The sequence below is a fragment of the Haliotis rubra genome, unplaced genomic scaffold (genome assembly GCF_003918875.1).
Source record: "Haliotis rubra isolate DU_JTF1 unplaced genomic scaffold, ASM391887v1 Scf981, whole genome shotgun sequence".
Classification (NCBI taxonomy): Eukaryota; Metazoa; Mollusca; class Gastropoda; order Lepetellida; family Haliotidae; genus Haliotis; species Haliotis rubra.
The window spans coordinates 2,502-268,611 of NW_025767725.1; the positions used below are offsets into that span (position 1 = coordinate 2,502).

General features: G+C 40.9%; 10 protein-coding genes and 2 long non-coding RNA genes across 16 annotated transcripts; 1 reads left to right on the forward strand and 11 right to left on the reverse strand.

Moving 5' to 3' along the window:
• Positions 1–7,220: 7,220 nt before the first annotated feature.
• Positions 7,221–104,235, reverse strand: LOC124265522. Of its 2 annotated transcripts, none has more exons than XM_046700305.1 (4): positions 104,155–104,235; positions 26,472–26,571; positions 23,718–23,872; positions 7,221–7,439 (listed from the first exon to the last, which is right to left on the reverse strand). In XM_046700305.1, exons 1-4 carry the CDS (start codon positions 104,204–104,206, stop codon positions 7,324–7,326), a joined length of 423 nt encoding a protein of 140 aa, XP_046556261.1. In that variant the 5' UTR covers positions 104,207–104,235; the 3' UTR covers positions 7,221–7,323. The 2 variants fall into 2 exon arrangements, with proteins under 2 accessions (XP_046556261.1, XP_046556260.1); XM_046700304.1 differs by lacking the exon at positions 7,221–7,439 and adding an exon at positions 21,155–21,991 and having other exon boundaries at positions 104,155–104,225.
• LOC124265523 lies at positions 37,979–119,742 on the reverse strand. Of its 2 annotated transcripts, XM_046700309.1 has the most exons (5): positions 119,648–119,742; positions 119,155–119,254; positions 116,662–116,816; positions 114,672–114,790; positions 37,979–38,080 (listed from the first exon to the last, which is right to left on the reverse strand). In XM_046700309.1, exons 1-4 carry the CDS (start codon positions 119,697–119,699, stop codon positions 114,675–114,677), a joined length of 423 nt encoding a protein of 140 aa, XP_046556265.1. In that variant the 5' UTR covers positions 119,700–119,742; the 3' UTR covers positions 37,979–38,080; positions 114,672–114,674. The 2 variants fall into 2 exon arrangements, with proteins under 2 accessions (XP_046556265.1, XP_046556262.1); XM_046700306.1 differs by lacking the exon at positions 37,979–38,080 and having other exon boundaries at positions 114,182–114,790.
• Positions 38,043–43,620, reverse strand: LOC124265520. Its single transcript, XM_046700303.1, has 4 exons — positions 43,471–43,620; positions 42,421–42,520; positions 39,671–39,825; positions 38,043–38,188 (listed from the first exon to the last, which is right to left on the reverse strand). The coding sequence occupies exons 1-4, from the start codon at positions 43,520–43,522 to the stop codon at positions 38,043–38,045; spliced, it is 453 nt and encodes a 150-aa protein (XP_046556259.1). The 5' UTR covers positions 43,523–43,620.
• Positions 119,743–129,179: 9,437 nt separating the features above from the next.
• On the reverse strand, positions 129,180–130,229 carry LOC124265525. Its single transcript, XM_046700311.1, has 2 exons — positions 130,060–130,229; positions 129,180–129,591 (listed from the first exon to the last, which is right to left on the reverse strand). Exons 1-2 carry the CDS (start codon positions 130,193–130,195, stop codon positions 129,386–129,388), a joined length of 342 nt encoding a protein of 113 aa, XP_046556267.1. The 5' UTR covers positions 130,196–130,229; the 3' UTR covers positions 129,180–129,385.
• Positions 130,230–138,053: 7,824 nt separating this feature from the next.
• LOC124265524 lies at positions 138,054–144,885 on the reverse strand. Its single transcript, XM_046700310.1, has 4 exons — positions 144,820–144,885; positions 142,690–142,789; positions 140,013–140,167; positions 138,054–138,599 (listed from the first exon to the last, which is right to left on the reverse strand). The coding sequence occupies exons 1-4, from the start codon at positions 144,869–144,871 to the stop codon at positions 138,484–138,486; spliced, it is 423 nt and encodes a 140-aa protein (XP_046556266.1). The 5' UTR covers positions 144,872–144,885; the 3' UTR covers positions 138,054–138,483.
• An 8,860-nt stretch (positions 144,886–153,745) lies between these two features.
• On the reverse strand, positions 153,746–160,233 carry LOC124265514. 2 transcript variants are annotated; one of them, XM_046700298.1, is made up of 4 exons: positions 160,099–160,233; positions 158,008–158,122; positions 154,889–155,046; positions 153,746–154,406 (listed from the first exon to the last, which is right to left on the reverse strand). In XM_046700298.1, the coding sequence occupies exons 1-4, from the start codon at positions 160,160–160,162 to the stop codon at positions 154,303–154,305; spliced, it is 441 nt and encodes a 146-aa protein (XP_046556254.1). In that variant the 5' UTR covers positions 160,163–160,233; the 3' UTR covers positions 153,746–154,302. The 2 variants fall into 2 exon arrangements, with proteins under 2 accessions (XP_046556254.1, XP_046556253.1); XM_046700297.1 differs by having other exon boundaries at positions 153,746–154,409; positions 160,099–160,231.
• A 191-nt stretch (positions 160,234–160,424) lies between these two features.
• LOC124265517 lies at positions 160,425–176,074 on the reverse strand. Its single transcript, XR_006895472.1, has 3 exons — positions 175,989–176,074; positions 161,933–161,935; positions 160,425–160,436 (listed from the first exon to the last, which is right to left on the reverse strand). It is a non-coding gene; the product is annotated as an uncharacterized LOC124265517 (long non-coding RNA).
• Positions 164,404–172,479, reverse strand: LOC124265516 (protein shisa-5-like). Its single transcript, XM_046700300.1, has 4 exons — positions 172,421–172,479; positions 169,613–169,727; positions 165,564–165,751; positions 164,404–164,929 (listed from the first exon to the last, which is right to left on the reverse strand). Exons 1-4 carry the CDS (start codon positions 172,461–172,463, stop codon positions 164,601–164,603), a joined length of 675 nt encoding a protein of 224 aa, XP_046556256.1. The 5' UTR covers positions 172,464–172,479; the 3' UTR covers positions 164,404–164,600.
• A 6,236-nt stretch (positions 176,075–182,310) lies between the features above and the next one.
• On the reverse strand, positions 182,311–182,934 carry LOC124265518 (vegetative cell wall protein gp1-like). Its single transcript, XM_046700301.1, has one exon. The coding sequence runs from the start codon at positions 182,932–182,934 to the stop codon at positions 182,311–182,313; it is 624 nt and encodes a 207-aa protein (XP_046556257.1).
• Positions 182,935–191,753: 8,819 nt separating this feature from the next.
• On the reverse strand, positions 191,754–198,267 carry LOC124265515 (nematocyst expressed protein 4-like). Its single transcript, XM_046700299.1, has 4 exons — positions 198,065–198,267; positions 196,755–196,860; positions 193,363–193,514; positions 191,754–192,158 (listed from the first exon to the last, which is right to left on the reverse strand). The coding sequence occupies exons 1-4, from the start codon at positions 198,111–198,113 to the stop codon at positions 191,809–191,811; spliced, it is 657 nt and encodes a 218-aa protein (XP_046556255.1). The 5' UTR covers positions 198,114–198,267; the 3' UTR covers positions 191,754–191,808.
• Positions 198,268–206,251: 7,984 nt separating this feature from the next.
• Positions 206,252–209,758, reverse strand: LOC124265519 (cysteine and tyrosine-rich protein 1-like). The gene is made up of 3 exons (XM_046700302.1): positions 209,474–209,758; positions 208,555–208,642; positions 206,252–206,414 (listed from the first exon to the last, which is right to left on the reverse strand). Exons 1-3 carry the CDS (start codon positions 209,520–209,522, stop codon positions 206,252–206,254), a joined length of 300 nt encoding a protein of 99 aa, XP_046556258.1. The 5' UTR covers positions 209,523–209,758.
• Positions 209,759–214,466: 4,708 nt separating this feature from the next.
• LOC124265528 lies at positions 214,467–218,435 on the forward strand. 2 transcript variants are annotated; one of them, XR_006895473.1, is made up of 3 exons: positions 214,478–214,601; positions 217,752–217,983; positions 218,280–218,435. It is a non-coding gene; the product is annotated as an uncharacterized LOC124265528 (long non-coding RNA). The 2 variants fall into 2 exon arrangements; XR_006895474.1 differs by having other exon boundaries at positions 214,467–214,601; positions 217,752–218,435.
• Positions 218,436–266,110: the final 47,675 nt, after the last annotated feature.

Below are 266,110 nucleotides of genomic sequence, written 5' to 3' on the forward strand. Positions count from 1 at the left end.
ATTAAAATTCCATTTGTAGCTTCAATATTACATTAAACACTTACCATAATGGGGTATACTTCTCCCAAAAGTGCACATAACAGCGGTTCTTGTTCTGCTGGTTGTAAAAAGCCTTAACTATTTTCGGTTCAGCTTTCTTGTGTTTTAGAACTCCCGAGTTCGCCTTTGATACATCCTCACGGTACAGCATGTACTTGCGTCCGGTGCAGTCATCCGTGAATGGCCCGGTAATTTGGGGCTTGTTGTACAGACGTAGGTTTCTGTGTTCTTGTCCGCCTCTGAGCGCAAACTGTAGGCCATTCAAATATAGCATAGTGTGAAGTAACTGCTCTGGGTTTGAGTCGCCAAGAATACCTTTTTCCCATAGCGTTTCTTCCTCGTCGATGGTGATGGGCTGTCCCGGTCCATACCCTGTAGAAGCAAGTTCCTTCATAGCGGCATCAAGCGCCCCAACAGTCCCTTTAAAGGCCTCGTCCTCAAATAGATTGATTGATTTGCCCATTCGCCTCAAATACCCCTGTATTCCACAGACCAAACCATAGACAGATTGCGATTTGTACTTAGTGTCATCTTCCTTTCTAGCTTCAAATACAAAGCACTGCAGAGCTTCGTTTAACGTATCGAAATCCATGTTCAAAATTGGTGTTGTTAAGCACTCCTTCGACAGAACAAGGTTATCAGTGATAGAAAGAAGTAGTTTATTATTTTGCCATTTTCGAAAGCTCGATACTGCCTACTCGTTTGTATATTTAGTGTTTGTTGGAACTGCATTTTTTACTTTTTCTGGAATTGTTTCTATGTCAAATGTTTCTGGTAAATATTTTCGAGCTTTATCCACACTTACATCAAGTTCTTCCTGAGAAAATCGACTCTGTGTCAAAAACACATCCTCGTCGCTGTCCATCATGTTCGCTAGTCAGTACACGTGTGAGCGGCGCGCTAGTGCAATACGCGCTTTATAGGCTGTTGGAGCACGTGACAACGGATCAGTCAACTATCTACGGGGTATGCTAGGTGTTTAAAACAATTCATATATTTCGAACGGGTAGCATGTTTAATATTATTTTGGTGTTAATATTCGTTTTATAAGACAGTTAAGGTACTCAGATTCGTTCTTTATGGCTGTAGAAAGAACGAGGGGTGTGCAGGGTTGAGTTGGTACTCACGAACTGCTAAAAATCGTGATAATATAATCATACATTTGAACAATTATGCCTCAATTTAGTGAGTGAGTGAGTTGAAATTACGCCGCACTCAGCAGTATTCCAGCAATATGGGGGTGGTTTGTAAATAATCGAGTCTGGACCAGATAATCCAGTTATTAACAACATGAGCATCGATCTGCGCAATTGGGAACCGATGACATGTGTCAACCAAGTCAGCAAGCCTGACCACCCGATCCCGTTAGTCGCCTCTTAGGACAAGCATGGCATGGGTTACTGAAGGCCAGTATTCTAACCCGGACCTACACGGGTTCATCAATTTGGTAAGATTTATTGTCATATCAATCAATATTTCTGGATATGAATTCAAACTTGGCATATTCATTCTTCTAAAATGCAATTGTAAATACACCTATCATCTTTGATTGGACAGTTTGGATTGACTTTTTCGTAAGTCACTTATGTATACGTGTTTTGTTGTCTTTTTGAGAACTGCATCATTCCTCATAGAATGTAAACTAAACAATATTTTAGTCATATATATTACATACATTCCAGAAAAAGCTGATATATTCTAGTTCTAAATACTGTTTCTTTCTTGATTCACTATTAACGCAAAGCCAAGAATGATCAAACACGCGGTTTATCTGTTGATTAGAAATATTCTCTGGTCATCAACAAGAAAAATGTTATTTGTAGGCGTGGTATATTTTTAATAATTGCGTGGTAACATCTAAGACAAGACCTACCAGCAGGAAGTTTTACTGCCGGACCAGTGGGCCAAGGTTCAGCACGGCTCCGGAGTTTTTCAGGTAGTACACATTTAATATACACGCTTATACAATGCCCCCAATGATGGCAGTCCCGACGAGACAACCGATCATCACCGCAACAGCATTAGCCTGTCTGTGGAAAGCGTGTGAGTGAGTAAGTTTAGTTTTACGCCGCACTCAGCAATATTCCAGCTATATGGCGGCGGTCTGTATATAAACGAGTCTGGACCAGACAATCCAGTGACCAACAGCATGAGCATCGACTGCGCCAGAGATCGAGAGGTCAGAGAGCCTGAGGTAAGTCGCCTCTTACGACGAGCATGGGTTACTGAAGATCAATATTCTAACCCCGATCTTCATGGGTATCTGTGGAAGGTAACACGCATTCATGAATTTGATCTGTTTTATCAAGGTTACAACATACGAACATGTTTTGATTGTATTGATTTTGATTGGCATATGAATTTTTATATTTGCAGAAAGAATTTAAGAGATATTAAACTGAGAAATATTCTCAAGCACGACGTTAAACCCAATTTCACCTCACCTCACCTGGTATCATTACTATTTTATAGAGATCCATAAGCACATGCTCTGTCATCGTATCGAATGGTGACAATCAGTAGATTGTCTGGTTCAGACTCGATTTGTTTACAAACAACATGGAACAGCTGTAATATTTCTGAAGCAGCAAATATATGCTCATCATATGGTCACAATTGTACAATTTTGTTTTGTTGCTTCTATTACCGTATGAAAACAAATGTACGTTTGACTGGTTCATGTGCGATTCCTTAAAGTGAATCTATTGTGGATTTTCAGTGAACGACATACTGACTGCTATTCAGTCATTTACGACCAAAGGAATCGATTTTGGCGGAAACTGAGGCTGGGGTTGATGTGTTATACTTATTGACAGTACTCCTGGCTCTTGACCAAACAGTCAAATCCGCATAAACAGGAATGTATTTTCGCGTTGGGAATGGGATTTTATGGTTAAAAATCACTTTATTGTCTGGATTCTTTGCAGGCCGGCACCCGTGCAGAGCCACCTCCTTGTGGTGGGTGCTGGGTAACGCTGAGAGTTCTTCATCCCCCGTGTGGACCCAGGGGCATATTGATCCACAGCACCCCATTGCTGGTCGTAAGACCGAATTGGGCAACCTGTTGGCCGTGGGTTGCGCCCCTGTGTCGGTGGATTCTGGAGGTTGAGGGGACTGAGAGCCTGCAACCGTGTTCCTTTTGCCCATCACACAAATTTGGACTCTGACTTCAGCTAGACGGGTGGTAGAATTGGTCCGATTCTATCAATCGGCTGGTCACGCCAAGCCCTGTCCATGGTGAATATTTTTGCACATTCAAATTATAATTGGGTCTTGGTTATTTTGATCTAATGTGTATAAATTATTGATTACTTTAAACTGCCTAGAGTCATATGCCAGAAGGTGGTGGCTCATGGGCCAATCTGGCAATGTTGACCTCCAAACTCAGTGTCCAATTACTTGTCATGTGCAAGATGATTCTCAGTCAAAATCCGAGTCATCTTCAGATAATAAGTTGTCTTCATCCATATGTGTAGTTGCGTTTGGCCGATTCTGACATTCGTTGATATTACAGTGACAAGCACCGGTGCATCTTAGTTAATTGACCCTGCATGTGCAACGGATACTGGCGCAATTCTGGCATTTGCAGCTAACACATTCAAACACAACGTTTGGAGCTGCTGGGGTGTCCATCCAGTGCACTATAATGTCTCCATCAATCCTCCAGCCATTCCCATGTGGAGAAACCACGTCTGGTTTTGCTTCTAAACAATGCCGCCAAATAGCTGCCTGGTAGTTGACACGTTTAATGTGTTTCTCACATGCATCACTGCATAGTGGCAAATTGGCTGGATCTGTTGTGCGTGACCCAAACAACGCAAGAAGTAGTTTGTTGACGCCAATTTCGGGTTTGCCTCCATATAGGACACAAACAGCCGATTCACCTTCTCTCAATAGAGTTTCATCGGTTACAAATGATTTACCCAATTGTGCCATGCTGTGTCTGAAGCCTTGGTGAGCCTTTACCCATTTTACACCCTTCGGCTTGCCACACCCAACAAAAGCACTTGTTGAATCACACCCACTCAATGCATGATAGCCTATCAAAGTTTCACACACATCTCGCCCAAGAGCAGACCCAATAGAGGTGAGATTGATGTACCGTATTCTTTGTTTTGTTCCCGTTTTGAATATCATCTGTACAGGTATGAAAGGGCTTACGCCTATGGCAACTACGGCAACATCTGTGTCTGGCGACTTAAGTGCTACTGCCGAGCTAGAACATGGTTGGCTACATGCGCTGCATGTAGAAGTAAGCGACTATCAGCTTCCTCGTGGTTGCAATACAGCTCATGTATGCATTCCGATGTTATCGGGTTTCTCTCATCATTGACTCTGAGTCGGTGACACGCTTCGCCATTAGTTACAAACATTGTCCGTTTGTTTAGTTCATGTGCATACGTAGGGTTTTGCCATTCTGTAACCAAAAACTGTGTCAGTTCACGCTTGAATTGTGCACTTGAAGCGATTGTCCACAGCGATCCTTGTGCAGATGCAGTTCTATGTTCACTCTCTACGTTCTTGTTGAAATAGCTGGGTATGTGTCCACAACCCAGTCAATTCTTGAAGAGACTCCAAAACCTCTCAGAATATAGCTCAAGACTAGCGGTGACAACTCCTTGTAGGTCATAGTTGTATCTAGCTTAAGTGCCTGTAGGACGTCCATTGCATGTATAATCCGTGTACAATCACAAGGTACTACTTTTACATATTCAGAATCTTTCCCAAGTTCTCTCAGGAGAGAGGATTTGGCTGTTTTCACCAAACTACACTCTGGTGTTGCAATAGAAAGAGGAAGTGGTCCCAAGGAGTACTTGAAGAGCTCGGCTAGAGGTATGCTTCGGCTCTGACCAATCATCACCAAGCGTCCAATGAGTTCACGTGTTGATTTCAAGACTGCCAGCTTTCCACTTGGTTTTCTTGTTTTCATGTCCAAAGAGGCAAAAGATTTTAAGTTTAGCCTTGGCAGAGGTGCACAGAAGTCTTTGTTTCCACTTACATCTAATCGTTCTTTAACAAATGTCTTGCTAATTGAACTTCCTTTCGCATGTGCATTCAACAAATCATGTTATTTCGTGTGTAGTATTTCGCCCAGATTTCGTGTCAATGATGTTATTGTCACACCAGGCAACAAAAACGTGAGCTACACTTTGATGTTTCACTTTGTTTCTGTGTCTGCTGTTGTTTTTGTCAGAGAGTTCAATACTCTTGCCTAAAGTGAATGGAGCATAACAGTCACAGCCTTGGGTAACTCAATTTCACCATCAATATACTCCTTCAACTTGCTGTAAACAGAGTCTTTTCGACGTTTTGCAGCACTACAGAATGTGTTCCACGATGTTGGTGTAAATTTGTCCAATTTTCCCGGATGTTGTGAGTAACCATGGCATAAACATTCACTCAATTTACCAGTACTAGCTGTACGAGGTCGCTTTATCTTAGGCTCCATCATGTAGATCTTTAAAATCACAACCCAACAGTAATCAAGATTCCATCCTATTTAGTTATCTAGCAGACTTGCAGTAAATGCATTGCATAATGTCTAAATATAGCATAAGTTGCGTTTGCTCACAGATTCCATAACTCAATGTTCTTGGGCTCACCGTTCGCTCACATTTGCTGTTGTTAGGGGTAGGGATATTGAAATATTAATTAGTTTTTTTTCAGGCATATGGGATATAGTTTAAATACACCAACATAAGAATATGCATGCATCATAGTATAAAAGCAAAAGTTGTCATAATATAAAAACAATGTCACTGTGTGAGTTAAAATGAGATATAAAAAATGAACGATTTGGGACAAAAATGTGCTAATTTATCATATGTGCACTTACAAACATTATGCATAATTGTTATTCTTAGTTATATCCGGTATAAACATAATGATATTTAGGAAACATTTGTCATAAATTCATCATGGCATATTGCATGTTTTGTTGATATTTGGTAATTGTACGACAACCATCAACATTAAACACACATTTTTTAAATGAACGGACAGATTTATTTTTGGTTAATGTTTTGAATTGATAAATTTATTTTTCAAACTAGAGAAAACACCAAGAAAACAATGTTGGAGTAGGGGTGCAGCCAACTCTAGATTTAAGGCCCTAGGACTAGTTGTTTAACGCCGCACTCAGCTACATGATGGTGATCTGTATATAATCGAGTCTGGACCAGACAATCCAGTGATCAGCAGCATCATTCTACGCCATTTGGATACGATGACATGTGTCAACCAAGTCAGCGAGCCTGACCACCCGACCCCGTTAGTCACTTCTTTCGACGAACATGGGTTACTAAAGAACAATTCTTATAAGAAGTATGAATTTAGGAAACAGACACATGGGTTACTGAAGAACAATTCTAACCGGTCAAGGACCTATTCTATCCCTGCATCCTTATAAAGAGTAAGAATTTAGGGAACTGACATATGGGTGACTGAAGACCAATTCTAACCGGTCAAGAACCTTTTCTATCCCTGCATCCTTATAAGGAGTATGAATTTAGGAAACAGACACAGTTACGGCTCTGACAAAGCAAGGACTGTAATCAGAGAGAAACAGAAACTTGAACCTAGATCCGCCACTAACACGACCCTACTCAGCAATGACTGTTTGACCAACCATTTCTCTAAATGAAACAAAAACAGAACAAGATACTAATAAAAATACATTTTATAGTGAAAGGTTCTCCACTAATACAACCAAACCCTGTGTTAGATATTGTTAGATCCTACGAAGTAACGTTATCATAATTAAATGATTACAGTGTGCACTTACACGATGATTGATTGCTGTATGATAATACAGAATGAATCCATCAATTCTTTCAACAAAATATTTAATATCTGTTGCGTATTACATTTTATGTGTTATATACTTGTCAATCAGATAGATCTCAGATCCATAAAATAACATACATGCTGTATGATGAATATGACACCGTCCATTCGTTCAACAAAATATTTAATATCCGTTGCACCATTACATTTTATGTTATGTACTTGTCAGACAGATAGATCTGAGATCCATAAATGTATAAATAAGCTGTATTCTTACAAGATAAATACGTATGTGAAATAATACATTCTGGGCATATTGTTCCTGTCAATCAAATAATTCTGAGATCCCCCCACCCCCTCCCCCTCCAAATTAAAAATAAAAAAATTAGCAAAAATTTAAAAGACACGCTATGTGATGATTATATCCAATGACCTTGTGCTTCACGTCCGGCTTCCTTCAGCCAAGGGGATTCCCCACTTCCACTCCTCCGCGATGTGTCAGTACTTTGATGAATAGGCTGCAGGGGCAACCGGGTAGGGTGGGGCTGTTGGGGGTCCCGGGTAGGCGGGGGAAGGGTATTGTGACATCTGTTGGTTACCGTAGGCGCCCTGATCTGCAAATAGTCAAATTTATACAGGTTTCAGATCAGACTGTTCTATAAATATATTAATGTCATTGCTTCGTTTATCTTGTAAAAGATCAAAGAGGGGATATAACCTTCAAAGTATTTCTGAAACATGTTAATCAAGCTTAATTTGGATTTCTTTATGTGACAGATACAAGTTTGAATTTCCATATTCATTATACTTTAATGTTGGTATTATGCGGGAGCATTGGATGCCCAGTCGTCTAAGGCGACACAATTCACTGTGTTGGACACGCCAGAAATCTATGAATATCGAATCGAGTGTCGAATCCCATTTCGCCTTGTTAAGGTTTCCATGTTCCAACACCATACATTGCTCGTACGTTGGTCTCACCGAAGTGGTAAAACTTCTAAGATGCGTATCACTTCGTGCTTTTCTCACCCACTCACTCAATCACTCACTCACCCAAAACCCACCCACCCACCCACTCACTCAATCACTCACTCACCCAAACCACCCACCCACCCACCCACTCACTCACTCAATCACTCATTCACTCACTCACTCACTCACTTTGAACAATATTTCAGCTATATCAGTGCGTGACAACTACATGGAGGAGCAAAATGATGCAAAGGTTGGCGACGTTGCACGACGTACACGTAGATGACCCAATGGGTATGCGTATGGTGCTAATAAACCAACAAACATTAGCATAGCAAATCTGGGATTCGAACCAATGGTTTTTTGTCGCCAATCTCTACACAACAAATTCCAAGAATCCATGGAAATTTTAACCACAGGCAAACTGTAGCGCAAATAGGGTTGCACAACAGATAGAAAATGACCACACCACCCAATTGTGAAGCGACGTACTTCCCTCGCTTCGGTTCGAAAAATATTTTTAATATCAAAATAACATATCGCCACTGTCAAAGGTAGACACCAACTTCCTCACATGGTTGTGTTCTCAGATTTCCAACCTCATATTGATGATTAAAATATAGTTAATTCAACATTTTAAGCGCCACTCATAAATCTCAATATACGTGTTGAGTCATATGTCCGTCATGTGTAATGCATACGGAGATACCTTCCTTCGTTTGCTTTGCTCGCTTCTCTCGCATATAGAAAGACTGCTCTGATAAGTTTTATGAACCGGAAGCTGGCTTTGTTGCGCAGCCTATTTTTGCGCTTCAGTTTGCCTTTGGTGTAACAAAGGTACATAGATTCGTGGAAAGTATCCATACTTGCGGTGTATGTAACCACTGCAACGGAAGCGGCATGAGTGTTATGCATCACAGCAGCCTGTCTCTGGATATTTCTTCTGTGAAGATGTCGACAGCATGCTCCTATGCAACTCAGGACAACTGTCAGACATGCACAGATGATACCAATGCCGGTTCTGAAATGATAATAATAATGATTAAAAGTGAGTGAGTGAATATGTTTTTAGCAATATTCCAGCAATTTCACGGCAGGGGACACCAGAAATGGGCTCCACTCATTGTACTCATGTGAGGAATCGAACCCGGGTCTTCGGCGTGACGAGCGAACGCTTTTACTACTTTACCACCGCCCAGGAATTTTTGGAAATACGTAGGATGTGACAGCATTGCATGCATAATCAACACTGTAAACATGAAGTGAATCAAAGCTGATTTGTTTAGATATAAACTGACACATATCCTGTTTCACCAGAAACAGTGTAACAGTGAGGCACGTGTTTCTGTTTTATCGTAGTGACCATGCCGGTCAAGCTTGTGTACACGAGTTACTAATAGTGTTGAGGCCGCTCAACAATATCGAGGTAGGGCACATCATGCAGTTGTTGAAGTTTCTCGTCAAGGAAGTACTATAATACATTTTGTCCCTCAAACACACGTTTTTGACGATTCGATCCCTGTTCATGACATACTTGAAGTTTAAAGATCATACTGACAACGTTCCGTTACAAGGGGATAAATATCTGGGCTGGCTGATAATTTGTAAACTGTGTCAGGGGTTATACAAGTTAAACTTGCAGCATTGAATCTCCAGCATTGTATTCCAAGCATTGCATCCTCAGCATTGTATCCCAAGCATTGTATCCCCAGCATAGAATCCTAAGCATTGTATCCCCAGCATTGAATCCTAAGCATTGAATCCCGATCTGTCATATTGTACATTGTACTTTCAAATTGCTTTTTATGCACTTTAAAATATAATTTTGATTTTAGCAGACCTCTACCTAACTGAAACACACAAAATGTTTCTCCACATTTTGTTTCCTGAATTTTGTGATGCATTAATCGCAGATTTTGCGTTTGGGGGGATACCAAGATAAAAGGTCAAACCAATCGTGAGACTGAAACATAGCAAAACCAATTTCATTGAGTTGACAGATAAAATGTAGAAAAATAAAACATAAAAACAGCTGAATTTGTATCGGTTTTTAGGTGAGGCGGACTACTTTTTGACCGACCCTCATACTTCCTGTGAACAGAGCTTCAGTAATGGAACGACCCGTCAGCTTCACGTATGAAGACAGCTACAGTAGTTGGCCATAAGTAAGTCATCATTAGTGAAATTCCCATAGACTTACATGTTAATTAACTGCTGCAAGAATAATTTTCATGAATCTAGTTTCAGTCGAATTGCTTTCAAATACTTTTCTACTATGTGGGAAATCATCTCAGCTACATACACATAAATCCCATTCAATTTTCCGATGATTATTAAGAAAACTGCAACTAGTTAAACAACATATATTGGACGTACCAATCAGGTTTAGCATGACTGTCTATAGGATAGAGAAAAAGTTGAACTTATACATGGTGCTTAATCAGGTGTCATTCGATAACTAATCAACGGAAAGATGAAAGAAAATTTTGTACGCGTAGCTGAAGATGATTTTCAAGATGTTTGCCAAATATCAAAATAAAATTACTTCTACTCAGTTTATTAAAATTATTCTTTCAACAGTTAATTAACATGTAAGTGTATGGAAATTTCACTAATGATGACTCATCTATGGCCAACTACTGCAGAAGTGATATAGCCGTCAAACATTGACCACTTTGACTAAACCCACGAGAACAGGTTTCAACTGATTATTTTATTGGCATTCTAGAAGTTGGGAATCAATAATGCAGCATACGACTTTATAGATAAAAACTGTTCCTTGGAAAGAAAAGTCGAAACTCATTTTCTAAGTTCCCTAAAACCAGTCAAGGATCAGTTTAATTAGTCACGACCTATCTAACATTTCCCGAACTGCCTTTTCATTTACCTTGACCTGTTTTGAAGAAAAAAACATCTATTTCCATTATAATATCATCAGTTAAGTTAACAGTAATAGGGATTCTGTGGGAACTCATCGTTTTATATTTGGAGTGAAGATAGTGTTACAGTATGATATTCAGCCCGGCCAACCAATAGCCGGGTTGGCACTGGGACTGAGTTGATGCGTCGCATCCATTTGGATGTCAACACCAAAAGATGCTCACGGTTACCATAATAACGCTTGACGTCTAAAATACCGTTGACAAACAACTGAAGTACCCTTTCAAAAGGTCGTTAAACGATAGCGCACAGGCACACAGGCACACGCGCACACATAATGTTGATCATTACTTACCCGTTACTCAAACAACAGTAAACATAAAATTCGTCCCCACAACATCCGAAAATACAGGTGATTGACTCGTCCGCCCCGTAGCAAGTTTCAGCTAGTGCACCTGAAGAACACAAAGAAAAATGACGCCCTTATGTCTTGTAATCACCATCGTTAGAATGCCATGTTGGATCTCTCACTGAATCAAATTGTACTTTATTACAGGTAAAATAAAAAAAATGACGTTCGTATGTCTTCTAATCTTACTCGTTAGCATGTCATGCTGGATCTCTCACTGAATCAATGTGTACTTTAGTACAGGTAAAATCAGAATAAAGGCGTCCTTGTGTCCTGCAATCTCCCTCGTTAGAATGTTATGCTCGATCTCTCACTGAATCAAAGTGTATCTTACTGCAGGTAAAATCATCAAAGTTGCAATTAAACCAGACGATGTAATGATACTTTGATATAACGGAACATTGTAAATGAGAGCATTCTTGTATCAACAAATACCCGAAATGTTATAGTCTAGATTAGGTCATCAGTTGAAGGAAAACCAAGTTCTATGGATCAGACATGAGTTCAATTACTTTGAAATATAATTAATTAAATTACAATTACTTTGATTTTCTTCAATTCCAATTACAATTACAACTTAAATTAAAATGTAATTAATTAAATTACAATTACATTACCAATGTAATTAATCACATTTCAAATTACTTTGACAATAATTGTCTCAAATTTGCAATTTATAGTATGCCGTTTTGTCATTGAATAACGAAGAAAAACATCTCTTGTGAATGAAAACCATAACTGAACTTAAACCATAAAGACAATCCCAAAACTTCCTTTATGTTTTTTACCCAATACACCGGTTCTCAGAAAAAATACATATCATCTGAAAAGCGTATTATGGTATGTCGTTATACCGATAGCGCACAGTCCTAATACACCATCTCAGTAAGGAACAAAGTTTCATTCTTTTTGTGGGGTTGAGTCCCTTTTGGGAGTAAAGCACCTAATCGCCAATCACAAGTCAGCGATGTTAGCTGTTTTGTTTGCTTCTGTTTGTTTGGGTGTTTTTTTCTTTGATTGTTTAATTTTGCACTCAGCGATGTTCGCGCTATGTAGATAATTGAGCCTGGACCAAACAATCCAATGACAGACATCATGAGCATCCATCTACGAAACTGGGATACGATGGCATGCATTGTAATGTATATGCATGTAAATAATAATTGCATCTTACAGTCAAAAATAGTTTCTATAAAGTGTCACGTGGTAGGGTAGCCTAGTGGTTAAAGCGTTCGCACGTCAAGCTCAAGATCCGGGTTCGCTTCACCGCTCCATTGGTATATGGTGTGAAGCCCATTTCTGTTGCCCCCCGCCATGATAGTGCTGGAATATTGCTAAACGAGGCGTAAAACAATACTACCTCAGACCGACTCTGAACTGTTAATCTTGAAAAATATACATACACAATCTTCCTGATATCATGTGTCATGGTACTTTGAATATTCTGACAGCCTCCGTGGTGTAGTGGTTAGAGCGTCAACCCGGAGAGTGAAAGGTCGCGGGTTCCATCCTCAGCAGCGTGATACCAAAAGACGTTAAAATATGGTACTTATTGGTGCCTGCTCGGCGCTCGGCATTAATAATAATAGCAATAGTCCGCTTATATGGCGCTCATATCCAGACACATTGCCTGCTCACGGCGCTACGTACATTACATTAATGGGTACAACAAGGACTGGTCGGCTTAGAGTCAGTATAATGTGTCTAAATGGGGTATTCATGCTTCAATGCAGTATTGTATCTCAGTGAGCTAGCACTATAAAACCGGCTTAAGTCTGGGCGAGTACAAGAAGCCACACATACACAAGCATGCATGTGAGCGAAATATTAATCCCCATTTCACCCCACCTTAAATAATATTTTCAAAACAATATTAAAATTGTAATATTTAATGTAAAATGGTCATAAATCTAACATTAATATTTCACAAGCACAGCACATCGGTAGATGATTCCACGCCACGACCCATGCAGCGTCAAGCGCTGTTGAAATGAAGGCGTATCTCTAGCCAACCTTAAGCTACTGTTATGTCTTGCTTACTGCCTCGAGGAACTCTTGGTGGCCCTCTTTTCAGTGTACAACAGATTTACTGATAGAATTACGTCACACTATCATGCAAACCTTTAAGCTTGAAAAACTTCCTGTTGGCACACACATCTTGGTGTCAGGTTCTGAGGATAAGAGACCCGATCCCTTCAATGGTGTTTGACCGTAGTCCCCATGCTGAAAGTATGTTGCAAAATCATGGTTTGCTCATGCGACTGTAAGATTCCAACGTCCACACTCATGCATAAACAATTTATCGCTCTTATCCTCAGAGTGTGTGAGTTTAGTTTTACGCCGTACTCAGCAATATTCCAGCTATATGGCGGCGGTCTGTAAATAATCGAGTCTGGACCAGACAATCCAGTGATCAACACCATGAGCATCGATCTGTGCAATTGGGAACCGATGATATGTGTCAACCAAGTCAGCGAGCCTTACCAGCCAATCCCGTTAGTCGCCTCTTAGGACAAGCATGGGTTGCTGAAGATCAATATTCTAACCCGGACCTTCACGGGTCTTTTTGACAATAACGAGCATTGCTTCTGAAGATGGCTAACCCACATAGTTCCAGATCAAGAAGTAAATTGTTGAAAATTTTGTTTTCGAAAAGCATTTGAAATTAAATCGGTAATGGCATTATTGTCAACAAATACTTCCTCAAGGAAACTTTAAGCACTTTAGCAGGATCTAATGCCAAGACTTCAATCCTCTGTGGGTTTCATAATTCAGTGTAAACAGATTCTATTGAACACAAACAAAGGAAGGGTGACAGCATATGACCTCTCAAAGAAGTTATTTCAAACAAAGGCTGAATGTTAGCGAGGCAAATGAGGAAAGTTTTGACCAACAGAAACAACACCTGCAGGTGTAATCACCACTGAAATATCACAAAAAATGTTAGATCCTTTTAACGCCCTTTTTAACATTCTCAATTGAAATATGAACCTCTAAAGAGTTGCCACGGAAACACACACAAGGAAAATGTTTCATAAATGGCTTTTGAACAGTCGTTGTAAGGATAACATGCTTTTCACCTCCTTGATGACGAGTGGTATATCTAGCGCATATTCTTCTCACAAGTTAATGTTTTACAAGAATTGCGAAGGCACAGCAGTGGTTCTGCTAAACGTGAACTGTATGCGTTACATTTGATGCATGAGATTACATTTCATGTATGTGTTACACTTCATCTATGTGCTACATTTCATGTATGAGATTACATTTTATGCATGAGATTACATTTCATGTATGAGATTACATTATATGTATGAGTTACATTTCATGTATGAGATTACATTTCATGTATGAGATTACATTTCATGTATGAGATTACATTTATGATGAGATTACATTTCATGTCTGTGTGACATTTCATGTATGAGATTACATTTCATGTCTGTGTTACATTTCATGTATGAGATTACATTTTATTGACGTATTACATTTCATGTATGAGATTACATTATATGTATGAGATTACATTTCATGTATGAGATTACATTTCATCTGTGTGCTACATTTCATGTATGAGATTACATTTGATGCATGAGATTACGTTATATGTATGAGATTACATTTATCTATGTGCTACATTTCATGTATGAGATTATATTTCATGTATGAGATTACATTTCATGTATGAGATTACATTTCATGGATGTATTACATTTCATGTATGTGTTACATTCATATATGAGATCAAATTTCCTGTATGAGATTACATTTCCTATATGAGATAACATTTCATGTATGTGTGACATTTCATGTATGAGATTACATTTCATGTCCGTATTACATTTCATGTATGAGAATGCATTTCATGTATGAGATTACATTTCATGTATGAGATTACATTTCATGTATGAGATTACATTTCATGGATGTATTACATTTCATGTATGTGTTACATTCATATATGAGATCAAATTTCCTGTATGAGATTACATTTCCTATATGAGATAACATTTCATGTATGTGTGACATTTCATGTATGAGATTACATTTCATTGACGTATTACATTTCATGTATGAGAATGCATTTCATGTATGAGATTACATTTCATGTATGAGATTACATTTCATGTATGAGATTACATTTCATGGATGTATTACATTTCATGTATGTGTTACATTCATATATGAGATCAAATTTCCTGTATGAGATTACATTTCCTATATGAGATAACATTTCATGTATGTGTGACATTTCATGTATGAGATTACATTTCATGTCCGTGTTACATTTCATGTATGAGAATGCATTTCATGTATGAGATTACATTTCATGTATGAGATTACATTTCATGTATGAGATTACATTTCATGGATGTATTACATTTCATGTATGTGTTACATTCATATATGAGATCAAATTTCCTGTATGAGATTACATTTCCTACATGAGATTACATTTCATGTATGTGTGACATTTCATGTATGAGATTACATTTCATTGACGTATTACATTTCATGTATGAGATGACATTATATGTATGAGATTACATTTCATGTATGAGATTACATTTCATCTGTGTGCTACATTTCATGTATGAGATTACATTTCATGTCTGTGTTACATTTCATGTATGAGAATGCATTTCATGTATGAGAATGCATTTCATGTATGAGATTACATTTCATTGACGTATTACATTTCATGTATGAGATTACATTCCATGAAAGTGTTACATTTCATGTATGAGATTACATTTCATGTATGAGATTACATTTCATGCATGAGATTACATTTCATGTATGAGATTACATGTTTATGCAAATATATGTCTTTAAGCCGCAAATTGAAGTGCATACCTAACTCGTCTATCCATTCAATTTATTCAACTAAGATGTCGAATCAAGCATTTCGAAATACCTTGACTACTGTACCGCCCTTATCTGGACGATGATTTTCCCTCAGAAAATTAAGGGTGGAGAATGTACTCACGTCGTTTCTGGATCTAATGAGCGAATGGGCGTTGTTTTATGCCGCTTTCAGCAATATTCCAGCAATGTGACGGTGGGCGTCACACATTGTATCCATGTGGGAATCGGAGAGCATGATATCAACATATTCCGATTTATTCAAAACCAACTTCCTCGAACTATCGAGGTTAGTGAGGGCGAACATTAGAAGTAAGGATATTACTGATAGAATTAATCTGCCGATGTGAAGTATCTGCTACCTGTGGCGATATCAGTCAAGTGAGTGAGTGAGTGAGTTTAGTTTTATGCCGCACTCAGCAATATTCCAGCTATATGGCGGCGGTCTGTAAATAATCGAGTCTGGACAAGACAATCCAGTGATCAACAGCATGAGCATCGACCTGCGCAATTAGGAACCGATGACATGTGTCAACCAAGTCAGCGAGCCCTGTTAGTCGCCTCTTCCGACAAGCATGGGTTGCTGAAGAGCAATATTCTAACCCGGACCTCTGTTCTCTTTATAATGTTCCTGACATTTGGTTTTTCTCCGATCATGCACTTTATCTGCGATTTCTGATTTTGGGATTGGGGTGGATAGTGCTTGCATCATGGAAACAGCTCATTGCTTTCCATATCTTCATCTGACCCATATGAGTTGCATTTAGGAGTTAGTGTAATGAACAAAGTCAAATTCCTGTGGATAATCAACTTTTTAATATAATGTTTTTGTATAATAATGAGTCTGATACCTTTATTAAGCAAATCACCAAGCATACCGGTTATGTTTGCAGTCGAATAATGCATCACCAAGACCATCATGATATAAATAAACCAACCTCAGAATACAATACAATTCTTATAGTTGCCTGGAGTTTTAACAACACGTCTAGATGACGCAACACAACACGTTTCAGATAAATATATTTGTATTTTTGTAATTAGAATTAGGCCAGAATTGCACTTGTAATGCTTTAGTTGGTGCTCGTCATCCTTTATAGAAATGACTGTATTTTATATAACACTGACTGATTGTGTTAACACATACAAAATGGTTTCTTTCTAATCTGTTCATGATAAGGTTTCGTATGGAATGTTGATAAAGTCGTGTTCTTTTGACACTTATCCTCTAGCGAATTCCTTTTGATGAGAGTCACGTGTTATCTGTGTTATCAATTTATAGCTTAATCTTTTTATGTTGTTGATTTTTTCAAAAGCAGAGAATGGTAATTTGTTTGACAAAGCCATCTATTCATGTTTATACAATTTACGACAATATACTTTTGTGTTACTGTAAATAATGAACAAGTCCATAACACGCAAGTAATGAACCAGAGCACTCTTTGGTACGTGGTTTAGGACCTGATTCGTGTACAGAGTTGTCTCCCTTAGTCAATGGCTTTCTTTGCGCTGTGGAAGACGGAATCCAAATACTCATGATCTGTATATGCTTTGTGGTGTTTAAAAGGAAACCCGTTGACTAGTGCAAGTACAAAAACCCTTCATTTAAACTTCCTTCAACTCATTGTCATGAAAATATGGAGAACACTATTGAAGTTTTTTAAATGCATTTAGTTGGACGAACGTGAACGTTTAGCTCTGTAGCATATATAGAATATAAAGAAGTTGTTGTCCATAAAAATGTGTCATGTATTCGATAAACACAATTATCCGAAACTTTTCAAAATGGACAGGTTCAGTATATACTCGATATATATGGAAGGATTTGTAATTAAATAATACACAATTTGTTAGATCTGTTTAGGGTACAAGCAGGAACCCACACTATCGGTCTACGAGGAGTAAATCAATAGGTAGACTCTGTCAATTATTATATTCTACATGCAACCAATCAGTTTGTGTATAATGTAGAAGTTAATCCCGTATACTGGATTGATGGCTGGTTCTATTTGTTGTCCATATTCTCCACCTGGATTAATCTAATTATCTTAGATCTACATGTTATCAATCATTTGAGGTTGTTTGTTATCTGCTGTTTATCACCATGGCCAGCATTTTTTTTGTGTGTTTCTCATCGCCCTACCGACCCTTCTAATTTTATTGCCGACACCCCCCAAAACTGGATTTTCTCGTTCCAACACCGCCGACTCGAACCTAAAACGTACCGCCTCGTCATATTAAATGTTTATCTTTTAATCAGACGCTGCCACAAGTCCAAAGAACGCGAGAAATTGTAATAAGAATTACAATAAATGAGAACGGTGTAAGAATCTACATCGAAACGTCGCTCTGTGCATGAAGGAAGTTGTTATCCATAAAGTCGTATGCTAAGTTAATGTCTCGCGGACATCTGGAATGACGACCACGAGGTTACATGGTTTATAAAACCATCAACTATATATAAGATTTTTAAAAACTACATAAGGCCAAAGTAGCAAAAAGGACGAAGCTTTGCAATGAAGATCTACGAGATTTAATAATTGAACAAACCCCAGCGAATCAAGACACCATTAATGTTATAAAAACTCTGATAATAAATGCCTTGTTTTACGTTTCTACATTTGCATACTGTTTACTTAATACCACACTACACGCAGAAAAATAACGCGTTTTTCTATTTCTTTAACATGAACATGTCTATGAACATGAAAAAATCTTTGTACCAAGTGGAATGTCTTTTGAAGGCCATGCCGCGTGTTCAGTAGTACCTCGAACCGAAACATGAGTCTCATTAACCAATTCAGACAATGACCTTCTTTTCAGCCGATCCGAATTTTCTCGTGGGAAAGTGAAAAGAGACATTACAAACAACTATGGTTACACTCAATTCGAATTTCCTACTTCATAGGAAAATGGTATGTACAAATTAATCTTAGTTTTAAGGTTTAATAAAATCGTATTTCAATATTTTATGTCGCGGTTTAGGCAGCATGTCGTTAACAAAGACGTCACAGACTGATTCACAATTCATCTATCTCACTGGTTACACCTGTTATGTGTCTTTTGTGACTATGTTATGTCTTTTTGTAACGTACAATGTGATTGATATAATATCAAGTCCGTACCGGATCGCCAAACTTTTCTAGCGGCCGAGCCTCGTTTTGGGATTTCTACGATTTCCAGATTTCCGTTTCTCAGAGCACGTTGTACGACAAAGCACGCTGCACGACGTGTTTGCAAGGATTAGAAGGAGCGTACTGATGCAATATACAAGTGATTAGATGTATCAAATAATCCTGATTAATATCTATATACCCAGTTGACTGAGGTGGTCTCAAAATTCTGGACTGGTTATTCTACTAAGTTGCGCAATAGGACGGAACCCAGTCAGCAGGAATCGAGACTGTTCTGTAGTCAATGATTTGACTTGGCCACCTCGTCTGCAATTCCCCGTGTTTCTCCTGTAGTGTTCAACACTCTATATCCTTTGAATCATCAATTTCTGGGGGCGGTGGGGTAACCAAGTGGTTCGCACGTCATGCCGAAGATCCGGTTTCGACTCCCCACATGGGTACATTGTGCGAAGCCCATTTCTGGTGTCACCCGCCGTGATATAGCTGGAATATTGCTAAATGCGGCGTAAAACCAACTCACTCACTCACTCACTTATCAGTTTCTGAGAATCAATGTTGATTTCTTGGCTTAAGGGATAAGGGTGAGTCATGTTTCATGTTTCTTAATATGGAGGTCGTTCTATGAACTAACCTCTGATACACGCGACGTTTAAGATATGACGTCATGAAATTCGTACAGACCAACCAACTGACTTGTAAGGAGGTGTCAAGCACACATCGACTGACCAATCAGAAACTGCGACGCACAATGATTGGAGTGACGTTGCGGGGATTTTCAGCCGTGAAAAAAGTCATAACCCGAAGTAAGGGGTGGTCGTCGTTATTCTCAGAACACATGGTGTGTACATCAGCAATTCGAGATATCGCCTTATCTGACATACATTTATGACCCGGACATAAACCCTAACGGAATATCTAGCAGGTATTGTAGGTGATCACGCTCGTTATCAGAAGACGGGTACGGCCGTCACCCCAGTTACATCCCACGAATAATGACATTATTTAATGCAAACAAAAGCCCCATGATGCCACTTTTGCACCGTCTATATGTGCAGTGGGTAAATATTTACCTTTAGTATTAATGCCTTTATCAGCCAGACACTTGAGGTGAATCAGTGCACTAACAATACCCAGGGGTGGGGGCGACTAACAGGATCGAGTTGGTGTCTTACATTCGAGAAACACATACACGTTATCTCACCCCAGATAGTTCGTGTTGAGCCCAAGTATTTCGAGAGAGTATAAAGCGTCTCCGCTAGAAATTCTTAAAGTTCAAAGTCAATACATTATCCCTGACCTCAAACTTCATTCGTTTCTTTAACTAGACAGACCCTCCAACAGTTCATATTTCGATCGGCACGACGATACGCTTGGGGACCTATTCTGTTTAGTTTGTTTTTGTTTGTTGTTTAACGCCGCGCCCGCAATATTCCAACTACATGGTGGTGGTCTGTAAATAATCAAGTCTGGATCAGACAATCCTGTGATCAACATCATGAGCATCGATCTGCGCTACTGGAATACAACAGCATGCGTCAACCAAGCTAGCGAGCCTGGGCACCCGATCCCGTTAGTCGCCTCTTACGACGAGCATGGGTTACTGAAGAACAATTCTAACCAAGGTCTTCACTGGTCAAATGAGTGAGTGAGTGAGTGAGTTAAAATTTATAGTCACATCGGCAATATTTCAGCCATAAATTAACAATAAACGCAATTACATTATTAAACACCTGTCAACGAAGGACAGTAAAACAACTAGATTATCACAGGAATAAATTTAAGACTAGTAATTAAATCTAAAATATTTTACTTTTAAATGACAATACAATATAAAAACCGGCTATAGATTGCCAACAATTGAAGGTAGATCACCAAGGACTTATTCTATCCTGAATGCTTACGAGGAATACTATTTTAGGAACCAAACAGACACATCTACGGCTCCGACAAGCCAAGGACTGTGATCAGAGATAAACAGAAACTTGAACCTTGATCCGTAACTAACACGACCCACTCAGCAATGACTGTTCGGCCAACCATGTCTCGAAATAAAAACAGAACAAGATACTAATAAAAATGCATTTTATTGTGAAAAGTTCTCCATTAAAACAACAAAAGCCTGTGTTTAGACATTATTAGATCCTACGAAGCAACGTGTATCATAAATTCATAATTAAAAGATTACACGTATGGAAAGCATTATAGTGTGCAGTTACACGATGATTACGACTCCATCAATTCTTTCAACAAAATATTTAATATCTGTTGCGTATCACACTGGATGTGCTATATACTTGTCAGTCAGATAGCTCTCAGAGCCATAAACTTACAAACATGCTGTATGAAGAATACAATATGAATCCGTCCATTCGTTCAACAAAATATTTAATATCCGTTGCGCATTACATTTTATGTTATGTACTTATCAAACAGATAGATCTGAGATCCACAAATATATAAACAAGCTGCATGATGAATATAAATCCGTCCATTCTTACGAAACATTTAATACGTATGTCGAATAATACATTCTGTGCATATTGTACCTGTCAATCAAATAATTCTGAGACACCCCCCAAAAAAATATATATATATATATATCAATCCGACCATTTTTCAAAACATATAATGCGTATGTGCATATTGTACCTGTCAATCAAATATATCTGAGAACCGCATCCCCAACCCACCCCCAACCCACCCCCAAATTAAACAGACACGCTATGTGATGACAATATCCAGCGTCTTTCAGCGAAAGGGGATTCCCACTTCCACTCCTCCGCGATGTGTCAGTACTTTGGGGGATAGGCTGCAGGGGCAACCGGGTAGGGTGGGGTTGTTTGGGGTTCCGGGTAGGCGGGGGGAGGGTATTGTGACATCTGTTGGTTACCGTAGGCGCCCTGATCTGCAAATAGTCAAATTTATGCAGGTTTCAGATCAGACTGTTTCATAAATTATAGTTATGTTATTGCTTCATTTATCTTGCAAAAGATCAATCAGGGATATAACCCTCGGAGTATTTCTGAAACATGAAGCTTAATTTGGATTTCTTTATGTGACAGATACAAGTTTGAATTTCCATATTCATTATACTTTAATGTTGATATTATGCGGTAGCATTGGATGCCCAGTCGTCTAAGGCGACGCAATTCACTGTGTTGGACACGCCAGAAATCTATGAATGTCGAATCGGGTGTCGAATCCCATTTTGCCTTGTTAAGGTTTCCATGTTCCAACACCATACATTGCTCGTTGGTCTCACCGAAGTGGTAAAACTTCTGAGATGCGTATCATTTCGTGCTTTTCTCACCCACTCATTCAATCACTCTCACCCACCCACCCACTCACTCAATCACTCACTCACCCAAACCACACCCACCCACTCACTAACTCACTCACTTACTCACTCACCCACACACCAACTCACTCACTCACTCACTTATTCACTCACTCACTTACTCACTCACTTTGAACAATATTTCAGCTATATCAGTGCGTGACAACTACATGGAGGAGCAAAATGATGCAAAGGTTGGCGATGTTACACGACGTACACGTAAATGACCCAATGCGTATGGTGCCAATAAACCAACAAACATTAGCATAGCAAATCTGGGATTCGAACCCATGGTTTTCTGTCGCCAATCTCTACACAACAAATTCCAAGCCTCCATGGAAATTTTAACCACAGGCAAACTGTAGCGCAAATAGGGTTGCGCAACAGAGAAAAAATGACCAGACCACCCAATTGCGAAGCGAACAAAGGTTGGCAACGTACTTCCCTCGCTTCGATTCGAAAAATATTTTTAATATCAAAATAAAATATCGCCACCAACAAAGGTGGACACCCATTTCCTCACAGGGTTGTGCTCTCATGATTTCCAACCTCACATTGATGATTAAAATATAGTTAATTCAACATTTTAAGCGCCATTCATGGCATATCAAATCGTTCTTCGCTTCCATTACCTCTGCCGGCGCAACGAAGTGAAGGAACAGGGGAGTTAAATCTAAATATACTTGTTGACTCATATGTCCGTCATATGTAATACTTACGGAGTTACCTTCCTTGCTTCATCACCCAGTACAACAACAGTGTGTTGTTTTTTTCTTCTTCTTTTTCCAGTAGAATAAATGTTACGAAAATTCTAACAATAATGACGGCAGATAAGAAAAACAATCTTCAACAGTTTAACGGTAAAATTAGGTAATATGATCTTTCTTTTCAATTTCTGCTTATTCTTGTTCCTTCACTCCGTTGAACCGGAAGCTGGCAGGGGTAATGGAGGCGAGGAACGATTTGACATGCCACGAGTGACGCTGTTAAAATGTTGAATTTAATATATTCTAGGTGAGTAATTATTAAATATGAGGTAAGAAATATGAGAACACAACCCTGTGAGGAAATGGGTGTCTACCTTTGATGGTGGCGATATGTTATTTTCATATTAGAAATATTTTTCGAACCGAAGCGAGGGAAGTACGTTGCCAAGACTGGTCATCCAAGCTTTGCTCGCTTCTCTCGCATATAGTAAGACTGGTCAGTTTAGTCTTTGTTGCGCAGCCCTATTTGCGCTTCAGTTTGCCTTTGGTGTAACAAAGGTACATAGATTCGTGGAAAGTATCCATACTTGCGGTGTTTGTAACCACTGCAACGGAAGCGGCCTGAGTGTTATGTTTCACAGTAGCCTGGTTCAGGTTATTTCTTCTTCGAGCATGTCGACAGCATGCTCCTATGCAACTCAGGACAACTACCAGACACCCGCAGATGATACCAATGCCGGCTCTGAAATGATAATAATAATGATTAAAAGTGAGTGAGTGAATATGTTTTTACGCCGCTTTTAGCACTATTCCTAGCAATTTCACGGCAGGGGACACCAGAAATGGGCTCCATTCATTGTACTCATATCAGGAATCGAACCCGGGTCTTCGGCGTGACGAGCGAACGCTTTAACCACTAGGCTATCCCACCGCCCCGGAATTTGGGAAATACGTAGGGTGTGACATCATTGCATGCATAATCTACACTGTAAACATGAGGTGAATCAAAGCTGATATGTTTAGATATAAACTGACACATATTCTGTTTCACCAGAAACAGTGTAACACTGAAGCATGTGTTTCTGTTTTATCGTGGTGACCTTTCCGGTCAAGTTTGTGTACAAGAGTTATTGATAGTGTTGAGGCCGCTCAACAATATGGAGGTAAGGCACATTATGCACTTGTTGAAGTTTCGACTTGACATTTGTTTCTCGTCAAGGAAGTACTATAATACATTTTGTCCCTCAAACACACGTTCTTGACGATTCGATCCCTGTTCCTGACATACTTGAAGTTTAAAGATCATACTGACAACGTTCCGTTACAATCGACACCAAGAGGATAAAAATCTGGACTGACTGATAAGCTGTAAACTGTGTCAGGGATTATCCAAGTTAACTTGCAGTAGTGTATCCCCAGCATTGTATCCCCAACATTGTATCCTCAGCATTGTATCCCCAGCATTGAATCCTAAGCATTGACTCCCAAGCATTATATCCCAGCATTGTATCCTCAGCATTGTATCCCCAGCATTGAATCCTAAGCATTGACTCCCAAGCATTATATCCCAGCATTGTATCCCAAGCATTGTATTCCCAAGCATTGCATCCCCAGCATTGAATCCTAAGCATTGACTCCCAAGCATTATATCCCAGCATTGTATCCCAAGCATTGTATTCTCAAGCATTGTATCCCCAGCATTGTATCCTCAGCATTGTATCCCCAGCATTGAATCCCAAGCATTGTATCCCCAGCATTGAATTCCCAAGCATTGTATCCTAAGCATTGTATCCCAGCATTTTATCCCCAGCAATGTGGGTAATGCGGTTAACGAGGTATTAGTCATCACAATATATTGGGGTAAAATATTTCAACAAAAATTGCCGAAAATGAGAAACGATCTGTCATATTGTACATTGTACTTTCAAATTGCTTCTTATGCACTTTAAAATCTAAGTTTGATTCTAGCAGACCTCTACCTAACTGAAACACACAAACTGTTTCTCCACATTTTGTTTCCTGAATTTTGTGATTAATCGCAGATTTTGCGGTTTGGGGGATACCAAGATAAAAGGTCAAACTAATCGTGAGGCTGAAACATAGCAAAACCAATTTCATTGAGTTGACAGATAAAATGTAGAAAAATAAAACATAAAAACAGCTGAATTTGTATCAGTTTTTAGGTGAGGCGGACTACTTTTTGACCGACCCTCATACTTCCTGTGAGCTTCAGTAATTGAACGACCCGTCAGCTTCACGTAGTTGGCCATAAGTAAGTCATCATTAGTGAAATTCCCATAGACTTACATGTTAATTAACTGCTGCAAGAATAATTTTCATAAATCTAGTTTCGGTGGAATTGCTTTCAGTACTTTTCTACTATGTGGGAAATCATCTCAGCTACATATACATAAATCCCATTCAATTTTCCGATGATTATTAAGAAAACTGCAACTATTTAAACAACATATATTGGACGTACCAATCAGGTTTAACATGGCTGTCTATAGGATAGAGTAAAAGTTGAACTTATACATGGTGCTTAATCAGGTGTCATTCGATAACTAATCAACGGAAATATGAAAGAACATTTTGTACGTGTAGCTGAAGATGTTTGCCAAATATCAAAATAGAATTACTTCTACTCAGTTTATTAAAACTATTCTTTCAACAGTTAATTAACATGTAAGTGTATGGAAATTTCACTAATGATGACTCATCCATGGCCAACTACTGCAGAAGTGATACAGCCATCAAACATTGACCACTTTGACTAAACCCACGAGAACAGGTTTCAACTGATTATTTTTTTGGCATTCTAGAAGTTGGGCATCAATAATGAAGCATACGACTTTATGGATAAAAGCCTGTTCCTTGGAAAGGAAAGTCGAAACTCAGTTTCTAAATTCCCTGAAAACAGTCAAGGATCAGTTTAATTAGTCACGACCTATCTAACATTTCCCGAACTGCCTTTTCATTTACCTTGACCTGTTTTGAAGAAAAAAAACATCGATTTCCTTTATAATATCATCAGTTAAGTTAACAGTAATAGGGATTCTGTGGGAACTCATCGTTTTATATTTGGAGTGAAGATAGTGTTACAATATGATATTCAGCCCGGCCAACCAATAGCCGGGTTGGCACTGGGACTGAGTTGCTGCGTCGCTTCCATTTGGATGTCAACAACAAAAAGATGCTCACGGTTACCATAATAATGCTTGACGTCTAAAATACCGTTGACAAACAACTGAAATACCCTTTCAAAAGGTCGTATAAACGATGGCGCACAGGCACACAGGCACACAGGCACACGCGCACACATAATGTTGATCATTACTTACCCGTTACTCAAACAACAGTAAACATATAATTCGTCCTCACAACATCCGAAAATACAGGTGATTGACTCGTCCGCCCCGTAGCAAGTTTCAGCTAGTGCACCTGAAGAACACAAAGAAAAATGACGCCCTTATGTCTTGTAATCACCATCGTTAGAATGCCATGTTGGATCTTTCACTGAATCAAATTGTACATTTTTACAGGTAAAATCAGAATAATGATGTCCGTATGTCTTCTAATCTTACTCGTTAGCATGTCATGCTGGATCTCTCACTGAATCAATGTGTACTTTAGTACAGCTAAAATCAGAATAAAGGCGTCCTTGTGTCCTGCAATCTCCCTCGTTAGAATGTTATGCTGGATCTCTCACTGAATCAAAGTGTATCTTACTGCAGGTAAAATCAGACATCTATTCATCAAATCATCAAAGTTGCAATTAAACCAGACGATGTAATGATACCAAGTTTTGATATAACGGAAAATTGTAAATGAGAGCATGTCAATAAATACCCGAAATGTCATAGTCTGGATTAGGTCATCAAAGTTGAAGGAAAACCAAGTTCTATGGAATTCCTTTATGTTTTTATACCCAATACACCGCTTCTCAGAAAAAATACATATCATCTGAAAAGCGTATTGTGGTATGCCGTTATACCGGCAATAGCGTGCAGCCCATATATTTGGGATTACACCATGTCGGTAAGGAACAAAGTTTCGTTCTTTTTGTGGGGTTAAGTCCCTTTTGGGAGTAAAGCACCTAATCGCCAATCACAAGTCAGCGATGTTAGCTGTTTTGTTTGCTTCTGTTTGTTTGGGGGTTTTTTTCTTTGGTTGTTTAATTCTGCACTCAGCGATGTTTGCGCTATGTGGATAATTGAGCCTGGACCAAACAATCCAATGACAGACATCATGAGCATCGATCTACGGCACTGGGATACGATGACATGCATTGTAATGTATATGCATGTAAATAATAATTGCATCTTACAGTCAAAAATAGTTTCTATAAAGTGTCACGTGGTAGGGTAGCCTAGTGGTTAAAGCGTTCGCACGTCAAGCTCAAGGCCCGGGTTCGCTTCACCGCTCCATGGGTATATGGTGGGAAGCCCATTTCTGTTGCCCCCCGCCATGATAGTGCTGGAATATTGCTAAACGAGGCGTAAAACAATACTACCTCAGACCGACTCTGAACTGTTAATCTTGAAAAATATACATACACAATGTTACTGATATCATGTATCATGGTACATGTACTTTAAATAATCTGACCGCCTCCGTGGTGTAGTGGTTAGAGCACCCACCCGGAGAGCGGAAGATCGCGGGTTTCATCCCCGGCAGCGTCATACCGAAAGACGCTAAAATATGGTACTTGTTGGTCCCTGCCTGGCGCTCGGCATCAATGGGTACAACGAGGACTGGTCGGCTCGGAGTCAGTATAATGTGTCTGAGTGTGATAATCATGCTTAACTGCGGCGGCATCTCAGTGAGCTAGCACTATCAAACCAGCTTAAGTCTGGGCAAGTACAAGCAGCCACACATACACAAGAATGCACGTCATGTGAGCGAAATATTCTTAAGTACGAAGTTAAACCCCATTTCACCTCACCTTAAATAATATTTTCAAAACAATAATAAAATCGTAATATTTAATGTAAAATGGTCATAAATCTAATATTGATATTTCTACATATACGTACCATGAATACAGCACAAGCAGATCCACACCATCGGTAGATGATTCCACGCCATGACCCATGCAGCGACGTCAGGCGGTGTTTCAATGAAGCAGAGACACCTATCTCCTTGCGCACCTTGAAGTACCGTTAGGTCTTGCGTACTGCCGAAAGTAACTCTTGGTTGCCCTATTTTCAGCTTACAATAGACTTCCTAATTCGATTATGTTACAATGCCATGCAAACTTGCAACGCTTGAACAACTTCCTGTTGGCTCACGCAATTATCCTGACACGATTGTATTTGCCTTTCAAGGAAATTCTTCAGACTGGTTATCCGTTATGTGTTGTCATACACTATTTCAAACACATCTTGGTGTCAGTTCTGAGGATAAGAGACCCGTAAAGGTCCGGTCTGTAAATAATCGAGTCTGGACCAGACAATCCAGTGATCAACAGCATGTGCATCGATCTGCGCAATTGGGAACCGATGACATGTGTCAACCAAGTCAGCGAGCCTGACCACCCGATCCCGTTAGTCGCCTCTTACGACAAGCATGGGTTACTGAAGATCAATATTCTAACCCGGACCTTCACGGGTCTTTTTGACAATAACCAGCATTGCTTCTGAAGATGGCCGACCCACATAGTTCCAGATCAGGAATTAAATTGTTGAAATATATTTTTACGAAAAGCATTTGAAATTGAATCAGTAATGGCATTAACAAAATACTTCCAACAAATACTTCCTCAAGGAAACTTTAAGCACTTTAGCAGGATCTAATGCCAAGACTTCAATCCACCATGGGCTTCATAATTCAGTGTAAACAGATTCTATTGAACACAAACAAAGGAAGGGTGACAGCATATGGCCTCTCAAAGAAGTTATCTCAAACAAAGACTGAATGTCATCGAGGCAAATGAGGAAAGTTTTGACCAACAGAAACAACACCTGCAGGTGTAATCACTACTGAAATATCACAAAAATGTTAGATCCTTTTTAACGCCCTTTTTAACATTCTCAATTGAAATATGAGCCTCTAAAGAGTTGCCACGGAAACACACACAAGGAAAATGTTTCATAAATGGCTTTTGAACAGTCATTGTAAGGATAACATGCTTTTCACCTCCTTGATGACGAGTGGTATATCTAGCGCATATTCTTCTCACAAGTTAATGTTTTACAAGAATTGAGAAGGCGTAGGAGTGGTTCTGCTAAACGTGAAATGTATGCGTTACATTTGATGCATGAGATTACATTTCATGTATGTGTTACACTTCATCTATGTGCTACATTTCATGTATGAGATTACATTTCATGTATGAGATTACATTATATGTATGAGATTACATTTCATGTATGAGATGACATTATATGTATGAGATTACATTTCATCTATGTGCTATACTTCATGTATGAGATTACATTTGATGCATGAGATTACATTATATGTATGAGATTACATTTGATGCATGAGATTACATTATATGTATGAGATTACATTTCATCTATGTGCTACATTTCATGTATGAGATTACATTTCATGTATGAGATTACATTATATGTATGAGATTACATTTCATCTATGTGCTACATTTCATGTATGAGATTACATTATATGTATGAGAGTACATTTCATGTATGTGTTACACTTCATCTATGTGTTACATTTCATGTATGAGATTACATTTCATGTATGAGATTACATTATATGTATGAGATTACATTTCATGTAAGTTAGATTACCCTATATGTATGAGATTACATTTCATGTATGAGATTACATTATATGTATGAGATTACATTTCATCTAGATTACTACATTATCATGTATGAGATTACATTTCACATGAGATTACAGGTATATATATGGATGAGATTACATGTATCTATGTGATTACATTTCATGTATGAGATTACATTTCATGCATGAGATTACATTATATGTATGAGATTACATTTCATCTATGTGCTACATTTCATGTATGAGATTACATTTCATGTATGTGTTACAATTCATCTATGTGCTACATTTCATGTATGAGATTACATTTCATGTATGAGATTACAGTATATGTATGAGATTACATTTCATGTATGAGATTACATTATGTGTATGAGATTACATTTCATGTATGAGATTACATTATATGTATGAGATTATATTTCATCTATGTGCTACATTTCCTATATGAGATTACATTTCATCTGTGTGCTACATTTCATGTATGAGATTACATTTGATGCATGAGATTTCATTATATGTATGAGATTACATTTCATCTATGTGCTACATTTCATGTATGAGATTACATTTCATGTATGAGATTACATTATATGTATGAGATTACATTTCATCAATCAGATTACATTCTATTGTATGAGATTACATTTCATCTATGTGCTACATTTCATGTATGAGATTACATTTCATGTATGTGTTACACTTCATCTATGTGCTACATTTCATGTATGAGATTACATTTCGTGTATGAGATTACATTATATGTATGAGAGTACATTTCATGTATGTGTTACACTTCATCTATGTGCTACATTTCATGTATGAGATTACATTTCATGTATGAGATTACATTATATGTATGAGATTACATTTCATGTATGAGATTACGCTATATGTATGAGATTACATTTCACGTATGAGATTACATTATATGTATGAGATTACATTTCATCTATGTGCTACATTTCATGTATGAGATTACATTTCATCTACGTGCTACATTTCATGTATGAGATTACATTTCATGTATGAGATTACATTATATGTATGAGATTACATTTCATGTATGTGCTACATTTCATGTATGGGATTACATTTCATGCATGAGATTACATTTCATGTATGAGATTACATTATATGTATGAGATTACATTTCATGCATGAGATTACATTATATGTATGAGATTACATTTCATCTATGTGCTACATTTCATGTATGAGATTACATTTCATGTATGTGTTACACTTCATCTATGTGCTACATTTCATGTATGAGATTACATTTCATGTATGGGATTACATTATATGTATGAGATTACATTTCATGTATGAGATTACATTAGATGTATGAGATTACATTTCACGTATGAGATTACATTATATGTATCAGATTACATTTCATATATGTGCTACATTTAATGTATGAGATTACATTATATGTATGAGATTACATTTCATGTATGAGATTACATTATATGTATGAGATTACATTTCATCTATGTGCTACATTTCATGTATGAGATTACATTTCATCTATGTGCTACATTTCATGTATGAGATTACATTTCATGTATGTGTTACACTTCATCTATGTGCTGCATTTCATGTATTAGATAACATTTCATGTATGAGATTACATTTCATGTATGAGATTACATTTCATGTATGTGTTACACTTCATCTATGTGCTACATTTCATGTATGAGATTACATAATATGTATGGTTACATTTCATGTATGAGATTACATTATATGTATGAGATTACATTTCATGCATGAGTTACATTATATGTATGAGATTACATTTCATGTATGAGATTACATTATATGTATGAGATTACATTTCATGTATGTGCTACATTTCATGTATGGGATTACATTTCATGTATGAGATTACATTTCATGTATGAGATTACATTATATTTATGAGATTACATTTCATGCATGAGATTACATTATATGTATGAGATTACATTTCATCTATGTGCTACATTTCATGTATGAGATTACATTTCATGTATGTGTTACACTTCATCTATGTGCTACATTTCATGTATGAGATTACATTTCATGTATGAGATTACATTATATGTATGAGATTACATTTCATCGTGTGAGATTACATTATATGTATGAGATTACATTTCACGTATGAGATTACATTATATGTATCAGATTACATTTCATATATGTGCTACATTTCATGTATGAGATTACATTATATGTAGGAGATTACATTTCATGTATGAGATTACATTATATGTATGAGATTACATTTCATATATGTGCTACATTTCATGTATGAGATTACATTTCATCTATGTGCTACATTTCATGTATGAGATTACATTTCATGTATGTGTTACACTTCATCTATGTGCTACATTTCATGTATTAGATAACATTTCATGTATGAGATTACATTTCATGTATGAGATTACATTTCATGTATGTGTTACACTTCATCTATGTGCTACATTTCATGTATGAGATTACATTATATGTATGGTTACATTTCATGTATGAGATTACATTATATGTATGAGATTACATTTCATGTATGAGTTACATTATATGTATGAGATTACATTTCATGTATGAGATTACATTATATGTATGACATTATATTTCATCTATATGCTACATTTCATGTATGAGATTACATTTCATCTGTGTGCTACATTTCATGTATGAGATTACATTTGATGCATGAGATTACATTATATGTATGAGATTGCATTTCATCTATGTGCTACATTTCATGTATGAGATTACATTTCATGTATGAGATTACATTTCATGTATGAGAATACATTTCATGCATGAGAATACATTTCCTGTATGAGATTACATTTCATGGACGTATTACATTTCAAGTATGTGTTACATTCATATATTAGATGAAATTTCCTGTATGAGATTACATTTCCTATATGAGATTACATTCCATGAAAGTGTGACATTCCATGTATGAGATTACATTTCATGTATGGGATTACATTTCATGCATGAGAGATTACATTCCATGTATGAGATTACATGTTTATGCAAATATATGTCTTTGAGCCGCAAATTGAAGTGCATACCTAACTCGTCTATCCATTCATTTTATTCAACTAAGATGTCGAATCAAGCATTTCGAAATACCTAAACTACTGTACCGCCCTTATCTGGACGATGATTTTCTTTCAGAAAATTAAGGGTGGAGAATGTACTCACGTCGTTTCTGGATCTAATGAGCGAATGGGCGTTGTTTTATGCCGCTTTCAGCAATATTCCAGCAATGTGACGGTGGGAGTCACACATTGTATCCATGTGGGAATCGGAGAGCATGGTATCAAAATATTCCGATTTATTCAAAACCAACTTCCTCGAACAATCGAGGTTAGTGAGGGCGAACATTAGAAGTAAGGATATTACTGATAGAATTAATCTGCCGATGTGAAGTATCTGCTACCTGTGGCGATATCAGTCAAGTGAGTGAGTGAGTGAGTTTAGTTTTACGCCGCACTCAGCAATATTCCAGCTATATGGCGGCGGTCTGTAAATAATCGAGTCTGGACCAGACGATCCAGTGATCCACAGCATTAGCATCGACCTGCGCAATTGGGAACCGATGACATGTGTCAACCAAGTCAGCGAGCCCCGTTAGTCGCCTCTTCCGACAAGCATGGGTTGCTGAAGATCAATATTCTAACCCGGACCTCTGTTCTCTTTATAATGTTCCTGACATTTGGTTTTTCTTTGATCATGCACTTTATCTGCAATTTCTGAGTTTGGGATTGGGGTGGATAGTGCTTGCATCATGGAAACAGCTCATTGCTTTCCATATCTTCATCTGACCCATATGAGTTGCATTTAGGAGTTAGTGTAATGAACAAGGTCAAATTCCTGTGGATAATCAACTTTTTAATATAATGTTTTTTATAATAATGCGTCTGATACCTTTATTAAGCAAATCACCAAGCATACCGCATATGTTTGTAGTCGAATAATGCATAACCAAGACCATCATGATATAAATAAACCAACCTCAGAATACAATACAATTCTTTTAGTGGCCTGGAGTTTTAACAACACGTCTAGATGACGCAGCACAACACGTTTCAGATAAATATATTTGTATTTTTGTAATTAGAATTAGGCCAGAATGGCACTTGTAATGCTTTAGTTGGTGCTCGTCATCCTTTATAGAAATGACTGTATTTTATATAAAGCTGACTGATTGTGTTAACACATACAAAATGGTTTCTTTCTAATCTGTTCATGATAAGGTTTCGTATGGAATGTTGATAAAGTCGTGTTCTTTTGACACTTATCCTCTAGCGAATTCCTTTTGATGAGAGTCACGTGTTATCTGTGTTATCAATTTATAGCTTAATGTTTTTATGTTGTTGATTTTTTCAAAAGCAAAGAATGGTAATTTGTTTGACATATCCATCTATTCATGTTTATACAATTTACGACGATATACTTTTGTGTTACTGTAAATAATGAACAAGTCCATAACACGCAAGTATTGAACCAGAGCACTCTTTGGTACGTGGTTTAGGACCTGATTTGTGTACAGAGTTGTCTCCCTTAGTCAATGGCCTTCTTTGCGCTGTGGAAGACGGAATCCAAATACTCATGATCTGTATATGCTTTGTGGTGTTTAAAAGGAAACCCGTTGACTTGTGCAAGTACAAAAACCCTTCATTTAAACTTCCTTCAACTCATTGTCATGAAAATATGGAGAACACTATTGAAGTTTTTGAAATGCATTTAGTTTGACGAACGTGAACGTTTAGCTCTGTAGCATATATAGAATATAAAGAAGTTGTTGTCCATAAAATTGTGTCATGTATTCGATAAACACAATTATCCGAAAATTTTCAAAATGGACAGGTTCAGTATATACTCGATATATATGGAAGGATTTGTAATTAAATAATACACAATTTGTTAGATCTGTTTAGGGTACAAGCAGGAACCCACACTATCGGTCTACGAGGAGTAAATCAAAAGGTAGACTCTGTCAATTATTATATTCTACATGCAACCAATCAGTTTGTGTATAATGTAGAAGTTAATCCCGTATACTGGATTGATGGCTGGTTCTATTTGTTGTCCATATTCTCCACCTGGATTAATCTAATTATCTTAGAACTACATGTTATCAATCATTTGAGGTTGTTTGTTATCTGCTGTTTATCACCATGGCCAGCAATTTTATTTTTTGTGTTTCTCATCGCCCTACCGACCCTTCTAATTTTATTGCCGACATCCCCCCAAAACTGGATTTTTTCGTTCCAACACCGCCGACTCGAACCTAAAACGTACCGCCTCGTCATATATGATTATCTTTTAATCAGACGCTGCCACAAGTCCAAAGAACGCGAGAAATTGTAATAAGAATTACAATAAATGAGAATCAAGAACATTATTCAGATAATTTTGTCTTTATTAAGTGTTTTGGGTTTTTGGGGGGTTCTTTCCCCGACCGACCAACCCATGTTCAGAATTTGAAGGCTACGTGAAACATGAAAAATTGATTCCCTATATAATACGTCTGATCACCTGCTTGTAATCACTGTTAACTTGAAAACGGTGTAAGAATCTACATCGAAGCGTCGCTCTGTTCATGAAGGAAGTTGTTATCCATAAAGTCGTATGCTAAGTTAATGTCTCGCGGACATCTGGAATGACGACCACGAGGTTAACATGGTTATAAAACCATCAACTATATATAAGATTTTTAAAAACTACATAAGGCCAAAGTAGTAAAAAGGACGAAGCTTTGCAATAAAGATCTACGAGATTTAATAATTGAACAAACCCCAGCGAATCAAGACACCATTAATGTTATAAAAACTCTGATAATAAATGCCTTGTTTTACGTTTCTACATTTGCATACTGTTTACTTAATACAACACTACACGCAGAAAAATAACGTGTTTTTCTATTTCTTTAACATGAACATATCTATGAACATGAAAAAATCTTTGTACCAAGTGGAATGTCTTGAAGGCCATGCCGCGTGTTCAGTAGTACCTCGAACCGAAACATGAGCCTCATTAACCAATTCAGACAATGACCTACTTTTCAGTCGATCCGAATTTTCTCGTGGGAAAGTGAAAAGAGACATTACAAACAACTATGGTTACACTCAATTCGAATTTCCTGCTTCATAGGAAAATGGTATGTACAAATTAATCTTAGTTTTAAGGTTTAATAAAATCGTATTTCAATATTTAATGTCGCGGTTTAGGCAGCATGTCGTTAACAAAGACGTCACAGACTGATTCACAATTCATCTAGCTCACTGGTTACACCTGTTATGTGTCTTTTGTGATTATGTTATGTCTTTTTGTAACGTACAATGTGATTGATATAATATCAAGTCCGTACCGGATCGCCAAACTTTTCTAGCGGCCGAGCCTCGTTTTGGGATTTCTACGATTTCCAGAAGGAGCGTACTGATGCAATATACAAGTGATTAGATGTATCAAATAATCCTGATTAATATCTATATACCCAGTTGACTGAGGTCGTCTCAAAATTCTGGACTGGTTATTCTACTAAGTTGCGCAATAGGACGGAACCCAGTCAGCAGGAAACGAGACTGTTGTGTAGTCAATGATTTGACTTGGCCACCTCGTCTGCAATTCCCCGTGTTTCTCCTGTAGTGTTCAACACTCTATGTCCTTTGAATCATCAATTTCTGGGGGCGGTGGGGGTAGCCATCTGGTTCGCACGTCATGCCGAAGATCCGGTTTCGACTCCCCACATGGGTACATTGTGCGAAGCCCATTTCTGGTGTCACCCGCCGTGATATAGCTGGAATATTGCTAAATGCGGCGTAAAACCCAACTCACTCACTCACTCACTCACTCACTCACTTATCAGTTTCTGAGAATCAATGTTGATTTCTTGGCTTAAGGGATGGGGGTGAGTCATGTTTCATGTTTCTTAATATGGAACCCGTTCTGTGAACTAACCTCTGAGACACGCGACGTTTAAGATATGACGTCATGAAATTCGTACAGACCAACCAACTGACTTGTAAGGAGGTGTCAAGCACACATCGACTGGCAATATTTCAGCCATATTGTGACTTAAAAAGTTATAAATTAACAATAAACACAATTACATTATAAAACACCTGTCAACGAAGGACAGTAAAACAACTAGATTATCACAGGAATAAATTTAAGACTAGTAATTAAATCTAAAATATTTTACTTTTAAATGACAATACAATATAAAAACCGGCTATAGATTGCGAACAATGGAAGGTAGATCAACAAGGACCTATTCTATCCTGAATGCTTACGAGGAATACTATTTTAGGAACCAAACAGACACATCTACGGCTCCGACAAGCCAAGGACTGTGATCAGAGATAAACAGAAACTTGAACCTAGATCCGTAACTAACACGACCCACTCAGCAATGACTGTTTGGCCAACCATGTCTCGAAATAAAAACAGAACAAGATACTTATAAAAATGCATTTTATTGTGAAAAGTTCTCCATTAAAACAACAAAAGCCTGTGTTTAGACATTGTTAGATCCTACGAAGCAACGTGTATCATAAATTCATAATTAAAAGATTACACGTATGGAAAGCATTATAGTGTGCAGTTACACGATGATTACGACTCCATCAATTCTTTCAACAAAATATTTAATATCTGTTGCGTATCACACTGGATGTGCTATATACTTGTCAGTCAGATAGCTCTCAGAGCCATAAACTTACAAACATGCTGTATGAAGAATACAATATGAATCCGTCCATTCGTTCAACAAAATATTTAATATCCGTTGCGCATTACATTTTATGTTATGTACTTATCAAACAGATAGATCTGAGATCCACAAATATATAAACAAGCTGCATGATGAATATAAATCCGTCCATTCTTTCGAAATATTTAATACGTATGTCGAATAATACATTCTGTGCATATTGTACCTGTCAATCAAATAATTCTGAGACCCCCCCCAAAAATATATATATATCAATCCGACCATTTTTCAAAACATAAAATGCGTATGTGCATATTGTACCTGTCAATCAAATATATCTGAGATCCGCATCCCCACCCCACCCCAACCCACCCCCCCAAATTAAACAGACACGCTATGTGATGATAATATCCAGCGTCCTTCAGCGAAGGGGATTCCCCACTTCCACTCCTCCGCGATGTGTCAGTACTTTGGGGGGATAGGCTGCAGGGGCAGGGGTTGTTGGGGGTACCGGGTAGGCGGGGGAAGGGTATTGTGACATCTGTTGGTTACCGTAGGCGCCCTGATCTGCAAATAGTCAAATTTATACAGGTTTCAGATCAGACTGTTTCATAAATTATATTATTGTCATTGCTTCGTTTCGTCTTGTAAAAAGATCAACCCTCGAAGTATTTATGAAACATGTAAATCAAGCTTAATTTGGATTTCTTTATGTGACAGATACAAGATTGAATTTCCATATTCATTATACTTTTATGTTGGTATTATACGGGAGCATTGGATGCCCAGTCGTTTAAGGCGACGCAATCCACTGTGTTGGACACGCCAGAAATCTATGAATGTCGAATCGGGTGTTGAATCCCATTTCGCCTTGTTGAGGTTTCCATGTTCCAACACCATACATTGCTCGTTTCTTTTGGTCTGACCGAAGTGGTAAAACTTCTGAGATGCGTATTATTTCAGCTATATCAGTGCATGGCAACTACATGGAGGAGCAAAATGATGCAAAGGATGGCGACGTTACACGACGTACACGTAGATGACCCGATGAGTATGCGTATGGTGCCAATAAACCAACAAACATTAGCATAGCAAATCTGGGATTCGAACCCATGGTTTTCTGACGCCAATCTCTACACAACAAATTCCAAGCCTCCAAGGTTATTGTAACCACAGGCAAACTGTAGTACAAATAGGGTTGCGCAACAGAGAAAAAATGACCAGACCACCCAATTGCGAAGCGAACAAAGGTTGGCAACGTACTTTCCTCGCTTCGGTTCGAAAAATATATTTAATATCAAAATGAAATATCGCCACCAACAAAGGTGAAAACCCATTTCCTCACAGGGTTGTGCTCTCAGGTTTTCCAACCTCATATTGATGATTAAAATATAATTAATTAAACATTTTAACATCGCCACTCATGGCATATCAAATCGTTCTTCGCTTCCATTACCTCTGCCGGCGCAACGAAGTGAAGGAACAGGGGAGTTAAGTCTAAATATACTTGCTGAGTCATATGTCCGTCATATGTAATACTTACGGAGTTACCTTCCTTGCTTCATCACCCAGTACAACAAAAGTGTGTTGTTTTTTCTTCTTCTTTTTCTAGTAGAATAAATGTTACGAAAATTCTAACAATAACGACTGCAGATAAGAAAAACAATCTCCAACAGTTTGACGGTAAAATTAGGTAATATGATGTTTCTTTTCAATTTCCGCTTATTCTTGTTCCTTCACGAGTGACGCTGTTAAAATGTTGAATTAAATATATTCTAGGTGAGTAATTATTAAATATGAGGTAAGAAATATGAGAACACAACCCTGTGAGGAAATGGGTGTCTACCTCTGATGGTGGCGATATGTTATTTTAATATTAGAAATATTTTTCGAACCGAAGCGATCGAGGGAAGTACGTTGCCAAGCTTTGCTCGCTTCTCTCGCATATAGTAAGACTGGTCAGTTTAGTCTTTGTTGCGCAGCCCTATTTGCGCTTCAGTTTGCCTTTGGTGTAACAAAGGTACATAGATTCGTGGAAAGTATCCATACTTGCGGTGTTTGTAACCACTGCAACGGAAGCGGCCTGAGTGTTATGTAGCACAGTAGCCTGGTTCAGGTTATTTCTTCTGTGAGCTTGTCGACAGCATGCTCCTATGCAACTCAGGACAATTGCCAGACACCCGCAGATGATACCAATGCCGGCTCTGAAATGATAATAATAATGATTAAAAGTGAGTGAATGAATATGTTTTTACGCCGCTTTTAGCAATATTCCAGCAATTTCACAGCAGGGACACCAGAAATGGGCTCTACTCATTGTACTCATGTGAGGAATCGAACCCGGGTCTTCGGCGTGACGAGCGAACGCTTTACCCACTAGGCTACCCCACCGCCCCGGAAGTTTGGAAATACGTAGGGTGTGACAGCATTGCATGCATAATCTACACTGTAAACATGAGGTGAATCAAAGCTGATATGTTTAGATATAAACTGACACATATCCTGTTTCACCAGAAACAGTGTAACACTGAAGCATGTGTTTCTTTTTTATCCTGGTGACCTGTCCTGTCAAGCTTGTGTACACGAGTTATTGATAGTGTTGAGGCCGCTCAACAATATCGAGGTAGGGTACATTATGCACTTGTTGAAGTTTCGACTTGACATTGGTTTTCGTCCAGGAAGTACTATAATACATTTTGTCCCTCAAACACACGTTCTTGACGATTCGATCCCTGTTCATGACATACTTGAAGTTTAAAGATTATACTGACAACGCTCCGTTACAATCGACACCAAGAGGATACAAATCTGGACTGACTGATAATTTGTAAACTGTGTCAGGGATTATCCAAGTTAACTTGCAGCATTGTATCCCCAGTATTGTATCCCCAACATTGTATCCTCAGCATTGTATCCCCAGCTTTGAATCCTAAGCATTGACTCCCAAGCATTATATCCAGCATTGTATCCTCAGCAATGTATCCCCAGCATTGAATCCTAAGCATTGCATCCCCAGCATTGAATCCTAAGCATTGACTCCCAAGCATTATATTCCAGCATTGTATACCCAGCATTGTATTCCCAGCATTGTATCCCCAGCATTGTATCCCCAGCATTGTATCCTCAGCATTGTATCCCCAGCATTGAATCCTAAGCATTGTATCCCCAGCATTTAATCCTAAGCATTTGAATTCCCAAGCATTGTATCCCCAGCATTGTATCCCAGCATTTTATCCCCAGCAATGTGGGTAATGCGGTTAACGAGGTATTAGTCATCACAATACATTGGGGTAAAATATTTCAACAAAAATTGCCGAAAATGAGAAACGATCTGTCATATTGTACATTGTACTTTCAAATTGCTTTTTATGCACTTTAAAATCTAAGTTTGATTCTAGCAGACCTCTACCTAACTGAAACACACAAACTGTTTCTCCACATTTTGTTTCCTGAATTTTGTGATTAATCGCAGATTTTGCGGTTTGGGGGATACCAAGATAAAAGGTCAAACCAATCGTGATGCTGAAACAGAGCAAAACCAATTTCATTGAGTTGACAGATAAAATGTAGAAAAATAAAACATAAAAACAGCTGAATTTGTATCAGTTTTTAGGTGAGGCGGACTACTTTGTGACCGACCCTCATACTTCCTGTGAACAGAGCTTCAGTAATTGAACGACCCGTCAGCTTCAGGTATGAGGACAGCTACAGTAGTTGGCCATAAGTAAGTCATCATTAGTGATATTCCCATAGACTTACATGTTAATTAACTGCTGCAAGAATAATTTTCATAAATCTAGTTTCGGTGGAATTGCTTTCAGTACTTTTCTACTATGTGGGAAATCATCTCAGCTACATATACATAAATCCCATTCAATTTTCCGATGATTATTAAGAAAACTGCAACTATTTAAACAACATATATAAGACGTACAGATCAGGTTTAACATGGCTTTCTAGGGAATAGACTAAAATTAAGTTGTACTGATGATGCTTAATCAGGTGTCATTCGATAACTAATCAACGGAATTATGAAAGAACATTTTGTACGTGTAGCTGAAGATGTTTGCCAAATATCAAAATAGAATTACTTCTACTCAGTTTATTAAAACTATTCTTTCAACAGTTAATTAACATGTAAGTCTATGGAAATTTCACTAATGATGACTCATCTATGGCCAACTACTGCAGAAGTGATATAGCCATCAAACATTGACCAATTTGACTCAACCCACGAGAACAGGTTTCAACTGATTATTTTATTGGCATTCTAGAAGTTGGGAATCAATAATGAAGCATACGACTTTATGGATAAAGGCCTGTTCCTTGGAAAGGAAAGTCGAAACTCAGTTTCTAAATTCCCTGAAAACAGTCAAAGATCCGTTTAATTAGTCACAACCTATCTAACATTTCCCGAAATGCCTTTCCATTTACCTTGACCTGTTTTGAAGAAAAAAACATCGATTTCCATTATAATATCATCAGTTAAGTTAACAGTAATAGGGATTCTATGGGAACTCATCGTTTTATATTTGGAGTGAAGATAGTGTTACAATATGATATTCAGCCCGGCCAAACAATAGCCGGGTTGGCACTGGGACTGAGTTGCTGCGTCGCTTCCATTTGGATGTCAACAACAAAAAGATGCTCACGGTTACCATAATAATGCTTGATAAATAAAATACCGTTGACAAACAACTGAAGTACCCTTTCAAAAGGCCGTTAAACGATGGCACACAGGCACACAGGCACACAGGCACACAGGCACACGCGCACACATAATGTTGATCATTACTTACCCGTTACTCAAACAACAGTAAACATATAATGTGTCCTCACAACATCCAAAAATACAGGTGATTGACTCGTACGCCCCGTTGCAAGTTTCAGCTAGTGCACCTGAAGAACACAAAGAAAAATGACGCCCTTATGTCTTGTAATCACCATCGTTAGAATGCCATTTTGGATCTTTCACTGAATCAAATTGTACATTTTTACAGGTAAAATCAGAATAATGATGTCCGTATGTCTTCTAATCTTACTCGTTAGCATGTCATGCTGGATCTCTCACTGAATCAATGTGTACTTTAGTACAGCTAAAATCAGAATAAAGGCGTCCTTGTGTCCTGCAATCTCCCTCGTTAGAATGTTATGCTGGATCTCTCACTGAATCAAAGTGTATCTTACTGCAGGTAGAATCAGACATCTTTTCATCAAATCATCAAAGTTGCAATTAAACCAGACGATGTAATGATACTTTGATATAACGGTAAATTGTAAATGAGAGCATGTCAATTAATACCCGAAATGTCATAGTCTGGATTAAGTCATCAGTTGAAGGAAAACCAAGTTCTATGGATAGTCAACTTCTTTATTGCTATGAGTGCTGCACTGTTGACTGTCAATAGACCTTGGTTTTCCTTCATCTATACAACTTCTAAAATGCCTCTCAAGGCAGTAGGACATTAGTTGTCAAACATGTCCATGGCGAATCACACGCAAACCCAGTAAGACACATTCATCAAAGTATTCAATTCTGCATCAATCAAAGTTTATCTTATTACAGGTAAAATCAGACATATTTTCATCAAATCATCAAAGTTGCAATTAAACCAGACGATGTAATGATACTTTGATATAACGGTAAATTGTAAATGAGAGCTTTCTTGTGTCAGTAAATACCCAAAATGTCATAGTCTGGATTAAGTCTTGTTGTCAAACATGTACATGGCAAATTACACGCAAACCCAGTAATACACCTACATGAAAGTATACAATTATGAAGTTGTCAAACATTTCAAATACCGTTTGTACCGTGAAATGAGCAGATAAAAAGTGTTCTGACATACCTATTACACAGCTAAGTAATATCCATGAGGGAACCAGAATATTCGCGGCCATTGTGAACACTGACGGCAGACCAAGTGAGTCAGTTTGCTAATTACACGGCTCTTATATGTTCTGATTGTCGGATGTACTTGTTTTTCCATGGACGGAAAGATAACACAAGGAAAGGCGGGACTGTATATTCCGAATTCGGGACACATTGTGCAATGTTGACGTTTCAAGCATTCTATTTTAGTTGTTCGGTTCATAGCTGTGTTTTGTGCAAACAATTTTTTGCAAGATTATTTGACAAAACGTGGATAGAGCAATACGTATATGTATAGCAGTAAAGTTATTGGGGACAGTTTGTTTTTCGGAAAGCTATATTGCGTAACACAGGCTGAACTACGCAGTTTACTGTCATGGGGAAATGTAAGCCTACGTGCCATTAATTTTTATCGATAAGATAAAGCGCACCCAAAACCAAACACCCACCTACCATACCATGCAAAACATTTATATCCGACATTATTCAATAACGATTTCAAATGAACGAAAAGTTACATTCACGTTCTTCTATCCTAATAATACATTAAACTTGTAACTGTTCCAGCAAGGAACATTGTTCAAGGACGATAGGGGCAGTTGGGTAGCCTAGTGGTTAAAGCGTTCGTTCGTCACGCCGAAGACCTGGGTTCGATTTCCATCTGCTGTCCCCTGCCGTGATACTGCTGGAATATTGCTAAAAGCGGCGTAAAATCACACTCACACTCACACACTCACTCAAGGATGATAAATTTATTTATATTTGTTTGTTTGCTTGTTTGTTTGAAGTTTGTTTAACTTGGTGCTCCTTAATTTTCCTGGTATATGACGGGGACCAAACAAGTCAGTGATAGAGTGAGTGAGGATGGTTTTATGCCACTTTTTACAATATTATGATTATTAACTAATATCTAATAGTAATGATACCAGGTGGTCGCTTTCTCCGCTTACAAGATTCAAGTTCATAAATAAGATCTACAATGTCCATGAAAATGTGTAAACTGTGCAGTACTGGTTGGACCTAATTCGTCCAGTCAATCAGTGTTTATGATTTCCTGCGTTACTTATCGCCGTGGCGCGTCAGCTCGTCACGCTGAAATCCCGGGATCGATTCCCCATATGGGTACAATGTGTGAAGCCGATTCTTGGTGTCCCATGTCGTGATATTGCTGGCATATTGCTAAAAGCGGCGTAAAACAACATTCACTCACTATCACTGTGGCGATGGCTAAGCTTTATGAAATCCACTTCAGTTAAATGAGGGAAGATGTCTCCAAGATCATCAGTGTTATCCTTTTTCAGCGTGAACGATATATTTCCGTTTTGCTTGTGAATATTTGACTTGACTTTGCATGTGTTTGCTTTGCAAAGGGCAGTTGAGTAGGATTTGCTTACCTTTTCGCATATGTTGACTGTTTGGGACTTTGCTGAGATGTCCTAGGGTATGCAGTAAGTAAAGTGACGTGGGTATAAGGTCGATACATGATTTGATATTTTCTGTGTGAAATGTTGACAGTTACTGATAAGTGTATGGACACAGTTATTGTGTCTTCTAAGCAATGTCGGGTAACAAATATACAAAAGAGACCGGATATCTAAATTAGCGATCACCACATAATCCGACATGAGGGGCGCGCGTCAGTCTCCAGCTAAACATGACAGCTTTTGTGGAGTTGGAAGCTAGACTGTGACTGAAATATTTCGTTTGATTTTTTTTTGATTTTATTACTTTGTATTATAAATGTATTCTGTTGTATACATATACACGCATATGGTTGTCATTTGCAGGTTTTGATAAGATTGGATAAGTAAAATACCTGATAAGCAAACAATTTTGGCGAGTCCCTAGAAATTTTACTTATCAGGTTTCCATTGTATAGTATGACCAGAAATTATTGAGAATTTTAGGAATATGTTTAATTAGATTTCTAGTATAAACAACCTTGACCAGCTATCAGGTGCTTGGTTTCATTCAAGAGAGACAACTCCGTTAATCCTTTTTCATTTGTTTGTGAAGAGTTGTCCCCCTTTGATTACTTGCTAGCAGACGACATATTCAGTGATCCTCAGTATGGATGATTTAGAGAAGAGGAAGTTTAGAGTTTTATAACAAGGACATCAGATCAGCTAAAGTGATTTCAAGTAGAACAGGCATCCCTTTGTCCACTGTTTATCGTGTTTTGAAAAATATTGCAAATGGATATGGCATTGAGCACCAGGGAGGCGCAGGTAGGCCCAGAAAATTGACTGTCGGTGACAGGAGGCGGCTTGGTATTCTTGTTTCTTAAAAACAAACGAAGGAGTGTAGAAAACATAAGGCTGGATATGATTGATAGAGGAACTGTGGCTGTCTGTAAGGAGACAATTAGAAGTGAGCTGCATGCAATGAGTTGGCAGAAAAGTCTAGGAATTCCATCACTGATCATGAAACCTGAACAAAAGGAGCGAAGGTTGAACTGGTGCTTACAGCATAGAAATTTTAACTGGGACAATGTGATTTTCTCAGATGAAAGTTCTGTGTGGCTGTTTCCTAATACACTGAAATTCTGGACCAAACAAACTGAAAAACCTTTGTATCAGCGCCCAAAGTACAGTCCGAAATTTAACGTGGGTTTTGCATATCTGTGTTAGGGGCAACGCCTCTCTGTGTATTTGAAGGGAATATGAACAGTGAGCGGTACACAGATATTAGTAGTATGCCCCGCCGCATTGATGCCTGCATTGCTGCCCATGGTGACTTGACAAAATACTAACTGTTCACCTGTCTTTGAATCTGGAGTTATGTTCTGCTAATATTCACATTTTATACGCGAGTAATGAGTGAAATGTTAAAAAAAATTACAATCTTAAATTCTCAATAATTTCTGGTTGTACGGTATGTGCGTTTATAGTAATGCAGTGGCAAGGGGTGAAAATAGATACTTGGCGGACTAAAGCATGAAACATTGCAAAGTGCTGGGGAATATCAACGAATACATACATAAAGTAGGGGAACTTCGTTTTTAAATTACGATTGAAAAGGTTGGCAGATATATTGCAGTCAATCAATGTTGATATGATAATAATGAGTGTTTTGAGAGTACATCACCACTTGCACTTCCTTATGACCATAGTTGTTTGTACAGTAATCGCTCTTGAAAGATGATTGGTGTATGACGTTAAATTTGCTTGTGTACGATTTTCAATTTCAAAGAAACAGACACTAACAACTGTGTTGCAAGATGATTGTCAAAATTAATGGTTTACAGAGATTTATCGACCTTCTTCAAAATCAAGAATGACCCCCATGCTTGGGGCTACTGCGTTGTGCACGTGCATCCAATGCGTTGTGTTTAGGGGTGGTGATAAAGAGAAATGGTGGTGCGCTCATAAGATGTCTGTCTTTGAAACGTTTGTTAACGCTTATGCTTCCTATCCAAATTGAAAGTTCAGGTTCCCTTCCTTTCTTAAAGAGTATATATGTACGTTTTTGGAGGAGGGCTAAGCCTATGATGGCCATGGCTAAAGTTTCTCATTTCTTAATGTAAATTTGACTGTCAATTTCTTCGCTGCACTGAGGCCTGTACGTCCTTACTATCCCAAGCTAAACTCTACTTGTTCAGTTACAACCATGCCTGACACTTAGATACACTTATTTGTTCAGTCACTACTATCTGTGTTTATTTTCCAGGATAAAGGGTTCACGTGTGTACATACAATGACAGTAAGTACACGTGATTGCCGGTAGCCTAGTGGTTAAAGCCTTCGCTCGTCGGCCCAGGTTCGATTCCCTACATGGGTAGAATATGTGAGGCCCATTGACAGAGTCCCCCGTTGTGATATTGCTGGAGTATTGCAAAACGCGGCGTAAAACTAAACTCACTAACCCACTCATTGATTCCGTTTAGCATTGGGAAGCAAGGAGAACAATCAGTTCGTTGGGGTGTTTGTTAACGTAGTAGCGGCACTATCACAGATATGTCATGAAGACCTGGAATAAGTGAGTGAGTGAGTTTAGTTTTATACCGCTTTTAGCAATATTCCAGCAATATCATGGCTGGGGGACACAAGAAATGGGCTTCACACATTGTACCCATGTGGGGAATCGAACCCGGGTCTTCGGCGTGACGAGCGAACTCTTTAACCACTAGGCTACCCCACCGCCCCTGTAATAAGTACTTTACCGATCACCCCAGTGGAATCATACGACCTACGCTATCGCAGTATAACGGCGCTAAGTGTGCCAAAAATGTTTGTGTTTGGTCGGCAGTCCTCAAATGTCCTAATTCTTCCAAACACACGGGGGCGGTGGATTGTCTGGACTCGATTATTTACAGACCGCCGCCATATAGCTGGAATATTGTTGAGTGCGGCGTAAAACTAACCTTACTCACTCACTCTTTCTTTCTTTAACTAGACCCACCCTCCAGCAATCCATATTTCGATCGTAGGGGTGCGACGAAACGCTTGAGGAACATTGTTATAGAAAATACAGTCAGTTCTCTTAAGTTTGGTTTGTTTGTTGTTTAACGCCGCACTTAGCAATACTCCAGCTATATGGCGGCAACCTGTAAATAGCTGAAAGAATTTTTACAAGTTTGATTTGGACATTATGATTAACCCGTGCTAGAACAACATATGATTGTTTTAACATCCCGTGAGGCATGTTTCATTTGACACATTTTGTCGAATGACATTTTACACAGACCTCACATTGTCTGCAGGCTGTCATTCGTCTGGGGCGCACATAAAATGTTTCAAGTTGAAAATGCTTTCGACGAAGCGTGCAACAACAGCACCAATAAACACACTGAAAATTAATACTTTTTAAAAAATGTAAAATTATGTTTGAACGTTTACCATTATTTGTTTTCAGAAAATATTTTAAAAATAAATATTTGGGGGTTATCCTGAACTCAAGATGAACCCCACACAAAGTTAACCATTCCAGTCAAAGGTCAGATTTGTGTGATGCTTGAAGTGCATTGTTAGATTCAGCTGTTCTCCCATATTGATCATTTGTGACTGCTGTGAAATTGTAATTCTCAAATTGTCTGTACATAGGCGTATCAGTTGTCTGAAACGCATGTAAAATATATACTGAAAGGAAAAAGAAACGTCGTAATATTGGAAATGACATTTAAGTATCAATGGAATATTTGAACCTATTTATTCTTTAAATATGCACCGGAAGTCAAGTTTGAGGAAAACATGAATCGTGGTCGGATAGCCTGTTTTGCCCAATAAAGTATTTTTTCGGACTGAGGTTAGAAATGTTTTGACTGTGGAAAGGGAAGAGTTCGCACAAACACAACATTGAAATCGAGATGCACGTGCATCATGCATGCATTCAGGCATAGATTGCCGGCTTGAATGGCAATCGTTCACTTGTTTTCTGAACACAGCAGCTGTAGAATATGAGACTTTCTTCATTTTCAGACACATAGCTTTTGCGTCACTCAAAGGCGTGACGTTTTCCCTTTTTACCAGATAAGAGATGCGTTATTCTAGACTTGCAAGGGCTTTCTTGGATATATTTGCTTCAGGGTCTGTATGAGAGAGTAAGGAAATGTTACATTTTAGTACACTCACTTTCATACCTTTGATAATTAAATCAATAACATGATATACATATTAAAATGGGTGTATCTTTAAATATTTGAGCCTTAGTTTTAATAATTTGAGTGCTTTCATTGTAGTATTTTTTATACTTTTGTGTCACAAAGGCCATCATATCCGAACAGTGTATCTCTAATGAAGTATAAATAGTTTAGTTTAGGTTTACTATCAGAACACACTAGTAAACCAATTTGTCGCCTCTTTCTTCTCTGGATGATACTAAACAATATTCCAGTCCGCCCATTCCAGCATCCCATTAATTGTCACCAGCAGACTCAGTATGCTAAGAGCCAGAATACAGTTCCACTACAAGGTTTTCAATCACATATTAAAGATGCAAAATTGAATAATTGCAAAAGAGCTTATAATTATAATAGATCTGAAGTGGCAAATGTGCCAATGCAGATTGATGCTCGTGTCGAATTAAAGAAATTGAGAGATAGTTTGTACTAATTCATCATCGTGCAGGTTCAGGAAGATGGAAGACTAATATACGAGTTCTACCAACATAGAAAACACCCCTGAATAATATGTATAATATATGACGTGAGATGCAGCCGTTACACGTTGTGCCAGTTGATCATTATGATTACTTAATCCGTGCATTATTGAACTTGCTTTTGTCCTTTATTCTGCTGGAAGCCAATAAACAACCGTTAGATCTCTGTTTCAGCGGAAATTTAACAATGTCATGACATTGTGGCTTGTTGGCTTCCAATGGCTGAGTGGGTTAGATCGCTGACGTCGCTTGTTAGCGACTAGGTCCCTCATTCTGACAGTGAAAACTGAAAGTTCGAATCCCTGATTAGACTCAACCCCAAAGAGTACTGGAATTTGTAATTTACTGAGAAAATGTAGTCCCAGATATGAATAATGTTACATTTACCACTCCCTAAAAGACATTCATGCTAGTTGGAAATACATGTACATTGTTGATTTGTGGAAGAATAGCTGAAGCCGTCAAAATGCTTCACGCCTTTCAACCCTTGATTGGATTGATTGATTGATTGGACTTCCCTATGGAGATGCAATACGAAGGTACCGGACTGGACATTCATTGTACTCATTCTGGCATATAGATGGAGGATGATCCCCTCAAGTATACATTGTCCTGCTGCATCTTGATTGAGAGTATGGAAGCTTCACATTTTTGTAATGTTTCTACAGACATAATTTAGCATTTCTGAAGGGAAATAAGTAAACATGTATAGTAAAATGTAGATTTCACTTTTTATGGCCAACTTTCCAATCATAATGAGTTTTAGGGATCTTTACTAGTATTACTTATGCTTTTATATACGACTGCAATCTTTTATAGCCACCAATCCTACGGAGTCATCGAGCAATCTATTCTGATCGTATGTGATGTGATGTATTGAAACATGATGTGCTAAGGTATTAGCTCACCATCTCCCCCCGAAACAAAACAGTTCGTCCATTGTATCTATCGAAATATGATGGTTATATAATCCAGTGTAAAGCAAAGCGGTATGGAAGCCGAGTGGTTAAGGTGTTCGCTCGTCACGCCGAAGACCCGGGTTCGATTCCCCACATGGGCAAATAGTAGGGCTGCGCAATAAAACCGGTTTACCGGTATTTACCGGTTCAGACATGAAAACGATACGTATTGCGATACGCTGATCGAAAACCGGTATTTTGACATGCATTCGGAAAACTTCGTAACATTCGGAAATCTTCGGATATTTCCGTTTTTTAATTGTTCTTTTCCCTGTTTCATTAGTGCCAAATGTAACTTACATTTTTATTTTGTCATGATTAAAAGTTTTTATTAAAGGTTAATCAATCATAGTGATTTTGTTGTGTTTTTGCTTTATAATCAAGCATTAACTCGATTATAAATAGTTTTTGTTAAAAAAATAATTCTTGCAATATATTGGAATACATATCGCAATATATGCTTCCGCATCGCAATATATCGCAATATGAAAATTCTCTGCAATACCCACCACTAGCAAATAGTGTGAAGCCCATTTCTGGTGTCCCCGACGTGATATTGCTGAAATATTGCTAAAAGCGGCGTAAAACTAAACTCAGTCACTCACCCCAGTGTAAATCTACTTTCCCCGAGACAGATTTTTGTCTGTTGGTGCGATGAAACGGGGATTAATGTCTCTTTTAAGATATTTCACATATATACACCATTTAATATACATAAACTCAAACACACACATGCGCACGGACACACACACACACACACATTTGTAGCTTCTTCTGAGGAATGCCATCGATTGGTGAGAATGTTATTGGAACAGAATTATTTCAATTAGCCCACTGAAAGATGGATCTAGATCAGGAACCAGCATTTGTAAAATGTAAAGCCAGAATTCGTAGCTAAGTTCACATAATAATATTATTGTTATGTGCCTTGATCAATGCTAGTCAATTCAAACAACGAGAGAAAGTATACAGCTATTGTTTATGATGGCTACCACTGAGACAAGAAATGGTTATTCGATGTCGATATGTTTGACACGGGTGCTATAGTTCAGCGTCTTTATATTCAACTTGCTGTGTTGTGGTGACGTATTTCATTGTAAAAACGTTTTCTTGATCCCTTTCAGTTTTCAAGTGTATATTTTCCAGCAGTTCAGTAAACTGGAGACGAGCATTCACTCAGAAATAGATCTTCCGCAAGACATGTATTAATAATGTGGTGTAATGATGTATACTTCTTGAATAAAGTATGAATAGGATAAAGTTCTTTGTATATTTATTGGTACCAAGCTTATAAAACTCATGTGACGTCACTCCATTGTTTTGCACTATACCAAAACAAGCAAGTAAGAACTGGGCGAGGCCATTATACTCCATTGCCTAGTGTAAAGTGATATTTCTATTTATGGCGAGTGCTTTCTACCGCAGATAGAACGCGACTCAGTGCTTTCTACCGCAGATAGAACGGGCAGAAAGAACAGTTGTTTTAATGTCTTTCAGTGGCATTTAGAAGTTGTACATTGATGTCCAATATTATTCACATTTTTATTTTATCATGATTAAAGTTGTCCAAGATATTTTTATGGATTAAACTTCTTTTTAATTTCTCTCACGACGTTTCGAGACCATTCCAGGTCCCTTCATCAGGTGAACTGGCAGTTAGGACTATGACGTCGTCGCTATGACGTCATAACTGAGTTGTGACGTCACAATGCAAGTGACATCACAGTACACTAGGGAGAGTACTGTATAAGTGAGTTTGAAGAGTTTGAAGAGTTAATTACATAATGATGAAAATTCATGCTAAATAATAGAGTTGAAAGTTGAATTGTCAATACACAACAACTGCTAATTACACAAAGGTTACTTGATAGCAGGCTTTCCAAAAAGAATAGTAGACTCGTTTTTTCTTTTATCTAAAGTTCATTAAAAGTTAATCAAGAGGTCCCACGCTCTTGGCAGGTATACACCTTGATCACGATTCATTGCTGGTTTATGTCTCCTTATCTCCACAGCCTCCTGTAGTTTTCTCCGACGCCAGTCGTTGTTATTTCTCGAAATCACCCTGATATCATTCCACATGAATACATGACTTGGGTTATTTGCCTTGTGCTCCGATATAGCTGACTTATCATTTTGTTTGCATACTGACGACTTGTGTTCAATTAGTTGTTTTAATGTTACCAAATACATCTACGGCAGATAGACCTTAAAACAGAATTATCACTTTACATCAAGACATCTAATGATAGTTATCAAAATTGTATTGACTGAAAATAAAACTTAACTCAAGTGGGGTCTTTTTATTTCTCCAATCGCCTTCCTTCCTGCCGTCGCCACCGTTGTCACCATCTTTCCTGCCGTCGCCACCGTTGTCGCCATCTTTCCTGGCGTCGCCACCGTTGTCGCCATCTTTTCTGGCGTCGCAACCACCATCCTTTCTGCCGTCGCCATTTCTCCCATCGCAGCCTTTGGACGTTTTACCATAGAGAACATCAGATATGCTTGCTTGCATTTCTGTACTTGTTCTTTTGTAAGATCTTACAGCCGAACTTCGATGACCCGTTAAAAGAGATAAGTTTACATTATGATTTGTATGTTTTGAAAGAAAACACACATAACTTTCACAGGGAAGATACTCTTGCATAGATTGTGCTAACAGGTGCATCGCACAGCCATTTTAAGTGAAGAGCTAGTAAAATACTCAACAAAAAGCAAACTCCTGACAGTTTTATAAAATACCTGTACTCTGCAAAGAATGCCTATATAGGAAGTGAAAATACATTTAATTATATCTTTTGAAAATAGACTAGAACTAGTCCTAACTTTCCTAGCACCGGCAAAATGTAACACTGCGACAGCATATTGTCTGTCGGCCATGCAAAAAAGCGCATTCTCATGTAATGAACTAGTGAAAGTAACATTGTGCGCAGCGCAAACTGGGTCCTGAATAGTAATAGCAAAAACTTGCATGTTATTTCCAATACGTTACCTATCAGGTAAAGCGTAAATTAATTATGCTATTCTGTTAAATAGTATTACCTGTCTGTTCGCATATGAGCTGTTCGTCAACTTTTGCTTCAAACAGTCTCGTCGCAGCCGATACCCTCAAAGAATGGTTGGGTTTTTACCCTGCTATTCCCGCTTTCTCGCACATCCTTTTAACCGCGGTTTTGAGAGTGTTGATACCAACTGGAGACCAATATTGATATTTAATGTATTATATCTCTTTTGAGCCCACAAGCTGTTATGTACACATATTCTTCTGTATGCCTGTATTCAACTTACTAGGAACAATTAAAAAAAGGTTGCAACAATCAAGGCCTCGGTAAAACTTTCAACATGTTTTATGGTAGGCATGAGGAGTGCATTTCGAAATTTGCTGCATCTGTGACAAAAAACTGCAACATCCAATGCAATTCCCTATTTTGAATTGTACCATACGTTCCCGAATTGTTTCAGGTGAACAATTGACTAGACTTTGCACATGTCTATGAGGGGTGCCACCCGGCGGGGCAGGATATGCTCACCTTTGCGCGAACACCTGGTTGGACCGCATCCGTGGTGTAGTGGTTAGAGCGTCCGCCCGGAGAGCAGAAGGTCGCGGGTTCAACTAGGGACCATGGGGACTTACAGTGCCTTTGCTACCTGCATGGACCCTAGCTGGATTTACACCATCCCTTCAGCCATTGGCGTTTATGCTGGGATTTAGCCATACATTAAAATGACAAAAATACTACGGTTAAAAAACTGGTATACTTAAACTTACTTCAAATGTTTTGGGACTTACGTACCCTCTCAGGAGGACATTAATTTTACGCTACGTCAACCCCCCTTCGAAGGTGATATACACTATCAGCTCTTGAAGCATTTGCCTGAATCAATGTTTAGAAATCCTCCTAGGAATTTGTGATCAAATATGGAGTTCAGGGAATTTCCCACCTTCGTGGCGAAATGCCATTGTTGTCCCTATTCCAAAGCCTGGCCGGGATCATACTGATCCATCTAATTACAGACCAATCTCTTTAACGAGTTGTGTCTGTAAAACCATGGAACGAATGGTAAACAATAGATTAACTTGGTATCTTAAAAACAATAACCTTATAACAAATATTCAATGTGGTTTCAATCGTAGTACCATTGATCATTTTATACGCTTAGAATATCCTTTGTTAAAATTGCTATAGTTAATAAACAACATGCTGTATCGATATTCTTTGATTTCGAGAAAGCATACGATACCACCTGGAAGCATGGCATTTTAAAGGATTTACATGACTTTGGTTTGAGGGGTCGTTTACCTCTTTGTATCTCACAGATTTTAACAGACAGGCAATTTCAAGACCGAGTGGGTTCTACCCTGTCTGACCATTATAATCAGGATCAGGGTGTCCCACAAGGAAGTATTTTGTCTGTCACATTGTTTTGTATTTAGATCAACAGTTTATCCAAGGTTTTTAATGATTCAATCGATTTTAATATTTCTTGTCGAGGTACAAATATGCATACTATGAACGACAACTGCAGTTGTGTTTAAATAAAATTAATAAATGGTGTCTTGAAAACGGCTCTAAGTGTTCTAAGTCAAAAACTAATTGCATACACTCCTGTAGAAAATAGAAGCCTCATAAGGACCCAGAACTATTTTTAAATGGCACTCACATCAAAGTTGTAAAGGAGGCCAAGTTCTTGGGCCTAATTTTCGACTCCCATTTAACTTTTCTTCCGCATATCAAATATCTCAAAAATACATGCTTGAAGGCGCTTGACTTGTTGAAAGTAGTTTCCAATTCTAAGTGGGGAGGGGATCATGCTACCCTCCTACACCTATATCGATCACTGGTCCGTTTGAAACTTGATTACGGCTCCATCTTATATTTTGGAGCCGGCTAAAGCAACCTTAAAATTCTTCATTCTGTCCACCACCAAGGTCTAAGACTGTGTCTTGGATCTTTTAGAACTTCTCCTGTTGACAGTCTCTACGTCGAGGCCCATCTCTTACACAACGCCGTATAAAATTATCTTTACAATACATTAAAAAACTATACTCTAACGAATCTAACCCTGCATATAACTGTGTCTTCAATCTCCTCTATGAGGATTTGTACAACAAGAAACTTTATCGTGTTCCGCCTCTAGGAATAAGAATTAAACTATTCATTTTTGCTGCCGGCATTGAGCTGGAAAATATAGTTCCTATAGTCTTCTTTCTTTTCCTGCTTGGCAATTGGTTAGGCCACACGTTGACTTAACGTTTACCACATTTAATAAATCAGAAACTAATGAATTACAGCATAAACAAGAATTTAGTCAATTAGGAAATAAATATAACACATGTAAATCCTTATTTACAGATGGGTCCAAGGATGGTGGCGCAGTAGCTTGTGCCGCTGTCATTGGATAAAGAACCATATCTTCTCGATTGACTGATAACAGCTCTATTTTCACAGCAGAAGCTAACGCCATATTAACAGACTTAAAATGTATTAATAAACACCCAAAATATAAACAATATATCATCTTTTCACACTCTTTTGTGCCTTCTTGCAAACATCCACTTTTAATTGAAATTATTGAATTATATAATGATCTTGCTACTGGCCAACATCGTCCTCTGTAGGTTACCCAGCCACGTTGGCATTTCTGGTAACACAATGGCCGATATTGCTGCCAAGGCAGCACTCAACAAATCTGTGACACCACTTCTTATTCCATACTCTGATTCTAAAGCTACCATTAGATGTTATATCCGTGATCTGATGCAGAAGAAGTGGGACACCCAAGTAGGTATAAATAAATTACATGCAATAAAACCTTATATTGGTTATACCTACTTGGGTTGTCAGTCCAGATTTGAAGAGGTCTTCATGCGACGATGTCGTATATGCCACACAAGATATACTCATGATATACTCATGAATATACTCATGAATACCTATTGAATACCTATGTCTTGCTTGACTGTGTTGAATATTCCATCACAGGGGCTAACTATTTCAAATCACGAACTATGAAGGATCTTTTTAATATCAGTTTTCATTTAGTTCTAGCATTTTATAAAGAAACAGATTTGTTGAATGATTTGTAAATAGATAAACATTTTATGATTGGAAGTTTAAATTAGTAACTCAGATTGTTAGTGGCTGTATCCTCAAAGGGGGTTTAAGTTCTGTAAAATTATTGTCCTCCTGAGAGGGTACGTAAGTCCCAAAACATTCAAGGTAATTTAAAACTCTCCACTTTTTTAATCGTAGAATATGTGTGACTATAATATATGGCTAGATTTGTCTCAATTGCTAACGGCTGAAGGGATTTTGTAAATCCAGCAAGGGCCCATGCAGGAAGCAAATGTACTGTAAGTCCCCATGGTCCCTAGTATGGTGATCTACCTTTAGTTGTTGGCAATCTATACACTGTTTTTATTTTGTACTGTCATCTATAGTTTAACTGTTTCAGATTTTGCAGAAACCTGCAAAATTACCCTGGTAACATAATGATAGCATTTACAGAGATGTTTAAAGTTAAATATCTGCAAAATAACTTTGTTCTTCACAAATTTCGTGTGTTCTTTACTGCAATTTGCTCATGATAAGTATTTTTGTTTTATCTGATCAAATATGTGTGATTGCAAGTTATGTCATACGCATATCAACATTTTCGTATGTTCAAGAGCTATTATGTTATATAAGAATATGGAGTCTGCAGCTGATTTCTATTTGTGCAACACTGTTAATGGTTAGTTTGTTGCCTTTTGACAGCGAAAGTTGTGTGCATAACAGTTTAGTGCAAGATGATTCTCAGTCAAAATCCGAGTCATCTTCAGATAATAAGTTGTCTTCATCCATATGTGTAGTTGCGTTTGGCCAATTCTGACATTCGTTGATATTACAGTGACAAGCACCGGTGCATCTTAGTTGATTGACCCTGCATGTGCAACGAATACTGGCGCAATTCTGACATTTGCAGCTAACACATTCAAGCACAACGTTTGGAGCTGCTGGGGTGTCCATCCAGTGCACTATAATATCTCCATCAATCCTCCAGCCATTCCCATGTGGAGAAACCACGTCTGGTTTTACTTCTAAACAATGCCGCCAAATAGCTGCCTGGTAGTTGACACGTTTAATGTGTTTCTCACGTGCATCACTGCATGGTGGCAAATTGGCTGGATCTGTTGTGCGTGACCCAAACAACGCAAGAAGTAGTTTGTTGACGCCAAGTTCGGGTTTGCCTCCATATAGGACACAAACAGCCGATTCACCTTCTCTCAACAGAGTTTCATCGGTTACAAATGATTTACCCAATTGTGCCATGCTGTGTCTGAAGCCTTGGTGAGGCTTTACCCATTTTACACCCTTCGGCTTGCCACACCCAACAAAAGCACTTGTTGAATCACATCCACTGAATGCATGATAGCCTATCACAGTTTAACACACATCTCGCCCAAGAGCAGACCCAATAGATGTGAGATTGATGTACCGTGTTCTTTGTTTTGTTCCCGTTTTGAATATCATCTGTAAAGGTATGAAAGGGCTCACGCCTATGGCAATTACGGCAACATCTGTGTCTGGCGACTTAAGTACTACTGCCGAGCTAGAACATGGTTGGTTGCATGCGATGCATGTAGAAGTAAGCGACTATCAGCTTCCTCGTGGTTGCAATACAGCTCATGTATGCATTCCGATGTTATCTGGTTTCTCTCATCATTGACTCTGAGTCGGTGACACGCTTCGCCATTAGTTACAAACAGTGTCCGTTTGTTTAGTTCATGTGCATACGTGGGGTTTTGCCATTCTGTAACCAAAAACTGTGTCAGTTCACGCTTGAATTGTGCACTTGTAGCGATTTTTTTAACTGATGATCGATTTTCTGATTCCTTGAATGAATGGTTGTCCCCAGCGATCCTTGTGCAGATGCAGTTCTATGTTCTCTCTCTACGTTCTTGATTGAAATAGCTGGGTATGTGTCCACAACCCAGTCAATTCTTGAAGAGACTCCAACACCTCTCAGAATATAGCTCAAGACTAGTTGTGACAACTCCTTGTAGGTCATAGTTATATCTAGCTTAAGTGCCTGTAGGACGGCCATTGCATGTATAATCCATGTACAATCACAAGGTACTACATTTACAGGTTCAGAATCTTTCTCAAGCTCTCTCAGGAGAGAGGATTTGACTGTTTTCACCAAACTACACTCTGGTGTTGCAATAGAAAGAGGAAGTGGTCCCAAGGAGTACTTGAAGAGCTCGGCTAGAGGTATGCTTCGGCTCTGACCAATCATCACCAAGCGTCCAAAGAGTTCACGTGTTGATTTTAAGACTGCCAGCTTTCCACTTGGTTTTCTTGTTTTCTTGTCCAAAGAGGCAAAAGATTTTAAGTTTAGCCTTGGCAGAGGTGCATAGAAGTCTTTGTTTCCACTTGCATCTAATCGTTCTTTAACAAAAATGTCTTGCTAATTGAACTTCCTTTTGCATGTGCATTCAACAAATCATGTTATTTCGTGTGTAGTGTTTCGCCCAGATTTCGTGTCAATGGTGTTATTGTCACATCAGGCAACAAAAACTTGAGCTACACTTTGATGTTTCACTTTGTTTCTGTGTCTGCTGTTGTTTTTGTTCAGAGAGTTCAATACTCTTGCCTAAGGTGCATGGAGCATAACAGTCACAGCCTTGGGTAACTCTTTTTACCATCAATATACTCCTTCACCTTGCTGTAAACAGAGTCTTTTCGACGTTTTGCAGCACTACAGAATGTGTTCCACGATGTTGGTGTAAATTTGTCCAATTTTCCCGGATTTTGTGAGTAACCATGGCATAAACATTCACTCAATTTACCAGTACTAGCTGTACGAGGTCGTTTTATCTTAGGCTCCATCATTTAGATCTTTAAATCACAACCCAACAGTAATCAAGATTACATCCTATTTAGTTGTGCAATGTTATCTAGCAGACTTGCAGTAAATGCATTGCATAATGTCTAAATATAGCATAAGTTGCGTTTGCTCACAGATTCCACAACTCAATGTTCTTGGGCTCACCATTCGCTCACATTTGCTGTTGTTAGGGGTAGGGATATTGAAATATCAATTAGTTTCTTCAGGCATATGGGATAGAGTTTAAATATACCAACATAAGAATATGCATGCATCATAGTATAAAAGCAAAAGTTGTTATAATATAACAAACAATGTCACTGTGAGAGTTAAAATGAGATATAAAAAATGAACGATTTGGGACAAAAATGTGCTAATTTATCACATGTGCACTTACAAACATTATGGTAAGTGCATAATTGTTGTTAGTTATATCCGGTATAAACATAATGATATTAAGGAAACATTTGTCATAAATTAATCATTTTTTGGCATATTGCATGTTTTGTTGATATTTGGTAATTTTACGACAACCATCAACAGTAATCACACATTTTTTAACAGAACGGACAGATTTATTTTTGGTTAATGTTTTGAATTGATAAATTTATTGTTCAAACTAAAGAAAACACCAAGAAACCTATGTTGGAGTAGGGGTGCAGCCAACTCTAGATTTAAGGACTATATGGGAAACAGCCCAGGACTAGTTATTTAACGCTGCACTCAGCTACATGATGGTGGTCTGTGTATAATCGAGTCTTGAACAGACAATCCAGTGATCAATAGCATGAGCATCATTCTACGCCATTGGGATACGATGACATGTGTCAACCAAGTCAGCGAGCCTGACCACCCGACCCCGTTAGTCGCCTCTTACGACGAACATGGGTTCGCCTCTTACGACGAACATGGGTTACTAAAGAACAATTCTTATAAGAAGTATGAATTTAGGAAACAGACACATGGGTTACTGAAGAACAATTCTAACCGGTCAAGGACCTATTCTATCCCTGCATCCTTATAAGGAGTAAGAATTTAGGAAACAGACACATGGGTGACTGAAGAACAATTCTAACCGGTCAAGGACCTATTCTATCCCTGCATCCTTATAAGGAGTAAGAATTTAGGAATGAGACAAATGGCTGACTGAAGACCAATTCTAACCGGTCAAGAACCTATTCTATCCCTGCATCCTAATAAGGAGTATGAATTTAGGAAACAGACACACTTACGGCTCTGACAAAGCAAGGACTGTAATCAGAGAGAAACAGAAACTTGAACCTAGATCCGCCACTAACACGACCCACTCAGCAATGACTGTTTGACCAACCATTTCTCTAAATGAAAGAAAAACAGAACAAGATACTAATAAAAATACATTTTATAGTGAAAGGTTCTCCACTAATACAAGCAAACCCTGTGTTTAGATATTGTTAGATCCTACGAAATAACGTTTATCTTAATTAAATGATTACAGTGTGCAATTACACGATGATTACGACTCCATCAATTCTTTCAACAAAATATTTAATATCTTTTGCGTATTACATTTTATGTGTAATATACTTGTCAGTCAGGGCCCGGTTGTTCAAAACTCGGTTATCTTTTAACCAGCCGTTAAGTACACTTAACCGACCGTTTACTAATAACAGAGGGTTATCTTGTTGTTCAAAACTTTGTTAACTTTAAACAGGTTGTTAACGGGACGTTAAGTTAACACACCTAAGGACCGCCGCTAACTTTTTAACAGTGTGGTTAACTCGCAAATGGCGTTCATGGCTAACACTGCTTTCACGAGGCCAGTTCAGCAAAGAAAGGATAGGGTGTATCGTGGACTGGACTTCGATACTGGAAATTATTCTGACGAAGTGTTACTTACGAAACTGTAACTATGCACTTCATAGGAACTAAAATACATGTTGTACAAGAACATGATGCCTACGTTTCATCTTTTAACACTTGTGTAAAGGTTTATATATGTTTTACTACACTAAATGTGTGAATTTCTTCTGTAAATATTATTCAAACAAACACTTTCAAAGAATCAAACACGTACACCCTATACCCACGTATGACATGATATTGAACAAGACTAAATGTAGATAATTAAATTAGTTTCATGAAAAACTATCCGAATGATTACATTATGATACTAAAAGTGTAATCGGCGGGATATGGTGATTGTGTATACTCTTATTCTACCGACCTTCACCTCAGAGAAATTGCCAAATATGTACAACAATGTTGACGTATGACATCACTACCGTTGAGATTTCTTAAAAAATGGCGGCTGACATGGGTTTTGCGAGGACCCTTCCCTTGATTCAGGCATCGTTTGTGCATAAATATGAGATGTAAGTAATCAGAATGATTCTGACTATCTGTGTATTGTTACATGTTTTTATCGTTTTCATTTTAAGAAAGAGAAGAAGCGGCCAGAAATGCCGATTATTACCGTTGTCGTTCTGCGTGATTTTGCGTCAGTCATGACGTCATGCTGCACAGAAACTTAATTGACAGTTTCGTATAAACATATCACATTCCTGTATTGTATCTATTTCTAATTTCCTATTTCTTGCTACTATGCTCTTTCCATGCAAATGGGTGTCTGAAAATTTGAGAAAATGCTACACAGTATAAAGTCTGAAATTTTCTTTGTTTACATTTCAAACAGGTGTTGTCTTTCGAGCACAGCATTTGTTTCCACCCCCAATATCTTTCGTTTCAGTTTATCTAGACACTTGGTATTGGTGAAAGACCAGTTGTAATTAGATTCTAAAATGTATGAGGAATTCAGTAGGTCTGGGACGAGTAGGAAAAAATGGAATCGAGTACCCGCATGTACTTTCCCGAATCGGAATCGAGTACCCGGAAATGTAAGAAATACATTCGGGTCAACCTCTGAATATTCAATCACGATTTGACAGAGACTATTATAGAAAACTTGAAAAAGTGGTAATAAGACATTAAAACTGACCTCAAGCTATTGAATTAACGTCTGTTTAACCAATATAGAGAGTAACGTCCTGCTGCTACTGTAACTTAACTACTCACTGCACATGCACAGATAAATTACAGTCATTAAAACTATGCTCCATTAATCGGACAATACCAATGATGTAAAAACCCGTGATTTTCCGGGTTAGAATATTGATCTTCAGTAACCCATGCTTGTCGTAAGAGGCGACTAACGGGATCGGGTGGTCAGACTCGCTGACTTGGTTGACACATGTCATCGTATCCCAATAGCACACATCGATGCTCATGTTGTTGATCACTGGATTGTCTCGTCCAGACTCGATTATTTACAGACCGCTGCCATATAGCTGGAATATTGCTGAGTGGGGCGTAAAACTAAACTCACTCACTCACTCACTCATTGATGTAAATGTGTGTTACGTAAAAAACGAAAAAGACAAGCTATTGTCTGCCCTTGTCATTACAGAGCTCTCTCCCTTTCCGGGTACCCGATTCCTAGAAATAGGACTCGATTCCAGCTGTACCCGACCCGGTTTCGAGTACCGTAGTACCCGTCCCAGCCTTAGAATTCAGTGATGCATTTGTCGGCGCTGAATATGAAATATATGTGATGTAATTAGCGTCTCAATACCGGCCTTCGCGAAACGTTGTGAGTGATATGCAGGCCTACTTCGTAGTCACTTTGATTAAATGTTATATTTGAATATCGAAACCTTTTTGTCACAGCGAACACAACACTATCTCTTGTCAATTTACACGATGATGTTTATTTTAAACTTATTTTATAACAATATCTGAATGCTAATGTTAAACACTGATGTATTTTATATAAGGAATACAATGGTACAATAGTATTTCTCTGCCGAATCGTTGCAGCGTTCTATAATACACTTATGAAATATAATACATGTTTTCCGTCCTTGAAGACATTGAAAAGAACTATCTATGCATTTTCTATAGTCACTTGTGAATTGAACTAAATGGAGGTTCATCTGATCAATGAGTATCGAGGAAATTATGTTCATCTACTACAGCGTTCTGTAATACACTTATGAAATATGATACATGTTTTCCGACCTTGAAGTCATTAAAAAAGAATTATGTATTTTCTGCAGTCACTTGTGAATTGAAATAAATGAAGGTCCATCTGATTAATGAGTATCGAGGAAATTATGTTCATCTATAAATTAGACGCAGCTTCATGTTTTTCAAGACATCTGCCCGGAATATGCGTCTGTGAAGGCGTTCAGATAATGACGATATTGCACAGTTTTATTCATGAGATTCCTGTCAACAGTACGGTTGAATAATAGATCGATTTTATTCAGCAGTGTTGGCCCTGGGGCCTATAGTACAATTACAGTTTGATTACTTTCACGTGGTGCTAGTAACATATTAAGTTTCTATTGGCATTGAATGCATATTTCAGATAAAAAGCTAATGGTATTATTGTCACAACATCTATATTGTTTGATGTTAAAAGATTTGGCAATGTGTGTTCATACATTACAATTTTTGACAGACTTGGCAAATAATTAATAAATGATATTGATAGCATCTTAATGACTTTGCCATACAGTCATGACAATTTAAGGAGTGAAAAGTGAGCGATAGGTTTTGTGGGAATTCAAAGATTCATTAAAGACTGTAGCCGTATAAGCGTAACTCCTGTGTGTAATATTTGTAAATATTCTATCCCTTGAAAACATGCTTCTACTATTAATATTACATGTATTTTCATGGATTCATCATATTTTATCTATAGCTGTGCTATAGTTTCTCATTAAAATGTCTTTTCTGTTGTCGGAATTGAAGTAAGTCCCACACAGAGCTGGGATCATATGTCTTTGAAATATATATGCAAACGTCTGGAACCTTGTGTTCCAATACAAGCGTTCGTAGCGCTACGACATTCGCATGCTTATGATAAACTATAGAGTTGGCCTCAACCATTGACTGGATTACATTCTCATCGTCAGCAGAGAAATTTCGACTTCTCTTTTTCCTTGGGTTCCAGGCGACATTTCGCGATTCTATTTTTGGTAATCCGGAAGTAAACAGAAAACGGAATTGTGGGATATATGAAAGCTAACCAGTGACGTTAACGACACTATTAAACTTTGACGGCGACGTTAGCTTACGGCATGACTAACCATGTTTTGAACAACGCATATTTAACGTTCGGTTACCGGCGGTTAAGATAACCGAGTATTGAACAACCAGGCCCAGATAGATCTCAGATCCATAAAATTACAAACATGCTGTATGATGAATATGACACCGTCCATTCGTTCAACAAAATATTTAATATCCCTTGCACCATTACATTTTATGTTATGTACTTGTCAGACAGATAGATCTGAGATCCATAAATGTATAAATAAGCTGTTTTCTTACAAAAAAATAAATACTTATGTCAAATAATACATTCTGGGTATATTGTACCTGTCAATCAAATAATTCTGAGACACACACACACACACACACACACACACACACACACACACACACACACCAATAAAAAATAAAACATTTAGCAAAAATTTAAAAGACACGCTATGTGATGATTATATCTAATGACCGTGTGCTTCATGTTCTGCTTCCTTCAGCCAAGGGGATTCCCCACTTCCACTCCTCCGCGATGTGTCAGTACTTTGGGGGATAGGCTGCAGGGGCAACCGGGTAGGGTGGGGTTGGTGGGGGTCCCGGGTAGGCGGGGAGGGTATTGTGACATTTGTTGATTACCGTAGGTGCCCTGATCTGCAAATAGTCAAATTTATATAGGTTTCAGATCAGACTGTTTTATAAATTATATTAATGTCATTGCTTCGTTTATCTTGTAAAAGATCAATCAGGGGATATAACCTTCAAAGTATTTCTGAAACATGTAAATCAAGCTTAATTTGGATTTCTTTATGTGACAGATACAAGTTTGAATTTCCATATTCATTATACTGTAATGTTGGTATTATGCGGGAGCATTGGATGCCCAGTCGTCTAAGGCGACGCAATTCACTGTGTTGGACACGCCAGAAATCTATGAATGTCGAATCGGGTGTCGAATCCCATTTCGCCTTGTTAAGGTTTCCATGTTCCAACAACATACATTGCTCGTTGGTCTCACCGAAGTGGTAAAACTTCTGAGATGCTTATCACTTCGTGCTTTTCTCACCCACTCACTCAATCACTCACTCACCCAAAACCCCACTTACCCACTCACTCACCCAAACCACACCCACCCACTCACTTACTCACTCACTCACCTACTCACTCACTTTGAACAATATTTCAGCTATATCAGTGCGTGACAACTACATGGAGGAGCAAATTGATGCAAAGGTTGGCGACGTTACACGACGTACACGTAGATGACCCAATGAGTATGCGTATGGTGCCAATAAACCTTTAGCATAGCATAGCAAATAGCAAATCTGGGATTCGAACCCATGGTTTTCTGTCGCCAATCTCTACACAACAAATTCCAAGCCTCCATGGAAATTTTAACCACAGGCAAACTGTAGCGCAAATAGGGTTGCGCCACAGACAAAAAATGACCAGACCACCCAATTGCGAAGCGAACAAAGGTTGGCAACGTACTTCCCTCGCTTCGGTTCGAAAAATATTTTTAATATCAACATAAAATATCGCCACCAACAAAGGTGGACACCCATTTCCTCACAGGGTTGTGCTCTCAGGATTTCCAACCTCATTTTGATTATTAAAATATAGTTAATTCAACATTTTAAGCGCCACTCATGGCATATCACATCGTTCCTCGCTTCCATTACCTCTGCCGGCGCAACGAAGTGAAGGAACAGGGGAGTTAAGTCTAAATATACTTGTTGAGTCATATGTCCGTCATATGTAATACTTACGGAGTTACCTTCCTTGCTTCATCACCCAGTACAACAAAAGTGTGTTGTTTTTTTCTTCTCCTTTTTCCAGTAGAATAAATGTTACGAAAATTCTAACAATAATGACGACAGATAAGAAAAACAATCTCAACAGTTTAATGGTAAAATTAGGTAATATGATATTGCTTTTCAGTTTCTGCTTATTCTTGTTCCGTTGAACCGGAAGCTGGCATGGGTAATGGAGTCGAGGAACGATTTGACATGCCACGAGTGACGCTGTTAAAATGTTAAATTAAATATATTCTAGGTGAGTAATTATTAAATATGAGGTCAGACGTATGAGAACACAACCCTGTGAGGAAATGGGTGTCTACCTTTGATAGTGGCGATATGTTATTTTGATATTAAAAATATTTTTCCAACCGAAGCGAGGGAAGTACGTCGCCAAGCCTTGCTCGCTTCTCTCGCATATAGTCATTTTAGTCTTTGTTGCGCAGCCCTATTTGCGCTTCAGTTTCCCTTTGGTGTAACAAATTTAAAGGTACATAGATGCGCGGAAAGTATCCATACTTGCGGTGTTTGTAACCACTGTAACGGAAGCGCCCTGAGTGTTATGCATCACATCATCCTGGCTCAGGTTATTTCTTCTTCGAGCTTGTCGACAGCATGCTCCTATGCAACTCAGGACAACTGCCTAGCATGCGCAGATGATACCAATGCCGGCTCTAAAATGATAATAATAATGATTAAACGTGAGTGAGTGAATATGTTTTTACGCCGCTTTTAGCAATATTCCAGCAATTTCACAGCAGGGGACACCAGAAATGGGCTCCACTCATTGTACTCATATGAGGAATCGAACCCGGGTCTTCGGCGTGACGAGGGAACGCTTTAACCACTAGGTTACCCCACCGCCCCGGAACTTTGGAAATACGTAGGGTGTGACAGCATTGCATGCATAATCTACACTGTAAACATGTAGTGAATCAAAGCTTATATGTTTAGATATAAACTGACACATATCCTGTTTCACCAGAAACAGTGTAACAGTGAGGCATGTGTTTCTGTTTTATCACGATGACCTGTCCTGTCAAGCTTGTGTACACGAGTTATTGATAGTGTTGAGGCCGCTCAACAATATCGAGGAAGGACACATTATGCACTTGTTGAAGTTTTGACTTGACATTGGCTTCTAGTCCAGGAAGTACTGTAATGCATTTTGTCCTCAAACACACGTTCTTGACGATTCGATCCCTGTTCATGACATACCTGAAGTTTAAAGATTATACTGACAACGTTATTGGAAATCAATAATGAAGCATACGACTTTATGGATAAAAACCTGTTCCTTGGAAAGGAAAGTCGAAACTCATTTTCTAATTTCCCTGAAAACAGTCAAGGATCCGTTTAATTAGTCACGACCTATCTAACATTTCCCGAAATGCCTTTTCATTTACCTTGACCTGTTTTGAAGAAAACCCCATCTATTTCCATTATAATATCATCAGTTAAGTTAACAGTAATAGGGATTCTGTGGGAACTCATCGTTTTATATTTGGAGTGAAGATAGTGTTACAGTATGATATTCAACCCGGCCAAACAATAGCCGGGTTGGCACTGGGACTGAGTTGCTGCGTCGCTTCCATTTGGATGTCAACAACAAAAAGATGCTCACGGTTACAATAATAACGCTTGACGTCTAAAATACCGTTGACAACCAACTGAAGTACCCTTTCAAAAGGTCGTTAAACGATGGCACACAGGCACACACGCAAACATAAGGTTGATCATTACTTACCCGTTACTCAAACAACAGTAAACAAATAATTCGTCCTCACAACATCTGAAAATACAGGTGATTAACTTGTACGCCCCGTAGCAAGTTTCAGCTAGTGCATCTGAAGAACACAAAGACAAATGACGCCCTTATGTCTTGTAATCACCATCGTTAGAATGCCATGTTGGATCTCTCACTGAATCAAATTGTACTTTATTACAGGTAAATCAGACAAATGACGTCCGTATGTCTTCTAACCTTACTCGTTAGCATGTCATCCTGGATCTCTCACTGAATCAATGTGTACTTTAGTACAGGTAAAATCAGAATAAAGGCGTCCTTGTGTCCTGCAATCTCCCTCTTAGAATATTATGCTGGATCTCTCACTGAATCAAAGTGTATCTTACTGCAGATACAGTTCATGCTTGGTTCAACAACCCGATGCAGTTCTGGCAGAATCAACTCAACTTCGCCGTCTGGTGTGCGACGTTCTGTGTTCACGTTCCACGTGTACTACCAGGTCAGACGTATCCTCAAAGAGATCAGCGCTCCACTCCCACAGGACAAAGCATGGGACGCAGTAAACAACCCGTACGATAGACGGGCCTACGAACGTATTTGCAACGAATTCAAGCTAGACCCGAAGACGGATTGGCGTTTGCCGGGACCGAACCATGGGTTGGGTATCCCCATCGTTCACAACATGCCCCCTCGTGGAAGCCAGCGAGAAGATGAAAGAATTGGGGTACAAGTCGTATCATCACCTCACAACAAACGAGTGGGATGACCGTTACATGGCTTTCAACAAAAGCAAGGATTACCGAGTCTGGAGGTTCGAGCAGGGGGCAGCGGATGACTGGAAAAAGTTCATGTTGGACACGTCGAGGGGGGTTCACTCGTGCCGGCATCGAACGCTTGAACGACTCGAGCGACATGCGACTGAGAATCAACCAAGTGGTGGGCTACAACAACGACATAACCATAGCCACGGCCGACCAGAAGCCGGGTATCAACCCCGATGTCAACGTCCCCACGTGCCACCCCCCACGGGTGAAACGGGTATAGTCGTACCACCCCCAGAGCCTAGGGTTCAACCCACACCCCCACAGCCCCTGCCACCACACCGGGTGGCTGAAAACAAGGACCACTTCGACCGTAAAACAGCCCTGGTGGTTGGCGGGGTAGCGGTCGGGGTGGGGCTTATTTGGTTAAAAATTTCTAGCCGCTACGTACACCAGCCCTACCACGGCGACAATGGCTGCCCACAGGTTTTGACTGAGCCACGTGACTGTTTTCGACAGCGTGCTCAGCAGCCATGAGACGATGCTACCCAGGATGCCAGGTAGGGCTTCGGCGGCCTTACCAGCCAGTTTAGCCAGGGCCTCCCCGAGGGATTTCAGGTGTTTTCTTATCCAGTCTCTGACGCCACCAGTGGGTGTACCACCACTTGGGGGTGTGGGGGTACCCCCACTCAGCGTCACCACTAGGGTTGATATGATGAAGCCCAATGCCGTCAGAATGCTGACGATGGTGATCCCTTGTTCTCGGAAGAGGATTCGGATCCTGTCAGCTAGCGTGGTGTCCTGGTAGAGGACTCGATCGATGGTTTCCCGTACATGACTGATCTGGGATCGGAGGGCTTCCCGGTTCGAGGAAGCGGATTCCAACCGAGTCCATCTCTCGTCTTCCAAGTTTTTTATCCTTTCCTCGATACGACGTTTCATATCATCGTCCTCCGTTTCGGTGAGTTTTATTTTCTCGCGAGCGATGCGCTCGTCGACTTCGTTCAGTTTCCCCATGTTGTTCACGAGTTCTCGGCGTATGCGTTTCAAGGCTTCGTCTAGGCCTCGCAGTTCTCGAACAGGGAATTCGAAACCAGGCAAGGGTTTGTCATGGTACGTGGCCAATAGTTTTTCGATGCTGTCTGATGTTTCTTTGGCATCACCTTCACCGCTGAGTTCGGCCTTGATGTTTTGTAGATCTTGGACGACCTTCGGGGGAAGCTTAGGCCGTGTGCCACCGTAATCTCGCATGTTTAATTCATCACGGATAAAGTCAGTACCATGGCGACCGGTGAGAGTAGACAAAGCGAGCGGTTTTCTCGTGCGCTTATTCACGAGATCGATCTTCGGATGAGCTTTCAATCGCAGCGTGCCCTTGACTTGACGTAATTTTTATCCTGTGTTAACCCTGTGTAATAATCGTTGATGGTTGTTTTTAAAAGTTCGTCGCTCAAGGTGCTGCCCATGAACGAGGTGTCTTCACCGGAATCCACCTCAACGGACGCGCCAGCGTCAAAATCATCCATTTCGATGTCGTCAGCCATTATTTATATTAAACTTTTATATTTTATCTATATAACAATGTATGGCAGGAAACTAGATCCTTTCCGAAGATCAAGAGAGCCTCTAGGCGTCAGGGCCGTGCGCCAGTCGGTGACCATCACCAACAATCCCAGCAAGATAGACCAGAACCAAACGCTACGTTAGATTCCCAAACCTGGGCGAGAATGACCTTATCGTACCAGGCACGGTTCGATTGACGTTCAACCTCACGTTGACCTCCGACAACGACAAACACAAGCTAGTGCGGAACGTAGGTCGAGCCATCATCAAGAAAACCACCATCAAGATCAGCGGTAACGAGGTGCTGAGCATCGACGACAGCTACGTCTTTCACTGCTACGGTGACCTCTGGAAAAGCAAGGAGAACGCGTCAATGACGTGTACCAAGGTATCAGCAAATCGACTCGGTTGCGTGTGGGGTACGGCTTCAAGGCAGACCAGGTAGACAAGATCTCGGACAGTGAAAAGCCCCTCGCCCAAGCGTACGGGAACAGGTTCTGCGTGCCGCTCGACTTCGAGTTGCTCACGGGACACGCGCCGTTTTACCAGGCCATGCTGGGCTTGAATACGAGCTCACGTTTAACGACTACAGCAAAGTCGTGCGTACGCCGAAGAGTGATGAGGCCAGTTACACCATCGACAACATCTCTCTGGAGTTCGATATGGTCACTAGCCCGGAGCTGGCCAGGCAGGTTCGAAACCAGTACTCGGGGAAGGTAGCCATCCTGTACGATAGGGTACTGAGGCATAGAGCGGTCGTGCGGGATAAGAGCGACACGCTGTGGAATATCAACCTAAACGTGCCGGCGCAATCGATGAAAGGCATCCTGATCGTCCCCGTGGAGGATTACGAGCCGTTCCAGAGGGACAGCGAGAAGTTTTTCAACCCCGAGATTGAAAAGGTGGAAGTGACCATTGAGGGCGTGCCCAACCAGCTGTTCAGCGCCGGTATGAGGGCACACCAGCAGTGGGACGAGATAATGAAACTACCGACCCAGCACCAACACGTCATCAAGGACCTGGACCCATCCGCCGTGCAGATCGGTGAATACCTGACCACCAAGTACGTGCTGTGGTTGGACATGCGATCCACGATGACGATAAATTGCACGGTAGCGGTCGCTGCATCGACAACGGCAGCGAGGGGATAACAATCCAGATTACCAAGAAGGCTCAACCCGCGGGCAAGTTGAAATTATATCTGTACGTTATTATGGACGCGCAACTTAATATAGACAATGGGAGATTCGAGCAAGCCATCTATTGATTTGCCCCGCGACCCGCACTGCACCATAGTGTGCGGGCAGACGGGCTGTGGGAAGACCGTTTTCGTGTTGGATATGTTGGAGGGGTACTACCGGGATGTGTTTGATAACATCGTTATCATGTGCCCTACTCTGCACATGAATAGAACGTACACGGAAAGACCTTGGGTGATGACGGACCCGGACGTACACAGAGTCGACCCGGGAACACGTCTGCAGGACTGGTAGAAAGCTTATCACAACAAATTCAAAGGGGAGTCGATGCTGTCCATGCTGGACGACTGCAGCGCTAATCGTGAGATAACAAAAAAGAGAGACATGCTATCGTACCTGGCCTTCTCCGGGCAGCACGCAAAGCACAGCGTCTGGGTACTAACGCAGAAGTTCAACTCGGAGCAGACGCGATGTGTGGCCTTATTCCACTGCAAGGACAGGGATTCGCTCGAGGAGTGTTTGAGAGAGAACGATGTGATGAGCAAAAAAGAAACAGCTCGCTGAAACTAAACATGCTAAGCTCGTGCTCAAGACCGACCAACCCGTGGCCTATAGGGTGTTTTAGCTTAGTAATGCTTAGCAAAGCTTAGCAAATGCTTAGCAAAGCTTAGCAAAGCTTAGCAAAGCTTAGCAAAGCTTAACAATTAATTGTTACAGTTCTATACAATGGTTGTTTTTGAAGTGCTAGTCGTGTGCAACTTAACCTTCATTTCGCTGTGTTTCACCTGCATCGGGTATTATATTATTAAAACTAAAACTTGCTTATTACATTATAAGATGGAGTGTGATGAATTGCTAGAACAACTGTTGGTGTCACAGGATCAACTGTCGCCACAGGTGAGTGACGGCAAGCGAGAGAGACTGGTGGCGCTGGCAGTCGGTGGTAAAGCCAAACATTACTTTGGGGACTACACTCCTGATAAAATTCACAAAATGTCAGCCGAAGAAATCGATAAGCTGTACGCTAGATACGAGGCTAGACTCGGGGCCGAAATGACAAAGACTATAGGATCGGCTATGACCCAGATATACACTGGTATAGTGTCGTACTTCCTTCCCATTCCCCAGGAACGTCGACTTTACCTGTGGGAGGACCTTGAGAAAGACCCGTTTATTGAACACGCCTTGAGCTCTATCAGCTGTGTGCTGTACCACAAATACGGAATGTTTTGTAGCCCCGGTGATGGCGGCGATTATCACAGCAAAGCATTGCCAATTTAAGGAGGGAAAAAAATAATAATAATAGTATACAAGATGGATGCTGCTCAAGAAATGACACAGGAGAACCCACCCCAACTGGGGGAGACCCCCCGGGAGGGTTTCCCTCCCCCGGAGAATCCTACAGTCACCAGGCAGAAGAACCCTAAGAGAGTAGCTGCCGGTAAAAAAAGGTGGTCTAACCAACATAAGAGTAACTACACTGCTCCACTCCTGTGGATTTCAGGTGCAACTGTTGCCGTGGCTCTCTCAGTATTGTTATATAATAAACAACCACCCCGGGAGCCCCGAGAGGGACCACAATTAGAGGTCAACCCACATATCATGTTATAAATATTTATTTTTATATCATATACATAATGTCTGAGGGTAAACCGTTCGTCAACGATGCATACCACGCCACTATGGTCGCCAGTCTAGCTGTAGGGTACGCTCGGTTGACCAAAATGGTGCTTAAACAACTGACTATCAAGCTAGATTTCAACCTGCAGGATATGGGTATGCTTATTATGAACCTTGGTATGGCGATGGCCACCAAGGACATCCTCGTAAAACAAGGGATCTTACCAGAAAATATTTTGAGGTAAATGTAACCATATATAGGATGGCTACGATCGCCATGATGGTCGGTGGGGCGTTAGTAAACGCCCTGGCATTTTCTGGGAGTAATTTCCTCTTCTCGAAACTACGGGAGTCGAACGCGTCCGAGATACAAGCTGAACGAAAGCGACACGACCTGGCCGTGGAGCAACTACAAGCAGCGCAAGCCGAGTACGCGAAGAAACGTGTACAGAGGATCGATTACATTAGCGAACAACTCCATCGTGAGAACCATGCCGTTAAAACATTCCATGATGTCGAAGCCGGAGCGAGAGAATTATACCTGCTTACCGGTAAACAGCTAGAACCACTCCCTCCTAAGCCCACACTCGCTCAGTACTACACACCATCCCCGGGGCAAATGGACCTGGAATTGATCTTTATCGCGCTGGGTCTAGCAGCGACTGCGTTGGTTGCAAACAATTAGACTAAGTACTCATATAAGTATATCAAAGATGAGACCTGCCCCGTACCAATGTCAGTACTAATGAGGGGGAAGACTGAGACCTGTGGTAGGAAATGTAGGATGGAGGGGTATTGCTGTTTTCATAGAAAATGTTTTGTGAACTACACGTGTTCCGTGTGCGGTATTGGAGTGAAATGTCACTACCGTTTATGTTAAGCCCACGGGGCAAACGTAGTCAGGCACCAGCTTATCTACGAGAAGAAAAAAGACTACATAAACGAATGTAGACGCCTCCTTAGCATGGAGGTGTAGTGACCCAATTAGAGACTGTGTACACATAGGTATAATGATGTTCGTTGAAGTTGAGCCTAGGGAAAGTCGTTGCCTGAGAAGCTGGCAAACGGATGTGGGGGAAAGTATAGATATTAGTGTCCTCAGACCTATTATTGTTGGTGAACTCTATAAGGCACTGGAGGAGGAGGGCTTCGCAGTTTCAATCATGGTGACAGCAGGGACTTGTAATTACTTTGATGGTGGAAAAGGAGATGTGTATCAACTCGGGGATATAAAGGTGTTTGTTGACACCTTGATGGAAATAATACAAAAAAACCTCGCATGTTCCGGGGAGGATATAATCGATGAGGTCTATCTAGATATTTACTGAAGGATTTTATGGGCACCTTATTATTTTTTGAGGGTTGGAGGAGTTACCTCCCTTGCCGGTGGCCCAATTAGAGATTGCAAACGCGTTGGTATAACAATGCCTACTACTCGGGAGCTCAAGCAGATCGCCAGGCAACGAGGTGTCATTGGTTACTCTCGAATGATCAAACCAGCGTTGTTGAAATTACTTAACATACAAACCCCTCCCACGGTAAAACAACTAAAATTCCGAGCAAAAGAGCTAGGGTTGACGGGTTATTCCCGCCTGGGGAGAGCCGGGTTAGTCGCATTATTATTACACGACCCCATAGCAAAGCCCCACACTGTGAAACAACTCAAACAGGAGGCCCGCCAGTTGGGGTTAGTAGGTTATTCCCGTATGAGGAAACCACAGCTTGTAGAACTATTACGGCAGAATAGAGCTATTGACCTAGAGTTCATGCACACTGAGTGCACTGTAGGTAACTATTTGAGAGGCTGGCGCATGCATGTTGATAGGAACATAGACATCGCCGATATCAAGCCTCTAATTGCTGATAAAGTCAATGAGGAACTAAACGATTTGGGAAGTATAAAGTTTCAAATCACAGTGAAAATGTCGCTCGATAAACAGCAGGGGGGAACACCCGATGGGGTCATTGAGTACGTTCAACCTTACTTCTGAGGTAGACAAGAAGTCGTGACTCATACCGAGACTATAAACGAGTCAATCGATATCAGTTTTCAGCAGATACGAGAATACCTAGAACGCTACACACACATGGGTTCCAGGTGGGTCGTGGATAAAATCGATAATGTCTATCTAGACATAGCTAACTACATGCCATTCAGAGGCGGGTCGTACCTGGACTTGCCCCCCTACTACAAAGCAAAACAGGCCATAGTCAACATCAAGAATAGAGGAGACGATTGCCTGAGGTTAGCTATCAGGTCAGCCTTGTTTCCAGCTGACACTAATTCGAACAGGCCTTCTAGTTATCCCCAAGACGATGGGCTCAACTGGGATGGCATAACCGAACCCACCCCCATTCTCAGATCACTAAAATAGAAAAACAGAATAATATAGCCATAAACGTCTTAGGGCACGAAGGTAACACAACAATAGTGCACAGGGTCAGTCCAATGTTGGGGGAGGGGGGGAACCCCCACCGCGTGATCAATATATTCATGATCCAGCGAGGTGATAAGTATCACTACACGTGGAAAAAACACCCCAGCAGGCTGTTGCACGACCAGTCGAAACACGTTGGGAAAAAACACTTTTGTGTACGATGCCTGCACGGTGTCAGCTGACCCGACCTGCTGGAATCACACCGGGATATTGCCAAGGTGTGGGGCAGACGACCATACGAGTAGACATGCCCAAGGAAGGCGACAATATCCTAACATTCGCCAACCACAAGAACCAGATGTCCATGCCTTATGTCATCTACGCCGACTTCGAAGCCTTGGTCAAACCCGTTGAGGTTGCCGCCGCCAGGGCCACACAAAAAACACAGGCGCACGAGGCTTGTGGGTTTGGATACGTGGTCGTCCGATTTGATGGGGAAACGAAAGCTCCCGTAGTGTACAGGGGTCCCGACGCGGCTGAAAAGTTTCTAAAGTGTTTGCAGGAGGAAGAGAGAAGTATTAGGAATGCACTATACACAGTCGCTCCCATGCGTATGACTCAAGCCAACCGGCTAGCTCACGGCTGCAGCACTCATTGCCATGTGTGTGATAGCCCACTAAATGGTGATTCGGTGAGAGATCACTGCCACGTCACCGGTAAGTATAGAGGCGCCGCTCACAGCGTGTGTAACGTCAAGCTTAGAATCACCCCCAAGACAATAAACATCCCCGTGGTCTTCCACAACTTGAGAGAGTATGACTCTCACTTGATCATGCGAAAGTCGACGGCAACATGGAGAGATACATCTCCTTCAGCTTGAATGGCCTGAGGTTCATCGACTCGGTTCAGTTCCTCCTGTCATCACTCGACAGTCTTGTCAAGGCCAACGATACCGTCCCCATCACCGAGCGATACACCGACGCCGAGACTCGACCCCTGCTGATGAGGAAGGGCGTGTACCCCTACGAGTACATGGATGGCTGGGCCAAGTTCGCCGAGACCCGACTACCCCCCATCAACCGATTTTACAGCAACCTGACCGACTCGGCAATCACCCAAGACGATTACTCGCACGCAATTAACGTGTGGAATAAACTGGGCTGTAAGAATCTGGGTGACTACCACGACCTGTACTTGAGGACAGATGTACTCCTGCTAGCCAACGTGTTTGAGACGTTTAAGAGGACGTGTCTTAAGCAGTAACAACTCGACCCCGCATGGTACTGCACCAGCCCAGGTCTGTCGTGGGATGCATTGCTGAAAAAGACCGGAGTTAAGTTGGAATTGCTCACCGATTACGACATGCACCTATTCATTGAGAAAGGCTTGCGAGGTGGGATTTCCATGGCTACCAAATGATACGCGAAAGGAAATAATCAATACGTGAAGGGCTACGACCCGATCGAGCAAGCCAACCAATCATATTCTCTACCTCGATGCCAACAACCTGTACGGCTGGGCCATGAGCCAGTATCTACCCACAGGGGGATTCGAATGGGCATCGCACGAGATCGATGTTATGAGCATCGTGCCGGATTCGAACAAAGGCTATATCCTCGAGGTGGACTTGGAATACCCCAAGGCATTACACACATCACACAACAGCTACCCCCTGGCCCCCGAACGTATGAGGGTTAACCCAGACTGGATGTCTGAGTACCAACATAACTTGTTAGGTGGGCAGGTGGCAGACGTTGAAAAACTAGTGCCCAACTTAATGAATGAGACCAAGTACATCGTTCACTATCGCAACCTACAGCTGTACCTGTCGTTGGGTATGAGGCTGACCAAAATACACAGGGTGCTCGTGTTCAACCAGAGCCCCTGGATGGAGCCATACATCAGAATGAACACAGACCTGCGAAAGCTTGCCACCAGTGACTTTGAGAAAAATCTCTACAAGCTCATGAACAACTCGGTGTTCGGTAAGACTATGGAGAACCTGAGGAAACACGTGACCGTGAAGCTGGTTTGGTCGAATGAGGAAGACAAGCTCAGGAGACTGATAGCCAGCCCGGCATTCAACCATAGCAAGATATTCACCGACCATCTGGTTGCCCTACACATGAAGAAAAGCCACATCAAATTCAACCGGCCTGTTTATGTGGGGATGAGCATCCTCGATTTATCCAAACACCTGATGTACGACTTTTACTACAACGGACTGAAGAAACAGTACGGCGACAGGTGTGAAGTGCTGTACACTGACACGGATTCCCTGCTGATGGAGATTCGAACGGAGGACGTGTACGAGGACATGAAAAAACGCCTCGATTTGTACGACACCAGCGACTACCCCAAGGGCCATGCCATACACAGCACGGTAAATAAAAAGGTCCTAGGTAAGATGAAGGACGAGTGTGCTGGCACGCCCATAGCCGAGTACATAGGCTTGAGACCCAAGATGTACTCCATCCTGAAGGCCGACAATGGTGAGATCCGAAAGGCGAAGGGTGTTAAGAAGTACGTGGTGAAACAACACATCAAACACGCCAGATTCAAGGAAGCCCTGTTCAAGACCCGTACCTTCAGGCATAAAATGAACATGCTTAGAAGTGATGGGCATAGGATATACGGACTGACAATAAACAAGACGTCCCTGTCGCCGATGGACACTAAGCGTTGGATAGCTATTGATGGGATAAACACGTACGCGTACGGGCATGAGAAAATTGAACCAAGAACATAGGTGTATATATGTCGGGATGTCACAGAACCAGAGAAAGTTTGAGGCTATTTACTACAGCCCGCGTGGGTACTGGAAAGGACCTAGCGCCGTACATAAGATGGCTAAAATGGCGCGAGTACCCCCGGAGGAGGCCAAAGCGTGGCTTGAAAAACAAGCCCTGTGGCAGATCTATTTACCGGCACCACGCTACGTGCCTAGAAGGAAGTTCGGTATTAACATACCCAATAGCGTTTACCAGGCCGACCTCCTATTCCTACCCCACGATAAGAGGTACAAGTATGCCCTAACCGTCGTGGACATGGCCAGTCACTACAAGGAAGCCAAACCCTTGACTGTGAAAGACTCGGCCCAGGTAGCCCGCGGATTCGAACGCATGTACAAACGCAGTCCACTGACGTGGCCCACAGAGCTGCAAGTCGACCCCGGGCGGGAGTTCACGGGTGCCATGTCACAACTGCTAGACAAACATGATACCAAGGTCAGGCGTGGTGCTGCCGGGGCTCATCGCAGCCAAGCCATAGTTGAGAGATTCAATCGGACTTTGGCAGAGCGCTTATTCAGGCATCAGTATGCGATCGACTGAATGGGTAGCGCAGCTACCTCAGGGTGGTGTCGGCCATCAACCATGAAACCACTCGTCTCACCGGCAAGAAACCAGCCGACGCTATCAAACTAAAATCAATAGTGGCTAAGTCGTCTGCACAATCACGTGGGAAGGAGAAACAGATACCCGATAGGGCCCCCGTGAGGTACCTCTACCAGCCGGGGGAACACGAAGGGGACACTCGGAAACGAGCCACCGATCCGATATGGTCAGTCAAAACTTATAACATAGATAAAGTGGACATCAAAGCCGACGAGCCGAACTTGTACTACTTGAGAGATGGGCCAGGGAGAGGGCTCGTTAGAGAGGAATTATTGATCATACCGTACGACACAATGTTGCCACCCAAGCAAAATATTTAACACTTACCAAGTAATCCCAATAGTATCCTGTAACCAGCTCGCATTAAACTGTTTCCTGCCAACACGACATAGAGCTATCACATGATCAGGAAAGTGCTAGTTCGCGGTCGTAACGACACTATTGTGTCACGTGGGGTCGGGAAGTTAACTGGGGGTTCAAAAGTAGTATATACAATGGTGGCGAGATCTAAGGGCCTAACAAAAGCTTTATTTGTGAAATAAAGCTTTACAGAGGCTTTTGTTGGACTTGATCTCGGACTATCATTATATCTACTACTTGGTAGGGTAGCATAGTGGTTAAAGCGTTCGCACGTCAAGCTCAAGATCCGGGTTCGCTTCACCGCTCCATGGGTATATGGTGGGAAGCCTATTTCTGTTGCCCCCGCCTTGATCGTGCTGGAATATTGCTAAACGAGGCGTAAAACAATACCACCTCAGACCGACTCTGAACTGTTAATCTTGAAAAATATACATACACAATGTCACTGATATCATGTGTCATGGTACTTTAAATATTCTGACCGCCTCCGTGGTGTAGTGGTTAGAGCGTCCACCCGGAGAGTGAAAGGTCGCGGGTTCCATCCTCAGCAGCATCATACCAAAAGACGTTAAAATATGGTACTTATTGGTGCCTGCTTGGTACTCGGCATTAATAATAATAGCAATAGTCCGCTTATATGGCACTCATATCCAGGCACATTGCCTGCTCACGGCGCTACGTACATTACATTAATGGGTACAACAAGGACTGGTCGGCTTAGAGTCAGTATAATGTGTCTAAGTGGGGTATTCATGCTTAAATGCAGTATTGTATCTCAGTGAGCTAGCACTATAAAACCAGCTTAAGTCTGGGCTAGTACAAGCAGCCACACATACACAAGCATGCATGTGAGCGAAATATTAAACCCCATTTCACCCCACCTTAAATAATATTTTCAAAACAATATTAAAATCGTAATATTTAATGTAAAATGGTCATAAATCTAATATTAATATTTCTACACATACGTACCATGAATACAGCACAAGCAGACCCATACCATCGGTAGATGATTCCACGCCATGACCCATGCAGCGACAAGCGGTGTTGAAATGAAGCCGAGACCCGTATCTCCTAACCAACCTTAACCTACTGTGATGTCTTGCTTACTGCCTCCAGCAACTCTTGGTGGCCTTCTATTCAGTGTACAACAGACTTACTGATACAATTACGTTACACTGTCATGCAAACCTGTAGGTTTGAAACACCTGTTGGCACACACATCTTGGTGTCAGGTTCTGAGGATAAGAGACCCGGTCCCTTCAATGATGTTTGACCGTAGTTCCCATGCTAAAAGTATGTTGCAAAATCATGGTTTGCTCATGCGACTGTAAGATTACAACGTCCACACACATGCATAAACAATTTATCGTTCTTATCCTCAGAGTGAGTGAGTGAGTTTAGTTTTACGCCGCACTCAGCAATATTCCAGCTATATGGGGCGGTCTGTAAATAATCGAGTCTGGACCAGACAATCCAGTGATCAACAACATGAGCATCGATCTGCGCAATTGGGAACCGATGACATGTGTCAACCAAGTCAGCGAGCCTGACCACCCGATCCCGTTAGTCGCCTCTTAGGACAAGCATGAGTTGCTGACGATCAATATCCTAACCCGGACCTTCACGAGTATCTGTGGGAAGTAATATGCATTCATGATTACTGTAGATCAATATTCTAACCCGGACCTCTGTTCTCTTTACAATGTTCCTGACATTTGGTTTTTCTCCGATCATGCACTTTATCTGCGATTTCTGATTTCCGTGATGTTGGTAGTGGGGGTTGGGGGGGGGGTCGCTGACCGACCGACCTATGTCTAGAATTTCGTGGCTACGTGAAACATAAAAAAATGATGCCCTATATATACGTCTGGGTGCCGTTGTACAAAGCGATCTTAACGCTAAGGTGACCATAACTCCCATACTTTAACACTGACTTAAGGTAGCCTTAGCGCTAAGGTTGTTTTGAACAACAGCACCCTGATCACCTGGTTGTAATCACTGTTAACTTGAAAACGGTGGAGGAATCTACATCGAAACGTCGCTCTATGCATTAAAGAAGCAGCTACTGTTATCCATAAAGTCGTATGCTTCGTTGATGACTCGCGAACTTCTGGAATGCCGTCCGCTACATAACTACATAAGGCCAAAGTAGCAGAAGGGACGTAGCTTTCCCACAAAGATCTACATGATTTAATAATTGAACAAACCCAAGCGAATAAAGACCATTTATGTTATGAAAACTCTGACAATAAATGCATTGTTTTACTTTTCTACACTTGCATACTTTTAACTTAATACAACACTACACGCAGACAAAATAACGCATTGTTCTATTTTATGAACATGAAAACAATCTTTGTACCAAGTGGTATGACCTTTAAAGGTCATGCCGCTTGTTCAGTAGTACCTGACTGCCACCTCGTCTGCAATCGCCCGTGTTTCTCTTGCAGTGTTCGGACCGCCTCCGTGGTGTAGTGGTTAGAGCGTCCGCCTGGAGAGGGGAAAGTCGCGGGTTCAATCTCCGACCGCGTCATACCAAAAGACGTTAAAATATGGTACTTGTTGGTCCCTGCCTGGCGTTCGGCATTAATGGGTACAACAAGGACTGGTCGTCTCCGAGTCAATATAATGTGTCTGAGTAGGGTATTCATGCTTCACTGCGGCATGGTATCTCAGTGGGCTAGCACTATAAAACCAGCTTCAGTCTGGGCTAGTACAAGCAGCCGCACATACACATACACACGCATGCACGTCGTCATATGAGCGAAATATTCTCAAGGACGACGTTAAACCCAATTTCACATCACCTCATCTTGTAGTGTTCAACACTCTATATCCTTTGAGTCATCAATTTCTGGGGGCGGTGGGGTAGCCAAGTGGTTCGCACGTCACGCCAAAGACCCGGTTTCGACTCCGCACATGGGTACATTGTGCGAAGCCCATTTCTGGTGTCACCCGCCGTGATATTGCTGGAATATTGCTAAAAGCGGCGTAAAACCCAACTCACTCACTCACTCACTCACTTATCAGTTTCTGAGAATCAAGGTTGATTTCTAGGACTGTACCTGACTGATCACACTCTGTATTTTTCATGCACGACCTGTCTTTATCTTTGGCCTTGGGAAAGGTGTTCCATCCCAACCTCCACCCTTTTGGATGCTTGGTTGAAGAGATGGGTGTGAGTCATGTTTCTAATATGGAGGCCGTTCTGTGAACCTTGCCTCTGATACACGCGATATTTAAGATATGACGTCATGAAATTCGTACAGACCAGTCAACTTACTTCTAAGGAGGTTTCAAGCACCCATCGACTGACCAATCAGAAACTGTGACGCACAATGATTGGAGTGACGTTGCAGGGATTTTCCAACGTGAAAAGAGTCACAACCCGAAGTTGGCGGTGGTCGTCGTTATTCTCGGAACACATGGTGTGTACATCAACAATTCGAGATATCTCCTTATCTGACAAACATTTATGACCCGAACATAAACCCTAACGGAATATCTAGCAGCTATTGTAGGTGATCAGGCTCGTTATCAAAAGACGGGTACAGCCATCACCCCAGTTGGGCTAAACAAACAACGTGAAATGTTTCTCGGGCATCGGCGCGTCACCTTTATTTGTGCGAGTAACAAGTTTTTATTGCCATTTAAAAAATATAAGTTTGACTTAGCCGCGTCCCGATCATCCATTTGTCCACCAAGCATGAGTGTCTGAAAGAACGAGTGTGCTTCCGTTTTGCAAACTCGCAGCATTGCGTACTCTTCTGTACAATGCAGTGCGCACTATGTAGCTAGCGAACATTGATGTGCGGAGTTTGTATGCAGCATGGCCGTCCTGGTATCAGTGAAAATCAATGACGAGGCTAAAGTCGTACGCCCGTGGACAATTTTGTATAGATTCACATAACACTTGGGGCGTTATATGATGCCGTGTCAAGCAAAACATTGGAAGCTGACAATGACGATTGGGTGTGTATGCCCGCTGAGTACGATGATGTTTTATTCTTTGAATCTGACATGTTGTGTAGCCAAATCGAAACTAGATTCGTTTGACGACATATTTGTAACTGCGAGGGTGACAAATGTAGTTGCTAATTTCGGAAGATTTTTCATATTCATTGGTACCTCGACCAAATTTAAATTTAGTACTTCTGCCTGTTACGTGGATTGCAGTTCTTGTACTAGCGGACTTAAACTAACAGGTCAAACTCAAAGTGTGCATTTCGTTATTTGATGGATTCCAATAAATTATCCAAAACCACCAAAATTGCAGTTTAAAGGGTAAAACATGAAGAAAACACTCCCTAATGACTTCATAACTTTTCTGCATGTTTACAATGTAGGTTGACACAAATCTGGACACTGTTGGGCTCGTTTTGTTAATGTTATGACTGATAAATTGATCCTCACAGAGTTCAGATGGATGAGAGGTCATGTTATATACCAGAAATGTTTTCACATTTCTTCAACTACAACATACCAGAAAACCACAAGCACATAGTTGAACCCATGAAAAATTACCAACTTCTCACAGATATTCAGAGACTTGATATGATTTCAGGTATGTCAAGATTGTACATTGTTTAACACCTATTAAATGATGATAAAATGATGAATATATTTGTAAATTATGAATAATGATCAATTTATTCATTGACACACTGATAAAATATCACTCATAAAAATACAAATATCCAAGCCAACACCAACCGATTTAGCTCGGCTTGATCGGTTTATTCAGCTCTTTGGCTATACATGTGGAACTGAACTCAAACACATGAAAGCTGTTGATGGTAGTACTCCTAGAATTGACAGTATTGTCAGCAAAGTGTTTGACAGGGCTAACTTGGTTTGTATGGCACCAGTTGAGGTACCGTACTTCAGTAGGCTAGCACATTTCCAGATGTGTGTTTCTTCTAGGCCAGTACTCATGTTCTGGTAGGTGAGGATGCTGCAAAAGAGAGTTACCCTATGTGTGTTCCTTGCTCCAATATCCACAAACATGGAAACAAGAGGAGACAGAGCCTTTGGGCCAAACAAAGAAGAGTTGACGATATGCTTGACTGAATCTACAACTCATTAAACACGTGCTAAACTCCCCAAGCTGTATTTCTGAGAGAACAAATAAACATGTGTTCCTCCCTCGTCACTTTCTTTTCTATCAAAAAGTAAAAAGAAAGTCCGACCGCCCTCGTCATTTTTGGAAAAAATGTGCCCGAGAAACATTTTACTCTTTTTATGCAGCCTTATATTCTACGAATAATGACATTATTTAATGCAAACAAAAGCCCCATGATGCCACTTTTGCAGCATGTATATATCTGCTCATTTGAATTTCTCGTTACTTCAAGATTCTTTAAAAAATATAATTTCGTTTTTTCGATTATTTTTCTCGCTGCTTCGATTATTTTTCTCGTCATTTCAAGTTTCCTTCTAAGAAAACTTGATGTAAATATAAAATGCTCGAAATTTCCAGAAAATATTCGAAAAGATGTGATAATAGACAAACTGATGGAAAATGTCGCTAAAATAGAAAGAATTTGTGCCATAAAAGTGACAGCATTAGGCGTCAATATAAACACATGAACAACTTGGAAGTTGAAACGCGCTCGGCAGTGTAAGATAGAAGGTAGAAACCACCGTCTATATGTGCAGTGGGTAAATATTTACCTTTAGTATTAATGCCTTTATCAGCCAGACTCTTGAGGTGAATCAGTGCACTAACAATACCGGGGTGGGGGTGGGGGCGACTAACAGGATCGAGTTGGTGTCTTACATTCGAGAAACACATACACGTTATCTCACCCCAGATATTAGTTCGTGTTGAGCCCAAGAATTTCGAGAGAGTATAAAGCGTCTCCGCTAGAAATTTTTAAAGTTCAAAGTCAATACATTATCCCTGACCTCAAACTTCATTCGTTTCTTTAACTAGACAGATCCTCCAACACTTCATATTTCGATCGACACGATGATACGCTTGGGGACCTATTCTGTTTATTTGTTTTTGTTTGTTGTTTAACGCCGCGCTCCGCAACTTTCCAGCTACATGGTGGTGGTCTGTAAATAATCAAGTCTGGACCAGACAATCCTGTGATCAACATCATGAGCATCGATCTGCGCTACTGGAATACAACAGCATGCGTCAACCAAGCTAGCGAGCCTGGGCACCTGATCCCGTTAGTCGCCTCTTACGACGAGCATGGGTTGCTGAAGAACAATTCTAACCAAGGGCTTCACTGGTCAAGTGAGTGAGTGAGTGAGTGAGTTAAAATTTATAGTCACATCGGCAATATTTCAGCCATATTGTGACTTAAAAGTTATAAATTAACAATAAACGCAATTACATTAGGTAGAAGGTAGATCACCATACCAGGGACCATGGGTCACTGGTTAAGGACCTATTCTATCCTGAATGCTTACGAGGAGTACTATTTTAGGAACCAAACAGACACATCTACGGCTCCGACAAGCCAAGGACTGTGATCAGAGAGAAACAGAAACTTGAACCTAGATCCGTAACTTACACGACCCACTCAGCAATGACTGTTTGGCCAACCATGTCTCGAAACAAAACCAGAACAAGATACTAATAAAAATGCATTTTATTGTGAAAAATTCTCCACTAAAACAACCAAACCCTCTGTTTAGACATTGTTAGATCCTACGAAACAACGTTTATCATAAATTCATAATTGAACGATTACACGTATGGAAAGCATTACAGTGCGACTCCATCAATTCTTTCAACAAAATACTTGTCAATCAGATAGCTCTCAGATCCATAAACTTACAAAAATGATGTATGATGAATACAGAATGAATCCGTCAATTCTTTCAACAAAATATTCAATATCTGTAGCATATTACATTGTATGTGCTATATACTTGTCAGTCAGATAGCTCTCAGAGCCATAAACTTACAAACGTGCTATATGATAATACAGAATGAATCCGTCAATTCTTTCAACAAAATATTCAATATCTGTAGCATATTACATTGTATGTGCTATATACTTGTCAGTCAGATAGCTCTCAGAGCCATAAACTTACAAACATGCTGTATGATGAATACAATATGAATCCGTCCATTCGTTCAACAAGATATTTAATATCCTTTGCGCATTACATTTTATGTTATGTACTTGTCAAACATAGATCTGAGATCCACAAATATATAAACAAGCTGCATGATGAATATAAATCCGTCCATTCTTACGAAACATTTAATACGTATGTCAAATAATACATTCTGTGCATATTGAACCTGTCTATCAAATAATTCTGAGATTCTGATGCGTATCACTTCGTGCTTTTCTCACCCACTCACTCAATCACTCTCACCCACCCACCCACCCACTCACTCACTCAATCACTCACTCACCCAAACCACACCCACCCACTCACTAACTCACTCACTCACTTACTCACCCACCCACCCACCCACCCACCCACTCACTCACTCACTCACTCACTTATTCACTCACTCACTTACTCACTCACTTTGATCAATATTTCAGCTATATCAGTGCGTGACAACTACATGGAGGAGCAAAATGATCAGAGGTTGGCGACGTTGTACGACGTACACGTAGATGACCCAATGAGTATGCGTATGGTGCCAATAAACCAACAAACATTAGCATAGCAAATCTGGGATTCGAACCCATGGTTTTCTGTCGCCAATCTCTACACAACAAATTCCAAGCCTCCATGGAAATTTTAACCACAGGCAAACTGTACCGCAAATAGGGTTGCGCAACAGAGAAAAAAATGACCAGACCACCCAATTGCGAAGCGAACAAAGGTTGGCAACGTACTTCCCTCGCTTCGGTTCGAAACATATTTTTAATATCAAAATAAAATATCGCCACCAACAAAGGTGGACAACCATTTCCTCACAGGGTTGTGCTCTCACGATTTCCAACCTCATATTGATGATTAAAATATAGTTAATTCAACATTTTAAGCGCCACTCATGGCCATGGCATATCAAATCCTTCTTCGCTTCCATTACCTCTGCTGGCGCAACGAAGTGAAGAAACAGGGGAGTTAAATCTAAATATACTTGTTGAGTCATATGTCCGTCATATGTAATACCTACGGAGTTACCTTCCTTGCTTCATCACCCAGTACAACAAAAGTGTGTTGTTTTTTTCTTCTCCTTTTTCCAGTAGAATAAATGTTACGAACATTCTAACAATAACGACGGCAGATAAGAAAAACAATCTCCAACAGTTTTACGGTAAAATTAGGTAATATGATATTGCTTTTCAATTTCTGCTTATTCTTGTTCCTTCACTCCGTTGAACCGGCATGGGTAATGGAGGCGAGGAACGATTTTACATGCCACGAGTGACGCTGTTAAAATGTTAAATTAAATATATTCTAAGTGAGTAATTATTAAATATGAGGTCAGACATATGAGAACACAACCCTGTGAGGAAATGGGTCTCTACTTTTGATAGTGGCGATATGTTATTTTGATATTAAAACCATTTTTCGAACCGAAGCGAGCGAAGGGAAGCTTTGCTCGTTGCCAAGACTATCAGTCATTTTAGTCTTTGTTGCGCAGCCCTATTTGCGCTTCAGTTTTCCTTTGGTGTAACAAAGGTACATAGATTCGTGGAAAGTATCCATACTTGCGGTGTTTTGTAACCACTGCAACGGAAGGGGCCTGAGTGTTAGGCATCACTGCAGCCTCAGGTTATTTCTTCTTCGAACTTGTCGACAGCATGCTCCTATGCAACTCAGGACAACTGCCACGCATGCACAGATGATACCAATGCTGGCTCTGAAATGATAATAATAATGATTAAAAGTGAGTGAGTGAATATGTTTTTACGCCGCTTTTAGCAATATTCCAGCAATTTCACGGCAGGGGACACCAGAAATGGGCTCCACTCATTGTATGCATGTGAGGAATCGAACCCGGGTCTTCGGCGTGACGAGCGAACGCTTTAACCACTAGGCTACCCCACCGCCCCGGAATTTTGGAAATACGTAGGGTGTGACAGCATTGCATGCATAATCTACACTGTAAACATGAAGTGAATCAAAGCTGATATGTTTAGATATTAACTGACACATATCCTGTTTCACCAGAAACAGTGTAACAGTGAAGCATGTGTTTCTGTTTTATCGTGGTGACCATTCCGGTCAAGCTTGTGTACAAGAGTTACTGAGAGTGTTGAGGCCGCTCAACAATATCGAGGTAGGGCACATTATGCACTTGTTGAAGTTTCGACTTGACATTGGTTTTTCGTCCAGGAAGTACTGTAATACATCATGTCCCTGAAACACACGTTCTTGACGATTCGATCCCTGTTCGTGACATACTTGATTTTTATAGATCATACTGACAACGTTCCGTTACAATCGACATCAAGGGGATAAAAATCTGGACTGACTGGTAATTTGTAAACTGTGTCAGGGATTATCCAAGTTAACTTGCAGCATTGTATCCCCAGCATTGTATCCCCAGCATTGTATCATCAGCATTGTATCCCTAGTATTGAATCCTAAGCATTGACTCCCAAGCATTATATCCCAGCATTGTATTCCAAGCATTGTATTTCCAGCATTGTATCCCCAGCATTGTATCCCCAGCACTGTATCCTCAGCATTGTAACCCAGCATTGAATCCTAAGCATTGTATCCACAGCATTGAATCCTAAGCATTGAATCCCAAGCATTGTATCCTAAGCATTGTATCCCAGCATTTTATCCCCAGCAATGTGGGTAATGCGGTTAACGAGGTATTAGTGATCACAATACATTGGGGTAAAATATTTCAAGAAAAATTGCAGAAAATGAGAAACGATCTGTCATATTGTACATTGTAGTTTCAAATTGCTTTTTATGCACTTTAAATTCTAAGTTTGATTCTAGCAGACCTCTACCTAACTGAAACACACAAAATGTTTCTCGATATTTGTTTCCTGAATTTTGTGATGCATTAATCGCAGATTTTGCGTCTTGAGGGATACCAAGATAAAAGGTCAAACCAATCGTGAGGTTGAAACATAGCAAAACCAATTTCATTGAGTTCACAGATAATATGTAGAAAAATAAAACATAAAAACAGCTGAATTTGTATCAGTTTTTTAGGTTAGGCTGACTACTTTTTGACCGACCCTCATACTTCCTGTGAACAGGGCTTAGGTAATTGAACGACCCGTCAGCTTCTCGTATGAGGACAGCTACAGTAGTTGGCCATAAGTAAGTCATCATTAGTGAAATTCCCATAGACTTACATGTTAATTAGCTGCTACAAAAATAAGTTTACATAAATTTAGTTTCGGTGGAATTGCTTTCAGTACTTTTCTACTATCTGGGAAATCATCTCAGCTAGTAGTAGAAGTAATGGGGGTATGAGATCACTTTCAAGAAAGGTCGCTGTAAAGCTTTAGTTCATTAATAAAGCTTTGATAGGCCGTTAGATCTCGCCCCCATCGTGTCTACTACTTTTGAATCCCCAGTTAACTTCCCGACCCCACGTGCTACTTCTTGATCACGTGATAGCTCTATGCCGCGTTGACAGGAGGTAACATTGTGCCATACGGTATGATCAATAATTCCTCTCTAACGAGCCCTCTCCCTGGCCCATCTCTCAAGTAGTACAAGTTCGGCTCGTCGGCTTTGATGTCCACTTTATCTGTGTTGTAAGTTTTGACTGACCATATCGGATCAGTGGCTCGCTTACGACTATCACCCTCGTGTTCCCCCGGCTGGTAGAGGTACCTCACGAGGGCCCTATCTGGTATCTGTTTCTCCTTCCCACGCAATGGTGCAGCCGACTCTGCCACTATTGATTTTAGTTTGATAGCGTCAGCTGGTTTCTTGCCAGTGGGCCGAGTGGCTTCATGGTTGATGGCCGACACCACCTGAGGTAGCCGCGCTACCCATTCAGTCGATCGTTTCCCCAGGTTGGTCATCTCTCTCGCATACTGATGTCCGAATAAGCGCTCTGCCAAAGTCCTATTGAATCTCTCAACTATGGCTTGGCTGCGATGGGCTCCAGTCGTGCCACGCCTGACCTTGGTATCGTGTTTGTCCAGCAGGTGTGACATGACACCCATGAACTCCCGCCCGGGGTCAACTTGCAGCTCTGTTGGCCACGTCAGCGAACTGCGCTTGTATATGCGTTCGAATCCGCGGGCTACCTGGGCCGAGTCTTTCGCGGTCAATGGTTCGGCTTCCTTGTAGCGACTGGCCTATCCACGACGGTTAAGGCATACTTGTACCTCTTATCGTGGGGTAGGAACAGGAGGTCGGCCTGGTGAACGCTATTGGGTATGTTAATACCGAACTTCCTTCTAGGCACGTAGCATGGTGCCGGTAAATAGATCTGCCACAGGGCTTGTTTTTCAAGCCACGCTTTGGCCTCCTCGCGGGGGTACTCGCGCCATTTTAGCCATCTCATGTACGGCGCTAGCTCCTTTCCAGTACCCACGCGGGTTGTAGTAAATAGCCTCAAACTTTCTCTGGTTCTGTGACATCGTCGTCTAGACTGGCTATCAGTCTCCTGAGCTTCTCTTCCTCATTCGACCAAACCAGCTTCACGGTCACGTGTTTCCTCAGGTTCTCCATAGTCTTACCGAACACCGAGTTGTTCATGAGCTTGTAGAGATTTTTCTCAAAGTCACTGGTGGCAAGCTTTCGCAGGTCTGTGTTCATTCTGATGTATGGCTCCATCCAGGGGCTCTGGTTGAACACGAGCACCCTGTGTATTTTGGTCAGCCTCATACCCAACCGACAGGTACAGCTGTAGGTTGCGATAGTGAACGATGTACTTGGTCTTATTCATTAAGTTGGGTACTAGTTTTTCAACGTCTGCCACCCGCCCACCTAGCAAGTTATGTTGGTACTCAGACATCCAGTCTAGGTTAACCCTCATATGTTCAGGGGCCAGGGGGTAGCTGTTGTGCGATGTGTGCAATGCCTTGGGGTATTCTAAGTCCACCTCGGGGATATAACCTTTGTTCGAATCTGGCGCGATGCTCATAACATCGACCTCGTGCGATGCCCAATCGAATCCCCCTGTGGGTAGATACTGGCTCATGGCCCAGCTGTACAGGTTGTTAGCATCGAGGTAGAGAATATGATTGGTTGGCTTGCTAGGGTCGTAGCCCTTCACGTATTGATTATTTGCTTTCGCGTATCGTATAGAGACCATGAAAATCCCACCTCGCAAGCCTTTCTCAATGAATAGGTGCATGTCGTAATCGGTGAGCAATTCCAACTTAACTCAGGTCTTTTTCAACAATGCATCCCACGTCAGACCTGGGCTGGTGTAGTACCATGCGGGGTCGAGTTGATACTGCTTAAAACACGTCCGCCTAAACGTCTCAAACACGTCGGCTAGCAGCTGTACATCTGTCCTCAAGTACAGGTCGTGATAGTCACCCAGATTCTTACAGCCCAGTATTCCATACGTTAATCGCGTGCGAGTAATCGTCTTGGGTGATTGCCGAGTCAGTCAGGTTGCTGTAAAATTCTCTGATGGGGGTAGTCGGATCTCGGCGAACTTGGCCCAACCATCCATGTACTCGTAGGGGTACACGCCTTTCCTCATAAGCAGGGGTCGAGTCTCAGCATCGGTATATCGATCAGTGATTGGGAAGGTATCCTTGGCCTTGACCAGACTGTCGAGTGATGACAGGAGGAACTGAACCGAGTCGATGAACCTCAGACCATTCAAGCTGAAGGAGATGTATCTCTCCATGTTGTTGGGGATGCATGTCAGGTTGCCGTCGACTTTCGCGATGGCCTGCATGATTAAGTGAGAGTCATACCCTCTCAAGTTGTGGAAGACCGCGGGGATGTTTATTGTCTTGGGGGTGATTCTAAGCTTGAGGTTGCACGCGTTGTGAATGACGCCTCTATACTTACCGGTGACATGACAGTGATCTCTCACCGAATCACCATTCAGTGGTGAGTCACACACGTGGCATTGGGTGCTGCAGGCGTGAGCTAGCCTGTCGGCTTGGGTCATACGCATGGGAGCGACTGTATGCAGTGCATTCCTGATAGTTTTTTCTTCCTCCTGCAAACACTTTAGAAACTTTTCAGCCGCGTCGGGACCCCTATACACTACCGGAGCTTTCGTTTTCCCATCACAATGGACGACCACGTATCCAAACCCACAGGCCTCATGCTCCTGTGTTTTTTGTGTGGCCCCACCGGCGGCAACCTCAACGGGTTTGACCAAGGCTTCGAAGTCGGCCTAGATGACATAAGGCACAGACATTTGGTTCTTGTGGTTGTCGAATTTTAGGATATTGTCACCTTCCTTAGGCATGTCAACTCGTATGGCCGTCTGCCCCACACCTTGGCAATCCCCCCGTGTAGGCACCGTTTGCAAAAGTGACTCTTTTCTCGGTGTGCCGATTGGTCGTACAACAGCCTGCTAAAGTGTTTTATCCACGCATAGTGGTACTTATCACCTCGCTGGATCATGAATATATTGATAACGCGGCAACCCATTTGGGGTTCCCCCAATGGACTGACCCTGTGCACTATTGTTGTGTTACCTTCGTGCCCAAAGACGTTTATGGCTATATTATTCTGTTTTTCTATTTTAGTGATCTGAGATATGGGGGTTGGTTCGGTTATACCATCCCAGTTGAGCCCATCGTCTTGGGGATAACTAGAAGGCCTGTTCGAATTAGTGTCAGCTGGAAACAAGGCTGACCTGATAGCTAACCTCAGGCAATCGTCTCGTCTATTCTTGACGTTGACCATGGCCTGTTTTTTCTTATAGTAGAGGGGCAAGTCTATGTACGAACCACCTCTGAATGGCACGTAGTTAGCTATGTCTAGATAAACATTATCGATTTTATCAACAACCCACCCGGACCCCATGTGTGTGCAGTGTTCTAGGTATTCTCGTATCTGCTGAAAACTGATATTGATTGACTCTTCTATAGTCTCGGTATGAGTCACGACTTCTTGTTTACCTCGGAAGTAAGGCTGAACGTACTCGGTGACCCCAGCAGTGGGGTTTCCCCCCTCGTTCTGCTGCTTATCGAGTGACATTTTCACTGTGATTTGAAACTTTATACTTCCCAAATCATTGAGTTCCTCATTGACTTTATCAGCGATTAGAGGCTTGATATCGGCGATGTCTATGTTCCTATCAACATGCATGCGCCAGCCTCTCAAATAGTTACCTACAGCGCGCTCAGTGCGCATGAACTCTAGGTCAATAGCTCTATTCTGCCGTAATAGTTCTACAAGCTGTGGCTTCCTCATACGGGAATAACCAGCTAACCCCAAATCGCGTGCCTCAACTTTTAGTTGTTTTACAGTGGGGAGCTGAACGCGAACAGGGTCGTTTAATAATGCGACTAACCCGGCTCTCCCCAGGCGGGAATAACCCGTCAACTCTAGCTCTTTTGCTCTGAGTTTTAGTTGTTTTACCGTGGGAGGGGCTTGTAGGCCTAGTAACCTCAACAACTGTGGTTTCCTCATTCTAGAATAACCAATTACACCCCGCCGCCTGGCGATCTGCTTGAGCTCGCGAGTAGTAGACACAGTTGCGTATATCGATCTCTAATTGGGCCGCTGGCAAGGGAGGTAACTCCTCCAACCTTGATACAAAAATAGAGGAGCTATTAAATCCTTAGTAAATATCTAGATAGACCTTATCGATAATACCCTCGACCCACCCGGAACATGCGCAGCATAGTAGGGTGTTTTGTATTACTTGCAACGAGTCGTCAACAAGTATATCTATCTCCCCATGCACATCTACTCGGCCACTATCAAAGTAATTCCAAGTGTGCCCAGCCCACGGCACATCAAACCCTACTTTCACCATGATTGCAAACGAGCACCCCTTATATAGTTTGCTAACAATCATGGGTTTGAGGACACTGATATCTATACTTTCCCCCACATCCATCTGCCAGCTTCTCAGGCAACGACTTTCCCTGGGCTCAATTTCCACAAACATTGTTATACCTAGGTGTGTCCGAGGTCTCTAATTGGGGCACTACACTGCTATCCTGAGGAGGCGCCTACGTTCTTTTCTGTAGTCCTTTTTCATCTCGTAGATAAGATGATGCCTGACTACGTTTGCTCCGTGAGCTTTGCATAGGCAGTAGTGCCCTTTCACCCCGATACCACACACATAACACGTGTAGTTCGGGCTTCCCATGTGAAAACAACAGTACCCCTCAGTCCTGCATCTCCTACCGCAGGCCTCTGTCTTCCCCATAAGTATATATTGGCATCGGTACAAAGCAGGTCTCATCTTTGGTATACCCATATGAGTACTTAGTATAATTGTTTCGCAACCAACGCAGTCGCTGCTAGACCCAGCACGATAAAGATCAATTCCCGGTCCATTTGCCCTGGGGATGGTGTGTAGTACTGAGCGAGTGTTGGCTTATGGAGTGGTTCTAACTGTTTACCTGTTAGTAGGTAGTATTCTCTCGCTGCGTCATCATCATCGTGGAATGTTTTAACGGCATGGTTCTCACGCCTGAGTTGTTCGTTAATGTAATCGGTCCTCTGGACATGTCTCTTCGCGTACTCAGATTGCGCTGCTTGTAATCGTTCCACAGCTATGTCGTGCCGTTTCCGTTCAGCCTGTATCTCAGCCGCATGTGACTCCTGTAGTTTCGAGAAGAGGAAATTACTCCCGGAAAATGCCAGGGCGTTTACTAACGCCCCGCCGACCATCATGGCGATCGTAGCCATCCTATATATAGTTACATTTACTTCAAAATATTTTCCGGTAGGATCCCTTGTTTTACTAGGATGTCCTTGGTGGCCATCGCCATACCCAGGTTCATTATGAGCATACCCATATCCTGCAGGTTGAAATCTAGCTTGATAGTCGGTTGTTTAAGCACCATTTTGGTCAACCTAGCGTACCCTACGGCTAGACTGGCGACCACAGTGGCGTGGTATGCGTCGTTGACAAACGTTTTCCCCTCAGACATTATGTATATTATAAAAAATATATATTTATAACATGATATGTGGGTTGACCTCTAATTGCGGGGGTTCCTGGGGAGGGTTTCCCTCCATGGGTGGTTGTTTATTATATAACCATGAGATAGCCACGACAGCAGATGCGCCTGCAATCAACAGGAGTGGAGCCCGGCTCCACGTGTTACTTTTATGTTGGTTAGACCACCTTTTTTTACCGGCAGCTACTCTCTTAGGGTTCTTCTGCCTGGTGACTGTAGGGGGTTGGGGTTCCCCCAACGTGGGGGTTTCCTCTGAAGGGGTTTGGGCTTCCCCCATTTGGGGTGGGGTTTCCTCCGGAGGTGTCACCTCCTGTGTCATTTCTTGGGCAGCATCCATCTTGTATACTATTATTATTATTTTTCCCCTCCTTAAATAGGCAATGCTTTGCTGTGATAATCGCCGCCGTCACCGGGGCTAAAAACATACCGTATTTGTGGTACAGCACACAGCTGATAGAGCTCAAGGCGTGTTCAATAAAAGGGTCTTTCTCAAGGTCCTCCCACAGGTAAAGTCGGCGTTCCTGGGGAATGGGAAGGAAGTACGAGGCAATACCAGTGTATATCTGGGTCATAGCCGATCCTATAGTCTTTGTCATCTCGGCCCCGAGTCTAGCCTCGTATCTAGCATACAGCTTATCGATTTCTTCGGTTGACATTTTGTGAATTTTATCGGGAGTGTAGTCCCCAAAGTAATGTTTGGCTTTGCCGCCAACAACCAGCGCTACCAGTCTCTCTCGCTTGTCGTCACTCACCTGTGGCGACTGTGGCACCAACAGTTGTTCTAGCAATTCATCACACTCCATCTTATAATGTAATAAGCAAGTTTTAGTTTTAATAATATAATACCCGATGCAGGTGAAACACAGCGAAATGAAGGTTAAGTTGCACACGACGGGAACTTCAAAAACAACCATCGGAAGACCCGTCTTCCTATAGAACTGTAACAATTAATTGCGCTAAGCATTGCTAAGCTTTGCTAAGCATTTGCTAAGCTTTGCTGTGCATTGCTAAGCTAAAACACCCTATAGGCCAAGGGTTGGTCGGTCTTGAGCACAAGCTTAGCATGTTTAGTTTCAGCGAGCTGTTTCTTCACACATTCCCTATCATGTTTGCTCATCACATCGTTCTCTCTCAAACACTCCTCGAACGAATGTCTGTCCTTGCAGTGAAATAAGGCCACCCATCGTGTCTGCTCCCTGAGGTCTTTCAACACCGAGTTGAACTTCTGCATTAGTACCCAGATGCTGTGCTTTGCGTGTCGGACGGAGAAGGCCAGGTACGATAGCATGTCTCTCTTTTTTGTTATCTCGCGATTAGCGCTGCAGTCGTCCAGTATGAACAGCGTCGACTTCCCTTTAAATTTGTTGTGATAAGCCTTCAACCAGTCCTGCAGACGTGTCCCCGGGTCGACTCTGTGTACGTCCGGGTCCGTCATCACCCAAGGTCTTTCCGTGTACGTTCTATTCATGTGCAGAGTAGGGCACATGATAACGATGTTATCGAACACATCCCGGTAGTACCCCTCCAACATATCCAGCACGAAAACGGTCTTCCCACAGCCGGTCTGCCCGCACACTATGGCGCAGTGTGGGTCGCAGGGCAAATCAATGCCACCAGGCAAATCAATAGATGGCTTGCACGAATCTCCCATTGTCTATATAAGGTTGCGCGTTCACAATCACGTACAGATATAATTTCAACTTGCCGCGGGTTGAGCCTTCTTGGTGATCTGGATTGTTATCCCCTCGCTGCCGTTGTCGATGCGGCGACTGCTACCGTGCAGTTTATCGTCATCCGTGGATCGCATGTCTAACCATAGAGCGTACTTGGTGGTCAGGTATTCGCCGATCTGCACGGAGGATAGGTCCAAGTCTTTGGTTATGTGGTGTTGTTTGGCCGGTAGCTTTTTTATCTCATCCCACTGCTGGTATGCCCTCATACCATGACTGAACAGCTGGTTGGGCACGCCCTCGATGGTCACTTCCACCTTTCCAATCTCGGGGTTGAAAAACTTCTCGCTGTCCCTGCGGAATGGCTCGTAATCCTCCACGGGGACGACCAGGATACCTTTCATCGATCGCGCTGGCACGTTCAGGTTGATGTTCCACACAGTGTCGCTCTTATCCCGCACGACAGATCTATGCCTCAGTATGCGGTCGTACAGGATGGCCACCTTCCCCGAGTACTGGTTTCGAACCTGCCTGGCCAGCTCCGGGCTAGTGACCATGTCGAACTCCAGAGAGATGTTGTCGATGGCGTAACTGGCCTCATCACTGTTCGGCGGTCGCACGACTCTGCTGTAGTCATTAAACGTGAGCTCCTATTCAAGCCCAGCACGGCCTGGTAAAACGGCGCGTGTCCCGTGAGCAACTCGAAGTCGAGCGGCACGAAGAACCTGTTCCTGTACGCTTGGGCGATGGCCTTTTTACCATCCGAGATCTTGTCTGGCTGGTCTTGCGTGAAGCCGTATCCCATGCGCAACCGGGTCGATTTGCTGATGCCCTCCCTCGCTTTTCCAGAGGTCCCCGTAGCAGTGAAACACGTCGCTGTCGTTGATGCTCAGCACCTCATTACCGCTGATCTTGATGGTGGTTTTCTTAATGATGGCCCGACCTACGTTCCGCACTAGCTCGCGTTTGTCGTTGTCGGAGGTCAACGTGAGGTTGAACGTCAGTCGAACCGTGCCTGGTACGATGAGGTCATTCTCACCCAGGTTTGGGAATCTAACCAGCAGCGTTTGGTTCTGGTCTATCTTGCTGGGATTGTTGGTTATGGTCACCGACTGGCGCACGGCTCTGACGCCTAGAGGCTCTCTTGATCTTCGGAAAGGATCTAGTTTCCTACCATACATTGTTATATAGATAAAATATAAAAGTTTAATATTAAATAATGGCTGAAGGCGGTCATGAGTACATCCCTATGGATGGTATGTGGGATGATAGTGTGTGGGATGACACCACATTCACGAACAACCCCTTAAGTGCTGAACTTGTACAGCCGGCCGTCGACGATTATTACGACGCAGTTGAAAAGAGAAACAACATCAAGCCGTTGGGGCGAGACTATGCCAAGTTTACCATCGATAAGAAGGGCACGCTGCGATTGAAGGCTCACCCGGGGGTCGATATCATGAAAAAAGACGGGAAAGGGCCGTATGCTCAACTGCTCCGTGATGAACTAGGCTCCATAGAGTACCGGGGCGCACGGCCTAAGCTTCACCCGAAGGTCGTCCAAGATCTGCAAGCAGCCAGGCCCGAACTCAGTAATACCGGGGACGTACTCCAACGTGCTGAAGAAACATCGGACAGTCTCGACAAAATATTGGCCACCCCTTGCCGGGCCTCGAATTTACCCTGAGGGAACTGCGAGGCCTAGACGAAGCCTTGAAACATGTACGCAGAATAAAAAACTTGGAAGAGGAGAGACGGACTGACAGATCAGTCGTGTACGGAAACCATCGATCGAGTCCTAAATGAGGACACCACGTTGGCCAACAGGATCCGAATCCTCTTCCGAGAGCAAGGGATCACCATCGCCAGTATTCTGACTGCATTGGGCTTCATCATATCAACCCTGGTGGTGTCATTGAGTGGGGGTACCCCCACACCAACACCGCCAAGTGGTCGGGGCGTCAAAGACTGGATAAAAAAACACCTGAAATCCCTCGGTGGGTGTCGATCCCCACACCAGTCTGCAGGGGGTCATCGTGGCCGTGGAAGACACGATATCACTAACCAAGATCTTCCTACCCAACAACATACACTTCATGGGGGTGAAGTGCACCCCTGAACTATTATCAGAAAAACAATTGGAAACTATCTCGTAATAGTATTATAGCAATGGCCAATCGGCATCGGCCCAATGCCACACTTAACGATCTAGGAGACACGGAAGGATTCGACCAGCCTGGCGAGGATGACACCTCGTACGTCTTACACTTAAAAGACAACGTGTATAGGCGGGCGGCAATGACCGATCATCTACCCAAAATCACACTCGGGGGTCTAGGAGACACGGAGGGGTTCGATCAGCCTGGTCGGGAAAACGTCTCGTACGTCCTACTCTTTAGAAACGGTGTGTACATACGGCAGTCCTTGGCAGGCTTAAAGAAACCCCAATGGTTGATCAACGTGACCCTCACTGCACCATATATCTCATTAGACAAAGATGGCTATGTCTCTGAAATTAGGAACAACGGTATCTTGCTCACGTCTTTCATTCCAACTCGTGAAAGGATGATAGTTTCTAAAATACCATATTACTCGGGGGGCAACATGTTAGTTTCATCCAGGTGGTCGCAGTTAACAACCAACCGCCCCGATAACCATAGCAGGGTTTAGGGCTATGACCCCAGGCTCCACACTCATCATAGAAGTCGCTTACAAGGGTAAGTTTGATGATTCGGACGACCTGATACGATCCCCAAACCTGCAACTTTTACCTGGGGTGACAATACGTTGGGATGACCCCCCTAGTAACAATCCCCCTACCTTGCCGTATCATTATACGATTTGGTGACCTCCCACTGGGATTACTCTCACATGTTGAGATAGACCAGAAGTTACCTATTGATCCTTCCCGTATCTCCACATACGAGAATCTAAGCCTTATAAGCCTCAAGTACATTGATCGGCTATTAAATAAAGCTCAATTAGAAAATATCCCATAAGATATTTTATATGCACACAGAATGGGGCTGTACCCAGTCGTAGAGGAAGTAGCGAAGACCCTGGAAACCGTAGACGGATTCCGCTTGAGACAGTTATGTGATGTAAAACGCCAACTAGAACAAGACCGTGACACACGGAAACCCCTCTATAAGAAGTACCATAGAGCTTTCAATATCGTGGACAGGACTGATACTGCCCTTATGGCAACCAGCATGGGACTAGGGGCAGCAGGTGTTGGGTTGTTAGCCACCATAGTGGCCGCACCTATAGTGCTAGGCATTGAAATAACAGCTGGGGTTATAGGGGGTGACAGGGTTGGTGTTTAATTTTGCATCCCGCAGACTGCATCGTAAGGCATTGAAACACGACGAGATCAGGGTTCTGGCTGAAGCAAAACTGAACACGGTAAGTGAGCGTATTTCCACGGCACTCACTGACAGTAAGATCTCAGAGGAGGAATTTCGTTCAATCCTCTCTGAACTCGACAAGTACCGTAAGATGAAACAAGAAATCCGGTCCAAGTCTCGTAAGTCTGCTATCAGCGAAGACGAGAAAAAAAAGTACATAGAACAGGGGGTACGAAAAGCCCAGCAAGCCTTTATTACGAACACCAAAGAGATCATAGGCGATTCACATTAAACTGTTTCATCGAGGTCAACGCGGCATAGAGCTATCACGTGATCAGGAAGTGGCACGTGGGGTCGGGAAGTTAACTGGGGATTCAAAAGTAGTAGACACGATGGGGGCGAGATCTAGGGGCATGACAAAGCTTTATTAATGAAATAAAGCTTTACAGCGACCTTTCTTGAAAGTGATCTCATACCCCCATTACTTCTACTATTCAGCTACATACACATAAATCCCATTCAATTTTCCGATGATTATTAAGAAAACTGCAACTATTTAAACAACATATATTAGACGTACCAATCAGGTTTAACATGGCTTTCTAGGGGATAGACTAAAATTAAGTTGTACTGATGATGCTTAATCAGGTGTCATTCGATAACTAATGAACGGAAATATGAAAGAACATTTTGTACGTGTAGCTGAAGATGATTTTCAAGATGTTTGCCAAATATCAAAATAGAATTACTTCTACTCAGTTTATTAAAATTATTCTTTCAACAGTTAATTAACATGTAAGTCTATGGAAATTTCACTAAGGATGACTCATCAATGGCCAACTACTGCAGAAGTGATATAGCCATCAAACATTGACCACTTTCGACTTAACCCACGAGAACAGGTTTCAACTGATTATTTTATTGGCATTCTAGAAGTTCAATCAATCAATAATGAAGCATACGACTTTATGGATAAAAACCTGTTCCTTGGAAAAGAAAGTCGAAATTCATTTTCTAAATTCCCTGAAACCAGTCAAGGATCAGTTTAATTAGTAACGACCTATCTAACATTTCCCGAACTGCCTTTCCATTTACCTTGACCTGTTTTGAAGAAAAAAAACATCGATTTCCATTATAATATCATCAGTTAAGTTAACAGTAATAGGGATTCTGTGGGAACTCATCGTTTCATATTTGGAGTGAAGATAGTGTTACAGTATGATATTCAGCCCGGCAAAACAATAGCAATAGGTTGGCACTGGGACTGAGTTGCTGCGTCGCTTCCATTTGGATGTCAACAACAAAAAGATGCTCACGGTTACCATAATAATGCTTGATAAATACCGTTGACAAACAACTGAAGTACCCTTTCAAAAGGTCGTTAAACGATGGCACACAGGCACACAGGCACACAGGCACACAGGCACACGCGCGCACATAATGTTGATCATTACTTACCCGTTACTCAAACAACAGTAAACATATAATGTGTCCTCACAACATCCAAAAATACAGTTGATTGACTCGTACGCCCCGTAGCAAGTTTCAGCTAGTGCACCTGAAGAACACAAAGAAAAATGACGCCCTTATGTCTTGTAATCACCATCGTTAGAATGCCATGTTGGATCTCTCACTGAATCAAATTGTACATTTTTACAGGTAAAATCAGAATAATGATGTCCGTATGTCTTCTAATCTTACTTCGATAGCATGTCATGCTGGATCTCTCACTGAATCAATGTGTACTTTAAAGGCGTCCTTGTGTCCTGCAATCTGCCTCGTTAGAATGAGTGCTGCACTCATTGCAACAAAGAAGTTGACTGTCAATAGAACTTGGTTTTCCTTCATCTATACAACTTCTAAAATGCCCCTCAAGGAAGTAGGACATTAGCTGTCAAACATGTCCATGGCGAATCACACGCAAACCCAGTAAGACACATTCATCAAAGTATTCAATTCTGCAGTTGTCAAACATTTCAATTACCGTATATATCGTGAAATGAGCAGATAAAAAGTGTTCTGACATACCTAATACACAGCTAAGTAATATCCATAAGGGCAACAGAATATTCGCGGCCATGACTTGTAATCTCTCTAGTTAGTAAACTCTGTCAAAAAAGAAACGCAACCCCCGTATTTTAGAGATTTTGATCTGAAGTTTTAAGACGACACAGCATTTTTATTATTTAAGACAGAAGGCATCTCCTTGGACAAGAACGGATAAGACGCCGGATTCTTTCCTGGGGAATGGCTCTCCACTCCTCCTGCAGTGCAACGCCGAGCTGTTGCAGCGTCTGTGGCGGCGGCTGACGTTGACGTACGCGTCGACCCAGAGTATCCCACAGGTGTTCAATAGGGTTGAGGTCTGGTGATTTAGAGGGCTATGGCAAGACATTGACGTTGGAATTCTGCAGAAAGCTCATTGTTGCACGTGCAGTATGAGGCCGGGCGTTGTCTGGTTGAAAAATCTGTGTCTGTTGGTCAATAATCGGGAGAAGGTGAGGCTGTAATACGTGGTTGATGTAACGTTGGGCTGTCAGGTTCCCTTCAACGATCACCAAGTCTGATTTCTGGTTGTATGAGATGGATCCCCAAACCATAACGCTTTCTCCGCCAAATCTGTCCCCTGTCGGACGCAGATGGGCGCAAAACGTTCATGACGTCTCCTATACACACGTTTTCTTCCGTCGTGATGTTGCAAAAGAAAACAGGATTCATCAGAAAACCAGATGCGCCTCCAGTTTTGTAAAGTCCATATCCTTACGTTGTTGCACCACCTGAGTCGTCGGCGGAGATGTAGGGGGCGTAGTACAGGTCCAACAACTGGTCTACAGGCACGTAAACCCGCTTCTTTCAGACGGTTCCTAATCGTTTGAGCTGACACTCTCCTCAAACCTGGTATTTGTGTGGCAGTCACGGTTGGTAGGGCATGCCGATTACGCAGGTGATGGACCCGGATGTACCGATCTTGAAGGGGTCGTGATTCTTGGCCTTCCACTTCTCGGGCGATCGTTGGTCAAATTGAAGTTGTTGTAGCGGCTCCAAAGTCGGGATATCGTTGTTTTGTGAACATTTAGGTGCCGTGCAACAGTTCCAAAACTTTCTCCGGCTTGAACACGACCAATGGCGATATTTCGGTCGGCAGCACTCAATCGTGGCATTTTTAACACAGCTTTTCGGCGACAAATGAATGAATATAATACGAAAGCACATGGGCTTTTATACACCCCTACATTAACTGCCATTTTCATGATTTGCATGTGTTTTTGTGCGAAGTCACCATGAGGGTCATTTCATGCGTTGTGACGGAATAAGCAATAAAATACACTTATGCGTACAAATGCAGTTGTTTGGATGGTAATCTTCATTAATTACGTGTATAATTTCAATACATTTATTTTATGCTGGACCTTTTACTGAATCAAAGTGTACTTTATTACAGGTAAAATCAGAATAAAGGCGTCCTTGTGTCCTGCAATCTGCCTCGTTAGAATGTTATGCTGGATCTCTCACTGAATCAAAGTGTATCTTACTGCAGGTAAAATCAGACATATTTTCATCAAATCATCAAAGTTGCAATTAAACCAGACGATGTAATGATACTTTGATATAACGGTAAATTGTAAATGAGAGCTTTCTTGTGTCAGTAAATACCCGAAATGTCATAGTCTGGATTAAGTCTTGCTTGTCAAACATGTACATGGCAAATTACACGCAAACCCAGTAATACACCTTCATGAAAGTATACAATTACAATTATGAAGTTGTCAAACATTTCAAATACCGTTTGTACCGTGAAATGAGCAGATAAAAAGTGTTCTGACATACCTATTACACAGCTAAGTAATATCCATAAGGGCAAAAGAATATTCGCGGCCATTTTGAACACTGCTGGCAGACCAAGTGAGTCAGTTTGCTAGTTACACGGCTCTTATATGTTCTGATTGTCGGATGTACTTGTGTTTCCATGGACGGAAAGAAAACACAAGGAAAGGCGGGACTGTATATTCCGAATTCGGGACACATTGTGCAATGTTGACGTTTCAAGCATTCTATTTTCGTGTTCGGTTCATAGCTGTGTTTTGTGCAAACAATTTTTTGCAAGATTATTTGACAAAACTTGGATAGAGCAATACGTATATGTATAGCAGTAAAGTTATTGGGGACAGTTTTTTTTTCGGAAAGCTATATTGCGTAAGACAGGCTCAACTACGCAGTTTACTGTCATGGGGAAATGTAAGCCTACGTGCCATTAATCTTTATCGATTAGATAAAGCGCACCCAAAACCAAACACCCACCTACCATACCATGCAAAACATTTATATCCGACATTATTCAATAACGATTTCAAATGAACGAAAAGTTACATTCACGTTCTTCTATCCTAATAATACATTGCACTTGTAACTGTTCCAGCAAAGAACATTGTTCAAGGACGATAGGGGCGTTTGGGTAGTCTAGTGGTTAAAGCGTTCGTTCGTCACGCCGAAGACCCTAGTTCGATTCTCCTCATGGTACACTGTGTGAAGCCCATTTCTTGTGTCCCCTGCCGTGATACTGCTTGAATATTGCTAAAAGCGGCGTAAAATCACATCCACACACTCAGTCACTCACTCAAGGATGATTGATTTATTTATATTTGTTTGTTTGCTTGTTTTTTTTAACTTGGTGCTCCGTAATATTCCAGGTATATGACGGGGACCAAACAAGTCAGTGATAGAGTGAGTGAGGATGGTTTATGCCGCTTTTAACAATATTATGTTTATTAACTAATATCGAATAGTGATTATACCAGGTGGTCACTTTCTCCGTTTACAAGATTCAAGTACATATATAAGATCCATCTACAATATCTATGAAACTGTGTAAACTGTGCAGTACTGGTTGGACCTAATTCATCCAGTCAATCAGTGATTATGATTTCCTGCAATACTTATCGCCGTGGCGCGTCAGCTCGTCACGCTGAAGTCCCGGGTTCGATTCCCGACATTGGTACAATGTGTGAAGCCGATTCTTGGTGTCCCATGCCGTGATATTCCTCGAATATTGCTAAAGCGGCGTAAATAAACACTCACTCACTATCACTGTGGCGATGGCTAAGCTTTATGAAATCCACTTCAGTTAAATGAAGGCAGATGTCTCGAAGATCATCAGTGTTATCATTTTTCAACGTGAACGATATATTTCCATTTTGCTTGCAAGTGAATATTTGACTTGACTTTGCATGTGTTTGCTGTGCAATGGGCAGTTGAGTAGGATTTGCTTACCTTTTCGCATATGTTGACTGTTTGGGACTTTGCTGAGATGTCATAGGGTATGCAGTAAGTAATGTGACGTCGGTATAAGGTCGATACATGATTTGATTTTGTCTGTGTGAAATGTTGACAGTTACTGATAAGTGTATGGACACAGTTATTGTGTCTTCTAAGCAATGTCGGGTAACAAATATACAAAAGAGACCGGATATCTAAATTAGCGATCACCAAATAATCCGACATGAGGGGCGCGCGTCAGTCTCCAGCTAAGCATGACATCTTTTGTGGAGTTGGAAGCTAGACTGTGACTGATATATTTCGTTTGATTTTGTTTGATTTTTATTACTCTGTATTATAAATGTATTCTGCTGTATACATATACACGCATATGGTTGTCATTTGCAGGTTTTGATAAGTTTGGATAAGTAAAATACCTGATAAGCAAACAATTATGGAGAGTCCCTTGAAATTTTACTTATCATGTTTCCATTGTATAGTATGACCAGAAATTATTGAGAATTTTAGGAATATGTTTAATTAGATTTCTAGTATAAACAACCTTGACCAGCTATCAAGTGCTTGATTTCATTCAAGAGAGACAACTCCGTTAATCCTTTTTCATTTGTTTGTGAAGAGTTATCCCCCTTTGTTTACTTGCTGGCAGACGACATATTCAGTGATCCTCTGTGTGGGTGATTTAGAAAAAAAGAAGTTGATTTTAGAGTATTATAACAAGGACATCAGATCAGCTAAAGTGATTTCAAGTAGAACAGGCATCCCTTTGTCCACTGTTTATCGTGTTTTGAAAAATATTGCAAATGGATATGGCATTGAGCACCAAGGAGGCGCAGGTAGGCCCAGAAAATTGACTGTCGGTGACAGGAGGCGGCTTGGTATTCTTGTTTCTAAAAAACCCGAAGGAGTTTAGAAAACTTAAGGCTGGATATGATTGATAGAGGAACTGTGGCTGTCTGTAAGGAGACAATTAGAACTGAGCTGCATGCAATGGGTTGACAGAACAGTCGAGAAATACCATCACCGATCATGAAACCTGAACAAAAGGAGCGAAGGTTGAACTGGTGCTTACAGCATAGAAATTTTAACTGGGACAATGTGATTTTCCCAGATGAAAGTTCTGTGTGGCTGTTTCCTAGTACACTGAAATTCTGGACCAAACAAACTGAAAACCTTTGTATCAGCGCCCAAAGTACAGTCTGAAATTTAACGTGTGGGGTGGCATATCTGTGTTAGGGGCAACGCCCCTCTGTGTATTTGAAGGGAATATGAACAGTGAGCGGTACACATATTCTCGAGGGACATTTACTTCCATCTGCTCATGTGTTCTATGGAAATGTTTTGGATTTTCCAGCAGGACAACGACCCAAAGCATCGTTCAAAGCATTCACAGGCCTGGTTTCGGACCCAAAATATCACGTTATTAGATTGACCAAGCTATAGCCCTGACCTAAATCCAATAGAAAATGTTTGGGGACTTATGAAGGAAAGTGTCAATAAGAAAAATCTGACAAATATTGCTGAAATGAAAGCAGAGGTGGTCCGATATTGGGACAGCATGGACCACGACTTTCTAACTTCTTTGATCAGTAGTATGCCCTGCCGCATTGAAGCCTGCATTGCTGCCCATGGTGACTTGACAAAATACTAACTGTTCACCTGCCTTTGAATCTGGAGTTATGTTCTGCTAATATTCACATATAATACGTGAGTAATGAGTGAAAAAAAATATGAAAATTACAATCTTTAAATTCTCAATAATTTCTGGCGTTACATTTCATCTATGTGCTACATTTCATGTATGAGATTACATTTTATGTATGAGATTACATTTTATGTATGTGTTACTTTTCATCTATGTGCTACATTTCATTATGAGATTACATTTTATGTATGAGATTACATTTTATGTATGAGATTACATTTTATGATTACATTTATGTATGAGATTACATTTCATGTATGAGATTACATTTCATGTATGAGATTACATTTCATGTATGAGATTACATTTTATGTATGAGATTACATTTTATGTATAAGATTATATTTTATGTATGAGATTACATTTCCCGTATGTATGAGATTACATTTCCTGTATGAGATTACATTTCATGTATGAGATTACATTTCATGTATGAGACTACATTTCATGGACGTATTACATTTCATGCATGTTTCACATTTCATATATACCATTACATTTCCTGTATGAGATTACATTTCCTGTATGAGATTACATTTCCTGTATGAGATTACATTTTATGTATGAGACTACATTTCATGGACGTATTACATTTCATGCATGTTTCACATTTCATATATACGATTACATTTCCTGTATGAGATTACATTTCATGTATGAGGTTACATGTTTATGCAAATATATGTCTTTGGAGCCGCACATTGAAGTGCAAATCTAACTCGTCTTTCCATTCATTATATTCAGCTTAGATGTCGAATCAAGCATTTCGAAATACCTAAACTATTGTACCGCCCTTATCTAGACCATGAGTGTTTTTCAGAAAATTAAGGGTGGAGAATGTACTCACGTCGTTTCTGGATCTAATGAGCGAATGGGTGTTGTTTTATGCTGCTTTCAGCAATATTCCAGCAATGTGACGGTGGGCGTCACACATTGTATCCCTGTGGGATGCATGATATCAAAACATTCTGATTTATTCAAAACCAACTTCCTCGAACAATCGAGGTTAGTGAGGACGAACATTAGAAGTAAGGATATTACTGATAGACTTCATCTGCCGATGTGACGTATCTGCTACCTGTGGCGATATCAGTCAAGTGAGTGAGTGAGTGAGTTTAGTTTTACGCCATCTATATGGCGGCGGTCTGTAAATAATTGAGTCTGGACCAGACAATCCAGTGATCAACAGCATGAGCATCGATCTGCGCAATTGGGAACCGATGACGTGTCATCCAAATCAGCGAGCCTGACCGCCCGATGCCGTTAGTCGCCTCTTACAACAAGCATGGGTTGCTGAAGAACAATTGTAGCCAGGGTCATCACTGGTCAAGTGAGTGAGTGAGTGAGTTAAAATTTATAGTCACATCGGCAATATTTCAGCCATATAGTGACTTAAAAAGTTATAAATTAACAATAAACACAATTACATTAGGGTAGAAGGTAGATCGATATTACTGATAGACTTCATCTGCCGATGTGACGTATCTGCTACCTGTGGCGATATCAGTCAAGTGAGTGAGTGAGTGAGTTTAGTTTTACGCCATCTATATGGCGGCGGTCTGTAAATAATTGAGTCTGGACCAGACAATCCAGTGATCAACAGCATGAGCATCGATCTGCGCAATTGGGAACCGATGACGTGTCAACCAAATCAGCGAGCCTGACCGCCCGATGCCGTTAGTCGCCTCTTACAACAAGCATGGGTTACTGAATATCAACATCCTAACCACAAAAAAATTGATGCCCTATATATGTCTGATCACCTGGTTGTAATCACTGTTAACTTGAAAACGCTGGAGGAGTCTACATCGAAACGTCGCTCTATGCATTAAAGAAGCTGTTATCCCTAAAGTCGTATGCTTCGTTGATGACTCGCGAACTTCTGGAATGCCGTCCGCTGCATAACTACATAAGGCCAAAGTAGCAGAAGGGGCGTAGCTTTACCACAAAGATCTACGTGATTTAATAATTGAACAAACCCCAGCGAATAAAGACACTATTTATGTTACGAAAGCTCTGATAATAAATGCATTGTTTTAATTTTCTACACTTGCATACTTTTCACTTCATACAACACTACACGCAGACAAAATAACGCATTTTTCTATTTTATGAACATGAAAAATTCTTTGTACCAAGTGGTATGTACTTTGAAGGTCATGCCGCTTGTTCAGTAGTACCTCACTGCCACCTCGTCTGCAATCCCCCGTGTTTCTCTTGTAGTGGTCGGACCGCCCCCGTGGTGTAGTGGTTAGAGCGTCCGCCTGGAGAGCGGAAGGTTGCGGGTTCGATCCCCGACCGCGTCATACCAAAAGACGTTAAAATATGGTACTTGTTGGTCCCTGCCTTGAATTTGACATTAATGGGTACAACAAGGACTGGTCGGCTCGGAGTCAGTATAATGTGTCTGAGTCGGGTATTCATGCTTCTCTTCGGCATGGTATCTCAGTGGGCTAGCACTATAAAACCAGCTTCAGTCTGGGCTAGTACAAGCAGCCGGACATACACATACACACGCATGCACGTCGTCATATGAGCGAAATATTCTCAAGCACGACGTTAAACCCAATTTCACATCACCTCATCTTGTAGTTTTCAACGCTCTATATCCTTTGAATCATCAATTTCTGGGGGTGGTGGGGTAGCCAAATGGTTTGCACGTCATGCCGAAGACCCGGTTTCGACTCCGCACATGGGTACATTGTGCGAAGCCCATTTCTGGTGTCACCCGCCGAGATATTGCTGGAATATTGCTAAAAGCGGCGTAAAACCCAACTCACTCACTCCCTCACTCACTTATCAGTTTCTGAGAATCAAGGTTGATATCTAGGACTGTACCTGACTGACCACACTCTTTTTTTTCATCCACGACCTGTCTTTATCTTTGGCCTGGGGAAAGGTGTGCCAGCTAAACCACACACACCACCACCACCACCACCACCACCACCACCCCACCTTTGGATGCTTCGCTGAAGGGATGGGGATGAGTCATGTTTCTAATATGGAAATATGGAGGCCGTTCTGTGAACCTTGCCTCTGATACACGCGATATTTAAGATATGACGTCATGAAATTCGTACAGACCAACCAACTTATTTCTAAGGAGGCTTCAAGCACCCATCGACTGACCAATCAGAAACTGCGACGCACAATGATTGGAGTGACGTTGCAGGGATTTTCCAACGTGAAAAGAGTCACAACCCGAAGTTGGGGGTGGTCGTCGTTATTCTCGGAACACATGGTGTGTACATCAACAATTCGAGATATCTCCTTATCTGACAAACACGTGTGACCCGGATATAAACCCTAACGGAATATCTAGCAGGTGATTATCGCTCTTTATCAGAAGACGGGTACGGCCGTCACCCCAGTTAGGCTAAAAAAAAACGTGACATGTTTCTCGGGCATCGGCGTGTCACTTTTATTTGTGCGCGTAACATTTTTTTATTGCCATTTAAAAAATATAAGTTTGACTTAGCCGCGTCCCGATCATCCATTTGTCCACCAAGCATGAGTGTCTGAAAGAACGAGTGTGCTTCCGTTTTGCAAACTCGCAGCATTGCGTACTCTTCTGTACAATGCAGTGCGCACTATGTAGCTAGCGAACATTGATGTGCGGAGTTTGTATGCAGCATGGCCCTCCTGGTATCAGTGAAAATCAACGCCGGGGCTAAAATCCTACGCCCGTGGACAATTTTGTATAGATTCAGTGACAACATAACACTAGGGGAGTTATATGATGCCGTGTCAAGCAAATAATTGGAAGCTGACAATGACGATTGGGTGTGTATGCCCACTGAGTACGATGATGTTTTATTCTTTGAATCTGACATGTTGTGTGGCCAAATCGAGACTAGATTCGTTTGACGACATATTTGTAACTGCGAGGGTGAAAGATGTAGTTGCTAATTTCGGAAGATTTTTCATATTCAATGTTACCTCGACTAAATTTAAATCTAGTACTTCTGCATGTTACGGGGATGGCAGTTCTTGTAGTAGCGGACTTAAACTAACAGGTCATACTCAAAGTGTGCATTTCGTTATTTCATGGATTCCAGTAAATTATCCACACCACCAAAATTGAAGTTTAAAGGGAAAAACATGAAGAAAACACTCCCTAATGACTTCATAACTTGCATGTTTACAATGTAGGTTGACACAAATGTGGACACTGTTGGGCTCGTTTTGTTAATGTTATGACTGATATTCTTTGGAAAATTGATCCTCACAGAGTTCAGATGGATGAGAGGTCATGTTATATACCAGAAATGTTTTCACATTTCTTCAACTACAACATACCAGAAAACCACAAGCACATAGTTGAACCCATGAAAAATTACCAACTTCTCACAGATATTCAGAGACTTGAGATGATTTCAGGTATGTCAAGATTGTACATTGGTTAACACCAATTAAATGATGATAACATGATGAATATACTGGACAAAACTAGTTAGGGATATTTTTAAATTTTGAAATTATGAATAATGATCTATTTATTCATTGACACACTGATAAAATATCACTCATAAAAATACAAATATCCAAGCCAACACAAACTCATTTAGCTTGGCTTGATAGTTTTTTTCAGCTCTTTGGCTATACATGTGGAACTGAACTCAAAGACATGAAAGCTGTTGATGGTAGTACTCCCAGAATTGACAGTATTGTCAGCAAAGTGTTTGACAGGGCTAACATGGTTTGTATGGCACCAGTTGAGGTACCGTACTTCAGTAGAGGCTAGCAGATCATTTCCAGATGTGTGTTTCCTCTGGGCCAGTACTCATGTTCTGGTAGGTGAGGATGCTGCAAAAGAGAGTTACCCTATGTGTGTTCCTTGCTCCAATGTCCACAAACATGGAAACAAGTGGAGACAGAGCCTTTGGGCCAAACAAAGAAGAGTTGACGATATGCTTGACTGAATCTACAACTCATTAAACACGTGCTAAACTCCCCAAGCTGTATTTCTGAGAGAACAAATAAACATGTGTTCCTCCCTCGTCACTTTCTTTTCTATCAAAAAGTAAAAAGAAAGTCCTATCCGCCTCGTCACTTTTAAAAAAAAATGCCCGAGGAACATTTAACTTTTTTATGCAGCCTTACATCATACGAATAATGACATTATTTAATGCAAACAAAAGCCCCATGATGCCACTTTTGCAGCATGTATTATCTGCTCATTTGTAATTTCTCGTTACTTCGATTATTTTGTCGTTAGTTTCCCGTTATTTCAATTATTGTTTCTTTCTAAAAACTTGAATTTGCGATTATTTTCTCTTTGCCTCAAAAATGTTCTCGTTATATCACTTATTTTCTCGAAATTTCGATTATTTTCTCGTTACTTCAAGATTCTTTAAATAATTATAACTTCGTTTTTTCGATTATTTTTCTCGCTGCTTCGATTGTTTTCTCGTCATTTCAGGTTTCCTTCTAAGGAAACTTGATGTAAATATAAAATGCTCGAAATTTCCAGAAAATATTCGAAAAAATGTGATAATAGACAAACTGATGGAAAATGTCGCTAAAACAGAAAGAATTTGTGCTATAAGAGTGACAGTATTAGGCGTCAATATAAACACATGAACAACTTGGAAGTTGAAACGCGTTCGGCAGTGTAAGATAGAAGGTAGAAACCACCGTCTATATGTGCAGTGGGTAAATATTTACCTTTAGTATTAATGCCTTTATCAGCCAGACACTTGAGGTGAGTCAGTGCACTTACAATACCCAGGGGTGGGGGCGACTGACAGGATCGAGTTGGTGTCTTGAGCCCAAGTGTATCGAGAGAGTAAAGCGTCTCCGCTAGAAGTGGCGTAGCAAATTTTTAAAGTTTAAAGTCAATACATTATCCCTGACCTCAAACTTCATTCGTTTCTTTAACTAGACAGACCCTCAATCACTTCATATTTCAATCGGCACGATGATACGCTTGGGGACCTACTCTGTTTATTTTGTTTGTTGTTTGTTGTTTAACGCCGCGCTCCGCAATATTCCAGCTACACGGTGGTGGTCTGTAAATAATCAAGTCTGGACCAGACAATCCTGTGATCCCTGCGCTACTGGAATACAACAGCATGCGTCAACCAAGCTAGCGAGTCTGGCCACCCGATCCCGTTAGTCGCCTCTTACGACGAGCATGGGTTACTGAAGAACAATTCTAACCAAGGTCTTCACTGGTCAAGTGAGTGAGTGAGTTAAAATTTATAGTCACATCGGCAATTTTCCAGCCATATTGTGACTTAAAAAGTTATAAATTAACAATAAACACAATTACATTATAAAACACCTGTCAACGAAGGGCAGTAAAACAACTAGATTATCATAGTAATAAATTTAAGACTAGTAATTAATTGATCAGAGAGAAACAGAAACTTGAGCCTAGATCCGTAACTAACACGACCCACTCAGCAATGACTGTTTGGCCAACTGGTCAAGTGAGTGAGTGAGTTAAAATTTATAGTCACATCGGCAATATTTCAGCCATATTGTGACTTAAAAGGTTATAAATTAACAATAAACACAATTACATTATAAAACACCTGTCAACGAAGGACAGTAAAACAACTAGATTATCACAGGAATAAATTTAAGACTAGTAATTAAATCTAAAACATTTTACTTATAAATGACAATACAATATAGAAACCGGCTATAGATTGCCAACAATTGAAGGTACATCACCAAGGACCTATTCTATCCTGAATGCTTACGAGGAGTACTATTCTAGGAACCAAACAGACACATCTACGGCTCCGACAAGCCAAGGACTGTGATCAGAGAGAAACAGAAACTTGAGCCTAGATCCGTAACTAACACGACCCACTCAGCCATGACTGTTTGGCCAACCATGTCTCGAAAGAAAAACAGAACAAGATACTTATAAAAATGCATTTTATTGTGAAAAGTCCTCCACTAAAACAACCAAACCCTGTGTTTAGACATTATTAGATCCTACCAAGCAACGTTTATCATAAATTCATAATTAAACGATTACACGTATGGAAAGCATTTCAGTGTGCAGTTACACGATGATTACGACTCCATCAATTTTTTCAACAAAATATTTAATATATTTTGCGTATCACACTGGATGTGTTATATACTTGTCAATCAGATAGCTCTCAGATCCATAAAGTTATAAACATGCTGTATGATAAATACAATATGAATCCGTCCATTCGTTCAACAAAATATTTAATATCCGTTGCGCATTACATTTTACGTTATGTACTTGTCAAACAGATAGATCTGATATCCACAAATATATAAACAAGCTGTATGATGAATATTAATCCGTCCATTCTTACGAAACATTTAATACGTATGTCAAATAATACATTCTGTGCATATTGTACCACTCCTCCGCGATGTGTCAGTACTTTGGGGGATAGGCTGCAGGGGCAACCGGGTAGGGTGGGGTTGTTGGGGGTCCCGGGTAGGCGGGGGGAGGGTATTGTGACATCTGTTGGTTACCGTAGGCGCCCTGATCTGCAAATAGTCAAATTTATACAGGTTTCAGATCAGACTGTTTCATAAATTATATTATTGTCATTGCTTCGTTTCGTCTTGTAAAAGATCATTCAGGGATATAACCCTCGAAGTATTTCTCAAACATGTAAATCAAGCTTAATTTGGATTTCTTTATGTGACAGATACAAGTTTGAATTTCCATATTCATTATACTTTAATGTTGGTATTATGCGGGAGCATTGGATGCCCAGTCGTCTAAGGCGACGCAATTCACTGTGTTGGACACGCCAGAAATCTATGAATGTCGAATCGGGTGTGCGAATCCCATTTCGCCTTGTTAAGGTTTCCATGTTCCAACACCATACATTGCTCGTTGGTCTCATCGAAGTGGTAAAACTTCTGAGATGCGTATCACTCACCCCAAAAACCACCCACCCACCGACTCATTCAACCACTCACTCACCCAAACCACACCCACCCACTCACTAACTCACTCACTCACTCACCCACCCACCCACTCATTCACTCACTCACTCACTTACTCACTCACGTTGAACAATATTTCAGCTATAACAGTGCGTGACAACTACATGGTGGAGCAAAATGATGCAAAGGTTGGCAACGTTACACGATGTACACGTAGATGACCCAATGAGTATGTGTATGGTGCCAATTAACCAACGAACATCAGCATAGCAAATCTGGGATTCGAACCCATGGTTTTCTGTCGCCAATCTCTACACAACAAATTCCAAGCCTCCATGGAAGTTTTAACCACAGGCAAACTGTAGCACAAATAGGGTTGCGCAACAGAGACAAAATGACCAGACCACCCAATTGCGAAGCGAACAAAGGTTGGCAACGTACTTCCCTCGCTTCGGTTCGAAACATATTTTTAATATCAAAATAAAATATCGCCACCAACAAAGGTGGACACCCATTTCCTCACAGGGTTGTGCTCTCACGATTTCCAACCTCATATTGATGATTAAAATATAGTTAATTCAACATTTTAAGCGCCACTCATGGCATGTCAAATCGTTCTTCGCTTCCATTACCTCTGCCAGCGCAACTAGGTGAAGGAACAGGGGAGTTAAATCTAAACATACTTGCTGAGTCATATGACCGTCATATGTAATACTTACGGAGTTACCTTCCTTGCTTCATCACCCCGTACACCAAAAGTGTGTTGTTTTTTTCTTCTCCTTTTTCCAGTAGAATAAATGTTACGAAAATTCTAACAATAACGACGGCAGATAAGAAAAACAATCTCCAACAGTTTGACGGTGAAATTAGGTAATATGATCTTTTTTTTCAAGTTCTGCTTATTCTTGTTCCTTCACTCCGTGGGGCGGTGGGTAGCCTTAGTGGTTAAAGCGTTGGCTCGTCACGCCGAAGACCCGGGTTCGAATCCCTACATGGGTACAATGTGTGAAGCCCATTTCTGGTGTCCCCCGCCGTGATGTTGCTGGAATATTGCTAAAAGCGGCGTAAAACCAAACTCAGTCAGTCAGTCCTTCACTCCGTTGAACCAGAAGCTGGCATGGGTAATGGAAGCGAGGAACGATTTGACATGCCACGAGTGACGCTGTTAAAATGTTGAATTAAATATATTCTAGATGAGTAATTATTAAACATGAGGTAAGAAATATGAGAACACAACCCTGTGAGGAAATGGGTGTCTACCTCTGATGGTGGCGATATGTTATTTTAATATTAGAAATATTTTTCGAACCGAAGCGATCGAGGGAAGTACGTTGCCAAGCTTTGCTCGCTTCTCTCGCATATAGTAAGACTGGTCAGTTTAGTCTTTGTTGCGCAACCCTATTTGCGCTGCAGTTTGCCTTTGGTGTAACAAAGGTACATAGATTCGTGGAAAGTATCCATACTTGCGGCATTTGTAACCACTGCAACGGAAGCGGCCTGAGTGTTATGTATCACAGTAGCCTGGTTCAGGTTATTTCTTCTGTGAGCTTGTCGACAGCATGCTCCTATGCAACTCAGGACAACTGCCAGACATGCACAGATGATACCAATGCCGGCTCTGAAATGATAATAATAATGATTAAAAGTGAGTGAGTGAATATGTTTTTACGCCGCTTTTAGCACTATTCCTAGCAATTTCACGGCAGGGGACACCAGAAATAGACTCCACTCATTGTACTCATATGAGGAATCGAACCCGGGTCTTCGGCGTGACGAGCGAACGCTTTAACCACTAGGCTACCCCACCGCCCCGTAATTTTGGAAATACGTAGGGTGTGACAGCATTGCATGCATAATCTACACTGTAAACATGAAGTGAATCAAAGCTGATATGTTTAGATATAAACTGACACATATCCTGTTTCACCAGAAATAGTGTAACAGTGTGGCATGTGTTTCTGTTTTATCGCGATGACCTTTCCGGTCAAGCTTGTGTGCACGAGTTATTGATAGTGTTGAGGCCGCTCAACAATATCGAGGAAGGACACATCATGCACTTGTTGAAGTTTTGACTTGACATTGGTTTCTCGTCCAGGAAGTACTATAATACATTTTGTCCCTCAAACACAGGTTCTTGACGATTCGATCCCTGTTCATGACATACTTGAAGTTTAAAGATCATACTGACAACGTTCCGTTACAATTCCGTTACAAAGGGATACATATTTCGGCTGGCTGATAATTTGTAAACTGTGTCAGGGGTTATCCACGTTAACTTGCAGTATTGTATCCCCAACACTGTATTCCCAGCATTGTATCCCCAGCATTGAATCCCAAGCATTACATCCCCAGCATTGTATCCTAAGCATTGTATTCCCAGCATTCTATCCTCAGCATTGAATTTACAGCATTGTATCCCAAGCATTGTATCCCCAGTATTGAATCCCAAGCATTGCATCCCCAGCATTGTATCCCAGCATTGAATTTCCAGCATTGTATCCCCAGCATTGTATCCTAAGCATTGTATCCCAAGCATTGTATTCTCAGCATTGTATACCAAGCATTGAATCCCCAGCATTGTATCCTAAGCATTGAATCCCCAACATTGTATACTAAGCATTGAATCCGAAACATTGTATCCCAGCATTGTGATACAATGCTGTGGATACATTGCTGGGGATGTTTCTTGCATTTTTTGTTTCCTGAAGTTTGTGATGCATTAATCGCCGATTTTGCGTTTTGGGGGACACCAAGATAAAAGGTCAAACCAGTCGTGTGGCTGCAACATAGCAAAACCAATTTCATTGAGTTCACAGATAATATGTAGAAAAATAAAACATAAAAAACAGTAATTGAACGACCCGTCAGCTTCAGGTATGAAGACAGCTACAGTAGTTGGCCATAAGTAAGTCATCATTAGTGAAATTCCCATAGACTTACATGTTAATTAACTGCTGCAAAAATAAGTTTACATAAATTTAGTTTCGGTCGAATTGCTTTCAATACTTTTCTACTATCTGGGAAATCATCTCAGCTACATACACATAAATCCCATTCAATTTTCCGATGATTATTAAGAAAACTTCAACTATTTAAACAACATATATTAGACGTACCAATCAGGTTTAACATGGCTTTCTAGTGGATAGATTAAAATTAAGTTGTACTTAATCAGGTGTCATTCGATAACTAATCAACGGAAATATGAAAGAAAAGTTTGTACGTGAAGCTGAAGATGATTTTCAAGATGTTTGCCAAATATCAAAATAAAATGACTTCTACTCAGTTTATGAAAATTATACTTTCAACAGTTAATTAACATGTAAGGCTATGGAACAATCACTGATGATGACTATGGCCAACTACTGCAGAAGTGATATAGCCATCAAACATTGACCACTTTGACTAAACCCACGAGAACAGGTTTCAACTGATTATTTTATTGGCATTCTAGAAGTTGGGAATCAATAATGAAGCATACGACTTTATGGATAAAAACCTGTTCCTTGGAAAGGAAAGTCGAAACTCATTTTCTAAATTCCCTGAAAACAGTCAAAGATCAGTTTAATTAGTCACAACCTATCTAACATTTCCCGGACTGCCTTTTCATTTACCTTGACCTGTTTTGAAGAAAAATCCCATCTATTTCCATTATAATATCATCAGTTAAGTTAACAGTAATAGGGATTCTGTGGGAACTCATCGCTTTATATTTGGAGTGAAGATAGTATTACAATATGATATTCAGCCCGGCAAAACAATAGCCGGGTTGGTACTGGGACTGAGTTGCTGCGTCGCTTCCATTTGGATGTCAACAACAAAAAGATGCTCACGGTTACCATAATAACGCTAGACGTCTAAAATACCGTTGACAAACAACTAAAGTACCCTTTCAAAAGGTCGTTAAACGATGGCACACAGGCACACGCGCGCACATAATGTTGGTCATTACTTACCCGTTACTCAAACAACAGTAAACATATAATGTGTCCTCACAACATCCGAAAATACAGGTGATTGACTCGTACGCCCCGTAGCAAGTTTCAGCTAGTGCACCTGAAGAACACAAAGAAAAATGACGCCCTTATGTCTTGTAATCACCATCGTTAGAATGTCATGCTGGATCTCTCAGTGAATCAATGTGTACTTTAGTACAGCTAAAATCACAATAAAGGCGTCCTTGTGTCCTGCAATCTCCCTCGTTAGAATGAGTCCTGCACTCATTGCAATAAAGAAGTTGACTGTCAATAGAACTTGGTTTTCCTTCATCTATACAACTTCTAAAATGCCTCTCAAGGAAGTAGGACATTAGTTGTCAAACATGTCCATGGCGAATCACACGCAAACCCAGTAAGATACATTCATCAAAGCATTCAATTCTGCAGTTGTCAAACATTTCATTTACCGTTTATACCGTGAAATGAGCAGATAAAAAGTGTTCTGACATACCTATTACACAGCTAAGTAATATCCATAAGGGCAACAGAATATTCGCGGCCATTTTGAACACTGACGGCAGACCAAGTGAGTCAGTTTGCTGATAACACGGCCCTTATGTGTTCTGATTGTCTGGCGTATCTGTGTTCCCATGGAGGGAAAAGATATCGCAAGGAAAGTAGGGACTACGCATATTTTAAATCTTAGACAAAATGCAATTCGGAATACATTGTGCAATGTTGACCCTTTAAGCTTTCTATTTTAGCTGTTCCGTTTTGTGCCAACATTGTTTTGCAATATAATTTGACAAAACTAGGACAGGAGCAACACGTATATGTATAACAGTAAAGGTATTGGGGACAGTTATGCTGAAAGCTATATTGCGAAACACAGGCTTAGTTAAATCGTCACATACGACCTAGGCAGTATACTGTCAGGGGGAAATGTAAGCCTACGTGCCGTTAATGTTTATCGATCAGATAAAGCGCACCCAAAACCAAATACCCACCTATCACACAATGAAAAACGTTTTTTCCGACATTATTCAATGACGATTTCAAATAAACGAAAACTTACATTCACGTTCTTCTATCCTAAAAATATATTGCACTTGCAAACGTTCCAGCAAAGAACATTGTTCAAGGACGACAGGGGTAGTGGGTGAGTCTAGTGGTTAAAGCGTTCGTTCGTCACGCCGAAGGCCCTAGTTCGATTCCCCACATGGGTACACTGTGTGAAGCCCATTTGTGGTGTCCACCGCTGTGATATTGCTGGAATATTGCAAAAAAGCAGCTTAAAATCACCCTCACTCACAAATTTATTGAACTTGTTTGTTTGCTTATTTGTTTGTTGTTTGTTTAACTTGGTGCTCCGTAATATTCCAGGTATATGACGGGGACCAAACATTTCAGTCATAGAATGAGTGAGGATGGTTTTATGTCGCTTTTAACAATATTATGATTATTAACTTATATCGAATAGTGATGATACCAGGTGGTTGCTTTCTCCGTTTACAAGATTCAAGTACATATATAAGATCCATCTACAATGTGTAAACTGTGCAGTACTGGTTGGACCTAATTCGTCCAGTCAATCAGTGTTTATGATTTCCTGCATTACTTATGGCCGTGGCGCGTCAGCTCGTCACGCTGAAGTCCCGGGTTCGATTCCCCACATGGGTGTATAATGTGTGAAGCCGATTCCTGGTGTCCCCTGCTGTGATATTATGATTTTTTGAAAACTTGCTCGAAAAAGTGCATCTTTATCAGAATGAAGGTGTGTTGTGTATCTGCGGAGACTTTAACGCCCGTATGGGCGATGATGCAGACTATATTGCTGGGGTAGATGATATCAATGAACGGGAAGTGATTGACTCTACAAAGAATACATATGGTGACCTACTTCTTAACTTTTTAATAAACTGTAATATGTGTGTTTTAAATGGAAGTGTAGGTCAGCAAGACTTTACATACGTGAAAAACGGGCGTTCTGTTGTTGACTTTATGCTTACACCCCATGAATATATACCCCGTTTCACTGATTTTAATGTTATCACAATGTCCTCACTCATTGATGGTTGTAATATGCCAGACGTTGTGCCTGATCATTCCGTTTTACTTTGTGATATTTTATCCCCTTAGTGATAATCATATATCAGATGCAGACTGTGATGTTGATAGTCCTATTTTGAAAAATTATAGACAAAATAATATTGACTTTAGTTTTCTATCACAAGGAGAAACACTAGTTTTGATAAATGATACATTAGCCAGGATTGAAGCACATTTAACTATATTCAACGGGATGTAAACGCTGCTTATGATGACTTCTTGTCTTGTTTGTATGTAGAGTTAGATAAAAATGTTGGCTCTTTTTCTAGTAGTAAATTTAAAAAAACAAAAGGCAAAACGTTTTATAAACCATACTGGTGCGATGAGTTACAGTGTCAGTGGGATCGTGTTTGTGAATCGGAGAAGAACTGGTTGAAATGTAAATCTTCTGTTAGGAGAAGGGACCTTAAGCATATATTTACGGTTGAAAGGAAAGCCTTCGATAAATTACACCGTAGTCACAAACGTTTGTATCAAGGTCGAGAAAAGCAGGACTTGTTAGATAAGTTCAATAATAAGATAGTCGTGATTTTTGGAAGGTTATTGGAAAGATAGGTATTTCAAATGACCGGTGTAATTCTGTCCCTTGGGAGGTAATGTATGATAGTGAAATCATTATCAATAAGCCTGAATGTTTGGAAAAACACATATAGCTCTTTATATAACACTGATCCTAGTGGTGTCTTTGATGAGTACCATTTTCAATCTGTGATGCGGGAGCTAGATAACGGTGTTAGACAACAACTATCTTATGACGTCACCACCTTGAATCAACCAATAACTCGCCAAGAGGTTCTATCTGCTATTACTCGTGCAAAACGTGGTAAAGCTACAGGTGTCGATTGCATTCCTGCGCAGGCGCTAAAAAATAGGTCATGTGTGGATATGTTGTATAGAATATGTTCGTTTAGCTTTGACAAAGGTGTTTGCCCTAATATTTGGCGTAAGAGTATAATCACACCAATTCCAAAACCAGGTGGTAATCCCAGGTATCCTTCAGATTACCGAGGCATTTCCCTAATCAGTATTCCTTGTAAAATGTATTCGGACATATTGAATGCTAGGTTTTCTGCTTGGCTTGAATGTAATGAGGTTTTGGCTGAGGAGCAAAACGGCTTTCGTAAGCACAGGAGTACAGTTGACAGTATTTATACTTTGTTTTCTGTTATAAGCAATAGGAAAATCCAGAAATGTTCAACTTTTGTTTGCTATATTGATGCTATGAAGGCCTTCGATCGCGTGAACAGACATTATCTTTGGTATAAGCTTGTTAAACTTGGTATTAGTGGCAGATTCTTTTCTGCAGTGAAATCTTTGTATGATAATACCCAATCCCTTTGTTAGTGTTAATGGATATTTGTCACAAGATTTCTCCGTAAATAGTGGCGTTAAACAGGGCTGCGTTTTGTCGCCAACATTATTCTCGGTGTTCATAAATGATTTGGTGGATGAAATCAATCAGCTGAATTGTGGTATTCAGATCAACGCCAATTTCATGATTAGTGTTCTTCTTTACGCCGATGATATTGCGCTCATTGCAGGAGACGAAGATTCTTTACAGTCTATGTTAGACTGTGTCAATCAATGGTGCAGAAGATGGCGTTTGCAGATTAATGCTTAGAAGACCAAAATAGTTCATTATAGACCTGTTTCTATGGCAAGAACCGAGTTCAGATTTTCTTGTGGCAACGACGATATCGATGTATGTAACGCCTATAAATATCTAGGACTGTGGTTACAGGAACACCTTGATCTTAATTTCACTGCAAAGGAAATCGCTAAGTCTGCTGGAAGAGCACTGGGTATCTTAATTAGTAAATTCAAAGCAGTTGATGGGATGCATTATGATGTGTTTAACAAACTTTATGATAACTTAGTTCAACCAATACTGTCGTATGGATCTGCTGTTTGGGGGTCACGTGAATTCAGTTGTATAAATGCTATCCAAAATAGGGCATGTCGTTTCTTTTTGGGTGTAGGTCGTAATACCCCGAACTTAGCCGTAAGAGGCGAGATGGGTTGGTTTTCTAACCTCACAAAACATCGTATTGAATCTGTCCGTTATTGGAAGCGCCTACAATCTTTTAAGCACAATAGTATTATAAGCAATATTCACAACTGGTCATTGTCCTTCCGTAAGTCATGGGATAACAAAGTTTTACAATTATTGATCTCTTTGGATTTATCTCTTGTTGACATGCTGCGTATTTCACCAATGGATTTCATTTTCATAAAAGAGAAGTTGTTTGATATTGATTATTCTAACTGGTATTCACAACTATGGGATGATACTGGCCGTTGTAACGGCAACAAACTACGAACGTTCCGGCTGTTTAAGACCTCTTTATCAGTATCAACATATGCCCGCACTATTTTCAATAGATCTCAACGAAGTATCCTGGCCAAACTACGATGTGGAACTTTACCTCTGGAGATTGAACTAGGTCGTTTCTCACGGCCTAAAACCCCTCTTGAACAACGACTATGTAAATATTGTAAGAATAGAGCAGTTGAAGACGAGGTCCATTTTTTATCGAAATGTAATATATATTCCGATATAAGGTCAATTTTATGGCAAAAGGCACGCTCTCTTAACCCTCTGTTTAGCTTGATGACTCCTGTCGACCAGACTATTTTTATTATGGAATGTGATAACCTAGTTTATTCCTTAGCTGCTTCAGTGTTACATATGTTTAAAAGAAGAAAATTATTATAACATATGATATTACACCATCCATCTTATCTCTAAGTTTTACTATGTGTGTATAGGGATATATTTTATCTATGCTTTGTTTTATGGATTTTATGTGTCTCGTAGGCCTGTAAAGGCCGGGCAGATGTTTCATATGACACAGAAGATTGTATATATTATGTAAACATCTGAGTGATAATAAAATAAAATAATTTCTCTCTCTCTCTCTATTACTGCTAAAAGCGGCGTAAAACAACACTCACTTACTATCACTGTTGCGATGGCTAAGCTTTATGAAACCCACTTCAGTCAAACGAGGGAAGATGTCTCGAAGATCATCAGTGTTATCCTCGAGAAGCTTCGTGATAACAGAAGCAAAAAGATGACCTATGTCCAGTTTCCTCTTTCAACGTGAACGATATATTTCCGTTTTGTTTGCAAGTGAATAATTGACTTGACTTTGCATGTGTTTGTTGTGCAAAGGGCAGTTTAGTAAGATTTGCTTACCTTTCCGCATATGTTGACTGTTTGGGACTCTGCTGAGATGTACATAGACGTCCTAGGGTATACAGTAAATAACATGACGTCGGTACAAGGTCGAGACATGATCTGATATTGTCTGTGTGAAATGTTGACAGTTACTGATAAATGTATGGATACAGTTATTATTAAAATGTCTTCTAAGCAGTGCCGGGTAACAAATGTATGTGCGTTTATAGTAGTGCAGAGGCAAGGGGTGAAAATAGATACTTGGCGAACTAAAGCAGGAAACTTGCAAAGTGCTGGGGAATATCAACGAATACATACATAAAGTAGGGGAACTTCATTTTTAAATTACGATTGAAAAGGTTGGCAGATATATTGAAGTCATTCAATGATGATATGATAATAATGAATGTTTTGAGAGTGCATCACCACTTGTACTTCCTTATGACCATAGTTGTTTGTACGGTAATAACTCGTGAAAGATGACTGGTGTATGACGTGCAATTTGCATGTGTACGATTTTCATTTTCAAAAAAAAAAAACAGCTATAAACAAACACTTACAACTGTGTGATGCAGGATGAATGTCAAACATAATGGTCTACAGTGACTTGAAATACACAATGCCAGGTTAGAAAGTGGTCAAATGTAACATATGTTATATTTGGGATTACATTTTCTTAGTAAAATACAGATTCTAGTACTTTTGTTGGGTTGAGTCCCATACGGGATTCGAACCCCCTTTGTCAGGCACATAATGAGCAACATACAAACCCAGTCGCCAAACCGGCTCAGTCACAGCATCTTCCACTTCTGGACCAGACAATCCAGTAATTAACAGCATGGGCATTGCTATCCAGAATTCGGATACGATGACATGTGTCAACCAAGTCAATGAACCTGACCACCCTATCCTGTTAGTCACGTCTTATGACAAGCATGAGTTGCTGAAAACCAATTCTAACAGGGTTATTCATGGGTGGAACTTCATGTTGTGCATGCATACTGACACATTGTAAACAAAATATGTAACAATCTATCAACAGAATTTAGTCTGTGGCTAAATACACGTGAAATATCTTAACCCAGAATAAGTATTATTCACATGAACCTAAGTTCATTTACTTTCCAAAATTCACAATTATTAACCCTCTTGGTCCCCAACCAACACCCATGAGGCATAAACAGGACTTGCTTCAGTGTTGTCTGATTGTGTCTGTCTGTACATACACAATGCCTGTCAGAAAATGGTCAAATGTAAGATGTTATTTGGGATTAGTAAACTCTGGGGTTGAGTCTCATCTGGGATTTGAACCCACCCTATCAGAGTGAGGCACCTAATAAGCAATCTAACCCACTCAGCTACCACAAAAATGGAAGTCTGACATCTGGTAGTCTGTATCACCTATTTTATGTACACCTCTGACAAGCATAAATTGGCATGGCTCCTGTGGCTGAAAGCTATGAATACAAAATGCCCTGAGGGCGCGGGTTCGAATTCCGAGTGGGACTCAATCCAAAAATTACTAGACTCTGTACTTTACTAAGAAAGTGCAATCCCAAATATAACATATCTTACTACAGTGACTTATCAAAATTCTAGAAAACCGTCAAATTTAAGAACGACCCCCATGCGTGGGGCTACTGCGTTGTGCACGTCCATCACATGCCTTGAGTTTAGGGCTGGTGATAAAGAGAAATAGTGATGCGTTCATAAGATGTCTGTCTTTGAAAAGTTTGTTAACGCTTAAGCTTCCTATCTAAATTGAAACTTCAAGTTCCCTTCCTTTCTTAAAGAGTATATATGTCAGGTGAGGTGAGGTGAAATTGGGTTTAACGTCGTGCTTGAGAATATTTCGCTCATATGACGACGTGCATGCGTGTGTATGTGTATTTGCGGCTACTTGTACTAGTCCAGACTTAAGCTGGTTTTATAGTGCTAGCTCACTGAGATACCATGCCGCAGTGAAGCATGAATACCCCACTCAGACACATTATACTGACTCCGAGCCGACCAGTCCTTGTTGTACCCATTAATGCCGAGCGCCAGGCAGGGACCAACAAGTACCATATTTTAACGTGTTCTGGTATGACTCGGCCGGGAATCGAACCCGCGACCTTCCGCTCTCCGAGCGGACGCTCTAACCACTACACCACGGAGGCGGTCTTAAAGAGTATATATGTGTACGTTTATGGAGGAGGAGCTAAGCCTATGATGGCCATGGCTAAAGTTTCTCATTTCTTAATGTAAATTTGACTGTCAATTTCCTCGGTGCATTGAGGCCTGTGCGTCTTTAGTGCTATCTGTATTTATTTTCCAGGATAAAGGGTTCACGTGTGTACATACAATAACAATAAGTACACGTGATTGCCTGTAGGAGCAGTGTCGTAGCCTAGTGGTTAAAGCCTTCGCTCGTCCGCCCGGGTTCGATTCTCTACATATGTACAATGTGTGAGGCCAACTGATGGAGTCCCCCGTCGTGATATTGCTGGAAAATTGCAAACAGCGGCGTAAAACTAAACTCACTCACTCACTGATTGCCGATAAGCGTTGGGACGCAAGGAGAAAAGTCAGTTCATTGGGGTGTTTGTTGACGTAGTAGCGACACTATCACAGGTAGGTCATAAAGACCTGGAATAAGTGAGTGAGTGAGTTTAGTTTTATGCCGCTGATAGCAATATTCCAGCAATATAACGGGTGGAGGACACCAGAAATGGGCTTCACACATTGTACCAATGTGGGGAATCGAACCCGGGTCTTCGGCGTGACGAGCGAATGCTTTAACCACTAGGCTACCCCACCGCCGCTGTAATAAGAACTTTACGGATCACCCCAGTGGAATCATACGACCTACGTTATTGCAGTATAACGGCGCTGAGTGTGCGAAAAAAAATTGTGTTAGTCGACAGTGCTCAAATGTCCTAATTCTTCCAAACACACGAATTTGCACCTCACATCAGTGACAAGGTTTTACGCCGCTTTTAGCACTTTTCCAGCAGTATCACGACGGGGACACCAAAAATGGGCTTCACACATTGTATCAATGTGAAGAATCGAACCCGGGTCTACGGTGTGACGAGCGGACGCTTTAACCATAAGGCTACCCCATCGACTCCTACCTACATCAAGGCAATCAGCTGATATCAGGTGTAATCTGCGTGATAAGTGTGTATGTAAACACACTAGAGTTATTTACTGTATTTCTTAGAAAGAAAGATGCAATTCACAAATTTAACTCACTCACTCCTCCTTGTTTCTTTCTTTCTTTCTTTACCCGTGAAGATCCGGGTTAGAATATTGATCTTCAGTAACCCATGCTTGTCGTAAGACGGGACTAACGGGTTCGGGTGGTCAGGCTCGCTGACTTGGTTCGGGAGGTCATCGGTTCCCAATTGTGCAGATTGATCCACATGCTGTTGATCACTGGATTGTCTGGTCCAGACTCGATTATTTACAGACCGACGCCATATAGCTGGAATATTGTTGAGTGAGGCGTAAAACTAACCTCACTCACTCACCCACTCTTTCTTTCTTTAACTAGACACACCCTCCAGCAATCCATATTTCGACCATTATAGTGGGACGAAAAGCATGAGGACCATTGTTATAGAAAATACAGTCAGTTCTCTAAAATTTGGTTTGTTTGTTGTTTAACGGCACACTTAGCAATATTCCAGCTATATGGCGGCAACCTGTAAATATCTCAAAGAATTTCTACAATTTTAATTTGGACATTATGATTTACGCGTGCTAGAACAACATATGATTGTTTTAACATCCCGTGAAGCATATTACTAGTAGTTCATTTGAAACATTTTGTTGAGGTCCTCACACAGACCTCACATTGTCTGCAGGCTATCATTCGTCTGAGGCGCACATAAAATGTTTCAAGTTGAAAATGCTTTCGACGAAGCACCAGTAAACACATCGAAAATGAAACTTTTTAAAAAATGTAAAATTTTGTTTGAACGTTTACTTTTATTTGTTTTCAGAAAAAAAACATGATGAGTTTTAAGGATCTTTACTAGTATTACTTATGCTTTGATATACAACAACTGCAATCTTTTATAGCCACCAATCCTACTGATGCGGAGTCATCGAGCAATCTATTCTGATCGTATGTGATGTGATCTGATGAAACACGATGTGCTAAGGTATTAGCTCATCATCTCCCCCCGAAACAAAACAGTTCGTCCATTGTATCTATCGTAATATGATGGATATGTAATCCAGTGTTAAGCAAGGTGGTATGGTAGCCGCGCGAGTGGCTAAGGCGTTCGCTCGTCACGCCGAAGACCAGGGTTCGACTCCCTACATGGGCAAATAGTGTGAAGCCCATTTCTGGTGTCCCCCGACGTGATATTGCTGAAATATTGCTAAAAGCGGCGTAAAAATAAGCTCACTCACTCACCCTAGTGTAAATCTACTTTCCCCGACACAGATATTTGTCTGTTGGTGTCTGTTGGATTGTTTCACATATATACACTATTTAATATACATAAACTCAAACACACATATATGCGCACGGACACACACTAACGCACACACACACACATTTGTGGCTTCTTCTGAGGAATGTCATCGAATGGTGAGAATGTAACTGGAACAGAATCATTTCTGAAAGATGGCTCAGGAACCAGCATTTGTAAAATATAAAGCCAGAATTCGTAGCTAAGTTCACACAATAATATCATTGTTATTGTTATGTGCCTTGATCAATGCTAGTCAATTCAAACAACGAGAGAAAGTATCCAGCTATTGTTTATGATGGCTACCACTGAGACAAGAAATGGTTATTCGATGGTGATATGTTTGACACGGGTGCTGCAGTACAGCGTCTTTAACTTCAATTTGCTGTGTTGTGGTGACGTATTTCATTGTACAAACGTTTTCTTTGTCCCTTTCAGTTTTCAAGTGTATATCTTCCAGCAGTATAGTAAGCTGGAGACGAGGAGCATTCACTCAGAAATAGATCTTCTGAAGAGAGGGGTATCTGTAAGGGATAAGGTGGTGGTGGTAAGGCCGGTGTTCCGATGACACTCGTGTTCTGGCTGGTCCACTGAGGCGGCCTTCACACCCATGAACTGAAAGGTGGAGCTCCAGTTTTGCCTGGACAGTGGGGACCGGCGGGAGGGAGGCGAGAGGGTTGAGTTGGTACTCACGAACTGCTGAAAATCGTGATAATATAATCATACATACAATTATGTCTCAAGTTAGTAAGATTTATTGTCACATCAATCAATATTTCTGGATATGAATTCAAACTTGGCATATGAATTCTTCGAAAATGCATTTGTAAATACACCTATCATCATTGATTGGAAGGTTTGGATTGAATCTTTTGTAAGTTTTGTTGTTGTCTTTTTGAGAACTGCATCATTCCTCATAGAATGTTTACGATAAAACTAAACAATATTTTATTCATATATATTACATACATTCCATAAAACGCTGATATATTCTAGTTCTAAATACTGTTTCTTTCTTGATTCACTATTAACGCAAAGCCAAGAATGATCAAACACGCGGTTTATCTGTTGATTAGAAATATTCCCTGGTCAACAACAAGAAAAATATTATTTGTAGGCTGGGTATATTTTTAATAATTGCGTGGTAACATCTATGACAAGACCTACCAGCAGGATCTTTTGCTGTCGGACCAGTGGGGCAAGGTTCAGCACTGCTCCGGAGTTTTGCAGGTAGTACAAATTTAATATACATGCCTGTACAAATGCCACCAATGATGGCAATCCCCGCGAGATAACCGATCATCACCGCAACAGCATTGACCTGTCTGTGGAAAGTGAGTGAGTTTAGTTTTACGCCGCACTCAGCAATATTCAATCTAAATGGCCACGGTCTGTAAAAAATCGAGTCTGGACCAGACAATCCAGTGATCAACATCATGAGCATCGATCTACGCCATTGGGAACCGATGACATGTGGCAATAATAATTTTAAAAGCTTCTCAACCAAATGGTTTCCTCTCATCGCGGTATTTAATCCTGAATAACTATTTAACCAAAACATATTACTGTCAATATTGATATTTAATGTATTACATCTCTACTGAGCCCACAAGCTGGTATGTACACATATTCTTCTGTATGCTTGTATTCAACTTATTGGGAACAATTAAAAAAAAGTTACAGCAATCAACCCCTAAGTAAAACTTTCAACATGTTTTATGGTAAGCATGTGGAGTACATTTCGAAACGTGAGCATCTGTGACAAAAACTGCAAAATCCGATGCAATTCCCTATTTTGAATTGTACCATACGTTCCCGAATTGTTTCAAGTGAACAATTGACTACACTTTGCACATGTCCATGAGGGGTGCCATCCGGCGGGGCAGGATATGCTCACCTTTTCGCGAACACCTGGTATCATCACTATTTCATAGTGATTCATAAGCACATGCTCTGTCATCGTATTGAATGGTGACAATCACTGAATTGTCTGGTTCAGTCTCGATTTGTTTACAAACAACATGATACAGCTGTAAAACTCCTGAAGCAAATATATGTTCATGATACAGTCACAGTTGTACAATTTCTTATGTATGTGGAAACGGTTTTGTTGTTACCGTATGAAAACAAATGTCCGTTTGACTGGTTCATGTGCGATTCCTTAAAGCGAATTTACTGTGTCTTCTCGGATTTCAGTGAACCATTCACAACAGACAGAAAGACAGTATTTATTCAGTAAAGAGGCCCTCGCCCATAATACAATCAGAATGACATTGTCTTTAGTGGGTGCGCAAAACAACTTTGCAGCTCTATGTCCTGGAGTTTATCATTTCTGTACATGGTATAAGTATATGCCAACATTGTATATAACAGCATCCTTTTTGCTTTGCAAAAGACTTACGAAAGAGTAATGAGTAAGTGGTTCGTTCGTGAACTTTGTTATATATTTCTTTCCAAGTATATCATAGGCATTACAAATAAATAGTACATGATATTCATTTTCTATATAATGCTGGCGTCTGGTTTTACAAAAAGGGCATAGTCTTTCGTTACATTCAATTCCATTATACCTGCCACATTTAACCGAAGTATTAAAATTTCTGCAACTAAATCTAAATCAACTAAATAGCAATTCTTAAGTGCATAGGGATATCACAACACAAATATCTTTCAACATTTGACACAGTTTTGAACTCCTTCTGAAAAATACATTTAGGAGATTTACTAATTGATGAGAACCAAGACTGTTTTAAGTTAACATCTAGCCTTAGCTTGAATAGATACACAAAATATTCCACATTTCCAATTTCTTGGCCCAGCCAAGAATAACCAAATCCATATTGAAACAGGATGTCCCTAACTTTTGTTACTCAGGTATTATAGCCTAAGCTATCTGGTGATCTTAACATTAAATAACATTGATGCGGGGGTCTATTTTGTGGCATATGTATAAGTCTACCCCCAGAATTTAATCCCCCTTGACATGTGCAAATGCTGTAATGGGAGTCTGCCACACTCCCCAAGAACCATACCATTTAATGTAGTTTTTTCACCCTGAAGTATTGTTTACAAAATCTAATATGCACAGCCTCTATTATTTTGGAATGACATGTTCCCCAAATTCAGAGCCATGACAAAGAATAGGCACAACCATTGAATCAAAAAGTTGATCAGTGCAAACTATGTTTCAACCCGTTTCAACAGGGGAACCATTATAGAACCATTTTTCATAATGGCGAAGAGGCCCCCCATTAAGACAATAATCTTGGTTTTGTTTAAGTTGACTTTCATCCCTGTACTATTACAAAAGCTTTCTGAAATTTCTTTTGAAGCAAATTGCGTGTGCCAAACAGTGCCGATAGGGGGGTCACCCATTTTCTTCTGGGGTGCTTGGGGGTCAGCAATTTTCTACACACGTACTAGGAGGGGTCAGCAATTTGGTACATAAAAACATGTTCTGATTTATGCTTAGAAATTATGGGAAGGGGAAGGGGGTCACTGGTTCTGTACATGACATGCAGGGGGGTCACTTATTTTGTACATACATTGTATGGGGGCATTCACATTGTACATGTTTAGACATAAAAATCATCATCACCCCCTAGTCATAAATTATGAACCGTCCCTTAGTTGTTTTGTTGTTGTTTTTTCTATGTTAGGTTAAATTATGAACTGTCCCTTAGTTGTTGTTTTTCTTTTTCTGTGTTAGGTTCATCAGGGATGTTGTGTGTATGATAGGATGTAGATACCTTGTCAGAGCTTTGTTTATGATTGTTGATGTCAAGTGAACAGTGTAGTGGAAGGTGACAGGACATGTCAAGTGTACCGACTGCAAGATGAGGCAATCATATAGTCAACAACACTGCACCCGTTATGAGTAATACATGTAAATTCACCATTTGTATCCTTAAACATCCTGCCATTAAGGATGTGAACACCATATATGTGAGACATATTTCCACTTAACACCATAATTGTTATAAACTAAATTGTGTTTGGAATTTCATGGCAAATCAAAATCATCACTAGGATAATCATCGGGTCCTGGACAAAGTCTAGGTTATCAGAAGGTATATAATCTATAAAGTCTTTGATTCTTGCATTAAGGTCACTAACATAATAAGACGTGTTTATTTGGGTGATCAGAAGTAATGACGAAGAGATAGTCCTCTAGTGATGATATGCCATCAGTGTCAGTCTGATTGTATATGGGCAAGTGATAAATGTGTAAACACAAGAACAGTGTCCTGATCCCAACCGAATACAGATGTTCTCAACAACAGGACAACACAATTTTCAAAATATGCATAGAGCTGTTTTACAATATTATCATTCACTAAGTAATGACACTCACAACATATTGACTGCTATTAAGCTATTTATGACCAAAGGAATCGATTTTGGCGGAAACTGAGGCTGGTGTTGATGTGTTATACTTATTGACAATACTCCTGGCTCTTGACCAAACAGTCAAATCCGCATAAACAGGAATGTATTTTCGCGTTGGGAATTGGATTTTCTGGTTAAAATCACTTGATTGTCTGGTTTCTTTGCAGGCCGGCACCCGTGAAGGCATATTGGTCCACAGCACTCCATTCCTGGTCTTAAGACCAGGGGCAACCTGTTGGCCGTGGGTTGCGCCCCTGTGTCGGTGGAGGACGGGATTCTGGTGGCTGAGGGCACTGGGAGCCTGGAACCGTGTTCCTTTTTGCCCAACACACCACTTTGGCCCTGACTTCACCTAGACGGGTGGTAGAATTGGCCGGATTCTATCAATCGGCTGGTCACGCCAAGCCCTGTGCATGGTGAATATTTTTGCACATTTAAATTAAAATTGGGTCCTAGATATTTTGATCTAATGTGTATAAATTATTAATTACTTTAACTGCCTATATCAGAAGGCGAGTCCTATGCCAGAAGGCGGTGGCACGGGGCCAATCTGGCAATGTTGACCTCCAAATTCAGTATGTGTCCAATTACTTGTCATGGGCAGAACCACCTTGACATTTGATTTGGTATACAAATATTGCTATTTGTGTCATACTTGCTGGAGTATAACATCCCTGTATCCCTGGTGTCGGCGGCCGGTGCTATTTGACATCGTCTTTGCTGACACTTCATGGTGGGTGGGGAGTAGGGATGCTGAATTTTCCTTTCATTATGGCATCCCCAGAAGCTGGTTCATCTCGCTATGAAAAAAGAGACGCCTGGACGAACTAGATCGTCCAACTGAAACAATTTCGTGAAACGTTGATTCCTGGCCTAAATTCTTAGTGATCGAAGCTTCTGATTTTCTACCCATTAAACTAAATCCATTTGTTATTTCCAAAGCTATCCATGGGATATGTGGAGAAGTTAAAAATGTCTCCGTAGTGGTTCACTTCTGGTGGAGTGCGCACGGAGACAGCAATCTCTTAATGTTTTGTCTATCAAAACATTTGCTAATATTGAGGTTGCTGTGTCCGTGCACAGGACTCTCAATTCCTGCCGTGGTATCATAAGAGACAGGGCTCGTTGTCTCTCTGACATGTCAGATGAGGAGCTAGCTGCAAAGCTTGAAGACCAGGCCGTTACGACGGTGAAACATTTCACTATTAAAAAAGATGGCAAAATCACAAATACAAATACCTATCTCCTGTCCTTTGCTAGATCATCCCTTCCGCAAAGCAGGTTATTTTAACATCGGGATGGTTGGATGTGTATATCCCCAGTCCACTCCAGTGTTATAAATGTCAACGTTTCGGACATGGGTATCACTCTTGTCGTAATTCCGTGGTGTGTCAGCGTTGTGGTGACCACCATGAAAATACAGATTGCGAAAATGACTATAAATGCGCTAATTGTGATGGCTCACATCAAGTCTCATCCAGGTCCTGCCCTGTGTTTCAACGGGAATAAAAAATAATGAAAATTAAATGTGAGAAAAATATTTCTTACCTTGAGGCCAAGAAACTTTTCACAAATCAGTCATCACTTCCGTCAAATATCACCTATTCCGCCGCAATCACCCGCTCTGTTGCGGTGTCCTCCACTGCATGTCAGACTGACTGGACATTGGTCAAGTCAGATAAACCTATCTCTTCAACCTCCAAACCTACTTCCCCAGTCAGTAAATCTACATCAGGGTCTCAGACTGAAATTCAGCCTAAGACATCACAAGCTTCTGCATCAAAATCAGCTATTTCCCAACCAGCTACATATCAGTCCAATATGATAAAAGGAAAAACATTGAATAGAACCCAACCTACTCTCACTTCACCTTCGGAGATTCCTCTCCAAAATTCATTTGGACCTCCAGACATGGAGGTCACTCTGTCCTCACAAGACAGGCAGGGGAGCTTATTCTCCTCACATTAACGTGAACGGTCATCAATTGAGCCACCATGACTCAATTGTCGACTTTGATGCAATGGAATTGCAGAGGATTGCAGAATAACTTCATAGTGAAACTGTTTTAGATGTAATTACTAGTTTTAAATTCATATCTGTGATAATTGACAGGTGATCTGATTGACAGGTTTTTATAAATTACCATTAATTACTATGTATAACAATTAATTGTTATCGTCACGATATGACTGAAATATTGCCAATGTGACGATAAATTGTATACGTAACTCAATCACTCTTGTTTTTCTGTTTGAAAAATGAAACTCCTACATATGCAAACAACAAGAACTATGGTCATAAGGTGGTGCAAGATGTACTCTCAAAATATTCATTATTATCATATCAACATTGATTGACTCCGATATATCTCCCAAATTTTTCAATTATAAATAAAAAGTCAAGTTTCCCTACTTTTTTAAGAGTATAATTAACACAAAAATGATCACGATATGAAATTAGTGATATCGTTTAGCGCAATGTTGCAACATAAGTAAAGACTAATGTCAATCTCATCGCCGCCAAACAGCCTTCGACGGTGTGCCATGCCTAATTTTCTTTAAGTGTATGCTTACACTAATAGCTAAAATGATTCTTTGTTAGCCTTTCAAATGCCATGGAATCAGTTGAATGATAAGAAATGGTATTGAAAAGTTTAGACATAGTTTGAACAGTATAAAATAGCTGGCGAATGAGCGAAAATCCACACATTCCACCAAAGGGTACTTGACAGTCAAAGGACTGTGACACATAATACATTGAGGGGGATCCTCTTCCAACAATGAAAATGAATGCTATAATGAGAGTGTCTAGCACGATACCTTCGGATTGCCAGTGTGACCATATCACTTACAAAATATGTGTATGTGAATATATGTGTCCCAAGATATTTAATAATACTGAGAGACTCACACTTGTGTTTACTTCCGGTGAAGCAAGTTAATTAAATCTACTTTATCCAAATTTGCCTTACACATGATCTACATACCACAGCGATACTGTGTCTTAACATGAACGCAAAAAGAACGCATTTGAGAACATAAAACGTCGGTGCAAAAGAATACACAACCTTGAATCTCTTCGCGAACCTCGCAAACAGATTTCTTTTGGTGTTCAGGGCAAAATAGATCATTAAAAATCAATAACGACACCGGGTAAGTATGTTCTAGCCTGAGGGGAGCACCCACCATTTCTCACAATTTGCAGAAAAAAGCAAGTACTCTTGTCATGCAACGTCGGCCTGCAAAGAGTGAGTGAGTGAGTTTATCGTCACATTGGCAATATTTCAGCCATATCGTGACGAGAACAATTAATTGTTATACATAGCAATTATTAAATAAAACTGCCAACGAAGGACAGCAAAATAACTAGGTTATCACAGATATGAATTTAAAACTAGTAATTAAATCTAAAACAGTTTAACTATAGATGACAATACAAAATAAAAACAGGCTATAGCTTGCCAACAACTAAAGGTAGATGACCATACTAGGGACCATGGGGACTTGTGTTATTAGCTTCTAATATGCTGTTTATTCAGAGTCAATAAATTATCATTGAGCTCAAATTCAGTTGGGAGAAATGTATTAAATATTGACTTACAGTCCGTTTGAGTCAGAAACGGACCGATGAATTGCAAATATGGCTTACAACAGGCAACTGTGGCACCACTTGTCATCCCTTTAAGTCGTGACTATGACACTACGACGGACGAGGAACCGACAGGTCTCCCTGAATAGATTTTGAGATGTCCCCGCCATGACTGGCTGTTCCGTTTCTGCGGTTTCACCCCGCCGCGACAGATAACAACTTTTGCGTTTTCAATGATGATAGTTTCTTAAACAACTTTTTGGTGGAGTCCGGAAAATTTTCAAATATAAGAAAGCTGTTGGGTATTAGTAAATGATAAACATGTGTACTATTTATATTTATGTGGCAATTTTGTACAATGATAAAATTTGCAATTCATCGGTCCGTTTCTAACTCAAACGGACTATAGTTGAACTTGAAATGGGTCAGCGAGACCTTGTCGTTGTGCGTTATGGCAGTCATTTGATAGTTTGGACAGGAATGGTTTATTTACACGCTGTAATAATGTTGTGTACGGCGTTGAAGAACAAACAGAAAGGTTTTTGATAAGTTTAAACAACCATGCTTTCAGTTTGTTTTGGGTTGGGTGGGGTAGCCTAATGGTTAAAGCGTTGGCTCGTCACGCCGAAGACCCGGGTTCGAATCCCCACATGGGCACAATGTGTGAAGCCCATTTCTGGTGTCCCCCGCCGTGATGTTGCTGGAATATTGCAAAAGCGGCGTAAAACCAAACTCAGTCAGTCAGTTTGCTTTGTTCTTGTTTGTTGTTTAACGCCGCACTCAGCAATGTTCCAGCTACATAGTGGTGGTCTGTGAATAATCGAGTCTGGACCAGACAATCCAGTGATCAACAGCATGAGCAATATTCTACGTCATTTGGATACGATGACATGTGTCAACCAAGTCATCGAGCCTGACCACCCGACCCCGTTAGTCGCCTTTTACGACGAACATGGGTTACTGAAGAACAATTCTAACCTCATCGTCACTGGTCAAGTATCTATTCTGTCCTTGCATCCTTATAAGGAGTATGAATTTAGGAAACAGACACACCTACGGCTCTGATAAACCTGGGGCTGTAATTAAAGAGAAACCAAAATTTGAACCGAGAGCGCCACTAACACGCCCCACTCAGCAATGTCTGTTTGACCAACCATGTCTCGAGACAAAAACACACCAAGATATTAATAAAAATACATTTTATTGTGAAAAGTTCTCCACTAAAACAACCAAACCCTGTGTTTAGACATTGTTAGATCCAACGAAATAACGTTAAGAATAAATTCGTAATTAGAAGATTACACGTATGGAAATCATTACAGTGTGCAGTTACACGATGATTACGACTCCATCAATTCTTTCAACAAAATATTTATCTGTAGCGTATTACATTGTATGCGTTATGTACTTGTGAATCAGATAGACCCGAAATCCATCAATTTATAAACATGTTGTGTGATGAATATAAATCCGACCTTTTTTAAAATATATAATGCGTATGTGCATATTGTACCTGTCAATCAAATATATCTGAGATCTGCAACCTCCCTCCCCAATTAAAAAGACACGCTATGTGATGATCATATCCAATGCCCGTGTGCTTCACGTCCGGTGTCAGTACTTTGGGGGATAGGCTGCAGGGGCAACCGGGTAGGGTGGGGCTGTTGGGGGTCCCGGGTAGGCGAGGGGAGGGTATTGTGGCATCTGTTGGTTACCGTAGGCGCCCTGATCTGCAAATAATCAATTTTATACAGGTTTCAGATCAGACTATTTTTAAATTATATTAATGTTATTGCTTCGTTCATCTTCATTTCAGTCAGGGGATATAACCTTAATTTCTGAAACATTTGAATCAAGCTTAATTTGGATTTCTTTATGTGACAGATACAAGTTTGAAGTTCCATGTTCATTATACTTTAATGTTGGTATTATGCGGGAGCATTGGATGCCCAGTCGTCTAAGTGAGTGAGAAAGTTAATATTTAACGTCACATCTGCAATATCTCAGCCATATCCTGACGAGAACAATTTATACAATAAAAAATGAAAACATTTTGAAGAGTAAAACCTGTCGACGATGGACAGTAAAATACTAGAGTATCCCAGATATGAATATAAAGCTAGCAAGTAAAACTAAATATTTTAATTAAAGAAACAATACCTTATAAAACACGAGCTATAGATCGCCAACAACTGAAGGCAGATCACCATACTAGGAAACATGGGGACTCACATTACTTTTGCTACCTGCATGCACCCTAGTTGGATTTACACCATCCCTTCAGCCGCTGGCAATGGTAGGAATATTAAGCCGAAATTTAAAATAACAAAAATGCTGCGATTAAAAAGAATGGTTGAGCAAAATTGAATTTGAAGGATTCTGGGACTTACGTACCCTCTCAGGAGGACAATAATTTTACGATACTTTAACCCCCTTTGAGGATACAGCCACTAACAATCGCAGGTGCTAATTTATCTTACCATTTATAAAATAGCATTTATCTATTTACAAAACATATAGTTATCCAATAGTCTTTGATCGTGGAGTCGAATCCCAGTTCGCCTTGCTATGGTTTCCATGTTCCAACACCAAACCTTGCTTGTTGGTCTCACCAAAGAGGTAAAAATTCTGAAATGGGTATCACTTCATGATTTTCTCACTCACTCACTCACTCATTCACTCACTGGCCCACCCACACACTCACCGACTCACCCACTCACTCAACCCACTCACTCACTCACTCACTCACCCCACCCACACACACACACTCACTCACTCACTCACTCGCTCACCCACACACCCACTCACCGACTCACCCACTCACTCACTCACTCACCCACCCACTCACCGACTCACTCACTCAATCAATCACTCATCCACCCACCCACTCACCGACTCACTCACTCACTTTTAGTTATATGACTGCGTGACAACTACACGGGAAAGCAAAGTGGTGTAAAGGTTGGCGACGTTACACGATGTAGATGACACAATGAGTATGGTGCCAGCAAACCAACAAACATTAGCATAGCAAATCTGGGATTCGAACCCATGGTTTTCTGACGCCAATTTCTACACAACAAATTCCCAGCCTCCATGGAATGTTTAACAAAGGAACATAGATACGTTGAAAGTATCCATACTTGCGGTGTTCGCAACCACTGCAACGTTAGGTGGTTGAGCCGTATGCATCACATCAGTCCGTCTCTGGATATTTCCTCTGTGAGCTTGTCGACAGCATGCTCCTATGCAACTCAGGACAACTGCCAGGCATGCGCAGATGATACCAATGCCGGCTCTGAAATGGCAATAATAACGAATAATAAAAAGTGAGTGAGTGAGTATGGTTTTGCGACGCTTTTAGCAATATTCCAGCAATATCACGTCGAGGGACACCAAACAATGAAAATGACCTTTACACATTGTACCCATGCAGGACATCGAACCCAGGTATTCGGTGGGAGTAGAGAACACTTTAACTACTAGGCTACTCAACCGCTGATAGTAAAAATGATGATGACGATGATGATGATGATGATGATGATGATGATGATGAGCATAAAAACACGACACGTTCAAAGGGTGTCACATTTACCCCGGGACCGATCAAAGGATGTGTAACCTATCTAAATGGAACTTTTTCTCCCCGGGAAGTATAGACAATATGCATATTTAACCCCCTGTCTAATTTAGTCGCTTGACATTAATTTCAAGTGATCTCAGTGGATGTTTGGAGTGAGTGAGTGAGTTGGGATTTACGTCGCTTTTAGCAATATTCCAGCAATATCACGGCGGGGGACACCAGAAATGGGCTTCACACATTGTACCAATGTTGGGAATCGAACCCAGATCTTCGGCGTGACGAGCGAAGGGTTTAACCACTAGGCTACCCCACCACCCCGGATGTTTGCTGTGAGGTGTGACAGCATTGCATGCATAATCTTCACTGTACACATAAAGTAAATCAAACCTGATATGTTTAGATATAAATGACATCATATATCCTGTTTCACAAGAAACAGTGTGTCACTGTCGCATGATGCGTTTCTGTTTTATTGCGATGACCTGTCCGGTCAAGCTTGTTTACACTAGCTACTGATATTGAGGTAGGGCACATTATGCACTAAGTCTTTAAAGTTAAAGCTTTGTCGCCCAGGAAGTACTTTTCATGTAAAAGAGGCATTTTGGCCACCAAATACCCGTTCTTGCCGATTCGATCCGTGATATACCAAAAGACGTTTAACGATCATACTGACTGGCTGAAAACTAGTAAACTGTGTAAGAAGTCATCCATGTTAAATTGCAGCACTGTAACCCCAGCATTGAATCCCTAGCATTGAATTCCCAGCATTGTATCCCCAGCATTGTATCCCCAGCATTGTATTCCCAGCATTGTATCCCCATTGTATTCCAGCATTGTATTCCAAGCATTGTATCCCCAGCATTGAATAGACTAGGGCCGATTGTGGATAAAAGTAATGCAAGAGGCATATTTTAGTAGGATTTGGTATCCAGGCTTTTTTATCTATTTAAAGGGTCTGATCACGAAAACATAGGATACCAAGCTGAAAAAAGTGTTTTTGACCCTCAAAATAGAAAAACAAAATGGCCGCCAAAATCGCTCAAAATAGTGGTAGGTGTGCATAGTATTTTCGCCTAAGACTGCATCTCTATTTTTTTAATTTTGGAAACTTGACCTTTTATGACATTTAAAGAATGCTGATCATGAAGAAAAAGGATTCCAAGCTGAAAGTAGTGGTAGGTGTGCACGGTATGTCATCACCTGTGACTGTACATCTATTTTTTAAATATTTTTATACTGACCTTTTTAGATATTTTAAAGGGTGCTTATCACGAAAAAATAGAATACCAACTGAAATACAAAATTCATTAATTATGAACCTCAAAATTGAAAAAAAACAATATGGCCGCAAAAATAGCTGATTTTGTGCTGATTATTTCATTGTTACCTTGACGGTATTGAGGCAGTGAGGAAACAAATAGTATTAAAAGTTATACCAATACACAACTACATATTTTTTAATCATTTCGGATGAAAACAATAATAATCAATGAAACTTTAACAAACTATTCTCAATCAACCTGAACCATACCAAAGTCATAACAATAATGTCACTCACACTTGATTCTCATATACATTAGAATTCCAATTTCCCATGTTATACACAACCATAATATTCAAAGATTCATTGAATAAGCATCTTTGTGACTTGCCGCACGTGGCAATACAAGGCAGATTTGATCTCTTGCATTTGCAGCGCATTGTCTGACATGAGCATCTAATAAGTGCAAGACAGGCTTCAGGAATCGGATCCAAAGACATCAACTGGGGTTGTTGACCTTTGTTTGCTCGTGTCCAACCCATCTCTGTGAATCTGAGAAGTGATGGAATAGCTTCCCAGGCTTTCCTCAAGATCATGATTTGGTAATGGACACGCTGGAAGTGGTGGCATAGGGCATCACTTGTTTGTGGCATCAACTCAGGGTTAATAATAATTATAATCCCCAGCACTGAATCCCCAGAATTATATCCCCAGTAATGTACCCCCAGCACTGCATCCCCATCTTTGTATCCCCAGTATAGTATCCCCAGCATCGTATCCCCGATATTGTATCCGCAGCATTGTATCCCCGGCATTGAATCCTCAGGATTCTTTACCCAATTGGCGAGTCAATACTGAAGCATACGACACTGACAGATCGTAATACAACTGAAATACCCTTTCAAAGGATTGTTAAACACACACGCACGCACATACATACTCACACGCACACACATAAATGTTGATCATTACTTACCCATTACTCAAACAACAGTAAACAAAATACGCGTCCTCACAACATCCGAAAATACAGGTGATTGACTCGTCCGCCCCGTAGCAAGTTTCAGACAGTGCACCTGAAGAACAAAGTATAATGAAGTCCATATGTCCTGAAAATCTCCCTCGTTAGTATGTCATGGTGGATCTCTCACTGAATCAAAGTGTACTTTATTACAGGTAAAATCGGAATATTGACATCCTCATGACTTGTAATCTCTTGCCTTAGTATGTCATGTTGGTTCTCATCACTGAATCAAAGTGTACTTATTACAGGTAAATTCAGAATAATGACATCATTATGTCCTGAAATCTCCCTCGTTAATCTCTCTAGTAAGTATTTTATGCTGGATCTTTCACTGAATCAAAGTGTACTTTATCACAGGTCAAATCAGAATAATGACATCCTTATGACTTGTAATCTCTCTCGTTAGTATGTCATATTGATTCTCTCACTGAATCAAAGTGTACTTATTACAGGTAAAATCAGAATATTGACATCCTCATGACTTCTAATCCCTCTAGTAAGTATGTTATGCTGGATCTTTCACTGAATCAAAGAGTACTTTATTACAGGTAAAATCAAAATAATGACATCCTCATGACTTGTAATCTCTCTAGTTACAATTCTATGCTGGATCTTTAACTGAATCAAAGTGTACTTTATTACAGATGAAATCAGAATAATGACATCCTAATGACTTGTAATCTCTCTAGATGCAATTTGAAGCTGGATCTTTTGCTGATTCAAAGTGTACTTTATTACAGGTACAATCAGAATAATGACATCCTAATGACTTGTAATCTCTCTAGTTACAATTCTATGCTGGATCTTTCACTGTTTCAAAGTGTACTTTATTACAGGTGAAATCAGAATAATGACATCCTAATGACTTCTAATCTCTCTAGTTACAATTTTAAGCTGGATCTTTCACAGAATCAAAGTGTACTTTACTACAGGTAAAATCAGAATATTGACATCCTTATGTCCTGAAATCTCTCTCGTTACTATGTTATGTTGGATCTTTCACTGAATCAGGGTATACTTTATTACAGGTAAAATCAGAATAATGACATCCTTATGACTTGTAATCTCTCTCGTTAGTATGTTATGCTGGATCTATCACAGAATCAAAGTGTACTTTATTACAGGTAAAATCAGAATAATGACATCCTTATGACTTGTAATCTCTCTCGTTACTATGTTATGCTGGACCTTTCACTGAATCAAAGTGTACTTTATTACAGGAAAATTCCAAAATAATAACATCCTCATGACTTGTAATCTCTCTAGTTACAATTCTATGCTGGATCTTTCACTGAATCAAAGTGTACTTATTACAGGTAAAAGTCAGAATATTGACATCCTTATGTCCTGAAAACTCTCTCGTTAGTATGTCATGTTGGATCTTTCACTGAATCAAAGTGTACTTTATTACAGGTGAAATCAGAATAATGACATCCTCATGACTTCTAATCTCTCTAGTTACAATTTTATGCTGGATCTTTCACTGAATCAAAGTGTACTTTAGTACAGGTAAAATCAGAATAATGACATCCTCATGACTTGTAATCTCTCTTGTTTGTATGTCATGCTTGATCTCTCACTGAATCAAAGAGTATCTTACTGCAGGTAAAAGTCAGAATATTGACATCCTTATGTTCTGCAATCTCCCTCGTTATTATGTCACGTTGGATCTTTCACTGAATCAAAGTGTTCTTCAATACAGGTAAAATCAGAATTATGTTATGTCCTGCAATCTCCCTCGTTAGTATTCCATGCTTGATCCCTCAATGAATCAAAGTTTATTTTATTACAGGTAAAATCAGACATATTTTCATCAAATCGGCAAAGTTTCAATTAAACCAGACGATGTAATGATACTTTGATATAACGGTAAATTGTAAATGAGAGCTATCTTGTGTCAGTAAATACCCGAAATGTCATAGTCTGGATTAGGTCTTGCTTGTCAAACATGTACATGGCAAATTACACGCAAACCCAGTAATACACCTTCATGAAAGTATACAATTACAATTATGAAGTTGTTAAACATTTCATTTACCGTTTATACCGTGAAATGAGCAGATAAATAGCGTTTTGACATACCTGTAACGCAGCTAAGTAAAATCCATGAGGGCAACAGAATATTCGCGGCCATTTTGAACACCGACGGTAGACCAAGTGAGTCAGTTTGCTGATAACACGGCCCTTATATGTTCTGATTGTTTGTCGTATCAGTGTTACCATGGAGGGAAAGATACCGCAAGGAAAGACGGGACTGCATATTTCGAATCTTTGACAAAATGCAATTCGGAAAATATTGCGTAATGTTGACCTTTCAAGCTTTCTATTTTAGTGTTCAGTTCATAGCTGTGTTTTGTTAAAGCAGTTTTTTACAAGATAATTTGACAAAACTAGGACAAAAGAAAAACCCATATGTATAACAGTAAATATTGCGTAACACAGGCTTAGTTAATCGTCACATACGACCTACGCAGTATACTGTCAGGGGGAAATGTAAGCCTACGTGCCGTTAATCTTTATCGATAAGATAAAGCGCACCCACAACCAATCACCCACCTACCATACAATGAAAAACGTTTATATCCGACATTATTTAGTGACGATTTCAAATAAACGACAAGTTACATTCACGTTCTTCTATCCTAATAATATATTGCACTTGTAAATTTTCAGCAAAGAGCATTGTTTTAAGGACGACAGGGGCGGTGGAGTAGTGTTATGGTTAAAGCGTTCGCTTGTCACGCTGAAGACCCTAGTTCGATTCCCCACATGGGTGCACTGTATGAAGCCCATTTCTGGTGTCCACCGCCGTGATGTTGCTAGAATATTGCTAAAACGGCGTAAAACCTCACTCACTCATTCAATCACTCACTCACTCACTCAATGATAATAGATTTATTTACATGTGTTTGTTTGTTTAACTTGGTGCTCCGTAATATTCCAGCTATATGACGGGGACCAAGCAATCCATTGATAGAGTGAGTGAGTATTGCTTTATGCCGCTTTTAACAATATTATGATTATTAACTTATATCGAATAGCGATGATACCAGCTTGTCGCCTTCTCCGTTTACACAATGATGACATAGGTAAGATCCACCTACAATATCCATGAAAGTGTGTAAACTGTGCAGCACTGGTTGGGCGACATTCAACCAGCCAGACAGGGTTCGTGTTTTCCTGCATTGCTTATCACCGTGTCTAAGCTTTTTTAAATCCACTTCAATCAAACGGGGGAAGATTGTCTCGAAGATCATAAGTGTTATCCTCGAGAAGCTTCGTGATAACCGAAGCAAAAGACGATTTATGTCCACTTACATAGACTAGGGTAAACAGTAAATAATATGACGTCGGTACAAGGCCGATACATGATCTGATATTGTCTGTATGAAATGTATGCAGTTACTGATAAATGTATGGACAGTTATTATTAAAATGTCTTCTAAGCAGTGCCGGTTAACAAATGTATGTGCGTTTATAGTAGTGCAGTGGCAAGGGGTGAAAATAGATACTTGGGGGACTAAAGCATGAAACGTTGCAAAGTGCTGGGGAATATCAACAAATATACTCTTTAAAAAAGTAGGGGAACTTCATTTTTAATTTACGATTGAAAAATTGGGAGATATATCGGAGTTATTCAATGTTGATATGATAATAATGAATGTTTTGAGAGTACATCACCACTTGCACTTCCTTATGACCATAGTTGTTTGTACAGTAATCGCTCGTGAAAGATGATTGGTGTATGACGTGAAATTTGCATGTGTACGATTTTAGAAACAAACACTTACAACTTTGTGATGCAAGATAATTTTCAAAATTAATGGTCTTCAGTGATTTATCGAAATTCTTGAAAACCGTCAAAATCAAGAATGGCCCCCATGCGTGGGTCTGCTGCGTTGTGCACGTGCATCACATCCGTTGTGTTTAAGGGTGGTGATAAAGAGAAATGGTGGTGTGTTCATAAGATGTCTGTCTTGGAAAAGTTTCTTAACGCTTATACTTCCTATCTCAATTGAAATTTTAGGTCCCCCTACTTTTTAAAGATATATGTGAAGTATATGTGTACGTTTATGGAGGAGGACTTAAGCGTATGATTACCAAGGCTAATGTTTCTCATTTCTTTATATAAATTTGACTGTCAATTTCTTCGGTGCATTGAGGCCTGTGCGTCCTTACTGTCCCAAGCTAAACTCTTCCTATTCAGTTACCACCATATCTGATACTGATGCGCTTGTTCAGTCCCTTCTATCTGTATTATTTTTCCAGGATAAAGTGTTCATGTGTGTAAAAGGTTCAAGATTATTCTATAATAAATTCTCTCTGAAAATTTTAAACCTCATACTTGCCAAAAATGGGAAACATTATTTGATTGTATAGATTTTGATTGGCATATGATGTTTGATATTTGCAGAAAGAATTTAAGAGATGCATTTCAAATAAGAACCCATTACTGAATCTCATAATCTTTATTTAACCGAAACATATTGATGTTGATCACGATATTGATATTTAATGTATTATACCTCTTTTCAGCCCACAAAGTGTACATATATTCTTCTGTATGCTTGTATTCAACGTTTTGGGAACAATAAAAAAAGCGTGCACGTGTGTGGATACAATGACAGTAGGTACACATTATTGCCGATAGGGGCGGTGTGGTAGCCAAGTGGTTATTAAAGCGTCCGCTCGTCGGCCCGGGCTCAGCCTATATGCTTATATGTGGGTACAATGTGTGAGGCCCAGTGATGGAGTCCCCTACCGTGATATTGCTGGAATTTTGCAAAAAGAGGCGTAAAACTAAAACTCACTCACTGACTGCCGATAAGCATTGGGACGCAAGGAGAACAATCAGTTCGTTGGGGTGTTTGTTAACGTAGTAGCGACATTATCACAGGTAGGTCATGAAGTCCTGGAATAAGTGAGTGAGTTTAGTTGTATGCCGCTTTTAGCACTATTCCAGCAATTTCACGGCGGAGGGACACCAGAAATGGGCTTCACACATCGTACCCATGTGAGGAATCGAACCCGGGTCTTCGGCGTGACGAGCGAACGCTTTAACCACTAGGCTACCCTACCGCCCCTGGAATAAGTACTTTACCGATCACCCCAGTGGAATCATGGACACCAGAAATGGGTTTTACACATTGTATCAATGTGAAGAATCGAACCCGGGTCTACGGTGTGACGAGCGGACGCTTTAACCATTAGGCTACCCCATCGACCCCTACCTACATCAAGCAATCAGCTGATATCACGTGTGCTCTGCGTGATGAGTGTGTATGTAACCCCTAGAGTTACGTACTGTATTTATTTGAACGAAAGATGCAATGTACAAATTTAACTCACTCACTCCTTGTATGTTTTTGTTTGTTTGTTTCTTTCTTTCTTTCTTTAACTAGACATATCCTCCAGCAATCCAGATTTCGATCGTAGGAGTGCGACGAAAAGCATGAGGAACATTGTTATAGAAAATAAAGTCAATTCTATAAAGTTTGGTTTGTTTGTTGTTTAACGCCGCACTTAGCAATATTCCATCTATATGGTGGCGGCCTGTAAAAATCTGAAAGAATATCTCCAATCTTGAGTTGGACATTATGATTAAGGCGAGGTTGAACAACATATGACTGTTTTCAAAATGTATTCGGCGAAGCCTTCCACAACAGCTCCAGTGAACACATTGAAAATATAATTAAAAATTTATAATTTAAAAAAATGTAAAATTGTGTTTGAAGTTTTACTATCGCTTGTTTTCAGAAAATATAACAAAAAACATATTTAGGGGTTATCCTGAACTCAAGATCAACCCCACACAAGGAAAACCATTCCAGGGATCAAAGGTCAGATGTGTGATGCTTGAAGTACATGGTTAGATTCAGCTGTACTACAATATTGATCATTTGGGACTGTGCTGTGAAAATGTACACGATTCTCAAATTGTCTAGGACCCGTGAAGATCCGGGTTGGAATTGGTTTTCAGTAACCCATGCTTGTCGTAAGAGGCGACTAATGGGATCGGGTAGTCAGGCTCGATGACTTGGTTGACACGTCAACAGTTCCCAATTGCTTACATCGAAGCTCACGCTGTTGAACACTGGATTGTCTGGTCGAGACACGGTTATTTACAGACCGCCGCCATATAGCTGTAAGTTTGCTGAGTGTGGCGTAAATCTAAAGTCAAATTGCCTGTACATAGGGGTATCCGACGTTAAACCCAATTTCACCTCACCTCACCTCACCTCGCCTCACATAGGGGTATCAGTTGTCTGAAACGCATGTAAAATATATTATCAGTAGCAAAAACCGGATGCAAGCCGCTTCCAGGTTTATTCAAAGAGCATCCGCCTCAATTAACACACGGAAATTGGTTAGTGAGTGAGTGAGTATGGTTTTACGACGCTTTCAGCAATGTTCCAGCAATTTCACGGTGGGGGAAATTAGAAAAATTTACATCATCGTCAGTGTGTCTACATTATATGAGCGATGTTTGTTTGGGGGTTGCGGACACTGTTTTAATTCAAACATTCATTCAATGCAAGCCTTCTCTAGTTTCATTCAAACAAGGAAAAGCAGCCTCCATACACACACATTTTCCAAAATCAAGACATGCTTTGTTCATTTTTTCTAAAAAACGCAAATAACATCAAGATTTATCAACAACATTCTGGTGTCACCCGCCTTGATAATGCTGGAATATTGACAAAAAGGCGTACAATAATAGTGACTGACACCTGTGGTGAGGAGAGCGTTGACGTTGCGCCTTCTGTCGAGTAGTTTCAGGAACATCTTGATCTAAGTTGTACAGTATGTTTAATAACTTTTTCAACCACTTTTCACTAAAATACTATCTACCCAAAATTTGAAATCGTTCATTGAATGAGTCTAGGCAACATAATGTTTAAAGAAAGCCATTAAATACTATCTACCCAAAATTTGAAATCGTTCATTGAATGATTCTAGGCAACATATTGTTTAAAGAAACCCATTAAATAATATCTACCCAAAATTTGAAATCGGTTATTGAATGATTCTAGACAACATAATGTTTAAAGAAAGCCACAAAATACTATCTACCCAAAATTTGAAATCGTTCATTGAATGAGTCTAGGCAACATAATGTTTAAAGAAAGCCATTAAATACTATCTACCCAAAATTTGAAATCGTTCATTGAATGACTCTAGGCAACATAATGTTTAAAGACAGACACTAAATACTATCTACCCAACATTTGAAATCGTTCATTGAATGAGTATATGTAATATAATGTTTAAAGAAAGACACAAAATACTATCTACCCAGAATTTGAAATCGTCCTATGAATGATTCTAGGCAACATAATGTTTAAAGAAAGAAACAAAATATACTACCCAAAATTTGAAATCCCATTGAATGATTTGAAATCGTTCATTGAATGATTCTAGGCAACATAATGTTTAAAGAAAGCCACAAAATACTATCTACCCAAAATTTGAAATCGTTCATTGAATGATTCTAGGCAACATAATGTTTAAAGAAAGCCACAAAATACTATCTACCCAAAATTTGAAATCGTCCAAAATTTGAAATCGTTCATTGAATGATTCTAGGCATGATATAGGCAACATAATGTTTAAAGAAAGCCACAAAATACTATCTACCCAAAATTTGAAATCGTTCATTGAATGATTCTAGGCATCATAATGTTTAAAGACAGACACTAAATACTATTTTGCCAATATTTGGAATATGCCATGTCCCTTTTAAAGTTGGGGAACCTCCTTTTGATCCTGTCTGTAAATTCTATTCCAATATAATACTATTCCAATATAAGAACGGAAACAAGCTGTTCAGTTTAATCCAATGTTTGTTAAAATAATTCGGGTCATCTCTTAATCACGCATACAATGTTACTGTAAGAATATTAGGTACAACGTAGGAAATGTTAGACCAAAATCTAGTCTCTGAAATGAACATTGTACAGACAAAAACTGTTCATAAAATGTAAGCATAAAATATAATGTGAAGGGACCCAGAGACTTTCTTCATTTTCAGACACAGAGCGTTTGCATCACTCAAAGCCGGGAGTTTTTCACTTTTTACCAGATGAGAGATGCGTTATTCTAGACTTTCAAGGGCTTTCTTGGATATAGTTGTTTCAGGGTCTTTATGACAGACTAAGGGAATGTTATATTTTAATACACTCACATTCATACCTTTGATACTTAAATCAATAAGATGATATAAATATTAACATGGCTGTATCTACATATTTTAACCTTTAGCTTTATTATATTGAGTGCTTTCATTGTATGATATTTTAGTGTCACATAGACCTTCATATCCGAACAGTGTATCTCTAATAAATTATAGATAGTTTAGTATAAGTTCAGTATCAGAAGACACTAGTAAAACAATGTGTCTTTCTTCTCTGGATGATACTAAACAATAATCCAGTGCACCCATTCAAGCATTCCATTAATTGTCCCCAGCAGACCTAGTATGATAAAAGAGCCAAACTGCAATTCCACTACAAGGTATTCAATAACATATTAAGATGCAAAACTACATACATAAGATAATAGAGCTTGTAAGAGATCTGAAGGGGCAAATGAGCCAATGGAGCTTGATGTTAATGTAGAATAAAGTAAAGCTTGTATTAATTCATTATCGAGTAGATTCAGCAATCGTTTCTAGATATGCAGGACTAATATACGAGTTCTACCAACATAGAAAACACCTATGAATAATATATATAATATATGACGTGAGATGCAGCCGTTACACGTTTTGCCAGTTGATCATTATGATTTACTTAAGCCGTGCATTATTGAAGGTGTTTTTGTCCTTTATTCTGCTGGAAGCCAATAAACAACCGTTAGATCTCTGTTTCAGTGGAAAATTTTAGAATGTCATGACATTGTCGTTTGTTGGCTTCCAATGGCTGAGTGGGTTAGATCGCTGACATCGTGTGTTAGCGACTAGGTCCCTCATTCTGACAGTGAAATCTGAAAGTTCGAATCCCGGATGAGACTCAACCCCAAAGACTTCTAGATTTTGTAATTTACTGAGAAAATGTAATTCCAAATGTAACAAATGTTACATTTACCACTTCTTAAAAGGCATTGCGCATTCATGTGACTTGGAAATACGTGATTTGTGGAGGAAAAACTGGACTCAAAATGCTTCATGCCTTTCAAACCCTTGATTGGATGGCATGACCTTACTGAAGATGCAATACGAATATACCGGACATTACATTTATTATACTCATTCTGTCATATATATGGAAGAGGACCACCCTCATCGCACACCTTGTTTTTGTCCTATCGCTCTCAGACGTCTTACGTCTTTTGTTTGTGTGTGTGGAATCTTCAAACACGCTCTAACATTTATGTTATGTTTCTACAGACATAGGAATGAAGCTAACATGCATCGTAAAATGTAGCTGTTACATTTTATGACCAACTTATATTCTTTCCAATCATATGAGTTCACGTTTAAATTATCTTTACTCGTATTGCTTATGCTTATATATACAACAACAGTAATCCTCCACAGCCTCTAACCTTACTGATGTGGTATCATCGATCAAACTATTCTGATCGGATGTGATGTGATGTGATGTGATGTGGAAAGATGTGCTAAGGGTTGTCACATCTCCCCCTGAAACAAAACAAAATAGGTCCATTGTATCTATCGTCATATGATGGATATATAATCCAGTATAAAGCAGGGCGGTGGGGTAGCCTAGTGGTTAAGGCGTTCGCTCGTCACGCCGAAGAACCGGGTTCGATTCCCCACATGTGCACAATCAATATGTGAAGCCCATTTCTGGTGTTCCCCGACGTGATATTGCTGAAATATTGCTAAAAGCGGCGTAAAACTAAACTCACTCACTCACTCACTCACACACACTCACCCCAGTGTAAATCTATTTTCGCCGAGTCAGATATTTGTCTGTTGGTGCGATTAATGTCTCTTTTAAGATTATTTCACATATATACACCATTTAATATACACAAACACAAGCACACATAAATGAGCACGGACACACACACACGCACGCACACACACACGTATAGCTTCTTCTGAGGAATGTCATTGAATGGTGAGAATGTTAATAGAACAAAATAGTTTTCACTAGCCCACTGAAAGATGGCTCCAGATCAGGGGCTAGCATTTGTGAAATGTAAAGCCAGATTTCGTAACTAAGTTCATATAATAATTTGGATTAATTTCATTGTTATTATTATGTGCCATGATGAATGCTAGTCAATGCAAACTGCCGACAAAAGAAAGTACATAACTACAGTCGAGCACCGTTGTGTCGAACTCTGATAACTCGATATCTCGGTTGTCTCCATATAACATTTCGGTCCCGGCAAAATCCTTCATAATGTATCATTATTCAAGCTCTTTTAACTCGATACGGATGTCTCGATATTTCGGATATCTCGATATAATTTCATGGCCCCAACAAGCAAATTTACCCTGTTAACTCGATATTTTCACAAGAAACTCGATATTCACCTACCTTTCATGGTATTTGTTATGATCGCTACCTTTGAGACAGCAAGTAGTTATTCGATTGTGATACAGTTTATACAGGTGCCACAGTTTAGCGTTTTTAACTTCAATTTTCTGCTTTTTGGTGAAGTATTTCATTGTACAAACGTTTTCTTGGTCTCATTCAGTTTTCTAGTGTATATTTTCCAGCAGTTTAGTAAGCTGCATTCAATCAGGAATACATCTTCTGCTGAATAAAGTATGAACAGGATAAAGTCCTATGTATATTTATTGGTTTCAAGCTTAAAGAAGCACCCTCAGTACAGTATTGTTGTATTTGTTATGATGAGTGAGTGAGTGAGTGAGTTTAGTTTTACGCCGCACTCAGCAATATTCCAGCTATATGGCGGCGGTCTGTAAATAATCGAGTCTGGACCAGACAATCCAGTGATCAACAGCATGAGCATCGATCTGCGCAATTGGGAACCGATGGCATGTGTCAACCACGTCAGCGAGCCCGATCCCGTTAGTCGCCTCTTACTACAAGCATGGGTTACTGAAGGTTCATTCTAACCCTGACCTTCACGGGTTTGTAATGATGAAATATAAAGTTGGGAAAACCTACGTGAGATAATAACATCACTAGTGCTCCCCCTAGGCACATTCAGGAGGGCGGTGTCCTTAAATTTTTGTGCCCTGCCCTTTGACTTGAAATACTTTTTCAAATTATAATCATAAATTAAAATGAGAGAAGAATACAAATGAACTCCAGAATTAAAATTGTAAGACTGTCTTTGACAAAATATATATTTTATCATTATTTCAATAATCCTCACCTACATGCCCTTTTAAATTATGAAGCGCCTTTTTCTACGAAGTTACCCTGCCCTTTCTGAATCCTAGGAGGAACGCTAATCACAATAAACATAACCAAGGACCTGTTTTTGAATTTCGCCATCCTCTCATTTGCTGGATGGAGAGAGGAGTCAGTAAGTGGTTAGGAGATGGTATTCAAAGGAGATGGTGGTAAGGCCGGTGGTCCAATGACACGTATACTGGCTGGTCCAATGAAGCGGCCTTTACACCCAGGAACTGAAGGTTGGAGCTCCAGTTTTGCTAGGAGTGTACGCCGGACGGGGAGCCGGCGGGGTGGAGACGAGAGGGCTGAGTTGGTGCAAACGAACTGCTGAAAATTGTGATAATGTAATCATAAATTCGAAAAATTACGTCTTAATTGAGTAAGAGTTATTGTCATACCAATCAATATTTCAGGATATGAATACAAACTTGGCATATTTATATTTCTCAAATGCTGTGTACATGCACCTGCCAACTTTGATTGGAAGGTTTAGATTGGGTTTCTCGTAAGTAACTTATGCATGAGGTTTTTTTGTTTTCTTTTCGAGAGTTGCATCATTCCTCATAGAATGTTTACGATATAACTAAACAATATTTTATTCATATTTATTACATACATTCCATAAAACGCTGATACATTTTAGTTTCAAATATTGCGTTTCTTGATTCATTATGAACGCAAAGCCAAGAACGATGAAACATATGCCTATTGCTTATTGATATTCACTTGTCATCAACAAGAAAATGTTATTTGTATGTGTGGTATATTTTTTATAATTGCGTGGTAACATCTATGACACGACCTACCAGCAGGTTGTTTTGCTGTCGAACCAGCGGGGCAAGGTTCTGCACGACGCCGGAGTTTTCCAGGCAGCACGCACTTAATATACACTGCTGTACAAACACTCCCAATGAAGGCAAGTACCATGACACAACCGATCATCACGGCAACACTATTGAACGGTCTGTGGGAAGTAAAATGAATTCATAGTTTTGATCTGGTTTATCAAGGTTACAACATTCAAGGCCTCAGTAAAGCCTTCAAAAAGGTTTAAGGTATGCATGTGGAGACCATTTCGAAATCTGGCGCATCAGTAACAAATGTGATGCCCGATTGAATTCGTTATTTGACTTGTACCATACGGTCCCGAATTATTTCAGGTGAGCAAATGAACGACTGCACATGTCTATGGCGGCACCACCGGTGAGGCAGGATACCCTCACCTTTTCGCGAACACATGGTATCATCACTATTTCATACTGATTCATAAACACATGCTCTGTCGTCGTATAGAATGGTGACGATCACTAGATTGTCTGGTTCAGACTCGATTTGTTTACAAACAACATCATACAGCTGTAATACTGCTGAAGCAAATATATACTCATGATATAGTCACAAGTGTACAAGATCGTTTTGTTGCTTCTATTACCGTATGCAAACAAATGTACGTTTGACTGGTTTATGTGCGATTCCTTAAGGCGAATCTATTGTCTCTTCTTGGATTTTCAGTGAACCATTCACAAGATATTCACTGCTATGCAGCCTTTTACGGCCAAAGGAATCAATTTTGGCGGAAAATGAGGCTGGTGTTGATACATTACACTTAATGACAATACTTCTGTCCCTTGACCAAACAATCAAATCCGCATAAACAGGAAATTTTCGCGTTTCTGAATTTGGCTTTCTGGTTAAAAATCATTTGATTGTCTCGTTTGTTTGCATGCCGACGTTGCATTACAAGAGTACTGGCTTTTCGGCAAATTGTGAGAAAGCAGAACAAGCGGTACACCTACAGAATTCCGGATACCTATCAGCCATATTGTTTAGTGTCACATCACCCTAACCCTCCTAACCCTAAACCTCAACCTAACCCTAAACCTTACCATAACCCTAACCCTAACCGTAAATCTTAACCTTACCCTAACCCTGACTAAACTCGCGTGTATAAGATGACTATATGGATGACAACTTCTTCTTTATTGTATAACACGACGTTTCATATCACCTGAAGAAGGGACAAGAAGTAGCGCAGAAACGTCGTGTTATACAATAAAGAAGAAGTTGTCGTCGTGATATGACCTGAAGAAGTGGCAAGAAGTAGCCCAGAAACGTCGTGTTATACAATAAAGAAGAAGTTGTCATCGTGATATGACCTGAAGAAGGGGCAAGAAGTAGCGCAGAAACGTCGTGTTATACAATAAAGAAGAAGTTGTCATCCATATACTCGTCTTATATATTCATCAACTTCTAAATGCCTCTCAAGAATCTCATTACACTCGCGTGCTTTCAAAGATGGCGGAAGGTGTCCGGTATTCTGTAGTCTTACCGAACATGCTTACGTTTACGCAAACACCCGATGTCATTGATTTTTAGTGATCGATTTTGCCCTTAACACCAAAAGGTGGAGAAGTGGCAAGGTTGTGTATTCTTTTGCACTGACGTTTTATGATCTAAAATGCGTTCTTTTTGCACGACATGTTAAGGCTCAGCATCGCTGTGGCATGTAGATCATGTGTAAAGTCAATTTGGACAAAGTAGATTTAATTAACTTGCTTCACCGGAAGTAAACACAAGTGAATCTCTCAGTATTATTAAATATCCTGCGACACATATATTCACATACACATACACATATTTTGTAAGTGATATGGTCACATTGGCAATCCGAAGGTATTGTGTTGGACACTCTCATTGTACGCATTCATTTTTATTGTCGGAAGAGGGTCGCCCTCAATGTATTACTTGTCACAGTCAAATGACAAGCATCTTTTGTTTGAATGTGTGGATTTTTCGTTCATTCATTTGAGATTTTGTACTGTTCAGGTTATGTCTGAACTTTTCAATACCATTTCTTATCATTCAACTGATTCCATGGCATTTGATTGGCTAACAAAGAATCCTTTTGCTATTAGTGTAACCATACACTTAAAACAAAATAGGCATGGCACACCGTCGAAGGCTGTTTGGCGGAGAGGAGATTGACATTAGTCTTTACTTATGTTTCGGTAAACGATATCACTGATTTCATATCGCGATCATTTTTGAGTTAATTATACTCTTTAAAAACAATCAGGATTGACACCCCACTACTGCCTTGTGCACGTGCATGCCATGCGTTGTGTTTAAGGGTGGTGATAAAGAGAAATGGTGGTCCGTCTTTGAAAAGTTTGTTAATGCTTACACTTCCGATTCAAATTGAACGTTCAGGTTCTCCAACTGTCTTAAGAGTATATTTTATGCGCATTTTGCTTGTTGTTATCTTATTCATAACAACTTCAATATTTTATTGACTTCAAACAGTATTGGATGTAACTTTTTAAGTCAGATTGACGGAACTGAACTGCCTGGAGGACCAACAGTTATCTCAGTTAGCAAATCTCAAAGCAAATAAGTGAGCGAGTGAGATTAGTTTTACGCCGCTTTTAGCAATATTCCAGTAATATCACGTCGAGGGACGCCAGAAATGGACTTCTCCACGTGGGGAATAGAACCCGGAGAGGAGAGATCGGTTTAACCACTAGGAACCCCACCGCCCTTCACAGCAGATGAGGTTAATCTTCAGAAAACCCATAGGAACCTGAATCGTTTTACACTTTGAAACCCCATCGGTTCCCAATTGCTCAGATCGATGCTTATGCTGTTGATCACTGGATTGTCTGGTCCAGACTCAATTATTTACAGACCGCCGCCTTATAGCTGGAATATTGCTGAGTGCAGCGTAAAACTTAACTCACTCACTCACTTTGAAACCCACAACCATGGGCATAATCCTGACTGGAATTGTTAAGTATCAGGTGTTCAAACCAGCACATCCTGGCACAAATAAGGGGAACAAACCAGCGTTAATACATTAAGGAATGGATAGGAGTCCGTTGCTTAGAAACAGATAACAAGCCAACCTTGTAAGAGTACACGTTTCTACCTTTGCTTTATGTCGCTGCAACATATTCTATTCCTGCCGTAGCGGCAACAGTCGTCGCAAACGCGGGAGATGTAGTTCCCGTCAGCGTACACCACACACTCTTTCGCCAGGCTGCCTACAACAATCACGACCCAGAAATATTAACCAGAACATACGTTGAATGCAACAAGGGCGCCATTACCCAGTCTGGTCCACGGGGTCTGCTGCGCTAACGCTTTGACACTCGAAGCGTTTGCGCAGCAGACCCCGGGAACTAGGCTGGCCGTGAGCTAGCGCGTACCCATCTGAAATAGAATACACTAAACTACTGTAATGATGAATGAGTCAGTGAGTTTGGTTTACGCCGCTTTTAGCAATGTCCTAGCAATATCATTGCGGGGGGCACCAGAAATGAGCTTCACACATCGTATCCATGTCGGGAATCGCGTGATCGAACCTGGGCCTTCGGCGTCGCAAGCAAGCGCATAAACCACTAGGCTACCCCGCAGCCCCGGTTATATATAAATCAAAGGGAACACAAAGTTCGGTTCGTTATAAACGTAGTTCGGTATGTGCATTTCGAGCAACGAATGCAGCATGTTGTCGGCACAATGTGTCTCTATGAATATGTGTGTGTATCTCAGAGTGTGTGTGTCAGTGTGTGTATGTATGTCAGAGTGTGTTTCAGTGTGTCTCTGTGAATATTTGTGTATCTCAGATTTTGTGTTTCAGTGTGTCTCTATGAATATGTGTGTATGTCAGAGTGTTTCAGTGTGTCTCTGTGAATATGTGTGTATCTCAGATTTTGTGTTTCAGTGTGTCTCTATGAATGATTGTGTGTGTGTCAGAGTGTGTTTCAGTGTGTCTCTGTGAATATGTGTGTATCTCAGAGTTTGTGTTACAGTGTGTCTCTATGAATGGCTGTGTGCATGGTATGTCAGAGTGTGTGTATCGGTGTGTGTGTGGCAGTGTGTATGATTATCTGTGTGTATGTCAGAGTTTCTGTTTCAGTCTGTCTCTATGAATGTATGTGTGTATGGTCAGAGTGTGTGTATCAGTGTGTGTGTGTGTGTGTGTGTGTGGCAGTGTGTATGAATATCTGTGTGCATGTCAGAGTTTGTGTTTCAGTCTGTCTTTATGAATGTCTGTATGTATGTCAGAGTGTGTGTTTCTGTGTCTCTATTAAGATGTGTGTGTATCTCAGAGTGTGTGTGTTTCAGTCTGTCTCTATGAATGGCTGTGTGTATGGTATGTCAGATTGTGTATCGGTGTGTGTGGCAGTGTGTTTGAATATATGTGTGTATGTCAAAGTTTGTGTTTCAGTCTGTCTCTATGAATGTCTGTGTGTCAGAGTGTGTGTTTCTGTGTCTCTATTAAGATGTGTGTGTATCTCAGAGTGTGTGTGTTTCAGTCTGTCTCTATGAATGGCTGTGTGTATGGTATGTCAGAGTGTGTGTATCAGTGTGTGTGGCAGTGTGAATGAATATCTGTGTGTATGTCAGAGTTTGTGTTTCAGTCTGTCTCTATGAATTTCATTGTGTTTGTCAGAGTCTATATTTCGGTGTGCGTGTGTGTGTGTATGTCAGAGAGAGAGTGTGTGTGTGTGTGTGTGTGTGTGTGTGTGTGTGTAAATGTTTGTGTGTTTGTCCGAGTGTGTGTTTCAGTGTATCTCTATGAATATGAGTGTGTATGTCAGAGTGTCTCTATCATTGAGCCTCAATGAATGTATGTAAATGTGTATATTTGTGTCATCTTGTGTCTCTGTGCGTATGTCAGTGTGTCAGTTTATGTATTAGCGTGTGTGTGAAATGCGTCTGCTCATGATGTCAGTCACTGGATTATTGAGAAACATTTGTCATAGCGCGGAAAGAGTGTTTTTGCCGATAATAAACAAACAAACACGCCATGCAAATGAGTTACTTGCGCAATAAAACCACATAATTTCTCGAATAATCTGGATATCATCATTTACCCCAATGTCATGTTATTTCAAACACAGATCAGTCTGTCATATTGGTACAGTGAACATCTACACTTTGATCGTTCAAAGGCATGTTTTTTCAGACACGTAATATATACCTAATACGTAATGCTATAGACAGTAGTTCTTACCCGTAATGTGCAGCAAAACGTAGATGATCACAACAGAGGTTCGACCCACATCTAACAAGCCCATAGTAATAGAGGTTTGTTGACTATGATGAGCCAATGTTGAATAAGGTATTTGTAATATCAGTTATGGGTATGATGTCTTTGATAACGAGGCGGTGACTATAGCAACATGTCAAACATGCCTGGGCAAGCATTACAAGTATCTTTGCTTGCCATACCGTCTCTGGCAAACACTAAATTAAATTAATTTTGTCAGCTGGTGATGGTTTGGTTTTGCATTACTTGTTTATAGACAAAGGCCGTGAACAATCTGTTATGCTTTAGCAGATTTGGTTGCTCTTGTCACGCTCTTGTTTTACGAAGTTATGAATAGATTACTATAAATTATACATGGTTTATGAGAAACTTCATGGTAATTTATTAGCTTAACAGTCCTCTATAAAAAGTGACATGCGTTGCGATAGTCATACACAAATCGATTGCTTGTTAACGCCAGACAGGAAATCTCCTAGAGCGCACAGTAACTGTTGAATATTTGAATATAGAGCACTCGTGACTCTTTAAGCCGGAACTTTGAGCAGTTCAGGTGAACAATACTATTTTGATTAATCTGGCTTTGGTGCATTGTCAGATATGTATCATATTTCATTAATAAAACATTTCATGCATCTACCCAGGGACAACCTATAATATCCCCTTCAGGATTCTTGCACGCTGCTACCGAAGTCATGTTTGCATAATTTACAGTAAATTGAATATTTCATCTTTGGCATCAATGCCTTTGTTAGACAACGTCATTGTCTTTCTGGACTGATTTCAATGGTATTAAGAAATATCTGTGGGGGGATTAGGATAAGGTTTGATGTCAACTGGTCTTGGAACAGGGAGGTTTAATTTTTTGTTTCTATTTTTGCTTAACTATTATATTGTGTTTCTTCGTTTTATAGGAACGGGCGTTTTTGTATGTTTTTTTGGTTTCGTTCGCCGTGGGGTACTGTTCGTGTTCCTTGTGTATTGTTTACATCTATTATCTATTGTATGTTCTTTTGGCATTTTGAAATGGACTGGTCAACCAATCTCTTTTTTCAGATTTTCGGACAAGGAAAGGGGTGGTATTTAGAACATATCAGTAGTTGTTTTGTTTGATTGTTCTTGCAAAGCCTCATTCACATCACGCTGCAGGTCGAATCTGGACCATGCAAACCAGTGGAGAAACGATAATACTATTCTCCAGGCAACACAGTGTACCTCCATCCTTATCTACAGGAGACATCACTGCACTTTTTGCACTGAAATCCCCAGGTGACATGTCAGGCGATTTTGTAGGCCTACAGCCTGGCAACTATGAAGGCCCACAGATACGCAGTGCTGCCTTCCATCGAAACCAATTTTCCTTTTATGTCGAGCAATATTCGAGCCACTTAAAGCTTTAGTGCGTAAGTTTCACAACCTTTTCGACGGTCGAGCAAAATTCCTTTTAGAAGATTTCAAAGCTCCAGTTATTTGATAAGAGTTTCAGCATGCACGGCCTGGGTAAAGCTTTAAAAATATTTTATGGTAGACGTGCGGAAGACAATTACAAATTTAAATAAATTTTTAAAATATGTCTGATGCAATTCCCAAATTTGACTAGTATTGCACTAGGTGTACTTACTTGAGAATACATGTTTTGTTTATGATGAACAGGATGAGCAGGAGCCGCTCAATTTTCGGCGAACCTCTTGTATCATAACTATTTGATAGTCATTCATTCATGCTGTATTCTCAATCGTAATATTGACTCTGATGGTACATATGTTTCTCATGAATGTGAAAAAGATTTTGCTAGTTATACTTACTAAGCATTTGACCTCCAGGCGTTTAATCATATATTTTAGCAAGACTTGGCATCAAATATAGTCAGATATTACAGTTATTGGCACACATATCAGGGTCTTCATCTCCAACAAATAACGCTGCATATTCACGAGAATTTTAATTGTAGATACAAACAGACACAAATACAAAACTGCATTATGTAATTTATACCAGTTGAAAAGTTAGCCAACAGTATATGAGTGCACTACCTTCATACATGCAAACATTCTAAAGAATATTCTTGGGGAAAAATTCAAAAAGCTACCGCAAGTAAGACACCCTTTCATTTGTATGTTTCACTTCTTGAGAGCCCGTTTTCTTGCTAGTTGTCATTAATGTGTATTCTCTACACAATGTAAATGCAGCTTAAGATATTACGATATTAGTACAAGATAGATTTTCTACATAGCAGGTAGATAAAGGTTCTTGTGACTGTAAATGGTCACAGCATCTAGATACAGTACAACCAGAAATTATTGAGAATTTAAAGATTGTACATTTTTATATTTTTTTCACTCATTACTCACGTATTAATGTGAATATTAGCAAAACATAACTCCAGATTCAAGGACAGGTGAACAGTTAGTATTTTGTCAAGTCAGCAAGGTAGGCTTCAATGCGGCGGGGCATACTACTGATCAAAGAAGTTAGAAAGTCGTGGTCCATGCTGTCCCAATATCGGACCACCTCTTCTTTCATTTCAGCAATATTTGTCAGATTTTTCTTATTGACACTTTCCTTCATAAGTCCCCAAACATTTTCTATTGGATTTAGGTCAGGGCTATAGCTTGGCCAATTTAAAAATGTCATATTTTGGGTCCGAAACCAGGCCTGTGAATGCTTTGAACGATGCTTTGGGTCGTTGTCCTGTTAGAAAAACATTTCCATAGAACACGTGAGCAGATGGAAGTAAATGTCCCTCGAGAATATCTGTGTACCGCTCACTGTTCATATGCCCTTCAAATACACAGAGGGGTGTTGCCCCTAACACAGATATGCCACCCCACACGTTAAATTTCAGACTGTACTTTGGGCGCTGATACAAAGGTTTTTCAGTTTGTTGGGTCCAGAATTTCAGTGTATTAGGAAACAGCCACACAGAACTTTCATCTGAGAAAATCACATTGTCCCAGTTAAAATTTCTATGTTGTAAGCACAAGTTCAACCTTCGCTTCTTTTGTTCAGGTTTCATGATCGGTGATGGAATTCCTCGACTTTTCTGCCAACCCATTGCATGCAGCTCAGTTCTAATTGTCTCCTAACAGACAGCCACAGTTTCTCTATCAATCATATCCAGCCTTAAGTTTTCTAAACTCCTTCGTTTGTTTTTAGAAACAAGAATACCAAGCCGCCTCCTTTCACCGACTGTCAATTTTCGTGGCCTACCTGCGCCTCCCTGGTGCTCAATGCCACAACCATTTGCAATATTTTTCAAAACACGATAAACAGTGGACAAAAGGATGCCTGTTCTACTTGAAATCACTTTAGCTGATCTGATGTCCTTGTTATAATACTCTAACATCAACTTCCTCTTCTCTAAATCATCCATACTGAGATCACTGAAAATGTCGTCTGCTAGCAAGTAAACAAAGGGGGATAACTCTTCACAAACTAATGAGAAAAGATTAACGAAGTTGTCTCTCTTGAATGAAACCAAGCACTTGATCGCTGGTCAAGGTTGTTTATATTAGAAATCTAATTAAACATATTCCTAAAATTCTCAATAATTTCTGTTCATACTATAAGTGTTTAGAAGAGTGTCAGGGTTCAACTTTATGACAGTGGAATGTAAAATGTTGAGCGGGTCTTGTGAATGACGTATTAAAAGTCAATAAAACTAGGATGAATGGTAGGCATCAATCAATTCACTTCACTTCTGGCGAAAAGCATAGGTTGCTGAAGACCCCGGTTCTTCACGCGGTCAGGTGTACACGATTCAGATAAATACTAGATACATTTTGGTGGGGCGTGGTGGAGCGAGCAGTGAAAGGCGCCAGGCTAGTGATCCAGTGAGCTTGAGGTGCCGGGATCGAGCCCACCTGTGACCGGGTGTAAAAAAGTTGGAGTCAACTTTGTGTGCAGGCTCTTTCAGTGTTGTCACAACCCCTAGTGTACAGTACACAACCCTGTGCACTTAAAAGAACCCACAAATCCGTTGGTAAATGACCAGATGGTGGCCACATGAATACGTGCAAACACCTAGTTGCGGGTACAGCAACGTGCAGTAAACTTGGACAAAGTACTGTGACTATGTGTCCCAGTCCACTCAGCTGTGAATGGGTACCTCGTAAGGATGGAGAAAGCCACACTATCTTGGTGCACCTCGTGACTACGAGTTGTATGATCCCCAGGGAGTTGAGACTGAAGATACTATGTGCCGTTGAGATTGACATCCAATGATCAAATGTTCAAAGAGTCTTTGAGCAGCTGAGCTGGATATGTGCGCTATAAAAAAGTTAGTGATGATGATGATGATGATGTACATTGTTCAGAAGGATGAGCATTCTTTAGATGTGGAGTTCAGATGGTGTTGAGACCGGTGTATATTATGAGCAGATAGAACTGAGATGAAGGCTCTGTTAAAAAACAAAACATTGAGCTCATACAAAATACAAACGCTGAGGTGCTCTGTGAGGAGGATGTGTTTAAGTAAGCGTCGATACCGTCCCAAGAGATGCATCGGCTAGATGCTGGTAGAACGATGGTGGTCCTTGTCCGGGTGGTGGTTGGTGGGTAGGCGGTGGCCCTTGCAGTCCTGGAGGAGGTGGATGGTAGCCAGGTGGTGGTCCTTGAGATTCAGGGGACGGTGGATAAGCCAGTAGTGGGGTTGGTTGGGCGTGATAAGCTGGTGGTGTTTCAGGCTGACCTGAAGTAGATTTGTAGCTTGGTGGAGCTAGAGGTCCAGCAGGTGGATACGCTAGGGATGGATAAGCAGGATGAGGAGCGTGGGCCAGGGAGTACGGAGGCGGAGAACCTGTTGAGAAATAGAAGTAATATGGTACTGTTCTTGGCACGATGCAACATTATACAGAAAATTACGTTTCTTGAAAACATCTATTCAGTCATCTCCGTTTTCACTGTATGTAAGTTGTCAGTTGAGCAGCAATATTGACTGGGTTGGATTTAACGCCTCTTTGAACAGTATTCCAGTCATATTACGGCGTGTCAGGTTAACCTGTCAAGAAAACACAAAATGCATGTCTCCGTCGTTTACCCCAAGGACGGCGCTGACAAACCTAGAAACATAATTAGGGCGAACCGGAATTCGAACCCATAATAACAGCTTCCTGTTGTGCCCAAGGGACGCAACTCTACGAAGCGAATTCGCTGCCTTTGACGACTGATCCCCGCCCCTGATCCACTACCTCATCTAATAGATGTGAAAACAAATGTGCATTGGGTTTTTTCGGTGCGGCTCGTGGCTGTTGAGAGTTGAGGGAGTTGAGACTGAAAAAGCGATGTGCCGTTGAGAGTGACATCCCATGATCGAGGGGAAAATAAGGCGCCTTTGAGCAGCTGAGCACTGGATATTGGCGCTATACAAATATGGATGATGATGATAATGATGTTTCTGGCGATTAAAAATGGACATTGTTCGTGATGCATACCGCTTGTGTGGGTGACCACCATTGTCTGAGGTTGAGGCCGGATGACTCGCCCTGGGACCCCATTCTTCTTTATGAGTACACATACAAGGGTAGCAATGAAACCGACCACGATGAGGACACTGACAACGACAACGGCAATGAAGTAGTTCGGTGCAAGCGATCCAACTGTGTAGGGCGGGCTGATGGCGCTGAAACAAAACGAGAGATTAATATATTCTGGAATTGACACCGATGAAATGATGCTAATTATATTTTCCATAAGTCATTATTATTGTTCATGTAGAGGAACATGTGTACATACCAGCTTGTGGGCTCAATAGAGACAACGTACATTAAATATCAATATCAGTAATATGTTTTGGTTAAAAGGTCATTCAGGATATAATACCGGGATGAGAGGAAACCATTTGGTTGAGAAGCTTTTAAAATTATTATTTCTTCTGGAAATGAATTTTCAGTGGTGAATATGTCTTCCAATGTCCTTAAGAATTATCAACTTTGGAAGAAAAATTTTTCAAAGAGCAAGTGCAAATATACCTCTTAGCAGATAAGATTATTTGATTCAATAATGTGTTCTTACCTAAAGAGCCAAACCAGATCAAATTAAGTGCTTGGATACATTTTGTAATCCACTGTTCAAGTTTCTTCCAGAAAGTTTTGGTTTCATCACATTCCCAATATACATGGCATACGGTCTCACTAGAAACATTACAAAAAGAACATATTGTATTGTCAACAAGATTCATTGTTTTTGGTATAATCAATTCCGTGTAGAAATTTATATTAAAAATCTAAACAGATTCACATCTCTTAAATTCTTTCTGCAAATATCAAAAATCATATACCAATGAAAATCAATACAATCAAATAATGTTTCCCATATTTGGCACATGGTTTAACATTTTCAGATAACAATTTATCATAGAATAATCTTGAACCTTTTGGAGAGAATTTATATCGAGATCATTGATGTTATATATCCATATTCCATTATAGTCTTTTTCCAAGGTTTAGGTAATATATATATATAACATATCCAAGGTCTAACTGTGTACCTCTTATATCAAATTTAAGCTTCCAATGATTAAAGGATATGAACCCATGTTCATCACAAAGATCTTTGATTGTCAAGATTCCTCTTTTAGCCCAGTGGCTAATAATTTTTGAAATTATTATTCAGCCATAAAGGTTCGTATAAGATTTCATTAACGTTCTCTGGTTCTATAGTATTTTTGATGCAATATAATTTCCATACCTTTAAAACATCTTTCCAGAAAAGTTTATCAACTGCAACTATTTCCTGAAAATTTGCTCTATATTTTAGCATATCCTTAATAGGATTGATGCATGGGTTTGGTTTTTTTACATATAGTTTGAGTGTAGATAATTTCATGACGTTAACAAAGCATGTTGACGCATAACATCATAGACCAGCATACGTTACCTAGGGCAACACTCTCTGTAGCAAGTGGACTCCTAACAGGATCAACCAACATACGTTACCTAGGGCAACACTCTCTGTAGCAAGTGGACTCCTAACAGGATAAACCAACATACGTTACCTAGGGCAACACTCTCTGTAGCAAGTGGACTCCTAACAGGATAAACCAACATACGTTACCTAGGGCAACACTCTCTGTAGCAAGTGGACTCCTAACAGGATAAACCAACATACGTTACCTAGGGCAACACTCTCTGTAGCAAGTGGACTCCTAACAGGATAAACCAACATACGTTACCTAGGGCAACACTCTCTGTAGCAAGTGGACTCCTAACAGGATCAACCAACATACCTAACAGGATCAACCAACATACGTTACCTAGGGCAACACTCTCTGTAGCAAGTGGACTCCTAACAGGATCAACCAACATACGTTACCTAGGGCAACACTCTCTGTAGCAAGTGGACTCCTAACAGGATAAACCAACATACGTTACCTAGGGCAACACTCTCTGTAGCAAGTGGACTCCTAACAGGATAAACCAACATACGTTACCTAGGGCAACACTCTCTGTAGCAAGTGGACTCCTAACAGGATAAACCAACATACGTTACCTAGGGCAACACTCTCTGTAGCAAGTGGACTCCTAACAGGATAAACCAACATACGTTACCTAGGGCAACACTCTCTGTAGCAAGTGGACTCCTAACAGGATAAACCAACATACGTTACCTAGGGCAACACTCTCTGTAGCAAGTGGACTCCTAACAGGATAAACCAACATACGTTACCTAGGGCAACACTCTCTGTAGCAAGTGGACTCTAACAGGATAAACCAACATACGTTACCTGGCAACACTCTGTAGCAAGTGGAACAGGATAAACCAACATACGTTACCTAGGGCAACACTCTCTGTAGCAAGTGGACTCCTAACAGGATAAACCAACATACGTTACCTAGGGCAACACTCTCTGTAGCAAGTGGACTCCTAACAGGATAAACCAACATACGTTACCTAGGGCAACACTCTCTGTAGCAAGTGGACTCCTAACAGGATAAACCAACATACGTTACCTAGGGCAACACTCTCTGTAGCAAGTGGACTCCTAACAGGATAAACCAACATACGTTACCTAGGGCAACACTCTCTGTAGCAAGTGGACTCCTAACAGGATAAACCAACATATGTTACCTAGAGCAACACTCTCTGTAGCAAGTGGACTCCTAACAGGATAAACCAACATACGTTACCTAGGGCAACACTCTCTGTAGCAAGTGGACTCCTAACAGGATTAACCAACATACGTTACCTAGGGCAACACTCTCTGTAGCAAGTGGACTCCTAACAGGATAAACCAACATACGTTACCTAGAGCAACACTCTCTGTAGCAAGTGGACTCCTAACAGGATAAACCAACATACGTTACCTAGGGCAACACTCTCTGTAGCAAGTGGACTCCTAACAGGATAAACCAACATACGTTACCTAGGGCAACACTCTCTGTAGCAAGTGGACTCCTAACAGGATAAACCAACATATGTTACCTAGTGCAACACTCCCTGTAGCAAGTGGACTCCTAACAGGATAAACCAACATACGTTACCTAGAGCAACACTCTCTGTAGCAAGTGGACTCCTAACAGGATACACCAACATATTTTACCTAGAGCAACACTCTCTGTAGCAAGATCACCGGCAACAGGATAGAACAGCATATGTTACCTGAGCCACTCCGTAGTAAATAGACGCTCAACAGGATAGAACGTCATATCTTAACAAGGCCAACACTTAATTTAATGGACCCAAAACAAAAAGGGAAGCCAAATTTTCTCTTGAGCAGAGCTCTCTGTAGTTACTGGAACCCGCAAGAGGAAGCATTTGACTTACCCGCAAGAGGAAGCATTTGACCTTACCTTGAGCAACACTGTAATTAATTAACAGGACAGAGCATTCAGGTTACCTGTAGCTCAAATAACACTTCCCCAGTAAAAAAAACAAACAAAAAAGCAACATTAGAAATATGTGTTCCCTTGAGCAAATATCTCTCTTGTAAATGTACCCGCAGCAGGATGTAAACGTCTTACCTTACGTGGATCATAATACAATTAATAGACCTGAGACAGCACAAAGCGTTATACTTAATACCTTACCAGAAACTACAACGCAATTGATGGATCCGTGACGTAAAAAACCCCGTGAAGATCTGGGCCTATATTTTCGAAGCTCTCTTAGCGCTAAGATAGTTGTCAGTTAATGTTAATATTTGGTACTTACGACTATCTTAGGGCTAAGAGAGCTTCGAAAATATAGGCCCAGGTTTAGATTGATTTCCAGCAACCCATGATTGTCGTAAGAGGCGACAAACGGATCAGGCTCGCTAACTTTACATGTCACCTTTATCCCAATTGCGTAGATCGATGCGCATGATGTTGATCGTTGGATTGTCTGGTCTAGACTGGATTATTTACAGACCGCCACCATGTAGCCGGCATATTGCCGAGGGCATTGTTATATTAATCAACAAACAATCCATAACTTCAAAATGATTACCTGGAGGAACACAGAAATACCTACAGCTGCAGCTGTCTAGAACATCATACATTACCTGGAACAACACTCTCTGCTGAAAATGGACCCACAGCACGAGGTGGTGCAATAGTATGATGTCCACCCATTGGTAGAGAAGCTCACTCTGTATCTACAGTGTGCTCCATGGATCTCTGAAACAACAAACATGATGACAAGGGAGAGAGTTTCTTTATGGATGTCAACTTCTTTAGTATTAGGAACACAACGTATCGGAGTATATCCTTACTCCTTCATCAGGTGAATGAATGGTATGAGACAGAGAGCACTGTCCACTGTTCATCAACTATCAACACTACTTAACTGTTAATTGTTGGCTTCTATTCAACACTAATCAACTGTTAAGTGTTGGCGTCCATTCAGCGCTAATTCACTGTTAAGTGCTGGCTTCCATTTGTTCCATTGTTTTGCCTGCATCTTTGCTGTCTTAGTACTTTTGTTGCTCTTACATGTACATATAAATGCTCTCTGCCTCATACCATAGCTGGGATGAGAGGGAAGGACATCTACGATAGGACCAGAACCAGCTCGTAGCGCAAACATAGTAGGGACAATATTTGGTTAATATTTGCGAAAACATCTCCTACATCTAGCGAATTTAATACGCTACTACCACCTTGTCTGTTTCAATACGAACACTGTCAAACCCGATACTGACATTGTTAATTGAGTTTTAATGGCCCCCTGTGTTAGAGCATGTCCATCTGGTCACGTTACAAAGTATGAGTAGTCATTAAAGATTAGCTATTGCAATTAATCCTCTGGCGGTGCTAACACTTAATTACAATCAGAACAGAATAACGGTTCCACTTCTTTATTCTGAGGGTAAAGCTACGAGGGGAAATGCAGAAGCATAATTACGATAAATTACAATGTACGTCTCTTCGTTCACATTTATTTTTCCTGAGTCGATTGTACAATTGTGACTATATCATGAGCAGATATTTGTTTCAGCAGTATTACAGCCGTATGATGTTGTTTGTAAACAAATCGATTCTGAGCCAGTCAATCCAGTGATTGTCACCATGTGACACGATAACAGAGCATGTGTTTATGAATCACTAAGAAATAGTGATGATACCAGGTTTTCGCGAAAAGGTGAGCGTATCCTGCCACACCGGTGGCACCCGTCATAAACATGTGCTACGTTTAGTCATTTGTTCACCTGAAATAATTCGGGAACGTGTGGTATAAGTCAAAATAGGGAATCAGAGAGTTTTAGATGATACGGTCAGTTAAGAAAACACATATGTTCTCCATGTATATATTTTGGGCGTCTTGCTCATTCGTCTAAAAGTTATAAACCACTTACGTAACGGAAAACACTTTGCCTCGGTTTGGTCGTTCATAAAGAAACACTACGTAAATCTTCTCCGCAATCAATGAAAAGTCAGCTAACAAAAACGTTTGTTAGCTGAGCTCGACAAGAATACATAAACACTGCCCTGTACAATAGCCAGCCAACGCACACAATGAACACCCACTGTTACACTCATTCTTGTATGTGGTATCATACTTGGTATTGTACTGTGTGAATATTTCAATCGTACCGACTTGTCAGAGTCATACTAGCCACAAAAAGAAACTGTCCACTTAGGAAATCAGAATATATATTTGTGTGAACTGCATATATACGCAAACACGGATGTAATTAGTGAACTGACCTGAACACTTGCGTATGTGCTACATTCCGTTACATCAATGATGCTTTTCCACAAATTTTGTTGCTAAGATTTATCCTTTTCAGGCGCAGTAGAAGAAATATTCGCGCTATTGTTGGCATTGTAATACAACCACGACAACTTGTCGTTTTCTGAGGCGTTGGGGTAGCCTAGTGGTTGAAGCGTTTACTCGTCACGCCGAAGGTCCGGGTTAGATTCCCCACATGGATACAATGTGTGAAGCCCATTTCCGCAGTGATATTGCTGGAATATTACTGAAAGGGCGTAAAACCCAACTCACTCACTCTGACGCTTTTAAAGCACGTCTTCGTATGTTATCCATGCGTATATATGTAGTATTCATATAGAGTAGTACAGAACATACAGGCTGATTACACCCGCACCGCACCGCACCGCACCGCACCGCACCGCACCGCACCGCACCGCACCCACCGCACCGCCACGCCACGCCACGCCACGCCACGCCACGCCACGACACACCAACACCGCAGCACACCAAACCACAACAAATTTTTTACCATTAGTGTTTGATGAGATCTGTATACTGGTATATCATTATGCTGTTCTGTTATAAACATATAAATGCAACTAATATCCCTCCGCCTTTACCCCGTTGAAGATTTCAGGTTCGAACCTTCAACCCCGCAGGTTACCGGGGTCAAATGGTAATGCTCGTTAGACGTTTGATGCATATCATCATCGATGCTCATGATGTCACTCACTGGTTTGACAGGTTCAAACTCAATATCATACAGACTGATGTCATACAGCTGGAACAGTGCTCAGTGTGGCGTAACGACCATGAAGAAAAATACCCCGAGCAATTTGAGAATGTTCTGCTGTAGAAAATCAAAGGATGAAGGAATTGAACCATCCCTCGAGAACAACATGCTCGTCAGCCTCGCATATTTGTTACTTTATCAACTCGTGATGACATATTTGATATCAAAAGACACTCAGGTGAGATTCTCTATATACCAGCATAAGACGAAAACCACCACACGGATTTCCCAACTACAGACACAGGTGTGGTAGACGAGGTACAGAAAGCAAGGTTGGGGTTGCAAAGTCTTAATCATCAGCACTAAATATTAACTGTGTGATAAAACATCACATAGTAAACGAATATTACGACAGAAGCTTACCTGTAAAAAAGAAAAGTATAAACACAAGTAGAACCAGCCACATCTTTGTAAGCTGTGCCATGATTACGTGAGAATATTATTTACACAGTTTGATTCCTTTGTTGTGGCAATTATATTGATCGCCGTTGTGAAACTAGGCTCCCACAAGCTGTATTGTTACATTTCTGTAGTAGCCTCTATTTGCAGGAGTTAGGTTACACTTCCCGCATTCAGCATGTTATTCAAATGCTTCTCAAAAGCACTGTTTGTTCTCATATCAGTTGCTATACATTTGTTCTGTGTGGCAAAACGTTTCATGACGTTTTTGTTTGCTTTGATTGGTTGGTTGGTTGGTTGTTTAACGCCGCACGCAGCAATATTTCCAACTATATGGCGGCGGTCTGTAAATAATCGAGTCTGGACCAGACAATACAGTGATCAACAGCATGAGCATCGATCTACGCAATTGTCTACCAGGTCAGCGAGCCTGACCACCTGATCCAGTTGGTCGCCTCTTACTACAGGCATGGGTTACTGAAGACCAATTCTAACCCGAATCTACAAGGGTTGTTTGTTTTGAGTATAATTTTAAAAATTACTGGTTAAGAAATGTCCTGCTCTGCACAAAATCCAAGCCAAACATGGCACAACCCCAACTGGAGTTGAGTGGGTGAATGAATACTGTCGCTGTTCAACATAGGACACCCTAATGAATGTGGTCTGTACATACCTGACTCTCAAAAAGGCAAACTAGCTTGAGCAGCGATCAACGCCTTCCTCTTTTCTTCGTTTGTTTGACGGGCACTCAACAATAATATATTGATCGGAGTAATCGACAACAAGTGAATATCTATCCAATCGATATAAAATTACACAAATAAACTAATTAAGGCTGATCACGCTATCCATCGTACGAAAGGCATGGGCTTGTGGGGTCCTATGTCTCAACTGGTCTTGAGGTAGACTAATACGCAATCTCCCAGACTCGTGTCAGTCAACGGTGACGACAAGCATACGTACTGGGGGACCCGCCATGAGCTGACACGAACCTAGCTGCAATCTAATTCTGTGGTTCTTCTGTCGTATTATTAGGCAAAGAGGTCTTCTTCTTGTCGAATTTAACTTCATAACCTTCATTGCGCATGGTTTAAATCAAACGACATTTAAAATGGTTGTGAGAATATGTTTAATTGTATGGTTTGCCTGGCTATAAATTCTCAAACAAAAAAATGCATTGTGTCACTCGCTGTATGCTTATTGAAATATATTATCATGTTATTTTACTTACATCTGTAATTCATTTTTGAATCAAATGTGCGAAATATTTACTCATATGTATTAAGCTTTCTCTGGGTGGAAATGATTTGTTAAAGACTTGGTCAAGCTTTAGGTGTCGTGTCTGCGGGTGGAACGCTTGGCACACTTGGAACACTTTCTGATGGAAACATGTCACTCGTGGGAAGTGATGTAGCGGCTGATGATGCTGGAGAACCACCAGATGCTGGTTCACCAGTCCTGGCGGCTGCTGGCGCTGGAGATGCACCGGAAGTTGGTCCAGAAGGAGAAGACACATCAGTCGTAGCTGTCGATGAAGCTGGTGGTACACCAGATGTTGTCCCCACAGGCGGAAACGCTACTATGGGGGGTAACTGGGGAGTGTTAGAACTGTAGACTCCTTGAGTACTCATCGTCCGATGTCCTGATTCTTGAATTGACATCGTGGTATCTCTGGATTGTCCTGTGGCATTCCCTGAGAGTGGTGATACAGTGTAGGCTGGAGGCATAGCATTGTAAGAGGAATATGCTGGCGGTGCGGGCACTGAAATACAGATTGCGACAAATCGTTAGATCATCTTTGGGTATGTGTGAACAAATATAATATAGTCCAGTCGTCAAGTGAGGATGATTGGTTGAATCGTGCATATTGCGTCAAGGGGTGAATCAGTAATTGAGAAATATATGACGTCAATCATTAGTTTTCCAAGATGGCAGCCAACAGGACAAAACATATGTTCTGAAATGTACATACCACCACTCTGTTATTGTGTTAGAAATTAAACTTGGTAACGTATATATAACTTCAAAGTCTATGTCTATAGTGTATTGAAAAAGGAGGCGGGGGTGCAGTCAGTTGTTTTCCAAGATGGCTACAGAAAAACTGAAACAAAGCCAAAGAGAGTGAGTGAGTGAGTGAGTATGGTTTTAAGCCGCTGTTAGCAATATTCCAGCAATATCTCGGCAGGGGGACACCGAAATGGGTTTCAGATATTGTACCCATGTGGGGAATCGAACCCGGGTCTTCGGCGTGACGAGCGAACGCTTTAATCACTTGACTACCCCGGCTACATCTCGGCTGCTCAAAAGGCGCTTTGTTTATCCCTCGATCATTACATGTCAATCTCAACGGCACATCGTATTTTAGTCTCTACTCCCTGGGGATCATACAACTCGTGCAACCACTAGGCACACCAAGTTAGTGTTGCTTTTCCATCCTTACGAGGTACCCATTCACAGCCGGCTGGACTGCGACACATAGTAACGCAGTCCCAATTTACTGCACGTTGCTGTACCCGTGACTAGGTGTTGCACTATTCATTTGGATTCGTGGGTTCCTTTAAGTGCACAGGGTTGTGTACTGTACACTAGGGGTTGTGACAACACTGAAAGAGTCTGCACACAAAGTTGACTCCAAGGTTTTTACACCCGGGCACAGGCGGGCTCGATCCCGGCACCTCAAGATCGTTGGATCAATAGCCTGGCGCTTAAAACCCCAGCATTATATGATACTACAGCCACTGAGATACTCATTTCTGATTAATTATTGAATGGCTTTATTTCCTCGTGTTCCTCGCCGACAGATAAGATAAAATTATGTATTTCCCAGCGGGAAATGCCACACTTACACAACGATCGGGTGACTTTGAGAATGAACACCTATCACATGCAGTCAAGCGACCATCACTGAGCATAATCGATTGTAATGCAAGGGTGATAACTATTGATATGTTTACTTCGTCTGCACAGTGGCAAGGTGTCGGTGAAAGAATTTGGTACCCATACTGTTGAAGAGTGAGTGAGTATGGTTTTACGCCGCTTCTAGCAATATTCCAGCAATATCACGGCGGGGGACAGTAGGAATGGGCTTCACACATTGTACCCTTGTGGGGAATCGATTCGGGACATCGGCGTGACGAGCGAACGCTTTACCCACTAGGCTACCCAACCGCCCTACTGTTGAAAAGGACATTGTAGATCAACAGACGACGATTGTTCAGGAATGATAAAGTCTTTGCCAAAGTGTCTCTCGGAGTGTATGGCGGGATGTAACCCACAAGCCCGGAGTACGTAATGTCCCGGTACATACTCATATAGGTTACACAAAACCAAATGTTTTCCCATAGACTTCAATAGCAACGTCATATGTTCTTAAAAGATAACCAGGGCGTTTTAAGTCATTGCATGTACACATATGCACAGCATGGCCTTATGGCTGCAATAAAAACACAAATTGTGACTAGGTTACCCAATTCCTTTTCTGAGTACAGGTAGCTGAAGACAAAAAAACAGTACCGCACCAAATCTCGCCTACTAGTCCAGTCATCCTGGTAAGATTCTGACCTAACCCACCACAAATTGCAACAGAAATGATTTCAACTGTTTTAAGACCCTGAACCATTCCCTTATAACATATAAAAAGTCTGGGAAAATCTCAGTGGTGGAACAAGGTCAAATTCGACCCTCAAGGTCATAGGGGTCATCTTCGCTTTCGAAATCTTAGATGTTGCAATTTGTGGTGGGTATTCACATAAACTGACTGGACTATACTTGAAAATATCTATGCACACATTCAGCGTAAGTCACCGTGTTATATAAGGCAGCATAATATATTTAAAAATGTGGTCAGTTTTATTTACTGGAGAGATGAAAAACATAATCATCTTACACAATTTCATCCAATCACAGCTGTCATATGCCTCCATCAGAACTGAAGTTTACTTACGATACTTGCTTAGGGAGCAAATTTATTTTATTTAGTGTAGTAGATCCTGGCCAGTCTGTGACTATGTGTGTCGATCATGTGATATGGACCATTCATAAAACACTAATTTAACTATGCTTGTAATTTTGGAACACGCAGCACAGATCCCTCACAGATCCTATTCTCTCCATTGTAACATCAGGCTCTTGCGTACATATCCGTTATACTTACTGGTGTAAGGCGGTATAGGGGAGATAACTCTGCCTTTGTATCCTGACTTTGTACATGACTTGATGATGATGATGACGATGCCGCAGCAGCATCCCAGTACCAGCAAGGAAATGATGACGGCTATAGCTATAATCCAGCCATCTACGGTGTCTCTGTAGACGGAAGATGTGTAAGCGTAATCACGATTGGTTGTGAGTGAGTATGGTTTTACGCCGCGTTTAACGGTATTCCAGATATACCACGGCGGTGGACACCTAAAATGGGCTTCACACATTGCACCTTACCCAAATGGGATTCGAACCCGGGTATTTGGCGTGACGAGCGAACACTTTAACCACTAGGCTACCCTGTCGAGCAAACAGCTATTTGTATCATGGACTGTTTGATATGGGAGAGACGGCCGAAGTGATGTTGATCGTTAAGCAAACTAAACTACACGGTAAAAGAAAGTATACATTTCAAAATTAGATTCGGAAAAATAGCAAACGTTCTGGAAACGTCATTATAAGCAGTAGCAAAAATATAATGAATTGTTGAGGTCCAAAACACAACGTTGATGTTAGTATCAGACATCACCATCGATTTCCTATTTCTTGTTTGGTTCTCACTTAGTCATTAAACATAGGTGTGGTCATTGAGGGGGAATCTGATATCCTAACACGCATAAGGGAGGTTACTCTTCAGACAGCACTGTAGCGCCTCAGATAACCTGAATACGAACAGTAAATATTATGTCCCTGCAAATTAACACTATCGACTTCGTTGTTGATTTCACTTCAGAAAACATAGATATTGATATCACACTACTTGCGTTCTATATAGGAAATATAATGTCAACCTGTCGAGTATTCATAAGCCTGAAACAACGCCCAATGTTAAAACGACTTTTAACGTCAAAGATAGTACGTACATGTAGCAACATTGCTGGCTGTATGAAGATGAGCAGCATTTCTCGGGGCAGGTGAAGGTGACGGTGTTGCTGCTGAAGGTGCTCTCAAACGCCGTACACTGCACACACAACACGCCTGCAACAGAATACCTTAATCACAAAAGGCATTTAGAACATATAAGTATTTTTTTCAAAAGAGGGTCAACCAAAGACGATACCTCTATGTCATGTAGTGCACCAACCCTATTGATGGTATCCTCTGGGAGTAATGCTTCATCTACTTTCATGGCGTCTATTGCGGCGGCGTCCCAACAATAACTTGTTTAAGATCGTCTGCACGTGAGATTCGTAAATCTACATTTTATTCCTTTTCCCCAGCAACCAAAAACATAGAAACTAACCTAACGCAGCTCCAAATGTCGGATTATGTGTCCCTCGTGAAACAATGGCATCATTTACAGTTGTTACCTAGTTCTGCAGCACATTCATCATGTAAAAAAGGCAACAAAAAACTGTTTCTATAGTTTAAGAAATCTCCACATATATATTTATATTCTGTACATATCCTAAGCATGTGTTTATGAATCGCTATCAAATGGTGAAGGCGATAGCATATATTCCGTATATATCATAAGCTCTTGTTTATGAATCGCTATCAAATGGTGGGGCGATAGCATATATTCCGTATATATCATAAGCATTTGTTTATGAAGCACTATTAAATAGATGTAAAGTGTACGGGTATTTCTGTGGCGATATTAAAGTGAACCACGACGAACCCCACATCATGGTAAGGTCAATCGGTCAATTACAAACCATCTACACAAATGAAACCATGGCAACGAGATCAGAACCAGATTATACTTACCGTTAACACAGAAAACGCCCCAAATGAAAAAGAGTAGCAGCACACCCATGGTCATCTCATTTCTCGAAGTTGTACAGACTAATCTACACCTACCTTGTATTAACGAAGTAATCTTCGTCGTTCACGACACTGTCTGTCGTGTATGCCGTTATTATGTTTGCAAACATATGCACGTGCCATATCGAAGCACATGTTGAATATGTCTCAGCGGGGTGTACTGTACTTCACGAACACCGACATGTTTGCTGAGTAAAGAAGTTACTGTGTGGGCCAAATAAACATACATCTACATGTAAAGGTGGGTTCAATGCTGTGGAACACGATTAAAGTTTACTGAGCGACCACCAAGACGGGCTAGACCGTCTACTTGCTGAGCGGTAAGTTGATCTAAAATTCCCTAAGTTGGATCTAAAATTCTCTCTCTCTCTCTCTCTCTCTCTCTCTCTCTCTCTCTCTCTCTCTCTCTCTCTCTCTCTCTCTCTCTCTCTCTCTCTCTCTCTCTCTCTCTCTCTCTCTCTCTCTCTCTCTCTCTCTCTCTCTCTCTCTCTCTCTCTCTCTCTCTCTCTCTCTCTCTCTCTCTCTCTCTCTCTCTCTCTCTCTCTCTCTCTCTCTCTCTCTCTCTCTTACATACATATGGTATACATGCACGTCGCATTTCACATCATCAGCGGTAATTACTAAACAGGGTATTTATGTATATGATTCTCCATATAGACGAATTTTGAATAAATTGTGCATCACCTGCTTTCTTGCTTCTAAACATTCCTTCATGTCTCCCCGGTCTAATGGACCCTAAACAATAACACGAATAAACGTCATTTTTCTGATTTACTTGCTGTTGTTAAAATGGTGCCGTCAATTTCTTCAGGTACATTTGTGGTTAGGAAATTGGTCATTATTGACCAGGTAGAAATCAGGAAGTCTGCATGACAAAACCAATATAAATAAGGGCGTGTCTTGGTGTTTATCGACTGATATATAATGAACTGGACAATGACATTAGACGAATGCTCTAAATCAATAACAAGATGCGAACACTTCATAGTATTCTTTATTACTTCCTGTCATTTACCGGTCATGTTTTGATAATGATGAATTCAGTGTCTAGAATCAGACATTATATAGTCATGAACGAGATGAAAAATCTATACTGGAGATCATTACAAATGCTGGGTCTTTTTGCACCCTTACAACGATGTTTTCACACCCGATGGTATTCAGATGGAATTGTTAGTCCTGACAGGTTTACTTCAAACATTCAAATAACATTTGTATTACTTTGTTTTTCTGATAATTCAAATTGCATGATGAATACCAAAACCGGATACACATGAAGATGTTCCGACCCGCTGACTGGGCTGATGGAGGTCTTTGTATCTCAATTGCGTAGATCATGAAGCCAGTCAATGGAAGGCTGTCTTGTATTTCTGAAAGTGACGTTAAAAACAAGAAACAAATCAAATGAAACTGGTATTCAGGAACGTCCAATAGCCAAGTTTTGTATAGAATATGGTCTCAAGGTCAGTTTGGATAAGACAAAAGTTGTCTTTTTTCAGAAAGGTGGTAGCTTATCAAAACGAGAAAGTTGGTTGTATAATGGTAGGAAATTGGAAGATGTAACTTCATATATGTACCTAGGTATAACATATACAAGGGGCTTAACTTGGTCTAGTCATTGTTCTAATGCAGCTTTGCAAGGTGAAAAGGCTTTATTTGGTGTTCTTAAAAAATTAAGTAACCTAGGTAATATATCTCATGAATAATTCCTTAAGCTATTTGATATGAAAATAGCTCCTATTCTAATCCTAATAACATATCTAGCTTTATCTATCATGCAATGCATCTAAGATGTTAAAATTATCAATTTATAATGTACACACAATGTTTTGCCATGCACAATGCAACTTATGTAATTATGGGCCGCTGGCCTACACTTCTATAATAAAAGAATTGGACAGCCAAGTTTCGCACATTGCATTGAGAACCAGATAATACAGTTTTGTTCCCTTTAAACTTTTGAGGGTCTGTTGTCCCTGAAGAGATTGCTATTGTTATACAAGAGACCAAATGCAAGGATACAATATTTCGTTGTGCTCATCGTCATGATTAAAGCATTAACAGTTACATCACACCAGGGAGAGACAACCCCGCCCTATTCCGCATAACCAAACATATCTTCTTATCGGTTCGGGAGACCAGCGAAGGTCCGAGTTAAAATTGGTCTTCAGCAACCCATGCTTGTCGTAAGAGGCGACTAACGGGATCAGGTGGTCAGGCTCACTGACTTGGTTGACACATGTCATCGTGAGTCAATTGCGCAGATCGATGCTCATGCTGTTGATCACTGGGTTATTTGGAATAGACGCGATTATTTACAGACCGCCGCCATATATATGTAGCTGGCATATTGCTGAGTGCGGCATTAAACAACAAATGGGGACTTTGGATTGATGATGCTGGTGGTTTAAAGAGCTGTTTAAACAGCAGTACGATTACTGAGTCCAATGGGGTACGACTACTGCTGTCAGTCGCTCTTCAATGTGCTTCGACGGATGGCCATCGAGGACTGTTCTGTACTCAAGCTTGTCCATGCCTCAATAGAGGTACATGTGATTAGATTTCACGTGACCGGAAACTAGCGACATGTGCATGTCAATACGTGCATGTGAATGATATAAACCAGTCTTCAATATCATACAGTTATTTTCATCATGCACATATCAGAAGTATTTTAGGCTCAAGCTTTTTTATAGTAAATTCTGTATGCATGTATTACAGTCATTTTTAAAAAATGCTAACAAAAATCTTTCTGCAGAATCTTTTAGCACTGTCTCTTAAGAAACGGACGACATTAGAATAAGAATAAGTGTTTCGTATTGACTCAAGTGTCACGTGTCTTAGGACTGGTCAATATAGAGCAATATTGAGTCAGGAGTTTTATAAGAGTAAATCAGTTTGTTTCATCTTGATCGGGATCAGGATTTGCCATGTAAACTCCATAATTCCTCGAAGCTTCAATGTGCTCTAATAATTAACGACAAAAGGTAAATTCCAAAACGGATATATTTTAATGCATTTGTAAAGTAAACTATGCAGTATATTACATATCATATATATGCAAAGGTTGAGGTAAAAGATACTTCACTTTAGGTGTCTCGGGGTACAATGCTTCAGCTATTTCAACATCAGATTCAAATAGTTGATATGATGTTATTCAATGTAGATTCAATGATTCAATTATGTTAATAAGACACAAAACAAGAGTAAAATTATATGCCAATCTGCTTCACTACAGTTCAAAGTGGCGTTGAACTCAGCTGTATCATATATGTGGGCAGAATCGGTCACTTGATACCATGGCCAGCTCAATTTGAGTTCAGAACATATAAAGCATGGGTTTGATGCAGAACTGGCGCCGGTTGTATGACAAACGCTCATGTCGTGTTAAAGGTTTAATGAACAATATCAGAATGGAATAGATAGAGGATATTAAATGAGTGCCATGTCATACTATGTTTACGACACTAGTGCCTAAATGTTGGTATTTCCCGAGCGAGAGCGAGGGATATACCGTTATTTAGGCACGAGTGTCGTAAACATAGTGTGATATGGGCACGAATATAATATTCTGTTTATTACCGAAGTCGTCAAATTGAGAAAAATAAACCCAAATCTACTTTCAAACACAGGCTGGCTACCCGCCGTCGCCGCTTGTAGAACGCAACGTCACAGAAAAACGTGATGTCACAGCCTTGTTCATGACGTCACGTCACCACGACAAAGTGATATTTTGCCCTAGGGCATCGTATGAAAAATATGAACCCCGATATGTTTCGCCCTCGTAGGTAATACACACAAATAGTATCTATAAGGTTCATCGAGAGATAAAGTTGTATTTAATACAACTATGCACCGCTGATATTACATCTTCTCTCAAAACTAGGTTATTTACGGAAAGTAGTGGCACTAGGTGCGACAGGAGCAGGAACAGAATCAGGGAGAGGAGATTGAAACGGTCCAAACGGATCAGGATCCGAAGTGTCTTCCTGGGGTGGATCAGGAGGCTTCTCAGATGATGTTTGATCAGGATTTGAATCCCCAGCATTATCATCTTGGAGATTTTTCGCTGCATCCTCTTCCTCTGATATGATTGCCTTTGTTGTGGATGTATCTTCAGGCGCATCCTGTCCACCAGTTGTAGCTTGACTTTCAGATGGATCTTGTCCAAGAGGAAGGGGTTGACCTTGTCCTGGAGGTGGGGCTTGACCGTCAGGTGGAGCTTGTTCTGAAGGCGGGCCTGGGGCTGTCGGAGCTTGTACTGGAGGCGGGACAGGACCAGGAGGTGGGGCTTGACTACCATAAGGAGGCTGATATCCAGGGCTCTGTGATGGATACGGACCTATCCTCGCAGTATTTGGGTATGGTGTTGGCCCCATGTTGTAACCAGGGGCTCCGGAAGTGGGTCCGTAATACTGAGCTGTATTTGGATACGGTGTGGGGCCAAACTTGTAAGGAGCTGGGCCGGGGGCTGAATAAGGAGCAGGGCCAGGGGCTGAATAAGGAGCCATGCCGGGATAAGGAGATGCGTTTGGGTATGCGGAATACGAAGGGGGTGTCTCCCCTTGGTGTGGAGGTCGTCCGCTCATCTGATCAGATCTGGAAGCAATCACAAGCGTATATTAGTTATTTTAAAAGGAAATACTTATGCATAGTCGGAATAATTAGTGATTGTTAAATATATGTATGCGCTGAACTGATTTTAGGGATATATTATTCACAGATAACCCAGTCGTCAAAAAAGCTGCAATTCGCGAGTTGGGTTCCTTGAGGGTGCACCCGTGAAGGTCCGGGTTAGAATATTGATCTTCAGTATCCCATGCTTGTCGTAAGAGGCGACTAACGGGGTTGGATGGTCAAGCTCGCTGACTTGGTTGACACATGTCATCGGTTCCCAATTGCGCAGATCGATGCTCATGCTGTTGATCACTGGATTGTCTGGTCCAGACTCGATTATTTACAGACCGCCGCCATATAGCTGGGATATTGCTGAGTGCGGCGCAAAACAAAACTCACTCACTCACTCAGTCCTTGAGGGTGCTGAAAAAAGTCGTGGTTTCGAATTTTGACGATCCATCAAGATTATATGTCAATATTTGTCAGCGCCACAATTTTGCCCGTGAGTTTTACCTAAGTTGATACATGTAGACCCTGCACTACCAGTGGTTTTCCCCAACATGAAGGTGAGGTGAGGTGAGGTGAAATTTACGTCGTGCTTTAGAATATTTCGCTCATATGACGACGTGCATGTGTGTGTATGTGTTTGTGCGGCTGCTTGTACTAGCCCAGACTGAAGCTTGTTTTATAGTGCTAGCCCACTGAGATACCATACCGCAGTGAAGCATGAATACCCCACTCAGACACATTATACTGACTCTGAGCCGACCAGTCCTTGTTATACCCATTAATGCCGAGCGCCAGGCAGGGACCAACAGGTACCACATTTTAACGTCTTTTGGTATGACGCGGTCGGGGATCGAACCCGCGACCTTCCGCTCTCCGGGCGGACGCTCTTACCACTACACCACGGAGGCGGTCCCCCCAACATGAAGCTGACACGTGGTGAAATGACCAAGATAGCCATTAAACAAGGCGTCAATTCTTACGCACTTTCAGTTTCTGATTGTGTTAGCATAACAGAATCAAGTTATATGCATGTACGAGGTGGGCGAGTGAGATTTGACGCCACTTTTTGAAATATTTATCCATATCGCAGCGAAAAAAAGACAATGAACCAGTGGTGTCTTGGGTTTTCTACGTTCGAGACAAAATCGGCCATGATCTCCCTTCATAGATTTCATGGACTCTTGTTTTGAATTTTTTTTATCTGGTCGTCAGTGGTGAAACTTTCACAAACGTTTTATGGCAGGCATGTGGAGGACATTTCTCAGATCTCACACAGCCAGTTTTCATTTCAATCCATGTGATTCCATAATGGGTGTAGGATATAACTGCTCTAAGATCTTACACAGCCAGTTTTCATTTGGCTGTGTAATGAAAACTGGCTGGGTAACATCTTAGAGCAGTTATATCCTACACCCATTATGGAATCACATGGATTGAAATGAAAACTGGCTGTGTGAGATCTTAGATCAGTTATATCCTACACCCATTATGGAATCACATGGATTTAAGTAAAAACTGGCTGTGTGAGATCTTAGAGCAGTTATATCCTACACCCATATTGGAACCACATTGATTGAATTGAAAACTGGCTGTGTGAGATCTTAGAGCAGTTATATCCTACACTCATTATGGAATCACATGGATTGAAATGAAAACTGGCTGTGCAAGATCTTATAGCAGTTATATCCTACACCCATTATAGAATCACATGGATTGAAATGAAAACTGGCTGTGTAAGATCTTAGAGCAGTTATATCCTACACCCATTATGGAATCACATGGATTGAAATGAAAACTGGCTGTGTGAGATCTTAGAGCAGTTATATCCTACACTCATTATGGAATCACATGGATTGAAATGAAAACTGGCTGTGTAAGATCTAAGAGCAGTTATATCCTACACCCATTATGGAATCACATGGATTGAAATGAAAACTGGCTGTGTAAGATCTTAGAGCAGTTATATCCTACACCCATTATGGAATCACATGGATTGAAATGAAAACTGGCTGTGTAAGATCTTAGAGCAGTTATATCCTACACCCATTATGGAATCACATGGATTGAAATGAAAAACTGGCTGTGTGAGATCTGTGAGATATATCCTACATCCATTATGGAATCACATGGATTGAAATGAAAACTGGCTGTGTGAGATCTTAGAGCAGTTATATCCTACACCCATTATGGAATCACATGGATTGAAATGAAAACTGGCTGTGTGAGATCTTAGAGCAGTTATATCCTACATCCATTATGGAACCACATGGATTGAAATGAAAACTGGCTGGGTAAAATCTTAGAGCAGTTATGGAGGACATCGTAACAAATTGAATCACTGGTAATATGGACAGGGTCAAGGCTGGAGTCAGGAACAAATACGACGTGAAGCGCTCGTAACATATTGAACAGTCAGCCAGTGAGGCACGTCTTGGTTTCCGATGTGTGAACTGTGTGAATGGAGCATGTCATTAATCGACCACACTCACTTATACCATCTCCAATTAAATAGGGTGTTGGGACAGACCAATGGTGGAAGCGCCGGTTGCTCATGTAGTGATATGTGATGAAACGCTTGCTGTGATCATATGACATCTCTGCTAAAACACTATACTATACATCATGGGCATATCGCCCACAATTAAAAGTCACGTCAAGTGCGAAGGCACGTCAAGTGTTCATCTGAACAAACTCGAAAATAGACGGTACAACTCAGATAGGGTTTTCCGTCTAACAATTTTGATCACTGGTACGTCAAACTGAGAAATGTCTTCCACATGCCTGCCGCAAAACGTTTGTGAAAGGTTCACCACTGACGCCCAGATCAAAAAGATTCAGAACAAGAGTCCATGAAATCTATGAAGGGAGATCGTGGCCGATTTTGTCTTAAACGTAGAAAACCCAAGACACCACTGGTTCATTGTCTTTTTCATAATGGGTGTAGGATATAACTGCTCTAAGATCTCACACAACCAGTTTTCATTTCAATCCATGTGATTCTATAATTGGTGTAGGATATAACTGCTCTAAGATCTCACACAGCACGTTTTCATTTTAATCCATGTGATTCCATAATGAGTGTAGGATATATAAGCTCTAAGATCTCACACAGACAGTTTTCATTTCAATCCATGTCATTCTATAATGGGTGTAGGATATAACTGCTCTAAGATCTCACACAGCCAGTTTTCATTTTAATCCATGTGATTCCATAATGAGTGTAGGATATAACTGCTCAAAGATGTCACACAGCCAATTTCATTTCAATCCATGAGATTCTATAATGGGTGTAGGATATAACTGCTCTAAGATCTCACACAGACAGTTTTCATTTCAATCCATGTCATTCCATAATGGGTGTAGGATATAACTGCTCTAAGATCTCACACAGCCAGTTTTCATTTCAATCCATGTGATTCCATAATGGGTGTAGGATATAACTGCTCTAAGATCTTACACAGCCAGTTTTCATTTCAATCCATGTGATTCCATAATGGGTGTAGGATATAACTGCCTCAAGATCTTACACAGCCAGTTTTCATTTCAATCCATGTCATTCCATAATGGGTGTAGGATATAACTGCTCTAAGATCTCACACAGCCAGTTTTCATTTCAATCCATGTGATTCCATAATGGGTGTAGGATATAACTGCCTCAAGATCTCACACAGCCAGTTTTCATTTCAATCCATGTGATTCCATAATGGGTGTAGGATATAACTGCGCTAAGATCTCACACAGCAAGTTTTAATTTCAATCCATGTGATTCCATAATGGGTGTAGGATATAACTGCTCTAAGATCTTATACAGCAAGTTTTCATTTCAATCCATGTGATTCCATAATGGGTGTAGGATATAACTGCTCTAAGATCTCAGACAGCCAGTTTTCATTTCAATCCATGTGATTCTATAATGGGTGTAGGATATAACTGCTCTAAGATCTTACCCAGCCAGTTTTCAATTCAATCCATGTGATTCCATAATAGGTGTAGGATATAACTGCTCTAAGATCTTACACAGCCAGTTTTCAATTCAATCCATGTGATTCCATAATGGGTGTAGGACATACAAATTACAAGTGTAACGTGTTGTTGATACTGCATAATAAAAGCAACAACCGCTGTGTTATGTGTTAGAATGCGCCAATGAGAAGAGAGAGTGAGTTTAGTTTTACTCCGCTTTTGGCAATATTCCAGCTTATTAATAAAGAAGAAGATGAAATCCAGAAAATTCTGTATGTTTATCAATATTCCAACAATATCAAGGCGTGGGGACACCAGAAATGGGTTTCACACAATGTACTCATGTGAGGAAATGGACCCGGTCTTCGGCGTGAGGAGTGAACACTTTAACCATAAGGTTACCCCACCAATGAGAGGACAAAATAACAATATAACATTGGCACTTTGTTTATGGAAATCGCGCAATAGGGTAAATACATAGTCTCGGGCGTACCTGCATTATATATATTACGACAGAGACCTTTCAATGAATAGCACAGTGGTTTAATTCCTAGGATCGTATCCTGGATTACCCATTATTACGGCTTTCGTTTGCAAGCTTCATTGGTTTATCATAGATGTCAACGCCTCAAAACAGCGATAACCCTATCTCACTCATTCCTAGAATGGTAAGTGTCCGACTTAGATGTACCTATATTAATATTGGCAACAAAGTTAGTATTTGTATGTAGCCGCGGGGATTTATTGGTGAATATCGGCTTGGTGTTTAGGTTAAGCAACTATCAAAAGACCAGGAAACAAGACATATATATACGTACCTTGTTTCAACGTAGGACGATAGCCAGAATATTTCAGTAGATAGGCCTGTCCAAGTATATGAGTCCAAGACGGCAATACAGCTCTGCAGAGCTTCCTGGTTTTTGCTATTTTGGAAGCAGGTTGTGCAGTCGGCCGTCCCCGAACAGGGTAATAATAACGGTAGTCAGTGTGTATTGTGACGCGATTGTATCGTCTTTGTCAGCTGTAGTATGAAAGCAAAGTCAATGATTTGTATGAAGTCCTTAGATTGACGCAGTAATGCTATGGCTACGACGCCTTTCTTTCAATTGTCACACTCGGTTCTGACGTTGCGACACACTATTCATACACTTATATAGAGATGTACCAATGACGCTGGGGTTTTCCTAAGACGACCAACAATACGTATTTCTAAAGGGTAATACAGGGTTAAACGTTTTACTTCATTGCATAGGGGCCAACGCTAACGGGCGAGCATAGTAGTGAAAGGTGGTAGTTATGCATAGACCTGCGTTAATAACGTACATTGAAATCACTTTAGCTGATCTGATGTCGTTGTTATAATACTCTAATATCAACTTCCTCTTCTCTAAATCATCCATACTGAGGATCACTGTCGTCTGCTAGCAAGTAAACGAAGGGGGATAACTCTTCACAAACTAATGAAAAAGGATTTACGGAGTTGTCTCTCTTGAATGAAACCAAGCACTTGATAGCTGGTCAAGGTTGTTTATACTAGAAATCCAATTAAACATATTCCTAAAATTCTCAATAATTTCTGGTCATACTATAAACACAATAAAGGTTTTACTGCACAGAACTTCAATAATGATACATACGACATTATGGATACAACGTCTTATGTACTGCATCGATTGCGTTAGTTTTATAAACGTGTCAGGGTGAAGTTGTATGCTTCTTTATTGGCTCAATCCGTAAACATCCGTCATCAGTAAACCTCGCTAGTCATAAGAGGCGACTAACGGGATAGGGTGCTTAGGCTGACTTGGTTGACATATGTCATCATATCTCAGTCGCGTAGATCGATGCTCATGCTGTTGATCACTGGATTGTCTAGTTATTATTCACAGACCGTCGTCATAAAGCTTAATGCGGCGTAAATCTAAACTCACTCATTATTGGCTTACCAGCTCCAACAGTGCCACTCAAACAATTAGACAGAACTATAACCCAAGAAACGCTCATTACTGTAGCAAATTTCATGATTTATAGATAATAGTCTACATTTTGCCAGACAGCTTACTGCACGACAAACTGTCTCCATCAATGTATACTAGAACGAACTTTTTAAAAATATAAACACGCTCTTGGTCAGTTTTGTATTCATTATTTCATAACTCTAGTGTTATGGAGCGCCTGTAGCTGACAATTTTCAAGGTAAAAATATGTCGCGTTGACGCATTGTCTTTATGAGTGGCTGACAACGCGACAATGTCCCTTCTAGGATTCCATAGGTGGCAGTTATGCATGAAGCTGCATTTACAACGTACATACACAATAAAGGTTTTACTGCACAGAACTTCAATAATGATTCACACGACATTATGGGTACAACTTACAACGCCTGTAGCTATACCTGTCTTTCAATTGTTAGGTAAGACCAATGATAATGTAGAGGCCATAAAATCGAACCCTTACGGGATTCGAAGCACGGATATTCTTACCCGAGGTCGGACGCTTGTCCACATGACCAAACAGGTTAATAATCCCTCCACTAAGCTTACAAGGTAAGGAAATCATCTGTTGGGTAACTCCAGGGCCTGTTACAATTAGTTCAAATTGCAAAGTGTCACAGATAAAAATACAAAATAAGGAATGTTGAAAAAGGAATCTTTTACAAAACAACTGATCATATAAGTTTATGATAAGAGTATATTGCTTCTATTTGTGCATTTTGTCCGTGAAATATAAACTAACACTGTTAGTCTAGTGGTTACAGCCTTCGCTCGTCACGCCGAAGACCCGAGTTCGATTCCCCACATGGGTACGCTGAAGCCCATTTCTTTTGTACGCCGCCGTGATATTGCTGGAATATTGCCAAAAGCGGCGTAAGATTAAACTCACAGTTGAATAAAGACGATGGCACGCCCAACACCCAACCTAGTCACTCAAACCATTATTTGTGTTACATAAATTGTATCCATTGTACTGACTGAGGAGTGGTTTTGACGGAACGGGAACACGCAACTTTAAGCAAAGTTTATCCAGTAATTGTTTTGTTTTCTGAGATAGATGTAATCCGTACGTTTAACTGGTGACATGTGCAGATATGGAATAATTTAGGTCATGTGATACTTCATGTCTTCCAGTTTGACAGTAAGACTCGATGTCTATCTCTATTCACACTGAAGTCATCTATTTGGTTGAAGGAATCAGTTACACAAATATGTGACTACACTTCATGAATTCTCATAGTTTGTATTGCCATGTATATATCACACAAATGATACATTATTTATAGCAAAATAAGATTTATTCAGTGAAACAAGATAGCACCACATGTTAAAGATATATAGCTCGAGGATACAGGCACATAGCAAAAGGCGTTGATGTCTTAAGTCATACAATGTGTAAAGGCAAGTTATGGCCATGGTGTCCCAATGTGGTGATATTGTTCGAAAGTTTTACGAGCGGCGTAAAACCATATTCATTCACTCACCCTGACATTATTCTGACAATATTCCTCCTTCATATATATACCAACTCAATCAAGGGCGAAAACAGTTGTCAAACAGATGCAAACTTAACGTCCAAACATGTATGTATATATGTATGTATGTATGTATGTATGTATGTAGGTAGGTAGGTAGGTAGGTAGGTAGGTAGGTAGGTAGGTAGGTAGGTAGGTAGGTAGGTAGGTAGGTAGGTATGTATGTATGTATGTATGTATGTATGTATGTATGTATGTATGTATGTATGTATGTATGTATGTATGTATGTATGTATGTATGTATGTATGTATGTATGTATGTATGTATGTATGAATGTATGTATGTATGCGTGATGTACATAAATAAATAAACAAAATAATACAAATAATACAAAACATACTGCTGCTAATTAAAGTAATTATACTAACGGAAAAAAGTAACTGTGCACAACAAAAATTGCATAAAATAAAAGGTTATAAAAACCTAAAATACATGCAGAAAAGCACTTTGCATGAATTTGATTATCATATATCGCGCATGGCACGAATTTGATTTCAGGACAGCTTTATGGCAGAGAAAGGGTGTACACACGGTGATGTGAACGTATGCTGCGTGCGTTGTTCAACGTCGACGTTATGTTGTGGGGAGACATCACTTCTCGTGGTCGGAGAAAATTTGTCATTTTCAATGGCCATCCGGCAGGTCTACGATTCTGGGATGATATCATTAGGCCTCATGTGCAGAGACGTAAGGACAGAGACTTAACTTGACGCTTCAGCAAAATAATGCCCCGAGAGAGCAGAACATTCCGGGACTCCTCTGGCCAGCTGTTTCTCCGGACTTGTCCCCTATTGAGCACGCTTGGGATGAAATGGAGAGACGTTTACGTCAAGCCCAAAATCAGCCATTGACGTTAGCTGAATTGTGACAAGCATTGGTTCACAGATGGAGCAACATTCCCCAAGCTTTCTTCAATCGCTTAGTGACATCTATGCGTCGTCGCTGTCAAGCCTGCATCAACGCCAATGGTGGACACACACGATGCGTGAATTTGTGAACTGACTTTTGACATCACATCTCGTCAAGGCGTGTAACGATACCTAGTGTCAAATCATATAGTTCTCGCTATTATCCTGCCAACAGTTAAACAGTGATTGAGGAAAGCAAATCATGTTATTATTATCTTTTTTGAATTAACAAATGGCATAACATCATATAATGCACAGTTACTTTATTCCATTAGTATATAATGACATACTCGGCTGCTAACCTATTCAAGACATCTTTTCTCGTGGAATTGAATCAACGATGATGACGTCGTCACGTTTATGAACCGTTCCCAGTAGACGGTGCAGGGGCACTGGCAGGAGGTGGAGCTTGACCAGGGTCTGCCGCTACAACAGGAGGTGGAGCTTGACCAGGGTCTGCGGCTACAACAGGGGGTGAAACTTGACCAGGGAGCTGGGCTGTCCCAGGGCTTTGATAGGAATACGAAGGCGCCGCAGGGGGTGGGGCTTGACCACCTGGTGGGGGGTAATATGGTGGGGGGTTAGGTGCCGGATATGCTGGATTGCCCTTTGGGTGTGGATATGCTGGATTTGGTGCTAGAGCGGGCCCTGGATTAACAAAAGCAGCACCAGCAGTTGGCATGGGATATTGTGGATAACCGCTCTGCCCTGAAATGCAAAACAAAATGTTCATTGCAGATGAGAGTTGTTTTCATGACACAGGTGGAGCATTACGTAACTGCCATATGTACTGGTGACCCGATTAGCTGTATTTCCTTGTTTCATGACATATCATTATGGTAGATACAAATTCACGAGCGAATACATTTCTCCGAGAATAATGACGGCCTCCCTGTCACATTAAAGATCGTCTACATGCTTGAAAAATATTATACAATAAAGTATGATGTACAGTTAAACATCGATGTGTCGAAGTTGGACGGACCAAGGTAGATAGACTGCGTGTTGGGGCTGCATTCAAGCCAGTGTGACTCAATCCGGTTCGCATCCGAAAATGTACGGTATTTGCCACTCCGACTCTAAATACCTAAGGTTATACGAAGTTCGACACAACCGTAAAAAGATGACTACATCAAGAATACGCTGAGACCAGGCTTTTACTTCGAGACAACCCTAAAATGATGACTAGACAAAGAATACGCTGAGACTAGGCTTTTACTTAGAGACAACCCTAAAATGATGACTTGACAAAGAATACGCTGAGACTAGGCTTTTACTTCGAGACAACCGTAAAATGATGACTAGACGAAGAATACCCTGAGACCAGGCGTTTACTTCGAGACAACCGTAAAATGATGACTAGACAAATAAAACGCTGAGAACAGGCTTTTCCTCAGAGACAACCGTAAAATGATGACTACATCAAGAATACGCTGGGACTATGCTTTTACTTAGAGACAATCCTAAAATGATGACTAGACAAAGAATACGCTAAGACCAGGCTTTTACTTCGAGACAACCGTAAAATGATGACTACATCAAGAATTCGCTGAGACTAGGCTTTTACTTAGAGACAACCCTAAAATGATGACTAGACAAAGAATACGTTGAGACTAGGCTTTTACTTAGAGACAATCCTAAAATGATGACTAGACCTAGAATACGCTGAGACCAGGCTTTTACTTCGAGACAACCGTAAAATTATGCCTACATCAAGAATACGCTGAGACCAGGCTTTTCCTCAGAGACAACCCTAAAATGACTACTAGACACAGAATACGCTGAGACTAGGCTTTTATTTCCAAACAACCGAAGTTCGACACAATAATGTTCGACACAACGATGTATGTCTTTAGTATCATAGCTTAAATAACTTAAACGTTTCACGTTAACTGTAAAGATTCCCGCTTACCTGACGTAACAAACACACTCGAGTGAGGCTGTGGTTGGATGACTCTTCCTGTCCCCGTTTTGCAGCAAGTTTTCACGATGGCGAGGATGGTAACAGCCACGACGACGAGGCCAAAGATCGCTCCTAACACAATTGCAACGATGATGCCGGTGCTGGAAGAGAATCATCGTTATGAGTAACAGTTTGTTTACCCAACATTAGGCCGTCTGAAAATTTTCTGTGTTTCAATGAATTTTCATTCCGACGTAGAATAATGTAAAGTTTATCTTATCTAAATCACCACCCACCCCCACCCCACCCCATCCCCAGTAGAAATTTATGCTCTTACTTTAATACTATTACCTTGGTCTCTGTCTCAAAGTCCCTCAACTGCATATTTTCCCCTTCTGCCCAGCCCTTTTCGCAATGCTAACAAGAAATACCCGGTTATCCCTTTATAGTGAATGTATTGCAAAAGTCATTGATAAATATTGACAGAAAGCATATCATCACCCAGAGTATATCATCAGAGTTATCATCACCCAGAGTTATCATCAGTCAGAGTATATCATCACCCAGAGTTATCATCAGTCAGAGTTATGATCATCAGAGTATATCATCCAGTTATCAGAGTAGTATCATCATGAGTCGGAGTTATCATCAGTCAGAGTATATCATCAGTCAGAGTAATCATCAGTCAGGGTACATCATCAGTCAGAGTTATCATCAGTCAGAGTACATCATCAGTCAGAGTTATCATCAGTCAGGGTACATCATCAGTCAGAGTTATCATCAGTCAGAGTTATCATCAGTCAGGGTTATCATCAGTCAGAGTTATCATCAGTCAGAGTTATCATCAGTCAGGGTTATCATCAGTCAGAGTTATCATCAGTCAGGGTTATCATCAGTCAGAGTTATCATCAGTCAGAGTTATCATCAGTCAGGGTTATCATCAGTCAGAGTATATCATCAGTCAGAGTTATCATCAGTCAGGGTATATCATCACCCAGAGTTATCATCAGTTAGAGTATATCATCAGAGTTATCATCACCCAGAGTTATCACCAGTCAGAGTATATCATCAGAGTTATCATCACCCAGAGTTATCATCAGTCAGAGTATATCATCAGAGTTATCATCACCCAGAGTTATCATCAGTCAGAGTACATCATCAGTCAGAGTTATCATCACCCAGAGTTATCACCAGTCAGAGTTATCATCAGTCAGAGTTATCATCAGTCAGAGTTATCATCAGTCAGAGTTATCATCAGTCAGAGTATATCATCATCATCAGAGTTATCATCAGTCAGAGTTATCATCAGTCAGAGTATATCATCAGTCAGAGTTATCATCAGTCAGAGTATATCATCAGTCAGAGTACATCATCAGTCAGAGTTATCATCAGTCAGAGTTATCATCAGTCAGAGTACATCATCAGTCAGAGTTATCATCAGTCAGAGAGTATATCAGTCAGAGTTATCATCAGTCAGAGTTATCATCAGTCAGAGTACATCATCAGTCAGAGTTATCTTCACCCAGAGTTATCACCAGTCAGAGTATATCATCAGTCAGAGTTTTGACCAGTCAGAGTTTTGACCAGTCAGAGTTATCATCAGTCAGAGTATATCATCACCCAGAGTTATCATCAGTCAGAGTTATCGCCAGTCAGAGTATATCATGAGTCGGAGTTATCATCAGTCAGAGTATATCATCAGTCAGAGTAATCATCAGTCAGGGTACATCATCAGTCAGAGTTATCATCAGTCAGAGTACATCATCAGTCAGAGTTATCATCAGTCAGAGTATATCATCAGTCAGAGTTATCATCAGTCAGAGTTATCATCAGTCAGAGTTATCATCAGTCAGAGTTATCATCAGTCAGAGTTATCATCAGTCAGAGTTATCATCAGAGTTATCATCAGAGTCAGTCAGGTTATCATCAGTCAGAGTTATCATCAGTCAGAGAATATCATCAGTCAGTCAAGTTATCATCAGTCAGAGTATATCATCATCAGTCAGAGTATATCATCAGTCAGAGTATATCATCAGTCAGAGTTATCATCAGTCAGAGTATATCATCAGTCAGAGTTATCATCAGTCAGAGTTATCATCAGTCAGAGTATATCATCAGAGTTATCATCACCCAGAGTTATCATCAGTCAGAGTATATCATCAGTCAGAGAGTATATCATCAGAGTATATCATCAGAGTATATCATCAGTCAGAGTTATCATCAGTCAGAGTTATCATCAGTCAGTCAGAGTATATCATCAGTCAGAGTTATCATCAGTCAGAGTTATATCATCAGAGTCAGTTATCATCAGTAGTTATCATCAGTCAGAGTATATCATCAGTCAGAGTATATCATCAGTCAGTCATCAGTGTATATCATCAGTCAGAGTTATCATCAGTCAGAGTTATCATCAGTCAGAGTTATCATCATCAGTCAGAGTTATCATCAGTCAGAGTATCATCATCAGAGTTATCATCAGTCAGAGTATATCATCAGTCAGAGTATATCATCAGAGTTATCATCATCAGAGTCAGTCAGAGTACATCATCAGTCAGAGTTATCATCACCCAGAGTTATCATCAGTCAGAGTATATCATCAGAGTTATCATCACTCAGAGTTATCACCAGTCAGAGTACATCATCAGTCAGAGTACATCATCAGTCAGAGTACATCATCAGTCAGAGTATATCATCACCCAGAGTTATCATCAGTCAGAGTATATCATCAGAGTTATCATCACCCAGAGTTATCATCAGTCAGAGTTATCATCAGTCAGAGTACATCATCAGTCAGAGTTATCATCAGTCAGAGTATATCATCAGTCAGAGTTATCATCAGTCAGAGTATATCATCAGTCAGAGTTATCATCAGTCAGAGTATATCATCAGTCAGAGTATCAGAGTATATCATCAGTCAGAGAATATCATCAGTCAGTTATCATCAGTCGGGGTATATCATCAGTCAGAATAATCAGCAGAGTATATCATCAGTCAGAGTATATCATCAGTCAGAGTTATCATCAGTCATTGTATATCATCAGTCAGAGTATATCATCAGTCAGAGTTATCATCAGTCAGAATATCACAAGTCATAGTTATCATCAGTCAGAGTTATCATCGGGCAGAGTATATCACGAGTAAGAGTATATCATCAGTCAGTTTTTTCAACAGTCATGTTATCATCAGTCAGGACACTCAGTCAGAGTTATCATCAGTCAGAATATATCATCAATCAGAGAGCTTTCAACAGACAGGTTATATAGTCGGCAATGGTATATCTTCAGTTTGGGTCTATCATCAATTAGGGCATATATCATCAGCCAGAGCCTTCAATTAGTCCGAGTGTATCCTCAGTCAGAGCCTATAATCAGTCAGAGAACATCATCCCGGTATTCACTCACGTGAAGGTGGTGCAGCACGACCCTCCGCAGCAATAATCAGCAACCCCGGGGCAATACCTGACGGTAAAGGCGTCAAGGCTGTAGCAGTAGACAGAGGCAAGGCAGCCTGAAACAAATATTGTCAAACCCGTTCAAAAAATGCCCTGCCATGACGTGTTTCACAGAATACCCAGCAGTTAACAAGCGATGAACGACCAACATACAAGTGCTGGCGATCTATCTTATTCACATTTTGTTAAGAATCAAATCATTGATTCAACAGAAAACAATGATGTGGGTCAAATTTGGTTTAGATATCTAAGCCTATTGTAAGCATGGACGCAAGTTTTCAATATGTCATTGCATCTTGTGGATCCCCTACCTGCTATTGACAGGTGTTGTGTGCTTGTCAATGACCCGTGCCATTTATCTGACACTACAACTAGCCATGTGCTAGTCGCTTTATCACAGAGTGTCAGTGTTTATCTGACACTAAAGCTAGTCATATGCAAGTAGCTTTATCACAGAGCGTCGGTTTTTATTTGACACTACAACTAGTCATGTGCTAGTCGCTTTACCACATAGTGAGATTTTTTATCTGGCACTACAACTAGTCATGTGCTAGTCGCTTTATCACATAGTGTCAGCCTTTATCTAACACTACAACTTGTCAAATGCTATTCGCTTTATCACATAGTGTCAGTTTTTATCTGACACTACAACTAGTCATGTGCTATTCGCTTTATCACATAGTGTGAGTTTTTAGCTGGCACTGCAACTAGTCATATGCTAGTCGCTTTACCACATAGTGTCAGTGTTTATCTGACAATACAGCTAATCATATGCTATTCGCTTTATCACATAATGTCAGTTTTTATCTGACACTACAACTAGTCATGTGCTAGTCGCTGTCCTGCATTGTGTTCACTGCGTGCCAGTTTTTATCTGATACTACATGGACGCATCTGCTAGGCATGCCATTTCCTAGTGTCCATCTGATACAACACACAACAGCAAGGCAATTGTTACCTGTTACTAGGCGATACATGTATCCATGTCTATATGATATTATACTGAGCTTTTACTGGTATAAGCATCTACATGATCCCCCCCCCCCCACACACACAAGTGTTTACTCGTACCAGTGTCTATATGATACCATCTTAAGTGTTGATATAACAAGTGTTTACTCGCATCATTCCCTATATGATACAACAAGTGTTTACTCGCATCAATCCCTATATGATACAACAACAGCGTTTGCTCGTATCAGTGTCTATATGATAGTATAAGCGTTTACTGTACAAAAGTAATAGTTATTTGGCACTCACCTGGTATACATGCAAGACAAAGAGCAACAACTGGTAAAACGGCATCCATGGTCAGCCAGTATCAAATTATCAATACAAAACCACTATTATTACGTAGAAGTACTCCTCGACTAGATCACATTCAACCCAATAGAGACGTGGGTCTTTGCAAAACGTACTCGTCACTATAATAGAAGCGACTAAATCCTTTCCTCAATCAGATGCAGTTTCTGAGAAAAAACGCTATTGTACGATTCCAGGTATTTCACGCGCAATAGTAAACACCGCCATGGCGACAAATAATACAAACAAACACACAATGAGTCCGTGCGTGTAGTGTTATGTAAGGTCATAAAATTCTCAACCAATTGGTTACATTAAATATCAATTAAAGTAAGAATAGGGGAGTGTCACCTATCTGCACTGAAACGGTTCTTAAAGCTTTAAGAAAAAGTATAGGCTTTGCTGTCTACCGCAACACAGGACATGCTTTAACAGCAGAAACAACACAGCACAAGGCATGACAGCTCCCTGTAGCATAACACACACTAGAGTTATGTCAGTATCACAAACAGCGTGGTAGAAGGCCTGACAGCTCTATATAGCAGAACACACACTAGAGTTATGTCAGTATCACAAACAGCGTGGTAGAAGGCCTGACAGCTCCCTGTAGCAGAACACACACTAGAGTTATGTCAGTATCACAAACAGCGTGGTAGAAGGCCTGACAGCTCTATGTAGCAGAACACACACTAGAGTTATGTCAGTATCACAAACAGCGTGGTAGAAGGCCTGACAGCTCCCTGTAGCAGAACACACACTAGAGTTATGTCAGTATCACAAACAGCATGGTAGAAGACCTGACAGCTCCCTGTAGCAGAACACACACTAGAGTTATGTCAGTATCACAAACAGCGTGGTAGAAGGCCTGACAGCCCCCTGTAGCAGAACACACACTAGAGTTATGTCAGTATCACAAACAGCGTGGTAGAAGGCCTGACAGCTCCCTGTAGCAGAACACAAACTAGAGCTATGTCAGTATCACACACAGTGTGGTAGAAGACCTGACAGCTCCCTGTAGCAGAACACAAACTAGAGCTGTGTCAGTATCACACACAGTGTGGTAGAAGACCTGACAGCTCCCTGTAGCAGAACACACACTAGAGTTATGTCAGTATCACAAACAGCGTGGTAGAAGACCTGACAGCTCTATGTAGCAGAACACACACTAGAGTTATGTCAGTATCACAAACAGCGTGGTAGAAGACCTGACAGCTCCCTGTAGCAGAACACAAACTAGAGCTATGTCAGTATCACAAACAGCGTGGTAGAAGACCTGAGAGCTCTATGCAGCAGAACACACACACCAGAGTTATGTCAGTATCACAAACAGCGTGGTAGAAGACCTGACAGCTCCCTGTAGCAGAACACAAACTAGAGCTGTGTCAGTATCACAAACAGCATGGTAGAAGACCTGACAGCTCTATGTAGTAGAACACACACTAGAGTTATGTCAGTATCACAAACAGCGTGGTAGAAGACCTGACAGCTCCCTGTAGCAGAACACAAACTAGAGTTATGTCAGTATCACAAACAGCATGGTAGAAGACCTGACAGCTCTATGTAGCAGAACACACACTAGAGTTATGTCCGTATCACAAACAGCATGGTAGAAGACCTGACTGCTCTATGTAGCAGAACACAAACTAGAGCTGTGTCAGTATCACAAACAGCATGGTAGAAGACCTGACAGCTCTATGTAGCAGAACACACACTAGAGTTATGTCAGTATCACAAACAGCGTGGTAGAAGACCTGACAGCTCCCTGTAGCAGAACACAAACTAGAGCTGTGTCAGTATCACAAACAGCGTGGTAGAAGACCTGACAGCTCTCTGTAGCAGAACACAAACTAGAGTTATGTCAGTATCACAAACAGCATGGTAGAAGACCTGACAGTGCTATGTAGCAGAAGACACACTAGAGTTATGTCAGTATCACAAACAGCATGGTAGAAGACCTGACAGCTCTCTGTAGTAGAACACACACTAGAGTTATGTCCGTATCACAAACAGCATGGTAGAAGACCTGACTGCTCTATGTAGCAGAACACACACTAGAGTTATGTCAGTATCAAATATAGCGTGGTAGAAGACCTGACAGCTCTCTGTAGCAGAACACACACTTGAGTTATGTCAGTATCACAAACAGCATGGTACAAGACCTGAAAGCTCCCTGTAGCAGAACACACACTAGAGTTATGTCAGTATCACAAACAGTGTGGTAGAAGACCTGACAACTCCCTGTAGCAGAACACACACTAGAGCTATGTCAGTATCACAAACAGCGTGGTAGAAGGCCTGACAGCTCTATGTAGCAGAATACACACTAGAGTTATGTCAGTATCACAAACAGCATGGTAGAAGACCTGACAGCTCCCTGTAGCAGAACACACACTAGAGTTATGTCAGTATCACAAACAGCATGGTAGAAGACCTGACTGCTCTATGTAGCAGAACACACACTAGAGTTATGTCAGTATCACACACAGTGTGGTAGAAGGCCTGACAGCTATATGTAGCAGAACACACACTAGAGTTATGTCAGTATCACACACAGTGTGGTAGAAGACCTGAGAGCTCTAAGTAGCAGAACACACACTAGAGTTATGTCAATATCACAAACAGCGTGGTAGAAGACCTGACAGCTCCCTGTAGCAGAACACAAACTAGAGCTATGTCAGTATCACACACAGTGTGGTAGAAGACCTGACAGCTCCCTGTAACAGAACACACACTAGAGTTATGTCAGTATCACAAACAGCGTGGTAAAGGATCTGACAGCTCCCTGTAGCAGAACACAAACTAGAGCTATGTCAGTATCACAAACTGCATGGTAGAAGACCTGACAGCTCCCTGTAGCAGAACACACACTGGAGCTATGTCAGTATCACAAACAGCGTGGTAGAAGGCCTGACAGTTCTATGTAGCAGAACACACACTCGAGTTATGTCAGTATCACAAACAACGTGGTAGAAGACCTGACAGTTCTATGTAGCAGAACACACACTAGAGTTATGTCAGTATCACAAACAGCGTGGTAGAAGACCTGACAGCTCCCTGTAGCAGAAGACACACTAGAGTTATGTCAGTATCACAAACAGCATGGTAGAAGACCTGACTGCTCTATGTAGCAGAACACACACTAGAGTTATGTCAGTATCACACACACAGTGTGGTAGAAGACCCGAGAGCTCTAAGTAGCAGAACACACACTCAGAGTTATGTCAATATCACAAACAGCGTGGTAGAAGACCTGACAGCTCCCTGTAGCAGAACACAAACTAGAGTTATGTCAGTATCACAAACAGCGTGGTAGAAGACCTGACAGCTCCCTGTAACAGAACACACACTAGAGTTATGTCAGTATCACAAACAGCGTGGTAAAGGATCTGACAGCTCCCTGTAGCAGAACACAAACTAGAGTTATGTCAGTATCACAAACAGCATGGTAGAAGACCTGACAGCTCCCTGTAGCAGAACACACACTCGAGCTATGTCAGTATCACAAACAGCGTGGTAGAAGGCCTGACAGCTCTATGTAGCAGAACACACACTCGAGCTATGTCAGTATCACAAACAGCATGGTAGAAGACCTGACAGTTCTATGTAGCAGAACACACACTCGAGCTATGTCAGTATCACAAACAGCGTGGTAGAAGACCTGACAGTTCTATGTAGCAGAACACACACTAGAGTTATGTCAGTATCACAAACAGCGTGGTAGAAGACCTGACAGCTCCCTGTAGCAGAAGACACACTAGAGTTATGTCAGTATCACAAACAGCATGGTAGAAGACCTGACTGCTCTATGTAGCAGAACACACACTAGAGTTATGTCAGTATCACACACAGTGTGGTAGAAGACCTGAGAGCTCTAAGTAGCAGAACACACACTAGAGTTATGTCAATATCACAAACAGCGTGGTAGAAGACCTGACAGCTCCCTGTAGCAGAACACAAACTAGAGTTATGTCAGTATCACAAACAGCGTGGTAGAAGACCTGACAGCTCCCTGTAACAGAACACACACTAGAGTTATGTCAGTATCACAAACAGCGTGGTAAAGGATCTGACAGCTCCCTGTAGCAGAACACAAACTAGAGTTATGTCAGTATCACAAACAGCATGGTAGAAGACCTGACAGCTCCCTGTAGCAGAACACACACTAGAGTTATGTCCGTATCACAAACAGTGAGGTAGAAGGCCTGACAGCTCTATGTAGCAGAACACACGATGTATGTCAAATGTTTGGTTCTCTCAACCTAATTGCTGGCTTATCATGACGCCGCTTTCAGCAATATTCCAGCAATGTCACGGCGGGCGACACCACAAATCGGCTTCACACATTGCAACCATGTGGGAATAGAACCCTTGCCTTGGTCGTGACGAGTGAACGCTGTAGCCACTAGTCTACCCAACCGTCCGTCACGACACATGAAACAACCTAAAGTGACGTATTTTATTTTTTGGGTAAAGTGATGATATTATTTTATCCATAAAGGTTATCAATATGAAAATGATAGTTTGAAATACCTTATATTAGTGCGACGTATAAACATAGCTAAGACACCAACCTATATTTCTACTTGTAGATAACCCTTCGTGGAAGCTTTTCTCGGTTCAGCTGGATTTGGATTTGCTAAAAACGGCATAAAACTAAAACTCACTCACTCACTCATCTGACTCTGTACATTGCATTGTTATCATAGGCCAGCAGAGTCTAAGCAAACGTAGCTTCTCTTTGATAAGGGGGCGGTGGGGTAGCCCAGTGGTTAAAGCGTTCGCTCGTCATACCGAAGAACCGGGTTTCATTCCACACATGGGTTCTGGTGTCACCCGCCGTGATATTGCTGGAATATTGCTAAAAGCGGCGTAAAACTAAAACTCACTCACTCTCTCTGATAAGCGGCAATTACTCCAACAGGCAAACCGGTGGGTTGCGGTGAATGACAAAGGGAAACGATAAATGAAGACAAGTTGGTATTTTCGCCTATATGTACAAACTGTAAATATAGACTGGTTTTACTTGAAACTATTTTCGATGCTGACACTGTCTGACAGCTGTATATCGACCCTCTGACCGTTATATACCAGTTTGCATGTTTCCAGGAATGTTTCGGTACGGTTTGTCAGAGACGAGAATAGGGTTTGTGTCAACTGGGTTTAGAAATGACATAATACGATGAATGGGACATTACGCTTGCGTGTTTTGAGGACAATTAATATATCGCATTAGGAATACACGCTATTATGACTTTTGTGACATGACGTCAAAAGGTTCACCTCCCAATGTTGAAAGGTGTGAAGGTCCGGGTCAGAATTGGCCTTCAGCATTTAATGCTTGTCGTAAAAGGCGACTAATGGGATCGGATGGCCAGGCTGGGTGACCTGGTTGACACATGTCATCGAAACCCGGTTGCGCAGATCGATGCTCATGATATTGATCCCAAGATTGTCTGGTCCTGATTATTACAAACAATCGCCATGGTGCTGGAATATTGCTGATTGCAGCGTTAAACATTAAACAAAACAAACCCAGTAATTAAATGACCTGTCAGAATAAGGGGGTCAAAATTCAACTATTATTCAACTATCTGCCTGGAATGACTATTACAACATCCATGCAATTATTTGAATTGTTTGCAATGATATGAAATAAACAAAACAACAATAACTATAATAATAGTTGATTTATCCAAAGATAAAGAGATTCTTCAAGACGTAAACAAACTCTAGGGTAAAGGACAAACAACAAACAGATTAGATGCAGCGTCTGTTCCTCCGATCGGAGTGAGTATGGTTTTACGCCGCTTTTAGCAATATTCCAGCAATATCACGGCGGAGGGGGGCACCAGAAATGGGCTTCACAAGTTGTACCCATGTGGGGAATAGAACCCGGGTTTTCGGCGTGACGAGCGAACGCTTTAACCACTAGGCTACCCCACCGCCCCTTCCGATCGGAACATTAGTCATACTTAATGAAGGAACGTGTCCCTGTTTGGTTATCAGGAAACAATTCCAAACCTCTTGTTTTCGATATAAGAAACACACACACATCTCCATAATCATAAGACATTTTTGCTAAAGTCCACTGTAGGATTTATATTATAAGCACGTGTTTATGAATCACAGTCAAAAGAGTGATATAGCAGGCGTTCTAAAAAAAGGTGAGCTTATCATGCCTCATCATAAACACATGCAAGGGCAAGTGAATGCTACTCCTGAAAAGAACACGGGAATCGCATCAGACATAACGTTTGTCATTGATGCGTCACATTCGGAAATTCCATCCACATGACTACGGCAAAACTGTTTGGAAGTTTCACTAAGGCCTGAAACATAGGAACTCTTGTCAAGCATGACTCTTCATAAAATCTTTTCGAAAGAGCATCTAAAATAATTGTGACAACCGAATCGGCAATTTCTGTGTTCTCTTGACATCTTGAATAATCTTGTCCTAGTGTTGGCATAATCATCGTGTTCGGAGACGCAAAATCTCACAACTCTTTTGATTTTTTCAGTAATATACAAAAAATGCAGGCGTGAGGTGCTTTAAATATATTTAAATGACGGACGTCATTTAACATCCCTTGTATTTAAATGACGGACGTCATTTAACATCCCTTGTACAGAGTGACTTCCCGATGATATCAGATCAACCATGATGCTATCGCGCTTATTGCACGGGAAGAATCGTTTTGCTGTGGTGTAGATGCATCAAACGTCAACGACGGATGCAGTCTAAGGATTAGGTGGACCTGCCGTGGACGTGGGAGGGGCACTTGCGGGGGGTGGCGCTTGACCAGGAGGTGGAGCTTGACCAGGAGGTGGAGCTTGACCAGGAGGTGGAGCTTGACCAGGAGCAGCAGCAGTTCCAGGAGATGAACCAGTCTGGCTATTGGGAAGAGGACCTGGAGGTGGAACTTGACCAGGGGGCGGGGCTTGACCACCAGTTGGAGGGTAATATGGGGGAGGTGGGGGCGGAGGGTATGCCGGATTGCCCCCTTGGGGAGGATATGCCGGATTGCCCCCTTGGGGAGGATATGCCGGATTACTTCCCGGTGGGGGGTATGCAGGGTATCCTCCGGGGTGGATAAGCCATATGTGATTTTGGACCTGGACCTGAATAAGGTGGGGGTCCACGTGCATTTGGCCCGGGGTATGGGTATGAACCGCTTGCCTGTCCTGAAATAGACCAAAACATCCATCTGAGTTGTCATCGCGCAGAGGTTTGATTAAGTTTCATTAAATAGTCAGTTCAACCGATTTCGTTACTGAATACACAATGCCATTTAAAACTGGTCAAATGAAACATATTTTATATTTGGGGTTATACTTACACTTTCTCAGTACCGATTGTAGTTAGGTTGAGTGACATCCGGGATTCGAACCCTCACTCTCAAAGTCATACACCAAATCGCAAGCACACAAAGTCAACCATCTTACCCACTCAGCCACCGGGACTTCCACATCTTTTCCTTAATGGACATTGGACAACTGGTAGTCTAGATCACGGACTTTGTGTAACCCTCTGGCAAGTGTAAATTGGCACGAAGCCGGGGTGGCTGAGTGGGTTAGATGATTCTGAGAGTGTGAGTTTGAATCCTGGAAGGGACTCAACCTAACAAGAGTACTAGAATCGGTACTCCATTGAGAAACTGTAATCTTAAAAATAGCATGTGATTTCGTAAATATTACTTTCCTCATTTTCTTTCTCTGTCCTCAAACAAAACATAGAGGTAATAAATAATATGTTTGACAAGAATCAAAATGTTTGACAAGAATCAAAATGTCTGACAAGAAACAAAATGTTTGACAAGAATCAAAATGTTTGACAAGAATCAAAATGTTTGACAAGAATCAAAATGTCTGACAAGAATCAAAATGTTTGACAAGAATCAAAATGTTTAACAAGAATCAAAATGTTTGACAAGAAACAAAATGTTTGACAAGAAACAAAATGTTTGACAAAAATAAAATGTTTGACAAGACACAAAATGTTTGACAAGAATCAAAATGTTTGACAAGAATCAAAATATTCAGAATGTTATTTCATGTTCTGCATGTTGATACATTATCAGGTTGTTGGTTTTTACTGATAATAGTAACTTTAACTTTAAACTTTGAAAGTATATTGTTTAGTGTATATTACATACCGCTAACCACGATTACATTGGCTTGAGGCTGTGGATTGACAACCCTTCCCCGTGTTCCGGTCTTGGTGCATATTTTGATGAGGAAGATGATGATGATAACAAAGACGATGAAGCCAATGAGTCCCCCAATGGAGTATCCGACAACACTGCCCCAGCTGAAAAGCAATCATTGATAATGAAACCTTTATTTATTTGGCAGCAGAACCCTATTGGACACATTTCTTCCTGGGTGATGGTTAAAAATTATTAATAAATGATCACTGATATAAATATGCAGGTATTTCAATAATACAGATTTTCTTAAATAACCTTTAAAAAGTATTCAGTCGGTTTAAGAGCAATGATATATAAGTATATAAAGGTCTGACATTATTGATATATGAGTGAGTAAGTGAGTGAGTGAGTATGGTTTTACGCCACTGTTCAGTAATATCCAACGGGATACCGGAAATGAGCTTCACACATTGTACTCATGCGGAGAATCGAACCCGGGTCTTCGGCGTGACGAGCGAACGCTTTAACCACTTGGCTACCCCATATATCCTGATATATAACCATACAGTCTATCTGAGATTTACTTAATATGCAGTCGGTTGTGATCATTGAGATACATGTGTACAAAAGTGTTAGATCGTTGATAAAACTACATTAGGTTGGAGTTGGTATAATTTAACCCAACATAACCACAGAGTTGAATTCTAGAAGTTGGTGAGTCAATAATGAAGCAAACGACTTTATAGATGACAACTTGTTTTTGGAATTGAGAGACGTATCCTTGTAGATTGTTACACCATTATCGTGGCGCTGTGGTAGCCTTGTGGTTAAAGTGTTCACTCGTCACGCCGAAGGTCCGGGTTCTATTCCCTACATATGTACAAAGTGTAAATCCCATATCTGGTGTCCCCCACCGTGATATTGCTGGAATATTGCTAAAGCGGCGTAAAACTAGACTCACTCACACAACGATATTAAGCTATAGATGTTCAATGCAATAAACAAGAAGATGTCAATATCCAAAGATCCGGGTTAGAATTGGTCTTCAGCAACCCATGCTTGTCGTAAGAGACGACTAACGGGATCGGGTGGTCAGGCTCGCTGACTTGGTTGACACATGTCATCGGTTCCCAAATGCGTAGATCGATGCTCATGCTGCTGTAAACACATCACGCAGCCATGAGACGTTTTACGTATCACGCAGGCCAAATGTGAAGGTTGCCAGAGTAATGTCGTTGACTGTTTGTTTGTTTGCTTGTTGGTTTGTTTGTTAGTTTACCGCCTCCAGCTACATGGCGGCGGTCTGTAAATAATCTAGTCGATAATCCAGCAGTAGTAGTAGTAGTAGTAGTAGTAGTAGTAGTAGTAGTAGTAGTAGTAGTAGTAGTAGTAGTAGTAGTAGTATTATAAGTAGTAGTAGTAGTAGTAGTAGTAATATTAATAGTAGTAGTAGTAGTAGTAGTAGTAGTAGTAGTAGTAGTAGTAGTAGTAGTAGAGGTAGTAGTATTAGATATAGTAGTAGAGGTGTAGTAGTAGTAGTGTTGTTAGAGCAGTAGTAGTATGAGTAGTGGTCCTAGACTGGTACTAGTAGTAGTAGTAGTAGTAGTAGTAGGTAGTAGTAGTAGTAGTAGTAGTAGTAGTAGTAGAGGTAGTAGTAGTAGTAGTAGAAATATTGAAGTCCATAGAGATAGTAGTTGTAGTAGTAGTCGTTTTAAGCGTAATGATTATCGTCCTTGGTTTTAAGAGTGGTAGTAGTAGTAGTAGTCCTTGAGTTCCATATCAGTGGTAATATTAGTAGTAGTAGTAGTAGTAGTAGTAGTCGTAGTTTTAAGCGTTATGTTTACCGTCCTTGGCTTCCATAACAGTGGTAGTAGTAGTAGTAGTAGTAGTAGTAGTAGTAGTAGTAGTAAGTGGTAGTAGTAGTAGTAGTTTTAAGCGTTATGAGTACCGTCCTTGACTTCCAGTGGTAGTGGTATTAGTAGTAGTAGTAGTAGTAGTAGTAGTAGTTTTAAGCGTTATGTTTACCGTCCTTGGCTTCCATAAAAGTAGTAGTAATAGTAGTAGTAGTAGTAGTAGTAGTGGTGGTAGTAGTAGTAGTAGTAGTAGTAGTAGTAGTAGTGGTAGTAGTGGCGGTAGTAGTAGTAGTAGTAGTAGTAGTAGTAGTAGTAGTCATTGTGTTAGGTGTTATGATTACCGTCCTTGGCTATCATCAGAGTCCACATGATCCATAAAACAGAGATAGTTGTATATATCACCGTATATCCCAGCAGTAGATGTGTAACAACGTACGTGATCACTTACGTGTAGTAATTGCAACACGATGTGTTCAACGTCCCGCAGCAGTAGCCGGAGCAGTAGGAGCCGTAACAGTAGTCGGCCGCATGGCAGGCTGAAACAGTTCATTGTTATATCTGTTTATACAATGCATTCAGTGTTGTCCACTATAACAGTGTCTAGCTGATACTAAAAGACTAGTTATGTACCACACGATGCAGTTCATGGTATCCATGCTAAGACTGTCTAGATGCGGCCATGAGCAATATTCACTCACTTACTAACAGCGACTAGCTGATACTACGCCTAATCATGAACTAGACGATGTATTCTATGGTATCTACTCCAACATTGTCTAGTTGATACTACAGGTTGTCATGTACTACGTATACACGATATATTTCCTGGTGTCCATGCCAAGGTGTCTCGATGCGGCTATAAGCAATATTCACTCACTCACTAACAGTGCCTAGCTGATACCATAAATAGTCATGAACTAGACGATGTATTCTATGGTATCTGCTCCAGCATTGTCTAGTTGATACTACAACTAGTTATGCACTACACGATATATTTAATTGATGGTTATGTAAACGTTTACACTGTTACGTGTTACCAAAATATACTTTTTCTAAGAAAATACCTCAAGACAGCATATCGTGATATGCAATGAATCGAATCGTATCGTTTCCAGACATCATGATACGTATCCTATCGTTAAATTTCTGTATCGTCACACCTCTATCTGATAATCCGAGATAGAACCTAGACTACTTATATTGTTACGTCCAGGGTTCATCTAACGCAGTAGCCATTTTTCTACTTCTGTATTCCATAGCGATCACGTCGGGTAATAGTAGCTGTATCCCTCCTACTAATATCGAAAGAGGTCCATAATGAATTATAACATATGGTAGCTTGAAAAACAGCTGACATGAACACCTACCTTGTATGATTACAGAAAAAAGGGTGACAACGGGTAAAACGTTTTCCATTTCTTGTCGCAAAGTGGCTACGTCTGTTCTTAATCACGTCTACACTTCATTGCACACAGTTGCGCATGTCACGGTGGGTCATGAACGAACTAGGTATAGACAGTATATCAGAAACGGACACCCTGTGACTTGACGAAACCGGAGTCCGACTTGGAGAATTGTCAAATTAGTTCTATAGCTCACCATGCGTCAGAATAAGCCAGCGCTATTTCATTACACAAACATACCCGCCACAAAGAGCGCTATATCTGGTAACCCCTGCCCCCATTATCGTTGTTTGTAAACACAGCCATGGCGACAAAGTCGCTTCACGGTGTGTTCGCAATCATAAATCTCAAACCCAATAAAACGCCAACTGGTATTACATCCCAATGTGTAATAGAGGTGGTATGGTATAGAGCCGATCTCATTTTGATTCCGGGCGCACAAGTGGAGCACCATGACACAGGCTTTTGACAAAAGTGGAGTGAAGAATATGTTGGTCAGCCTTTGGGAGTGCGTGCGTATGTGCGTGAGTGTGTGTGTGATAGGGAGTGAGTGAGAGAGAGAATGTGTGTGTGAAAGAGAGTGATAGCGAGAGAGACAGAGAGAAGGTTTTAACGCTGCTTTGCACGGGATTTTAATTACAGTAGAGTGTCAGAATTATAGACCGAATTCATACAGGTCTTAGACATGCTACCCGTGAAACTCCGGGTTCGAATTGGCCTCTAGCAGCCCATGCTTGCCGTAAAAGGCGACTAACGGGATCGGGTGGTCAGGCTCGCTGACATGGTTGACACGTCATCGTATCCCAATTTGCGTGGATCGATGCTCATAGTGTTGATCACTGGATTGACTTGCCCAGACTCGAATATTGTTGGGTGCGGCGGTGCACAACAAACCCAAACAAAAGGGTGTCGTTTCGACTAAACGGTAGTTGCTCGTTTTATCGGTCACTGGACTTGTTGATCACTGGATTGTCTGGTCCAGACTCGATTATTACAGACCACCACCATATAGCTGGAATATTGCTGAGTGCGGCGTAAAACTAAAGTCACTCATTCACTCATGGAGCTCACAAACATGGTGGTGATCAACCAAGCAGTAGTGATCCTGGATTCAAACTCAGAATCACAGGATGGTGGCAAACCTAGTGACACAACATCTCACAACATACCATCAGCTCAGAACTTGGCCAGCGCATCGTTCAGGCTCATGAAATTCCCTGTGGACTTGGACATCTGCAAAGACATTGGTTGTCATGAAACAGTGTTCTCTGAGCCTTCATGTGAACACATAGCCACTAACAAGGCAATGTCCCCAGCCGCAAAAGAAGAATGAAACTCACTCACTCACTCATACTACATCCAACCTGGGGGTTGTGTGAATATCATTCGTTCAACCCGGATATCTGGTATAATCTTATTTTGAAAAACTGACAACAGTATCTGCTTGGATAATATTGTTATCAATGACTTTATACCTATTGTATTTTATACTGAAATTATAGCTGTTCTAAATTATGTACTGCAATTCTTGGACGGTTGGGTAGCCTAGTGGTTAAAGCGACCGCTCTACATGCAGATGACCCGGGTTCTACTCCGCACATGGGTACAAATTGTGGTGTCCATTTCTGGTATCCCCCGTCGTGATATTGCTGGAATATTGCTAACAGCGGCGTAAAACTAAACTACCTCACACACCACTGCAATTCTACACCAAAGTAATTACCTTGCAGTAACCTGTATTGATCATGGTAATTATATGATACAGTTGGTAATTCTATACCATTTCTTTGCATTTTGTTGGTTTCACAATGAGTCTTATCACGTTAAAGACTCATCTGGGTTAACTTAATTGTTTCCGTTTGGAAATTAATACCAAAAGACGTTTAATAGGAAAGGAGGTCTGGCCACACTGGTTCTGGTGTTTAAATCAGAAATGCATATTTAACTTATTTTCTGTTAATTATTAAATAGAAATTCAATGTATGACATTTCGACTTTTCTCAATGAGTAAAAGAGATGATTGAACTCTAAGCGATTGTGTTTTTATCCAGAAAAAAATCTGCTTACAGAGGCAAAATGTTCATTTTTGAAAAAGTTACATTTGTGTTCTTTTCGTGGACCAGAACTCGATTATTTATCCGATACAGCTTGTATATCGTCAAATAAAGGAGCATTCAGTAATCAGGATCTGTGAAACACCCTCTGAGAATCCCGGGTCACAAAGGTCATTCCCACCACCGCCTTCTCATAACCGCTTAGCGTGCCTACCCGGGAAAATCCGGTTCTGACTTGTCATAAGAGGCGACTAACGGGATCGGTAGGTCAGGCTTGCTGACATGGTTGACACGTCATCGTATCCCAATTTGCGTGGATCGATGCTCATAGTGTTGATCATTGGATTGTCTTGCCCAGACTCGAATATTGCTGGGTGCGGCGGTACACAACAAACCCAAACAGAAGTGTGTCGTTTCGGCTAAACGGTAGTTGCTCGTTTTATCGGTCACTGGTTTCCTGCTCGAAGCTCCACGACTTACCACCCTTGAAGGTACGGGTTAGAATATTGATCTTCAGTATCCCATGCTTGTCGGTAAGAGGCGACTAACGGGATCGAGTGGTCGAGCTCGCTGACTTGGTTGACACATGTCATCGGTTCCCAATTGCGCAGATCGATGCTCATGCTGTTGATCACTGGATTGTCTGGTCCAGACTCGATTATTTACAGACAGCCACCATATAGCTGGAATATTGCTGGGTGCGGCGCAAAACTAAACTCACTCACTCCACGACTTACAGCCCACCAACGCGGGCATGCAGATGAAGCGGCAGTAAAATCTAACTTAATCACCATGTTCAAAGCGTTTGTTCCCCGTCTGCTCTCTCATAAGACCACAGTTTCTGGACACACAATACAGTGAGGTGGGGTGAGGTGAAATTGGGTTTAACGTCGTGCTGGAGAATATTTCGCTCATATGACGACGTGCATGCGTGTGTGTGTGTGTGTGTGTGTGTGTGTGCGGCTGCTTGTACTAGCCCAGACTTAAGCTGATTTTTTAGTGCTAGCCCACTGAGATACATTATACTGACTCCGAGCCGACCACTCCTTGTTGTACCCAATAATGCCGAGCGCCAGGCAGGGACCAACAAGTACCATATTTTAACATTTTTTGGTATGACACGGTCGGGGATCGAACCCGCGTCCTTCCGCTCTCCGGGCGGACGCTCTAACCACTACACCACGGAGGCGGTGCACACACACACAATACAGTCCCCAAATAACAGTTATGTGAAAATGTAAAATACACAAAATCTAAATATGGGAAACCTTGTGTCTTAAGAAACAATCAGACATTTACTCTCAGAGACCGGGAATTTGAAAATCGGATAAAGATGATTATTATAAATTAGGATTATTATTAATACGGTTCTGGATTCCTGGAAACATTGAGTAAGTATAGTTTTACGCCGTTATCAGCAATTTCAGCAACTATCACAGCAGGGAACACCGTAAATGGTCTTCACACAATGTGCACATGTGGGGAATCGAACCCGAGTCTTCGGCGTGACGAGCGGACGCTTTCACCACTAGGCTACCCCCACTGCCCCCTGCGAATATTAAACGGTAAGGGAGGAGGCGGTGGTGGGACTGACCTGAGCTTCACATATTGTACCCATGTGGGGAATCGAACCCGGGTCTTCGGTGTGACGAGTGAACGCTTTAACCACTAGGCTACCCCCACTGCCCCCTGCGAATATTAAACGGTAAGGGAGGAGGCGGTGGAGAGACTGACCTGAGCTTCACACATTGTACCCATGTGGGGAATCGAATCCGGGTCTTCGGTGTGACGAGGGAAGACTTTAACCACTAGGCTACCCCACTGCCCCCCGCAAATATTGCCCTGTGATGGCAAAGTGACCCTGAAACATGTAACCCGAACAAAGAACCTCATTTGTTCTATATTCCTCTGACTTCTCTTGCCGTATTCATGAATGCAGCGTTGAGGGTCAGCAGTCCTAATTGAGGATGTCTAGCGGAAGGGAGGCCATCTGGTGAAGCAGCTTATGAATCATAAAACTCAATGCTTATTCCTGGACGGATATAACCTACATCTGGCCTGCTGGAGGCAGCTCTGACCGCCCAGTTGTATCACACAAATATCACAGGTTAGCCAAGTTGTTAAAGTGGTCTCTACTCACGCCGGGCGGTGACCTAGTGACTGCAGACCAGGGTTCGATTTCCCACATGGACGCAATTTTTGAAACCTATTTCTGCTGTCCCCTGCAGATAATTTTATAAGAACAAAGCATCGTAACACCTGGGATTTTCAACATTAACACCTGTCTGACCACTTCGTCCTTTCTTTCCGCTTTAGGGGCGGTGGGGTCGCATGGCGGTTAAAGCGTTCGTTCGTCACGCCGAAAACCCCGGGTTCGATTCCCCACATCGGTACAATGTGTGAAGCCCATTTCTGGTGTCCCCTGCTGTGATATTGCTGTAATATTGCTAAAAGCGGCGTAAAACCAAACTCACTCTTTCCGTTTTAAATTGTCACACGTCACTGGAATAATGTTGAAAGCGACCTTACACCCGATCCAATCTCAATTATCACTGTGGTAACTGGGGCGGTGAGATAGCGTAGTGGTTAAAGCGTTCGCTCGTCCCATTGAAGACTCGGGTTCGATTCCCTACAAGGGTGCAATGCGCGAAGCTGACTTTTGGCGTCCCCCCACCGTGATATTGCTGGAAAAACTGTATTCACCCACTCACTGTGGTAATTGCATAACTTACAAAGAAAAGTAAGTGAAACATATCACTAGTCGAAGCACTTGACCACAGTCAGTGCGGCATTCCGTCCCCTCGTCTTCACGGAAACACATGCATTTATTCCCATTGTCTACAATGACAGCAGACAATGCTGCCAAAAATGTCAGATTGTTTTGAAGAACCCATGGCCTTCACTAATAGACAGGAATGGAAACCCAAGGGACGTAACCGCTCACGAATTGCATAAAACTGCTCCCAGCCTCAAACATTCCATGCAGAATGTGCACATTGTTTTCTGATGAGAAACTGCATTGTCGAGGGAACAGAGGGGTACGTATTTCACCTTCACTAAAAATGTGTCCGTTTGTTTGGCAACACGTACATTTTCCTCAAGGGAGTTAACTCATTATTCCCCAGTCTATATGTAAACCAGTATTACCTAACAGAAGCAACTTATTGTAGATTTCAAAAAAATATGTCTTGGTATAATTCTCTACACGTAAAAATGACCAGCTGTATATAAAGTAATTTTGTAACGATTAAGAATCAGATACATTATCAAGGGATTCAATCCATGCTTGTCTTAGATTGTCTGAGTGACGATGTTTAAACTGTGGCATAAATGAATAAAATCGCCGGTATCTTGAGTCAGTGAGTGAGTGGGTATTGTTTTACGCCGCTTTTAGCAATATTCCAGCAATATCACGGCGGGGGGAACCAGACATCTGCTTCACACAGGTTCCCATGTGGGGAATCGAAACTGGGTTTTCGGCGTGACGAGCGAACGCTTAAACCACTAGGCTACCCCACCGCCCCGCCAGTATCTTGAATAAGGCACACAAAACCCAGGCCAAATTTGAAGATATATCCGTGATGTAAGTGGCCGATGTTGGTGGACCTGGCCCCGATTTCTCGAAACAAACTTAAGTTATTACTCAAATTTCAAACTGAGTTTGACAATTTGAAAAAGCTGAATTTTTTACTCAACTGCATTTTTTAAATAAAAAAAGCCCCAACAACTTAAGTAATCTATCCACCAAACTAAAATTGTCTAATATGTTTGAGTTTAATATCGATTTCAGTTCATTCTGGGAAATGCATTTTCTCAAATTTGAGTAAAAACTCTAACTTAAGTCAAAACTTAGACTTAAGTTTGTTTCGAGAAATCGGGACCTGATTCACCGAGAGATATAAATATGACAACACTGGTGAGATAGTCTGAGAAAATCAAGATGAAACAATCTTCACCAATGGCTGACATCCCTTGACATGAAAGTAATTGCTAGTCCCACATTCCCTGAACCACATTATTTCCCCTACAGCCTAGCCACCCCTGCAATGTTCAATCCCCAAATGGAGCAAGTCTCGATTTCCCCAAGTCCTGAATCTCCCATCTCACTCGGGCTCCTGTTTCAACTTAAATGGGATATTTGTTACTATCAAAATTATATACATTCAGGTACCAAGCGTTAGTCTAGGTAATTGCCCACATTCGCCGACAGCCATTGATTGTGTAGGAAAACTGATAATTAACCATTATCACGAATAAAGTTCAATAATATAATATTTAGGAAATTTCATTAAAAAATCCATTTTGATATTTTTCAATGAAACGGAAACAACAGCCCGTGTATGAAAGCCTGTTATTATAAAGGTTTTTAAGGTTAAACGGGCGCATGACACGGGTCTAATGAATAGACAGACTTTCAATTCATGCTAACAGAAATTATTACTGTGTACGGTCCGTGCGGTATAGGCTTACACGTCTCTTTGGCAACGCTTATTATATCGTAATTTCTAATATGATAATTTCCAAAAATAATTTATTTCTATAAAAGAACTGACTCTTAGTCCATCACTGTCTGCTTATATAGACGCACCTAGTATAGGGATAATATTACTATACAATCATGGATATAACAGTTAGTAGAGACTTGTAGCGGAGCTACATGGGGAGAAGGACGGGGTGCCCGCCTCTCAACAGATGTGTGCCATCAGCCATGTTATCTCCATCACCATGGAAACGCTTCCATTATGATTAAGCCAGCATCCCCATTCAGTAGCACACGGGCATATCAACATGCCTAAATTTATCAACGTTTCATAAACTATTGTTAACGTATATTAACCGTTTCACTAAACAGAGCGTCAATTGTCATGAAACAAAATTAGTTTTGGTTGTTCGCGTTCACCGATCCCGGTCGTATTCTTTGTGGTATCTCATGTCTCGCATGAGTATCAAATTACATTGCTGTGTAAAGCGCAGCCTCAAACGAGAAGCAACCGGTATTTAAGTGGCAAAAAAATAATTTCCAACTGGGAACGTATATACCTTATTTAACTCGTTGTTCCCAACGCAATGTGAAAGCCCTTTTCCTATTTTCGATGGATATCAGAGGTAACGATTGCATGGGAACAGGCTGCGTTTCACAATGCTGGACTTAGGGGCAGTCCTTCGACGGACAACGTACAAAAATATGAATATTCCCACGTCTGATGATAGTCTCAGCAAGACGCCAGTTGTCCCGAGTATACTGTTTTCTTAGCCGTGCCCAGAGATGTTAAGGCGTCTCGTGCTTTCAACATGTCAACAACACACTGTGCACCTGATATCACCAGCAGTCCAAATACTAGTCTGTGCCCAGTCTATGAAAATATATCACTTTGACACAAACAAGCAACTACTCTGATAAGGAGCCCGAATGTGGGGGGTCCCGATCCACAGTGCGTTCGTAGCATAACGACCTATCGTAAAGCTATACTTATCATGGGCGTACTAATGGCGTAATGCTACGAACGCTTTGTGGATAGGGTCCCTGATCACTAACCGGAAAATCTAGACCTGCGTAATCTGCAGCTGGGCTTGTCTGTCATACAGACCCTGAAACAAATATACCCAATGCAGCCCATGCACTCTAGAATGTGTGGCAAGTAGTGGTCTTCCGATTAATGGAAATAATCGAAGATTGGTCGAAGTGACCAAACGACTAAGCAATCGATCACATTTTCTCATAATCGAACACAAACGATTTTGGAACTGCTGTTTTAGTCTTTAGTGTCTTTAGTCTCACTTGACGATGGAACATATCTTCGAAGTTGTCAGGGCCTGAAAACTTGTTTAATTCTTAGAAAACTCACTTCACTAACTGAAACGTCATGACTGAATATTTTTTGAAGACCCCAGAAGGTTTATGTTCATGATATATCAACATCACTTTAAAGTAGCAAGGTCCATCATGTTATACATATCTGCAATAACAACCTGAATAAGAAAATCTGAAAACTGACGCTAACCATCTTTTATCGATGATTGTTCGTTGGTAATGAAGCAATGATCAATTATGAGATTTCAACCAGTTCCCAACACTAGTGGCAAGTCTAGATCACCACAGTTCTGAAAATGAAATAAGTCTCCGGGCTCCTTTATTGTATTTTAATTTAATTTTAAACATTTATGTCTGTAAAATATGTTCATTTCAGATACTAGATGTTACTCTTGGGCTGGGCGGAAGGGTAAATAAAATGTTCAGACTGAGATACAAGCTTTCCCACCACCGGACAGATGGTTGACTGGCACTCGTCTTGGATGAGTGGCACCGCTCCAGCGGTCGTCCACGTCCCATGCCTCTAGGTCTGCGATTAACACGGCAGCCTACATGCCTACTGCTGTATACCTTTGACGCCTTGCTGGGAACCGACATCGGATATACAGGTCGTCCTTCCCGTTCCTCTACAGAAGTGATTAATTTCACTGCTGCACACCAGTGATGGATGTCTGAGGACAAGCACGACCTTTCGTCTAACATTCAGCATTTTAAAAAATAATGTTTTCATGGAAACATATTTTAAACTCCATATATATAAAAAAAAATTCAAAAGAGCCATGGTGAGATGGGACATCAAGGAACTTGCTTCATCAAGAGCTTTTGAATTACAGTATATTTACTGTATACTACAAAATTTATGAAGTATTTGTTGAGTCTGTTAAGATGACATTTACATTTACAGGGCAGTTGGTCAGTCAGTGCAATGGCTGACATACCCTGCCAGCGTCAGCTTGAAAACCCTGACTGATTATGCTTTGAACCTGGAGAATCCATCGTACCATTTTAACGTTGTAACCAGTGTTTAATTGTGTGAGAAGTACAATAAAATTATAGCAGTATACTTAATCACTTATTTTCTGTATGGGTATAATCTGGGCTGGGGGGTACACTATGGCCTAGTCCAGAATATACCCCGGGATATAAACTAGGCTAGTCCAGATTAAACCCGGGGTGTAGTTTAGGCTAGCCCAGTTTATATAGTCTGGGACAGGGGTATACTCTGGCCTGTTACACCGGTCTGCCGGAAGGGAAAATATGGCTGAGGGAATGTGAGGCAACTCAAAAAACTCGACTATGTGCCCGAAACTGATGCATTCATTTCAAATATAGCACACGTGTTTGTAAGAGTTTCTGTTCTACTGGTTAATGAAACCTCCGCTATTGCCTATGAATCTCTGGAACTGAAATGGGTAAGATGTATGCTATCTCGACTGAAAACAGTCCTAGTCTGCCATGCAGACCCCCAAACAAACATATCCAAGAAAGCCCTAGCAAGTCTAGAATTAGACTAAGGCTTAGTCTCTGAATACATATAATTTTGATAGTAACAAACAAGCCCATTTATATTGAAAAGGAGCCCTAGGGAGACCAGAGATTCAGAGGAAATCTAGACTTGCTTTATTTAGGGCTTTAGCACTGCAGAGAGGGCTTGGCAGTAGGGAAAATAATGTGGTTCAGGGACTGTGAGACAGACTACTCTAGAATATGTGGCAAGACAAGATTTCCATAGTTCCATATGAAGAAAGTTTCGGGGCTCTTTTTCATTATTTTATAAAAAAAAATTAATTATTAACTGGGGTTATTTCTGTAAAATACGTTCATTTCAGAGACTAGTCGTTAGTCTAAAAGTTACTGAACCGCGTTACAGTCAACACCCCAACCCCAAGCCCTTACTGCAGTTCTTAAAGAAGTCTAGATTACCTTTGTTTTGAATCTCCCACCCGACTGGGGCTCCGTATCAGTTTGAAAGGATTAAATTGTCTCTCTATATATTCAGAGACTAAGCGCTAGTCTAGGAGTGGAAATATTGGAATATGAGCGATTGTTTTATTACATATGCCCGGATACTCCGTCACCCAAACCATGAAACAAATATATAATACAGTCTATTCAAGTCTAGAATATTACCCGAGTATTATCATTCCAGTTTCCGAAATGAATGTCTCTTGGCTAGTTCTGTTATGAATGTAAACACCTTTTCCGTTAAATATGTTCAGTTCAGAGAATATAATTTATTCGGGTCTGTTAGAGGGAAGGTCTGAATATACTAGTCATAAGTAGTTAGCCTTGCTCCAAGGCTGTACTGAAGGCTAAGCCCATGGATGTACAGTAGATGAATCCTGTGAAGACTGACTGACTGAGTTTAGTTTTACGCCGCTTTTAGCAATATTCCAGCAATATTACGGCGGGGGACACCAGAAATAGGCTTCACACATTGTGCTCATGTGGGGAATCGAACCCAGGTCTTCGGCGTGACGAGCCAACGCTTTAACCACTAGGCTACCCCACCGCCCATCCTGTGAAGAGGCAAGTCTAGATAAGCGGACAGCCGCCTGTAAGAGGGATACGTATACAGTTTTTTATAGAAATTATCATTTAAACCATTAATTATTACCTTAGAGACTTGTGCAAGTCTAATGGGTAGTATCCAGGTGGAATTCCACTCATCCCTCACATGCAGAGTGAGTGAGTTTTGGTTTCACGCCGCTTATAGCAATATTCCAGCAATATCACGGCGGGATACACTAGAAATGAGCTTCACTCATTGAACCCATGTGGGGAATCGAACCGGGCTTTGATGAGCAAAGCTTTAACCACTAGGCTACCCCACCGCCCCCACATGCAAAGTAACCAAAATACACAAGATTTAATCTCGTCCTTGTTATTTACGTGTTGGAAGAGCAACTGAATGGTTACTTAACCATTTTCCAATGAAACAACGGTTGTTGACCCTAAGTATATGGAAACAACTATCTTGTAGCTGAACATCCAATCGTTGGAACACAATCAATGCATGGGGTAAAATACCCCAGCCTTAAACAACGAAGTACACAAGGAACCAATTCCTTCCTCGAATCTTGACCGTGGTTGAGAAAATCCACAAAGGTCCGACAACCAATGTCTTGCAAGACGAGATGAGCCTTCTCTGAAAAGGCATTTCCGTACATTCGATTTCAATTCTAAATCGGTTGGTTTGATAAATCAAATCAAATTTGAAAACGATCAAGCACCATTCAGGATATTTTTCAAGCTCTGCGCTGATTGATCGTTTAAAACTCGCAGATGAATCTGTTTCGTGGACTAATCCTGCCCACGATAGACTAAAGAACTGGGAACAAAAAAAACTAACTGCACTTCTAAGTGGCCATTCGAACTGCACGGAAGTTCAGCAATGGCTTTTATTAAAGTGGAAAATAAAATAAAAGTTCACAAATGTGAGCAATGTTATGGAATTACAAATAATAACTGTCATGTACTGCACAGTCTGTGCATATATATCAAGCATGAGGCAACGAGATGATGGGACGCCGATGGTCACCCGCTGGTCCAGCCGCGAGGCGCGTGCCAACTAGTGACGTCATCAGTTTCCTGGCTTCACATTACTATGGAATTACTTCCCCTGTTCCGCTTTCTCTTGTGCAATTGCTGAAAGAGAGGAGAATAAACGTTAGTTAAAGTGTTAGTTAAACTGTCTGTACATCGAGTCATGTATAAGGAACAAACACGGATTTACCATTCAAAATCCTATAAGGGGTTGGTGGATTTATATGAAAAATATTTTCAAGTTTTCAAGTGGTGTGGTGTGTGGAAGAGATTGGGGGCAAAAAACCTGAGTGTGGCCTAGAGATCAGGACAAGTGGGACAGGGAGAAACTAAGTGGGTGATGCCGCGAGATCCAAGTAGCTGGGGATGTTGGACAGATGGGGGATGAAGGACGGGATGAGTGACATGGGTGATTCAGAAGTTGGAGAGGTTATGGAGGGAATGAACAGCTAGCATATGGGAGTCAGATTTGGGGGCGAGTGGGCAGTGTTGGTGGGAAAGAACGAGGGGTAGGGGAATAAATTGGCAAGAAGTATTAAGCAGTTTGTCCTGAGAACACGGACGGATCAGAGTCGTATTTTCAAAACTATGCATTAAAGCATTCATAAAACAATACACATAATTCAAGATACGACATATCCATCTCACCAGCGTTTAAATACAAACACTGGATCAAATAATCACTTTGAGCCTGCCTCCTACTGCACCTCCAGATTACAAAGGCAATGGCAGCCCATCCCTAACATCTAAGACACGGGCCGGGATTTATATCAACCAAGCATTGGCAAGGTATCAATCGCTTCAGCAAAAATAAATGCTCCCCAAATGCCAAAGACATCACTCGTGTCATCCAGGTCAAAAGCCACCCATGGGAACTCAACCTCACGAGAAGCTCCTTCCCTACCCTAAACACATCTACTGGACCGGCACCACCACCCTACCATGCCTCTATTCACACAAGGAAGCAAGTCCCGGCAATATGATTGTACTATATGAGCCAATGGCCTTTCAGTAGGCATTAAAACCCATCATGTCAAGTCAGCATCTCACAAGTTCACGACGACCGGCTGCCCACACAAAGAAAATAAACACCAGAAATCCCTGCCTCTACACTTTCAACAAAGGATTTCTCCACCCACAATAAACGTGATGTTTTCAAGTTGAACATCATTCACCACACTGCTGATCCAAACCCCACACCCTGCAGTGTGAGATACAAATAGGATGTACATTAACTGTTTACTGAAAACAAGGATGAGGATTGCCGTTAAAGCAGGAAAATGTTATGGCTCTGAAAGACTTCCCCGTTATGTATCCATTCATTAATATGAGCGCTTTTATACCACATGCATCCAAGCGGAACAACCTTATTCATGAATTATAGTACAACGTTATCTCAAAGGTATACACATAGAAAACTGGTTCTATTGTACAAAAACTTCATAACGCCTGTTCAGGAACACAAAAGTTGGGTCTGTTAAGCTTCCCTTGAGCTTTGTCTGATTATGGCCCGACAAACAAATGGAAAAATATAGTTAGTTGTTTTTATAACCAAACAACTCATCAATTAAGTCAGACTATACAAGCAGAGAATTCAGGCCTCTCCCTCGGGCAACGAACACGTCAGTGAAAGTTTGCTTCAAATCAACAACGTACATGTCAAACTTGGAATATTATTTTTTTAAATGTCTCGTATTAACATTAACCCCGCCTGAGCTGCAAGTATAACGATAAACATCTAGGCTCAAGTCAACAAGAACAGATCATTAGCACATAATATATGAGTACAGCTACAGCGCCGACTGAGTAAGCCCCGCAACGAGGGAGGTTACATCACCCGCTTGTCGGTGTGTAATCGGACTCCCTGACCGGGCGCCCTGATGGGGAAAGGGTTAACTCGCCATAGCGCGAGGTTTGGCAGGAGAAGAAACTCTCTCAGTCACGGTAACCCGTCTCAAGAATCTGGCTCAGTTTTCAAGGCCGCTCCTCGGCAGGAAGGCCAGACGTCGTTTGACTTCCTAGCCTTACTGGTAACACACTTTACAGGCCGCTTTTGGATAATCTTCACTTTCATCTCGGGTCTAATCTCAGCCTCTGTATCTGCAGCCATCCCTTACTCGAAACGGCAACAGATTACAAGATACTCCGCGTAACAAACAGAGGGATTCATGATTACGTAAGATCGACTGTGATTACTCATCAGTTGCCCCAGCCTTCTGGATTCTGCATTCATCATGCGCGTTCGAAATCGTAATTTGGATCCCTTAAACACGCCCCCATATGTACCCAAATTCCGAAAATTGATTAAATTTGTCATTTATTTGTAGAAATCGCTACATACTCATAACATTATGAGTGGACACGCCCATGCTGCCGGAGCGCTGTGCCGGGCCTGTTATGAGCAATGTCCAAATCGATACATCAGAGTCTCGTATACAGAGCAGTGTTGAGCTGTATGTTCTCTATCCAGTGCATTATGAGGCCTTACGGTAACCCGGGGCACAAAAGATTCGCCAAAGAACGCGAAAGAACCCTGAATAATCGCCAGTGAACAATCACAGGATATTCTTGTCGGAGCCTTTCAACCATATCTGCACTACCTACGAGTGACCCGCTTAGACTTACTAGATGGTACCTACTAGAAAACGACGTGAGAGCAAAAACTGCTACATACATTGAGGGCCGTTCTCATGCATCAGTTAAAATCTCATTGATTCCGCTTGCATATTTTAGAACAAGTTATTAGTTATGTATGAATTTACAATATTCCTAGTTGCAGTATATATGATACTGTAACTGAAAAACAATAATGGAGCATTCATAACCACAATTCTTTAAAGGCATTTGGCTATAAGGAAGATGATAATTTCTAGGATCTATACAAATTTTTCAACTAGGTTGTTATAATCACAAATGTCATCTCACTTTCTTTCGTTGGTAATGGGTTTTTAATTTGGGTATCCGTTTTTTTCAACTGTTTCTTGTCGAATGTTGCAACTGCAGAGACGTCAGGTTTGTCGCCCATGTCGAACTTGAAGGTGGATCTGCAACAAAAGTACTAGTGAGGTCTGGCGTTGACAGACAGACTGCGTTTCTCTCCAGACAGGGAGAGGTCTTTGTTCCAGACATCAAACATCCCCTCCCTGCTGTCCCCTTCCCCAGCCGGCAGCCGCAGATCGATAGCGGCGTCTACCAGCCACAAAGGATGCCACTACGGGCTCCTCTCTATGTGTTTGAATTTCACATTACTAGAAATATTCCTAATTGTGTTAAACAAATATGACATGGTATGTTTGCTCAGTTGCCGAATATGCACTGTGCATTCATCTGAACAAACAGTAGATTTAGGTTCTGGATTGGATCAAACATTGATAGAACACGTCTGGGGCTAGTACTGGAAATAATGAAATATTAATAATATAATTATGAGAAAATTTGGGACAGAATTAACGTTAGCTGTAAAAATAACGGATTGCTTTAATGGTTTAACAATGTTGCTTTAACATAAAGTTGTACTTACAAGAAGGATGAGAAAAGTGTCGTCTGCGTTGGCCGTCTGCTTGAGCTGTACTGATCTCTAGCCGTCAACGACAGGGAACTGAATCACGGCGCAGGAATACAAATGAGAGCGGCCCTCTCACTTCGTGCGGAGTATTGTAACACAGAGAAGAATACGAATCGACAACACGGTTCACAATAAAATAAGCTTTCAGTGAATTGAATTTATACTGATATCGTCGTAACATATTACGTATGGTGTTATCAAATACGCCACGCCTTTTTTCTCGAAACACATGGGATCTACTTTGTTTTCACGCATGAATCATCGGTGATGTGTCAAGGAAGCATATAGCATAACGCATGGGGGCCAATAGGAAAACTGTCGGTCGAGTTGTGATATCATTGTACAGTTTATACATTGATTGAGTCATGTGCTGAGGAAGTAAATGCGTTGGCATGATCTAAAAATGTGAAATTCAAAGATGCCATGGAAATGTTCATTGAGAGCATGGCTACTTCGACAACATGAACGAGTGGAATGCAAAGAATTCAGACAGTGATTTAAAGATTCGGTCGTCAGTGTAACAGCCGGCCACATGCCACTTTTCTTACTAGAAAAACATCTGTGAAGGGAGTTATTGCAGGGAGGGGAGAACTGTCAGGAGGGTATCATATGGGACTGACAGCGATGCATGTTGTGTGTGGTTGATTTATAGGGCGGGACACCATATCATGTTTGTTATGAATTTCAGTGTCTTGGACTTGAGGAAAAATATTCGGAATTCTGATATTTATTAATTTTCAAAGTGATCATTTCTTTTCTGAATTCTCACATATGGGGATTATTATTTTTATTACGTATTCAGCGGAGCTTAAGTTTCATCATCATGAAGGGAAGTATGTATGGGGAGACTGCTAGCGATGCCTAAGGAGTGTAAGTGGGCTTATAAATAATTTGTAGAGCCGTAGACGGTTTCTTGGCTGTTTGAGAGTTTGCACCGAGATCCTGTCTACAATTACATCCTATAGACACATTCTCCTCTGGAGCTGAAACAACGGACTGAACAGCCGGGACACCCTGTTTCGGTGACCGTAGAAGGTGGAAAATATAAGTCAAATGTTTTTTCGGTATAGAGAGAGCTTGTCTAGGCCATGGAATCCGCGTACAATACGTATGCATGTGTTGTCTTGAAGCCAATGATCACAACTTATTTATGTCAACTGTTCCCTTGTCTCTTCTCTCTGTAAATAGTCCCGGCATAAACCAATATTTTGTCCCGAACACAGTCCAACATGTTGGGTTAATCAAAGTCCTCTTGGTTTTCATTTTACATCAGCCAGAAGTAAACACTGGAGGTCTTGGCCACAAAGGTCGTTGAAAACACCTGAATTTTGCACCCTCAACAAGGATTAACGCCCCCCTGCACTGCCTCGCGCTCACGTGAAAATGTTGCTAGATGCACGCGCTGCCTGCAGCAGGGGTGGTCCGAGAATGTCACGGACGGAGCGGTAATTACGAGCCGCACAGCACTCAGTGTTGGATATATGTGTCAAATTGACACGGATGTTTCTGAGTGAAATAGTCTAGAATAATTGCCTTTCATGGCGTAAACTATATGTTCGTTTCAGATGACCAGCCGGACATTCATCCATACACAAACGAAGACAAACAACTAGTCTGAAAAAAGCTCATAGTAAAAAAAAATATAATATAATGAAAAGGAGCCATGAGACCCTGAATTTATATAATTTGGATAGAAACAAACACTTCCATTTAAATTGAAAAGGAGCCCCAATGAGAAGGGGATTCAGAACCCGAGGAACGCTAGACTTGCTTCATTTATAGCTTCAGCATTGCAGAAGGGAAAATAATACGGTTCAGGGACTGTGAGACAGACTAATTTATTCACAACTTTGAAAAAAAGTATTTCCGCACACAGCTCTTTTTATCCCGAAAGCTAACATTTGCAACACATTGAATGTTATAGGACTGCAGGAAATATTTGTTTTAGTCAGTGTCAATGGTGTGATTCGTCCGTCGTATTTTCCATCCTCCCACCAAGTTAAATGTATTTATTTTAGAAACATATATGTTACAAACAGGCTGACATAAATCGATGCGGTGAAGATGGAGCTTCCTTCTCGACAACTGCGTTATTGATTTCTTACGGGAAGACAAGTTTATTGTTATGAAGGTTCTGATCTTGAGTTCAATATATGTGTCACTATAAGCACATAAACAACGTCACTAAAATAGCGCCAGAAATTCAATATATATAATTTTAATGCAGATCTGATGCTGATTTATGGTATCCTTAAACGTATCTACTCTGTACACTAAGTGCACATATTATAGTTGAATATATGGATTTTTGTAAACCCAGACCAATCTAAGTCATTAAAAGCTCATCCAAACCACCATAAACATTGGAAAATTATGTTGTTGCTGAGAATTGTATTGTCTATTTAAAGAGTTCACAATCTCATGCGGCTGTGGATTTGGACCTTTACTGAAAGGGGCGGTGGAATAGTCTAGTGGTTAAAGTGTTCGCTCGTTACGCCGAAGACCAGGGTTCGATTCCCCACATGGGTGCTATGTGTGAAGCCCATTTCTGGTGACCCCACCGTGATATTGTTGGAATATTGCTAACAGCGGCGTAAAATTAATTCACCTTTACTGAAACACCGTGATAATCATTGCTTGATACTTTGATGTAGCCGATGTGGGTAGTGCAAGGCTTGGTGTCCACCTGGGATGTGGGTAGTGCAAGGCTTGGTGTCCACCTGGGATGTGGGTAGTGCAAGGCTTGGTGTCCACCTGGGATGTGGGTAGTGCAAGGCTTGGTGTCCACCTGGGATATTGGTAGTGCAAGGCTTGGTGTCCACCTGGGATGTGGGTAGTGCAAGGCTTGGTCCACCTGGGATGTGGGTAGTGCAAGGCTTGGTGTCCACCTGGAATGTGGGTAGTGCAAGGCTTGGTGTCAACCTGGCATGTGGGTAGTGCAAGGCTTGGTCTCCACCTGGGATGTGGGTAGTGCAAGGCTTAGTGTCCACCTGGGATGTGGGTAGTGCAAGGCTTGGTGTCCACCTGGAATGTGGGTAGTGCAAGGCTTGGTGTCAACCTGGGATGTGGGTAGTGCAAGGCTTGGTCTCCACCTGGGATGTGGGTAGTGCAAGGCTTGGTGTCAACCTGGCATGTGGGTAGTGCAAGGCTTGGTGTCCACCTGGGATGTGGGTAGTGCAAGGCTTGGTCTCCACCTGGGATGTGGGTAGTGCAAGGCTTGGTCTCCAACTGGGATGTGGGTAGTGCAAGGCTTGGTGTCCACCTGGGATGTGGGTAGTGCAAGGCTTGTGTCCACCTGGGATGTGGGTAGTGCAAGGCTTGGTGTCCACCTGGGATATGGGTAGTGCAAGGCTTGGTGTCCACCTGGGATGTGGGTAGTGCAAGGCTGGGTGTCCACCTGGGATGTGGGTAGTGCAAGGCTTGGTGTCCACCTGGGATATGGGTAGTGCAAGGCTTGGTGTCCACCTGGGATGTGGGTAGTGCAAGGCTTGGTGTCCACCTGGGATGTGGGTAGTGCAAGGCTTGGTGTCCACCTGGGATGTGGGTAGTGCAAGGCTTGGTGTCAACCTGGGATATGTGTAGTGCAAGGCTTTGATGTCCACCTGGGATGTGGGTAGTGCAAGGCTTGGTGTCCACCTGGCATGTGGGTCGTGCAAGGCTTGGTGTCCACCTGGGATATGGGTAGTGCTGGGTATAGGTTATGGGTACGCTGAGGTTAGTCACAATGTGAGAAACATAGGCACATAGCACACACATTCTACTCATATATCAATATATATCCATACTTTACCAGATCATCCTTTCCAGGGAACAGGAATAAAGTGTTTGAGATGCTCGTTGGGGACTTTACCCCTTGCACAGCTAACACGCCCATAGTCTCCGCCCAAGAAGATCTTCTCCTTTACACGAAAGAGGCGTACTTTAACACAGAAAGACCGCGTACATTCACTCCATCGATTTACTATATATACTCACAACTTTAAGATAACCAAGCTAAGAACCAATAAAGATACAACGGCAATCAACCCCATCTGTGAACTTTGTAATCATAACCTTAATGAAGATGAGAACCATGTATTTTTTGTTTGTGACAAGTATAATCAAGCCAGAACTCTATACCTACAGAAGCTACAATCAGTCTACAGAGGCCCACTTACCATTCAGGCAATTTTCATGTCACAAAATAGTAATGTACAGCATCTAACAGCTATCTATCTCAATGAGATATTCAAAATAAGATCAATATGAAACTCAAATGTTTATGATCACGTGTAATTTAAATTGTATATGTCAACTGTATCATAGGCCTTATGGCCCAAATACTACTGAATAAACTTCTCTCTCACATATACTCACAATATGTCCCTTTATACGGTGTTTATTTATATATCATGTTGACTCGTTACTCAGCCAGTTCACACCTGTCCTCTCTAAAGTACGGGATAAATACAAGCAATTCAGATGACCCTACTGTCGAAGAATCCTTTCTTCTCAGGCCATTTATTCCACTCATTCAACGATCATACGTTGAATCGTATAGACAACACTGGGGAGAATGAAAGTTAACATCACAGGTCTTCCATGACAGTAAATGTTTTGTGTGTACATGTAAACACTCTCGTGGTACAGACAAATTCATGTATACAGTTCGTATACGCAGACAAGCGGGTTTCAATACCCAGCCTAGTCTGTCTCACAGTCGCTGAGGGGCGGTGGGGTAGCCTAGTGGTTAAAGCGTTGGCTCGTCACGCCGAAGACACGGGTTCGAATCCCCACATGGGTACAATGTGTGAAGCCCATTTCTGGTGTCCCCCGCCGTGATGTTGCTGGAATATTGCTAAAAGCGGCGTAAAACCAAACTCAGTCAGTCAGTCAGTCAGTCAGTCACAGTCGCTGATTATTTCCCATTCTGCATAGTCTGTCTCACCGTCTCTGAACCATAATATTTCTCTACAGCCTGGCCCTCCCTGCAATGCTAAAGCCCTAAATGAAGCAAGTCTAGATTTCCCTAGGTCCCGATCTCTGGTCTCCCTGGCTCCTTTTCAGTTTTAACGGGTTTATTTGTTACAATCAAAATTATATATATTCAGAGACTAAGCGTTAGTCTATCTTCTGCCCAGCCCTTCCTGCAATGCTATAAGCCTAGACGTCCTCAGTATCTGAATCTTCCTTCTCACTGGGGCTCCTTTTAAATTTAAGAGGAATTATTTGTTTCTTTTAAATTTATATATATTCAAAGACAAATTGTTAGTCTATTCCCAGCAGTGAAGTGTTATGAGAGATGTTTGTGACGGGAACAGAGTGAGTGGCACCTACGTTTTCAACCGCCATTGTATTCCCTCGGACATGCATGTCTGCAGTATTGACTGTACACGTTATGGAGGTACATTGTATTGTTGACTGTGTTAGCGACTCACAGCTTGTCAATAAAGTTATATACAATTGAAGACTGTATTAGATATGGTGAAGCATTATGTTACGTGTTGAATCACACATCGGTTGGAATAACAACTGAGCTCTGTAAACGATCAGAAAAACATCACATTAGGGACCGTTCTGAACTTCATAATTTTTGACTGGGAGGTGGGGTGTTGTGGGGGTGTTTGTGATGATGATGATTTTAGGGGGGCACCCATTTTGTTCTGGGGAGCTGGGGGCAGCAATTTTGTACACACATGTAGAGTCAGCAATTTTGTACATAAAGATATTTTAAAATCATGCTTAGAAATGATGGGGGGTCATTGATTTTGTACATGACATGCAAGGGGTCACATATTTTGTACATATGTTAGGAGGGGTCATTCATCATGCATCATCATCATCATCATCATCACACACACACACACACACACACTTCACACCACCTCCAGCCATATAGTCTGAACGGTCCTTATATGTAAGGATTATACACCGTGTACTATACACCAGCTAGAATTATACAGAATCGTACATTAACAGTGTAGATGGAGTGAGTGAGTTTAGTTTTACGCCGCTTGTAGCAATATTCCAGCAAAATCTCGGTGGGAACACAAACTATGGGCTTCACACATTGTAACCATATGGGGAATCGAACCCGGGTCTTCGGCGTGACGAGCTACACCGTGACTAGGCTACCCCACCGCCCCGTGTTTATGTTGACGTGGAAATATGTACCCTGGACATGTTACGAATGTAACTAACTCGGATCAGTACTAACACATTCCCATAATACCTTCCATTTTTCACTTTCATTGGGCGGTGGGGTAGCCTAGTGGTTAAAGCGTTGGCTCGTCACGTCGAAGACCCGGGTTCGAATCCCCACATGGGTACAATGTGTGAAGCCCATTTCTGGTGTCCCCCGCCGTGATGTTGCTGGAATATCAAACCAAACTCAGTCAGTCAGTTCACTTTCATTATTGCATCCATTTATTTTATTATTGCTCTGTGCGTGTGTGTGAGATTGGCTATTTTTGGTTTGGTTTGTTTGGGGTTTTTTGCTTTTAGGATTGTGTTTGGGTTTTTCTTCTCTTACAGTGGCAATAATTGAGGATATAGAACACACTGCAATGAATAAATATGGAGTACTACATACAATAGAACACGACCAGGCGCGTATGTGCGTTATATCATCTATGTGTTAATATAGCGCTACACGCTGTGACTCAGAGGTGCGCTAATACTGTCGACGTGTTATTTTCCATGTAGGAGGTGTTGATCATCTTGTTATGTCGGTTCTGCTGATTACCCTGTGTATCTGTTTGTCATTGTGTTCGGGTTACACCTGGTCGTGTATGTATCTATTATGTCCGTCTAATTAGTGACTCGTTACTGCAGGACAGGCGGCAGACACTGCCGTGATAATGGCTTCCAGTGGACATTTTGTAACATTGTTATCGAAGCACAAACATATAGATTTTTCATTTCCACCTTTCCATTGACTTTAACACTATTCCCCCCACCCCTTCTTTCTCAACCTACTGTATAGGAGAGATTAGTCTCACAGTCCCTGAACCACATTATTTTCCCTACTGCCTAGCCCTCCCTGCAATGCTAAAGCCAAAAATGAAGCAAGTCTAGATTTCCCCAGGTTCAGCCCTGAATCTCCCAACTCACTTGGGCTCCTTTTCAATTCAGATGGGTTTATTTGTTACTATCAAAATTATATATATTCAGGAACTAAGCGTTAGTCTACGGACCGATGTGTCCTCCATCTTACCTCCGTATCTCCCTGTCCCATACCTTTTCCCTAATTTCCTCCACCCCGCTCCCTACATCCGTACCAATTGCCTCTGGCTAGCCTCCTTTCCGGACCCTCTACCTCACCCCTTCCCCCATCCCAATCAGATTCCTTCAGCCTTACTCTATTCCGCCCCATCCCAGAACCGACATCGTCATTCTAACCTTAACTTCAACCTTACCTCCATTACGTTCCAAGCATGTATATTTTCCTCACCGTAACTGTAGCCGTAACCTTTCCCCTCCATGCCCAGGCCTTCACCCGGGGCCTCAACCTAACCTCCACTCCGCCTCACTCCCATACATGCACTCAACCTAACCTCCATTACGTCCCATCCCCGCCCCTTTTACTTTCAACCCACCCAACCCCATTACGCCCCACTCCCATACATACACTCAGTCTATTCTCCATTACGCCCCACATTCACTCTCAGCCTTACCTCCAATGCGCCCCACGACACACCTTCACTCTTAACCTAACCTCCATTACGCTCCACGACCCACCTTCACTCTTAACCTAACCTCCATTACGCCCCACGCCCAACCTTCACTCTTAACCTAACCTCCATTACGCCCCACGCCCATACATACATTCAGCCTAACCTCCATTACGCTCCACGACCCACCTTCACTCTTAACCTAACCTCCATTACGCCCCACGCCCAACTTTCACTCTTAACCTAACCTCCATCACGCCCCACGCCCATACATACATTCAGCCTAACCTCCATTACGCCCCACGCCCATACATACATTCAGCCTAACCTCCATTACGCCCCACGAACCACCTTCACTCTTAACCTAACCTCCATTACGCCCCACGACCAACCTTCACTCTTAACCTAACCTCCAATACGCCCCACGCCCATACATACATTCAGCCTAACCTCCATTACGCCCCACGCCCATACATACATTCAGCCTAACCTCCATTACGCCCCAAGCCCATACATACATTCAGCCTAACCTCCATTACGCCCCACGGCCCCACCTTCACTCTTAACCCAACCTCCTCTCCGAACCACACCCTTACTCACACTTAACCTAGCCTCCACTCCGTCCTAGCCCTGCCCCCTCTCCTGAACCCCACTCCATCTGTATCAGCTGTCCCACCGTGGAGACAGTGTTGATGATATGTCTCCCCCGATACATCACACTCAACATGTTTGTTGCCATGAATTGGTAAATACAACGTATGCATAGCCCCGCTCATATTGACAAGCCCAATATTTTGCCATAACACTCACCAGTCTCCCGTTACCCTGCTTGTTAATACCTGCGGTCGTGAACTGAAGTGAACACCATCAATGTAGTCATGTTACGTGTTGCCGATAGCAGTGTGATTCAAATAACACTGATTCCTACTTTACAGCTAGCTTTTTACAGACAAATATACATTTATAAGACAGGCGGGCCTGTGGGGTAGCCTAGTGGTTAAAGTGTTCGATCGTCACGCCTCAAACCCAAGTTCGATTCCCCACATAGATACAATGAAGCCCATTTCTGGTGTGTCCTGCTGTGATATTGCTGGAGTATTGGTAAAGGCGGCGTAAAACTGAACTCACTCACTCACTACATATAAACTTAATGTGTACGATTCCGCAACATACTAGCTGCTGTATATAGTACATACTGTATTATTCTCACTCACTTATACAACAGACGTGTTTCCATTGCCATGGGAGACAGAGAGTATGGTTTGGACAGAGCATTATTTGGTAGCCATAAAAGTCACTATGAAAGGAAACGTGACAGTCACCGGCTTCAATAGTAAGTTTACCCCCGGGATCATTCACTCACTGTGAGCAAGGTTCTAACTAGGGCTGCGCAATATAACCGGTTTACCGGTATTTACCGGTTCAGACATGAGAACGATACGTATTGCGATACGCTGATCGAAAACCGGTATTTTGACTTGCATTCGGAAAACTTCGTAACACTCGGAAATGTTCGGATATGTCCTTGTTTCATTTGTGCCAAATTTTATTCACATTTTCATTTTATCATGATTAAAAGTTGTTATTAAAGCTTAATCAAGCCTAGTGATTTTGTTGTGTTTTTGCTCTATAAATCAAGAAGTAACTCGATTATAAGTAGTTTTTGTTTAAAAATACTGCATGCAATATATTGCAATACATATCGAAATACATGCTTTCGCATCGCAATATATCGCAATATGAAAATTCTCTGCAATACCCACCCCTAGTTCTAACCAGTTTCCGAGCAGAGTCGCTGACTTGGCTGACACATGTTGTATTTTATCATTGTACATGGTTTTAACAGATAGTCTCTCATAACTCCAAGGCCGCCTCCGTGGTGTAGTGGTTAGAGCGTCCACCCGGAGAGCGGAAGGTCGCGGGTTCGATCCCTGACCGCGTCATACCAAAAGACGTTAAAATATGGTACTTGTTGGTCCCTGCCTGGCGCTCGGCATTAATGGGTACAACAAGGACTGGTCGGCTCGGAGTCAGTATAAATGTGTCTGAGTTGGGTATTCATGCTTCACTGCGGCATGGTATCTCAGTGGGCTAGCACTATAAAACCAGCTTAAGTCTCGGCTAGTACAAGCAACCGCACATACACATACACACGCATGCACGTCGTCATATGAGCGAAATATTTTCAAGCACGACGTTAAACCCAATTTCACCCCACCTCACCTCACCTCATAACTCCAAATGGAGTGGCTCATGTATTATTTTTGTATATTATGCTGTATTATTTTATGTCCATAAGGTGAGACTCTAATAAATAATCTGTCTGTCTGTCATTGTATCCCAAGTGTGTAGATCGATGCTCATGCTGTTGATCACTGAATTGTCTGGTCTACGATTATTTACAAACGGCCGCCAAATATCTGGAATATTGCTGAGTGAGGCGTTAAACAACCAACCAACCAAACCCATTCCACTGTCGTTAAACATACCTGTAGAGTATATTGTGACATTGAAAATTGCGATGCGGTTAGTATGTGCTCAAACTATTGATTTTGACTATATATGGTGTGTGTACCTCAAACAGTCCGCTGTATAGATTGCGGCCCTTTTTGTTGTCAGGATCCTCGGTCGTTTGTTTGTATTGTGTGTTTGCTTGTTGTTTAACGCCGCATTCAGAATATTCCAGCTATATGACGGTGGTCTGTAAATAATCGAATCTGGGCTAGACAATCCAGTGATTATCATGAGCATCAATCTACGCAGTTGGGATACGATGACGTGTCCGCGAGCCTGACCGCCCGACCCCGTTAGTCGCCTCTTATGGCAAGCATGGGTTGTTGAAGACCAATTCTAACTCAGATCTTCGAATTTACGGTTATGTTTGCACTGAAGATTCGAACATGGCAATGCTTTGTGTGACAGTACTTACGTAGATGGATTTCGCAATTTCTCACTCACTCCCAAAAATAAAAAAAATATATGGGAACGTGGTTTCAAGATCAGGATGACCCTCAATGTTTGAACAAGTCGTGTTGCGTAACTTTGCATCCTCAGTATGCATGACGTAGAAAAACTCCGTTAATCTGGACGACATCGCACAGTTAACGGTCCGGATAAACGAGGGTTTCACTATATATATTTCACGATTTTCGTGATCGTATCTGCTACTGTTTATGGAAAATAAGAATTAATGAAGAGACAGTGACGATGTAACGATATATTAAGTTTAACCATCTCTGAAAATATTAATGAGCACAATGTCAAAAGCACTATACGTGGTCAGGTCACGTGACACGACGAGGCCCCGGAGAGGATGTTCTGATGAGAAAGGAAGGAAGCGTGTGGCGACAGATAACACCCAGGTCCCACTACACAGACGTCTATCTGGTCGAGTGCCGCCTGAACTATGTTTACAATGCTCGGACATATTTCAGGTCAAGTGTCACAGCAATAAATTCCCTTGAATAACACAAATCCCAACATGTCTGGCGCGCATTCCGGGGCAGACATATTCAGAACACAACATTTTACTGCGTGCATTCCGATTGTGTACGATTATATAAACATGTACAAGCATAATTCACCAACACGGTACCTCTGTCGGTGTAGGGGCGGTGGGGTTGGGGTAGCCTAGTGGTTAAAGTGTTCGCTCATCATGCTTAAGGCCCTGGTTCGATTCCCCACATGGGTACAATGTGTGAAACCCATTGCTGGTGTCAAAAAAAGGGACTCTTTCGCAGTAATGTTGGTTGGTTTGTTGTTTAACGCGGCACTCAGCAATATTCCAGTTATATCCAGTCCATTGTAGCAGCAGCCTGTAAATAATTGAGTCTGGACCAGACAATCCAATGATCACCAGCATGAGCATCAATCTACGCAATTGGAATACAATGATATGTGTCAACCAAGTCATCCCGATCCCGTTAGTCACCTCTTACGACAAGCATGGGTTACTGAAGTCCAATTCTAACCCGGATCTTCAGGGGTTGGCAGTAATATCCATTGTGTATAGTGGTATAGTGAGAATGATTCTACTCCATTTTTAGCAATTTACCAGTAATAGCAAGGCGGAGGACAATATATTCACGAACGGAATTATGGAATTGAGCCCAAGCTTTCGGCGTGAGGAGAGCACACCTTCTCCACAGGGCTACCCGATTTATGGCTTATAATCACGCACGGGGATGTAGAAGCACCACCCTTAAAGAAACTAGATAATGGTTGGAGGAGGCGTCTGCGTGTCGGAACCGTGTGTAACAAGCCGGGGTCCTGAGCAGACAAGACCCAGCGTGAAGGTGCTCTTAAATCCTTGACGTACCGGAGGAGACAGTCTGTCATATATACTAACCCTGAAACCAATATACCCAAGAAAGCCCATGCAAGTATACAATATGAGGCATCTCTAGATTTCCACAGTTTCGGACAATGAAGATAGCCTCAGGGCTCCTTTTATTATAGTTTATCTTTTTTATCATGAACGGTTTTTTTCCTGTAAAATATGTTCATTTCAGATACTAGTTGTTAGTCTAGGTTGAGACAATATATGGCTTTACGTTCTACGCCAAGAGCGGTGGGGTAGCGTAACGGTTACAGCGCCCGCTCGTCACGCTGAAGACCCGGGTTCGATTCCCCACATGGGTACAATGTGTGAAGCCCATTTCTGGTGTCCCCTGCCGTGATATTGCTAGAATATTGCTAAACGCGGCGTAAAACTAAACCTACTCACTCTACTATATTTTAGCAACTGTTATTTTCTGTACAGAGTTACGGTTGCCCCACAAAGTAGACCCTGGGACCGTGTGGACAATGTTAACGGCGTGGAGAGTAACCATGGACATTGTTACAACATATTCTTCATATACTTACTGAAGTTCCAGATAAAGAGGGCGGTGGGGTAGCCTAATGGTTAGCTCGAGCTTGTCATGCTGCAGCCCAGGTTTGATTCCACACAGGGGTACAATGTGTGAAGCCCATTTCTGGTGTCCCCTGCCGTGATATTGCTAGAATATTGCTAAACGCGGCGTAAAACTAAACCTACTCACTCACTATATTTTAGCAACTGTTATTTTCTGTAAACTACATGTACAGACCCGTGCCAGATATATTCGGACACTTGGCGTCATTTCCATAGACTTACAAGTTGTATCAGTGTAGCATAAATAATTTTCATGAAGTCAGTTTAGGATAGATCTTTGTAAAATTTGACAGGCAAATTTGAAATCATCTCTGCTCTGCGCACATAACTTCAGTTCAATTTCCCGACCAATATTTAACTAATGATATCACATTTATCAACCTACGTATAGTTCCACAATGCACAATCCCATAGGCCGCCATGTTAAAGGAGTTCACGGCACTGTACATATGTTGATTAAATTATTGCCATTCGATAAATAAGCAACGGAAAATTAAACAGAAATTATGTGATTGTAGGTAAAATGATTCCTCACAAATGTGCAAAATCGATCATACGAAAATTTAATGCATGAAAATTATTTATGCTACACTAAATTAACATGTAAGTCTATGGAAGTTACGTCAAGTGTCTGAATATAACTGGCACGGGTCTGTATGTTCATGTCAGAGACTAGATGTAAGCCTACGCGTGCAGTACTGTACACACAGGATCAAATATGATCGCTCACTGTGCTCTCTTGGCGCAGAATTAGGGCTGATACAGATACACAGCTCACGGTCTCTGAAACCAAAACTCGTACTTCTTATCGAATGAGTTTTAATCTCCATAACTAAACATCCTTTTAAGCTGCAGTTTCAGTTGATTTTGGGCCCACAAAGACAATCAGCATAAATTGAAACAACCATATCAAATTTCTGCGGATGTTTCCTGTATTTGATAATATACTTCCTCTGATACAGTGTTTGTCTAATGACAATGAACCTTATCTGGACATCACATATACAATTCATGTTCAGTTAATATGTTCACATACACCTCGCTAAATACTATCAATAATCAAAAGTCGTTATTTTTTGGTATCCCGAACTTGAACAATGCATCTTTTGTACAAATCTGTGTCTGACATTGCTGTTATGGCATGTGTCGAAGATTTGTAGTAATGTTGCTTTAAGAACTCTCATTGTTCCCCTAGAAGGCATATTTAAAATAAATAAATAAATAAATCTATAAATAGATAGATAGATAGATAGACAGACAGACAGACAGACAGACAGACAGACAGACAGACAGACAGATAGAGGAACGAACGAACGAACTATGGAACGAACGAACAACAGATTAGGAGCAATTCCTAATTTCAGGCGGCCTAACCAATCATTCTAGACTTGAGTTGGGCCGTTTGTATTCATTTTCTATGGTCTGGGATGAGAAAAGGCATCTTCTTGATGCAATAATGTCCAATAGCCCGTGACTAAAGTCTAGACGCTGTTACCTTGGGAAGATTCCAGATGGTCGCATGTGTTGAGTCATACCGTCCATATGGGAAACAAATGGACCAATTGCATCGATAGTCAACCACCTATTCACGTGGAACAGTTACAGAACAGGCTATTACCTGCTCGTTCCGGTTTCTGCGATTGTCCCTTTGTAAACAAAAACAGATTGGATCAGAGAACCGTTAAGGATACATTCCAGCTCTCAAAACCTGCTTCCACGGTAGGAACCATTTTGTTTACACCAAGCTTATCTCCACTGCATGAAAATGCGTCATGATAATTTGCAGACAGTTGTGAGGTCACTGGTGGCTTTGAGCTTATGCTAACAGCACCGCCACGACAACTGTTGCACAACGAATATTGCATAATATATCACAATATCATTTTAAGCAATGTAACTCTGGAAAGATATTAAAAAGGAAATTCATAACACAGGTCAACAACTAGTTTCGTATGCCAAATATATGTTATCTACAATAATCAGTATCACTTGTATTCTGATTCTCTTTTTGAAAACTTTTTTTCTTTCAAACAACCATACACTATGTAACTAAGTACGACAAACAAAGTCGATTATGGACGGCCTTAGAAGAAGACGGAAGTTGGCCGTGTGTGATTGCTCATTGCACTGTGAGATAACGTTAGATCATAACGTGTATGTCGTACCATTGAGCTTATTTTCCAGGAGATATCACTGCAATGGAAATGCATCATGGTACTTTTCAGAAAATATAGTGAGGTGAAATAACTGATCTCTCTACCGCTGAAGCTGGTTAGCTTTAATTTTCACATCCACAACACTGCTAAGTACTTATCGGACTGACTGACTGAGTTTGGTTTTACGCCGCTTTTAACAATATTCCAGCAACATCACGGCGGGGGACACCAGACATGGGCTTCACACATTGTACCCATGTGGGGATTCGAACCCGGGTCTTCGGGGTGACGAGCCAACGCTTTAACCACTAGGCTATGACACCGCCCACTTATCTGAAGTTGGAGGAATTATGTTGAAGGATCAATTGAACCTCATCCTCGTGTCTTTTCATTTCAAAACTCATTAGTTAAAGCTTAAAGCTCCTCGGAAAGCTTCATCGTTTTATCGTGTTGCCAAACGTGTTTAAATGATATGGAAAACAATCTCTAATGGCTGTGAGTACAATCAATATGTACACATCTATCAAAATCGTATTTCATAATCTAGAATGAATATGTACATATTTATTAAAACCTATTTCAACATCACCGATTCTACAATAAATATGTACATAATTATTAAAATCGTATTTCAACATCACTTAGACAGTAATAAAGTTGTAAATGGGCCGATGGCCTACACTAACGTAATTAAAGAATTGAGTAGATTTGTACATATTCTTTATGGTGTGAGAATAGTACATTCGCCACCTTAGGGATAGGGTTAGGGGTGGCGAACATATCCTATAGCCGCTCCCTTTTTAAAAATAATTCAGTAGCAACTGAAGTGCAACGAACATATATCACAAATATTCCATTTCTGGGACACCAACCCGTGAAGATACGGGTTAGAATTGATCTTCAGTAACTGGTGCTTCTCGTAAGAGGCTACTAACGGGATGGAGTGGTCCGGCTCGCTGACTTGGTTGACATATGTCATCAGTTCCCAATCGCGCCGATCGTCCTGTTGATCACTGGATTGTCTGGTCCTGACTCGATTATTTACAGACCGCCGCCATATAGCTGGAATATTGCAGAGTGTGGCGTAAAACTGGGACAGCACATAATGTACGATGATGATGATCGTGAGGTTACAGCCGGCAGTGCATGTTATGGGAAACAGAATGTCAACAATACAACAACACAAAAAACGCATGAGTCCATTGCTGCAAATAATTTAATGATAAAAACATTCTGTTTATATTCCCAGCGTTAAACTGCTTTGAAAGATAAATAATGAACACTGAAATTGTTTTCTAGTTGTTTACCTTTGTTGCCAGGGGTGTTGCAAGGACAATGATATTTGTAAGCAACACAACTATGATTCATATGGTTTTGTCAGTATCATGTTGATACACGTCATTTAATAACTTTTTGGTATGTTTGTTGCTTAACGTCGCGACAGCAATATTCCAGCTGTGTGGCTAAATAATCGAGTCTGGACCAGACAATCCAGTGGCCAACATCATGAGCATCGATCTACGCAATTGAGATAAGATGACATGAGTCAAACAAGTCAGCGAGCCTGACCGTCAATCGCCTCTGACGACAAGCATGGGTTGCTGAAGACCAATTCTAACCCGGATCTTTACTGATCGATTAAATATATACTAAGCAGCAAAAGAAACGTCAGTTTGGAATTTTCCTTCGAGGAAACGGATAACTGTAAACCCATTTAATGTTTTGATTGTATACTTTTGACATCATCTCCAAATTTACCTGAGCAAAGACATTCCTTCCCAAACTCAGAATGGAACCCAGGAAATGGTCTCAAAAACGCAACCTGATCTCGGAGATGGTACGGTGTTCTCCATGTTTTTCATGCAACTCATGCTGCACGTGCTGTTCACAAGGACCAGCCCTATAAAATGCACCCCCAAACCTGGTTGAAACATTCACATTTCAACGTCAGGAGGATGCCGCGACTCACGACAGCTCAGGGAACCAGGCGCTAGGAAGACTTGAAGCTGGCCACACTGCACAAGCCGTTGCCAATCACTTCCAGGTCAACGATCGGACCATCTACAGGCTGCAGCAACGTTTCCGGGCCACCAACACCACAAATGATCGCCCCATTACTGGCAGACCAAGGGTGACCACAAGACGACAAGACCGCCATGTTGTGTGACAGCATGTACAGAATCCCGTCATGCAGGCATCCGAAACAGCACGCCAGACAGTGGGAACACACGGAAGACCAATCAGTACTGATACAGTACGCCGACGTCTTAACAGCGGGAACCTCCATTGCCGTAGACCTTACCGTGGACCTATCCTCACCCCTCGTCATTGGCGTGAACGTCTACAGTTTGCCCTACAACACCAAACACTGGCGATACAGGCAATGGAGACGTGTTCTGTTCACAGATGAGAGTCGGTACTGCGTATCAACTGCAGATGGCAGAACAAGAACATGGCGATGACGTGGCCAGCGTTACTCAGACCAATGTGTTATGGAAAGAGACTCATGGGGAGGTGCAAGCATCATGGTATGGGGTGGAATAGGACTGAACCAGAGAGTGTGGCTTGTGGTGTTCCAGAACCTTGGTCCAGGGAGAGGAGGTGGCATCACAGCGGTGCGCTACATCGACCAAACTCTCAGACCCCAAGTCATACCACATTTAGCACGTCACCGGAACAACATTTTCCAGCATGATAACGCCCGGGCCCATACTGCCAGAGCTACACGGGACTTCCTACAGCAGAACGGTGTCAACATTATGCAGTGGCCAGCCCTTAGTCCTGATTTAAACCCAATTGAACATCTTTGGGATGAAATTCAGAGGAGACTGAATAATGTCATACCAAGGCCGAACACAGCCGATTTATTGCGACAGGCCTTTCTCAGAAAGTGGTTCCAGGTGCCAATGGCCTTCATCAATCGATTGGTGCACTCCATGCATAGACGCTGTGCTGCAGTTATTGCCGCTCGTGGTGGTCACACTAGATACTGAAGTCAAGAGTCTGAATGGACTGCAAACGTTTACGTAATGTCTTGGAATTGTGCTGCTGAGTTATTCATTGCTGTGTCAAGATATTGTACACAAAAAATGTTTTTGATCCGCTTATTATGTCCATTTCTGTAATGATTTGATTACAGTGCCTATCTAATTTTGAATTCGTACTGACGTTTCTTTTGCTGCCGAATATGTATATATATATATATATATATATATTATATATATATATATATATATACATTCATATATATATATATACATGTATAAGGAAAGAAACCGTACACGTCAATGTTTTATTTATGTTAATTTTCAGAATCACGTTACTCAAAATATATTTTTCTTGAAGACTTAAAGTGTCTATGGGGTTCAACACAGAATAAGCAAATCCTGGAATGGTTAAGGGACGAAAGTACGAACAGGCCGCGTGTTAGTCAGTAAGTTGGGTCTAACGCCACCTTGGACAGTAGGTATGAGGAACAAGCAAATGACGGCATGACAGACTGATTGATGGATGTGTGGGGACAGCCTGAAGTGATGCAGGTGGTAGACATTTTCAACATTGGTGAAACCTACAAGTGAGTTGAGTTTTACACCGCACTCAGCACTATTCCATCTATGTGGCGGCGGTCTGTAAATAATCGAGTAAGGACCAGACAATCCAGTGATCAATAGCATGAGCATCGATCTGCGCAACTTGGAACCCATGACATGTGTCAGCCAAGTCAGCGAGCCTGACCACCCGATCCCATTAGTCGCCTCTTACGACAAGCATGGGTTACTGAAGATCAATATTCTAACCCGGACCTTCACGGGTAGTGAAACCTACAAACATGGGTATGATGCTATCGAACATAATCAGGCGAATATGGGGTTAATACGCGATAATATGTTACTCTGCTAGGGGCGGTGGGTTAGCCTAATGGTTAAAGCGTTGGCTCGTCACGCTGAAGAATCGAATATGTACAATGTGTGAAGCCCATTTGTGTCCCCGTCCATGTTGCTGGAATATTGCTAAAAGCGGCGTAAAACCAAACTCAGTCAGTGTTACTCGGCGTCCAGGGAATGCAAGCAAATGGGTGAGTGAGTGAGAATGGTTTTAAGCCGCATGTAGCAATATTCCAGAAACAGGACGGCGTGGGACACCAGAAGGGGGCTTCACACATTGTATCCATGTTTGGGCTCGAACACGTCTCTTTGACGTGACGAACACCTTAACCACAAGGCCAGTCCCTCGTCTCTCCCCTCTATGCAGGGCATCGAACCCGGGTTTTGGGCGTGACGAGCGAACGCTTGAACTATTAGGCTACTCTACCGCCCTGCTGTTCGTAGAAAGCAATTGTATTCGGTGTACATGTTCACGGACGTTTTTCAACAGGGAAGACGTTTCAAAAACGCGCAAGTCAAAGTGGTGTAAGCAACATGATATAGCGCTATATGGTCACATATAGGCCAGTGTACAAGTGTGTGCAAGAGCAAAATACGGAAGAAAATACTTGAGTGCTATCAGCTCCAGCCAATTATTCACATATATCCGCACTGAAAACTTTGTTTGTATAACTACGCGTTATTGTAAAGATCTTGCCGTGTTTCGATCTAACGCGGAAAAGCACACCTCGCTAGTTTCCTCTTAGGAAACGCCGCAGTCGTTATTATACGCCGGTTTACCGTTGTGAGTGAGTGAGTGAGTGCGTGAATGAATGAATGAATGAATGAATAAATTACCAGCACGAATAAATGAATGACCGATATCTGTATTGTATACTTTTGAAAAAAGAGAATGAACTCTTCTTGTAGCTTTGGGTCTCTTCAGTCTTGCAATCTCTACGTCTTAATTGTAACTTCTTAAGCTCTCAACGCCGGCACAAAAACACTTGCACAACGAATAGTGCATAAATAATGAACACTATATCACAATATAATTTATAAGCACAAATATGAGAAATGAAATTCATAACAGATCTCAACAGCTTGTTTCGCATGTAAAATTATGTTATCTACATGTCTAACAGTCAGGTATCTGTTGTATTCTCATTTTCATTTTATGAACTTCTTAGCTCCGAACGCCCACACCCAATGTATAGTCTGTTTGCAGTGAAAACGTACCGATGAATTTCACTTAAAACAAAAAAGTAAATCAAATAAAGTGAAATTAAATCGCTATTATTGGTTTGTATTACAAGGGGGTACGCGCAGTAGTTGGAACAGTGAAACAAATGTACGTGCTGTGCGTGATGAGCGTTAACTTTAGACTACCGTAGAAATCAACCCAGCCTAAATAAACTTAGGGTCAGTATTATTCATTACACTGCTATACTGACTCAGTATAGCAGTGTAACGAATAATACTGAGCCTAAGTTTACTAGACTGAACTCAACCCTTCTTGTTCTCGGGGTTTCATTTAATGTGCATACCCCCTTGTAATACAAACCAATAATAGCGATTTGAAACTAAGATCGTTTGTTAAACAACTTTTATCCTCAGTTGAATAAAATTCTGAGCTTTTATGTTCAATTGGCAAGGTAAAGTTATGAGGATTCGCAATCTTAATTTCACTTCATTTGATTTACATTTTTGTTTAAAGTGAAATTCATCGGTACGTTTTCACTGCAAACAGACTATAGTAGACTTACGCTTAGTCCGTGAATATATATAGTTTTGATAGTAACAAATAAAATCATTTAAATTGAAAAGGAGAACCAGTGAGTCGGGAGATTCAAACCACGGGAAATCTAGACTTGCTTCTTTTAGGGCTTTACCATTGCAGGGAGGACTAGGCAGTAGGGGAAATAATGTGGTTCAGGGACTGTGAGACAGACTACCTATGTAGTTGAACATGAGAAACAAAGTACATTATGGACTGCCCCAGAATTAGACGGAAGTTGGCGGACGGTGTGACTGTCCATTGCACTGTGAGTAACGTTAGATCATATGTTTAGCATGTCGTGCAATTAATATCTGTCAAAAGCGCCCGTAAAACCATGACTGGCTTAATTTAATCAAAACCAGGGTAGATGTAAAAAGCACACTTAACTGATCATTGGTGAAGTTTCAAAACAGAGAAATGCATTATGAAATCGTATTGATTATATGTAAATGTAGCCAAAAATATGATTCACGTATTGAACACATACGAAAAATCGAGGCATAAACGAATATGTTTATGTCTCAAGGATAAAATTACTAAACAAATTAATGAAGTAATTTGCCATTGGAACAAAACCATATAATGAACTCATTGCCATTGTACAAGCTTTACGGTCAGTAAATGAATGCTCCATGTTATAGTGCAAACCTCTTCGATAGGTTTCTTTAAAAGTTTTATTTAGCCAGAATGCCTAATTGTTTCAAGATGTTCCCAGAGTACATTTCCTTTGTCTGTTTAATCTGTATTTGGCGTATCCTTTATCATAGACCCCCTTCGGGCAGGACATGTAATCCCCAACGCTATCTATAAACTTCAATTAACACCTCCTTACGTCGTCGGATGTTACGTATATACATGTTCCTGGTCCGCTAACATTGCACCACGTTGTATAATTCCTCTCCCCACAAAACCTGACTGATATGGTCCATGTTAGTCTGTCGTACAGACCCTGAAGTATATATATCCAAGAAAGCCCACGCAAGTCTAGAAAATGTGGCAAGTCTAGATTTCCTCAGAAAAGTCTCAGGGCTCCTTTTCATTATATACATATTTTTTACTATGAACTTTTTTTCAGTAAAATATGTTCATTTCAGAGACTAGTTGTTAGTCTAGGTCCATGTAGACGGACCCGAATCTTCCACAGAGGCTGACGGGTTGTGTGGCTAGTCATGATGTTGGTTAAGGCCGCCGCCTTACCAACGGCAACGTCAACCACGATGCGAGGATTAAAATCTTTTTAAAAATATTTAAAAAAATTGAGATCAAACCTGGGCCTTCAGCATGACAAGCTCGAGCTAACCATTAGGCTACGCAACCGCCCTCTTTAGCTTGAACTTCAGTAAGTATATCAAGAATATTTTGTAACAATGTCCATGGTTACTCTCCACGCCGTTAACATTGTCCACACGGTCCCAGGGTGTGCGTTCAGTCACGTGATTACTTTCAATATGTACTTTTTTCTAACGTTATCCTTATCTACAATAAACATTGCGCTTCTACAGCTTCACCTCTATGTTGTGGCCTCAGTCATTCATCTTGAGCACAACAACCATACGAGAACCACAGCCCTCTGTCTACTTGTGGGGCAACTGTAACTCTGTAGAGTGAGTGAGTTTAGGTTTACGCCGCACTCAGCAATATTTCATCTACATGGCGGCGGTTTGTAAATAATCGAGTCTGGACAAGACAGTCCTAGTTATCAACACCATGAGCATCGATCTACGCAATTGGGATACGATGGCATGTGTCAACCAAGTCAGCGAACCTGACCAACCGTTCCCGTCAGTCGCGTCTAACCTTCACGGGTTCAACTCAGTAGAGTCTCGTTTGAGGTTTTGACTGCGGCTTAAGCGCTTATCTCAGTACTATTGGTAACAATATCTCTTGTCCACAGTCACTGCAATACTTCCGGGTTGATAAAACACTATTTACTCGAATGCCCAGACATGTAAGGTCATGAGTGAAGCGAATGTCTTGAGAAAATGAACACACTCTCGCAGATTGTGTAATATCATCACTAGAGACATTGTACTTTTAAGTTAATGCATTGTGCGCAAATACACCGTTTATATGCTCCAGCCTTATAGTGAGTGAGTTGGGTTTTACGCCGTTTTTAGCAATATTCCAGCAATATCACGGCAGGGAACACCAGAAATAGGCTTCACATATTGTACCCATGTGGCGAATCGAACCCGGGTGTTCGGCGTGACGAGCGAACGCTTTAACCACTAGGCTACCCCACCGCCCTCACCAACCTTATAACCTCAAGTGGTAATGTCACTTACAAACATGCAGACACGCCATATACTATAAAATGAAGTGGAGCAGGTGGAGAGAGACAAATTATCTAGGATATACGGAGTTACATTTGTAACAGTACTCGAGTTACAGATGTTACACGTTGTAACACACACTAATAGGTGTGACTGTCGTTGAGGGTTAAGTGAGGATATGGTTTTACGCCGCTTTTAGCAATATTTAGCAATATTCCAGCAATATCACGGCGAGGGTCACCACTATGCATCACACATTGTACCCGTATGGGGAATCGAACCCGGGCCTTTGGCGTGACGAGCAGAGCTTTAACCTATAGGCTAACCCACCAACGCCGGTTGAGTCAACATGGCTGTCATTGTAGTCTCTATATACAATTTTGATAGTAACAAATAAATCCATATAAGTTGAAAAGGAGTCCCGGTACCTGAGGAAATCTAGGCTTGCTTCATTTAGGGCTTTAGCGTTGTAGGGAGAGCAAGGCTGTGGGGGAAATAATGTGGTTCAGGGACCGTGAGACGTTGTTAGAGTGTAGATGTAACAAGTAACCCCATCGGACTTTCAATCTGCATATAAACCACGCCATGCGGCACTGTCTCTTACACCTCATTACAGTAGTAGATCTGACTACTATAAATATAAATCTGGCATATATAGATATGCACGAAATAGAACACGGAAGTAGAATACGCTGAACGCTCGAACACGAACACCGCGTGTCATCGCCGTTTAATGGTGATTCATTAACCCATGCTTGTGACAATCAGAATTGTATTATGGGCTCTGCTTTTAGTTGCGATTTCTAATAATTACGGAAATGTTTTATTGTGTCTTTTATCCTATGCTTTTTATCATAGTGTGTGATGTTCGATGCAACAGCTATGTTCCGCTGTCACCTTTGCATGTTTATTCCACGTGGGTCTGTAGAACTGTGATCATTCGTTTCCATGGCAATTGCACGAGGTGAGACGAAAGTGGGTTTAACATCGCGTTCAAGGTTATTTCACTCATGGAAGTAAATGGGACTGGGTTTTTTTTCAGTTAGGAGTCAAGCCGCTTTTAGGCCCAAAGAGACACAAGAAATGTGCTTTGTGCATTTTACCTGTGTGTGGAATCGAACCTGGGCTCACGAAGTAACGGGCGAAAGCTTTAACAAGAAGGCGCCCACCGCCCCAGTTACACGGTAATATGGAAATGAAAACAAATTGTTCCCTTAAATGATTAAATGCATTTTGGGTTTCGTTAAAGTCGAAAACGGATCCAACATGTATGATTTCGGGCATTTATCCCGTTTTGATCAGACCCGCTCAAATAAGTAAAATATTGTTAAGAGCGGTCTGAGTTGAAACTCATTTATTTGTACAATCTCGTTTGTCTGACACTTCCTAGGACAACTGCGTAGATTGATGTTCATGCTGTTCATAACTGGGTTGTCCAGACTCCATTATTTACAGACTGCTGCCATATAGCTGGAATATTGCTGAGTGCGGCATTTAACAACAAACCAAACCCACCAACCAATCCTTCCTTAGAACGACTTCGGGTTAGTACAGGCAGCACAGGCGTCGCGTGGGAATGACATTAGAGACATTATAGTGACGTGACATTAAACCTTGTTTCACCTCCATAATATGGTGTACCCACTCCATGTCAGATTGCTCGCTTCAGTTACCGCACTATTTTCCTCTTCCTGTTTCAGAGAATGCCCGAATGCTAGAGAATATTGCTTAAATGACATAATTAATTTTTAATACACGATCATGACTCATACCTCGAAGGGATGCATTTCAACATATAAATACTGAAACAGTCCCCGCCTGTCTCGAGGCCCGCCTGTCCCGAAGCCTGCCTGAGACTTGCCGTGCCCTAACCTCAATGACGCTAAGTGTCTGAAAAGATATACATTGTATTTGATACACATAAACAATCAAGCTGATTTAAATTCAACAGAAGCCCAAGTGAGATGGATCTGTGAAAATCTAACTGCTTCATTACGGACAGACTAACGCTTAGTCTCTGAATTCAACAGAAGCCCAAGTGAGATGGATCTGTGAAAATCTAACTGCTTCATTACGGACAGACTAACGCTTAGTCTCTGAATTCAACAGAAGCCCAAGTGAGATGGATCTGTGAAAATCTAACTGCTTCAATACGGACAGACTAACGCTTAATTAGTCTCTGAATATATATAATTTTGATTGTGACGAATAAACCCATTTACATTGAAAAGAAGCCCCAGTGGGATAAGAAATTCAGAACCTGGGGAAATCTAGACTTGCTCCATTTAGGGCATTTGTATTGCAGGGAGGGCTAGACAGTGGAGGAAATAATGTGGTTCAGGGACTGTGAGACAGACTACACTACGGACTTTGCCTTATTGAAAGAGTTGGGTGGAGGGGCATAAAAATATGGTTCAAGGACTGCGAGACTAGCCCTTGTCCTAAAGCCAGGAAGCGCATCAGTTTTATTACTTCTGGAGTCAAGCGGTGTTTACTGAAGCGTCATATTCAAACTGATGAAGAGGATTCCGTTTCAATCGATTTAATTCATGTCAATAATGGATGACTAACGGCGGTTATAGGGCGACTGACAGACTCGCGTTCAGGTGATTGAAGAGTGTGGGATTTCCACCTACCGCGGGGATAAGTCTCTGTGTTCATATCATATATTATTCACATCATGCTCAGTGTGAATAATAGTTACTAAGTGGAGTAGTGTTTTTGCAGGTCAAGCAGGTATGATATTGGAGTAAGTTGATAAATTATATGTTCATATGATTAGTCAGTCCCCGTAAGAATTCAGATGCAAAATGTTACAGATGTTAGCGGGTGACCCTTTCAGACACTGTAAATTGTATTTTTGGTATGTGGAAACGGGTTCGCCACCTTGGACGAGTGAGTTTAGTTTTACGCCGCTTTTAGCTTAAAATTAGCATTTTAGACATACACCAGAAGTCTGATATGTTGGAAGAATAGAGACAAACTGCCACGATTCTACATATCTGTGTGACAGGCACATATACTTCACAGAATAAGTGAGTTCAGCTTTATGCCGCTTTTACGAATACTCCAGCAATATCACGACGGGGGACACCAGAAATGGGCTTCACACATTGTACCCATGTGGGGAATCGAACCTGGGTTTTGCACGTGACGAGTGAACGCTTTAACCGCTAGGCTACCCCACCGCCCCCAACCTTGGACAAAATCCATGCAGGCTTACCCCACTGATGAGAGCAAAGAACTGGGTGAATTTAGGATTCGAACTGACTGGACTGTTAAAGGGACGCAACTCCGCAGGGATTATAAAAGCGGAAACTGGACACTTAAAGGCAGTTACCTCATTTGTTTTGGTAAGATATAAGACACGTCTGAAACGGGAGACGTGATCTGTACTAAACGCCTGTTTGACATTTGCCATGTTGGAGAATCGGTAGCCTTATATTACTCCAAGGCTAGATGGATGCAAAGCCCATGAATGTGTAGTAATTCGGACCTTCAAATTGGGAAGCCTACATAAGCGGACAGTAAGGACGACAGTCTGTTAGAATGACAAAGTGCTAATTATATTGATATTTGTAGAAATTATTATTTCAGTATTAATTATTATCTTAGAGACTTATGCAAGTCTAGAGAATCGGAAACAGATCCTTGCGGTAATGTCAAACCGCAAACACAGAGCTCTACCGTACACTCCTTTGTGGAGAGCGGACTGTGGTAACGTCGTGTGTTCTATTATATATGTCTATCGATCTGTAAATACAGAACGCAACCTTGATGAAACCACACGGAAAATACTGCATTAACCAGGAAACAAATAATGCTAAAATGTCATTTTCCATAAATGCGGCTATTGTGGTCGAGGTCACAGGAAACATTCTGATGTTTACAGCTAACGTGGATTTGAGTCATTGGGGCTGCTGAACTGTAGGACGTGTCATAAAAAACTACCTAACTGTGGTACTTGATGTACGTACACCCTAACTGCAGTGGATCTGCTACAGACGACAATACATAATATATTCATGACTACATGGTGTAGAGTACCAGACCTTGGTACGTATGAACCACCGAGCTGTAGTATATATGGTATAGACTGCCTAACTGCGGTACACATGAACCACCGAACTGTAGAATATATGATGCAGATTGTCTGTGGTAAACATGGACCACTTCCTAACTGTAGTATATATGATGCAGATTGTTTAACTGTGGTAAACATTGACCACCTATATATATAGCTAACTGTAGTATATATGATGCAGATTGTCTAACTGTGGTAAACATTGACCACCTATATATATAGCTAACTGTAGTATATTTGATGCAGATTGTCTAACTGTGGTATACAGTGACCTCCTAACTGTAGTATATATGATGCAGATTGTCTAACTGTGGTAAACATTGACCACCTATATATATAGCTAACTGTAGTATATATGATGCAGATTGTCTAACTGTGGTAAACATTGACCACCTATATATATAGCTAACTGTAGTATATATGATGCAGATTGTCTAACAGATTGTCTAACTGTAGTATATATACAGTGACCTCCTAAACTGTAGTATATATAGCTAACTGTGCATATATGATGCAGATTGTCTAACTGTGGTAAACATTGACCACCTATATATATAGCTAACTGTAGTATATATGATGCAGATTGTCTAACTGTGGTAAACATTCACCACCTAACTGTAGTATATGAGGCATAGTCTGCCTGACTGTGGTAAACACTGATTACCTAACTGTAGCAGTGTGGTATAGACTGCCTAACTGTAGCATATACAGAATTCCAAACCTCACAATGCAGTAACCATATAACAACCGGTATCTAGTTATGTTTAATTGTGGTTTTACACCGCAGTCAGCAATATTCTTGATCTAGGTTTGGGCATTAAACCGAACGTGCGTAATAAAATGTGTGATCCACTACCTGTAGGACATGTATTACGCATATTATTATATCCACTATACACTCATTCATTTACAACCTCCAAAACATGGAAAAACATGTATTTTGAGTAAAAGTAAATATTCTCGCCCATGGGCCAACATATTTTTCGCCCATGGGCGAGATTTTTTAATATCGTTCTAAGTTAGTCGAAATGAGTTGAAATTTGTGACATGATGCTTATAAACATACACTCATTCATTTACAACCTCCAAAACATGAATTTTGAGCAAAATTAAACATTCTCGCCCATGGGCAGGCCCATTGGCGAGCGAGTTTAAATTTAAAGTTTTCGAATTTTGTTTCTTTCATTTTTTCATCCTTGGCATATATTCATAACAACTGCATGTTTAATTTGGTCAAATCCCTTGTCAGAAAGTGCCCACAGTGCGGAGAGTTTCTGGACTTTTGTGAGTCCAGAATTAAACTGTGACGTGTTATATATACAGTGAGTAATCTGACATGGTAGGGTTTAAAGAATACAGTGGAACGACAATTTTCACCTTAATTTGTAGTCGAATAACGAAGAGCAGGGCGGGTTTAGGATTCGAACTCACGGGACGGCCAGCACCGACCATCTTCATGGACCGCGAAGATCCGGGTTAGAATATTGGTCTTCAGTAACCCATGCTTGTCGTAAGAGGCGACTAACGGGATCGGGTGGTCAGGCTCACTGACTTGATTGGCACATGTCATCGTATCCCAATTGCGTAGATCAATGCACATGATGTTGATCGCTGGATTGTCTGATCCAGACTCGATTATTTACAGACCGCCGCCATATAGCTGGAATATTGCTGAGTGCAGGGTTAAACAACAAACCGACCAACTAAACAAACACAATCAACCACGTTGCCGAGTCTGGCTGACAGAACCATTCAGTGCGTCTTTCGACAATTACGGGGTTTTAGGGACCTAGGGCCCGATACACAAAGCGTGCGCAGCGCTACGTCATTCGTAATCCTCATCATAAACTATGCAGAACTTCACGATAGCTCGAAACGCTACGATCGAACGCTTTGTGGATCGGGGTCCTGGGCCTAGATTTTCGAAGCTCTCTTAGCGCTAAGACAGTCGTAAGTTAATGTTAATGTATGGCACTTACGATTATCTTAGCGCTAAGAAAGCTTCGAAAATCTAGGCCCTGGGTGCCGTTCCACTAATCGATCTTAGCCCTATGCCAATCGTAAACCCCTAAAATCCCAATCTTAGCGTGACGTTACGATAGGCATACCGTTCCACTAACCAATCTTACCTAAGTCAATCGTAAAGTTAAGATTCAAAGTCTAAGTTGCTCATGACCAACTTAGGATAGCTAAAATCAATCGTAGAGAAACCAAAATGGTGACTTTCCTATTCTTTGTGAAAAATAAGAGCGAGCATTTCACCGTAAGCGTCCCCTAAAGTCCCCCATGAAATGAATTTGTATATTTCTGTGATGTAAACAAACACTGCACTGAAGCCTTACAAATATCAGGCCAGTCTGACCACTGTCGTCATGGGAACACAACCGAGCGAGTCGGTGTAACACATTTGTACAACAATATTGCAACGTCATGGTTAAGAATAGTGACAGCCGTGAAATGAACAATGTTCTGAAGCAAAAAGATACAAATATGTTTGATTTCACCGCGCATAAGTCCAGACTTAAAACCTGTTCTCAGTATATTACTTAATTATAATCTCGGCTGTAAATATTCTCGTGTAAATTATCTGTACACAGCGCTTTGAGTATGCCCAAGGATGTGGAATAGGCGCACTATAAATATGCATTTATTATTATTATATTATGCTTGATACCCAGCGTTCTCACGCACTTGCACCTGAAACCAAGGTGCTCACTACCCTAATATTTTGCTCTAGGTTTTTTCTCCACGTTTACACTTGGTTGGAAAAATACCCGTGAAGGCCGAGGTGAGAATATTGAACTTCAATAACCCATGTCTGTCGTAAGAGGCCACTAACGGGATCGGGTGGTCAGGCTCGCTGACTTGGTTGACACATGTCATCGGTTCCCAACTGCGCAGATCGATGCGCATGCTGTTGATCACTGGATTGTCTGGTTTAGACTCGATTATTTATAGCTAAGATACATAGCGTTCACTAACATGAACGGTCATGCTAGTGAACGCTATGCATCTTAGCTAGATTATTTTCAGACCGCCGCCATATAGCTGGACTATTGCTGAGGGCAACGTAAATCTAAACTCACTCACTCACTCAGTTGGTTCGTAAACTACTTCCATTATTTGCTGGACTATGCAAAGGGAGATAACTCGTGCCTCGCATTTCTCTATCTCTCGCACGAAAGAGTCTCGATCTAAGCTTGGATCGGATCGTAAGATCGGGACCGGCTACGATCGGCCTAAGATCGGTTAGTGGAACGGGTGTAACTTTTAGCTAAGACGATTGTAAAATTGGCGTAACTTGCTAAGATTGATCTTAGATAAGATCGGTTAGTGGAACGGCACCCTGTTCCTCAAAGCGATCGTAGCGCTACGACTGTCGTAAGTCCATGTTAAAGTATGGGAGTTACGATCATCTTAGGGTAACGATCGCTTTGAGGAACGGGGCCGGGTCTCTGTTCTGAACGCCACAGTGGAGGGTCATTGAACACGTCCCCAATTTTACTGTTGTAGATCTACTTGACGGCGGGCTTGTATACAGTGCCAATAGGAGAAACGTGCTTCAAGTAAACGACAATGTTGCTATTGTTCATGCAGCATACATTATAGTCGTGAAGTGTTTGTTAACACAGGACAAAGTTACTGGAATACAAGCAGCGCGTTAGTTTTTCCTTAACACTTACAATGCAAATAATAGTAAGTAATGTCCCTATATCCAGCCCGTCATTTGAAAAGGAGCCGTTTGTAAGTCTACCAACAAAAACACTATTGATAAAGGCTGAATTTCATGTGTGTAAACACATCAGCACTTCACGAAAGGTTCCGTTGCATCAGTTTGATACAGTCGCCGTTACCAGATTCAAAAGACAAATATTGACAGGCAGTATTTTGTAACGCAGGTCTATTTCATTAAGGCAGGGGAGGGCACTCTAAATACAGATCAGGGTGACGAAAGATGGAGACGTCTCACAAACCCCGCTGGTCGATTTACCAGATTGGCAACATCTGTGGTTTTCAGTCACAGCAATGTAGCAGCATTCAAGGCAGTTTCATATCAGATTTAGAGTGCTGGATTGTGCACTATTTTTCATGACTTTGTCATGAATCAGCCAGATATTATTCTGCAGCAAACACTATTAGTCTGTCTCTCAGTCCCTGAACTGCATTATTTTCCCTTCTTCCTCGCCCTTTCTGCAGTATATCTTGATTGCATATTTCGGCATTACTGTGATAATTGTGGGGCAGACTAAACCTCCAGAATCTGATCATCTCTGGCCACGAAGATGATTCAGTAGTTGAAGGTCCAGGGTTGTCTTAAGACAAGTCTGTCTCACAGTCCCTGAACCACATTATTTTCCCTACTACCTAGCCCTCTCTGTAGTGCTAAAGCCCTAAATGAAGCAAGTCTAGATTTCCTCAGGTTCTCCCTTCTCAATGGGTCTCCTAAAAACATATTTTTTGTCTCTGTCCAGATTATGCTCACTCAGAGATTAAGTGTTAAGTCTGCTAGCCCTGTTTGTAGTTGGATTCAGAAACAAGGAAGCACAAATGCAGTGACACAATTTTATACAACCTCCTGCCCACATTAAGAGTACATGGTTTATATATATATATATGCAAAGAGCTAGATAATTTCATTTTCCGTGTACTCGTTTTCAGGACATGCATACATTTATGGATGGTTTTTATTCTGCCAAGTCATCAGTATTTTCCAACCCCATTGCAAAGGTCAACTATAGTCCCAAAGAAAGTTGATGCTGTTCACATTCTTAATGAAAAATGATTTCTCTTACAAAATATATGTCAACAATCATTAATGTTAAAAACTTCATGGAAGTGGTACCTACTCTGGCGTCTGTGTTGTCAAAATTCCATTACAGTTCAGACCTGGACATGTGGACATTAAGAATTATATATTGATACACTGAGTGAGTGTGTGAGTGAGTTGAGTTTTACACCGCTTTTAGCAATATTCCAGCAATATCAAGGCTGGGGACACCAGAAATGGGCTTCACACATTGTACCCATATGGGGAATCAAACCCTGGTCTTCCAGGTGACGGCAAACTCTTTAACCACTAGGCTTCCCCCACACCCATATATTGATTCAGAGAATACCTGTTTATAATAAACATTCCTTCCAAATGAAAACTGTATCCATGAAATAGATAATACTCTATCAGTCTAAAATCAAAGACAATCATTTTAATGAACACTGAGTTTCCCGTAAATTTTTTTTTTGCTTACTCAGACCAATCCATACTGACACATGTCAAGTTTAGGTCTAATTTAAGTAAAGAAGTGATACCATTGTATCTGCTTAGCTGTTGATTATGTCCTGAATATAATAAACAAACTTTTCCCATGCTGTGACATGATGTCAACAATGAGGACAAGGAATCAGTTTGATGAACACAGTAACATTCTAGCTATACGACAGCAGTACCCTGTCATTTTGTGTACCCTGTCATTTTGCATACCCTCTTCCCTTTTTCATCTGAAGGTGTAATCATCCTCGTGTGGCAGGACTAAGGATTGAGAAACATAACAGTCGAGTTATTCATGAAGAATTGAAGGGATTGTTCAGCTTGCTGTAGCATAACAAACAAAAGCTGAATGAGTGGATGTGTTGTGTAGCAGTGAATAATAGTTCCCTGAGCTGGTTAGATACATTGGGTTCATCAGAAATTTCCTCATCCATTATACCAATGCTTCACTGCACAGGTAGGTTACCAGGAAGCAACAGTTATTCATCCTTAAAGGTCGCCAGGTACAAAGGAACTAATGCAATGTCACCAAGTATACACATGTACTGATACAGGCAGGTGGCCAGGTATACATAGGTACTCATGCAGGTATGTCATGTGTATGCTGGTACTTGTGTAGGTATGTCACCAGGTATACATAGGTGAGGTGAGGTGAAATTGGGTTTAACGTCGTGCTTGAGAATATTTCGCTCATATGACGACGTGCATGCGTGTGTATGTGTAAGTGCGGCTGCTTGTACTAGCCCAGACTTAAGCTGGTTTTATAGTGCTAGCCCACTGAGATACCATGCCGCAGTGAAGCATGAGTACTCCACTCAGACACATTATACTGACTCCGAGCCGACCAGTCCTTGTTGTACCCATTAATGCCGAGAGCCAGGCAGGGACCAACAAGTACCATATTTTAACGTCTTTTGGTATGACGCGGCCGGGGATCGAACCCGCGACCTTCCGCTCTCCGGGCAGACGCTCTAACCACTACACCACGCAGGCGGTTGTATACATAGGTACTAATGCAGGTATGTCACCAGGTATACACTGGTACTAATGCAGGTATGTCACCAGGTATACATAGGTACTAATGCAGGTATGTCACCAGGTATACACAGGTACTAAAGCAGGTATGTCACCAGGTATACACAGGTACTAATGCAGGTATGTCACCTGGTATATACAGGTATTATTGCAGGAAGGTCACCAGGTATATATGGGTACTCATGCATGCAGGTCACCAGGTATACACAGATACTCACGCAGGTATGTCACCAGGTGTATACAGGTACAAATGTAGGCAGGTGATCAAGAATACACAGGTACCAATGCAGGCAGGTGACCAGGTATACACAGGTACTTATGCAGACATGTCACCATGTATAGACAGGTACTAATGCCGGCAGGTGAGCAAGTATACACAGGTACTCATGCAAGTATGTCACCAGGTATACACAGGTACTCATGCAAGTATGTCACCAGGTATACACAGGTACTAATGCAGGCAGGTGAGCAAGTATACACAGGTACTCATGCAAGTATGTCACCAGGTATACACAGGTACTAATGCAAACATGTCACCAGGTATACACAGGTACTAATGCAGGCAGGTGACCAAGTATACACAGGTACTCATGCAAGTATGTCACCAGGTATACACAGGTACTAATGCAAACATGTCACCAAGTATACACAGGTACTAATGCCGGCAGGTGACCAAGTATACACATACACGTATTCTCATGCAAGTATGTCACCAGGTATACACAGGTACTAATGCAAACATGTCACCAAGTATACACAGGTACTAATGCCAGCAGGTGAGCAAGTATACACATGTACTCATGCAAGTATGTCACCAGGTATACACAGGTACTAATGCAAACATGTCACCAAGTATACACAGGTACTAATGCCGGCAGGTGAGCAAGTATACACAGGTACTCATGCAAGTATGTCACCAGGTATACACAGGTACTAATGCAAACATGTCACCAAGTATACACAGGTACTAATGCCAGCAGGTGAGCAAGTATACACAGGTACTCATGCAAGTATGTCACCAGGTATACACAGGTACTAATGCAAACATGTCACCAAGTATACACAGGTACTAATGCCGGCAGGTGAGCAAGTATACACAGGTACTCATGCAAGTATGTCACCAGGTATACACAGGTACTAATGCAAACATGTCACCAAGTATACACAGGTACAGGTAATGCATACACAGGTGAGCAAGTATACACAGGTACTCATGCAATGCAAGTATGTCACCAGGTATACACAGGTACTAATGCAAACATGTCACCAGGTATACACAGGTACTTATGCAAACATGTCACCATTTATAGACAGGTACTAATGCAGGCAGGTGACCTGGTATACACAGGTACTCATGCAAGTATGTCACCAGGTATACACAGGTACTCATGCAAACATGTCACCAAGTATACACAGGTACTAATGCAGCCATGTCACCATTTATAGACAGGTACTAATGCCAGCAGGTGCCCTGGTATACACAGGTACTCATGCAAATGTGTCACCAAGTATACACAGGTACTAATGCTGGCAGGTGACCTGGTATACACAGGTACTCATGCAAGTATGTCACCAGGTATACACAGGTACTCATGCAAATATGTCACCAGGTATACACAGGTACTATTATCCTCCTATACATCTGACCAGTCTCTAATGTAAAAAAAATGTAATTTTTGGAGTAAAATTGATATTTTATACTTATCCTGACTCATGCTCTTTTTGCTTGTCTTCTTCTTCTTGCGAACATAGTGGAACACTTGTATCTCCCTAATTGAAGCTCCCTTCAATTTAAAATCACTAATTAGTATTCACCACGAGTTACCTCCTTTCCACAAGCGCTGGAACGAGGGCCACCTCTACCCATGTGCCTCACTCTCTCCTCATATACTGAGCCCAACATTTGAATTTACAGGGAAATCCAAAGTGTTATTTGGGAGGATGGGAGGGCTGACCTCATGAGTCAGGATAAGTATAAAATATCAATTTTACTCCAAAATTACATATTTTTCCTTATCCTGACTCATGCTCTTTTTGCTTGTAGCATCCTAATGAACGGAGGTGGGAATATCTAATACTTTGGATTTTTAATAATTAGTGATTTGAACTGTGATGATTGTAATAACCCTATGGGAACTTCATAAAGGCACTGAACTGATGAATTCTGCTGCTAACTTATCAGCTGCCATATAAAAGGTTATTACCATGTACTTATTATGATAAAGTATATATAACATTAATACAATGCTTAAGACTAATAGACTTAAGCTTGTTAATATGCTAGTATAAACTCCTTAGAGTTTGTTAGCTAAAATACTTTAAGATATAACATAGTACTAAGCTTAAGATATGATTAAACTTAAGCTAATTATATAATAGCAAACTCTTTAGAGTTTGTTAGTTAATATACTTATATGATATAGATATAATGCTGAGCTTAAGATATGAATAAGCTTTAGCTACATATATAATAGCAAAAACTCTGTAGAGTTTGTTAGCTAATATATTTTTATAATATGAGTATAGTACTGTGCTTAAGCTATAATTAACTTAAGCTACATATATAATAGCCAAACTCTGTAGAGTTTGTTAGCTAATATATTTTTATAATATGAGTATAGTACTGTGCTTAAGCTATAACTAACTTAAGCTACATATATAATAGCCAAACTCTGTAGAGTTTGTTAGCTAATATATATTTATAATATTAGTATAGTACTGAGCTTAAGATATAATTAACTTAAGCTACATATATATAGCAAAACTCTGTATGGTTTTGTTAGCTAATATATTTTTACAATATGAGTATAGTAGTGTGCTTAAGATATAATTAACTTAAGCTACATATATAATAGCAAAACTCCGTAGAGTTTGTTAGCTAATATATTTTACAATATGAGTATAGTAGTGTTGTTAGCTATGATATAAACCTAGTATTGAGCTTATGAAGGAAAACTTAAGCTACATATATAATAGCAAGAACTCTGTAGAGTTTGTTAGCTAATACATGTTATAATGTAACCATAAAGCTTAAAATATGATGAAACTTAAGCGAAATATATAATAGCAAAACCCTCTTTTAGAGTTTTGATAGCTAATATACCTATATGATATAAACATAGTACTGCGCTTAAGATATGAATAAGCTTAAGTTACATATATAATAGCTAAAACTCTGTAGAGTTTGTTAGCTAATACATGTTATAATATAACCATATTGCTTAGAAATATGATGATACTTTAAGCCAAATAGCAAAAACTCTTTAGAGTTTGTTAGCTAATCTACTTATATGATATAAACATAGTACTAAGCTTAAGATATGAATAAGCTTAAGCTACCTATATAATAGCAAAACTCCTTAGAGTTTGTTAGCCAATATATTTTAATAATATGAGTATAGTACTATGCTTAAGGTATAATTAGCTTAAGTTACCTATATAATAGTAAAACTCCGTCAGAGTTTGTTAGCTTAATTAACTTAAGCTATGTATAAAATAGCCAAAAACTCTGTAGAGTTTGTTAGCTAATGCATTTATCATGTAACCATAGTATTACTCTTAAGATATGAATAACTTAAGGTAAATATATATAATAACAAACTCTGTAGAGTTGTTAACTTATATATTGTATGATGTAATAATCATAGTACTGTGATGATAAAAGGAACTTAAGTAAATTATATATAGCATGAAGCTATTTAGTATTGTTATAAGATAAGTAAAAATCTGTTAGATTGACTTATCTTCTCCGAGGAACTGTCAGCTGTTGTGCGAGGACCATGGGATCGAATTGGTGTATACCTGAGACGTCCTCGGTGGTGATATCTCTCAGATAATGGTTTGCAACCACCATATCGGATTTCCAGAAATAAACCCTCCATTATTTCAATCACATTTGTGTAGAACAATTGTAGAAGTTAGCGCTATAATATCATGAGTATTAAGCTCATGGAGGGTCGGAATAGGTCCATCCGCATATGCACGTAGTATGACAGTTCTGATCCAAATGGAGATATAGTACATGAGACTTCACTCTGCGTAAGTTGATGATAGAGGAAATAATCTGTTGCATTTTTTCCTCCTGTTTGGTTTGGTGGAGATAAATTTACAGTGCTCTTGCTGGCCATCTTGATAGAATCATCGTATCATGGGGTCCAAGTATGTCATCCAGGCGTGTTCATAAACCTCACTTGTGAGGTGTTGGAGCACTATATTCATATCCCCAGGTTTGGCGTGAAATTTCCGTTTTATTCTCCAAACAGAAGTTTAGTAGGTTTACTAACCATCTAGTTGTGTTAGTCGCTTGATGAAATTCAGCTGTAGTCTGAAACGCTGTGGATTTAGATCCACTTGTATCTTTCGTCTAGGTAATTCGCTGCGAAGTCCTTGACGATGTAGGTGCACAACCAGGTGTGTCTGTCCTCGTTGAACTTTATGTAAAATCGCCTGACTGCCGATCCCTCGTCTTAACTTGACAGGGAGGTCTCTAACTTGAAGAAAGGCAGTCTAATCATGAATGTTCAGGTTAACTGGACTGTAATGAGGCTTGCTCGTTCACTGATATATAGTTGTCACTTGTGACGTAAGTCTTGAACTGTGAATAGAGATCGACCTCTGTGTAGGTCGTTGTCCCTCGCGGTCCAATCAGAACAAGGCATTTTGATTCTGTATAATACCCGCGCTGTGATGTCACCGGTGTAGCGGGAAAAAACCCACCTTGAATAAATTCTTGTCGTCGTTGATATTAGCATAAACGTCGGTCTTCACCGTAGCTTCCCGAAGTTATCCGAGTGACCACGTGTTTCGAGGGTTAATGGTAACCGCGCTGAAACCTCCGGCGCGAAATATCTCGCCTGTAATTTTATGCTGGGTAGGTTATTTTCCTGGTTGTCGTGAAAGTAATTTCAGTTTTGAATATAATTCCGACTTCCTTATATATAAGGGTATAAACAACTTGCAAGTTGTGAGCTTGTAGACTGTATACATGAATGTATCGTCATAATTGTAGAATTAACGTTGAACTTGTTGTACATATTTCTTCCTCAGAAACTTTGACGATTAAGAGTTATACTCGCTGTAACAAGGCTGCTGTTCAATTTCGATATTGAATTGTCTGCAGATATGCGTAATGGTCACGCATGTAGATAATCGTATCGTCGTCCGGGATTGTATATTAGCAATTTATACGGAATAGTTGATTTCTGTGAAGATCTATGAAATGTCGTTGACTAATAATACAGCGACGTTCTGTGTTGTAAATAGCCTGAGCAATTATCTTCGCGTAGGCTTATAGACGGCATCTGGCATACAGTTGATAATCAACTTATGCGACGTCTTGAACGGACTGACGAGTAGCTATATATGACGAGTGGCTAGTATATGGAAACCTTGGAGGAGACTTCCTCGGTGAACGCCGGAGACTTCGCGAAGTTCTCGAAGTATCCCTTCTAGATCTTCTGGGTGAAGTAGACTTGAGTTATTTTAGCCTTCGCGACCATCGCGAAGGTGTCGAGTCAAAGCCCGATTAGTATATATATATATATATAAATATATATATGAGCGCTTGCTTCGTGAACAGCCTCTGTGTTTAACAGGATGTGGGATCGGCGAAGCGCTTGCCTAAGTAGGGCCGCATGGATCATCTTATCATATTCAGAAGTCGTGTTACGAAGTCTGGTGATAAGTGTCTAATTGATCGTTCTAGATCTATTTAGGCCAGCGAACATACGTCTCGTCATGGATTCAACAGAACCAATATACGATTGTAGTTCTTATACTTGATATCGATGATCAACTTGTCTATGGGTTGATCTTCTCGGAGACTTGTGAGGGGAACGTTGATAGTTTCGCGAAGCTCTTGTATAGTCCCTCGATGTCCTTCTAGATGATGATGATCTGGATTCAGGTGTCCTTCGCGCATGCCTTCGCGAAGCTTCCTCTGCGTCCGGTCCGGGGGAACGACGATATGACCTTCGCGAAGGCTTCCGTGATGTCTGATGGTCCGAGTCCACATCTAGGGATGAAACCGCATAAGGTGATGATCTATCCTGCCTTCGCGAAGTCCTTCGCGAAGGCTGTACATCTAGGTTCTTTCCGCCTTCGCGAAGGCTGTACATCTAGGTCCTTCCGCCTTCGCGAAGGCCTTCGCGAAGGCTGTACATCTAGGTCCTTCGTCAAGGTGGTCCGTGACTTCCTTCGCGAAGGTGACATCGTCCTGGCTGCTACGTTGACGGGGGGTGCCTCTGGGGTGCTGTCTACGTTGGAGCCTTCGCGAAGGCTCGGACCCTGCTACCGCAGATATTGGTCCTCCATGATGTTCATAATTTGTCGCATCATGTCTTCTGGGATGGTCTGCGACGAGGTCGTCGGTGCTTTATCTGCGGTGTTAATGGAGGGGTCCACCGGAAAATCGTCCGACATCAGTGTAGAGGCATCAGGCTGCATGGTGATCTCTGCTGATGTCGTTGTAGCTGTCACCGGTCGTTTCTTGTGGCGTACGTCGGGGATGATGATCAGCTGATCATCGTAGAGGTCCAGGTCATCGGCTGGAACAATCTCGGTTGAGAAAGTCCTAGTAGACTTCGTTGATTTTCCCTCAGAGGTCGACGCTGCCCTGGGTGTGCGACGTCTGCGTTGAGTGTTGGTAATGATGGGACCCTCAGGACGATCATCGCATATCTGCGTTGGTACATCAGGCTGCATGCTGATCTGTGCCGACATCGGTCAATCTTTGATGTACATCCGGTATGATGACCGGCTGATCATCATACAGGCCCAAAACTTCGATGGGAACGGTCTCGGTTGTTGAGATGTAGTAGAAAACCCTCTAGTCTTCTGCTGCGACGATGGGATGTCTGGGGAAGCAGGATGCTTCTTGGAGATGGCGGACTACGTCCCACACCTCTCCACCACTCTAGCGGAACACCACACGGGAGGGGAGTCGGCCAACAGCAGTAGACTGGCGAGGGGTTCCGTGTATCAGTCATACTAGACTCTGCATACGCGACCTATCTGCTGTGCGTGCCAAACGCAAAGTAAATATTAATAAAAAGGTAGAATTGGATAAATTAGTACCGCAACTGCAATGTGAATATAATAAACATGGCGCCGTACATCATATTAAAGGCGGATCAGCAGCAGCATAAAAAACGTAATCTGCAATAGTACAGAATTTTCATCAACGTAATCCACTGAAACAAACACGGCGTCCCGTGAATAAACTGTAGAAAAACGACTAAATATCAATATATAATCGTTGAAGGATACTAGCTAAACCTCTATAGATGTCTATACGAGGTAACTAACTAAATATAATTCAAAGGATATAGTGTGTCGGGAGACACAGGCGCTCTCACGTCCAGCTCACTGGGCGAAGAAGGAGAGAGTGAGGCACATGGGTAGAGGTGGCGCCCTCGTTCCCGCGCTTGTGGAAAGGAGGTAACTCGTGGTGAATACTAATTAGTGATTTTAAATTGAAGGGAGCTTCAATTAGGGAGATACAAGTGTTCCACTATGTTCGCAAGAAGAAGAAGACAAGCAAAAAGAGCATGAGTCAGGATAAGGAAAAATATACATTTTTCAACATCCCTTCAGCCTTAGCTTTCACAAGATTTTCGCATGATCCGCAGACATCCAAGCCACATGATGACACACTCATTCTGTCAATTCTGAATCGAGATAATCTGGCAGTATTTCCACAAGACAAACACATACCGCCAGCACCATTCAGCTGATCTTTATCTGGAGTGAGTTTAGTTTTAGGCCACTTTTAGCAATAGTCCAGCAATATCACAGCAGGAGACACCAGAAATGGTCTTCACACATTGTACCCATGTAGGGAATTGAACCCGGGTCTTCAACATGACAAGCAAACTCCTTACCCAGTAGGCTACCCCACCACTCTCTTTATCTGGAACTTCAGCATGTATATCAGGAATATTTTGTAACAATGTCCAATGGTTACTTTACCATCTTCTGTAATTTTGCCCGAAATCAGTCACTTCATGACATAAATTTGTAACTGAAAAGGGGCGATTTTGACATAATATCGGCAGACAATTGCCATCCCTGACTGGCACCAGTAGACCCTTTGTCCGGAGTTTCATAGTTGTTATGGGTCCTAACTGTCTGCAGGATACGTATGCATCAATCTACTTGTTACTATAACAGATATTTATATTTGATACCTAGCTGAATCGTTTGGATGATGTCATCATATAACCAGTCAAAACATGATCCTTGTTGTGTAGTACAGACATAACGGTGTACAGTTCCCAACAACATGTGGAGATACACTGGATATGTCAACCACCGAAAAATACAAACACGTGCGCTGTAGCGCAGAAAACAAGGAGCATGACACAAACTGCAAGAAGAGATCATTTCAGACTGACTGACTGAGTTTGGTTTTACGCCGCTTTTAGCAATATTCCAGCAACATCACGGCGGGGGACACCAGAAATTGGCTTCACACATTGTACCCATGTGGGGATTCAGATCATTTCAGAAAACGGCAGATGAATTAGTTGTATGACTGTTAAACCGTGTTAATAAACCATGCATGGGGGTTTACTGAATATGTATAGTTAACTCATGGGAGA

Coding starts and splice junctions, on each gene's coding strand:
- LOC124265520 (XM_046700303.1), bottom strand. CDS start 43,522: ATGGCCGCGAATATTCTGGTTCCCTCATGGATATTACTTAGCTGTGTA. Junction 42,521..43,470: donor ATTACTTAGCTGTGTAATAG/GTATGTCAGAAC, acceptor TGTGTTCTTCAG/GTGCACTAGCTGAAACTTGC. Junction 38,189..39,670: donor AGTGGTTACAAACACCGCAA/GTATGGATACTT, acceptor GACTATTTGCAG/ATCAGGGCGCCTACGGTAAC.
- LOC124265522 (XM_046700305.1), bottom strand. CDS start 104,206: ATGGCCGCGAATATTCTTTTGCCCTTATGGATATTACTTAGCTGTGTA. Junction 26,572..104,154: donor ATTACTTAGCTGTGTAATAG/GTATGTCAGAAC, acceptor TGTGTTCTTCAG/GTGCACTAGCTGAAACTTGC. Junction 7,440..23,717: donor AGTGGTTACAAACACCGCAA/GTATGGATACTT, acceptor GACTATTTGCAG/ATCAGGGCGCCTACGGTAAC.
- LOC124265523 (XM_046700309.1), bottom strand. CDS start 119,699: ATGGCCGCGAATATTCTGTTGCCCTTATGGATATTACTTAGCTGTGTA. Junction 119,255..119,647: donor ATTACTTAGCTGTGTAATAG/GTATGTCAGAAC, acceptor TGTGTTCTTCAG/GTGCACTAGCTGAAACTTGC. Junction 114,791..116,661: donor AGTGGTTACAAATGCCGCAA/GTATGGATACTT, acceptor GACTATTTGCAG/ATCAGGGCGCCTACGGTAAC.
- LOC124265525 (XM_046700311.1), bottom strand. CDS start 130,195: ATGATCGGTTATCTCGCGGGGATTGCCATCATTGGTGGCATTTGTACA. Junction 129,592..130,059: donor GACAGCAAAAGATCCTGCTG/GTAGGTCTTGTC, acceptor CACGATTTTCAG/CAGTTCGTGAGTACCAACTC.
- LOC124265524 (XM_046700310.1), bottom strand. CDS start 144,871: ATGGCCGCGAATATTCTGTTGCCCTCATGGATTTTACTTAGCTGCGTT. Junction 142,790..144,819: donor TTTACTTAGCTGCGTTACAG/GTATGTCAAAAC, acceptor TTTGTTCTTCAG/GTGCACTGTCTGAAACTTGC. Junction 138,600..140,012: donor AGTGGTTGCGAACACCGCAA/GTATGGATACTT, acceptor GATTATTTGCAG/ATCAGGGCGCCTACGGTAAC.
- LOC124265514 (XM_046700297.1), bottom strand. CDS start 160,162: ATGGGCTTGTTAGATGTGGGTCGAACCTCTGTTGTGATCATCTACGTT. Junction 158,123..160,098: donor CGTTTTGCTGCACATTACGG/GTAAGAACTACT, acceptor TGATTGTTGTAG/GCAGCCTGGCGAAAGAGTGT. Junction 154,410..154,888: donor GACAGCAAAACAACCTGCTG/GTAGGTCGTGTC, acceptor CACAATTTTCAG/CAGTTCGTTTGCACCAACTC.
- LOC124265516 (XM_046700300.1), bottom strand. CDS start 172,463: ATGTGGCTGGTTCTACTTGTGTTTATACTTTTCTTTTTTACAG. Junction 169,728..172,420: donor TATACTTTTCTTTTTTACAG/GTAAGCTTCTGT, acceptor TTGTTGTTTCAG/AGATCCATGGAGCACACTGT. Junction 165,752..169,612: donor AGCAGAGAGTGTTGTTCCAG/GTAATGTATGAT, acceptor GTTTTGTTTCAG/CGCCATCAGCCCGCCCTACA.
- LOC124265518 (XM_046700301.1), bottom strand. CDS start 182,934: ATGGCTCCTTATTCAGCCCCTGGCCCTGCTCCTTATTCAGCCCCCGGC.
- LOC124265515 (XM_046700299.1), bottom strand. CDS start 198,113: ATGGATGCCGTTTTACCAGTTGTTGCTCTTTGTCTTGCATGTATACCA. Junction 196,861..198,064: donor TTGTCTTGCATGTATACCAG/GTGAGTGCCAAA, acceptor TATTTGTTTCAG/GCTGCCTTGCCTCTGTCTAC. Junction 193,515..196,754: donor TCGTGCTGCACCACCTTCAC/GTGAGTGAATAC, acceptor ATTCTCTTCCAG/CACCGGCATCATCGTTGCAA.
- LOC124265519 (XM_046700302.1), bottom strand. CDS start 209,522: ATGGAAAACGTTTTACCCGTTGTCACCCTTTTTTCTGTAATCATACAA. Junction 208,643..209,473: donor TTTTTCTGTAATCATACAAG/GTAGGTGTTCAT, acceptor GAACTGTTTCAG/CCTGCCATGCGGCCGACTAC. Junction 206,415..208,554: donor TCGTGTTGCAATTACTACAC/GTAAGTGATCAC, acceptor ATTGCTTTTCAG/CTGGGGCAGTGTTGTCGGAT.